General features: G+C 50.3%; 3 protein-coding genes, 4 long non-coding RNA genes and 1 other non-coding gene across 41 annotated transcripts in view; 5 read left to right on the forward strand and 3 right to left on the reverse strand.

The window, feature by feature from the left end:
- Nucleotides 1-6,149: 6,149 nt before the first annotated feature.
- Nucleotides 6,150-12,086, reverse strand: GAL (galanin and GMAP prepropeptide). Its single transcript, XM_081531717.1, has 6 exons — nt 11,904-12,086; nt 11,570-11,650; nt 10,633-10,687; nt 7,765-7,851; nt 7,401-7,478; nt 6,150-6,392 (listed from the first exon to the last, which is right to left on the reverse strand). Exons 2-6 carry the CDS (start codon nt 11,648-11,650, stop codon nt 6,322-6,324), a joined length of 372 nt encoding a protein of 123 aa, XP_081387843.1. The 5' UTR covers nt 11,904-12,086; the 3' UTR covers nt 6,150-6,321.
- A 35,251-nt stretch (nt 12,087-47,337) lies between these two features.
- PPP6R3 (protein phosphatase 6 regulatory subunit 3) lies at nt 47,338-166,589 on the reverse strand. Of its 30 annotated transcripts, none has more exons than XM_081531814.1 (26): nt 166,514-166,589; nt 146,586-146,667; nt 143,700-143,796; nt 128,903-129,056; nt 114,325-114,557; nt 109,980-110,166; nt 106,651-106,788; nt 104,141-104,206; nt 102,042-102,154; nt 99,579-99,692; nt 91,617-91,746; nt 89,156-89,308; nt 87,237-87,386; nt 86,177-86,241; nt 83,683-83,798; nt 81,939-82,024; nt 76,099-76,185; nt 71,695-71,741; nt 70,074-70,128; nt 69,096-69,226; nt 65,429-65,550; nt 60,958-61,111; nt 59,510-59,616; nt 58,038-58,188; nt 52,608-52,727; nt 47,338-49,536 (listed from the first exon to the last, which is right to left on the reverse strand). In XM_081531814.1, exons 5-26 carry the CDS (start codon nt 114,549-114,551, stop codon nt 49,485-49,487), a joined length of 2,571 nt encoding a protein of 856 aa, XP_081387940.1. In that variant the 5' UTR covers nt 114,552-114,557; nt 128,903-129,056; nt 143,700-143,796; nt 146,586-146,667; nt 166,514-166,589; the 3' UTR covers nt 47,338-49,484. The 30 variants fall into 30 exon arrangements, with proteins under 30 accessions (XP_081387940.1, XP_081387938.1, XP_081387934.1 ...); XM_081531812.1 differs by having other exon boundaries at nt 71,695-71,774; XM_081531808.1 differs by having other exon boundaries at nt 71,695-71,792.
- Nucleotides 74,126-77,264, forward strand: LOC145522814 (uncharacterized). The gene is made up of 3 exons (XR_014066178.1): nt 74,126-74,214; nt 75,620-75,730; nt 77,049-77,264. It is a non-coding gene; the product is annotated as an uncharacterized LOC145522814 (long non-coding RNA).
- On the forward strand, nt 83,702-86,960 carry LOC145522815 (uncharacterized). Its single transcript, XR_014066179.1, has 2 exons — nt 83,702-83,924; nt 86,591-86,960. It is a non-coding gene; the product is annotated as an uncharacterized LOC145522815 (long non-coding RNA).
- LOC145522816 (uncharacterized) lies at nt 111,172-132,195 on the forward strand. Its single transcript, XR_014066180.1, has 3 exons — nt 111,172-111,656; nt 130,628-131,576; nt 132,038-132,195. It is a non-coding gene; the product is annotated as an uncharacterized LOC145522816 (long non-coding RNA).
- On the forward strand, nt 143,643-152,950 carry LOC145522817 (uncharacterized). The gene is made up of 2 exons (XR_014066181.1): nt 143,643-147,859; nt 150,881-152,950. It is a non-coding gene; the product is annotated as an uncharacterized LOC145522817 (long non-coding RNA).
- Nucleotides 166,590-167,133: 544 nt separating the features above from the next.
- On the forward strand, nt 167,134-167,206 carry TRNAA-AGC (transfer RNA alanine (anticodon AGC)). The gene has a single exon. It is a non-coding gene; the product is annotated as a tRNA-Ala (tRNA).
- An 8,213-nt stretch (nt 167,207-175,419) lies between these two features.
- LRP5 (LDL receptor related protein 5) overlaps nt 175,420-288,358 on the reverse strand; it is a 119,893-nt gene continuing 6,954 nt past the window's right edge. The window contains exons 2-23 of one of the 5 annotated variants that reach the window (XM_081531828.1): nt 258,982-259,378; nt 250,294-250,491; nt 245,130-245,326; nt 243,873-244,004; nt 224,989-225,385; nt 223,064-223,235; nt 214,943-215,159; nt 212,871-213,160; nt 210,377-210,603; nt 208,981-209,165; nt 204,487-204,810; nt 202,162-202,361; nt 197,652-197,860; nt 195,967-196,157; nt 195,155-195,364; nt 192,060-192,185; nt 188,375-188,611; nt 186,010-186,120; nt 184,356-184,592; nt 183,967-184,106; nt 177,446-177,543; nt 175,420-175,884 (exon numbers count right to left, since the gene is read on the reverse strand). In XM_081531828.1, the coding sequence (XP_081387954.1) occupies nt 175,623-175,884; nt 177,446-177,543; nt 183,967-184,106; nt 184,356-184,592; nt 186,010-186,120; nt 188,375-188,611; nt 192,060-192,185; nt 195,155-195,364; nt 195,967-196,157; nt 197,652-197,860; nt 202,162-202,361; nt 204,487-204,810; nt 208,981-209,165; nt 210,377-210,603; nt 212,871-213,160; nt 214,943-215,159; nt 223,064-223,235; nt 224,989-225,385; nt 243,873-244,004; nt 245,130-245,326; nt 250,294-250,491; nt 258,982-259,378 (4,757 nt within the window). In that variant the 3' untranslated portion in view covers nt 175,420-175,622. Of the gene's footprint in view, nt 175,885-177,445; nt 177,544-183,966; nt 184,107-184,355; nt 184,593-186,009; nt 186,151-188,374; nt 188,612-192,059; nt 192,186-195,154; nt 195,365-195,966; nt 196,158-197,651; nt 197,861-202,155; nt 202,362-204,486; nt 204,811-208,980; nt 209,166-210,376; nt 210,604-212,870; nt 213,161-214,942; nt 215,160-223,063; nt 223,236-224,988; nt 225,386-243,872; nt 244,005-245,129; nt 245,327-250,293; nt 250,492-258,981; nt 259,379-288,358 lie in introns of all 5 variants that reach the window. The other 4 variants (XM_081531826.1, XM_081531827.1, XM_081531825.1 and 1 more) reach the window with 4 other exon arrangements.

Raw genomic sequence — 288,358 nt, forward strand, 5'->3', positions numbered from 1 at the left:
TATTGGATTTTGTCACATGCCTTTTCTGCATCTACTGATAAGATCCTGAGGTTTTTCTTCTTTAGCCTATTTATGAGATGGATTGCATTAGGATTTTTCTGTTTTTCGGCCGTGCTGGTCGTTCATTGCTATTCTCGGGCTTTCTCTAGTCGAGCCAAGCGGGAGCTACTCTTCCTTGTGGTGCTCAGGCTTCTCACTGCAGTAGCTACTCTTGTTGCAGAGCGTGGGTTCTAGGGCGCTCTGGCTTCAGTAGTTACGGCTCTCGGGCGCTAGAGTGCAGTCCCAGTAGTCGTGACGCCTGGGCTCAGTCGCTCCTCAGCATGCAGGATCATCCTGGAACAGGGATTGAACCTGTGTCCCCTGCACTGGCAAGTGGATTCCTATCCACTGTACCACCAGGAAAATCTTACATTAATTGACTTTTGATTGTTGAACCAGACTTACATACGTAGGTTAAATTCCACTTAGTTGTGGAGTATAATTTTTTTATACTCAGTTGGATTTGACTTGCAATGTTTTGTTGAGGATTTTGGCATTTATGTTCATCAGAGATATTGGTCTGTAGGTTTCATGTAGTGTTTTTTGTGTGTGTGTGTCTTTTTTAGGGTAATATTGCACTCATAGAATGAGTTAGAATGAGTTAGGAAGTATTCCCTCAGCTTCTGTGTCCCAGAAGGGATAGTAAAGAATTGGAATAATTTTTTCCTTAAATATTTAGTAGAATTCACCAGTGAACACACAAAGGCCCCAAAATACATTTTAGTAGCTTCTTAAAAATTTAAACATTTCATTTTAAGATAATTGTGATTTATATACAATTGTAAGAAATAATACAGAGAGATATGTACCCTTTGTCTAGTTTTCCCTAGCGGTAACATCTTGCAAACCTTTCGCACAGTATCACAGCCAGGATGGCGACACTGACACAGGCAAGATGCAGAATTCTGTCACCTCAAGGCTCTCCTTTGTATTCACACCCACGTCCCTCCTTTTCCCATCCCCTCCCAAACCCTTGGCAACCACTAGTCTGTTCTCCATTTCTGTACTTTAGTCACTTCAAGAATGTTATATAAATGGAGTCATGCAATATGTAACCCAGAAGAATTCTCTGGAGATTCACCAGGTTGTTGTGAGTCTTAATAATCTGTTCCTTTTCATTGCTCACTAGTAGGTATGGGCGACCGGAGTATAACCCATTGAAGGATAGCTGAGCTGTTTCCGATTTTTGGCTGTTATGAATAAACTACTATGAATATTTGTGTGTGGGTTCTTGTGTAAAGGTAAGTCTGGGGTAAATGCTTAGGAGTGCAATGGTTGGGTTGGATGGTTGTGGCATGTTTGATTTTTAAAGACGTGACCAGCTCTCTTCCAGAGCAGCTGAATCATTTTACATTTCAGCCGCAGTGTATGAGTCATCCACTCTCTGCATCCTTCCCAGCAGCTGGCGCTGTCACGGTTTCTTCAACCGTTCTAATGGGTGTTTAGTGATACTTGGTTATGGTTTTAATGTGCAGCCCCCTAAACATTAATTACGCTGCGCTTCTCTTCTGGTGCCTTTTCCGTCTCTGTAAGCTGTTCACTGAAGCGTCTGTTCATGTATTGTGCTCATTTTAACTGGATTTTTTGTTGACCTTTGAGAGTCCTTTATATGTTTTAGAAAACAGTTCTTGGTGGGATATGTGGTTTGCAAGTATCTTCCCCCAGTGCTTAGCTTGTTTTTTCATGCTCTTTCTTGATGGGCATCGTGTTGTCTGTGTATCCATTCAGAGACAATAGACCTCTTCCCTCTGCTGAGGAGGCAAGAAGGTGCCCAGGTCTCTGCACAGTGTCATCCCTGGGCCCTGATTTCCCTGGCTGCCCTGCCTTCCTCCTGACTTTCAGTTTCCTGGGGTTTGTTTTATGTATAATGTCCAGGACTTTTCACTGTCCTGACAGGCGAATGAGAGAAAATACACCTACTTTCAAAAGCGCAGGTCAGCAAACATCACATTTTAAGCTGAGATCAGAGGTGACCAAGCTTTCTGCTTTCTAGAGCCTTCTTTGTTGTTACTGCAGATAAAATAGGGTAAAATCCAGACTTTAAAATGGACCACTAGTATCTCTCTTTTCAGTTCAGTTCAGTCTCTCAGTTGTGTCCAAATCTTTGTGACCCCATGAATCGCAGCACTCCAGGACTCCCTGTCCATCACCAACTCCCGGAGTCTACCCAAACCCATGTCCATCAAGTTGGTGATGCCATCCAGCCATCTCATCCTCTGTCGTCCCCTTCTCCTCCTGCCCCCCAATCCTTCCCAGCATTAGGGTCTTTTCCAATGAGTCAGCTCTTCACATCAGGTGGCCAAAGTATTGGAGTTTCAGCTTCAGCATCAGTCCTTCCAATGAACACCCAGGACTGATCTCCTTTAGGATGGACTGGTTGGATCTTCTTGCAGTCCAAGGGACTCTCAAGAGTCTTCTCCAACACCACAGTTCAAAAGCATCAATTCTTCAGCGTTCAGCTTTCTTTATAGTCCAACTCTCACATCTATACATGACTACTGGAAAAACCATAGCCTTGACTAGACGGACCTTTATTGGCAGAGTAATGTCTCTGCTTTTCAATATGCTATCTAGGTTGGTCATAACCTTCCTTCCAAGGAGTAAGCATCTTTTAATTTCTTGGCTGCAATCACCATCAGCAGTGATTTTGGAGCCCCAAAGAATAAAGTCTGACACTGTTTGCACTGTTTCCCCATCTATTTCCCATGAGGTGATGGGACCAGATGCCATGATCTTAGTTTTCTGAATGTTGAGCTTTAAGCCAACTTTTTCACCCTCCTCTTTCACTTTCATCAAGAGGCTCTTTAGTTCCTCTTCGCTTTCTGCCATAAGGGTGGTGTCATCTGCATATCTGAGGTTATTGATATTTCTCCCAACAATCTTGATTCCAGCTTGTGTTTCTTCCAGCCCAGCGTTTCTCATGATGTACTCTGCATATAAGTTAAATAAGCAGGGTGACAATATACAGCCTTGACATACTCCTTTTCCTATTTGGAACCAGTCTGTTGTTCCACGTCCAGTTCTAACTGTTGCTTCCTGAACTGCATACAGGTTTCTCAAGAGACACGTCAGATGGTCTGGTATTCCCATCTCTTTCAGAATTTTCCACAGTTTATTGTGATCCACACAGTCAAAGGCTTTGGCATAGTCAATAAAGCAGAAATAGATGTTCTTCTGGAACTCTCTTGCTTTTTCGATGATCCATCGGATGTTGGCAATTTTATCTCTGGTTCCTCTGCCTTTTCTAAAACCAGCTTGAACATCTGGAAGTTCACGGTTCACATATTGCTGAAGCCTGGCTTGGAGAATTTTGAGCATTACTTTACTAGTATGTGAGATGAGTGCAATTGTGTGATAGTTCAAGCATTCTTTGGCATTGCCTTTCTTTGGGATTGGAATGAAAACTGACCTTTTCCAGTCCTGTGGCCACTGCTGAGTTTTCCAGATTTGCTGGCATATTGAGTGCAGCACTTTCACAGCATCATCTTTCAGAATTTGAAATAGCTCAACTGGAATTCCATCACCTCCACTAGCTTTGTTCGTAGTGATGCTTTCGAAGGCCCACTTGACTTCACATTCCAGGATGTCTGGCTCTAGGTGAGTGATCACACCATCATGATTATCTGGGTCGTGAAGATCTTTTTTGTACAGGTCTTCTGTGTATTCTCTCTCTTTGGCAATGTATTAAAAACAAAAGTTGAGTTGTATGTTAGAACGCCATGAGCTGTGATTCTGTCAACTTTCTGAGACTTCACCACCCTACCCCGAGGCCTTCCTTAGCCTCCCAGTCCCTCTCTCCCCTCCTCTTGGGCATCACCTTCTCCTCCACTTTCTCCTCCCTCCTGGGGAGCTCCCCAGGGAGGCAGACTCTCCCTTCCTCAGCCTAGTCTCCCTCTCGGCCACCTCACCCCACCCCGAGTGTGCCCGAGCAGCGTGGCTCTGCGCAGATGGCGGGGGAGGCCCCCTGTCCTTGGCCTTAGATCACAGCCCTCAGCTTTCATGACTGCTCCTTCGTGGGATAGACAGCCTCGAGGAAAATTTCCCAGCACTCTCCTCTTCCACCTCTCAGCTAGTCCCCTGGGTGGTTCTCAGGTCTGTCTGTAAATTCTCCACTTCCTCTGGTGTCTGGTGAACTCTTCTCCTTGGAAATATGGCCATGATTGGCAACTGACTTACCTGGTATGGCCATGGCCAGCTCCGGCACGTTCTCTCCGGGAAATAAAGCATCTCCTCCACAGCCTTCCTCTGAGAAGGGCCATCACTTGGGACCAGCAAGTGGCACCACAGCCGCACTCCCCCCTCACCTCTCACTGCCACCATCTCTCCCACTCCATTTACACCTAAACGGAGGAAGAGGCTTGGAGCAGGTGGGGCTGAGGGGGTGAGAGCTCAGAGCTCGTTCTGGGGCCCCTGAGATGCTCTCCTGCCCGCCAGCTGTGATGCTGGAAGCCAGAGCGCGGCCCTGACTCACTTCTGTTCCTCCAGCAAGGGTGGTTTCTTGAGGGAGTTCCAGCATAGTGAGGAGAGACAGCCGCAGACAGAGCTCCGACCGGGGCGGCGCCACACTCGCTGGGCCCGCACACAGCCCTGCTCGGGGAGAAGGAACAGGAAGGTGTCCTGGAGAAGGCCACCAAGAGCGGGGCCATGTGGGACGTGTAGGAGTTCACCAGGCACTGACAGGGAGGCGTGAGGGGTTCCAGGTGAGAGAGACTGGGCCAGGGGCTTCAGTTGGCAGGATCTGGGCCTCAGGGCACAAGGAGGCTAGGGGACGACCGGTGTGGACGGAAGGGGGCAAGGCCAGAGGAAGGGCAGGACAGACTGCAGGCGGGTGCGGGGGCGAGCATGAATGGGGTATGTGTGGCCCCCACCAGCAGCTGATGCCGGGCGCTTGTGAGGAGTTCAGGCTCTGCGCACCTGGTCCTCCTGAGTCAGCACTCTGGGCAGGGGCCTGGTCCCCCAAGTTCTGACAGGGCTTCTGGGGATGCTGGAGCCCCCACGAGTCCGGGGGAGTTAAAGCAACACAAAAGAGGAAAGCCGAGGACAGAGAGGGCAGGAGGTGAAGGACGGCCTGGCCTGTGGGCCTGCGCGCGGTGCTCCTGCACCCTGAGCTGGGATCAGCCCACCCGGAGGTGCATGCCCTGTGCCAGGAGGAAGAGTGGCTGGTGGCAGGAGGGAAAGTTTCTGTGAGTCATGAGGGAGCTAGTGGAGAGAGGAGGCCGGGCCGGGCTCCCAGCAGCAGGCCTCGTAGAGCTAACCACAGAGCCCACTTCTTCCTGGAAGCGGGCGGTTAGCGCCACACTCGGCCACGCGTTGCAGTCACCTGGGGAGCCTGGGAACACGGCGGGCACCCAGACTGACTACAGGGGTCTGCGGGCCTCCCGGGCCCCCAGGGTGAGAGGTGCTGCTGGGGCGGAGCTCACGGGAGGACTGCCCCCTTCCTCCTCAGATCTGCTCGGGCTCCTGAGAAAGAGCTTATGAGCCGTCACGGAACGGCCGTCTGGCTCCTCGTCGTCACCTGTTTGCTTTCTGGCCCTTCGGTAGGAAGACCAAGATTTCTACCCTTAGTCCCCACGTGCTGTCTTTAGCTCAGCATTAACCTAGCTCATCTCCTGATCCGAAGAAAAGTTAGAGTTTTTATGATAGTTACCTCCCAACCCAGCCACATGAATTTTAATGCTGCGTGTTAATCCCCACCTCACGTGGCCCCTGCTGCTGCTCCTCGCCCCTCTTCACCTTCACGAGCCCCTCACATCCACCTTCACTTCACTCCTCATCCCTCAAGTTCAGGGTTGCTTTAGGCCGTTTTCCCCCATCTCCCCATATCAGCTCCATGAGGTCAGGGTTCTGTCGGTCTGTGGTTTTGTCTGTCTCAGGAACAAACTTACCTTCATAATTATCTTTGATTCAGCTTCATATTAAGATAACTTTGTTCCCTAAACATGAGTGACAAGAGAAGGTGTCTCAGAGATCCTCTAGATGGTGGAATTTGAGGGTACAGGTTTTATCTAATACACGTGATTATAAACAAGCATCATCCTTTAAAAACACATTGGTGGCAGTGGTGACAAGACAGACACCTGGAAGAAAATGATAATCACAAGCCATTGCTGTTTTTTTTTTTTTTTAATTTTGCCACTCAAAATCATGACCAAAGGGGAAAAGTCTGAAATAATAAGGACACAGCATCAGGGCAGCGGGGACAGGGGTGGTTGCCATACGATGATCACCCTCTTCGAGCGTGACTTCGAATGACAGTGAGGCCAGCATGCCCCGGGAGCCTGCTCAGGACTGCTCGGCGTCTTCTGCGGACCCTGCGGTGGGGAGACCAGGCAGGCGCTCCAGGGCCCCGGCGTCTGCAGGGGGAAGGGCCACACTTACAGATTCCCGCGGCAGCAACCCCAGAATCAGGCACGCGTCACATTTAACCCCACACGCGGTATACATTTAGGATATAAAAATCAACGTCCCCTAAGGAAAGAAGTTCCATGTTACAACATTCAAAACAGAACAAATAAACCCTTAGGAGTCAGTCTGCCCTTGCTGGAAAAGTCAGCCGTTTTCTCCACAGACATCTCCCCAGAGGCTCACCGGGCTCTTGGTTCTGGGGTTTCTAACCCTCCTCCCACAGCCCGCCTGCCCATGAATGATTCTCAGGAAAAGCCGCAAGCTTAAATCTCCCCCCAACTCCTCCCCCGCTAAGCCCACCTCAAGTCCCCCCACTAAAGGCAGTGCAGCCTGAGAGCAAGTGGATCAAGACAGACCCCAGAAATCGTCTTCACTCTTCCAACTAGACAACAAAACTGTGACAACCCTGGTGTCCCCCTTGGAGCCTCGGAGTGGCCCGCGTTCTGCTGTGTCCCCAGGCCACCTCCCGGCGGTGACCTCTCAGAGCCCCTTCCACAGGGCGGTTTGGATTAAGGCCAGACTCTCACTGGGGCATGAGTGGCAGTCACGACCACGGAAGTGCTAAGGGAGGCCCTCTCGTCTGCAGTGTCCATGGAAGAGCCTAGATCCCAGGCCGCAGAGCTGTGGGGGTCAAACGCAGCCTGCCCCCCAGGAGACTGCGCGCGGGGAAAGTGCAGCCAGGACCGTGGGCTCCAGGTGGTCTGCGGAGAGCCTGGCTGTGTGTAGTAACTGCGGCCGCAAAGGTAGAGCCGCCGCTGCCACGTCCAGGAGTCTGGGTCCGCAGAGTGAATGAACCGGCCCCCCTGCGGCTGGTCCCAGCCCCCGGCCTTGTAACCCCACCCGCCAGTGTGAGGAGGTGTGAGGTGGATCCGGCCTCTCCCCAGGAGCAGTCTATGGAATCCTTTCTCCACAGGCTTCCAAGAGGTGGGGCTTCACCTTGGTGCTGTTTCACGTACCTTTGAGATTCAAGAAAGTCAGAAACTCGATTATCGTGCGCACGACGTTGTTCTCCGACAGCGGTCTGTCAAAGCTTCCTAGAAAGCAGAGGGGGCAGTGTTGATGACCGTGGTGCCCGTCCTAGACCTGGGCACCTGGGGGCATCACTGGGAAGCCCCTCCCTTCCTCCCAGGGCCCGGTTCAGTGCAGGGGATGCCCTGAGACCCTGTGGCTGCCCCCGGATCTTACTCTCAGGTTTGGGGCTCCTCATTCTGGCGGCTGACAGATTTTGCCGGGCCCAGCTCAGGCTCGGTTGTGGATCGGGGGTGGCAGGAGACCAATACCCCCAGTGCCCTGCATGCCCTGGGATTAAAGTCCTCTCACCTGGTCGGGCTTCCTCTTCAGGCTCGAGTTCCCGCTTGCCGGCGAGGCCATGCTTGTCATGAAATGACCTGTGGTTGTCGATGGCATCTGTCAGCGAATCAGAGAGGAAAGGACCTGAGTGTTGTCACCATGACAGGACACGGCTGCTTACCGCCAACACGCAACTAACCAGACTACAGCCCAAGCAAGGCAGGGACACCACAGAAGATGGAGGGCCGTTCTCCGTGGAACCAGAGGAAAGAACTCCCAGCGCCAGGGCACCGCTCCCATCCGGGGGCTGGGGCCCCACAGAGCCGGGGGGAGCCGCCGGTCCAGGCGGGGCCAGCATGCGGCTAGTGAAGGGCACTGGCTCCAGGCCTGGTCAGCGGGGGTGTGCCAGCGGCGCCCCAGGGGGGCTGGCGTTTGAACTGGGTGCCTCCCAGGCAGAGGCACAGGAAACAGGGTCAGGGCGAGCCACAGGATTTGCCCTTCTGATGAAAGCAGACTTTATCTCTCTAAGACCACTGGCTGCTGTGAGGGAGACGGACTGGAGACAGGGACAGAGAGACAGAGTCAGAGAGGAGGGGGAGGAGGAGGGAGAGGGCGAGAAGAAGGGAGGGAGGGGGAGTGTGTGCATACATGTCTGTGTATGTGTGTGCGTACATGTATGTGTACATGTGTGTATGTATGCGTGTGTGTGTACGTGTGTGCGTGCACGTACGTGTGTGCACACTTGTGCTCATATGTGCGTACATGAGTGTGTGTGTATGAGTGTGTTTGTGCGTGCATGTGTGCTGGCTGCACTGAAAAGGGGGAATGGAGATTGCAAGCAGAGAGATCCCCTAAGAAAGTATTGGACGGAGTTCCCTGGTAGGCCAGCGGTTAGGACTTTGGCAGTTTCACTGCTGAAAGCCTGGGTTCAGTTCCTGGTCGGGGAACTCAGATCTCATAAACTGCAGAGCGTGGCCAAAAAGATAAAGTAAAATAAAAAGAACTGGAAAGAAAGAATGAGGACAGGGAAAGAAAGAGGGAAGGGCCTGACCTGGGGGCTCTTCGGGGTAAAGGAGAAGACCTAGACCATGGTTTCTGGCTGCCGGGCCTGATGCACCAGATTGCCTCCAAGCTTGGACAAGAGCGAACTAATTCACCTTCCCACAGACAGAGTCCTTGGCCTTCCGTGTGGAGGAATGATGGGTACCGGGCGCTTCGGAAGGCCGCTGGGTGCCTCCAGGCTCAGACCGACCTCAGCAGCAAACACATTCTCGTGTTGCCATTTTCTACGCTGACGACAGAAGCCGGGAGCACAGTGTGAAGTCGTAAGGGGTTCTGACAAAGAGCCAGTCTAGATGGACAGCTTCTGCTGATCCGACTTGCTGGTGAAAAACAGCTTCTTTTCTGACTCAGGATTTTTTGGCTTGTGGGATGTTAGCTCCTCAGCCAGGGATCAAACCCGGGGAACCAGCAGTGAAGGCGTGGAGTCCTAACCACCGGACAACCAGGGGAGACCCCAGATGCCCTGATAAATATGTTTTCAACATGGGCTCCTCCTTTCTTTGGGGCCAGAAGCACCAGAGATGAGGTGCTTTCTTGGGAGGAAGGGACTCCGGGCTGCAAGAGGGCTCAGGAAAACTCGTGAGTCGGTGTCCCGCGGGCAGGGCCACTCCACCCACAGTGACCAGACCCCGTAGGGACTGGCCGCTGCTTTTGTTCCGAGACCAGAGATGCCCAGGGGACCCTGCCTGTGGCCCCGTCTTGTTTGTATTTCTGTTCCTGCGGTTCTCAAAGCCCGGCTCTCAGGGACTCAGCAGATGATCAGATAAACAACCACGAGCAGTGGAAGAAGAGTCTGTACTTAAACTCAGGGGTTAAGAACTAAAAGCACCTTCCCAGGGTTGCTTAAATGGGGACGGCTCTTCCCAATGACTCTGGAAGGACTGGGACATGAGCTATCTGCTGTTTGCCTCCTTTCCTGTGGGAAAATAGGAACTAAACAGAGGAGGATTTTCTTCAAGGCTGGTGGCTGTCCTCAACGAAACCATGCCTGCAAATCTGAAAGCAGGGGCGGGGTGGGATGGGAAGTGAAAGGTCTCCCCTCGCCCCTCCTTGAGGACAAAACCTGGAGGGGTCACTGCGGACAGAGGTCCGGCAGGAAGCGGAGTGGGAGCGCACCGGCCCGCAGCCAGGGGTCCAGAGTGTCCCTGTTAGTGCCTGGAGGCAAGCCACTTCCCACCTCTGCCGCTTCCTGTGCCTATTGAGGACTTCCACGCAGCGAGCCGGTCACCGAGCCCCGGGGTCCGTGTGCTTGCCTGTAAATGCAGCAGTCGAACTGGGGGTCTCTGAAGGCCCCCACTAGTCTATACTCACTGGAGTCTCTGCATCCTAAACGGAGTCAAATTAGTCACAGCAAGTGAAAGACAAGACCCCGAGGGTCAGTCACCCTGCGGGACGGCTCCCGGAACAGGTTGGGAGCAGAAACAGAACCATCAACATTCAGTCTTGGCATGAGCATGTTTTGGCCTCGTCAGGTCAAGGAATGGACGGGAGCATTTAGGGAGAGACAGAGGGACACAAGAGAGGGCCCAGAACAGAGCCCCAAGGAGCGTCTGCCTTCCGAGACGCTCACCCGGGGAAGGCTGAACAAGGTCTGAGGCTGAAGGGCCTGGGTCAGTCCCTTCAGGGGATCAGTTAAACCTACAGAGAAACCCACTCAGCCTCAAAGTCTCAGGGAAAACTCCCGTGTCCCTCTTTATCTGACGCGCAGTGGAATTTCAAGGGCTCGGAGCAATGACCAGCTACCCCCACATTTCAGGAAGAGCAGGGTCAGCAGCAGGGCCTCAGCCAGCTCAACCAGAGCGGGTTCACGGGAGATGCCAGCCTGGCCGCACTCACGTGGTCCGAGAAGGTAGCCGGCGCTGTTCAGGGTCCAGCCTCTCTTCTCCTTCACCTTAAACGGGAGGGCAGGGGTCAGAGGGCAGTCATCCTGCCTGGTACAGGCCGCCATGGCTCAAAGAAGCCCCCAGCAGCAGCTTCTGCTTGTATAACCCACCATGGCAGCCTGTGAGGTTAGCATCTACTTCAAATAGCCATCCGGCTTCAATGACAGACACTCGACTCTTTCACAGAACAAGCTAAGAGATGCAAACTGTTAAAGCAAGAGCTTTAAATGAAATTAGAAAGACATTAAGTGAAATTCACACAGACTTTCCAGGCAGGATACAGGAATTAGAATAATGTGTGTACTTTGGGAAACTGCAAGACATTCCAGACTTGCACCCCAGTAAGCGATACTCAACAAGAAAATAGCACTACCTTCCTTATCAAAGAATCCTTTCGAGTTACAGACCACAGGCTCAAAGTGCACCCACTGGCTTTTAAATGATGCTGAAGACACATGTTGATAAAACCAGCTGGCAAACGGGGTAACTGACGCTCTACTGAACTTAACCAAATGGGGTTCACTCCTCACTAGTCTGAGGCACTAACCTCCAGTTCGCAGGGTCCACATTTAGTGACCCATAGCCAGGGGCTCTTTGTACTGGGAGAGGCGGCTGCCTGGAGGATCCGAGCGAGCATCTCCGCGGAAACCCCCGCCGCCGATCTGCTCTGAGGACCCGGGCCCCTCCCCGCGCCGCCCCACCTCCCCGACTCCCCAGTCTTCCAACGCCCCCCCCCCCACACACCAGGAGGCAGAATCGATGGCTCTCTCTGTTCCTGGCACAAGGCACTCACCCCACCCCCGACCCCCAGTCTGGTTCTGACGCGGTCGCCCCCCTTTGCCGAGAAGGAGACTCGGCCTGGGGGGCGTTTGCCTCCGCCCTGCGCTTACCGGTGACCCGAGGCCCAGGGTGGCTGAAAGGGCCGCGGTGAGGAGCAGGGAGGCGAGCAGGAGCACGAAGCCTCTGGGCATCTGCAAGGGAAGGGGCGGTGGGCGGCGGCGCGGGGACACCTGCCTCCCTCCCCAGGGCGCACGTCGGGCGGGGACTCGGGACCCCCCACCCACCCCTGCGGGTGCGGGAGGGGCAGCCAGGAGCCAGGGTGCCCAGGAGAGAGCCCGGCCAGGGGCGGAGGCACCGCAACTGCCCCGGGGAAGGTCCTCCGGCAGGTGGGCGTTCTGGAGAGGGGAACGCGGAGAAAGTGGGGTGAGCTCGGGGGCGCGGTACCTTGAGCGGGGCCCGAAGGGTCGAGGGATGTCTGCGGGTCCTGGGGTGTCTGCAGGTCCTAGGGTGTCGGCGGGGCCGCGCGTCCGTCGAGTCGGGTGGGGCAGAGCCGGGGACGCTCACCGCATGGCGCGGCCTCGGGGACGCGGAGGCGAGAAGTGTAGGGCGGCTGGGCTCCCTCGACGTGTCCGCGCCGGGAGCCGCTGCCGCCGCTATTTATGCGGCGCATCCCGGAGCCGCTCCGCCGCGTCACAGGCTCCGCTCCCGCCTCCCGCGCCCCCGCCGGCCCGAGTGGGCGGGAGTGACCGGAACTCAGTCCCCGGGAGCCCTCGGAGCGCCCGCGGGGCGGGGGGGCGCGCGGTGGTCCTGCCTTGCGGCTGGGGCTGGCGGGGACTGCGAGAAGCCCCCGCACCCAGCGGAAGAGCCCCCATCGCCGCGAATGGAAAACCCCCAGCCCGCGGCGGAGACCCTACGCCTGTTAGTGCGACCCCCGATAGGAGTGAGGGCCCGGGCCAGCCACAGCGCCCCCTGCGCTGGGAACTCCGCAGCCAGATACCTTCTCAGAGCTGGGCGCGGTCGCGGGGTCCTGGGCACCGCCGACCCCGCACACTGTGCCCCCGCACACTGTTGCAGCGGCTGGATTACGGGTTCAGCCTCGGGAACCATCCGTGGGGGGAGAACAGCAGCCCCAAACCCGCCCAGCTTCCTCCTCCCGTGCCCAGTGCCCCTCCCTACCCGGGCCCGGTCCCCTCTTTCTGGGCTGGACTAAGTCGCTCAGTCGTGCCTGACTCTTTGCGACGCCATGGACTGTAGCCCACCAGGCTCCTCTGTCCGTGGGATTTCCCAGGCAAGAAGACTGGAGTGGATGGCCATTCTCTTCTCCAGGGGATCTTCCCAGCCCAGGGATCGAACCCGCCGCTGGCCTTGGCAAGTGGGTTCTTCACCACTAGCTCCACCTGGAAGCCCCTCCTCTTTTTCTAAAAGGGGGCGGATCAGCAAGCGCACTTAAGCTGAGGGTCTGAGGGGCTTGTTGGCTCTCCGGCCTCAAAGCTGTGGGCGCCCCCTCCATCCCACTGCGCTGCTGGGTGGGAAGGGGTCCCGCAGCCCTTCAGGACAACGCCGAGCTCTTGGGAGCAGGGTCAGGCAGTGGCTGAGCCTTTGAGGTCCTGGGTGGGGTGGGAATCTGGAACCAGACCCGCCAAGGTGCCCAGAGGTGGCTGAGGGCTGGGTGGGCAGGTGGCCGACAGCAGGGTGAGGCTGCCCTGGACAGCTGGCCAAAGAGTCACCTGGGAACAAGGCCCTCCGTGGCTCACTGCAGGATGCGCCTTAGCTTGGGCCAGGCCTTGCTTGCAAAGACAGCTGGGGACACACAAGCAGGGCGCCTCCGGGCTTCTGAGGAGGAACGAAGCCATCAGGAGAAAATTTGCCCGGGCCCTTCTCCCACCTGGCTGGACACTACTGGCCTTTGAAGTCCTCAGTGGCGGCAGGCAGAGGCAGACAGAGGGGCCCCTGCCGGAAGGTGCCAGCCAGTGGCCGAGCTGGTTGCCGTTAGGGTGCAGCCGTGTCCCCACCTGCCCAGCTGAATGTTCTGTTGATTGACTTAATTGAGGACTCTGGAGTGAACAGGATCTAGGAGAGAAAATCATAATGATGATCCCCTGTGTGTCACCGACATTTAGTCCCATGAACCTTAGTACTGAAAGCTCGGACCATCTCCAGGGGAGCCATTTGCGTCTGCAGGGATGGCAAAGGACGCAGGGCACCTGAGGACGCCGGTCCAGGTCAGCTAGCTAGTTAGGAAGGAGCAAAGCCCTAACCTGGGGTGCTGAGTGCCCACCCTGGCTTACTGGAGGGTGGGGGTTGATGTGGGGGGCACCTGGCTTGGTAAGTGGTCTCGGGGACACTCCTGGCTGAGATGAGGGTGATAGGAAAGATGGGGTGTGTTCTCCAGGGCATAGCTGACTTCCAGTCGCTCCTATTTTGGCAGTCTGGGGTGGGAGGGGAGTAAGGGGCAGGGGGGCCTAAGTAGGGATCACAGACTGATTTTGGAAGCACCTGGTCAACCCAGTGTCCCTTTGAGGGAAGGAAGGGGGATAGGGGGACAGCCACTCTGGCGGGCTGTCAGCAGCAGGCAGACGGATGGCTGAGATTCAGGAGAGCCGAGGGCAGCTTTCTGTGACTCACCGGAGAAGAATGGGGATGCCCTCTCATCAGACAGGTTGGGGAGTAGGCAGGGGCCAGGTCAGGGGTGCCCCTGGCTGCCTGAGAAATGCCACCACCTCTCGAAAATGGCTGGTTTAGCAGGAGAGCCGTGTGTCACTTGTAACACTGGCTTTTCTTTCAAGAACAAATGCATCCTGGCACACCAGACAAGTGGTTAATGTCAGCCTTCTCCTGTCTTCCACGTTCAGCGAATCTTACCATCGACAGGAGCTTGAGGACCCTTCTGCTCTCAATTTGCTTTGTCAAGGAACCTCTTCGTCTGTCTGAAGAAGCAGAAGCTCTAAACAGAAGTCCTGGGGCCCAGAATGCTCTGGCCGCAGAGCCAGCATTCAGGTCCCTAAGTGCGAGAAGGTGGCCCTGCAGACAAGTGAGACACAAGTGAGCCCCTGTTGGTGATGCACTTCAGAGGGGCTGTCAGATTTTTTTACCCTGGCAGCAGCCCCCAGATCCTTCTGGAAGCCAAACCCTGATGCGTGCTTGGGCCCTGGCCCTGGAGGAGGGCATGGCAACCCACTCCAATATTCTCGCCTAGAGAATCTCACGGACAGAGGAGCCTTGTGGGCTACAAGTCTATAGGGTTGCAAAGAATCAGACACGACTGAAGCACTTAGTATGCACACGGCCGGGGCAAACAGCAGGGCACTGGTAGATAGAGCGAGAGCATTTCAAAAACCAAAAACCTGCCCTCTCGTCACTTTTTCCCACGTGCCTCAGGGAATATCATAAGCAGTCTTTACATGTGTTATGAATCCACTTAGCAAGGCTGCGTCTGTGCTCAGCCACTGCAGTTGTATCCAACTCTGCGACCCTATGGACTGTAGCCTGCCAGGCTCTTCTGTCCTTGAGATCGTCCAGGCAAGAATACTGGTGTGGGTTGTCATGCCCTCCTCCAGGGGATCTTCCCGACCCAGAATCAAACCCACAACTCTTGCGTCTCTTGCATTGCAGGCGGATTCTTTACCCACTGAGCCACCTGGGAAACTCGTAGCAAGTCTACATTAAATAATTAGACACGTGCTCTTTACAAACATGGGTCCTCAAGTTGACATGGTCTGTCACCATGATGCCAGCCAGGGGGACACCCACCGTCACTGCTTCTCCCTGTCTGGTGAGGGGACTGTACAAATCCTGGGTGTCCCTGGTGACCCCGGCCAGGAAGAGTTGGGTGGGCACCAGAAGCAGGGGACCAGCAGATTCGTTCAGGCAAAGGAAGACTGAATCTCCAGATGGCAGGCGCTGGCTTCCTGCACAGGCTGTGCCGGGACCCACGGCCAGCTTTGTAATGGGCTCGATGTACTCAGCACTGACCCAGTGGGACACTGTCAACTTGTCTTCTTGAAGACAGCCCGGTGTGAGGCAGACAAAATGGGTCACCATTAGAGTAATGGAAATCAATCAGAAAGCATCATTTTACCCCTGCATTGTGAGCTGGCCCATCTTCCCTTAGAAGCCCTTTACACCACCAAAAACCAGCCTGGGTCTGATGAGCAAGAAGAGGAAGAAGAGTCCAGAGAAACCCCAGGCTGAGGTCCAGCACTGGGTCTCATCTCTCCCTCCCCCAGCCCCACACTGGGACTGCAGTAGGAGATGTCCCGGCCCTCGTGGAGATTACAATCTAGTGGGGACCTGAATGCACAGAAACAGTTGTACAAAAACTGCTTCATTATCATGAGAAGGATATTTGGAGGGCCTCACCTGACAGGTGAGCAGGATTGGCCAGGTGGGACCCAGCACATTCCAGGTGAAAGGAACCCCATGGGTAGCCCTTTTTTGGTCCTTTTCCTTTCCTCCTTCCTGCTGCCTGGAATGTGAATGTGAGGGTTGGAACTGAGCAGCCCTTTTGGACTAGAAGGTAATGACTTTGGATAACACCAAGAAGCAGCCTGGGGTGCTGACCTCCAGGCTTGTTTTACTACAGAGAGAAACAAACTTCTTTTACTTAAGTTAAATGTTGTTTGGAGGATTTCTATTAATATTATATGTAGTTGGAATGACTTTACTAATATGGTGTTTCACACAAAATAGTCAGCAAATGTTTAATGAATGAATTAATGAATACAAATGAATGAGGGGATACACAACTTCAGTGTTGGTGAGGAGCTAATATTGGCAAGATGGGCACACAAACAGAGGAGGCTTACAAGAGAAGATACTTTAGCCAGCTGATGTGAAGAGCCAACTCATTGGGAAAGACCCTGATGCTGGGAAAGATTGAAGGCAGGAGGAGAAGGGGACAACAGAGGATGAGATGGTTGGATGGCATCACTGACTCAATGGACATGAGTTTGAGCAAACTCTGGGAGATGGTGAAGGACAGGGAAACCTGGCGTGCTGCAGTCCATGGGGTCGCAAAGAGTCGGACACGACCGAGCAACTGAACAACAACAGGAGAAGACGACAAAGGAGCACCGCCTACTGATCCTATAATGGTCTCATTGCATGCATGTGTGTGTGTGTGTGTGTGTTTGTGTGTGTGTGTGTGTGTGTGTGTGTGTGTGTGTGTGTGTGTGTGTGTGTGTGATGCCTGGCTCCTTGCAACCCCATGGACTGTAGCTCACCAGGCTCTTCTGTCCAAGGAATTCTCCAGGCAAAAATAGTGGAGTGGGTATTCATTCCCTTCTCAAGGGGACCTTCCCGACCCAGGGATTGAACCCGGGTCTCTTGCATTGTAGGCAGATTCTTTATCATCTGAGCCACCAGGGAAGCCCTCGATGGTCTCATTACTATTAAAGAAATGAGGAAATGGCTTGACCATCTAACCTTGGCTTTCATTTGACCCTGCACGTGTTGTGCGTTTGAGCCTGCCCTTCTGTGTAGGGTCCCCACTTCTTGAGTAGGGTCCCAGTCCTACTCTACCTCCCATAGTGGCACAGTTGTCATAAAAAAAACAAAAGTCCCAGTTGCTCCCTAAAGATAATAGCTTGCTAAGGATCTGGCTGAATTGAAGGTTATTAGAACTCTTCGAATGGACTTTTGAGTGTATGTATTCAGCCCATCAATCTGTCTCCATTAAAGGACTCATGATATGGGTGACGATTTGTTTACTTTGTCCACAGGAACTGCTGGTGGATTTAGTAGGATGTTGTCTGAGAAGAAGGGACAGACAATGGAGAAGAGGGATGAGAGGTCTGGGAGCTTTGGGTGAAAGGCTCCCCTCCTCCCTTTACCAATCCTTGGAGCTCCTTTCCTCCCAGAGTCATGTCAGCCGCAGTGGAGGCTGTGGAATGGGGTCTGTAATTATATGCGGTGCTGGTGGCCCACTGAAATCAGGGTTCTGAGCCAGAGGAGGGAAGACTGGACACTGGTCCTAGTGATCAGCAGGTTCAGCCTCAGGCAGGGCCCCAAAACAACTGTTCTCAAGGCTGCACGTTTTTGTAAGATTGAAATAAGCTATATGCACAGCTTCCCTGGTGGCTCAGATGGTAAAGAACCTGCCTGCAATGCAGGAGACCTGGGTTCAATCACTGGGTCAGGAAGATCCCCTGGAGGAGGGAATGGCTACCCACTCCAGTCTTCTTGCCTGGAGAATCCCATGCTCAGAGGAGCCTGGCGGGCTACAGTCCATGGGCCGCAAAGAATGGGACACGACTGAGCAACTAACATGCACATAAGCATGGTCAGCCCAGACCTGCGCCTTCCACATCTCTCCTTGCACTGTGATTGCCCTGTGGAAAGTGGTGCCAGGGAGGCCGAGGGCATTTCTGGGCTCTCAGGGGAGGCTGGACTGGGGGTTGCATTTAGTTGGGGTTTGGGTGAAAGATTTTTCTGGCTCATGGTGGGTGTACGTACAGTGGGGTGGATCTATCTCACATACATTTACGACTGAGTATGGCCGACCCTCCCAGTGTGGAATGGCTTCCAGGAATACCCGTGCCCACCGTGTCCACGCCCAGGTCTCAGATCAGCCCTACAGAGTTGCTGGTACATCTCTGAAAGCTGGGAGCTGGGGGTGGGACAAGCCTGGGTCACCAGGGGAAGAGACGGCGGCGTTTCAAGGCGCCATTAGCTCTTGATCAGCCGCCACCCTCGGCCAGAGTCTCCGGGGGGCACCAGGACCTCTCATTAGGCTCACAACCCCACCAGCAGCACCCCGACTCCATAACCCCCAGGACTCAACGCTCCTGTGCAGGCTCAGCTCTGGTGAGTGGAGCGGGGGCTTGATGTTTACAGGGTGGTCCAGCTTGGGTCATCGGACAAGCCCTGGACTCTGCGGTCTGAGCCATCCTTGCCTGCCACCTGCCCTTCCTGCCGCTGTGCAGCCTTCCTCTTCCCCAAGCCTGCCCTCAGCGTCTTCTCTCCCACAGCAACGCCCCACCCGCGGCCCGCTCCCCATTGCCCTGGTCTCTGTGCCGGGAAGTCTCCTCTGCCCGTTCCAGCCTCGCCCCCTGCCCCTCCCCCTCCCCTCCCCTCCCCTCCCCCTCCCCTCCCCTCCCCTCCCCTCCCCTCCCCTCCCACTCGCGCCCCTCCCACCTCCCCCGCCTTCTCCCACCCAGGTCCGCCCACCCCAGCCCTGGCCCCTCCCACTCCTTTCTGTTCCCTCCCCCTTCCTGCCCCCCACCTCCTCCCCTCCCCCCCGCCTTGGCCCCTCCCCCACCCCTCCCCTTCCCCTCCGCCCTGGCCCCTCCCCCACCTTGGCCCCTCCCCCCACCGCCTCCCCTCGCCCCCCACCCCAAGGAGCTTCCCCAGTGAGAGGTACTGCCAGTCAGAGGGCCAGCTCCCCTGCGTGTCGGGCATCCTCTTGTGCCCGGTCTGGGGTGACTCACCCGGTTGGTGTTTTCCGGGTGGCTCAGCCTGGAGGTGGGCTGGTGACTCAGCCGCAGGCCTGGGCAGCAGCACCTCTTTCCTGGCCAGGTCAGACCCACCGGCAGCACCCCCAGGGCCATGTGGGAGCCCGCCTGGCTAACGGGGTGGGGGGACCCAAAGGGAGGGGCGTTTCCATTGGGGGGGGTGCCGAACTGTGGGGGCTGGGGAAGCAGCCACCCTCTGCCCCGCCCCCTTCTCAGGGACCCAGAACACTTCAGGGGAATTCAGAATTTAATTTAAAACTATTAGTTGTTAAAAAAAAAAAATGGAAAAACCAAAACCTTTAATTGAAGAACAAACCATAGACAAAAAGGTGCTCGGGTGCTGAGCTGGCTGAATGTGCTCACAGATGCAGCGTCCCGGCCTGGGCCCAGGCCCCCCACTGCCGCCCCCCAGGGTGGCTGCTGCAGGCTTCCAGCATCAGTGACTTCACCTGTTTTAAACTTTGTGGAAATGGAGCCACACAGCAGGGTCCCGCTCCCATTCTACCTGAGGGCCCTCAGAGTTGCTTTGTGATGTATAAACACAAGGCTGCCAGAGGCTGCCAGTGTCCGGCCCACGGCAGGTTCATGGGTGGACGGGAGCAGGGTCAGTCACTCAGGGATACTGGCCACAGTGACCAGCTTCACCAGGACGCCCAGTCCTCCTCAGCTTCATCCTCTTATCGGTATTGATGGGCAGTCCCTGCAGAAGGACCCCTGGCCCTGGTGGTCTGGGGCGAGTGCTGGAGACACGGCCCCCCCACCCCCAGCATCCCTGAGCCCAGCTGGGTCAGGGCTGGACCGTGGCCCCGCCTTTGCCCCAGGTTCAGAGCCAACTGAGGAAACACACAGAGGCCAAACCCCACCTCAGCGTTCACAAGCTGTACATCCTTGACTAAGTCACCAACCCTCCCTGCAATTGCCCCATTTCACAGGGTCGCTGAGTGAGGCGGGAGGGGACGCTGGCCAGCCAGCTGAGAACACTGAAGGGTGCTGGCCAGTTACCTAGAACGGTCTGGAGTCAAGGCCAGGCCGGCCTTAGCTCCCTGGGGGGCACACAAGCAAAAATCACCCACAATCGTATCACTTTTTAAAGTTTTAAAAATAAGAAACACGAGTTCTGCCACCCCCGCCTGTAGAAGAAACCTCTGCAGACAGGCATGTGTGTTTTTCCAGGCGCTTCTGTGTTTTCACTGCAGCGAAACACGTGCAATTTAAAAAGGAAAGGAAAAGATGGACCTAGAGATTGTCCTACTGAGGGCAGTGGGTCTGACAGAGAAAGAGAAATACTGTATGATGTCACTTACGCGCAGAATCTAAAAAGAAATGCTACAGATGATATTATTTCCAAACCAGAAACAGATTCACAGACTTAGAGAATGAATTTATGGTTACCAGAGCAGGGAAGGACGGGCGAAAGGAGAGCTAGGCACCTTGGGATCGACGTGTACACACCGCTCTGTTTAAAATAGATAACCAAAAAATTAAAAAATGAAATGGCTTACCAACAAGGACATATTGTATAGCACAAGAAACTGCTCAAAATTATGTTGGTGTTGTTTTTGCTCAATATTATGTAGCTCCCTAAATAGGGAAAGAATTTAGAAAAGAATAGATGCATGTACGGAGAAGGCAATGGCACCCCACTCCAGTACTCTTGCCTGGAGAATCCCATGGACGGAGGAGCCTGGCGGGTCACAGTCTGTGGGGTCGCAAGAGTCGGATATGACTAAGCAACTAAGCGCAGGGGTCAGAGCAAGGTGGGGGCTCGGGGACCCCGTCCTCCGGAACCTCACGTCTTGGTCATGGAGACAAGCTGAGCAGGGATGACGCTTTCCTCATTTCCACAGATAAGTATTTGGGGTCAAGCTCTCTCGGAGGAAAAACGAAGAGACCTGTGCGGGCTCCGTGTTTTGTTAAAAGAAGACATGGATCTGGTAGGGAAGTGGATGTGAACGCCAATTAGGAGGAAATCAGGTTGACAGATCCTCTGTGGTAAGAGCTTTCTTCCCCCTGTAATGCCTTGACAGCAGAACAAATCACGACCCTGGGAGAAAAAATTAAATTCTCAAACTCTGTTTATTATATTTGAAGAGTCAGGCTGACTTCCCAAAGGAAGGACGTTGCCAATTACCATCGCCAGGGCCCTCGTTTTCCGGGGAGCACAGCTGTCCTGCAAGCTGTCCAGGCAGCAGCCCCTGGCCGGACAGCTGGGCCCCCAGCCTGGCCACATCCTCGGGGAGCCTGCAGACTGCTTGCCGAGGGGGTGAGGCTGGGGATGGGGCTGCTGTGATTTCAGCAGGAAGCAACGCTTGGGAACAGCAGTCAGACCTGTCTGGGCTTCTCGGGGTGGTCACCATGCTGGCCCCAGCTCCACCCATCAGGTATTTATCCACAGAGTCCAGCCAAGTCCTCCTTCCCAATGTCTCCGTGTCCCAGGTTGCAGGGCCATGTAACAAATTACCCGGGGCTTCCCTAGTGGCTCAGTGGTAAAGAACTTGCCTGCCAAGGCAGGACACATAGGTTCGATCCCTGGGTCGAGAAGATCCCCGGAGAAGGAAATGGCGACCCACTCCAGTATTCTTGCCTGGAAAATGCCATGGACAGAGGAGCCTGTCCATGAGCTTCAGGACACGTAGCTGTCCATGTAGCTACAGGTGAGCTACAATCCACGGGGTTGCAAAGAGTCGGACATGACGGAGAGACTGAGCATGCGTGCACGCAACCAACTGCCCCCAAACGGAGATGTTCAAAAGAACAGTATTTCCTGCAGTTTTGCAAGACAGGCAGCACAGGGGGTGCTGGCAGGTCACTGTGGCCTGGAGCTCAGCTGGAGGGTGTGGCTGCTTGTATAGAGTATAGAGGCTGAGTTCCCAGAGGGAGCAGAGGCCTGAACCCGGCACAGTGGCCCTTCTGCCATGTTCTACTGTTGGTCACAGAGTCACAGGTTCGGCCCAGACTCGAGGAGGTGGGGAAACAGCCCCCACATCTCCATGGGCAAAGTGGGGGGAATCTGCGGCTGTTTCTAACGGCCCACACCCAGTTTCTCCTGCTCCTCCTAGTCCATGGTAGCCACGGGGAACTCTCCCAAACACAGATCTGACTGTAACTCTGCTGCCAGGAAAACTCAGCAGCTTCTTTATCATCCAGGGAATCAAGTTTAAACGTCTTATGTGGTGTTGGCTTCCCTGGTGGCTCAGATGAGAAAGAATCCACCTGCAATGCAGGAGACCCACGTTTGATCCCTGAGTCAGGAAGATCCCCTGGAGGAGGGCATGGCAACCCACTCCAGTATTCTTGCCTGGAGAATCCCATGGACAGAGGAGCCTGGCGGTTTACAGTCCGTGGGGTCACACAGAGTCGGACACGACTGAGTGACTTTCACTGCACTTGAGGCTCTCCAGTGTCCGACACTCACACGTCTGTTCATCCCTCCAGCTGCCCCAGCTCATTTATTCTCCAAACATCTGGTCCACACAGGGAGAAAATCCTTTCCAGGGGTACATTTTTTCTTATTCTGAAAAAATATTATCTCTCACACACAGTATATTTTCTTGCTGGACTCGGGTCATAAGAAGTGAAAATTTTTAAAATATTTTTATTTATCTGGCCGTGCCAGGTCTTAGTTGCAGCACTCGGGATCCTCTGTTGCAGCATCTGGGACGTAGTTCCCCAACCAGGGACCAAACCCAGGCCCCTGACACCGGGAGCTCAGAGCCTCAGCCCCTGGACCACCAGGGAAGTTCCCTGACAATCTGTTTTCAGGTTGACTAAAGGCATCTTCTCGTCCTTCCCCTCCAGCCACTTATTATTCTGTGTGCATTTAGAAAATAAAATTCTTTTTTGGCATTTGGTGTTTTTTCCTCCCTCTGGTTTTATTTTAATTGTCTGTAATGAAAACAGAAACAGAATAGGAAATTTTGATGGCCAATAGGCCTAGGAAAAGATGCTCAGCATCACTAGTTATTAGAGAAATGCAAATCAAAACAACAACTAGGTACTGCCTCACGCCGGTCACAATGGTCATCATCAAAAAATAACAAATGGTGGAAAAGATGTGGAGAAAAGGGAACCCTCCTACACTGTTGATGGGAACATAAATTGGTACAGCCACTACAGAGAACAGTATATAGATTCCTTAAAAAACTAAAACTAGAGTTACCATATGACCCTGCAGTCCCACCCCTGGGTATATATCTGGAGAAAACCGTAAGTCAAAAAGTTACACGCACCCCAACGTTTGTACCAGTATCATTCGCAATCCCCAAGACATGGAAGCAACCTGAATGTTCTTTGATGGGTGAATGGACAGAGAGGATGTGGTACAGATATACAGCCATAAAAAAATACAATAAAATAATGCCACTTGCAGCAACCTAGACGGGTCTGCAGAATGTCACACTGAGCGAAGACAGTCAGACAGAGAAAGACAAATATCATATAATGTCGCTTGTATGTGGAATCTAAAAAAAAATACGGTACAAATGAACTTATTTACAAAACAGACATAGACTCACAGAAGTAAAAAAAAAAAACCTAAGGTTACCAAAAGGGAAAGGTAGGGGAGGAATATATTAGGAGTTTGTGATTAACATACACACACTACTATATATAAGACAGATAGCCAACTAACCTATGTATAGCACGAGGAACTATACCCAATATCATGTAACAACCTAAAATAGAAAAGAAATCTAAAAATGAATCTATATGTATATATATTAATATATGTATAACTGAATCACGTTACTATACACCTGAAACTAACACAACATTGTAAATAAACTACATTTCAATTAAAATTTTTAAGTTAAAAAAAGGATAGGAAATGTTCAGGTACTAATGGGCCAAATCTTTCTCTTTTTTATTTAAAAAAACCACAACCATTTGGGTGGATGTGTGTACTAGCTGCTCAGTCATGTCCGACTTTTTGCAACTCCGTGGACTATAGCCCACCAGGCTCCTCTGTCCATGGGATTCTCCAGGCAAGACTACTAGAGTGGGTTGCCATTTCATCCTCCAGGGGATCTCCCCAATCTAGGGATCAACCCGGGTCTCCTGCACTGCGTGAAAAATTAAAATGACTTGGACAGACACCCACGAGACGTCACTCTTCCATCCTCACCCATCAACGCTGCCTCTGCCCAGATGCCATGGGTACAGCTTACGAGGAACAGGGGTGGGGTGGTCTTCAACACACCTGCAAGGAGAGAAGAGCGCGTTCCCAGGAGCAAAACGGAAAAGAAAGCCAGTGGGCACCACCCTGGGGAGGCCCTGGAGTATGTGCGGGAAGAGCCGCCTGACCCTCCGTCTGTCCTCTGGGCCGCAGTGGATGCTGTCCGTCCGCAGCGGGGACCCACGGAGCATGACGCTGCACACTCCCGGGCCGGTGTTTGGGTCCGGATCCTGAGTGCAGGCGGGCAGGTAGGAGGTGCCGGCTCTGGCCTTTGGATAGATTTTGCCAAACCGCCCTCCCAGGGTTGTACAGTTTCGACTGCTTTTGTCAACAAAATTCCAATAAAAACTCCAAAAAAACTCCAACAAAACTCTATCAAGGTAAGAAATACAAAAGGGAATTTTACTTGAGCCAAACTGAGGATTACAACCTGGGAAGCAGATTCTCAGAAAGAAGTCAAAGGCCCAGTGATACACCTTTTCCAGACCAAAGATCATACATCGAAATGACACTTTGATCCTGTACGTGAAGTTCACCAGGGACTCACGTCCACATACACAGTGAGCAGCGACAAGTCACCCCGACCCCCCAGCTCGTAGCTGGAAGGGAACACAGTGCCTTTAAGAAGTCACACTGCCAGCTTCAGAAGAAAGGGAAAAAAAAGATCTTTATGGGGGGTGCAGGACCACCATCTTTTAGGAGCTCTGGTTAATGTGCAACACGGATGCACACGGCATTGAGGGAGGGAGTGGAGGCCCACACACACACACACACACACACACACAGAATTTTGTGTTCAAATGTTTTCTTGTCCTGCCTTACAATATAAATTCTATTTCGTCACTCTCCTGTCCTGCACAACAGTGTGGGCCAGCTGGTAGGTTCTGGCCAATCTGACAGCTGAGAAATGCCCACTCAGGGTGGCTTTGACAGGTGTTTCTTTAGCAGGAGTGTGGAGGGGTGATTTTTTCTACGCTGACGGCATTTCCTCCCCTGTGCTCTGCCCTTTGCTTGCACCTCTCCACCATCGTCACGCTAGTATTTCTTCCTCGAAGGATTCTCTGTGTGTTGGGAAGATAAGCCTCTGGTCTGTATTATGACAGGTGGGTACTTTCACGTTTAACTGACAGAGTTTGCTTGCTTGTTTGTTTTGCTTTGCTTTTCTCCAACGTGGTAGAATTGATCAGTCTTTAATTTTATGGCTTTTGAATCCATCAGGAAAACCTTTCCTCCTCCAAGGTTGTAAAGGAATCCACCCGTGTTTTCTTCTGAAAACTTTTTTGTGATTTCGCTTTTTTTGCCATTTACCCTGTTGTAAGGGTCACCTTGCCAGTTCTTAGAAAGTCAGGTTACTCCCGAAACAGAGGGAGAAATCCACACGTCAATCTATTTAAATAACTGTGGCTGGAGTCGGTCTTTGTAAAGATGACGTGTCCTCAGTGAGGATGCTTGGAGGAGGAGGACAGGGAGGACTCATCCCTTAGTGCGTCACCCAGCAGCCTGATTCATTGTTGTTCGGTCACTGTGTCCGACTCTGAATCACGCCCTTGTGTTCCCCCTCCTCCACGACAGAACCGAGTCGGAACCTCCGACCACGCAGGGACCAGGGCGGGTGGAGCAGCGCTTCTCAGGGACCCTGGGGACCTAGGAAGAGTTCCCTCACATGGCCAGGAAGAGGCTGTCTTTACGTTCATTATTGTCCAAACATGATGAGGTTAACATTGTCATTCAGTTGCTAGGTCGTGTCCGACTCCTTGGGACCCCATAGACTGCAGCACACCAGGCTTCCCTGTCCTTCACCGTCTCCCAGAGTTTGCTCAGACTCATGTCCATTGAGTCCGTGATGCCATCCAACCATCTGGTCCTCTGTTGCTCCCTTCTCCTCCTGCCCTCAATCTTTCCCAATGAGTCGGCTTTTCGAATCAGGTGGCCAAAGTATTGGAGCTTCAGCATCAGTCCTTCCGAACGAATATTCAGAGTTGACTTCTTTTAGGATTGACTGATTTGATGTAATTGGGGATATTTGTGCCTACGTTGCTGTTCCACTTTGATCAACGATAGGACACCGCGTAAGAACGGTGGTTAGCTTTCGTAATTAAGATGGTCCCGAAGAACCTCCAGATCGTTGTCTTACTTGAAGTCTCCTGAGACAAAGAAGGAAAGAAAAGCGCATTTAGTTTCTTTTTTTTTGAAATAGTTTAGCTGTGAAAATGACTGTTTTCATTATCACCTCTTAGCCAAGAAGATGTTTTGAAATTATCTTAAAATGTTCCCTCTCCTAAGAAACAGTATATAGTAATAAAGGTATATTTTCACCAAGAATAAAATGTCCAGAAAGCAAAGTTCTTAAAAGCAGACTGAACGACAGCCAGCACACAGAGAGACTTGTCACCTCCAAGGAGGCCGGGGGGCGGGAATTGGCGTGGGGAGACTAGTGGGGTGCAGACTGAGATGGGGGGCTGGGGTGGTGGGGACGGAGGTGGGGGGACTGAGGTGGGGGGATTGGGGTGAGGGGCTGTGGGGAGACCTGGGGGGCATGGGGCAAGGAAACAGAAGTGGGGCGTAGACAGGGGGCCCCATTAGAGACGACCTCCTTTGCGGTGTGTCTGAAATGCGATCATTTGGCTCTTCCGGCCACTTTTTGGTTTGATTTCCCTTCTCCCAACCTCCCATGGGACACACGAGGGGCAACATCAGAGGGACTTTCAGCTGACATTTCCTTTCGGAATCCAAGCCCTCGCCGGCCCTGTGGAGTCCCTGAGTCCAGGCCGATGGGAGTGGGGTGCGAACCGTGCCCTGGGAGGGACTCAGGCGAGCTGCTGGTGGTGGGCGGGGAGCGGTCAGGGGCAAGGGGCTGCTTCCCTAGCCCCAGAGGACACGTGGGAAACAGCTCCTCCAACTGCAAAAACGTGCTGCCAGTTTGTAGCTTTTTGGAGAAACTTCTCAGTTGACACTGCACCCAGGCTGGGGGCGGGGGCAGGCCTCTCGGCTAGCCTGGTCCTGGATGCCCTTCCTGGAGGGGCCGCTCCTGGCCTGGGGCTCCGGGTGCACTGAGGGGTGCTGAAGCCCCGCCTCTGGGAGGTCATCCTGACTTACCTGCAGGGCCTGGTGAGCCAGGGGCAGGCCCAGGACGGAGAGGAGGGACGCAGGTGAGCCTCACCCCACCCCTATCCCCCCCCACCTCACCCCGTGCAGACGATCCTACGTAGCCAAGTGAGTTAGGCTCTCATTCTTAGCTCATGCCTTTCATAGACGGTTTTTGTTGTTGTTCAGTCACTAAGTCGTGTCTGACTCCTTGGGACCCCAGGGACTGCAGCAAGCCAGGCTTTCCTGTTCTCCACTATCTCCCAGAGTTTGTTCAACTCATGTCCATTGAGTCAGTGATGCCATCCAGTCATCTGGTCCTCCACCATCCCCTTCTCTTCCTGCCCTCAATCTTTCCCGGCATCAGGGTCTTTTCCAACGAATCAGCTCTTCAAATCAGGTGGCCAAAGTATTGGAATGTCAGCTTCAGCCTCAGTCCTTCCAGTGAATATTCAGGGTTGATTTCCTCTAGGATGGACCGGTTTGATCTCCTTGCAGTCCAAGGGACTCTCAAGAGTCTTCTCCAGACCACAGTTCGAAAGCTTCAATTCTTCAGCATTCAGTCTTCTTTATGGTCCATAATGGTTTACACAGGTGAATTATGAAAAGGCTATATATGATCAAAATCATACACATATGTATGATCACAGATGCCACCAGGAGCAAATTTAACTCACATCCCAACTCGGTTGTACAGATAAAAAATTTTTTTAAAATTTTGTCTATTAACTAATGTCCCTAGTACTCTCACTTGAGATAAAACCATCAGCCACCTCTCTGGGTGTGTCCTGACTCTGCAAGAATTCTTACCCAGGAAATAATTGATCCAAGAGTATGGACGATTTTATATTCTTGAAATCTCCAGCCAAATCCCTAAATTCATGTGGTTTTTCACCTCAGCCCTGCGGAGCTGAGCCCTTGCAGGGGCGGGACCTCTGCCCTCAGCCCAGCACTTTGTTGTCAGGTTGACTGGATGTGCCCACCTGGGTCCTCGTTCACAGCGGCCCAGAGGTCCACAGGTGGATGATGTATGAAGAGGCTGCAGTCTCCATACAATGGAGCTTTCAAAAGGAAGGAAATTCTGACACAAGCTACAACATGGATGAACGTTGAGGACGGTATGCTCAATGAAATAAGCCAGATGCGAAAGGACGAAGCCTCTATGACCCCACTTGGAGAAGGTCCCTAGACTAGGCAAATTCATAGACACAGGACATCATATAGAGGTTCCCAGGGCTCCGTGGTGGGGTGGAGGGGGGAAATAGGGAGTTTGATGGAGACAGAGCTTCTGTTTGGGAGGATGAAATGTTTTTGGAAATGGATAGTGGTGATGGTTGCAGGACATGGTGAATATGTATAGGTTTATACAGGGGCTTCCTTGGTGGCTCAGTCAGCAAAGAATCCACCTGCAATGCAGGAGACATGGGTTCAGTCCCTGGGTTGGGAAGATCCCCTGGAGAAGGAAATGGCAATCCACTCTAGCGTTCTTGCCTGGAAATTTCCATGGACAGAGGAGCCTGGTGGGCTACAGTCCACGGGGTTGCAAAGAGTCGGACACGACTGAGCCCTAAATCACCACCACCAGCATAGGTATATATATCTTTTATTTATTAATTCATTGCACTGAAGTCTATTGTTTTCATTGAAGTATAACTGATTTACAATACCGTATTAGTTTCACATGTACAACAGAGTAATTCAGTTATACATCTTTATATACATATCTATTCCTTTTCAGAGTCTCTCCCCTTATGGTTAATACAAAGTGTTAAGTATAGTTCCCTATACAGTAGATCGTGTCAACACTGGGAATATATTTAATGCCAATGATTTTCAGGCTTAAAATGTATAAAATGGTAAATTTTTATTTATGTTTTATCACAATTTTAAAAAGTGAAAAAATGACCAGAGGGAAGACAGCTGACCCTTGAACACAGATTTGACCTGTGGGTCCACATATAGGCAGCTTTCTTTTTCAATAAATACATATACGAACCATAAACGTATTTTTATTTTCCTTATGATTTTAATAGCAATTATTCTCTAGCTTACTTACTTGTAAGTATACAGTATATAATACAAATGACAAACATGTAACATGCAAAGCATGTGTCCATCGCCCGAGCTGTTCATGGGTCAGCTGTAATTATCCTCCAAGTCATGTGATTCATTTACAAAGTCCCTCCCAACAGTAACCTGGAAAAACGTTCTTACAAGTTTCACACCCTAGCTCCTAAAGTCTGCTGTGTTCGCGGTAAAGTTGGAAACGTCGGTGCAAAGTGACAGGCGACGGAGCGGCGACACGACGTGAATCAGGGTCTTGTCGTCCTTGGCAGGCCTGCCGGGCCCCTTAATGTTGAAAATGCTTTCTGATTATTATATAAATTCATGCCTGTCAAGAGACTCATGAGGGCGGCGTGACCCTTCTGATGGCATTATTTCAACTTCTTTAAGTCTCATTTCTAGGTCATTATGATGGAAAGATTCTTAAATGAATATTGCAGCTTAGAGTTGAAAAGCTTGCTATGCTTCCCATCAGCAACCGATGCCAATGTGGGCTTGTCCACCTTCTGCAGTTCCACCGTGTGGGGCCGGAGGGGGGACACTCTTTGTTTTCTGGGGGTGGTCGGGTGCCATTTCCCCAGGGTAGGCATCTTCTTAAGGACTTGGGGACCTCGTCGAGTTGGGGGCAGGTGGGTATCAGCATGGGAGGGGGCCCAGGCCAAGTTCCCTGGTCTTCACTTCTGCTCTCTGGCCGCGCCCTGACCACCAAGCTCCTGGCACAGTGGCCCCCAGACCCCGCCACCCCTGTGCACCCACCCCCGCCGTGCGGGTGCCCACGGCCTGCTACTGCGTTCCCCCTGCGGTGCTGCCCTCGGCCGCCCCGTCTAGGTTCCCAGCCCAGAGGGGCCCCTGATGAATGGCTGAAAAGTTCCACTTCCCTCCCCAGGACGATATAACCCTGGGGGGCCTCGAGCACCCCAGAGTTCCCGTGGGCCCAGGCTGAGGCACTGCCTGTCCTACTTCCCTCCCTGCCCTTCACCCGAGGTCACACCCTCAACAACCCACTCGCACAAGATTCCCCGTCTCAGGCTGTGTGGGAGGGAACCCGCCCCAGGGCTGGGGTAAAAGTCATCTTGCATCTTAGCAGCTGTAAGAGCCCTGCACCAGCTCGTCCAGAGCCTCCCCTTCTCATCTGCTTGGGCCGGCGCCTGGCAGTCTTTTTGTGCTGTGAGGCCCCCCTCCACCAGCCGGGAGAGGTGGAACCGCTGAGCTCCTGGGGCATGTGACCAGGTAAGTTAGTCAGACCTCCTCCTGCAGAACTTGGGGTTGGGACTAAGAGATAAGCCCTTCACCCCCTGGAATGTGTGTGTGGTCAAGTGTGCCCATGCATGTCTGGGGCTGTGTCCCTGGGTGTGACCCGGACCCCTAGGTCATGGCCACCTGACTACCTGGGATCCCCTCTGCTCCTTCTGCGTGGGACAGATCTTCCCTGTCCTCCAGCCCCGCGGGCCTCATGTTGGGAATGTGGGGTCTCCTGGCCTGGGGTCTCTGCCCCCTGAACTCAGGGCTCCTGGAGCAGGGACCTGCTGAAGGAGGGGCTGGGCTAGGGGTCTGCTGAGCTGGTCTGAGCAGGCACTGGGGCTTTTCTCCTTTTCCCAGTGGGGGTTGGGGTGGCCTCACCGCACCCCTCTGCCCCTGCCCACCTCCCCAGTCACTCCCCCGCCTTCGACTCCTCTCTCCTCATCTGGGCCACATGGGCCTTTCAGCTCCTCTGGAAAGTGTACAGATGCTAGTTTGCCAAATCAAATTTGACTTATTAAGTTATTTTTGCCCTTTTTAAGAAAAACATCACCATGCCTGGCAAATTTCCTAATTGAATAATATATAGCAAATGAACTTTTTTTTTTTTAAATGAAAACCAAAACTCCTAAAAACGTTATGAAGTGGGGAGCTATTTCGGTCTGCCTTCTGTTCCCACTGGTCAAGCCCCTTCCTTCCAGGAGAAAATTGCCTCCCACACATCAAAGCCCGCAGGCTGCCAGGGGACTTAGAGCAAGAAGGAAACCAGTTAAACACACCATGCGCTTGGAAGGGCTGGGTTTCCAGCAGGAGCAGGCCCCCACTTGCCCCCCAACTCAAGGTCGGCCTCCTGTGTCGACCCTCCGCCCTGCGGGCCCGTCTTGGCTGCTGGTTGGTGAGGCTCACCCCAGCTGGCGAGGGGAGAGGCTTGCTGAAACTCTCATCACCAGCCCGATCCCAGCTTCCTCCACCTCTGACCTTCCAAGCTGGACCACTTGGGCGGGGAGAACCGGGGCTGTGATTCCTGACTCCTTTGATTGGGAATCAGGGGGCAGCCTCACGCCCTGCCGTCCCTCCCACAGGCTGGACTGTTGCAGAAACAGTAGTCCCTGAGCTGGTCTGGTCTTGGGAGAGGGGAGAGGGAGGGGAGAGTCACCGGGATCTCAGGCCGTCGGGTCCTCTGGGCTCTGCCTCTGCCCTGGGACGGACCCCCGGTCCAGGTGTGGCTCACACCTGCCCTCACACCATCCACTCCACGTACCCAGAGCACCTCCCGGGGGTTTCCACACCCAGACGAGCTCCTTTATGTCAGACTCTGCATCAAGCAGAACCCAAGGGGGCCCCGGGGATGCCGGCCAGAGCCCCAGAGTATCCATTCCACGGCATGAGCCTCCTCTCTTGCGGGACAGCCCAGCAGAGTGACACAGTCACGGCTATGAGGGCTGAGCTCCTGGCCACCCAGACGATGCTGAGCCCCAGGCCAGTACTGGGCTGGGAAGCAGGTTAGCCCGCCCCGCTCCAAACGGGGCCGAGTGGTTTCACCCTGAGGCCTCGGCCCCAGGCCTGCGGGCGGTCACCCCGTCCTGACCACCTCCTGAAGGCCCTTCCCACCTCCCCAAATACCATCACGCTGGTGGGGGAGCTCCTGCTCTTTCGGACGCCTGACCTGCGTGTGGGTCACCCTCACCCCAGGGAGCCCTGAAGGGCAGTCCCCCCCCCGACCCATGGGCTCAGTCAGTATGTCAGAGTGGACTGGGAGTCTCTCTCCAGGTGGGCTCGGTCCCTCCTGGAGCCGCATGCGGGGCCTGCCGGGTGGAGGCAGGGCAGTGCGTGTCCAGCAGAGCCCGCACCCCGGGGCCACGGCCGGCAGAGCAGCGGCCCCTCCCCTCCAAAGACAGGAGCGAGGCCCCATCCCCCGCCCTCACCCCTGACGCAGAGGACAATGCAGCTCAGCGCTCACTTTCATCAGCAGGCAGAGAGCCCTGGTGGCAGCACATAATGGCCTAATTTACGCTGAAATTATCGATAATTTGGGCCATTGAAGCTCATGGGCTGATGACTGATTTTCCTGAACACAGGATAAAGATGAACTCTTTATAGAGTAGCTGTTTCTGGGGTTACATTTTGGTGTTTTGCTTTCTTTTTAATGTGTCCACAGCTGAGCCATAAGCCCTAGAAACAGGGCTGGCGAACAGGCTGCCCGGTGGCCCGCGGCCCAGCTCCTGGCCAGACGGTGAGTGTCGCTGTCCACGACCTGCCGCCCCGCCGCCTGCGGGCCAGTCTCTCCATCTCGTTTGCATTTTTATTCCTTTACTTGCCTTCCCCTTCATAACTTTCATATCTGAAAGCGTTAAAGGCAGATGGAGATGTATATTTGAATTGACTTGGGCATCACCTAACGAGATTTGAGTTTCATTTGAAGCTATTAAAAACACATTTCAAGGATATTGGCCAGAATTAAGAAGTTGAGCTGAGAACATTCCGGAGAATTTACCCTTTTGAGTGAAGGCCAGCTCACGGAAGTCGTCAGCAGGAGACAAGCTCATCGCTGGACTCCTGACATGGTTTAGACGCAGGAGGGGTTCAGGGCACTGAGGGGTCGCAGGCCTCTGAGGGCCAGCTCAGCGTGGACGGGGCGGCAGTCCCCGATCAGGCCTCGCATGGATCTGGTCCAGGACAGTGTCCTCCCTGCAAGGGCTAAAGGGAGAGCAACCCTCGGAGCTGCGACTGTACCTCCATCGAGGGCTGGCAGGTGTGTCCGTAAAGGGCTGGACAGTGACTGAGGCTTTGCAGGCCACACAGTGTCACACGGCTCAGCCTGGAGCTGCAACGTGACAGCCACTGAAGCCGAGTGTGGGCAAGCCAGCTTGGCCTCATTTCAATAAAATGTCACAAAATCAGGCAGAGGTCCGGGTCTGGCCCTCAGGCCATAGTTTGCTGACCTGATCGGAATCCCCCCTCAGCCAAAAGGCTGAGTTCACCAAGTTCACACAGCTCGTTGCAGAATTCAGTTCCATGGTGCCATATGTGACATGAGCCTGTCTTTGTGGGGAACGGGATTCAACCCCCCACATGGGGACAGGTCCCTGTGGCTTGCGGGCCCGTCTGGGCGGTTAGCGTACTGACTGTACTGGGGACACAGCTGTTGCCCTGGCCTGTCACGGAGGCAGGGTCAAGGCACAGCCGAGGGGCGATGGTGTCCCCTAGCCCAGCCCTGGGGGTACGTGGGGAGTGCAGGGGAGCAGGGCGTGGGGCTTGAGGCCAGAAGCCAGTTTGCAGGGCGCTGAGCCCCAGGGAGGCAGGCCAGTTGGTGCCCATGCCCAGTGAGACCCAGTTCCCTCCAGTCCGGCTGCGCTAAGCACGCAGGTACAGACCCACCGCCAGGCTCTGCTCTTCCGATGGGAATTGGGTTCATCAAGCCGCCTACGGCTCCCAAGGCCAATCTGAGTCGCAGCCGTGAAATCCCCTCGGGTGACAACAAGCTCGATGGATCCCGAAAGTTCTTGGTTTCCCCGAGATGAGCTCTGAGGCTTCCGAATGTCCTTCTCCACCGTCAACGAGGAGAAACGAATCCACATCAGCCACCGGAAGGAAAGCTGTGCCCTCGGCCTCTTCTCTCCATAGAGAACAATCACACGGTCCTGACACGGAGAGGAGAGGGGTGAGCACTTTCCAGAACCAGGGCAACAAGTCCCAGGCTGAGCCAGCCTCACTGAACATCCTGACTGTCCTGTCCTCGGCGAGGACGGCGGCATCGAGCAACTTCTGCAACTTTGTGATGTGCTGTGGTTTCCTTTCTCATGAAATGGAATTGACCGTACCCCCGCTCTTCCCGCAGCTCTGTTACCTTCTCACTTTTAGAGGTCCCTGCAGACCCCACCGCACCCCAGCCGCTCTGCCAGAAGGACGAGGGGCTCTGACCTGAGGGGTGTCAGCAAGTGGGCAGGGCCGTGGGAGCTGGACGGGGCGGGCGGAGGCTGCCGGGAGGACAGGCCGAGTGCTCCTTCTGGTGGGCAGACTAGAACAGGTCCAGGACTGGTGAGTCCCCACAGCAGACTCCTGGGGTCCTGATGACCCCGAGGGGCAGGACCCATCCTCCTGACACTTGCTCTGCCTGCAGTTGCTGCATGCTCCCTGTGGGGTCTGGGAGGCCGAGTAGCAGCGATGTGCCCGTGGTGGCCTGAGCAGAGACTGGCAGACCAACCGCGTGAGAACATTCACAGCCTCTCAATGCTCTGGCTATTGCTATTCTTCCTCTTTCCCTTGTTGCACAATTTCTCCTGGGAGCCACTCAGTGTCGTGCCCTGAGCAAGGGTGATGGATTCCCCAGGGCACCCTTGTGACTCAACAAGCTGTGTGAAACGTTCTTCCCTGTTTGGGATCCTGATGTGATGGCTAGAGCTGTGCAGCTGTCTTAAGACCATGAGGTCACAGGAACAAGGATGGAAAGCCAACGTTCTGAGGGTGAAAGAGAGAAAGAGCCTGGGTGGTTGAGGTGCCACAAGCCAGCCCTGAGATGATCTCCCTCCTCAGGAAGAGGAGTAATTCATGTCTTTGCTTTTAGTCACTGCCAATCCAACATTCTATTACTTGTAGCCAGAGCTGTCAGGACTGATTCACAGGCAAAGCTTTTGAGCCAATAGGATGACTGTGTTAGAATGAGTTTACATGCCGATGGGAAAGATTAATGATTGGGAGAAGGAGGTGGGAGACCAGGGGAGGCATCCTTTGGTGGGGATGGTTGTTGTTCAGTTGCTAAGTCTTGTCTGACTCTTTGCCATCCCACGAACTGCAGCATGCCAGGGTTCCCTGTCCTCCACTATCTCCCAGAGTTTGCTCAAGTTCATGTCCGTTGAGTTGGTGATGCTAACCATTTTCTTTTTTTTCTTCTACCAGCCATCCTAGTAGATGTGAAACAGTCTCTCCTTTTCCGTTTGCATTTCCCTAACGCAGTGATTGGGGCTTCCCAAGTGGCTCAATGGTAAAAGAATTCACCTGCCAACGCAGGAGGTGTAAGGGTTCGATCTCTGGGTCAGGAAGATTCCCTGGAGGAGGAAATGGCAACCCACTGCAATATTCTTGCCTGAAGAAGAATCCCATGGACAGAGGAGCCTGACGGGCTACATGAGGTCACAAAGAGTTGGACATGACTGAGCACGCACACTCTCTCTTCTAAAAGCTTCCAGAGAGAGACATCAGCAGCTAGAAAACAAGACTCAGACTGACATGAGTTTCCAGTCAGGGACACGAGACCAAAGGAGGTAACAGCAGCATCTTCAGGCCCTGGAGGGAGGATGAACCTGGGTGCGGAGGCCGGGGCCTCAGACTGACGCGGTGTGAGCCTCGCCCTTAACCAGATGCGAGCACACCCTGCTGCACACACATCGATGAAGGTGTTCCCGTCCCAGTGAAAGGCGTCTTGATGAAAGTGAAAAGACGAACTAGTTGTTGCAGGATGTTTGTGAAACACGGAACTGTTGAAGAATCAGCACCGAGAATAACTATGTGGAGGCTTCTACAGATTCATGAGAAAAAAGGCAACTCAACAGAGTGGACGGAAGACACAGCAGGCTTCTCACAGAGCAGGAAGTGTGGCTGGTGATTCACCGTGGAGAGATGCTCCATGGCAGCTGATGGAACGAGATCAAGACCCCACTGCACGTCCTTCCATCCGAAAAAGACACACAAACGTTGCAGGGAAAAGGAAGGAGGAGGAATGAGTTTTATCTCTTTCCCTTTCCTGAGAACAGAGAAGATAAAGAGAACAGTGAGCAGGCCTGAACACGCCTCAATTTTTACTTTTTGTGCTGTGCTGTGCTCAGTCACTCAGTTGCGTCTGACTCTTTGAGACCCCATGGACTGTGGCCCACCAGGCTCCTCTGTCCATGGGCTCTCCAGGCAAAAATACTGCAGTGGGTTGCCATGCCCTCCTCCAGGGGATCTTCTCAACCCAGGGATTGAATCCAGGTCTCTTGCATTGCACGTGGATTCTTTACTGAGCCACCAGGGAAACCCAAGAAAACAAGTGGGTAGCCTATCCCTTCTCCAGGGGACCTTCCCAATCCAGGGTCTTCTGCATCGCAGGCAGATTCTTTACCAGCTGAGCTATCTGGGAAGCCCAAATTTTTTACTTTAACTGCTCCTAACTCTGTATGCCTGTAAGTTTGCTTTCCTGTCCCCTAACTCTACAGGAGCTACACTTCATCCTCATTTTCCTTTGACTTTGTGCTAAATACATCCTGTACGCGGTGTTTACCCTCACAACACCCTTCCCCTTGTAGTTATCAGAAAGGAGGCTGCAGAGCCACCGAAATGCCAGTCAGTTACTGGGTTACCGATGCCAGCCTGTCTTTGAAACAATGCAAGAGGAAGAAATCAAGATCCTATCACCTTTATTCCTCATCTTATATGAGCCCCTAGACTCCTCATGGGGGCGGGTGCACAGTTCTTGAGGGGTGAGCCTACTGTCTGCCGGCTGAGAATTAAAGCCACCTTCCTATTCCTCCAAACTGTCTCCACATTTTTTATTCAGCTTCAGTGGGCAGAGAAAGTCAGGATTTTGGCCTGCAACACAAATGCGACCGCTGCTCGTGTGGGACAGGAGGCAGGTCGGTGCAGCTCCGTGCCTTGTTGGGTAGAACGTAAAAGGTTCTGCTCCCTTGGGACGGAATCCTCTGGTCAACCTGGACGTCCACTGAGGCCACACCTCACAGCTCCGCTGCAGGGTCACCCAAGCAGGACTGCGGCCCTGTCTTCCCTGGGGATGCACACTAGAATGTCCTCAGAGGCACCATGTGTAGCAGCCAAACCAGAAAACAGCCCGAATGCGACAAGCAGCTGGCCGGCAGCCAAGCAGCTGGCCGGCAGCCCGCCCCCTGCTTCCTGCAGGACGGGGGTGGGGCTTGGGGAGCCCTCGGACCCTGCACAGAAGCCTCCTGGTGGGGGCCCCGCCAGGGCACCTGGGAAGGGGCTCTGTAGGATGCTGCCCTCGGAGGGCCTGTGGTCAGGGCCGTGTTCTGCAGCCCCTCTGACCTCACCCCTGTGAGCCGTCACCCAGGACCGGGCAGCTGTCCCCAGATGTGGCAGCTGCAGGTCCCACCCAGAGGCCCCACGAGACCAGGCCTCACACTCCTACCAGGACCAGGACTGGGAGGACTCACCTCCCTCAGCCTGTTGAGGAGCTGCAGTCTTGCTCCCCGCCAGCCCGGTGTTGCCCCCATCGCAGCTCTGGGGACCATCACACACCTGGGCCTCGGCCTCCCCAGAGTCACTCCCCAGTCCCAGGTGCCCCTGACGCCCACCTGAGCCCCCAGCCTGGGCCTTCCCGCCGGGCGGGCTCCTCTGGCCCAGTGAGGGGGTCCAGCCCAGGAGGACGTCACTCCTCCCATCGCCAGGCCCACCAGGCTCTCTGGGGTCTCCCGTCTCCTTCTGCGTGCCCCGCTCTGTCTTCAGGCTCAGAAATGTCAGGCCCAGGTTCCCAGCTCAGCACCACTGACCCAGAGCGGCAACACTACCTGCCAGGGGCCAGCGGCAGCCTCCCCGCAAACCCCCCCAGTGTCTGCACAGGAGAAGAGCTGCCCCGGGGCCTGTGATCTACGAGCACATCCTCCCGGCCCGTGCCCCCCACACCCACAGCACAGGACAGGACGGCCCGGGTGAGAGTGAGGACCAGGCCTGAGGCCCCCTCCTCCCTCCCGGGCTGGGGACACGGGCTGGAGGGCTGCACTGTGTCTCCCTCCTCAACAGGGACAGCAGGGTGGGGGCCTGTCCCACCACCTCCCCAGGACGAAGACCTTGCGCCCTCAGGCCCAGGCCTGGAGACCTTCCCAGGGAGGGTCGTCCACCCTGGGGAGACACACCCCAGGCAAGGTCAGGGGGCACAGGAGGTCACAGAGGCCTCTCCACGGCCAGGGAAGCCTGTCTGGCAGAGCACCAGCTGAGTCCAGTCTGGAGTGAGCAACCCCCAGGGTGCGGAGCCCTTGCCTGAGGCTCATCGGCCGCCAGAGATCTGTGTGTGTAGCCACGGCGATGCTTTGTTTTCAGAGTGAAGTCCCCAGAATGTGTTCCAGGATGGGGATTAGAGCCAGCCGTGATGGGACCCGGGGTCCCCAGCAGGGACAGCAGCCGTTTGTTTTCAGAGTAAAGTCCCCCAGAACGTGTTCCAGGACTGTGATCAGAGCCAGCCATGCTGGGCCGCAGGGACAGCAGCAGGAGGCCACACAAGTCCTCATGCCACATCGACACTTTCTGGGCCTTCCAATGTCACCTTGCGGCCTAGATGCAGGCAAGGACAGAGCTGGCCTGCACCCCACAGCCCCTAGGGTCAGCCCTTCTGGGGAGGCCAGAGGGAGACCGGGTGAGGGGGGACCCTTACCCACAGCAGCCAGGGCACCCAGGGCCAGCTGAGTGCAGTGCCTGGAATGAAGTATGCAGCCTTGTGTTGCTGCAAAAACAAACTGGTCGTTGGTTCAAGAGAACCTGCGGAGCAACAACTGCCCGTGAGTGACCCTAAGCCACACACAACCACACTCAGAACTGGACCCGACAGAGCCGGGGGTGTGGGCACCACATCCCCAAGGCTCCAGGATGTGGTGGGGGCTTCGGGGAGCCAGCCTTGTGCCAAGTGGGTCTCTCGGAAATCCCACCTCATCGTATCTAAGTCGTGTGGCAAGTCTTCCGTGAGTCTCTGGTTTGGGGCTGGATGACCAAGTGCCCTGTGTTCTCATTTTGACCTTCCTGTGCTCCAGGACCATCCCTGCTGCAAAGTATCAGCTCCAAAATGTGGGGCCACAGGGTCCCCAGGGCCCAGCATGTAGCAAGAGCTAAACTGAACCAAGACTGGACAGGAGGTTAAAGGTGGGCCTGGTGACCCCCATCCCTGTGTACGGCAGAGCCCACTCCCAGGAGGTGAAGTGCCTGCAGAAAATTCGGGATTTGATGGCGTGGACCCTGCCTCTGAGGGTGAAGGAGCAGAGCTCAGGATCTGGGGCCCTGGGGGGACATGGGGGATGGGCCACCCAGCTGAGATGGGAGGGTGAAGGGAGGGGGAGGAGGGTGATCTTCCCCCTCCCCACCCCCCACTGCCCAGCAAGGTGCCCTGGGCTCGGGTGCTGTCTTGGGAGACACGCCGGCTGGCCCGGGTCAGGGGCGTGGGCTCCCCAGGCTGGAGCTGGGCTGTGCTGGGAGGGACCTGGCCCTCTTCTGTGCCCAGAGTCCCCTGCCGTGAGCCCTCCGCCCTCCTGTGGGGATCCAGCAGCAGCAGGGTGGGAGGGCCACAGGGCCCTCCGGGTCCAGGCAGGGAGCAGCACTCGGGGCAGAGCTGGGAGCCCATGGAAGGGCAGGGGCTTATGCAGAGCTGGCTGGGGGCCGTGTAGAGGAGCATTGCCAGGCCCGCACCAGTCCCTCTCCCAAGCTCAGCTTGGGGAGCTCTCTTGCATGGCCTCCCTAATGGCCTTAATGTCTCGGGTGAACACTAATGCAAGTCATTTTGCCTCCCACTCACAGATTAAAAAAAAAAAGCATACAATGGCCCCTAGTCCACTTTAGCAGAGAAAATAAAATAGTAGAAAAATAGTAGCAAAAATTACTGTGTAACTTTCATCACTTTTTAAAAATTCACTCGCTTACCTTTTTCCCCCTTGTTTTCCTGAATTTCCAACAAAGCGGAGGTTATGATTAATTTCCGGACAGGGTAATCTTTTTGTCAATGCACCGTCCCCACAAATGAACTACTGCTTGTGGTAATTAATGTCATCTTGGGCCCAACGGCGTGTGCTAATAAGGATAATTGACAGCAGCGAGCATTAGCCGCGATTAGTCATATGCATCTATGGAGCCTGTAATTTTCTACATGGAGCGGGTTTACTTGTTTTCGGCCTCTGTCTGCTTTCAGGCATTGGACTCTGGGCTGAACATTTCTCTGAAAAGGATCCCCTTTCTGCCTGGCGCTCAAAAGCTGGGTTCTCTTTTCAAAGGTGGAAAAAGCACCAAGTAGAACATTTTGTGTTGGCTAGTTTTTAGAAGAAAAACATCGGCTCCAGTGAAGCCAGCACCTCCTGGGATTTGGTGTTTATTAACATGGACACGCTCTTTCTATCATGATGAGACAGATGCTCAGAACTCAGAGGCAGGATTCACCCAAGAAATATCATGATAGAAAAAGAAAGGCCCTTTTTAAAACAGAGTTTTTCAGTTCACTTGAATGGCCTTGATAAATTGTTACTGACATGCGAAGAAGAACAGATGATAGACAAGGCGGAGAAACAAATGAGCGTGACAGAGACTTTAAAATGTAAGGGTGGGCTAAGGCCGGGTGACGAGGCTGCAGGTGGTCTTCTTTTCTTTGTGCTTCTCTTTATGTTTTGGAATTTCTATAATGAACTTGCATTGCTGCTGTAATCAGAGGGAAAAGATTTTATTAGTTATTTCACAGTGGCTTTCGCCTTTCAGTCCAGTCTACACAAACTGTTATTTTCTCTGCAAAATCATGTCACTCCCTGTTAGATGAACGTGTTAGTCGTTCAGTCGCGTCCAACTCTTTGCGACCCCATGGATTGGGGCCCACCAGGCTCCTCTGTCCATGGAATTTTCCAGGCAAGAATACTGGAGTGGGTTACCATTCCCTTCTCCAGGGGATCTTCCCAACCCAGGGATCGAACCCAGGACTCCCACATTATGGGCAGACTCTTTACCATCTGCGCCACTACTGATGCTATAATCAGAGGGAAAAAAGATTTCACCTTTCAGTCCAGCCTACACAAACTGTTATTTTCTCTGCAAAATCATGTTACTCCCTGTTAGATAAATAATAAAAGAAGAAAAAAAAATCCAATAGGCTTTTTAAAAAAATTATGCATTTACTTCTTTGCCTGTGCCAGGTCTTAGTTTTGGCACTCGAGATCTTTGGTCTTTGTTGCAACATGTAAACTCTTAGTTGTGGCACGTGGGATCTAGCTCCCTGATGAGGGACTGAACCTGGGCCCCCTGGATTGGGAGGGTGGAGTGGTTAGGATGCCACGCTTCCACTGCAGAGGGCACGGATTTGATCTCAGGTCAAGGAACTAAGATCCTTTGTGATGGGCAGCATGGCCCAAAAAGAAAATAGAATTTCCCTCAAGGAAACCTCTCACTGAGTGTTTGCTCTGTGGGCATCATCTCTCCATCCACCCTGGCGTGGAGGGAGCTCCGAGGGGCAGGGCGGTGTCTGAGTGGATCATACGAAACAGAAGCCAGCATGTAATTTCATCCCTGAGGCAGGATACTGGGGACAGTTCCTGGGACAGGCGTCTGACCAGGAAGATAGCTCCCTGAGCAAGCCTTCCATGGTGGTCTCTTAGGGGCCTGGAATCATGGTGGGGGTGGTGTTTCAGAGAGAAATCTGAGGCTTCCCCTGAGTTTAGGAAGAGTATGTCAGGATTTGAGCAGAAAGGAGGGCGATGGGGTACCCTGGGGTGACTTGCTGTTGGTGACCCTCAGATCCACTTTACCAGGCCGGGGACGGTTGCTACTCTGGATGTTGGTGGTGAACCTCTCAGGACGGCCCCTTCTCTGGAGACGTGCCCTCAGCTGATGGAAATCACGTTTCCGCGTCCTGCCCAGGGGTGGCCACAGTCAGCGACTGACAGATCTGGGCATAAAAGGCCAGTCCCTCAATGCGGTATGCTCCACAGTCACAGCAGTGGAAAGCCACAATCTTCCAGCTCAGGGTGACAGAGAAGCTGGAAATAGAGGGGAGAAATCCTGGAAGCAGAAGGGAATGAGACCCAGAATCTGAGTATAAACTCTGCCCAGGGGAATTCCCTGGTGGCCTAGTGGTTAGTTACGACTTGGCTTTTTCACTTCTATGGTCTGGGGTCAATTCCTGGTGGGGAACTGACACCCCACATGCCGCATGGTGAGCCCCACCCACAAAACAACACTCTGCCCAGATCCCTAGATAACCACCAAACTAGACACGCATGGCAGAGCTCTAAGGGAGCTCAGTAAACAAGCAGACAGATATGAGAGAGGCATCCACCCTTAAAAGACATAACCACTCTGGGTGATATTCATGAGTCTTCTCTTTTGACTGGATACATTCCCCAATCTATACACACAGAGCTCAGCAGCAGAAAGCTGAAGCCTTACTGGCTTGAAGTGTCACAGGATAAAGTGTGGACTGGCAGAGCTGCCGGAAAATTGGGTGTCAAGTTCCCAGACAAGGGAGCTACAGAAGGGCTGAGCCTCCAAATCTGAGTACAAATTCTGTTAAGTATGCAGACGCAGAGGGCAAGCCACAAAGGCTACAGCTGGAAGCTACAAAGCTGAGCAGAAATGCCAGCTGCTACACACCATGGAGGAGAGAGACTACAGTTTCAATTTGTCAAGTTAACTCCCAACAATCTTGAGAAGAACACAACAGAATCCCAAGTGGCTATAAAATACTACCTATGCTATCCAGTTATCAACACAAAATAACTAGACATATGAAGCAACAAGAACTTGTGATTCATATTCAGGAAGAAGGCAGTCAACAGAAACTGACCTCAAATGGACCCAGAGATTAGATTTAGCAGATAGGCTTTGAAACAGCTATTATAAATATGTTCAAGGAATTAAACTTTAAAATGATCAAATAGCTGAAGGAAAACATAGTCTTAATGAGGAAACAGATGGGGATCTCAACAGAGAAAAGAGAACCTCAAAAAAGAATCAAATGAAAATTCTAGAGTTCAAAAGTAAAACAACATAAATGAAAAGTTCACTAAATAGGCTCAAAAGCCCTCCCTTCTCCTCCTGCCCTCAGTCTTTCCCAGCATCAGGATCTTTTCCAATGAGTTGGCTTTTCACATAGGTGGCTGAAGTATTGGAGCTTCAGCATCAGTCCTTCCAATGAATATTCAGGATTGATTTTGGTTTGATCTCTTTGCAGTCCAAGAACTCTCAGAGTCTTCTCCAGCACCACAGTTCAAAAACATCAATTCTTTGAAGCTCAGCCTTCTTTACGGTCCGACTCTCACACCTGTATGTGACCACTGGAAAAACCAAAGTTTTGACTATACAGACCCTTGTCGGCAAAGTGATGTCTCTGCTTTTTAATATGTTGTCTAGGTTTGGTTTGTCATAGCTTTTCTTCCAAGGAGCGTCTTTTAGTTTCATGGCTGCAGTCACCATCCACAGCAGTTCTGGAGCCCAAGAAAATAAAGTCTGTCAGTTTCCATCATTTCCCCATCTATTTGCCATGAAGTGATAGGACTGGATGCCATGGTCTTTGTTTTTTGAATGTTGAGTTTTAAGCCAGCTTTTTTACTCTCCTCTTTCACCTTCATCAAGAGGCTCTTTAGTTCCTCTTTGCTTTTTGCCATTAAGGGAGTATCCTCTGCATATCTGAGGTGGTTGATATTTCTCCCAGCAATCTTGATTCCAGCTTGTGATTCACTTAGCCTGGCATTTTGCATAATGTACTCTGCATAGAAGTTAAATAAACAGGGTGACAATATAGTCTTTACGAGACTGTTCTATAAAATCAGTTTCACCTGAAGTGGATAGTAGTTACGGAGTTGGATGATTTCTTGTTAACATTAGAATTTTGTATGTCAATCTTGGAATTTCAGCTTGTAAGCTCTTTGGAGGTGGCATGATTTTTTCTTTCTCCGAGTTCACTGTTTTTGCCTAATGGCTTTATGACAGTCTGTCCAGCCTCAAACCATCTCAATAGTGCCGAGTGCCTGCTCTGTGTAGGGGACCCTAGAATATTCTGGATGGAGTCACCCACTGTGGGGCAGGCTGATCCAGGCTGAGGTCCCAGCTGCTCCACGGAAGCTGCGGCACCAGACAGAGGTTGGCTCCCTTCTCCCACTTGTTTTACGAGTGAGTCCACCCAGCTGCTGTCCAGGAAGATCCCCTGGAGAGGGACACAGCAACCCACTCCAGTATTCTTGCATGGAGAATCCCACGGACAGAGGAGCCTGGGGGGCCACAGTCCATAAGGCGCACAGAGTTGGACACGACTCAAACAACTTAGCAGGAGCCCACCCAGCTGCTGTCCTCAGCCTCCCACCTGCACGGACTTCCAAGAACAGCTGTTACCTCGCATACTATAATCTGCTTCCCGATTCACCAGCTGTTGGACATGGTTTTGATCTTGTTATTATGAACGAAGTGACAATAAGCATCTTTGTATGTCTTTCGTGGACATATATTCTACTGGCTTCACATTTTCATCAGTATTTGGTAATGTTGGTCTTAATTTTAGCCATTCTACCAGGTGGGAAAGGGTAACTACTTGTGATTTTAATTTGCATTCCCTAGTGACTGGTGACTCGACACAACTGCTCATGTTCTTATTGGTCGCTTGTGTAACTCCTTGGTGATGATGTGCTCATCTCTTTCCCATTGGTTCCACTTCACCTCACCGTTGCAGTTGCATTTTTCTATTTTCTGGACGGGAGTCCTCTGTCAGACTCACAGAGGTTACTCTTGTCCTGGCTGTCCATGGTCTAACCTGTTCATTTTGAAGAGCAGAAAATTTTTCATTTTGATGGCAGCCTCATTTCTTTTCCCTTGTGGTTTGTGTCCTAAGAATTCTTTGCCCATTGCAAAGCTAATTAGGTATTACTGTTTTCTTCTAGAAGCTTATGTAAATGCTCATGTTTTTAGACCCATTATCTTTTTTTTTTTTTAAGAGGGGGAGGGGAAGCTGTGACATGTGGCTTGGGGAATCGTAGTTCCCTGACCAGGGATTGAACCCGGGCCCTCAGCAGTGAAAGCTCTAACTACTGGATCACCAGGGAGTCCCCCATCAGTTATTTTGTATTCATTTTTGTGTATGGTGTTTGCCAGGATCCAAGGTTAATTTCTTTCCATACAGATAGCCAGCTGCTGGCTGAAAAGACTTTCCTTTCCCTGTGTAACTGCCTTGGCAATGTCGTTGAAAATTAACTCACCATGTACGTGTGGGTCTACTCCTGGATTCTATTCCATTTCACTGATCTATTTCAGGGGCCGGCAAGCTTTCTCTATAAGGGCCAGAGAAGAAACATTTTGGGGTCTGCAGGCTGTATGGCCTCTGTTGCAACTACACAACTCTGCCAATGATCACAAGAGCAGCCAGCTGGGGTTGGGTCCAGGAGCAAGTATGAGCCCTTCAAAAGCCACTGCTCTTGTAATCCCATCAAGTGTGATTCTCATACACACACTGGCCTGTGTTTAAACTGTTTTGTTCACTATCTGGCTTTGCCTACTGCAATGCCTGTAACATTTCTACTGTTCTACTGACCACTAAACACTCAATGTTTGACAGTCTCCACTCACTGCTCTACTCTGACACCAAACTGACAAATTCTAAGAAAAAATAAACACCATAAGGATTTGCTTGGGAGTGTACTATAGTAACAACGGCTGGTATTAACTGAGTATTGACACACTGGGCATTGTTCTTTAAATACTGAAAAGTTAACCTTCACAATTCTCGTCACTTGCTAGCTGGACACCCTTTGTCAAAACTAACTTCTGTGACCCTCTCATCCATGTGTGAAATGAGGACAGCCGTCCATCTCATAGAACTGCTGTGAAGAAAAGTTAAAGCACATAAAGCTTTTAGAACAGTGCTTTAAGATCTGAGTTTCGGTTAACAAGCAGAGAACTGTATAGGAGAATGAAAACAGAACCACCCAACATCTTATGTCAGGTGGTATGAAACACCATCAGCTGGGTGGTCCTTGTCTTTAAGCACATATAACCCATCTCAGGTAATAAATTCAAAGGCAGCACTTTGTTCTGTTCACTAGATAAGCGATGAAAGACTGGTACAGATGGTAAGGGCAAAGCCCAGACGCTGACCACTGCAGTGAATGGCAGAGCAGGAAAGGCATCAGTAAGGACAGGAACAGGACGCAGACGAAGGAACGGAATCAAAGGAAAGGATGAACACTGGCTGTGGAGTGAGGCAGGCAACTCGATTCCTGGCCAGTCACCGGGGTGCAAGAGCGGCAGACAGTGGACAAACCAAGGGGCGTGGCTCTATCCTGATAAAACCGAGCACAGGTATTGGGCCAGAGCTGGTACATGACAGGTAGCTGACCCTGAAGCAGAAAAATTACTAAATCCATCTGACTAGAGTGAAGGCACCCGAGTTGTCCGGAGGTGCAGGCTGTGAACAGCTCAAATCCAGGCTCAAAGCCAAGATTTACAAAGGGCAGCAGGTGATGTTAGCAGGTGGAGAAGTGAGTAGGGAGTTCATACTAACATTTATGAAGTGTTCACAGTAAGGCAACAACTATCTGTTTTACATCCATGAACTCGTTGCTGTGGTTTTCCCATGTGACAGAAAAAGCAGCTGAGACAGAAAAGTCCTCCATCCTGTGTGGGTGGAGTGGTCTGTGAGTGAGTCAGTGACAGCCCGGCCCTGAGGGCCAGGCAGGGCCCGCGGTGTCCAGGGATGCAGAGGCGTGTGTCCAGACTAACACGGGGCCTGGTGACCAGCTGGCTCTGGGGGATGGCTAAGAACCAGGGAGACGCTTTCTTATGCAAACAGGTGGGGGAAAAGGGAAAGCAAGCAGCTGTGACGTGGCGGTGGTGTTGTGGAACAACTGAGAAATTTCACCTCCAAGTTACTGGTAGGTCTAGATGCCCAAGCCCCAGGCCGGGGAGGTGCTAACACGGAGGACACATACACAGCAGGGAAGACCCGGGCTCGCGCGGTGCCCCTGCCATCGGCACTGACTGCTCTCACCGTGGGGGCAGGACGCGTGTCACTCGTCACCCAGCGTGGCTCCTTCTCGCCAGCCCAGGATCTCAAGCCTGACCCATCAGAACCCAGTGGTGGTCCTCTCACAGCCCCAAACCCTGTCTGGTTACTAGAGCCCAAGCAAGGTACAGAGAAGACTTCTAGAAACAAAGAACCAGGCTTTATTTTGTTGTCGTTTTTTTTAAATACAGGTCTGGTATTATAGACATCTGCAGTCTTGCATTCAGTAGGGCCAACCCACAAAAATTAAAGTAGAAACTCAATGAGCGTGTACTCGCTCCAATCCCCGGGGCTGGCAGAATCCCACCCCCGACAGACTCTGCACTGCCCACCCACATGCCCTCCCTGCCAGGCGAGACGAGCAGGACACAACCCACCCCAAGGGCCCTTCCATCAGCAGCGGGTGGGATGAACGAGATGCCGTGTTTACCTTGGGAGGGTCCAGAGGCCAAGGAGATCCAGAGGGTGCGGGACTGTGCGTGCAGCCCTGGAGCCAAGCAGTGCTTGCAGAGCTCTCCACCAGGCCAGACCAGGGCACGCCATCCGCCGGCAGTCCCCGAGGTCCAGCCGCGTCGGTCAGCACCCTTGAGACCAGCGAGAGGAGGCCTGTCCTCTGGCAGCGTTGAGGGTCCAGGGGAGCGTGCTCGAGGACAGTGTCTTCTGAGAGGAGCTCCCGACAGAAAGGGTCCCTGAGTTGGTGCAGAGGCCAGCGCGGCAGCCCCACCGACTGTCCCAGGGCACGCGGCTGGCCCTACTGTCCTTGGGGGCTAGTCTGCCTCCGGAAACCTCACCAAGGGCCTCCACACCATTTACAGTGGAAAAGTAAACCAGAAATAAGGCATTAGACATTTCATTTTTTTTATTTCCATATGCAATGTAATGTTTAGGCACGCTGCTTGGGATGCTATTTCTAAAAAAATCGTTGGCCATTTTTCAGAATATCCTTTTGGTTTTAAATACTGGTCAGGAAAAACAAATGATGTAAAAATACGTGAATAATTTTCTATTACAGAAATGAAAAACTGATTTGCATCTAAAAGTGCAAGAGGTGAAGTAATTTAACCCTTTCACCAGACGATATGGCAATATACAATATATTGCTTCAGCTGTTTGAGAAGGCTGTGATGTATTTTTATATTGACATAGAAAATTATAAATTACATTGAATTAGTATCCATAATCACTATATATGTACACAAACCAGTTCTAAAAAAAAATACACTGGTTTAGAATTTACGAGTGAAAACCTCACAAGGTACAGTAAAACAATGAACATGCTGAGGTGCTGGACTCTGATTTCTAGTTTAAAAAGACTAGCCTGTAAAATGAACGCACTCTAATTCCATTAGCAGCACGAGCATTTTCCCACTGACTCGCCTAATGATTCAGGTATGTTAAATATGCAGATTGCTCTGAAATGGTCACTGGTGATGCTTGTTTTAACAAGGTAAATTTTGGTGAATGGGTTAAAAGGCAGATGAACAACCAAAACAAAACATAAAACAAAAAAAAACCCAAACCACAAGCCATGTACACTCCAAATATTCTAGTGTTTCACCTGTAGGGATAAACAGTTCAAGCAAACAAGACTTTAACAGAACATATGGCTTTACAATAACACAATTTATCAACTAAGTTGTAGCAATAAATACTTAATCTCTACCAATAGACTTACATTTTTTGATCCGTTTTTAAACAATACAGAAAACAGTTACCAATTAAAAACTGGTTATAAAAAGAACACCAAATATTTCTTATTCAAAACCACTTTTGTAAGTTAGAACAACCAAAATAACACTTGGAGGGCATTTCAATCCTACAATTCCTCGTCAACCTGGAAGAAAAATGAATTCAGAATTTTGTACAAGGTGAAAAATGTATGAAAACTGCCTAATACTTTGGTCACACTAATAATTGTCAAATAGTTATGTTTCAAATACAATAGATCTGTGTATTCACTTTTATAAAACTATTCTTACAGCCATTTTAACTATAGTATTACTACTATTATTACATGGGTGGCAAGATCTTATTTCACAGGCTACCCATTATTTAGAACAATACAATATAAACATACGCAAAAATTCTTGGTATTTGTCAATGTGCAACATTTGTACACTTCTGGGTTTCTCTGTACAGCGTCTTAGACTAGAATAGAAAGCTTGCTGGTCCTGATCCCTTGCAGAGTGAGTGCAGCGGCGGTGGCTCGGCGGGCTCCCCACGCAGCCCGGAGCCCCGCACGCGCGCGGCGCCCGCAGCCCTCGGTCAGCAGCACAGGGGGCTCCTCATCATACGGGGCCATTGACCGCCGCGTCGCCTGGCACGCTCGGCTGCTCGGTCCTGCAGAGGGGCGAGAGACAGCCTCAGGACTCCCAGAGAGATCAACGCCGTGCTGCCCCCCGGGAGCGGGTGGACGACGGTCATCAGAATACTGCTCACGCGTGCCTAGCACAAAGTCTGCACTCAGGAATCACCCCATGAAATGCTTCTTAAGTGAATGTTCCTAAAGCTCCAGAAACTCGAACTGCACAGCTCTAAGCTTCGGCTGGGGTTGACAAGGGAGGGCTACAGAGCAGCAGGTGCTGTGAGACCCTCCCCACCTCGCCGCCGGAAGCACGGGGACAGAAGGGCCAGCGGTCTGCGGCCACTGCTCCCTGAGCCTTCAGTAGCTATCTGCTCACCGTTCCTTCAGCACAGCTTTTCATGCGCCATACACTGCCATCCACATGAAATTTCACTTGGAAAAGCAGGATTCTGCTACTCAGAGAAGAGGTATGGCGGGGGAGGAAAGAAAAGACAAGTCTGTAAAAGGACCAACTGTGAGAACAAAGGTGTGACATGTGCTCCCATGGAGCAGAGGTCAGGGCAACGCTGGCGTGTGTGTGTAATGACAGGGTACCCAGGACCTTCCTGCCAAAACCACTGGGGCATGTAGGATATTCTTCACGGCGCTCCCCAAACCTTACCGAGTAGGACCCCGGAAAGGAGACAGCGGGCAGTACAAGAGACTCCTGAGCCAGCATCTGGTGCTTCAGCCCCTGCCAATCCCAACCGAGACCCATGAGGTCAGCTCCACACACACGGCAGGCTCGACCCACACGTGACAGTGTCTCATTACGCCACAGAGACACAGGCCCTGCCTTCACCACCTGTGAGCTGTGTGATCTTCAGAAAATGTCTCAACCTCTCTCAGCTTATTTTCTCCCCCTGAAAAAGGGGGACAGTAAGCCCCCATAGAGATTACCTTTGCTGTTACCCTGACCTCTGCTCCATGGGAGCATGTGCCACAGGGCACACCTTTGTTCTCACAGTTGGTCCTTTTACAGACTTGTCTTTTCTTTCCTCCCCCGCCACACCTCTTCTCTGAGTAGCAGAATTCTACTTTTCCAAGTGAAATTTCATGTGGATGGCAGCGTATGCAGCATGAAAACGTATGCGAATGCCTATCTCCACACTAACAGCGCAACACCGCACACACTCAATCAACACTGAGAGAGAGCACTTTGCGGCAGCAGACAGCTTTAAGGCAACAGTGCACCTACAGCCTCGCACCTGGTGGATGGACCCCAAGGTAAGACTGCACCCCGAAGTCCCAAACGGCTGTCTCCATCTTCAACACCACTTTACATACGCTGCTCTCGGAACGCGGCAGGCCGCATCAGCAAGCCTGCCTCTGTCCCTGTGGTGAGGCGTCCAGCTCCTCAGAGGCCTTCCGCACTGCCTCCCAGGGCACCCCTCCCAGTCCTTCACCCGGTGCACGCAGTCTTCACGCCCCCGTGTTATCTGTGGGTCTATCACCAGGACCAAGCCGCACTCCAATATGTGCCCCCCTCCCTCTCCTCCTGCGGGCTCTCCTCACCTGCTCCTCCACCACCTGAGGCCTGCAGGTTGGGAGATGTTTCCAGGCTCGGAGAAGAACATGCGGGTTTCCCCTGGGGCAGACACCCCTGCACTGCAGAGAGCCCAGTAACTGCTCCCACAGGCCTGCATCACTCACATCAGAGAAGACAGACCCAGGAGCCACGACTCCAGAGTAGGCAGGTTAGCTAGCTTATAGGCAGCGCACAACATAAAGGAAATTTACGGGCAGACACTACAGAGATGACAAGAACTGATTAGAAGTCAGATCTACGGAGGGCCTCTGGAAAAAACAAAGGAAAAAACCCCAGGCAAAAAAACGACTTACCTAGACCCTGAGAAGCACAGCTTGGGCTGGCCCCTCAAAGCTAGAGGGTCCCTCGACAAATCCTCCACTCGAGCCAACGGGCACGAGTAGTTCTTATAACTGATTCAGTTTATACAAAGTAACTAACGACAAAAGCAAAGCCTTCATTCTAGCCCTAATTTCCACAAGAGAAAGAAAAGCTGGGTTTGCTACACAAGGAACACGCAGTTTTCTGACTTGTGACCTGAGAGTGCCCCCTGTTGGTGACCACTCGTTATACTACCCCTAAAATGCCTGGATTTGGGGGGGTCAGGTGAGCAGAAAGCACCTCCCTGAAAAGGCTTCCTAAGGCTACTCTATTCCTTATGGAAGGAATATACAATCAAAAAAGGATATACTTTTGATTATATATATATATATATATATATATAGGATATACTCAATATATATTGGATATATTCAATCAAAAGAGCTCCCTCTGGGCAGGCCTGAGCAGAGGTCTGTGTGGTCCAAGGCAAGCTCTGCAGCCACAGGAGGCTGTCCTGGCTTGTGGGGCCTCTGGGGGCCCTTGGGGCTGGGCGAGGGCTGGGGCTTGGCCTGTCCCTCCAGACCACCGGCTCAGGCTAAGCACAAGGCGACTTGAGAGGGAACGTCATACTGCAAATCCCTTGACTCTGCAGGTAGGAGTTTCACACTTCATCTGGACAAGATATGTATTTTGCAAAAATAAAACCAAAGAGGGACTCACATAAGAGTTGAGAACACAGCTTACACATAGGGAGCTGCACTCTGGGAAGCCGCCTGAGTGTCACGTGGACACGTCTGCACAAGTGGGCATAGGAGCCGCTTGTCTTTGTAGCTGGGTGACTGCAGGACAGAGGGAACCCAATCCTGGAGGGGCTCAGTATCAGCCCCAACTTGGTGCCTCTTCAAGAAAAACAGGAGGGGGTATGCCAGCACAAGAGACCCTTCCATCCCCAACAACTTCTCAGAGAACCAGTGACACCATCTCCAAGAAGCAGACAGTTTTCAGCTTCTGGGCTAGGAGGTGAACTGCGACATGTAAGTTCTTAGCTCAGTCACCAGGTTGCCATACAGAACTGAGGAACACAATCGTACTAAGCAATCACTGATCACCTGAGGACAACTGTGATGACCCCTCACCCCCAGGCCCACACCCCTCCTGGCTCCCAGGAGACAGAGCGGGAGCAGGGCTGAGGCCGGCCGGCAGGAAGCAGGCACTCACCTCTGCTCTGGGCTGCTGCCGGGGGGCCGGGGGGCCACAGACTTGCCCTCCGCCGTCTCAGGGCTCTCCTCCACGTCTTTACAAGCAGCATCTTGAGAGGTAGACAGTTTTCCTTCCTCGCTGCATAAAGAGGACGACAGGCAGCGTGAGAGGCCAAGGCAGCACCAGCGGGAGGAGGGTGAGGACGCATGCGATGGCTCTGAAGTCATGGTGGCCATGGAGCCGAGCCCCGGGGCTGAGCATGCTCGGGGAGGGGTCGCAAGGGCCACAGACACGCCGGGGAGACCACGGAAGGGGAGGACCACACACGTGGGAGCCGAGAGAGGGACGATGTGATGCAGTTGGTGTCTGGTAAAGAATGGCCCCGCGGCACTGTACATACCGGTAGGATCTCAACACTCTGAGGCCAAGTGTGCAAAACAGAAAAAGAAACGGACAAGACTTTCAGAACACTCCTAAAATGAGGTATTTGGGGGAATACTATGTCCACGACTGCACATAAGCAAAACTGCAGGCTCGGAGAAGGTGTCAAATGAACCTGTTTGAAGGAATGAGTCTTCAGTTAAAGGGTTTGTGCCCAGGGCCAAGCCCCCCATCGGCTTGCTGGCTGATGTCCCGGAAGCAGGAGGCCATGCAACTGAGCCAGGACCAGCTTCTCGAGCTGTTCTCGGACAAGGCCTGAGAAGGACGAGCCATGGCAGAGGGAGCCGGGAACAGGGGCCAGGGCCAGGGCAAACGGAGCCTGAAGGGGTCAGGGGGCTCGGGGAAGTGAGACACGAGAGGATGGCTCCCCTCAGATGCCCCTGGCATCTCCGCTGTCTGTGGGCTGCAAACTTAAGACTTCTGCCTATTCTGTGTGGAATTCCCATTTTGGGGGGACACAATTCAAGACAGCACTAAATGGAGCTTGAGCGCAGCTACAGGTCCCACTCTCCTTAGCGCTGGGTCCTATCTTCAATCTGCCTGTGAGAACCCTCATTTTAGAATGACTTCTGAGTGGCTTTCAGATGGCTCGGGGCGATACATTTATGGGAAGGGACCCGAAGTCTAGTCCTTGCCTCCTCCTAATTCATCCCCACTCTCCACTCCCTGCCCAACACAGCTATGCTGATGTGTTCCATGCCTGTTACCTTCATTGTTGTGAAACGTACAGTCATTTTACCCATGTGGATTCTGAGACCCATGACTGGCCGTGCCTCACACCCTCCCTGCACTCATGACTGTCCAGCAGAGCTGGGAGCTCCGTCCGCCCCTGCTGACCATAGCACAGCACGCCGAGGGGCCCACCTCCTGTTCCTCAGCGCAGCTCGTCAAGACCAGAGCCTGTACCCACAAAGGTGCAACGGCTGCCACTGCCTGCCTCCGCCCCAGGGGACCCGCTCGGGCACCTCTCAGGGCTTCACACCCAGGACTGGAAAATACTGGTCATCTTTCCAACTACAAGGAAGCCCCCACTGCCCCCAAGAATGACTGCCACGGTTAGCATCCACCACGAGCAGGGCCTCGGGGCTCCTGCAGCCCCACACCCACCAACACTCACATTCCCCATCGTTCCCGCTCCTGCTGGTCTAATAAGATGTGTCTGAGTTCTCAGAATCTCTTCTGAGTTTTTCTTCTTTTTGCCCATTCAGGTTTCCTTGTCTATAAACTGCCTGTTGCTATTTTTTGCCCATCTTCCTATCTGGGTTTTCATTCTTTTCCTTACTGGTTTGAATATTAAATGCTAATTTCTGACTGATTTAGAACTGTAAGCTTTTCCTCCTTAATTTGCCATCTGCCTCTTAATTTTGTCTACAGTAATTTATCAACCAGAAATTCTTCACTTAGATGTAACCCAATCCTATTCTTTGCGTGAGGTTTATGCTTTTAAAGGCAGTTTGTTTTGTTTCAAAAAAAGAAGCCCCTTTCCGCCCTCAGGTCAGAACACTGCGTTGTCTTCGAACCACCATGAGACTGTGGCCACACCACTTAATTCCAGTACCACATTTTCCCATCTGTAAAGTGGGATGAAAACCATAGTGCTTTCAGTTTTATTTTTTTTCCAAATGCTTCATCAAAAATGTCAAATGACTTCATCATTCTATTAATATGCACTGAATTACACAGACAGATTTTCTGATATTGAGCCATCTTTACAGTTCAGGGATAAACTGATCATTATGAATATTTTTAGTATACTGTTAGGTTGAGTTAGCAAATATTTTACACAGGGTTTTTGCATTTAGTTTGCCTATAAGTGACATAAGCTGATCATTTTCTGTAATTATCTTCATTTGGTTCTGGAATTAGGCTTTCACTGCTTCATAAAAAGATCCAGGCAGTTTTGGCACTTTTTCTATTTTCTGTTACAACTTAGGAATTAATAGATTAAGATGTAACATCCATGAAACAGCACTGAATCGTCACCGTCACTGACATAAGCCTGACCCATTAGTCAGTCTGCTACTTTTTCCCTCTGGAAATAATGCCTTGTGTGTATCCTCTGTCAAATTTAAAAAGTTATTTATTGTCTCTTCCTTTGATATTAGGTTATTCCTATATTGTGTGTTTCTTTGCTAGTTATGACTTGTCTTTTCATTTTACTGTGTCTTTTAGACTAGAAATATTGTCTTCCATACCTATATTAAGAACAAAGGTTTAACTTGTTCTCTAACATGGATATTTACAATTTATTAGTCCCTTCTCTCTTCACTAACTTATGTCACCTGACCACGTCAGTGGACGGGTCTGCTCATACAGCTCTGCACCACGGTCACGGCATCGCCTTAGTTAGGAACAGTGAGCCCTGACAGCTACCACGGTGAGGCCCCTCACTCTCCTCTTTACAGTGATCCTGCTCTTCATAGCTCTCCTCAGACTTCTCTGTGAAAATTACAATCAATCCGTTTCTCCCTTTCATAAAAAAGTCCATTGGGATTTTGAGGAGAAATCCATTGAGAAGCAATGCCAAAGTCAGCAAACGTGCTGTGTGAAGTCACTTCAGTCATGTCTGACTCTTTGCGACCCTACGGACTGTGGCCCACTAGGCTCCTCTGTCCATGAGATTCTCTAGGCAAGAACTGGAGTGGGTTGCCATGCCCTCCTCCAGGGGGCCTTCTTGACACAGGGATCGAACCCACACCTCTTATGTCTCCTGCATTGACAGGCAGGTTCTTTACCACTAGTGCCACCTGGGAAGCCCTTTTGGCAAAATTAGCAAACTATAAAAGGTCTTAATAACCCAGATAACTACGATGGTGTGGTCACTCACCTCAAGCCAGACATCCTGGAGTATGAAGTCAACTAGGCCTTAGGAAGCATTTCTATGAACAAAGCTGCTGGAGGTGGTGGAATTCCAACTAAGCCGTACCAAGTTCTAAAAGATGATGCTGTGAAAGTGTTGCACTCAATACGCCAGCAAATTTGGAAAACTCAGCAGTGGCCATAGGACTGGAAAAGGTCAGTTTTCATTTTCAATCCAATCCCAAAGAAGGGCAATGCCAAAGAATGTTCAAACTATGGTACAATTGCACCCATTTCACATGCTAGCAAGGTAATCAGTACATGAACCAAGAACTTCCAGATGTACAAGATGGACTTAGAAAAGGCAGAGGAACCAGAGATCAAATTGTCAACATTCACTGGATCACAGAGAAAGCAAGGGAATTCCAGAAAAACACTTACTTCTGCTTCACTGACTATGCTAAAGCCTTTGACTGTATGGATCACAACAAACTGTGGAAAATTCTTAAAGACATGGGAATACCAGACCACCTTACCTGTCTCCTGAGAAACCTGTATGTGGGTCAAGAAGCAACAGTTAGAACTGGACATGGAACACAGACTGGTTCCAAATTGGGAAAGAAGTATGTCAAATCTATACACTGTTACCCTGTTTATTTAACTTCTACTCAGCATACATCAAGCAAAATGCCAGGCTGGATGAATCACAAGCTGGAAGCAAGACTGCCGGGAAAAATATAAACAACCTCAGATATGCAGATGATACCACTTTAATGGCAGAAAGCGAAGAGGAACTAAAGAGCCTCTTGACGAAAGTGAAAGAGGAGAGTGAAAAAACTGGCTTAAAACTCAACATTAAAAAACTAAGATCATGGTATCCAGACCCATCACTTCATGGTAAACAGATGGGGAAAGAGTGGAAACAGTGACAGATTTTATTTTCCTGGGCTCCAAAATCACTGCAGATGGTGACTGTAGCCATGAAATTAAAAGATGCTTGCTCCTTGGAAGGAAAGCTATGACAAACCTAGACAGCGTATTAAAAAGCAGAGACATCCCTTTATCGGCAATGGTCCATATAGTCAAAGCGATGGTTTTTCCAGTAGTCATGTACAGATAAGAGAGTTGGACCATAATGAAGGCTGAGCACCAAAGAATTGATGCTTTTGAATTGTAGTGCTGGAGAAGACTCTTGAGAGGCCCTTAAACTGCAGGGAGATCAAACCAGTCAATCCTAAAGGAAACCAACCCTGAATATTCATTGGAAGGACTGATGCTGAAGCTCTAATACTTTGGCCAGGAAAAGCCACTGATGCTGGGAAAGACTGAGGGCAGGAAGAGAAAGGGGCAACAGAGGACGAGATGGTTGGATAGCATCACCAACTTAATAGACAGGAGTTTGAGCAAACTCTGGGAAATAGTGAAGAACAGAGAAGCTTGGTACACTGCAGTCCCTGGGGTCGCAAAGAGTCTGACATGATTTAGTGACTAAACAACAAGGAAACATGGTATTGATATCTCTCCCTATGTATTTAGGTCTTTCAGTCTCAGTTACAGACAAGGTTTAACTTTTCATTTAAAGAGGAAAGGGCACATCTAAGACATCTTGTGCTGGCTTCTAAGATGCCATCAACTTGTGGGTGTATTCAGTAAACTTGCTAAACTTTACTAGCAATTCTAACGTTTACCTACAGATTCCATTGAAATTTTTTATATAGAAAGTCATAACCTACAAATAACCTGCAGTCCATGGGGTCGCAAAGAGTCGGACACGACTGAGCGACTGAACTGAACTGAACTGAAGCTATCATTCTGTTACTGAATTCTGCTGGTTGAATTGTGTCTGGAGGAAGTGATCTGTATAAGACCAAACTTATGGTTTAGACGGTTCCAGCTTTGTGGCCTGCATCCAATGCAATTTCTGTTTCTAGAGGTATGTCAGTTTTTTAAACTCATGTATTTTGAATCCATTAGTCTTCTCAACCTTTCGTCTTCAAAATACTATGCAAAGGGCAAGGGCAGAGACACCGAGAGACCCAAACTCCATCTCTTTGTTAAGATTTAATAAATTTAATGGAAATATTAGAACGATGTCAGGCTAATGTCTGAACCCACACTGGAACCAAATTAAGGATGTTAGTATTTGTGGCTGCTCCTCCACCACCCTCCCGACAGCGTGAAGCTGCCCGCGTGGCCAAGCCTGGTTACCTTTTGAAGACCGCGGTTTCTGTCTTGGCGTCTACAGTGAGGCTGAGCGTTTCCTTCATGCCGCCGTTCATCACTGTCTCGGTTACCTTGTCTGCACTGTCCGCATCCTCCTCTCCGTCGGAGCTGGCTTCCATGGCCACACTGCCCGGCGCTGGAAACAGCACACAGCTGACGGTCAGCTGCACCAACGCCGACCAGGACCTGCCGCCGTCTGTGCAGACTCACCCACCCAGCGCCACCTCAGCTGCTCCAGGACAGAGACAGGAGATGGTCTGCCCGCTGTGGCCTCTTAAGGATGCCCACGAGAGAGAAGCTGCATGGGGTCCCTGCAGCTCAGGACCAGCCAGACCCCCCATCCCCCCCGCTACCTGCACACCCAACTGTCCCTCAGACGACTGCCCTGCCCCTCATTTCTCCAGCTCCCAGCACAGGGCAGAGTAGGTGGCCGTATATTCTGCAGCCACAACCCGCCACTTAGCCGGCACGGTTCTCATTTACCCTGCTCCTCTTGCTTGTCCATACTCGGGTCCTATTTTTTCCTGTTTGTTAAATTACCTTTTTGTAGTTCTCCATGGATCATTTTTTGTCCTATGAGAGGGAGTCATGTGGTAAACTAGTGATAAGCATCTGAATTCATATCTGGCCTCAGAGCCCAGGTCAAAGCACCCAACCTGGGCCTGAGTTTTCTTATGAACAAAACTGGAGGCGTTTGAACCCCGTTATAGAAGTGCTCGGGGACAAATTAAGTCATCTATACAGAAAGTTTTAGAAGAGTGACAAAGCACTAATTTCTGGATGTGTTCACTTCCCGTGCCCCTTGGTTCTTGCGCCCTACACATGGACCCTCATTTTCTGAGAACTAACTTTTTGTCTCCTCCGTGAACCACCAATCCCTCCTTCTCGTCCCTTCACCAACCTCCCATAGCCCTTATCATCAGGTTGGAAACAGGTCAGGGCCCATGCAAGCTACACCTGCCTATTCTGAGTAAGACAGCCACTGGACAGCCTCAATCATTTCACCTGTTTGTAAAGATGCAAAGAAATAAACAACTGCACAGCCTGAAATGCGCCCAGACAGCACATTCCAAGGAATACGAGCGCTGGGTGCAGCCAGGCCTGGAGCGCCCATGACAAGTGCGGCTCTCATCCCCCTGGGTGCTGCAGGCTAAGACATGTCTTCTCTGGGCCTGTTTCCCTTCCTGTCTTGAGGGGACTGAATGACTGGCAACTTAGATACCTTACTCTTTCCAGGATCAGCATGCTGTGGCTCTGGAATAAACATACAATTGCTTTTCACCCAAAGCCCTGAGGATATCAGACCCACATCTCATTTTCCTGGGTCCTTTGAGCCCCTGGACTTTTTTAAAAACCTGCTTTGCGGACAAAGACAACTTTTCAGATCTAGAGAACTCAGCATAAAGTTCAAGTGTGAACACCCACCAGGAGAGCAGTGTGCAGGCCCCTGCACCCACCTTCTGGCTGCACAGCCAGCGCAGCCACACTGGGAGTCAGAGGGTCCATCGGCTCAGTGCTGGTCTCCATTTCCACCGGGGAATTACTCCTTAAAGAATCTTTCGTACTTTTAGAAAAGAGAAAATTCAGAGGTGAGCAGTGGGAGACAGCCCTCAGGATCATCATTCACAGAAAACCTTTGAACACTAGTTTCAAATCCACTGTGGAGATAGAGCTGGTTACAGACTCCAAGAAACACAAACGTGAATGTGGACGGCAGAGTGGAGTGGCAGATGAGCCAGGGTGGGGAGATGTTACACTGAGTTAGCAGGGCAGCGACAGGGGGACTTCTTGGAGGTTTCTAAAGAGTTTCAAGATGCCCCCAGCCCCTCATGCTCACACAACCACCAGGCTCTCGAGGTTGGGACATTAGTGCATACACTGTACACTATCAACTGTATCTACAGTTCCATTTTTACAAAAATCCTTATCACCTCTAGGCAACCTGCCCAGAGGGCCTAGCCCTGTTGATGATGTTTAATGAGACAACATGGCCCGTGCACCAGGGCTTGTAATGGGAAGCAGTTGCTTCAGCAGCATCCTCAAGCAACCAGAAGAGCAAGAGGTGGAAACCTGGCTGCCCTGCACTAGAGGAGAACCAGCATCTCATTGTATTTTGGAGACATTTTCCATAAATCTCACTTCATCTCTGAATAATGGCTCACTGCTATTATCAGAGTTGCTATAAAGCAACGTGGGTTTTAGCCTCCTCTCTGATTTGTCTACAACGGTAACTGCTAGCTCACATCAGGCTGTCTTCTAATCTTTGCCATTACAGTGACTATTTAAAAACATGTCTTGTTAGAACAGGGAAAGAAAAGTTTTTCAAGTCGGGGGGTGGAAATCTCCACCCCATTGTTTTAGGAGACAAAATGAAACAATAGTAAGCAAATCAAAATAAGTGTAAGGAGACATGAAATCCATGGTTAATACTCAAATGCTGACAACATTATTCAGGAAAACTACAAAATGATCAGTTGCTGTTGCTGAGAATAATGCAATTAACAAGACTGACAGTCACACCTGACATACCCCTAAATTTACAGCACTAGAATAGCTCCAAGCGGAATATACATTCCATATTATCTATTAAATGCAAGGTACACGCTGCATCCCTGGGGAACTCCCTGGCTCCACCCCGTCTGAAGGCTGTCCTGGCTCCACCATCAGCCCTCTGCTCCCTGATTCCCTGGGCCATCTTCTCAGCCCACTTATCATCCACTCCTCCTCCCAGTTCACCCTGGAGGAGGAGGGAGGAAGGCGGTGGTTTTTCCTTGTAACTCAGAGCTGTGTCTACATCTCCCCTGGTTGATTTTTCAATCTTGTTTAGGGCACCGTATTCAACTGGGAACATGCTTCATGCCCGGTTCTCATGAGGGAAGGCTTGGAGCGCCGCGCATGCTCTCACCTCAGGGAAGACGTGAACTCTGAGAAAGAAGCCCAGCCTGTCTCCTTCGTCGGCACAGGCTCCTCCGCGCTCCAGACGTCAGACCCCACGGAGTCTAAGGGAGCGCCGTGCGTTGTCTCCATGGGGACATCAAAGTTGGCTGACCAGTTGGGTGCTAAAAAGAGGGGAGGAATTCCACTTTGAGAATGCTTCTGTAATTTAATGTAACATAAGTATTTCTCAAAAACAGATGTGCAGTAGTAAGTAAAGAAAAAAGACTGCAGGTGTGGGGCAAAGGGTATTCTAACACTGCTGGTGGAAGCGGACAAGGCACAAACAGGTGTAGGGCACTCGATAACGTCTGTCTGTTGTGAAACTGTGTGTTTCCTTTGATCCCTTAGCAATTCCCCTTTCTGTGATTTTTCTTCCAACAGCGATTATCACACAAGAATACAAAGTCACACATAAAACAATATACTGATGTTAATTTCTTGATTTTGACAAATGTACCAAGGTGACATGAATACTAGGAGGAAGATGGGTGAAGGGTATACAGCCACTTCCTGACAATCTCTGCACCTTTTCTGTAAATCCAAAATTAGTATAAAACAAATAGTTTTTAAAAAGCATGTTAGTACTCAGTCACAGTAAACTGGGAACAACCTAAAGGCTTCCCACCCCACCCCACCTCCACACTTCTCAGTGCCGCCCTGCAGTCCACACCTGGGCGCACACAGCAGCGGGCTTCCTGTGACACAGTGAGGAATACAGACCTCGTCTCTGCCCACCGCACCCCCATCTCTGAAGTGACAAAGGTTTTCTGTGTCTAATGAGATGAGACTGGGAGCTCCTGGAGAGCCTCGGGACGGGGACTAGGGAGTAGGGCAACCAAGTGTTTAGAGGGTTGGAAATTTTGGCCCTTCCCTACCACCCCTCCCCCAATCTTCTAGAAGGGTAAGGGGCTAGAGGTCAAGTCAATCACTAATGACCAAAGATTTCACCAATCATGCCCACTTAGCAAGGTCCCCATGAACACCCAAGCTGCAGGGCTTCAGGGCTGGTGACAGAGGTGGCAGATAAGCCTTCACTGGGGACCCAAGCTCCTGCCCGTGGGACCCTCTGTTCATTTGCAGCCTTTAATATAGCTTTTGTAATCAACTGGTAATGGTAGGTAAAGGGTTTTTCTGAATTCTGTGGGCGGTTCTAACAAATAATCAAACCCAAAGAGGTCACAGGAACTCCCCATTTATAGCCAGTTGGTCACAAGTACCGGCTGGGGGTGGGGGCGGGTGGCCGTCTCACGGGCTGAGTGAGCCCCTAACCTGCGGGGCTGACTCAGACGGCCAGTGCCTCGGCTGAGCTGTGTCGGAGACTCACACATTTGGTGTCAGGAGTGAAGTTCTGAGAGCAGAGAGGAGCTCTGTTCCTGTTGACTTTCTAGGTCCTGCAGGCACGGGAGAGTGCTCAGAGGTGGGGGTGGCGGGACCGCGGGGGCGCTGCGCCCCGTCTGTGCTGCTCCTCCCATGCTGCGGTTTGGGTCCAGCCTGCCGGTCTCTGCCTCTGTTTAAATGCCGCCACCCGAGGTGAGTCCCTTCAGACGAGATCAGGTCTGCTTGCTCTCATCACACACTGTGCTGTTCCTTCACGGTACCCAATGCTGAATGCCCAAATCCTTGCTGCAGACGAGCTGGCAGTGGGCACCACCGCTCTTTATCAGGGATGCTTTCTATCACAATTTGGAGGCTCCAGGCTGTAAGGAAGGAATGCTAGGCTACGGGATCTGCGAGCTATTTGGGGGTGCTCCTCAAGACAAAGCACCAAGAAGGACCTGCGTATAACACAAGCACTCCAGTTTACAGACAGACCTTCCCGGGACTCCGGGCAACTTACTCAGCAACCCCTGGGCCAGGTTTCCTCATTTGCTCACTTCAGATAAAACCATCTACTTAGTCCTGCGGGTTAAATGAGGGCCTCATCTAGCAGGTAAGGAGGGAGGGGTGTTTCTGAGCTTCCTGCCCTCCGATCGGTGTATCCATGCGGCAGGGCTCCACGGGCTCTGAGAAGGAATAGGACCTTAATGTCTGAAAACCTCACCTGCAACCTCAGAAAGTCAAGAAAGTGAAACTGTTAGTCACTCAGTTGTGTCTGACTCTCTGCGACCCCAAAGACTGTACCCCAAGCTCCTCTGGCCATGGGATTCTCCAGGCAAGAATACTGGAGCTTGTTGCCATTTCCTTCTCCAGGGGATCTTCCCGACCCAGGACTCAAACTCAGGTGTCCTGAATTACAGGTAGATTCTTTACCATCTGAGCCTCCAGGGAAGGTGACAGGTATTTCTGCCTGCCTACCATACGCAAAGTTCTGGACTCACTCCATCCAAATAAAGTAGGCTACCCAGAAATGACTGTTGTTAGTCATTTCCTATTATCATTCCAGGATAGTCTTTCCCAGACTAGCTCCCTAGAATTACTCTAACATTAGAAACTCTCCTCAACAGTCAAGAAAACCTCTGGAAGAAGCCACAGAGATTGGGTGGACGAATTGAAACTCTCAAGTCAGAGGCTGAAGCAGCTCAGAGTCCTGGAGGGGAGCACTCCCCATCCCAGGTCCCACCTCAACCCCAGCTGACCTGCCAGTGCAAAGAAAACTTTCCCCAGAAGCAAGGTCAGAAGGGCTGAGACCTGTGAAGCCATGCCCTGTGGGTGAATATCACACTCCCCACCTCGTCTCTCCCTGTCCCCATACCCAGCTCCAGAGACACCACGACAGTGGGAGTGAGTCACACCAAGTGTATGGTCTCTCTCCAAGTCACCTGTCACCCACTCAACGACCTCACAGATCCATAGACTCCAAAATATTATTCCGCCTTAAGAAAGAGTAATAAAAAAATCCTGCTACACACTTGAACATGGATGAACCTGGAGGCCACCATGCTAAGGGAAGTAAACCAGTCACAAAAAACCAAGATACTCCATGATTCCACTTAGGATGAGGTCCCTAGAGGAGTCAAATTCAGAGACAGAAGGTAGAACGGTGGTCGCCAGGGGCTGGGGAAAGGGGAATGGAGAGTGCTGTTTCATGGGTACAGCTTCAGCTTTGCAAGGTGAGAAAGTTCTAGAGGCTCCACTGCCACAACGGTGTGAATATACAACACTACTGCACCACACACACACACACACACACTAGCCCCAAGCTCAGGGCTTGCGGCCTCTCTTTGCCCCCCTGCCGCCTGCGCCCGCCATTTCTCACATCACAGTGAGCCTCACTGCTGGTCTTCCTGTCCCCGAGCACACTTTCTAATCCAGCTTTCACACTGCTACCAAGAGTAACCACGTCGAAACAGATCAAATAATGGGATTCTTAGTAAAACCCTCAGGAGGAGGATTACAACCTCCAAGTAAAATTCTTCTGGTCTCTGGCCCCCATCCCACCCTTTTCCTGAGCTACTTTCACCAGCGGCGGGTCTCTGCGCCTTCCTAGGAGCTGTTTTCCTACAAGCAGACTCATCCCTACTTGTCCTCACAACACATCCCATCCTCTGGGAGGGCTCTGCAGAGGCGTGGGGGAGCGGGGCCCCCATTCTCCCCAGACTGGACTGCATGTCTCTCCATCTCCTCAGAGACTCCGAGGCCTTGGAGGCTGTTCCTGTGGCCCAGCTCCTGGCACACAGCAGGAACCTGACGCGGGCCAGCTGGTGGGAACGGAATCACGTCCTCCAGAAGAAAGGGAGCGGGGAAGGAGGGTGAGGGCAGAGGACTGGACCCCGGGGAAGGAGGGTGAGGGCAGAGGACTGGACCCCGCGGGGTCTGCCGGATGACTGCCGAGCTCCCAGGTCACGACGAGGCTGAACCTGACCCCCAGAGTGGGGTTGCAGCCTCTAGAACCAAGGCATAAAACCACCCCCGGGCAACAGGAAGCACTGTTGGCCTGGAGGAAAGCTCCGGTATCAACCTACACGGCCACTTCATGTGAAAATTTGTCTGAACTTTCAGCAGTTAACAGTATTTTTAAAATGCCAGTCAACTTAAGTCTTCTTAGCAAGTGGTAAAACATAAATAAGCATTTAGCTGGGCAAGTTTTAGGATTACAGGATTCATAAACTGTGAAGACCCTGTTTAAAACTGCTTCAACTATAAGGTATTTCCTGTGGTTTAGGAGCACACCTGATTCTACAGTCTTTCCTCATCCTTCCAGAAGCTACAGTCTCTCCCCTTCTGCTACAGTACCCAGTCTCTGCAGCTGGAGGATGGACCTACGGATGTGTTGCTGTCCTCTAACCAGATGCACACAGAGGGTTTCCAAACCATGAAGAGACACCCTCTCATCAAAGGTGTGACTGGTTCCTTTCCTCAGGCCCAGTCCCTGAGATGTAAACCTTCAAGGGAACTCAAGTGACAGCGTGTGCTTCCACTTAACTCTCCTTCAGAGGTCATCCCAGGTTCTGCAGGCTACCTCCACACCCAGCGCTGACAGAGAGAAGGCGGCGACTTACGTTCGTTCAGGTCTACCTCCATTTTGTCCTCCGTGTTGGCACTACTGGACTCAAACAAGTCTTGTTTTGCTCCATCTTCTTCCTCAGAGTCTGTACTTTCCTCACTGTCTGTACTCCCCGAGCTAAGGGAAAAAGTCCAAAATATTACTGCTGTGTATTGGCCACCAGCTAAATCCAGAGAGTTCAAAAGACATCCCATACCAAAAACTCGTACTGCGCTTCACCTGGGTCTCACGCGCCTGTCACTGTCAGGACTCACCCCACTCCGGGTCACCCGCTGCTACCACTGGGGCTGTGCTTGCCGACTATTCGGAAACCTTGCAGCTGCCTGGTGTGGAGGTGCCCCCTGGTGGTGAGAGTCCGCACTTCCCTCACGACCAAGGATGCTGAGCTGCTTCCCACGTGCTCACCTCCTTTTCTTACATCTTAGCCTATGTTAAAAACTGGATTGTCTTTTCTCACTACTATAGAGTTTTGAGAGTTCTTCATATGCTCTACATGTAAGTCCTTTATGAGATATATGATTCTCAAATTTTGTCTCTTCGTGTATATGCCTTGTCCTTGCGTTAACATTGTCTTTTGAAGAATATTAGCGTTCAATTTTGATAAAGTTTAACTTACCAAAAATTTTTTCATGTATAGTGCTTCTGGTGTTGTATTTCAGAGATCTTTGCCTCACCCAAGGTCACAAAGATTTTCCAGTATTAAAGTTTTCTAATTTTGTGTTTGATTCATTTTTTGTTACTATGTATACATAGTAAGGGTACAGACCAAGGTCATTTTCCCACATATAATGTCCAACTATTCCAGCTCTATTTCTTCAGATGACTACCCTCTCTCCACTGATCTGCCTCTGCACCTCCACCATCAATCAGACGTCCATGTATGTGTGTAGGCCTATTTATGGGCTCTCTATTCTGTCCCCTGATCTACCCATCTTAATTACTGTACCTAGAAGTCAGGCAGTGTTAATACTGTTCTTTATGAAAGCTGTTTTGGCTATTCTAGGTCCTTCGCATCTTCATATAAATTTAAAAATCAACTTATCAACAGCTACCAAAAAACCTGCTATGATTTTGTTAGGAACAGCAATGATTCCAGATCAATCCAGATCTGAGGAGAATTGGCATCTTAACAATACTGTCTTCCAAATCATAAACATTTTTCAAGCCTTGATTTCTCTCAGCTGTTCTTAGTGTATGAGCCTTGCACATCTTTTGTCAGATTTATCTGTACATATCTAATATTTTGATGCTACTTTGAATGGTACTATTTAGTAATTTTAATTCCAATTGTTGGCTGCAGTATGTAGAAAAACAGTTACATTGATCCAAGATTTAGCAATCTTGCTAAACCCACTGAACTGTTCTAGTAGTCTTTTTGTAGATCCCAACAAACTTTCTACACAGATAGTCACGTTGTCTATGAATAATGGTAATTTTTACCTTTCCTTTCCAATCAGATGCCATTTCTTTCCTTTTCTTGACTCACTGCATTGGCTAGCATCTCCAGCTCAATACTAAAACGCAGGGGTTAAGAACAGGTATCCTCATACTGTTCCTGACCTTGGGAGGAAATCAGTTAGTCTTTCACCATTAACTGTGATGTCAACTGTTTACTGAACAAGCTTTAAACAAATTGAAGACATTCCCTTGTCTCCAGTTTGCTGAGCAGCCCTACCAGGAGTAGATGCTGAATTCAGCCACATGCCTACTGACTTTCAAATGTTAAACCAAGTCTGCACTGCTGGAATAAATCTTGCATGGTCATGATGCACCAATGCTGCCGCTATTTGCTAAGATTTTTAAAGGTGCTTCTGTATCTGTGTTCTTTTCATACCATGTAATGAAAATGCAATGCTAGCTTCTGGTATCAAGTTACAAGAAGGCGGCTTCAGACAACGAGACGGATACTATCCCTCTCCTTTACAATTTTCTGAAAACTTCTGTACAAACTGCTGTGATTTGTTTCTGAAACATTTGGTAGAATTCACAAAGAGAAGTCCTCTGGACCTTGAGTCTTTGTGAGTGTATGTGAGAAGTTTTATACTAAAAATTCAACTTTGTCAGCAGACACAGGACTATCTGGGTTATCTTCTTCTCTTTTTGCTTGAGGTTTGTTAGTTTGTGTCTTTCAAAGACCATCTAAGCTGTCAGATTCATTGGCAGAGTTGCTCCTAGTATTCCTTATTATCCTTTTAATATCTATAGAATCTACAGTGATGTCACCTGTCCTGTTCCTGATATTAATAATTTGTATCTTTTTCCCCTGATTCTTCTGTCTAGGGGAATATCAATTTTATTAATCTTCTCAAAGAACAATGTTTAACTATGACTCATCGATTACAATGATTTTTTCCACTGTTTTTCTGTTTCATATTTCTGCCCACTTCTTATGGTGGAAATTGAGATCACTGATTTGTTTCTTTTTTAATGTAAGCAGGTAGTGCTAAAAGTGATCCTTTAAGTACGTTTCAGTTGCAACCCCCATTTCCTGATAAAATACTGAGTTTCCATTTTCTTTCAATTCAAAAGACTCTGTAAATTTCCCCTTTTTTAACTCATGTGTTATTTAGTTTCCACATATTTAGAGATTTTCTAGAGATCTGTCATTGATTTCTAATTTAATTCCATTGGGTCAGAGAGCATATTTTATATCACTTGAAATCTTTTTTTTTTTTTACTGACTCTTGCTTTGTGGCCCAAAGATGGTCTCTCTTACTAAGTAGTTCATGTACACTTGAAAAGAATGTATACTCTTGTGTGGAGTGCTTTAAAAATCCCCAGAAGGTTAAGCTGGTTGATAGAATTATATAAGGGTTCTATACTTTTATGGCCTATTATTTTTATCAATTACTAGGGGAAGAGTGTTGAAACATCTAATTGTAACTGTGGAATCTGTCTACTTCTCTTTGTACTTCTATAAGTTTTTGCTCTGTGTATTCTGAAGCCCTGTTATTAGGTATGTAGATATTGACAGAACTGGCATTATGCTCTCCTAATAACCACTTTATGATCTTTTAATCTTTTCCTTTGAAATCTACTTTAATATTAACAAAGATTCCTCTACCTTTTAACCTGTTTAAATCTTTTTATTTTAAAATTTAAGTTCTTAAATAATTTAAATCATTTCCCATAGGCAGCATTAAGTCAGGCCTTTTTTTTTTTTCATCTAGTCTGACAAGCTCTGCATTTTATTTGGGGTTTTTGGATAGAATTTTGAAAACTGATCTCAATGGGTATCATATGACATGACTCTGTCTCCTCAAGTAAAACTAATTTTTAGAAACAACTTTCCTCTCCCCAGGGAAACTTTCAGATTTTTGTAAGAAACAACACATAACTCAGCTGCTGCTCTTATTACTAGTCAGGGAACACTTCTCAAGGCACCATATGACGGCATTCCTCAGCATCACTTCCCTATCACAAGAGGCTGTGTCACAATAGTTCGTGAACTATGGCAGAACACTTGGAGCACTTTCAAACAGGTCACCCTGATTTGTTCACACTGCAGACAAGTGAGGTGGTACCAACTCATACCAGTTAACAAGGGCCTATCTGATCATGACAAAAGCACTGATCTCTGGGTCAAATGTGTATGTTTGGAGAGGCAAATAATACTTGTTTTATGCACTGGACACTTCCTACTGTAACAAACTATCACTCACCTTGATCGTCTTTGGGATTCTGGTGTAAATGCAATATGCTTTTCCTCCCAGATATCTTCCTCATCAGAGCCACCATCATCAAATTGTTGTATTCTTTCCTTACAACATGCTTCAAACAAGGCAATATTTCCCTAAATGAGAGAGAGAAAAAAATTTTAAATCAAGTTATTTTCCGTGAAAGTTACCAATGCAAATCATATTCTTCCATGTCCTTTGGGAAAAAAAAAAATGCCTATTACCTATACCAAAATAAAATGTAAGCATGTAATTCAGCTTCTATGTAAGTAACAACAAAAAGGTCCCCCCAAAGACTGTCTTCAAAACTAGTATACAGGAAACTGAGACTGTCTGCAGATCGGCTCACTTCATCCAGTGAGAGCAGCGTTTTAGTTCAAGAGCCTCCCTGGGCCACCCACCTAGCACGCAGCCCCAGACCTACCCTAACAGCAACAGCAACCTACACTTCCTCTGCTTTTACAAGGCCAGCTAAGCAGCAATGAGTGTCAACGTCCAATCAGTTAGTCTCCGTCTTATCACAACAGCGAATAAACCAGCGGTCTCTCATGCTAAGTGACATAAAATCAACACTGTGCCCATTCAAATGACACTAACCCCATGTCCATCTATAGATGTGGCTGACTTGGCATTTCAGAACTGCCTGGTGATGAGGGGCTGGCCCTCATCTGGCCCAAGTTTCTCTCCTGGTGACATTCAGCAGAATGCAAAAGGAAGCAGGTTGGAGTCTAACTGCTGTCTTTGAAGCCAAATGTCTACGCTGGCTTCATTAGCCCTGTCACATCTTAAACGAGGGCAGCAAACTGACACGCCTACGGGGCCAAGCAGGCCACGAGCGTGGCTAAAGTCACCGCCATCTAAGACCAAGGCTCCTAGAGCTCGGGAGCCCCAGTGCACACAGCACCCATTCCCACTGATCTACCTCTCATATTCCTCACTAGTCACGATAGGATGAATACTTACACTTTCATTTGTATTGAGAGTAAAGTTGATGTCTGACACCCGATCAAAAGAAACACTGAAAACAAAAGATAAACAAAAGATAAGTTAATTATCTATAGACTCAGAAACAGTATTCATGAAATTATCCCAATTTACAGTATGATAAAAATCTCCATTAGTAAAACCAAATTATTTACATTAAGTGATCCCTCCTCCCTTGGTGTAAGGAATTTACATAGGACGGGAGGCCTCGAAGCCTTCCTATAAACAATGTTTAACAGCCATGGTAGAAACCATGGTTCTATGGGCCATGCCTACATAACCCCAAAAAGGTTATTTGCAGATAAGTAACAGGTTGAAATATGAAAAAAGGATCACAGACACAGTCAGACCCTGAGCTTTCTCCACATACAGACAAATGCATACATAAAGTACAGACACCCTTTAAGTCTTACACTATAATATGGCATAGATGGGACAAAAATAGCGATTAAAAGAACTCCTAGCTTATTAAATGTGTAATTTTTGAGTAGGTAGGGCTATCTTAGAATCCTTCAAGGATCTGTTTGAATCAAACATCATTCCAAGTATCCCATACAAATTCTAGAGACTGGATTCCAGACCAGCAACTCTTAACAAATGGGCCCAGATAGGCAGGTGCTGAGACACCACCTGTTGGGAGGTGGGGGGTGGGGGTTGCAGGTTCTGCTGTAAGTGCTCCCGGGGTGCAGACAAACCCCATGTGTAGAATCCTTGCTCTTCTGGGGTTGAAATGAGCTGATTCTCAGGGCAGCTGACAGCCTCTACCACTGCCCTACTTACTTACAGTGGGGCCTCCAGGACCTCCCTGGTGGCTCAGATGGTCAAGCATCTGCCTACAATGTGGGAGACTCGGGTTTGATCCCTGGGTCGGGAAGATCCTCTGGAGAAGGAAATGGCAAGCAAGCCACTCCAGTACTCTTGCCTGGAAAATCCCATGGACGGAGGACCCTGGTAGGCTACAGTCCATGGGGTTGCAAAGAGTCGGACATGACTGAGCAACTAAACTTATTTCCCAAGGTCAGGGGCTAGACCACTTGTTTTCCTTTCTATGGACGGCTCACACAGCGTCTGTTCGTGGATTCTGCACATCTCTGGGCTCCTCTTTCCCTGACTGCGGGATGAGTGAACCGACTGGCCCGCGGGGGCAGGAAACCCAACCCCAACTCCACCTCCAGTTAGTCACTCAGAGAAGAGAATGCGGGCAGGGTGGAGCCTGCTTAGCCACAGCATGGCTCTGTCCACTGTGCTGCGAAAGGACCAGACCTGCTCAGGCCACTGAACTGACAGAGGGATTAACCACTGCAGATGCTGCGACCCAGCACCAAACCCTAAAAGGGAGGACAACGACTCGAGGGCCCGAGTCTAATAAAAATAGAGCTTCTTGGAAGACGTCAAGCCCAAGGGCAGGCTCTCATTAAGGCAGTTGCATTCTATTCCTTCAGTTGTCTGGGTGACTCAGGCTGGACCTGAAGGAACACCTGGAGGGCAGGTTCCTCCCAACTCACAAACACAAGGATTCCAAGAACTCAGAAGAATCACAACCTCTTACAGAGGGCAGGAGTGTAGGACACAGGTTGTGCAAACAGAAAGGTATACTCACTTGCCAATGTCATCTTGATCTGCAAACTTCTCATCGTTGAAGCCAAACTGGTCAATAAAATTGGACGTCATTTGTTGCATCTGATAATCAGAAAAGGCCTGGCAACCCCAGGACCAGTGACAGTGATACAATGATTCTAATGACATTCTACATACTATATGCCCATTTATTTTCCAGAAACCATCTTATTTATACCTAGCCATAGGGTTTAAAAAGTTGGTGTGTTCTTCTTAAAAAAAAGAAAAAAAAAAAAAAATCAAATAATTTCAGACACAATTTACCCCAAAAAGGAAATGTGTGGAATTTTGTCCACAAATTATTCTAATGCACATGCCATGTGAGAAGTGTTAAATGACCACTGTCCTCTATTCTGAAATGTCTTGAGAGATAGGTTTGGGTCTGGTTCAAAAAAGTGATCAAGTGACATGTCTGAAATTATAAGGTGTATCAGCCACCTCTGAACACAACCAACCTTAAAACCCAACAAGCGGTAACCACCCACCCTCCCTTTCTGCATCTCCCCACCCCCGGCCACTACAGCAACATGGCAACAGAGGAAAAATAACTAGTGATCACAATTCCAATTCTACAACACCATCTCCAGGGATACTTCATTTTCTTAAAAAAAAAAAGATTTAAGTCTCAGAGACTAAGAAGAGTACAAAGTAACTACTAACCTATCTACCTCAGAGAGAGGACAGAAAGTTTTAACACTGATCGGAAATCACTCCGAAAAACCTACAACACTGAGAGATCCAGGGAGGAGTCAGTTCTGTTTGCTACACCGTTTCTAAACAGCACCACGTTCTCAGGTGGAGAAGGGGGAAAGCTACCACAGACTCCACAGAAATGCTGCTGTTCTAACTGTGAACAGCAGCAGGCCAGGGGGACGGTGAAGTCAGCAAATGTGCTCCAGGCTCGATCAGTCAGGGTTACAGAGATGACAAGCAAGGGCCCTCGTCACCCTGCCGCAAGCAATCCTTATGGAGATGGACCGCGTGCGTGTGCGCGCTGCCCGTGGACAGAGCTGCCCGTGGGCTGTGCAGGGGTTCAAGCAACAGCTGTGGCTGGACTAAAGGCATTGGCCCTGAGGCCCCTGCCAGGCAGGCCACCAAGCTCTCCTGCCTCTGAGCAGGGCCCACGGACTCCACCCTGCAGAAAAGCCTCTGCCATTAATTTCTGATGATTCATTATGGTGGCAGGGAATTATGGCATGGATAATCCAAATTGTGGATAATTAAAAAATAAACCTTATATTTGGCTTTGGAAGGCATCTTTTCCTTACATCTAAAAAAGTGCTGCATCTATAGTTTACTGAGAACCTAAAACCTCACGTTTCTCTAACTCGATACCCACCACTCCCTGCTCACTATCGCACCTTCAAGCTGCCCCTTTTCTTGCTCACAGAGACGACAGTAGCTGAGCACCTGAGGGCTGGGGGCTGGCCCCCAGCTGTGCACACGGTAAGGCACACCAAGGCTCTGGGAGTCTGGGTGAGAGCAGAGGGCAAGGACAAGCCCAGGAGGCTGGGTGAGCTCTGGATGTGTGAATATAAAACATTATGAGTCGAAAGAGACCAATTCGTCTGAATTGTTTCCTCTTATAAGGTAGGACACATGGTTGGTAACGGCAAAGGTGCAATAAACAATCACAAAGTCATTCTTCTGAGCAAGTGGTATAAATCAGGCTCTGAGTTCACTGATAGGAATGTGGTCACACAAGGGTAAACGGTCCTTTCCAACTGTTTTGGTTCCTTTTTTTTTCTTTAAAAGTTTTGTACTTCTACAGATAATACTGTAAATCTTTTGGGTATAAAAAAGAAGAAACCGTCCCAAAAGTGCGCCTTTAAATGCTTCACAACAGCATGTAAATAACTACGTGTATTATAAAAACGTGTGAATGCATACATGTATGAACATATAGCTGTACACACAGATACACAAAAATATGCACACACATATATTTGCACTGTCTGTCTATCTATCCACCTAAGGAGGAAGACAGACACAGCTTCCACAGAGTAACGCAGAGGACACAGGAAACCAGCAAGCCGCAGTCCTCAATAGTTCTGGGTCCACTGTTGCTTCTAGGAAGACACTACCAGCAAAGAACCTAGGTTTCAAATCTGATTTTTACTAATAAAGCTGTCAAGGCTTACTAAACCCACAGACGTGAAGACTGTTATTGTATTCTCCCTAAAGCTTTATGAAAGTACTTTGGACTCAGAAATTCAAGTCTGGAAAGTGCCATATGGTTGTGCAATTATTAAAAACTTTTAATTGCATTTAAAAAGGGGGGAAAAAGCCCCCCACGTCTCAAAACTGTCACCCTGGTCAAAGCCAGGGGCTGTTCTGGTCCTTTATTAAGTCATTCTCTTGGGGGGGGGGGGCCCCACCCGGGCAGCGGGAGTGGTGCCCACCTGCGGCAGCTGGCCCCAATCCTCCAGACACCGCACGAGGAAGACCTCCTCCCCTTCCCCCAGAGAGGCAGCTGCAGAAGGAGGGAGAGCAGGCACCAGAGGTGAGGAAACCAGGAGGGGCACCAAGGCTGGGAGCACCCCTGGTCAGGTGTGGCCCCGCAGGCTTGTTCAGTGACCCACCCTGAGCTCTAGTGCGCGAGCTTCACCAGACCTGGCTGCAAATGTGAATGAGAGCGCCAGAGTGATACACAGATATTATTTGTTTATAATGGAGACCAGCATGAATATCTTAGATTAACCTAGACGTGAATTTCTGAATTCAGAAAAAAACGCTTTAGAGTATGTCTCCTGTTTTCAAAATGATTCAAGACTGGTCTATAGTTTCAACATGCAAAAAAAGTTTACTAGAAGCCTGTCAATCAAAAAAGAATAATTATTCTCCCTACTTTTGAGGGTCACATAAAGTGGATAAAATCCACAGGAACAGGAGCCTGGTGTCACTGAGGCATTTTGGTGACTGAGATCGGTTCATATACACATCATCAGTCAGAGAATTCTCATCAAAAAACCTATGACCCTGGAACCAGATCTCGAGAGAGAGGTAGGGAGTTCACCTTCCAGACACCAGAACGTCATCAGGTTGATTAAACCAGCTGCCACAAACTCCGGGTTCATCAGCTTATTTGCAAATCTTTGCAAAAACAGGGCGTTCTCTCTCTTAAAGCCATTCACCAGAATCAGAATCACCTTGAAAATGCACACTGCACACCATTCAGCTTCTCTGTAGAGAAGCGACAATGTGTCTTTGGGGTTCATAGCAGGTTGAGGGGACCAATTTGATACTGTTCAGGTGCTCCAGGGTTGGGGAAGGATGGCTTGAACGCACAAGGGCTCACAGGGAGCCAGCCGGGCCTCTGGGGTGGCCAGTGCTGCCAGACAGCAGACCACCGTGAGAGCGGACCAGGGGGCCCAGCTGCTGGACAGCTCCCCTGCGGGCTGGCTGCACCCTGCCCCTCGCCCTGGGAAGCTAGTCTCCAGGGGCAGTGCCAAGAATCAAGAGAAGCCAAAATGCTACCTCAGGCCCCTCCTGAAAACGTACACATTAAGTTGCCTTAGTCCTGAAATCAGACGACTGCTTAGTTCAGCCTATACCGGGGTGTGTCAGTCCACTTGGACACCAAAAGGCAGGGCCTGCAGAGTCATCAGGAACTTCATCCTGGCCCCGGAAAAAGGGGCTTCCGGACTGGGAAAAACAGTCAGCGCCAGGGAAGATAACCATATTAATTCCACTGCCACACCAAATCACCCGACAGGCAAGACTTGGCCCTGACCAAGGGCAGCTTCTCCATATAAGGAGCTAGTAAATTTCCAAAAGAGCTTCCAGGTTGAGCTCCCAAACCTGATACCCAGAAGGGACAGCGAATTCACTCCTCACCTCCGCAGGAACTACCAAGGGAGGATATATCAGTACGTCCGTTTTTATATCCTGTTTTTGCCCCCACAAAGATTACCAGCACCTGATAAATGAAGAGGAATTTGGGGACAGGATGAATCTGGGGACGCTACAGAATCTGAAGATATCAGAAACATATAAGCCATTTGGTTTAGGGACACCGGGTAAGTTACTTTCACTGACATTAAACAAATCTTCTTAGTCTTCTCCACAAATCCCTACTGCAGGACTCTCTGCATAATGGGCACGTCCTAGACACTTAGTGAACTATCCAAGGTCATTCAAATCTTCTGAAAAGTTACCCGACTCATCATCATCATCAGATCTAAAGAAACATGCCCTGGAAATATAATCAACATACACCTTTCTCTCACATACCCAACACTTCCTCTTTTAAACACTTTGACCTAACTAGTAAGTAGCCCCAAATCATACCCTAATGCATGTTTGACTCCAAAGCTGATTCATAAATGACAACTAAACTAAGCATTTAAAATAAAAACAAAAAACAAAACTTTTAGGCATGACTCACTTGCTGCAAAGAAGAATCCTGTGAGAAACCCGTTTCTTTAAAGTCAATTTCATCATCACTGGATGAATGAATATGGCAGGTTGTAACCTATATGCATAAAAATGTAAAAAACTATTTAAGAGAGAAAAATTTTGGACATTTGTATCAGCATTTTTACGGAAAAAAATCACATTTAGTTTTTCTCTCAAATGTGTAACAATAGCATGAACAAAAACAAGTAAGAGCTAAGCTGTAAAATCCACCCAATAATTCCAGGAGCACTTCACTCCGTCAGGCGGTTCGGCCGCCTAGCCTTCTGCTGCCCACTTGCAGCTACCTTGCCCGTATTAACCGCACCACAAAGCACGCGAGAGATGAGTTACTCCACATAGGCGACTTTGATAATTATCTCCAATTAGATGTTTACAGAGGGAAGGAAGAAGCAATGGCTCAGATAAAATATAAAATAATTAACTATTCCAAGCCTGAAGGGTAGAACTGCAATCCCAGGCATCACTAAGGAGCCACTAACAAGCTCAGGTTTGAATACAACCATTTCATTTTGAATTCTTGCACTTCTCGACCATTCTAAGAAAAGCACTGCTCATAAGTGCTAAATATGACTTGAGTCAATAGTCCCCAGCTCATTACAAGACCCCAGACCTTCTGCCCCTTAACACGTAATCCCTGCCCTCACAACTTAAAACCAATTCACATTAATTATATAAGCAAAAGCATAAACAGGAACTGCTCACCAGTTAATCAGTTCCTGATTAATGAAAACCACAGTAAGTGATTTTCATTAATTAATTCATAAATGTATTAACAAATAGAAATGACTAAGTACCACACTAATAATGGTAATTGCAATAGAACAAGTAATAAACGTGAACAGTCTGCAAAATTCTAAGAACAAGCACTGTACTTCTTAGGTAACTTACACTGTATTTTCTGAGTTACTTGTCCTGTAGCAGTGTTCTAGGCAGAGAGGTCTGTCCTCAGGGGACAAACAGCGGCCAGTAACTGCCAGCCCTTGCAGCTGTGCCCAGAAGCCTAGAGCCACAGACACTGGCCTGGTTTGCTCTGTGATGTTCCAACACTGATTCAAGAAGCCCAAAGTGGAATCCACAGGGGTCTGCATGTGATGTGGCTTATGAAATTCTGAGTAAATCACTGTCTGAATAAAACTAATCTCATCTCTCTTTATCTTGACATCTCTGAGGAAGATACTAAGTCCAAGTGAATAACCCAGAGTTTCCAACTAATTCCCTCTCCATGCTCCCCGAAGTGCAGACAAAACATTCACACGAATTTTGCACTTGACCTGATGAAATCAAAGCAGAATTTGTGATCTGCCTGCTTGAATCAACCGCTGCTTTAGCAAGTAGATGGGAAATATGGGGGGGGGCCCCCCACGGCGGGGGCGGTTTGTCCATGAGAGCCCAGCCAGAGTGCAGACGGGAGGGGTGGAATACTGCTTGGTCACGGCAGCTGGCACCTTACAGGGTAACTGCAACTGAGAGCAGGTCAAGTGGCTCCACAGCAGTGGATTTAGGAGCTTCAGGCCACGTGGCTGGCAAGTCAGTACAAGCATCACACTAAGCCCATGGCGGGGGTGGGGAACAAAAACAGAAGACAATTCAAAGAGAGAGCTGGGGGAACTGGACGGAGCCAGAAAGGAGTCCGCCACTCCCGGTCTGTCTTGCTGTTTCAAGTTCAATAAGAATACAATGGACCCTTATTCATACTTTTTGCTACAAAATAAGGATTTATCAGCTCATTAATGAAAACAAGAAACTATAGAGCCTTGTTTTCAAACTTGAGCAACTACTGTGTGCCAGACACTGTGACCCCTTCCATCTTCTTCTTAACTAGTATCCTCAAAGCAATTCAAGTAACCGTTTCCTCCAGAAAAAAACTACTGTTTTAGAAAGTTACTATTAATAACAACACAAAACATGTGCACATTCTCAACTATTCTGTTGAGGGATGTGGTGATTCTGATTCTACCTACAGGGTAACGCGGTCTGAAATCATTATTAATAAAATGAGCTAAACGATGCAGTTTAACTTGTTAATCTTAGTCCCTGATCTAAACTTTCAGAACACACCCCTCTGAAGCACCTTCAGCTCAATAAATGCCTCCCTCACTCTCCTTCTTCCAGCTCAAGTCCTGTCACCTTGTCTCTCCTGTCCCACCCGCACCTGTTCACCCTTACTGTCCAAGCAGAACCTGAGACCCGGTAACTTCTCTTCAAGTCTACCGTCACCTCCCTAGGGAGGGCTTCTCTCCCATCTGGATGAACACGGCACCCAGCAGTCTCTCCGCTCCACCTCTAGTCCCACGAGAGTCTGTCCTCAAGCCAGCAGCCATGATGATCCTTTTAATGACAGATTTAAAACCACTGACATTAAACCATGGCACTTTTCATTCAGTTCCAAACCCAATGGCTTTTCATCTCACTAAGATCACAACCCTGGAAGTGTGCCATGAAGCTGCAAGAGATCTTCCGTTTCGTTCTCTGCCACGCTCGTTCTGACATAGATATGCGGGCGCCGTACTGGCCTCTGCACCCACTCTTCCACCCCAACTCGCCTCAGCCTCTACACCAATATTCTCAAGGACGTTTCCCAGACCACTTAATTTTAAACACACATCTGCCCACAACACTCCAACTCCCTTCCCCTCGTTTACTCTCCCCCTTTGGTTATCCACCTCCACTGAGGCAGGGATTTTTGCCAATCTTGTCTAGTGCAACACTCACAGTGTCCAGCACACAGTAGTCACTCAACGAGTTAATGAATTAAGGAATACCAACAGATCACTAAATGAGAATACAGAATCATAACTTTTAAGAAAGTAACAAGGAGATAACACTCTTGCCAAGCAAGACATATTCTAAGCAAACTAGACTTTTTTTTAATAAGCAAAAATGCTTTTGTTTTGTGCAAATAGAGTTAACTATACTCTTGATACTGTAGTGAAAGGGGAAAAAAAAAGCCTTTGAGATGTTACCTTCTTTCATGATAAAATTTCAGATTTATTAACTGTTGTGAAAAGAAAAGGCAAGTAAGAGTTTTCTTCATCTTGGCTGATTAGGTTGCTATGCAATTATAAGTATGACCTGACTGGTAATATCTGAGTGAAAAGTAGAAGCCATAGACTCTTCTTGCTCCACGCGGTCCCACTGTGGACCCCCAGGACCTACATGACCCCGGGCTGGTTTAAAACGCAAACCCTCAGAGGTTCCGCCTCGACCCACTGGGCCTGCAAACAATTCGTATGTGTACTCTCTATTACTCTATACAACCTCTATAAACTATCTCATGAACTACCTCAACATTTTAAAAACACACCCTTGCCCCTGGAGAGGAAGGCAGAGAATGAAACAAACTCAGTTCTCCAAAGTCAGCACAAAAACATTTCCTACGTTTTCTAAATTTATCTAAATCCCTACCAATTTTTACAGTTTGGGGGCTTAGTCAAAACAGTGTGGTCTCTGGATGTAATTAAAACATCAAGTTTTATTGATAATAAGCTCCCAACACAAAAACATAACGAGTGTAGGAATCTCTTGTGCATTTACTTTGGCAATACATGGTCACAAGGTTGAAGTACTTCAAAGAGCTCAGCAAGAAGGCAATTCTATATCCCTACTGGGACACAGCCTGAAACGTTCTGGGCAGAAAATAAAGAGTTTGGAAGCTATAGTTCAAGTCTCCTTGGTGGCCTGGGATTAATGTAAAAGGATCCTTAAAAACCTGGAACCCCCATATCCCTAAAAATACAGGGTTGGCCATAACACTTATGAACAAACTCTTTGGTCAACCCAATGCTACAAAGCAGAATTCCCCACTGAAGGGCTTCAGACTAACTGGCAGTGGTCTTTTAGTGTTGAGTGTTTGAAACTGAAGAAGTGAGAGGTCCTGAGAGAGCAACACCGAGTCTCAAGAAACAAGACCACAGAGCGGGGCCGAGTCGGCACGGGGTACAAGCAATGTTACCAGGGCTCTGTTACTGACCACCTCTGCTACATACACCAACTTCTCCTTCTTTTGTTTTACTGTGGCTTATTTGCATAGTCCAAGTGTTATGGCAGAAAGTGCAACAGGCAAATGAGAACCAGGCTTCAGTCAGCATGACGGGTAAAGCCCAGGATAACTCTTCCTGCCATACAGGTGTGAATGTCTGTCTAGATGGAAACGTCTGTCTAAATGTACCTTTGGGTCACCAAAGGAGCTGTGCAACATTACACACAGTCACACACTAGATGACCGACAGCACAGTGCAAAGTAGCTGAGTGTCACCTGAACTGCAATGTAGTTCTTCTTTACATACTGACAAGAGAAATGTACTTGAATTACCAAAGTTTTTTAAAAATCCTGATAACAAGTTTAACTGACATTTTTTACTTCTACCTTTGAAGTCAATCAAAGGGCACGTTTTAACAAATTTTCCCAAACAACATCAGAATTAATACTCCTATTTCTCTATAAATAAGAAACAAGTCGAAACTCCCTTTCAAGGAGATCACATTGCCTGCATTCTTAACAAGGACTCAACATGGGGACCTCTGAATTAACAGGTTCAGTTTAACAGTATGAGAACAACTTTACTCTGCAATAACACCCTGATCATCCAGAATTTTAACCAATTTAACCGGGGGAAAAAACCAATCTACAGTGGGTAATACATTCATTAGAACTTACTTAACCCTTCCTTGATAGCACAGGGCTGTCAAAGTGAATGTCACTTCCTCTGCTGGGCTGTAACACCCTGAGACACAGGGGCCACTAAACCTGTTTTAATTAAATGGCCCCATACAGCTCCCTTTCTACACTTGCCTCTTCATAATTCTTTCAGCTTCTACTACCTAATAATTCTCTCACTATATCCACCTTAACAAGCCACCAATCTGTCAAGAGTCTGTTAAAAGACAACCAAAGCTGTGAGATGACCTACAGAGTGGGAGGCGCCAGGTCCTTCGGGGCCTGTGACACAGGATGACCCGGGACTGCTCTGTAGCACCCCCTACCCCCACCCCCGTTTCTAAATTCTGTTCTGAGCAGAAAAGGCTGCCAGGTACTTGACTGCCTAACAATCCAGGGAGTTACTGTGTATTAGAAATTCAAGACTGCAGCTACTGAATTTCAAAAACAGAATGAAATGTCTGACACATCTACTTCCATGTACAATCAAGGCTACGACCTCAGTTATCAGGTGGCATGTACCCTGCAAAAGGAAACGCTTTTCCTCATCTTCAAAACCAAATCAATACTTACCTTAAAACTTAACGTCTTAAAGAAAACAAAGACTACATTCCAAAGTCCAATATAATTTTTAAAAATATTATCAATGCCATTGTTCCCTGGCTCAAAGTACCAATCTGTTAAAGCTGGGGTTCCAAAGTCATCTGCAGAACTTCCCCCAACTGGGAATGACTTTAATGAGGGTAAACTCAACTAAGTGAGAGTAGAAACCAGTCACAGGAATATTTCGGTTCTGTAACTACCCGGGGTTATTCAGGCATAAGGCAACAGACCCAAACCTGACAGGACAGCCGCGGGCTGTGCTGAGGAGCCGGGGAGCAGGCGCTGAGGGAGGTGGAAGCAGTATGGCAGGAAGCGGGGCCGAGGGGCTGCGTGTCCCCTACGTCGTCCCAGGCTGGAACTGGGAGCTGACTGGACAAATGAGCCAGAGCACTGCAGACGTAACCTCTTTTACTGGTAAGAAACACGAACGTACCCCTTGGTCTACCATCACCAGGACAAGCGGAAGAAAGGTGCCTCACATCTTTCTGAATAAAAGGGCAAAGCCCCAGAGCACCGAAATCACAGAAATGTAATCTTGTAGAACCTACTAGATCTACCGTGTTCCTCTTGTTAGTTTCTCCTAAGGAGCTCGTGCAGAACGTCTCCCATCGCTCCCTGACTTCGTCTGGAAGATCTTCAGAGGGGAGAAAAGGAAAAAAGCATGATCACTACAGGGACCGACACGCAGGCAAAGGTGGCGCACGAGAGGGCACCGCCATGTGGTTCATCAGAGGCGAGCAAGCCCTGCAGGCTGAGCGCCGGGCTCCAGGGGGCTCAGGGTTACAGAGCCCGGCTCAGTCTGAACCCTGAGAACTTTCAGGAGCCCCCATACCCCACCCCCATGGCCTATGCTTGATGCCAAGAGAGCTCTAACCAGTTATCTGAATTTAACAATTTTTTTAGGATCTTTTGGTAAAAACTTAACCTGGAAAATATTAATGTAAGTGTTTGCACTTAACTCCTTATAAAGGTGTGGCTAACAGTGGTCCTGCTCCATGGTCATGCGAGTTCAGGAAATCTTGCACACACTGACTCCTGCACACTTTCTTCAGAAATTCTGAGGGCGCATTTAGCCCATGACTGCCCCATGGAACCCAGTGTGGGTTCTTAAGTTCCTCAAAGATAATGTTTTCTAAATACTTGTATCATAGGACAACAAACGGATACATGTGCAATAGTGAAATCTAACCTCTACCGAAAATTTAAAGAAAAGGAGACTCAAAAAGTTTTATGAGAAAATGAAACTACAGCTGCAATCTCAAAGCCCTCACTAGACTAAAGTTGTCATCTGACAATTCTGGTTTAAACACATGTGCATACACCCACACACACACATCTGGGAAGCAACTACCATAAAACTAAGGCTGCTCTAAAAGAACACACACACACGACATGACCAATTCACGTGTACGGCTAAGGACATACCGTGTGATGATATGGCTAATCTCTCTCTCAAGAAGCCAAACTACAGGTGGGCAAGCCCCGGTTTCTCCATCACTGGGCCACAATCATGCTTTAGCGCACAGTCAATAGGTAACAGCCTCTTGAACACACACATTCTTGAGAGAAGTAGGGTAGATTGGGAGCTGATTTTCAGCAAGCTAACAACTGAACAAAGGCTGCACCCCAGAGGCTAAGACATTCTGCTTTGGAGTGAGTCACAGGACTGGTAACCCCCGGGAGCACACAGGGCTCTTAATACCCTCGTCCAGGAGGAGGTGGACTCAAGGCCTGGGAGCCAGTGTGACGGGCATCCGCACAGCTTGTTCAAGTAACCTCGGGCTGATTACACTCAGATGCTAGTACAGAAAGAGTCTTTTAGGATATTGGCTAACAGCCCTCATTTTAGTAATAGAGAGATAGAAAAAAATGCTGATAAGTATCTTAATATGCTAGTGAAATGAACTCAAACCCACAGGCCATGTGGGGGCCTTCAGGAAAAGAGGAAAAGCAAGAGTAACTAACTGTAGCTCACGAGGCTCCACTGTCAGCCTATCAGTACTTTAAGCTCAAAGGGACAACTCGTGAGCCATGCTCTTAGAGAATGAAAGTGGGTGACTCCAGTCACCGGGCAAGCATGCCTATATTCAGTAAAAGGGCTGCAGAACTAAGAACAGAGATACAGCAAAGAGTTACATTGTTCAAACACATTCTCAAGAGTCTCATTCAAGTCTTCAGATAATGTGGAAACAGAAACTCCTTTAATTTAAAAAGCTATGAATCCTTCCACTCTGCCCTTAAATTCTTTCTCCAGTCCAACAGAAACGACGCTGCACCCCCGGAGCCCGTTACCTTTGATGAGCTGTTGCACGAAGGCGCCGTTGGGGCCCTTCTCTGCGCTATGCACGACGCAGTTGGCGATCCTCGTCAGGTGGCCCATATAGCCGTGCCGTCGACCTCCCTCGGCCCTGCCAGGGGGCAAAGGACAAATGTTCAGACTCCTGAGAGCATGGGGTGAAGAAGCAGCTGGGTAACCACTGTGGAGTTAAGCAATCATTCTAAAATCCGAGCCCCCAAGAACAGACAGGAGGAGGGTAAGGAATCTTATCAGACTCACGGGGGGCTGTGAAATGTGTGGGTCTCAAAAAATTACACTGCAGCCTCACTAGACAGGACAAATTTTGTTCAAGTATTCAAACCAAACACCTTCAGTCACATATTACCTTTAAAAACAAAAACCGAAACATTCACTGGCGCCTGATGATTCCGTGACTGTGACTTTACTTTCTTTCTGTAAAACTATTTTTCAGACTAAACAGACTGTAGAGAACTGAGGTGAGAATTCTACTGGTTCATTTAGCTAAGACGTTAAATTTCAATCATATTAATCAATTACCAGACAAAGATATCCACTAATGGCATTTCTTGAGTTAAAATGTTAACTGACTCAAGGACTTGGACAAGAGGAGAGGTAGTCAACTTGCGTGTGCCCCATACACTGCTAGGAACGCAGACATGCACGTTACTTCTCACCCCTTCCCTCACCAGAGTCTAACCTTTACAACTGACCCATCTTTACACTTAAGACTTCTCACATCACTGTGACCTCTCTACCTGACTATTTAAAAAGTGTCAATATTTTAAACTCTATGAAACAGAAGACTTTTGACTGCAGACAGGAGGGAACAAACTGAAGAGATCTTTACTTAAAAGGAGATTCTTTCAGGAGCCGCTTAAAAAAACAAAACAAAACACCACATTATGCTTACAGGCCTGCCTCAAAAATAAAAGTATCTGCTACTAAGCTTAGAGGTTCCAGGGATACCTACAGGTCAGAAGGCACAGGGTGGACTTCAGCTGAGCTGCTAAAAGAGCCTCTTCTGTTGTTGTTCAGTTGCTCAGTCATGTCCAACTCTTTGCGACCTCTTTCAGTTTCACCATAAGAACCTGAATGTTCCTTCAGGGCAAATTCTTACAAACTCCGCTGTATTCCCTCAAACCTCCACAAGTGAAAACAAACACCCATCTCCAAGTTTTTTGGCCCAAGGCTCCAGGTGTTCTTTACGCTTCCTACGGAAACCTTAGAAAGCTCTGTCAGGACCCTCAAGAAAGAAGAAATAAACTTAGCCAGGACTTCAGAGGCTGGCACTCACGGGGAGCAGAGCACTGGTGAGACGAGGAGGCAGAGAGAGGAAGGGAGTCAAAGAAGGCGAAGACGGACCAGAGATGTCAGTCTGGCCACAGAAGGGCTCTACTTGGAGGAGAGGATCTGAGCCCCAGCGACGCTCAACTACAAGCCATCTTTCTCCACACAGAATCAAAGCAAAGCCCTATCGGTTTTTAGTAAGTGATTTTTAAAAGAAATGTATACCCCAAAATGTATGCTTCCATAAATCTGACTTAAAAGCACACACAAGAATGCCTCGAGAGTGTTTCCCAAACACACCCCACTGCTGCAGAATCTGTGGGAAGGCATAAGAGCCCCCTGGGCGTTAGAGAAGAATGCTCATCTCAGACAACACTGCTGGGGAAACTCTGTGTAACAAAGCCACTCACAGGCAGCAACAAATACCTCAGCTAATCGCGCCAGTCAGCTAACAGAGATTTTCTTAAAAAGGAAATACTAGGCCATTTTACCCTCCTCTAGCTCCAGGCACAAAGTGACTTTAGGAGCTAATTATCATCAAGGAGGACTTGCCTTTGTCATTCTCTTCCTTCCCCTTCCCATCACTCTCAGAAAAACCTCCATTCACAAAGAAACAAGATGTTTCAAAGGCAGCAACAGAGGAGGGGCGTACTCCCAACCCCTGGTTTCCCTCAAGACAGGTAGAAAGACAGGGAGATCTAAAAGTAAATTATTAGAAAAATACCTGTTAACAATTAAATGCTCTGGAAGTCCCAAGAGAGCCATTTCTAACTAACTGTAAAGTGGCCTATACCATGTAACTATATTCACTGTTCCCTGTCTAGAGCAAGGGTGCACATTTTCTTCAAATTAAAAATCAGGGCTTCTCTGGAGGCTGAGTGGTGAGGACTCCATCTGCCAACACAGGAGACACAGGTTCGGTCCCTGGTCCAGGAAGACCCCACATGTCTCAGAGTGGCAACTGCTAAGCCTGTGCTCTAGAGTCCAGGAGCCACAACTCCTGAAACCTGAGCGCCTAGATCTGTGCTCTGGAATAAGAGCAGCCACGGCAATAAGAAGCCCACATGCTGGAGCTGGAGGGTGGGCCCGACATGCCACAACTAGTGCAAAAAAGCCTGAGCAGCAGCAAAGACCCAGCACAGCCAAATACAAATAAATAAATGATCAAGCTGAACTCCTGTCAGAAAACAATATACTTACTGTTTCTTCTCATTCATTTCCCAGGCATCAAGTATTCGTTCTATTAACTGACATTTCTGAAAGAGCTGAATAAAAAGGAATGTTTCAGGTTAACACTGACATAAATGTCAAAGTGTCAAAATTTTAAAGTGAAACAGAACTCTAGTTAAACAGAAAAGTGATACATACCACTTTATACATACAACCCAGCAAGCTAAATACAGCTGTGAATCATTGGCTAAATCAGACGCAATGTGATAAAGTAACTGCTGCCAGTGAGCAGCTGGCCTAAAGCGAAGCTGGGTTTTATTCTGAAATGGAATCTTGCCCCAGCAAAAATTTAGCTCACAGCCCACAGCAATACTTGTACTTTTCAAATGTGAGCAACACTTACTTCTACATGAACTAACATTATTGCATTCTTATTAAAAACAGGTGTGGCTGGCCAAATCCTGCAGGCCAATGACCAGAGCTGCGGGTTGCATTATCAGAATGTGCAAAGCCAGTCTCATTCAAATGTCATCATCTGTCTTCCCCATCTACTTGGTCACTCAGGCTAGCCTTGCCCATCTTCAAGGTTTGGGGTAACACGGTGTGAGCGAGAGAATGTCCACAGTCACAGAACCGCAGAGCAAGAAGACACCTGAAGACTGACTCAGTAAAACCATCACCTCACATTTAACAAAGACAACAGGTCCCCGGAAGGGGGGTGCTGACACTGAGAGAACTCACCTCTCCCCACTTTCCGTCACGGATTCAGCACCAGAAATGAAAACTCAGGCAAGCCAAATAACTGTTCAAATGTTATTTAAATCTGTGTTGTTTTTTAATTTCCAAAAGGTTTCTAAATCTTCAAATCTATTGAGTTTACAGAAACTTTTTAAAAAAGTTCATCTAATAGTGAACTGCCTAGGATATGATTTATACAATCACTGGTTAAAAGTACAATCAAAATAAAACAGTTAAATCCTCAGATTCTGAAATCTCACCTCCTACCCTTAAACTTCAATTCACTTCACAACTTAAGTAGAAAACTACTATAACCAGGAGTGGCAGAAAAAAAGACACCAAGTAAGCTTACATGTTTCAATAACAAGTTGTCACCAGTGGAGTCTTGATCAGTAATTGTGCTATTTTCTGTGTTTTCAAAAGGACTCGCAAGAATCAGTGCAATGCAAATTTCCACTTGTGTATGTAAAAAGTTATTCCATGTGTATTTGAAGAACATGTCCTACAAAAAAAAAGAAAAGTAATGCTTTCTTTTACTGTCACCTCAATCTTTCAGTCACTACTTCAATACCTTCACCAAATAATCAATCAACAAATGATGTGCTCCTGGTACAATAAAACAAATTAAAAGGAACACATTATTTTTAAAGGCAGTTTAAAACGCCTTCATAGACTAAATAACATTATATTTGCTCATTCAACATGTCAGAATTTGCAAGGAATCTAATAGAGACCAACAATAAATGCATAAAGACAATAATAAATTTCTCAGAGAAAATCTTTTTGTTTTCACAGTGACTAATACAGATATTAAGTTTAGTAAATTTCCAATGATTTTCAAAGAAATTTATGAGAATTTCATTTTGATTCAACAAAATGTTCACTGATGGAGGTCATGTGTGGAACTCCTGGAGATGCAAGGGTTTTCCAGATCACCTGGAAAAGGTAAAGGTAGCAGAAAAGACAGCTCCTAAAAGCACAAAATGCACAACTGCAGTATGTTCTCAGGATATCTCTGAGTCTGGTTACCCAATCTCAAAATGAAAAAGTAATGATTAATGATCCATTTAGAAGTTTTATTGAATTTAGCACTCAAAAGTAGCTCTAATATTAACAACAGAATGAATTAACAACAGCTGTACACTTATTAGTATTCAGATTAAAGACTAGTAATCGACGACCTCAAGGAGACTCCCAGAGACAGGGTGGGAAGTTACCTTCCTGTCAGTGGGTGGGGCAGGAACTCTGTCCCCAGGGGGCAAGGGTCATGCTACCAAAGGAAGTGTGATCCTGTGACGCCTCCTCTTCCTCCAAAACGGCCCTGCTCTCTGTGCCCTCTACTGATGTGTCACTTAACACATCGGGTCGAAATACAACTAAACTATCTCAGCGATGCTACAAAGCACAACGGTATGGTTGATAGAGCATGCGTGGGTTTGAACGTGGACGTGAATTTAAATCTTGGCTCCACCACTTACTAGCCATGGAACGTACCCCTCTCTGGGCATGATCTGAAAAAAACAGTTTTATATACATGATCACAGGAGAAATGTCTATGAAGTGCCCACTCGATGCCTCTCATGTGAAGAGCAAACACCAGGCCCTCCTCTGAAACACACGCCAAATCCCCCCAGGGCATAGTGTGACCACCCCATGCTGCAGGAGACAGGACAGAGGCGGCAGGAGCCTGCCCCTGACAAGCCCGTGGATCCTGAGCACAGGCCTCAGAGTTGGACCTCAGGAGTGCGGGAAGCCCAGATAATGCCTGGGCGCTTCCTTTTCCCTTCCATTCCCTTCTGCTTCCACCGAAGCAGACTAAATCAAAAAAGAGACTCAAAGACAGTCTTAATACCCTCTGCAGATCTCTCTCAGTGGAAAAAAGACAAAAGCCTGTGCCCTGAAGAGAAGCATTGTGAAGGGAAAACAGTGCTGCAGGGAGCAGCCATCTATGGCTCACACAACCCCCAAAGAAAGTGACTACATTCACTCTATCCTCCTTGGGAGACTGAGCTTCTGGAGGGAAATGTCTGCGTCTTAACTGTCCTGGAAAGTCTCTATAACACTGACACAGATCTTTACACACAGCAACATAAATCACTACTGAAAAATTATTAAAAGCATTCAAAATTGATGATAACCTCAAGGGGAAGACTGTTTGCACTCAGACCAAAAAAAGTCATTGACACGTACTGTGAGTTTGAGGTTCTACAATCAGTGATCTTATTTATAAAAGCTCAGGCAAGTGAAGACGTCTTTTCGGGGACATCTTACCAGTATGACCCCAATGCTATTCAGCTCCATGAGGTCCCCGTTGATGCTGCTGGTATTCGTCTGGAGGAGGCTGGATACCAACCTAACCACACTCAGCCGGGTGTTCCCCACGGGGGGGTCGAGCACGCCCCACGTAGTCTTCATCACACTTTTCTGAGAAAGAAAAAGCTTTCTGATTAGATTCAGTTCAGGACTTCCCTAGTGGTCCAGTGCTGAAGAATCCGCCTGCCAACGCAGGGGACACAGGTTTGATCCCTGGTCCAAGAAGATCACATATGCCATGGGGCAACTAAGCCCACGCGCCCTGGAGTCCATGCTCCGCAACAAGCAGAGCCGTCTCAGGGAGAAGCCCTCACACTGCAACCAGAGGACAGCCCCTACTTGCCGCAACTAGAGAAATGCTTGCATGCAGCAACGAAGACCCAGCACAACCAAAAATAAATAAATAAACAAAAAATTTTAAAAACCAGTTCAATAAACAAACGGTGTAGGAGTATGTACTAAGATACAACACTAGTTAAACTAAGCCGCGGACAACACCTGCAGGAAAATCCGAAACTCCTACTGGTATCTTTAAGATATGATGAAATAAATATAAGAGGAAAAAATTGGTAATTTGCCTAGACTACCTATTTGGTAAGAAATCAAGTATCCCCCTGCCTTCAATATTCTAAACAAGCAGAAAGCTCGTCAAATCCATGAAGTAAAAGTGCAATACTCCAAACCTGACCAGAAACCTGAGAAACTAAGAAAAGTGACAAGTGGTTTGGGAACACAGCCCTCAATCTTTGCCAAATCTGTGATAAAAATGCAAACTCAGTAGCTGCGTCTGGGTCACAACCTAGAAAGAGGCTCAACCTCAAACCTGCTTTCATTCATAAAAGGGAGTTTCTATTCTTTGAAATCACAGAAGATAGATCCAGAACATTTCAGAACTTTAGAAGTTTGGCAGGACACCCACGACAAAGTGAAAAGGGTATCCTTCTCCACGTCCCCGTCCAACAGGGCTTCCCAGCCCCCCCCCCCCCACTGCCTGCTCTCCTCCAGGCTCAGGCGAAAGAGGAGCGCCCCCTTCACTCCCTGCAGCACAGTGCTAATGAACATGGATCTACTCACACACTGCACCGTGCAGGAAAGCCAGTCATAGGCTGAACTCACTGCCCCCACAGGGAAAGAGAAGTCCACACAAAACACTGTCTTACTCTGGAATCAGGCCCAGGAAGAGCACCAAAGTGAGAATCCACGAGATGCTTTTCTGTCCACCGAGAAAGGAGACGGTGACACCTGAGACACGGTCAGGGGCACCTGGCCACACCCCCTTCTCTCAGGTCCTCCTCCTCCGACTTTCACTGCTTTTCTCCTCAGCAAATCCTGCTTCTTCCCTGACTCTCCTGCCCTTCTCTCCGGGCGTGGCATGAAGGACACCACCGGCCACCATCAGTAGGCAAACTTTCCACAGCAGGCCCTGAGCACTCTGGCCTGTGCCCCAGACCACTGCCTGCTCGCTGGTCATATGAGGAGACAATCTAGAAGCTGAACCAGACTCCAAACACAATGGACATAAATTATTCTCTGCCCCCTCCACAAACTGGTTAAATAAACAGGAAACACCTAAAGCAGAAAGGAGACACTAGTACCCTCTATCTCCAGGAACTCACTCAGCAGAGGCCACAGAGATGCACCGTGTATAGCCTGGGACGCCGGATGCAATGATGCACACAGAAAGAAAAACCAAAGTGTAAGAACTGCTGCGGGCGGCGGAACTCTCAAGAACTGTCTTCCACCCGAGAGACACCACAAGGAAGAGCCTCGTCCCCTAACCTCAGTCTGCAGCAATCCAAGGGGTAGCCATCACGAAGGACACCGCTATGGACCATGGACACCCTGCTTTTTTGTAGGTCTTCACTGTCTGCGTTTTCAGTGGCTGCCTGAGTAAACAGTCATTTCTGGATTAGCACACGGATGCCCCTGACAGAAAAACTAACACTCCAAGTCACAATCAACCCAGCACTTCTTAAATGAGAATCTGTCCATCAGGCAGTTACACTGCTCCAACTCTGAGTAAGACAAACTCAACTTCCAAGATTAGTTTCTTGAAGATTAACGTGTACCTCAAAGATGTGAAAATAACATGTTATGAGAAGAAAACTATTTTACTTGCATGTAAATGCAAAGAATTTATAGAGAAAAAAAAACAACAAAAAGCTGCATTTTCTAAGCAGGTGAGTATCTTACTTAATTTACTTAATTCTATTCCATTCATCAATTTAGACACTATATACAGATAAAAGCCAATTTAAAAACTAGTTCAAAAGCAATGAAAACAATAGCACTTTAAACATACTTTGCACATGGGGGGATGGGTCACAGCCAGTTCTTGAACTCAGAAGGTTCATCTACCTTCTAACAGTTGAAATCAAACTACGGAGCTGTTCAATGATGCTTCAGAGAGCTGCCTTACCTTAGGGGGCTCAAGCAGGAGTTCGTGAAAAGATCCAAGTCTTCCTCGAATGGCTTCTAGAACACTCTTGTTGACCGAACAGGCTGAGTGACTCATGCCTGGGGGGCAGATCTCTATATGGCCTTCAAATCTTGAAACAAAGCAAGTTAATTTTATTTATTATTTCAGAACAAACCATTCAAGGTGCTCTGTAACAGCGTATGGTGGTGGTTGAGTCTCTAGGTCGTGTCTGACTTTTGCGACCTCATGGACTATAGTCCAACAGGCTCCTCCATCCGTGGGATTTTCCAAGCAAGAGTACTGGAGTGGGTTGTCACTTCCTCCTCCAGAGATCTTTCTGACCCAGGGCTCAAATCAGTGTCCCCCACATTAGCAGGCAGGTTCTTTACTGACTGAGCCACCAGGAAAACCCGTATCAGAGTATAAGCATATTCAAAACAGCTATGGAATATATGTAATTGTATCAAAATTTCTGGAAGGATAGAAAGAGGGTGTAATAAAACCTTGATGGGGATCAGCTGACATGACCAGAAATCCAACAACATATGCTGTCAGGGGAGAAATTACATGCCATTTCTTCCCATTTTCTCCTGAACTTTCTAGCTCCTTGCACCTACTGTACTAATACCACTTCTCTAACCAGAAACTGTGGAAAGTAACCAGAGATCCCTGAATTACGGTGCATACCATCCTTGCCTACCACTGGATAACTGTTAATAATAAACAGGCCTGGAATTTCCTTGGTGCTCTAGTGGTTAAGAATCGGCCTGCCAATGCAGGGGACACAGGTTCGATCCCTGGTCCAGGAAGATCCCACCTAATGTGGGGCAACTAAGCTCATGGGCTGCAACTACCAAACCTGGGCACCCTAGCGCCTGTCTTTCACGCCACACACAGCAATGAAGACCCACAGCAGCCAAAATAAATAGGCCTCTATTTGTTCTACAGATACTCTTAACTAATCCATCAACACTGCTTCTTCTTTAAAAGGCTTATATTAATGTTCTGTATAAAGCTCTATCTATAGTCATCGTAAGTGGCTTGGAGCTTCCCTGGTGGCTCAGACAATAAAGCGTCTGCCTACAACGAGGAAGACCAGGGTTCAATCCCTGGGTCAGGAAGATCTCCTGGAGAAGGAAATGGCAACCCATTCCAGTATTCTTGCCTGGAAAATCCCATGGACGCAGGAGCCTGGTAGACAATAGTCCATGGGGTTGCAAAGAGTCGGACACAACTGAGCGACTTCACTTTCTTTCACTTACAGTCATTATAAACCACTTCTCTTAGGAAAACAATTACGAAATTGCTTTCATTAAGTGTTAAGTCAAAATCAGTGTTAGGAAGCACGGGGATTCTCAAAGTTGGGGGACAGGAGGGAGGGGTGTGAAGCTGTGGGTGTGCAGTTCAGACTGAAAGATAAACCGGGGAGTGGTGTGTCAGTGCAAACTCACGCCTAACAACACAGCTGCTGGAGCAGGAAGGCCTGCGCCGAATCCGGGCCCTTTGCTCACCAGCTGTTTGTTCTGATACGCAAAGAACGCCCCTCCCAGGACTGCCGGGGACCACGCCGGCACCAAGGGCCGAGAGCAGAGCCTGGCACAGCTAACACCTAGAGAGGGACCATTACGACAGTTATCTCAAAACATTTCACACGTGCAAGCGATTTCCAAGAGCTACACGTAACAGCAGTCAGAAATGCAATTACAGAAAGGGCGCATGGGCAGGGGAAGGACTTCTGCTTTGATTATAGTGCTTTTTACTGTGTAGGGGTTTTAATAATTTATGTGGCCAAATATAGCATTCTTCAGTACAGTTTCTGTCCAGGAAGCCATACTTTAAAAACTTCTTTACAATGTCATAATCCTATGAGCTTCTGCATACTTTCCCTCTAGTATTTTTCATTTATCTGGAATTTATTTTTATGCAAAACAGGCACAGACACTGGATTTCTTCCCCAAGTGGCGAGTCACTTTCTAAGCCACATTTACGACCTGCTTTTTTCCACTCATGTGAAAATACCATACAAAAACTTAACCTCAAAATCCTTACTCATTCACATAAGTTTCATTTGTTCATCTAATAAATACTTGTGGTGGTTCAGAGGTGAAGTTGTATCTGACTCTTGCAACCCCATGGTCTGTAGCGTGGCAGGCTCCTCTGTCCATGGGATTTTCCAGGCAAGTATACTAGAGTAGGTTGCCATTCCCTTCTCCAGGGGATCTTCCCAACCCAGGGACTGAACCCCAGTCTCCTGCATTGCTGGCAGATTCTTTACCGACTGAGCTGTTGATCTAATAAATACTTAGTGAGCATAAGCTTATCTACCTGCCTTGACTCAGGTACAACAGTCAATATCCACCGTGTTTCTCACCTTTTAGTTCTTCCAAATGTATGTAAAAATCCACCAAATCCAAAACAAAACTCACACTGATATTCCAAGCAGAGGCATGTTAAATGTGGAACTTAGACTTGGAAAGGAACAGGCAGTGGTGGCTGCTGGGGGCATCGGCAGTCGGTGCCCTTTCTCTGCTGAACAGTGACCTAGTGTCCAGACACACCACAGCTTCCTCACCCATTCACCAGTTAAAGACACTTTGCACACAGTTTTGGGTGATTACGAATAAAGCACACAAACATTCACTTGTAAGATTGTGTGATACAATTGCAACTTCTCGTGGGTAAATATCTAAGAGTGCTGGATAACAAAGGTCTGTTATTTAAAAACTGCCAGGTGCTTTTAGAAGGTGGCCATGTGACTTTCCATCCCAGGTGGACCGTGGGAGGCTTCACTGTCACCAGCACTGGCTATTTGTTTATGTTTATTTCGTTTAGCTCCGCTTAGTGGGCCGAATGGTGCCCCTCCCCCCAAAACGCACATGTCCACCTCCTAGTCCCCAACCTGGATGCCCAGGTTTCCATCCTGCCTCACGGCCTACAGCATGAGGCTGAAAAGAACTGGTGAGGGGGATATTCTCGCCATGGCCCCTGATTTTAGGGGCTATGATTTCAGCCTCTACCATTAAGAATGATGGCGCTCAAGGGTTTTCTGTTTCTCAGTTTCCAAGTTTCTTTGTATTTCTTATCTGCAGACGTTTTATCATAAAAGACTTTAATGAAATGGTCGCATGGTTTTACTTCTTTAGTTTGTTGATACGAATTACACTGATTTTTATAAAAGCTATTTTTATACAGTGGTTTTGGGGAAGGTAAAGACTGGCCACATGCCCCCTGCCCTCACAAACGCACAGCCTCCCCCACTACTACACCCTCTGCCAGAGCAGTTATCACAGTCCGTGAACCTGCATTGACGCGTCACCGTCACCCAGGGCCTGGTGCACGCTCTGCGGGTCTGGACGATAGGTACGAGGCACTCAGACATCACTCAGAGGATCTGCACGGCCCTACAGGTCCTGAGCTCCACCTACTCACTTCGCCCCCAGCGCCACCCTCTGGTCATCAGTGATCTTTCTACGGTCTCCACAGTAAAATGAGACATTTTCCAGAAGGTATGTAGCCTTTTCAGATTGACTTCTTTCCCTTCTTTTTTGCTTGCATTCAAGGTTCCTCCATGTCTTTTCATGGCTGGAGGGCACCTTCTTTTTAGGGCCGAATAATATTCCATGGTATGGATAAACTACAGTTTGTTTATCCACTCACTTATTGAAGACATCTTAGCTGCTTCCAAGTTGTGGCAAGAGTGGATAAAGCTGCTAAACAACCACGTATAGGTTTTTGTGTGAACATACGTTTTCTACTCCTTTGGGTAAGTACCAAGGAACAGAACTGCTGGGGCTGTATGGTGAGGGCGTGTTTGGTTTGGTAAGAAAGTGCTGGACTGCCTTTCAAAGTGGCTGCAGCATTCTGAAGGAACGACAGCTCCCACTGTGCTGCGGGCCTGCCAGCACCTGGCGCTGCCAGTCAGGTCCAGTGCTAGCACTGTGCTTCTTACTGATTTCCGTCTAAATGTTATGTCTGTTTCTGAGAATAGTTTAGACTTACAGAAAAGTTGCAAAAGTACTAGAGTCCCCATATGACCTATATTCAATTTCCCCCACCATTATCTTACATTTATCAAAATTAATTCACCAATACTCACACGTAAAACCCATACTTCACTCAGATTTTCGTGTTTTTACCTCAAGTTGTGTCTCTGTCTGGAGTCCACCCAGGACACCTCACTACGTTTACTGCCAAGTGCCCTCTGCCCTTCGCCTCCCCTTGGCTCTGACAGCTACTCGAGCTTCCCTGGCCAGGTGCTCCGCAGAGTGTCCCTCAGCTGGGACCTGGTCTTGTACTTCTCTCACGATTGTGGGTTTTTGAGAGGAAGACCACACAAGTAAAATGCCATTTTCATTACACACCATCAATACAACTTAACACTGGCTGTTGACTTTGAGTGTCTGGCTGAGGAAGTGTTGGTTGTAGCTGTCCTTCCACACTGTACTTTCTAGAAGGAAGTCATGAGGTGCCAGCTACAAGTAAAGAGTGGAGAGTTTTGCTCTTCCTCCTGGAGATGGAATTATGAACTACTTGGAATTCTGCCACATGGGAGAGTTGTCTCTTCTTCCCTGTTAATTTGTTCAATCATTTATTTGTATCAGTATGGATTCATGGTTATTTTACATAGCTACTATATGTTATAATACAATACTGCTTTATTTTACTGTGCAAGTATTGGCAGTTCCAGCTTTGGCCAATGGGAGCTCTTTCAGTTGCCTCCTGTGTCCTGCTCACACACCCTCATTGTGGGGTTTTTTTCCTTTCTCTTTTTGTTGGTCATCCGTCCTACACTGATTCTTTCCTCAACTATGTCGAAGTTCACAAATGAGCCCAAAGATATTTTTCATTTCTAGCATTTCCAGATGATCTTCCATAGCTCTGCTAAAGTTCTCCATCTGTTCACATATTGCTGCTCACTCTTCCCACAAGTCTTTAACATATTAATCGCAGTTTTGTTTTTAAATTCCCTACCAGATAGTTCAACACTTTTGACTCTAGTTCTATTGACTGCTTTTTCTCTTGAGAGCTTGTCAGCTTCTTTTTATCTGGCTTCTTCATCTCGCAATTTTTTGGTTGAAACGTGGACATGCTGTGTAAGACAACAGAAACTGATGTAACTAGTACTTGTCTGCACTGAACACACCTCTTTCCCCCCTAAGTCTTTAGTGTGAAGTTTGGGGATCAATTTACAGTCAGCAGCGGAGCTAGGTTCAGGCTCTGCTGTTGCTGTGACTGTTTTTTCTCAGCGCACCAAGACTTCAAATTTGTCTCAAGTTACCCTGTATTTATAGCTACGGCTGGACTGCCAGGTCTTTGTCAACATCTGCTCTGCCCTCAGCTGAAGTTCTTCCTTCAGCTCACTCCTGTGCTGACGGTCTCCCTGCGCCACGCTGCAGCCTTCCCTCCATCAGCACACGGCTATACCCACTCCACGTGTGGTGGCCTGTGGGGGAGGTGGGGGGTAGGCGTGGGAGGAACTGCTCTGTTGTTCTGGCTCAGCCTCAGGCACCAGAAATGCCCCTGGGCCTCAGGGATGGGGCCATCTCGGTGACCCCACCCTACTTCAGGGACAGGGGCTCTCTAACAGCCTGGGTCCTGAATGTGTCCCTGCTTGTCTTGTGGGATAGAGGTTCCTTCCTGGTCCCTTCCCCCCACTGCCAATGGTCCCCATGCATGCTAAGTTGCTTCAGTCATGTCTGACTCTTTGTGAGCCTACAGACTGTAGCCCGCCAAGCTCCTCTGTCCATGGGGTTCTCCAGGCAAGAATACTGGGGTGGGTGTGCATGCCCTCGTCCAGGGGATCTTCCCCACCCAGGGATCGAATCCTTATGTCTTCTGCAGTGGCAAGCAGGCTCTTTACCACTAGCGCCACCTGCAAGCCCCCGCCTGTGTCTTTAGGGTTACAGGGTTTGCTGCCCTTTCCCCAGTGGCTTAACAGCCAGCGGCCAGCATGTCCTGAGCAGGGCTAACAAGTGAATGCAAAGTCCCGTGTCCACAGTTCTCAGGGCACCCTTGCTTTCCCTGCACCTGGGGCATTTACGGCGTTAACTAACCTACTGTCACTCTGCATTTATTAGAAAACACATGGGAACTGTCACCTTTTAAGCTAAAAAATGGAACTATATGAAAACACCTCAGTTCCTCAGTAGAAGATAAGAATTACACTGTGCACTAACTTACCCCTTCTCTCCATATTTCTTGAGTTTTATTAAAATAATCTGGAATTTATTGTGTTTTTTCAACATTTGACTTATTCAATTCATTCCTAACCTAATAGTCCCATGAATTTTCACATCCCCGTTGCCTTTATCATTACTTTCACCAATATATTTCTTTATCTTAAGTTCTTTATTCCACCTTATTTTTCTGTTTGACTTTGATAAAGTTCATCCTCAAGTAACTGACCCCGAGAACAGATGGAACGCTGAGGTCCCATACGACTGAAAATGCGTCACGCCCGCACACAGCAATCAAAGCGTTTCAGGGTCACAATCCTGCCCTGTCTTTCAGTGTTGATGCAGCTTTACAAATGAGATGTCTGGCAATCTGATCAGCTTTGTAGTTAACCCATTTTTTCTTGTCCAAATAGTTTTAAGATTTACCCTTTATCCTAGGGACTCAGAAATCTCCTAAGGATAAGGCTAAGATATTAGCCATCCACCACCCCTCTGTCCGCCCCTCTTTAAAGTTAATCCTGCTTAGTGTCTGATCAACCTTTGTGGTCCAGGGGTAAATTCCTTCTGATCAGAAATTTCTTCTGTCATGTCTTTTATTGTTGTATCATTTCTGTTCTCAAGCCAAAGTAGTCAACATAAATCTCACAGCACCAGCTCATGTGCTTTTAAAGCATTTTAAGAGATGATTCAACTGCCTTACACCAGGAATAGCAAGATAACATTCCTGTACCACTTGATTAATACCGTAAGTTACTGGTTACATTATTGAAAATAGGATTTAACAGGGAAGGCACAGGATAAGTCAGAACTGCAGACACAATCCCAAAATTACAATACACTTGAAGCACTGCTGCCACACTGACATTCCATGGTCAGTAACCAGAGATGAAAAAGACAAGAATAGAGATGAAGACTTTGGGAAGCAGGGACTGATAAGGCTGTGTTTACTGTTTTGCTAGAAACCAAATGATATCATTAAAAATAAATCCAGAAGTCCTGGATGGCTAAATTCTCTTATGCTGACAGCAGACCTTGCTGCTCCTTCACTTCATGCCTCTGCTTTACCGGATGGATCCAATGGTGAACAGGAAAACACAAATTCTAATCTCTAAACCATGTGCTCCTGGAACATGAATATATGCATACCTCTTCAAATTCTCATTCTCCAGAAAACAATTTGGAAAACTCTGACAATTAATAAGTAAATTAGCTTCAGGTATAAAACTGTAAAGAATATGACAAATATTAAATGACTTGTCCAGAGGCACACAAATAGGAAAAATAGACTATCTTTCTGATTATTTTTTCCTTAAGGCCTCAAGCCACCTGTCAATCCATTTTTAAACAGCCTAATGGACTGCAGTGCCTCATGTGTGAAGCCTCACGTTAGTGCAGAGAGGACAGACTCACAGGACAGAAGAGCCCTGAATCGCCACTTGGAGGAGAACTGCACACCAACCAGGAACAGCTATTTTCAATTTTCATAAACGAGAAACAAGCTTCTCTTGTATGTGAGCCATTCTGCATGGGTTTGGCTTATTATAGGAGCATTTTGGTAATGACTACAGAATCCAAATGTTGCCAATAGTGTTTACTAAAGCATATTTTTCAACCGCATCTATGTATTGCATTCATATAAAACTATTTATACAGCAGAAAAATATTCAACAAATGAAATTCAAGGGCATGATACTGTAGTAATAAACCACTAACTTAATTCTTAGTTTTTAAAAACTCTAAAAGGAAAACCAAATGACTCATTTCGCAAAACTGAAGGAAAACTTACGTTGGTCGCCGTGTCTCAAGTAAAGTCAACAGTATCTGGATTGCACTGACTATGGCCGATTCATTTTTCTCCGTGTGGAAAATATTTGATAGAAGCTGTTCTATAATTTCTTGCCTACGGAAACAAATCAACAGTCAAGTGCTAACCGTAATGTTATTTAACACTAACAACTTCGAAAGAAAAGGTTACAGTAATACAAGTACTATATAAGAATGTATTTAATAAACAAAGATCTAAAACAGGTACAAGAGAGTATCGATTGCTGCATTTTGCCCTAAAATTAAAACTTGGTAAATCAAAATAACGTGGCAGAAGTGAAAGGGATCTGACTGAACTACTGCCCATGAAGTTTTCTCCATAAGCTCTCCCCAGGACACTCTCCTATGCATGTAAACAGGTCACAATTAAGTTAAAATACAAGGGTAACCTGTTAGGTAAATTTATACACATGTTCTCAAGGAAAACCTGTTTCCCAGGCTCTCAGTAATTTTTAGAACCCATGCGGATTAAGAAATGGAATCTCCCTTGCCCTGTGACCAACAGCTGGTTGTTCCTGTCGCTCTCCTGACACACACGTCAGTCTCCCCGCAGTACAGTGGGCTCAACGGATTCTAACACCAGCTCCTCCGCCAGGTCAGGATGGCAAGCAGGGAATGAACTCTTCCTCTTTGGGGGAAGCAAACAAAACTGGCATCTAACCTAACTTCAGAGGATCCCCTAGCAGGAAGCAGTCTTCCAGCACTCCCAGCCAGCACTCAAACTGCTTATAAGACCTCTACCCTAAACAGTACTGTAAAAGTCACTCAACACACAGCAGTCTATAGAATAAATATTAAACTTGGAATTGAGCTCTGAAAACACCCTGCTTTTTTTTTTTTTTTTACAGTAAACACATACAATCTTCAAACAGCCGCCTCACCCCAGAGAGAGAGGTACCAAGCACCACCTGTGGCCACGGAACACTCAGAAGGTAACCAGTCTAAACTGACCTGTCTGAATATAAAGTACACTCTGGATTTACCAAACTTTGTACACAGCAGTGAATGTAGAATATCTCATTGATAATTTTAAATAAACACATGCTGAAATACTTTTGTATCTATAAATAATAATATATACTTATATAAATATCTATTTTGTATAAATTATATATAAGCATTTATTCTAGAATATATAAAAATTAACTTCACCTACTTTTTACTTTAATATGGCTACTAGAAAAATTTTAATTACATGTGACTTTTATTGTATTTTATTAGACAACGCAACCATGCACCATATGAAATTACGGACAGCCACATTTTTTAACCTACTTGAATGGCAATTTCACAGGGTTCAACCTAATACTAGTATAATTACTAGCACTGTATGGAGTACATAAGCCACAATGCCAACGATAACTAAAACGGGGCAGGTAAGATGACATTTTACTCAGAAGCTGACAATCTCTTAAGTTTCGCTACTCGAGAGAACTAGTGAACTCCTTCCTATTCTACAATACACACTGGGAAAATAAAACTTTATTTCTCAGAATACAGTTTAAAACAAGATATTTTGTCTCTAACGTGTTCCTTGCTTGTCTCACACCTGCCAAATAAATAACACACACACGTCTTATTTTAATAAAAGGGCCTTCCCAGCCAAAAGATGCGAATGAGCCTCAATACATAGGAAGACTAAAAAAAGTTCCAACAAAGTCACTAAAAAGAACAACAGCAGCAGTAAACTGAAGCTAAATTGTCATTTGTACATAACAATGCTAACTATTCAGTCTTTCCCAATTATTCATCCAAAGTGGGGAAATGCCTTATTTTTATTAAAATAACTTTTAGTATCATGGATTCAGGTTGAATGTATGCACAATGCTTGATGGTAAATATTCTTCCTGAAAACGTGTGCATCTAAATATACCCGTATGGTAGGCTGGCCACTCACAAACGTCACAGTTGTACACCACCCCTAAGCGGTCTTCCACCTAAACACAAGATGTCTGTTCACTGGGAATTGCCCAGAAACAAGGGCAAAAGCTATACAAAGAAACCAAACACACAGGATGCATAACCCTTCATATCAGGTCTGGTCAGGCGACCCCTCAACAGCTGCCAAGATAGAGTGAACCCTAAGAGCTTCTAATTAAAGATGGATCAAATGTGTTTGCACTTAAGACTCTCTTGCCTCAAAGACCATGGAGGCAGTGACTGTAGTTATGATATCGCTGTCCCACCTCACAACCCTACACAGAAATAGCTCTTATTAATTAACACATTCTTACCCTGTAGGTCTCCAGTGGGCATCATGAGGGGCTGAGATCAGATGAGCAGGTTCTCCTGCCTTCTCGCCCGCCCACAGGTATTTTCCGGGGACCCAACCCCCACATGAGGAACACTTACCAAAGAGTGACAAGGGTAACATATCACAGAGCATCAACAAGAAAAGAGAACAAGAACAGAGATGCAAACATACTTCTCTAGAGTGGCAAGCAGGGGGTCTGGCTCTGCACTGCTCTGGACCTGTAACATCTGGTCTCTGCTCAGGCGGACAATCTCACAAAGTGACTGTGCTGCATTTGAGTGCCGCTAGAGGAAAAGAAGCACAGTGTCAACTACAGGACACACCAGAAGTCAAACTTACAATAAAGAGTTAGTGAAGAAACTGCTTAAGAAGTAAGCAAATTATCACTGGCCATAAGCTACAGTAAATAAGAAATGACGTATGTAAAGTATTGAGTATTTTACCCTCCTGGGCTGATGAGCTTTGTTAACAATACTGCAAACAAAATACAGCTGCTGCGTGTAGAGAAATGTGATTAAAGTTCTGGCAAGGAAAATTTCTACAATTAAACATGAAAAATGTATGCCCTCAATTTATATACATTTAGCAGCAAAGAAAGATGAACCCACTTCCTTGACTTAAAAAAAATAAATAAATGCAGCTTTCTGGAATACACTAGTGAGTAAGAAACACTACACCTTCTTCCCATGCTTAGCGTGCGACCCTACAGGACACTCTGAGATGTTGGCACCAGGCACGTGGCACCGAGCACTGCCTGCCCAGGGAGAGCAAAACAACAGGACTCTAGTGCAGATGACAACACGCGCCAGGATATCAAAACCCACTGTATGGAATCAGGCGTCAAAAACTTCCTTAATAAATATAAACTGGTCAGTATAGTGTAGCATGCAGCTTATCACGTAATACACAACAGGAATATCAACAGGACTGTCCACAAAAACAAAATAAACTTTCTTGCAAGTCAAGTAGAGAAGGTGCTGATGCCTCCAACACTTTGTCCTTTGCAAAAGGACTTGCTCCAGAGTTGGGCCTCTCCTTCGCCAACCCTTCAGACAGTGACTGTGTCCAGTTGAGCAAAAGCCTAGTGAGAAGCAAGCTGCATCCCCACCCCGGGAACAGGCCAGGCCCGCCCCTGCCCTCCCTTACAGCGCATGGGAAATGTGCTCTCAAAACCATCGACCCTCCACCTCCCCTCCCTCAGCCACAGCAGGAGGGCCGAGGCCTCTCCAAAGCTGTGGCACCCGAGACTGGTCCACACGGGAGTGTCCTAAATGTCAGCGGGACAACAAGTGAGCTGTCGGAGGAGAGCTACAGCCCCATTTGTGGCCAGCTCTTCGCTTTTTTTTTTTCTGAAGGGGACAGTGGGATGGAGAGCCTGCTTTTGATGAACTCCAGGTACCAAAAGGTTTTGAATGGACCGGAGTAGAAGGGAAGCCCCCTTCGTAGGGGAGAACACCCTCCAGCCACATGCTTCTTCCCCAGCATTGTTCTTCTACAGTGCACACTCTCCAACTGACCCACAAGCTAGAGCATCGGAGGAGGGCACCGTGTGCATGGCACACCCGGCATGTTCTCTGAACCAGCTCCTTTGCAGATACTACACTGAACCACGTGGAACCATCGCTTCTCTAGGCAGAGATGGCCACATGCTGGCCACTCCACAGTGCTCAGAGCAGCAGTAAGAAGCTGGGTGACTGTCTCCACTACAGAGGCACACCCGCTGGTGACTCCACCCCGCCCCCACCCCCACCCCCAGAACTCCCAGAGCAGCTTCCACACGACCGCCCAGTTCAACCTTCAGCACCCAGGACAAAGGCCAAACCGGTCAGGGCACAAATGCCTGAGTCCCCAAGAGCCCAGCACTCTGGGACCCACTGGGGACCCGGAGCTGCTCTGTGTCTGGAGGCTTTCGCCAGGATGGAACACACAAGCGCAGACAGATGTGGCCACATCCTCTGGGCTAAAGATGGGGATAAAAGACAAAAGTGTGGAGGAGGTTTCTGATGAAGGCGAGCAGATGCAGCCCCCGCTCTAAAGATGCGGGACGAGACCCAGGGCTTACCATTTCACGTTCAGGAAACTGGGTATCAGTGAAACACCGCGTTTTTAAAAGCCTTTGGTGTTTAGAAAACTGTCACCCTGAAGCATGCCAGGTGATTACTAATACCTGTCCTCTACATTCACATCTATAAAATGATGCTCTGTGCCCAAATAAACATGGCTCTTTTTAAAAAAAAAAATCAAGTTTGGAGTCACAAAAGAGAACTTACATCTTCTTCTTGCGATGGATGAACTATTTCCACAAGCCTCTGGATAATTTTCTCCTCATTTAACCACTGTAAAACACATTGTAGAAGGAATATAGCAATGAGTGGCTCCTGTCCAAGCCCCAATGAAGATTAACATACTTGGAAACATCCATCATATTTTAAGTAGAACGTTACAGGTTTTCTCTGAACTTTGAACACTACAGGAAATTAAAAGTCCCCCAAGGAAAATGCCAGTGAATATATTAACAGTAGCTACAGTACCAACTACTCCCCATATCACAAAACCACATCCCCAAATTCTACACATCAGCATAGTGATGTTAGTTCTCTTGACACTGAGTACTAAAAAAGTCTGTACTTTGGTTATGAAGTGGAAGGGGAGATGGAATTTATACATTTTCTATAAGAGTGTTCATTTTAAGGGAGCTTCAGAAAGGCTGAGAAAAACAGTATGTAGTATCAAGCCTCCGGTTTAAAACACACGATGAACTTTTAGATTCTAAAACAAAAACAACCACAGGAAACGTGGGGGCTGCGGGGCGCCACAGAACGTTTATCTGCCTGGTCATATGTTAGCAAGGAGCTGTTATCATGACTAGGACATTCTTCTTCAACTATGTATGAACTACTGCCATGAATGAAAATATGAAAGGAGTAAGAATAAGTGAAAAGGCAGCTAGTGTAATATTAATTCCACAAGGAAGAGAAACACCAAGTAAATAAAGGCAATCCTTGCCTAGAACAGATGGATGGACACACACACAGAGTCCCAAAGGCTTACAGAGACGGGGGGTGGGGGGCGGGAGATCAAACACAATGTGCTAAAGGCTGCAGAGAAATTCTTAGGTTGTCTTCAAGCTCCTCAAGAAGAATATGCCAAAGGAAAATGCAAACAAAAGATCTCAGGAGACCACCAGGAAGGCAGGGGCCCATCTTATTTTAAGATGTTTTAAAACGTGCGCATGAAGCCCCTCCGGGGTCTTGTTCACACACAGATGCCGACCCAGCAGGGCAGGGGTGAGAGCCAGGTGATGTTCGGGACCACACTCTGCGTAGCGACATCCTCAAACAGGACGCAAACACCTCTACAGAGAAGATGGGGCTAAGGGGCCCGACCACCCAGAGAGAAAGTAGGAAACTTTGTGGGCAGTGAACAAATCGATCCCCCCCACCCACCTCCACAGCTACTAACAAGCACCCACGGTCCAAGCCCACAGCTGGCCTCCAGATCAAAGCCAGACATTCAGGAGTTCTAACTACCCTTCCCTCGACCTCAGCCTTTATTAACCACATACCACTACATCCCTTGAGAGGCACACCTACTCCCTTGGAAGCGAGCCCTAAAATTCAACCCAGAAGTGACCAAAGGAACTCTAAGAAACCATAATGAATAACCTACCCCAGTAATAACACAGATATAAAGGCGACCACCCTCTTAGCCATAACTGCCTTCTCTGGAATCCCCAATCTCTACTGAGAAAACACTCGCATCCACAAATACACACCTGAACGTGACCAAAGCCCCAGTTTAGGGCCCTTTCCCGGGATATTCACTAGTTCCTCTCAGCTGACATACTCACGTGACCAGGGCTCTCAGGAAGACTTCTGCCTGGTTCTACAGACCCGGCCCTGACACCATCCCAACACTCCACACCACACCCCCCCACACACCTGTCATGCCTGCCCACCTCAGCAGACTATGCCCCTCTCCCCGGGACACCTCCTGGCAGACCCTACTAACTCTCCTCTGGGCCTTCCCAGGTCTTTAGCATTTTCAATAAAACTCATTTCCAAAGTTTTAGGTTTGAGGTTGAGTATTAAAGACGGAATGGTCTGAGGAATGGTTCTGGAAGAAGGCAGTGAAGGGGACAAAAGAAGAAGAGACAGAAGAGGCAGAGCTGAGAGCCTGCGAGAAACCTCACCTTCAAATCATTCATACCTTCCTCTTCCCACCCAAGACAGCCCTCCAGAGCCATATGGCCTGGAATAACCACCTTCCCCAAATCTGAAATATGTGCCCCTTTGGAGGTAAACTCCATTCTCCTCCTATCCCATGCTCCTAGGCATCCATGAGAAGAAGGTTACTTCCGAAGCCCGATTCCCTGGAAATACCACACCTCTTCCTTTTGACTTTTAGAGACATCCCTGCAGGTAAGACAGAGGAGACTCCTCACAGCCTGCTCAAACAAGACTCAGAGCTCCCAACCTTCTCATTTCTGCTCTTCCCACCAGACCAGCTAAGACAAATCCTCAATCCAGTCTACCTTCCCACTCCGCTGAAGAGCAAGCCAGCAAAGGAAAAGAACAAGAAGACAGCCTGTGTCTCTCGGGACGTGCACATGGGGAACCCGAACCCTGAAAAAAATCTGGATCTCTTCCTGTGGTAGAGCTCTCCTCCTGCCCCCTCACCCCAGCTTCCCAGACCCTTATTACCTGGAATCCCACCCAGACCGCGCAGCCCCGGGGCTGGAGCACCCCACCCCGCCCGCCCACGATGCCTGACTACTCACATTCAGCACCTCCTGCCTGGGCTGCGGGGGCTCGATGCACGTCAGGAGCCTGAGCAGCAAGTCCATGATGGCCGACGTTCCTATGTGCTTTATAATAAGGTCCACAAAGTCACGTTTCTTCTTCAGGAAATCCACAATCTAGAGGAGAACAGCCACAACTGAAAGACACGACCCTGGGGAACTGTCAACTTTAGGACACCTTCAGTCCTGATCCCTCTGGCTGCCCCCTCCAAAGTCCCATCACCACTTTAAGTTAAGTCAAGTCAAAGGCTGAACTAGCTGTAAGATGTCAAACTGGAAAGCCTTCTGATTGTTACAGAACTGAAAAACCTCTTAAAAAAAAAAATCTCCTAAATTACTACTTGTTCCCTGATACAAACACACCATAACAGAATCTTTCATTTCTGCTTATTTTCATTATTAATTTTGAAAGAATGAGGATCAAACATTTAACACTCCATAAAAGGCAAGAGAATATACCACTTAACAGTTTATAGACATAAAGCAAGTCCATTAGGCTTTACACGAAAATGCAGACTAAACATCCAAAGTCCTAACTGTACTCTAGCAAGTAAGAAAAACATTCAAAACACATTTCTGCATCAAAGTGGCTAACTCACATGCTATAGAAAATCACAGCTGCATTTTATTTCTGCCATTCATCTAATCAGATTAACACCAGGAGGGTGTGTGGAAGAGGCTGACCATTAACCCGAGGGGATAAGAAAACATTAATGAAGTCAGGGCTGCCACCTGGGTCTCTCCTGCACAGGAAGAAAGCTGCTCTGCCTTTGACACCCCTGTGTACCTTCTGGCTTTTATCTATGTGCAGGAATCATCTGTTCAAAAGTCCCAGAAGCAGCATAGCCAGAGAGGCAGCTGCCGTGACATATCGCCCTGACGTCTCCAGAAGCCTGTGAGGTGGGGCTGCTCAACTCAAATGTTCTAGGTGAGGAAACTGAGGCTCAGACCAGCCAAGGATTTTGCTAGAAGCTAAAAAGTGGTTGCTCTGAGATTTAAATCCAACAGAGCCACAAGCTCATCACCCCACACGACAGCTAGAAGCCAGGGGTGAACTAAAACTGCTTCACACCATCAGGTGGAAATGCAGAATTAACCATCATACACTGCTTCTCTAAACAGTGAGATTACAGGCTGTAACATAAACCTTCAGTAAGTTATACATGATCAATCTACTCACAGGTGAGTCACATAATAGTTTTTAAAAGCACAGTGGAGGAGAGGGGAAGAAAAGGTCACGTGTGGCCAAAACACAGCATTCAGTGGCTGAAGTGCCGACTCCGGAGCCCGTAGGCAGGGCCGAGGGGGCGCAGCACGGACGGCGAGGTGGGCTGTCTGGGGGACGGCACCGGCGGGGCTCACCCGCCAGCACTCACGGTGCCCTTCACAGAAGGTCCTGCTGCTCTGCGAGGTAATCCTGAGAACTGTCTATACTGGTTAAGTCAGACTGAGTCTGAATTCAGTTGCACATACCCTTACTAACATATCAAGTGATGGGAAACCTTTATTTACACTCATAATTCTCAAAAGGAGAGGAAGGGGCCGGTGTGGGCTTCTCCTGTAGCTGAAAGAGCAAGGACTCTCGGATCCTCTCGTGGCTGAGGGCTGGACTGAGAAGCACAACCAGCAGAGCGGGCCTGCTCTCAGCGTTCTGCACACAGGGAACGCGTCTGGCCTTGAAGACAAAGCAAATACGCAGAAGCCCAGAGGGCTCTAGGTGTGTCCTCACTCTGTACTAAAGATACACAGAACACCAGGCCCCACAAACCTGGGCTCCCGGGCACAGATGGAGGAGAAAGCCATGAGGAGATGTGAGACTAGTCTCGATCGCAACCACAGCCACTCGGAACTGACCAGTACCCAGACTGATGGGGTGACCTGAACTCTCCTGGAACAGTCAACAGTCCTGTCATTTCTCATCAAAAGGCAGCAGGAGGAGGGACGAGCTGTCCTGGAGTGACCGTGATTCGGGGATTACTATCTAAGAAACAAGAACCTCAGTTCCAACACACTGAGAAAGGCAATCCTGCTCAACTAAGAACACGAAAGCACGACCTCGTCTGTCTAAAATAAGACCTGTATGCACTTGGCCTTGGCACAGGGCAGGCATACTGGGCCGAAAATAGTTCCACCCCTCCAGGTCTGCTGATAGCAAGGACGGGTCACGGAGCCTGCCTTCCACCATGAAGGATGCCAGGCCCAACTGCTGTGACCCCTGCACCCCCGTCATCACACCCCCACCGCCTGCACCCTGTAGACTCTTAGTTTGTTCCCGGGCATCTGAGGCTCCTGCTGCTCCCTGGGGCCTGTTTCCGTAAGTGAATCCTAATCTCCTCGTAAGCAGATCCTTTTCCACACCAGTACCCACCAGAGCTGTGATTCTCAAATTTTAGCATGCATCCCAGTCATCTGGGAGGCTTCTTACACCCCAGACTGCAGGCCCCACTCCAGGACGTCTGACTCAGCAGGTCTGGAATGGAGCTCGAGAACCTGTGTTTCCGACAAATTCTCGGGTGGTTATTCATGCTGCTGAACCAGAGACCACACTTTCAAGAACAACCACACACAGCAGATACCTGGAAAATACAAGTTTCCAGGTACAGGTGAACTGAGACCAAAGCACAGGAGACGGGAGGTGGGGACGTGGAGGGACACCGAGAACAAGGAGGAGGAGGGAGAGGAGGACAGTGGGAGGAGGTTCCTGCCGAATTCCTGTCAAGCTCTACCGGGCAGGAGGAGCAAAGCTCCCTGTGTGTGTCCACAGCAGTCACTACCCAGAGGTCTCAAGTTTTTGGGTGGAAGCACAATAGAAGAAAAAAAAAAAAAAAATCACCGTTTGTATAAACTAATCATCAATCACGTTTATGGGAAAGCTTTCTGACTTAAGCTTCACTTGTGATCTTCATCAGGGAAAAGAATAAATAAACGAACTATTCCTTTATCACAGAGTCACCAGGACACCACCCACACACCCTGCCACTGTGTGTGCACCCTCCTCACGCGACCTCACAAACCGACCCCAACATGCTCTTGCTTCCAACCACCGGTCAGAAAAGGAAGCCAAAGGACACTGAAACACGGAGATACGAGGCGCTTGGGAAAGAAGAGGTCAAATTAGAATGTATTCGTTAAGGAGTTAAGTCAGTGGTAAGTCAGCAAGCATTTAGGATATTTAAGGTGTAAAATCTATGCTTTTACAGAACGTGGGACATAAGGCACACTCAGAACACTGAAGCGACAAAATCACCGAGTATCACCTCAGGGGATGCTCAGCCCTAATACTTACCTTTTTGGAAAACAGTATTTACCTGTTCTGGTTTTCTGCTGATAAGAATACTTAGCACCTTGCTGAAGAAACTGGCAAGTAGTGGGTTCAAGGGGGAATCGTTTAGGAGGAAGCTATACAATTTCATTAGCAAGGATTCATCTTCTCCCAGTCTATCGTTCATTTGGGAGACATCAGAAGTGAGCAACTCACAAGATATATTTGGATACCTAGAAGAACAGGATACTCACGTCATCATCTGTATGAACAGTTTACTTACATAAATCAGAACACAGATCAGAAAGACTTCCTAAAACTGTGAAAATTTTTTAAAAAAATCTTCTGGGAATGAGAAAATAATTTCAATCCATTCTGCCAATTTAAACTAGAGTGAATCTTCTTCTGTGTCTAAAAACCAATACATTTTCCCCAACAAAACCAGAGCACAGCTGGGACTCAGGAGGCAAGGGCAGAGGTCCCTTCAGAGGGGCCGAGGCGAAGCCGTGGGCTGCAGCCCTCAGCGGCCCGCTCTGGTGCGGAAAGCAGCGCAGCTCGTAGGACCACAGCAGGAGACGCCGGCTTCCAGGAAACTACACTGCACACAGCAGCTTGTGACTACTCGAGACACATTTAGGTTCCTGGACAGGCTGCCTGTATTCTCAGAAGGGTTGTCTATGGTATTAGAAAGCTCGGAGTGTCAAGTGTTCGGTCCACATTACGTGTTAAGAGAAGAAACATTTTAATATACTCTAGCAGAGACAGGACACAGCCTGAATTCCCGGGTGGGAAAACAAACTGTATATAGAAACTGAGCTCTCCACAGCAGCCTTCCAGTCTCCTGGGACCAGCCCACCTCGGATCTCACAGCCCTCCTCCACAGGCCCCCAGCCTGACAACACCTGCACCCCTGTGGCAGGTCTGCCCTGAGCGCCAGGGCACTCTCTCTCTCTGAATAGGCGGCAGCAGATTCCTTTTCTCCACTTGCTTCTTTAACCACAAATGACTTCTCATCTGTTCTCAGAGCGATCACGGAGACGCCCAGGCCCGCCCAGACTGCACTCTCACGCACCCACCGTTCACTTCTCTGCTCTTTACTCCTCCCCCTGGCGAGCAGGAGCAGCAGGGAGTGGCGAGCTCTGATGTTGACCAGGACAAGGAGGTGACAAACAGCCTGAAATGGCTCTGTGACTAAAGAGAGGGGTAGAGGCTGCGGCCGAAACCCAGGCAGCATCCCTGAGACAAGCTGGCAGCTGCCTGTTGACCAGTGACTTGAGAAGCAACTGGCACCAGACCAGAAGCTGCAGCACCTAGCGGGTGGAACACTGAACAGTTTAAGAACGTCCCCAAATGAGCTTTTCAGGGAGAAAAACATGGAACAGACACACAACAGAACTGGCAGGCGTGTGGGCACAAAGATCACATCACCAAGTCGCTGTCTTTGAGGCCATGGCTCAATCAAATCCAAGACTCCCCTCACTTCAGTCTACAGCACACATCAGCTCAGAGACACCACAACACAAAGTCACCAGTAGGCCGGAGGAGGAAGCAGTGGTGACCCATGTGGCCTCTGGAGTCAAACCCCCAGGCTTAGAACCTGTCGCCACCACTTACAAGCTGTATGACCTGACCTCACTGGACCTCAGTTTCCAAGGCTGCAATATGAAGACAACAATCCTTATCTCATAGAAGAGGACAATACAAAATGCTGAGAAGGTCTCGAGTAAGTAAATACCAGTTGTTTTAATTTCTCTTTATTTTCTACTTCATAAAACTTCTGAAATGAAGTTTTATTGGGATGTGGAGTTGTCTCAACTGCACCAGTTTGAAAGCTGCCGGCAGACAAAGGGTCAGTAAAAGGTAGGAGACCTCAACTCCACTGCAACCCAACATTTAAGGAGTATTCTCAAAATTCTAACACAAAAAATCCAGAGGAGGGCATGGGCATCTCGTAAAGTTCTCCACCTGCTTCTTCACAGCTGATCTGGAGGTCTGATCACGTTGTAGAAGCACGCACATGGGGTCCAGGCACGGACACAAAGGCTCAACGCTCTGGTGTGGAAAAGGGTGGGGCTACTCTCGCTCTCCTATCTCCCTCCCTTTAAACAAGCCTCTCAAACACCCCAAGACTCCGCCACCCACCCCGCGGCAAGGCCCCTCCAGCCCGGCTCCCCCGGCCTCAGCTGCTCTGCCCTGAGAACACAGTAGCAATGGGAAGAGAGCCCAGCCCCTCCTGGACCCCCCGCTGTCCTCCTGACCCCTGAGGCCATCCCAGCACATCACCCGACCCCCGCTCCCTCTACACCAGCCCGTCTCCCCAGTGCCGCATCACCCACCAACATGTAAACACGTCATTCTTCCTTTTATCTAGGAAAACACACACACCACACCTCTCCGGGCCCCACACCTGCCTGTAGCTCCCACTTGCTCTCTCTGCTCCCTTTCCAGGGAACTACCTGAAAGAACTCTCTGCTCGGTCTCCAGTTCTTGCTCAGAAGCACTGCTTCCATGTCCACTGCTCTGAGGAACGGGCACTGAAGGGACCTTCACATGGCAAATGCCAACGGCTGCCTGGCCTGTCAGCACAGCCCCCGAGCCTCCTGTCCCATCTCCCCTTCCTGAAGCCTGGCCTCCCTTGACATTGAGGGCAGCAGCCCTGCCTGGTTCTGTTCTTGCTTCTCAAGTCCCTCTGTGGGAACCTTGATCAGACCAACAACATCTCAGCTTTGGGATTCATACTACTACTTAACCCCCTACTTTTAAAGTTCTGTTAGTTCACATTTCTGCCACAGGAAACACTCCAACATTCATAAACTAGTCTGAATACATACAACACTAGCCTTCATTTCCTTAGATGACTACAGTCCACCTTAACTCAAAAGGTGGGTCCCATCTGAGAAACTGCTCTGTGCTAGTCCAGCTCTCTGAGTCAGCCAGCTCCGTGCAGCTACCATAGCTGGTGGCTCTGTCCAGGCCAGAGGCTCAGTAGAGAGCTGCTCCACTCAGCTCAAGCCACGCTCTCTCAAAATGGTGCCAACCAAAAGGCTGCATGTCCAGGGAAACACACCTGCTCTTGCAACCTCCAAGGAAGCACAAAACACTGGCATGACAATACAACAGATGCCATGACTACTTTTTGGTAAAATAAGCAATTTCCACAAGGCACGCCTACTGTTCTCCAGTTAGAGAAGTATTCAGCCTCATGCGGCAGGTGAGTTAACAGACCCAAGAAGGGTGGCCTCTTGTTCAAGTTCTTAGAGCTCTAGGAGGAGAGGGCTACACTCCTCTCAGGGGGGCCTCCTGCCAGGATGAGCCCCCTGACAAGCAGCACACATGCAGGTTCACTGTGAAGAGAATTTCAAAGCATGAAGCATCTGTTTTTGGGGAAAGGAGTACACAGTATTTCTGCCACCAAATTTCTTTCCTCTTCTAAAGTACTGATCTCCAAGTGGACACGCAACTGAATGCCAGCTGACAATCTTAATGGCTGGCAGAGAACATGAATCCCCTGAAGATCCAAGCCATGAACAATCTGAAAGCATCACTAAGTACTATTCCTCTGACAACAAAATTCTCCCCATGAAGAAATGAAAGATAACTGAAAAGAGGGACAGACTGAGGGAGAAACGAGAATTTACTATAGGCAATAATTCTTCCCATGCCATCAAACTTATTAATGCATAATCAATGACTTTTGTTTTGTTCTTGAATTAGTTCTATTTTCAGGTGGAGAGCGACGCCACATATTTCAAAAGAGCTGGAGATGGAAAAACCACCAACTGAAACCCCAATGCTTTAAATACATAGGGAGTATTTACAATGAGTTTCCAGGGGTCTAAACCCTGGAAAGTGTTATGAGTTGACAAAACTAGTGCTGAAGAAGACAAATCCACTGTATTTATCCAAGGTGTCAGCTGCTTAAACTTAGCTACACTAATGTTCACCAAGATCCACACCCTTATTTTCAGTTAACAAAAGGTCAGAATTTATAATCAGCAACACTGTTCATAAAACAAGCTCTGGCTCGGCTGTGCTGTGTGATCTTGATAGTCACATAATCTCTGTTTTCCTATTTGCAAAAAAGAGAGAAAATATTTACTTGGATCATCTCACTATTTTGAGGAACTTTAGCACTGTTTATAATGCACTTTGCCCTTAGACAAAACCTTCTGGTGGAAATTTAGAACGTTCATTTTAAAAATTCTGTGATTTCACTGGACTTGGTTCTAGAACGGGCTGTTTGCTCCACTGAACCTGTCCCTCTTGACGTGTTAACATTCTGTACCTGGTCCACGGCAGCCCTGACAAGTTGCTGGACAACAAAAATGATAATATATCTTGCCACTGCTTCACTTCAGCCCCACCCTAAAGAGAAGACTGAATTTTCTTACTTGTATCTGATCTTTTCATCCATGTCTTGAGGTGGTTCTTCAATAATGAAAGAGACTAAATCTTCGAGACATTCTGCTTTTAAGAGAAACTCTATAAGTTTGCGGTTCTGTGCTTTACACTCCTGTAAAACATCTTCCTCATCCATTAACTCCTTCAGCGTTACATCTTCTCTTTCTAGAAGTGTGTCTATGTGGGATGATGAGTGAAGATCAAATTTCCAAAACATGCTGGTCTAAACAAAATGCAGAGATATTTAAAATAAAACTTCAACTTCACATATTAATTTTTCAAATTTCCACTTACTTTTACAGTCTAAAATGCCAACTTGGGTCACACAAGAAAAACAAATTTCATTTTGAATCTATAAAGTACCTTCTAAGTAAGTAAAATTGGTAAGACATTTTCCTTCTCAGAAAATATTTTTATAGGTAACAAAAAATTCTGACTTGAAAATGCTGAAAGAATGATAAAACTTGGTATTTTAACCTGCAAAATTAACCCACCCATACTTAAAGAATTTAGTGCTGGGAAAGGAAGAAAATAAATCTTTTCTTCAGGGTGAGAAATACATTCTTACACAGAACTAGCATCCTCAACAACCAATGACAAGTATTGAGACGTAGGTATGCGGTGCTCTCCAGAATATTACAGCAGTAAATAACCACCACAAACCTGAACTTTTAGCCCCAATACCACTTTCACAGCTGAAAATCGCAAAGTCATAAAATAGTAAAACCTATGCCATTCTTAAAGAAACAAAAAATAGTAAAATCACCTTAAAAAGAAGTGTTCACCTCGTCTTCAAAGTTTATCATGGAAAATTAAACCTTAGGATGTCTACAGATTGACAAAATAGTTCATCATGCTTATTTTAAATACTTCAGCAAAGTCACTGACTAAAAAGCTACTAGTGATCCTCAAATACCTTCCCACATCCCATCCCACTGTCACCGGGTCCAAAAGTAAAAGCAAAGTGAAGTTGCTCAGTCATGTCTGACTCTTTGCAACCCCATGGACTGTAGCCTATCAGGCTCCTCCATCCATGGGACTTTCCAGGCAAGAATACTAGAGTGGGTTGCCACTTCCTGTATATGCTTCTTTTGATCTATAAGCCAAATTTCTGATAATCTAATAGTCTCTCCACTTGAAGTCAGAAAGCTGGATATAGTTAATAATTTAGTCTTAAGTCTTAAAAAAAATTAGGTCTCATTTAAAGTAGCATGTCTTTTCATTTTTTGGAATCCCACAGATGAAGGCAAAATATAAAGAAATGTATTAATAAGTGAATCACAAAAGCAAATCTGATAGAGCCCTTACTATTGGCTAATTATAAACAAGATACACACTCATGATCATCAACTGAAAACTGTAAATGTCCACCAACTACTAAAACATGGATCAAGATCTAGTCACGTATCTATGTCGATTAAAAAAATAACTTCCAAAATTTTAACCTTATAAAGGTAACTCATCATATACTGGTTTATAGAAAAAACTGACCATCAGTGGTGCTGAAATAACAACTGTTGGCAAACTTTGGCTCACAGACCAAATCCAGCCCACAGGCTGCAAGCTAAGAAGGACTGATACTTTTAAAGGGTTGTTAAAGCTAAGACTATGTGACAGTGACCATGGGGGGCCTGCATATTCACTATCTGGTAGTTCACAGTCAAGTTAAGTGTCCGTCTCACATTCCTTTCTGCCATCTCTGCAACTGCCTGGAGGGGCGGAGCCACGTGGTGCCAGGCAGGACTATGTACCAGATTCACTCCCTCCCTTCCAGGGGCACTTGCCTAGACCACGTCCCCAGCTTCTTGGGCAGGTAGGTATGGCCACAGGACAAAGTTTTCTCCAGTGTGCTGGGAGCCATCATAACCTCCAGGTGGCCTTCTTTTCATCTGGCTGGATGTTGACAAAAAAGACCCTGAGACAGACAGTAAGGCCCAAAGATGGAAGGCACCTCCATCCCCAAGCCAACTTGTGGAAGAACGCTGCCCGCCCACCTGAGAGCCAGCCCCAGGCTGTGGTATGAGGAGCCACCACACACCTGGTCTGGGATCCAGCAGGACAGCCTATGTATCTAGCCATCTACCTAGCCATCTCCTCCAATCTCCTGAGCCTACAACGTTATGTTCCTTTATACTTATTTTACTATACATATGAAAAGAATTCTTGGGCAATTTTATGTTTTAAAATGCCTAACTCCTTTCGCTCTCCACTATCCTAAATTAGAACAGCATTTTTCAAATCAGGACACCTTAAAATACACATTTCCACAGTGCACTTTCTTTAAATTGAGTAGGGATACTACAGGATTAAAAATAAAATAAAACCGCAGTAGACTCCTAAACAAACATTATTTTATCTTCCAGCCAAACAGCAAACTGGACTGGAAGCAAACAGCACTGGTCAATCAGTTACCTGCCCCTAACTTCTACTAACTTGACCTTTGAAGTGGAATCAAGCTAGGCATGAACTAACAGGTACAAAGGTCAACTGCCAGCGGCCCTGAGGTAAACGGAGCCCTTTGAAAAATGTCTAAGATACTCAGAAAAAAACTGAAAGGAGTCAGAACTCCAGCAGCTCATTCTCAGTAAATATAAGCACTCTTTAAAATGTTTACCCTAGCTAGACCTCAACAGGATTGAGAGATAAGAGGGAACACAATTTCTTACAGTAAACCAAATTACAGACTTTAAAATCAATACTGACAAAGAGAGAAATGGTAAAATCAAACTACTCTTCATCTTTCTGAAAAATCCTAGAGTTGTTTTTGCCCTTCATGGATCACAGCCTTGTTATGGCGAAGGGGCTCGTATAAGTCAATGAAGCTAACAGCTGTGCAGGGCCACCTAACATGGATGGGTCATAGTGGAGAGTTCTAACGAAATGTGGTCCACTGGAGAACAGAATAGCAAATCACACCAGTATTCTTGCTGGGAGAACCCCATCAACAGTATGAAAAGGCAGAAAGATATGATACCAGAAGATGAGGCCCTCAGGTCAGAAGGTATTCAGTACGCTACTGGAGAAGAGCAGAGGGCAATTACTATTAGCTCTAGTAAGAATGAAGAGGCTGGGCCAAAGCAGAAACGACGCTCAGTTGCGGATGTGTTTGGTGATGAAAGTAAAGTTGGATGCCGTAAAGAACAGCATTGCATAGGAACATGGAATGTTAGGTCCATGAATCAAGGTAAATTGGACGTGGTCAAGCAGGAGATGGCAAGAGTGAACATCAGCATCTTAGGAACCAGTGAACTAAAATGGACAGGAATGGGTGAATTTAATTCAGTTGACCATTATGTCTACTACTGTGGGCAAGAAGAAATGGAACAGCCCTCAGAATCAACAAAAGAGTCTGAAATGCAGTATCTGGGTGCAATCTCAAAATGACAATGATCTCAAGTGTCAAGGCAAACCATTCAAAATCACAGTAATCCAAGTCTATGCTCCAACCACTACTCTAATGGTAGAAAAGACAAGAGGAATTAAAGAACCACTTGATGAGGGTAAAAGAGGAGAGTGAAAAAGCTGGCTTAAAATTCAACGTTCAAAAAAACTAAGACCATGGGATCCATGGTGCATAGAAGGAGAAGAGCTGGCACTAACAGAAACATCCCTCAAGCTGCACTATGAGTCACATGCAAGTTTAAATTTTCTACTAGCCACATTTGTTCCTTTTTACATTTAAAGTCGCTCAGTCGTGTCCGACTCTGAGACCCCATGGACTATACAGTCTATGGAATTCTCCAGGCCAGAATACTGGAGTGGGTAGCCTTTCCTTTCTCCAGGGGATCTTCCCAACCCAGGTCTCCCGCATTGCAGGTGGATTCTTTATCAGCTGAGCCATAAGGGAAGCCCAAGAATACTGCAGTAGGTAGCCTAGCCCTCTTCCAGCACATCTTCCCGAACCAGGAATCGAACCAGGGTCTCCTGCATTGCAGGGGAATTCTTTACCAACTGAGCTATCAGGTAAGCCAAAAATCTGACACTTCGAGTTTGTTTCCTCCTGCTGCTTAACAGAGAGAGAAAAGATGTCTGACATTTGCAGCCTGTTTCCTCCATTTGGAGACTCCTAGCCTTCCTACCGGAGAAGGCAATGGCACCCCACTCCAGTACTCTTGCCTGGAAAATCCCATGGATGGAGGAGCCTGGTAGGCTACCGTCCATGGGGTCGCTAAGAGTCGGACACGACTGAGCGACTTCACTTTCATTTTTCCCTTTCATGCACTGGAGAAGGAAATGGCAACCCACTCCAGTATTCTTGCCTGGAGAATCCCAGGGATGGCGGAGCCTGGTAGGCTGCCGTCTATGGGGTCGCACAGAGTCGGACACGACTGAAGCGACTTAGCAGCAGCAGCAGCCTTCCTACCTGTTACCCTCTCCTTCCCCGCTTCTCTCTTTTGGGAGAATTATGTTGCCTAGGGAAAGAGGCTAAAAAGTAAAAAAGAAACTGGTAAAATTAATGTTAAATGTATATACTGAACCTCATATACCTAAACATTACTATTTCAACATGTGATTCTTTTGGTACTAAGTCTTCAAATTCTGCGTGTTCTGACAACACTTCATTGCATTTTACAATGTGGAGCAGCCACATTTCAGATGCTCGAGAGTCACACGTGGCCATAAGGGACAAGACAGCTACACTCGTGTGACTGCTACAACTGGGAGTCAAAGTTTCTCTCCTGGTACTAAAATAGCCCTCCCCATCTCCTTCCACTGCCAAAGTCAATAGTTAACCACTTTTTCCACACAAGGGCCAATGTGGGGTGGGCGAGGAGAGGTTATGGGCCATGGTTTTCCTTTCTTTTAAAACATACCTGAGAAATCATGTTTACTCTACGTGTGTGTGTATACATAAATATATATATATATAAAGCAACTTAGACATTCTTAACTCAAAAAAACAAGTCACAGGAAAATTAGACCTTTTTTTTAACCTCTGATATCTAGGGATACTCGTAGGGATAAAAGGTAAAACGTTAAATTCTTCACTATGAGATAAAGGAGGATGCTAGCTGGAATCAGGAAGGCTACAAGTGGCTCACTTCTGGTAAAGATACACCTGGCCAAACTTTAAAACAGGTGCACGTCTCTGGGAATTTATTTATTTTCTAAGTTAATTCAAAAATACCAAGGAAAAAAATGCCTTGATCCCTCAAACATATTGGGAAACGATGTTTGATTAATTTTAAAAATAAATAAATAAAACTGGATTCCCCACTTGTCCTAGCGAAAACTGAGTCTTCACTGCCTCCATTTAGATTCAAAACAACTTGCTTATTATCCCATGAGGGGCAGACACATCTACCCCAAAGCCCTGGCCGAGCTGACCGGCAGCCTGGGAACAAGATGGAGTGAACAAGCCGAGCTACCCCAAAGCTGCCCTTACTGGCTCACCTACTGCTGCCCCCGTCCAGACACCTGGGGTCTCGGGGCCCCGGGCTCGGATTCAGGTGTGCAGGGAACTGAGCTGGGCAGCATCTGACAAGACCCAAATGGGGGAGGCTGGATTCAAGGAGGCTGGGTGACTGCTCACGCTGTCCCCTGAGGAAGGCACACCACTAGGAAAGGACAGAGAGGAAAGTACCTATGAACAGGAGGATGCAGTCACTCTGAAAGGAGTAAGTCACTGACAGACCGGCCCCAACAGCAATGCTGAAGGCACACGCTGTAATTTCCATGTGAAGAGGAAGCAACAGGCAACAGAGGAGTGACAGCGGCCTCTCTTTAAGGGGAAGCGCTAAGGAAAGACACCACGATGGGCTGGGACGTCTACCCAGTAGCTGCTTCTCCATTCTCAGCAAAGGTGTGCAACTCACACAACCGTCTCCTCATCCACACCCGGAGGCTGGACTAATCAAATTAAGAATCAAAGTGCCCGCTGTGAACACGATTTCCTCAGAGGAAAGGACAATACAAACTCAGGTCCAGCTTCGTTATCTTTGCTCCAAAACTGCTTCTTCCGAAGAACACATCAAAAGAAATCAAGTTTCTACCATCCAGATGTTCCAGACTCTCTTCCCAGTTTTCATCTGTGACTTCTTCAGGTTGTGAGAATAGTAAAGGAGAAGAATCCATTTAATGCGCACTAGGTTAGTCAGCCAGGACCTTTACAGCGCTGCTCTGCACCGTACGGAGGACCGCAGGAGCGTAAGGTAAACGCTACCCACCTTCTACAAGAGCACAACACAACCGAGAACAGAGACAATACAGGAAATGAGTGGCACAAACCCTAAGCTTGTTCTGCAGAAAGGGAGCTCCAGGGAGACGAGCCTGGCCAGAAAAGACTTCATGAAAATGAGACCTAAGCTGGGCTCAAAACACAGGTAGGACTCAGTAGGTGATCCCGCAAGCTCGGAGGACAGACCCGTAACTTGAAGGAACTCACAGCAGAGAGAAGGTCCCGGTGACGTGGAGTAAGAGCCTTTACAGAGGGCGCTGGGGCAGGTGAGGCAACCAGTTCTCCAAGAGCCATGCGGGAACACACGGCAGAGGGGGGCGGGCTTGCTGTGCAGTGCGGAGGGAGCCAGTCTGTTCTACCCGAGACAATGTACATTAAGATAGCTCTGTTTGCACGCAAGAATACTGGAGTGGGTTGCCTTCTCCAGGGGATCTTCCTGACCCAAGGATCGAACTCCCGTCTCCCGTGTTTCCAGCATTGGCAGGCGGATCCTTTACCACTGAGCCACCTGGGAAATCCATTAAGATAGTGAGAGCAAAGATTAAACACAGTATACAGAAAAAGATGACTCTGAACAGAAGTAGAGGAAACCACCAGAGGAGATGAAGGGGAGGCTGCGGCACACAGACGCCTCCCCCACAAAGGCCGAGAAGGGGCTGGAACGGGGGCTAGGGCAGGGCGTGCTGACGACAGCACCACTGAGGTGGGACACCGTAGGAACTGTTCACCACTCGAAGACAGAAAGAGAAGTCAAGTAAAGCAAGGCAACAGGATCAGCTCTAGAGTTTACACACTGTGAACAAGAAAAATGCGTGGGAGAGGGTGAGCCTAGGCAAAGAGCAGGTAACCCAGAGACGGTTTTAAGAACTCACAGAGGATGGTGAGGCCCTGCAAAAGCCTCCTTGAAAAGCAAGTTATTCCCTTCCTGAAATCCTAAAGATTTCAAATTAAATAACTATCCCCCCACTCTCCAATTTCAATTATAACTCCCCCAAGGCCTAATTTTCATGATTTAAATTCCTAGCTGTATACTTATGTATCAGATTCATGGCTTGCCCCTGGAATTCTGAGCCACCTGGGAAATACACAAAGCAAATAGCTAGCCACACACGGGAGCTAACTCCAAATACACCTCTGAGGTGCTGTGGACAGGCAAGGGTGCGACCTTAAGCGCCCACTTCACATTTATATTTAAATGGCCAACTGCCAATCAAAAACACGCAGTGTCACCCCTGTCACAGGGTCCACTGAAGTCTCCCCTATGGACTCTCATGATGAAAACTCAAGTGAACAGGATTTCTGTGCACAATTTCCCCAGCTTCAAAAACTTCAACACAAGCAGATGCAAAGCATGACTTACACATACTTATACATACAAGAACAAGCTGTGTGTGTTGGGGGGGGGCCACGGGGGAGGGGGGCGTGTGGGTGTTTTTAAAGCAAAACTAAGGGATTAGAAAAGAAACAAGCAATGAGGATGACAACAGTAATCAGGTTTGTGCCAGGAGCCTCGTCAGACATCAGAGCAATAAAGGCAAGGAAAACCCAGCTAGACAGAGGTGTCTATTGGGGGGAGGGGGGTGTGTGTGCGTGCGTGCATGTACACGCACAAACGGAAAGGGAGGACGCAGTGTAGATAAGAGAGTATGACAAAAGTCAAATCCAAAAGTTCTAAGTAGAGGGCTTTCCATCTTAAGTGTCCAGCATTCTCTGAGTCTCTGACACCGAGTGAGTTGTCAATAAATGTGACTCAAACATCAGAAAGCAGTGACATGTCACTGCAGAGCAGGAGGAAACCCAATGCAACCAGAACACCTGTCATCTGAAATGATCAGGAAATAGTTCCTAATCTAAAACTGTAAGGACGCGAATTCCCCGGCAGTCCAGGGATTAGCACTCGAAGCTTTTGCTGCTGGGGCCAGGGTTCAATCCCTGGTGGGAGAACTAATAAGATCCCACAGGCCACACCACGTGGCCAAACAGCAAATGAAATAAAACTGTAAGGAGGAAAATTAGTCCTAAGCAAGTCAGGAATGGTATGAAAATGGCACAGACAGAAAAAGAGAATTCTGTACTAACACAGGGTGGGGGAAAGCCTCAGAAAATCCAACTCACCCATGTTTTTTTATTAAGTGAAAGCAAAGCAGTTCTATGCAGTTTCTGAGTCACCCGACTTGAAGCAAGTAGCTCCTTTTTCATTCATAATCCACTACGGACAAGGTGCCCAAAGTGAATAGCCTTTTCAAATCAGATACAAATCCTAGGGGAAACTGAGATGCCACTGAAGGAAGACCCAAAAGAGACAAGTCTCAGATTAAGAATGAGCTAACTGTCTTGGTTAACTTGGAGCTGGTTATAATTCTGTAACAAAAGACAGAAATGGCAAATTGGTCACAAATTTTAAAGCCCTCCCGCCGCTCATTTTTTTTAACCTACCATCTTCCTTGCCCAGCAAACTTTCATCAGAATGGGTATAATCATAAGGCATATATATGAGGCTGTCTCAACACTCCCTGGGAATGTTTCACCAACATGCAGCTGAGCATGCAGGAAGAGGCAGTCCCAGCCTGGACTGCTGTGACCATATAGGTGTCCAAGCTCCTTGCCGAGTATGAGACACGGGCAGGGAGAACAGCCGTCACAGCCCCTCACAAAAAACAGTCTCCTCCAGCTATTCCACAGTAACAGTAAAAGGCCTAATATGGCAACTTTCCATTAAAGGTGGACTCCCAGGTCTGCGCTCTTCCCAGCATAGCACATGGCCACAAGACTGGTGGAGAAAGCTGGTTGAGTGGCCGGTCCCAGCAGCAGTCATCAAGAACGCAAGCCAGCCCAGGGCCAGCCTGGAGCAGGCTGACCTGTCACCTCACGGCTCTCAGGACACACTCATCAACAGGACCCGTTTGTGTTCACAGGCAGGAAAAGATTCACTTGGCACACAGCGCTCAGCTCCAAGAGTGTGGGTGGTAACAATGGAGGCGCTCGGCTCTGTGGCCAGTGGCTCTATCAGAGTCGATTGACCAGGATGCCAAGTTTGACAAATATGCACAGAAAACACAAGTGAGTCAATATTTTAAAATTCTGACATGATGAAACCAAGAGAAATGTACCAAACAGGGATAAATGTAAAGTCCTTTTAAAATAAAACCTGAAAAATATGACACCATGGGGTGGGAGGATTGCCAGACATAAGAAAACTGTTAAACAAGTTCGAAGATTTTAGTTAATTATAAGCTCAACATCAAGTTTTATTATGCTGTGAGTAATAAGCAAGTAATCTCAAAATGTGTCATAGATCATCGTGTCTAGGACTCGGGAGCTACCAACTCCACTGCAGCCTTCCCTGGGCGGATCAGCCCACATCGAGCAGTATGGTGTCCTGCTCTGGGGCAGAGGAAGAGACTGCCAACACATGGCACCCAAAAAGGACCAGGGTGACAGAAGGACTTGCCCCATGGAGGAAAAAATAACTAGCTTTGAATATCTCTGAGCTCTTTTAACTATCGCAGAAAGCGCCCAAAGGAAAAATGAGCCAGTAAGTGAAAAGGACAGACAGTCTGTGAGCAGGAGGTGCAGGAATGTGCTAAAGGTGAGGAACATGAACAAGACCTCAAGGCTGGAGGTGCCCTGGGAGCCTGGATTCTCTAAAAGGGCAGCTTCCCCTTCTGGAGAGGAAGGCTGTACGAAGTGATCGCCACACGGCCTCATGAATTTCTTTTCAAAGTCTATTTGATATAAAAGGCACAGCTACATTTGGGCTGACATGGGAGTCTCAACAAGAAAATAGAAAGGATTATGCAACTTTCCAGATGCTTAGTGGGTTGAAACCCACACAATTCTCCACTCCTCTGGAAGCTCTAGTAAAACAACAATAACAGACAAAGGAAAGGAAACAACAGCCAAGAAGAAGGCCGACAAATTTATGAAAAGATGGAAAATGGAGGAACAGTTCAGGAAGTCCATTGTCCAAGTAACAGAAGTTTTAGAAGAACACATTTTAATTCACCACCAACCTCCCTTGTCCAAAAAAATTTTTTCTCAGTGCATAAAAATGTGACTCTTCCCTTAGGACCTACACATGGCATCACACTGAATGCGAAAAGATCCTTTAACACACAGTGTAAAAGTCAACAGTACCAGAGATTTTAAAAAAAGGAGAATATTTAAACTTTTCTAGTGAGAAAAAACTTAAAAAAAGAACTGGAAGTCAAAACGACATCAGTTTTCTCAACAGTAATTCTAGAAAAGAACATTTTCAGACCTGGAAGGTCGTAAAGATTTGTTCACAATTTCTTCAGGAAGCTACTGGAGAAAAAGCTGGGCAGTAAGCCACAAGCAGAAGACACAGAATCCATGAAGCCAGGGCTCCAACACACCAAGCAGCAAAGACAACCCGCAGAAGGGGTACACCTGCCGCTACAGGTAACATCAAGAGGAGCCAGTGTGAAGCAGACCATGAGGTAGGGGCTCTGGAAAGGAGATGTCCAAGGAAATGTATCGCCAGATGTATGTTACCGTGTTGAGAGGAATTCTGCAAATTAAGGCAGAGATTTAGGAATCAAACAACATATACCATACTTCTACTATTGATCTTAACCAAAGTTGTGGTTTAACTATGATGGGAGATTGAGAGGGAAACAGCTGTGCAAAGAAGAACTAAACCTTCACCTTCATAATTTGGAAGGTAAGACAGATTAGAAACTGCTACCTACGGTTATATGACATAGAAATGCAGAAGGAAGCAGAGATGAGGAGTCAGCTAAGAGATGGAGGGAGCAGTCCCTGGTGAGTAATCCAAGGATGCAGACAGTATAGGATGGCAAAGATGAAAGAGAGGACTGCTATTTTTTGTTATAAATCTTGTGATACCATTTGATTTTTCAACTATGTATCTATGTAAGCTACATACCTATGTATGACAAAATAAAAGGTTATGCTGCTGCTGCTAAGTCGCTTCAGTCGTGTCCGACTCTGTGGGACCCCACAGACGGCAGCCCACCAGGCTCCCCCGTCCCTGGGATTCTCCAGGCAAGAACACTGGAGTGGGTTGCCATTTCCTTCTCCAATGCATGAAAGTAAAAAGTGAAAGTGAAGTCACTCAGTCGTGTCTGACTCTTCGCGACCCCCTGGACTGCAGCCCACCAGGCCCCTCCGTCCATGGGATTTTCCAGGCAAGAGTACTGGAGTGGGGTGCCACTGCCTTCTCCAAAAGGTTAAGAGAAGAAAATAAAAAGCACTCAGCACAGTCCCTGGCACTCAGGAAGGGCTCTACAAATGTAGGTACATACTAGAATCAGGGTTTCATAAAAGACTGTCTAGCAGAAAGACCCAGAGAAAGCAACGGCACCCCACTCCAGTATTCTTGCCTGGAAAATCCCATGGACGGAGGAGCCTGGTAGGCTACAGTCCATGGGGTCGCTAAGAGTCAGACACGACTGAGCGACTTCACTTTCACTTTTCCCTTTCATGCACTGGAGAAGGAAATGGCAACCCACGCCAGTCTTCTTGCCTGGAGAATCCCAGGGACGGGGGAGCCTGGTGGGCTGCCGTCTATGGGGTCGCACAGAGTCGGACACGACTGAGCGACTTAGCAGCAGCATACAAAAAACAAAGAAATAGAAAAATCCAACCAACAGCAAAAACTAACATGGTACCTTTTCAGTTTACATCATTTCCCACTCCATTTTTTTTCTGCCATGAGTGTGTGAAACGACTCCAGAGACCTGGGACACCTGGGGGTACAATACTGAGATTGCCAAATCTGATGTGCCACCATTTTTATACCGTGCCCGAGCAAAGAATGGTTTTTACCTTTTCACTGTTTGGAATTGGGGGGGGGGGGTGTATATAAAAAAACTGCTATTCCATGACTTGTACCAATCCTATGAAATTCACATTTCAGTGTCAATACAGTTTGAAGGGAACACAGCCATGCCCTCCTCTACAGTCTGCCTCTGGCTGCTCTCACACCAGAAGGGCACACACGCAGGCCTCGAGTCACCTGGCACAGCAGCTGGGCGCTACGAACCGCAGACACGGGTGTAATGCAACAGTGCTCCAGGTGCCATATGCTGTACTGCAGCGTTGTATTATTTTGAGTGCACACCCAACATGTCAAAACAAGAAAAGAATATCTGGACTTCAGATGTTGTGTTTTTAAGGTACAATGGGATGTGGACTATTTTGTTATGAAATCAGATGGCAAAGCACTGTTTGTTATGCAATCATACCATCCCTGAGCTAAAAGCACACACTACATGCTAGCATTACCAGACCAAGCAGTCACTGCGGTATCCCCAACTCACAAGAAAGCGACAGTCAGGAAAGTCAGAGAATATTAAATGGGTATCTTATAACAGGAAAATTTCTTCGTAAAAAATGAAAATAAAACTTCAATCAAAGTTGGTTTGTTAACAAGTTAAAGAACCCAATGATGACTTTCCTTGATTCTTGATGAATTTAAGATCTTGGAGTTGTCATTTATTTGAGGAGTCTGAAGCGATGAAGAATTCGGTTCTAAAACAGTCCACATGAAACAAGTACAGGCAGAATACTGTCAGGGAAGCTGAGCGAAGACTACAACCTGCAGGGGGATCTGCCAGGTGCGCCCAGCCGCTCAGTCGGGTCTGACTTGCTTGCTGCCATGATGTGCTACATTGATGGTGGTAAAATTTTGCATATGGGGGAAAAAAGGGCTTAATCAGACAGATTTAGTTTTTGAGATCCAGTATCACAATAGAAAAAAAGGATAAATGTTATCAATAATTTATACTGCCCAATAAACATAAAAACATGGTGAACCTGTAAAACAACCAGCTGAATTCAAGTTAGAGGTCTCTGTGGGGTTCTGAAATTAGTACCCCTGTTCCCACTGCCCCCAGCTCTGAACCAGTGGATAAAGACAAAATAACATGATCATGTGCATTACAAATATCCTCTTTATTATGAATGAGTAAGACAGTCAGATCAGTTTATTACTGCATGCTCCCGGACTTATTAATAAAGCTGAACCCTCGACTGAGTTCTCCACTCAGGCAGGCAGGCAGGCAACTGTAGAGTCCAAATCTACAGAGTGAGAACCCACCCCAGGGCAGAGGAAAAAGGGGTGGGGCCCCCAAACAGAAACAACCAACCAAAAAAAACCGTATGAGACAAGGTGCCAAGAGCGCATGGGAGTTCTTCCCCCCGGGATGCATAAAGAATAATATGAAGATAAAAGCTGGACAAAACAGGGGCTTCCCTGGTGGCTCAGTGGTAAAGAATCTGCCTGCCAATGCAGGAGACATGGATTTGATCCCTGATCCAGGAAGATCCCACACGCTGCAGAGCAACTGAGCAACTACTGAGACTGAGCCCGTGCTCCAGAGCCCAGGATCTGCAACAAGACAGGCCACCACAATGAGAAGCCTGCATACCACAACAGGGCAGACCCTGCTCTCTGCAACTAGAGAAAAGCCTGCATAGCAACAAAGATCCAGCACAGCCAGGAAGAAAGAAAAGAAACTTGGACAAAACAGGAGATGTAAAGAGAACCTCTCTCTAAGAAAGAGCTGTTGCTTCACTGTGTGAGCAGAAAGGGGTGCCAAGGAAGAGTCCTTCACTGGGGGCGGGGCGCGGGGGGGCGGGCTGGAGCCTCGAGGGCGAGGGCACAGGCAAAGGAACTCACTGTCTAGGAATTCAAGACACTCGCTGGGGTTTAGAGGCAGAGACCTGTCACAACAGAACCACTGTAGTATCTCCTGAGACACTGAAGCCTGAAATGCAGATGATTAAACGGTTCATGCCCACCTGCTCCTCCAGATACTACAGAGCAATGAAACTGGATTAAGGATGTGTGCACATCCCCCAAAAGGTCCTACCAGGCTACTTTCTATTAAGTGCCAACTGACCCAAAAGTCAAGTATGAAAAGTAAACTTCTGGTCTTTAACAAGAAACTTCAGGAAAGACTTGCAAGGTGATAATAATTAAGACCTAAAAGAGTCAGGTGGCTGGCTAGAAGCCAGATGTCCCCTAGCTGGTATGAGACAAAAACAAGCCCCCCAACCCCCAACACACACACAGGGCCAGGTGACCAAGGGGTGGCAGGTGGGCCTCTACTAGCAGTCTTGCTCTGGCATGCTGCCTTACCTGGTCCTTAGGGCCCAGCTCGATCCCACCCCAACCCCATCCTCTAGAAACTGGGAACCCATGGGTGCTGCAGATTCCAAGACATATCAAACTACAGAGGCTGCTATTGAATTTCCTAAAAATACCATAGTGTCACAGAACCAGGTCATCTCAGAGAGATGACCCAGATGGGTCCACCTAGACTCCAGGGTTTCACAACAGAAAACTGCTTTCCTTGATGTAACTCATGGAAAGAAACTCCTCATAATCATTGTGACCTTACCTTTCAAACCAAGTTTAAAAATTAAAAGAAATGTTTTCTTCTCTGTGGCTCCTTGCCCATTACAGGTTCTCCTGGAAATGGTTTTCTTCCAATTTACTGCATTGGCAGATCAGCAGGAATAAAGCAGGATGGTGGGCATTGAACAGAAGCTCGCCTATAAAGAAAAAGAGAGCCAGAATCACAGTGCGTTCTTTTTCCGTCTAATGAGAGCTGCCACTAAAGATAATGGCACAAGGTCTTCACACACAGCTAAACCTCAGAGGACTGACAGGTTCTGGCTAACTGAAATGCTTTCTATGTAACAAGAGGGAAAAGGCATGGCCATCCTTCTACCTAAGCTCTTACTCTACACTAAACAATAACCCAGAGAGAGAGACATAAGAATGAACAAATAAAATACACATGCTTATCTTTACCTTATGAAAACATCAATGACATTCTCACTCAACACAGGATTAGTTAACAGCAAAGGCATCATGTTTTAAAACACTAAAACAAATTTTTAAAGTACTCTCTTGTAACCCCATGTAATACCTTTAAACAACTATAACTTACCAGAAATTGTGAGCTAAACATTAAGTTCACTTAAGCACTAGCTGCAGCCAAATCCTGTCTCTAATATGAATTAACCAGATGCTACACATGAAGGACTTTAAACTGTCTTTCAAGGCACTTCGTTTAAACCTAAACACTGCAGGAAAACACACAAACTATGGACAATATACTAATTAGAAGTCTTATAAGGATGCAGTCTACAAGGCATCTCAAAATAAATGCTGTTCATTTCATGCCTTTGTTCCACAAAACTCACACTACAGGGTGATCAACTAAACATATTCCCTCAAACAAGATAATAAATAGAAACAATGCTAACCACTTGCTAAAAGAAAATGAATCAACAAAAGCCTAGTTTATTATGAAGAAAATATTTGATTCTGAAAACAAAACATTTCACCAGTGGAATGTTTTCTAAACAAAACCTTGAAAAAGTTAACTAATCACCTAAATTTTTGCTTTACATCATAAGAACAGATCACCTCCACAGTCCTCAGACGTGACTAACTCAGCGTGCTGGTGCAATGAGTGGGTTTGTAAACGTTGCAAGTAATTCTAGTCCCATCATAACCACTCTCTGTGGAAGGGGTTCCAGAGCCCTTTAAAAATCCAATGAAGTTACGTACTCCACAAAATGCATACATGCCCCACACGTTTGGCATTTAACTTTGAGTAGCTGTAGGGCCCTCAAGTGATCTACAATCTTTTCTCCCACCAGTCAAGACCACCCACTTCACCCACTTCCAGGCTGGTCAATCACAGGCTCCCAGCAGAGCTGTATCGATCTGCCAACCCCAACATACTGCATACTCCTGCCCAGGGAAGCCAAATGATAAAATAGCCATCAAACACGCTCATAGCATCACAAATCCAGGTGCTTATGAAGCTGTAACAAGACTTTTCCGGAAAAAGGTCTGTGTTTAATTATTCAGTCTTTTCCCTTAGACTAATTACGGCAAAGAGTGGGTCTATACTATTGATAGTAAGAAATCTGGTTATTCCGAAGTGTGAGAATGTAAGAAACAAGATCAAAAGATAGAAAACAGAATGAAATGGTATGTAAGTGCATTCTTTTACTCCTGGGTAAAGAATGTATACTGAACATACACTGAAATGCCTCTATAACTACAGTAAAAGAACTGTTTTGGTGTTTTGTCTTGCTTTTTAAAGGCACAATCCCAAGAACCAACAAAATTAGAGGAGTGCTGGAAGGAAGCAAAAGGAACACTGGCTGAAAAAGGTTATTCAATGAACACTTAAGATTCCCAAATCCCCTTGGCCTTCTTCCATCCCTCCCAGCCCCAGATGACAAGAGGACGCCAGAAAGGATGGTGACCCCCGCAGAGCTGAGGATGGGTTTGCCACTGAAAACAGAGGGACCCTGTGAACTGCAGAAAGAACGCAGAGTGAGGCCCACTCATCTCCCCACCCCACCCCCTCCAGATTCTCCTACTGGGCTCTGCCGTTTCCAGCTAAGAGGAAGACTGCTAACAACTTCTAATCACTGACCTCAAGAAACAAAGGCCTGAAAATCCTGACACTGGGGACTTCCCAACCAAAGGATCTCAACCCGTCACTCTGATGAACAGTTCCCAGCCAATGAGCCCCTACCCACGAATGGAGTCTCCAATCAGCCACTCTTACTTTCATCTTTTCTTTAAAAGTTTTCATCGTAAACCTCCAGAACAGTTGCAAGAGCAGAACAAGAAACTCCCACAGAGCCTTCACCTAGATTCACAACTAATCACTGTATCACTTTTGCTTTCTCCCATCCCAAACATTTGAGTTTCTACAGCCACCATGTCCTTTACTTTTAAATAGTTCACTAGGTACTTCCTAAGATCAAGGATATTCTCTTACACAGCCACAGTACTTAATGTCAAAATCAGGAATTTAACACAGTAACAGTCCCATATAGACTATATAGTTCACATTCCAATTCTGCCAACTGGTCTATGATGTCCCTGATGGCAAGCGCCCTTCACCTCAATTCAGGCTCACGAATCACAACACCTGACATTGTGTCTCCATCTAAAATAGTTCTTCAGCAACTCTTCGTCTTTCATGGCATCTCTAAGAACCCAGGGTATGAATTTCTGGCAGTAACACTACACAAGTGGTAAGTGAGGTTTGTTTTTCCTAGAGTATCACAAAAGTAGGAAGATGGTATCAATGTGTCCCATTATTGGAATTTTGATCACTTACTGAAAATGATATTTGTCTTCTTTCTTCACTGTAAAATAACCATTTTCCCCTCAGTAACTAGAAAATAATCTGTATGGAGATATAAATTTTGATATTACATTCTTAAAACATTCACCCAATAGTTTTAGTAACCTCCGGCAATTCTTGTCTGAACCAACTGCTATTGACAGTTATAAAATTATGTTTATTTTGTAAATCTACTGTTCCTTCTACACTTATCAGCTGACATTATAACTAAAGTATATTTCCTTCTCCCTGTTCATTCTTTAATTCAATTCAAGCAGAGGAGTGTGTACTTTTATGTTTTTTGAGTACTTCCTTATTTCCTTGCATAATAAGATGTTCCAGATTGAACTTTTACATTTCCTGCCCCAGCTCTGAAATCACCCATTTCTCCAAAGACTCCTCGTTCCTTATAGTGGAAGATGTGATTTAGAAATGAAGATGTAAGAACTATGTCCACAGACAGTGAACAAAGCTGAGAAAGAATGGAACTATTGTATGAATTAAACTCTATGTGTTGTGTGTATGTATACATTAACTTTTAAATATGAATGAAAACCACAGGTTCCAGTAACATCTCAGGAAAACCTATATCATGAAACAGAGAGAACAAAACAAACAGAAAAATACAGGATGGAGGAAAGACTACACAAGGAAAAAACTACCTTAAAAAATTATTTGACATTCTCAGGGAGATAAACCTGTGTGTGTGTGTGTGTGTGTGTGCGTGTGTGTGTTCAGTTAGTATACCCATCAAATAAAAATAGGACACTATTCAAAAGGGCACCGAGGGAGATAAACCTGTGTGTGTGTGTGTGTGTGTGTGTGTGTGTGTGTGTGTGTTCAGTTAGTATACCCATCAAATAAAAATAGGACACTATTCAAAAGGGCACCGAGGGAGATAAACCTGTGTGTGTGTGTGTGTGTGTGTGTGTGTGTTCAGTTAGTATACCCATCAAATAAAAATAGGACACTATTCAAAAGGGCACCGAGGGAGATAAACCTCTGTGTGTGTGTGTGTGTGTGTGTGTGTGTGTGTGTGTTCAGTTAGTATACCCATCAAATAAAAATAGGACACTATTCAAAAGGGCACCGAGTGTGTGTGTGTGTGTGTGTGTGTGCAGTTAGTATACCCATCAAATAAAAATAGAACACTATTCAAAAGGGCACCGAGTGTGTGTGTGTGTGTGTGTGTGTGTGTGTGCAGTTAGTATACCCATCAAATAAAAATAGGACACTATTCAAAAGGGCACCGAGTGTGTGTGTGTGTGTGTGTGTGTGTGTGTGTGTGTGCAGTTAGTACACCCATCAAATAAAAATAGGACACTATTCAAAAGGGCACCGAGGGAGGTAAACCTGTGTGTGTGTGTGTGTGCAGTTAGTACACCCATCAAATAAAAATAGGACACTATTCAAAAGGGCACCGAGGATAATCACAGACTAATACATAAAGAAAGTGATTTCCAACCGAGGAGTCTATAACCAGCCAAACTATCAATAAAGAATACACAGAAAGTCTCGGAAGATTTACCTCCCAGAGTCCATTCTCACAGGAGACTGCTCACGACTGTGCTCCACTGAAACAGAAGGGAGGACAGCAGGAAGGACAGCGACGGAGAAACGAGAAACCACAAAGAGAGGCGAGAGCTCCCAGGGCCCCAGCAGGGAGAGCAAGCAGCCCAGGCTGGAGCAGGTGACATCTCTTCAACAGATTAAGCTGATGGAATACCTGAATATGTTAACTGGTTGAAAGTTTGAGGCTGAACTAGTGACTGATACATTAAAGGGGAAAAAAAAAGGCAACATTTCCTAGGAAAACCAGAAGCTGTTTACAAAAACTATTTGTAATTTACCACTTGACACTATAAACAGCATCCCAAGTAATAATGGATAAATACTGATTTCACCAAAATCGCAACAGAACTATACTGGAGAGACAGGGAAGAAGGTGCAGTGTGGGAGGTGGGGGGCAGCTAATCCTTACCTGCCCTATCTTTTCACAGTAGGAAATCAATAGACATGCTTAAAACTAAAAAAAAAAAAATCAGCACGCATGCATACAAGTATGAACTCTTCCAAAATGCTCTCCTGACATATGGAGGTAAATATGTATTTTTTAAAATGGGCTAAAAGAGTTCTAAGTAATATAGTTACCTTCAGGGAAGAGGGAAAAAAGGGAGTGGTGGCTAAGAAATGCTGTCATCTATCCAACCTCCTAAAACTGGTTCACCCTTAACTGGAGGCATGCAAAATTGATCCCACAAGAATTTTTTTTCAAATACATTTTAAGAAGAATATTAGACTCGGAGAGAGCATTAAATGTTGAGACCAGAGAAGTGTCACATCAGCTCCTCTCTTCTTGTGTGACCTAAGACAAGTCACTTGACCTGAGGACCCATTTCTTCATTTACAAAATAAAGCAGCTTGGCTAAATTAACTCTAAACTTCCTTCCTGTTTCAGTAAATTTATAAATCTAATATAAAAATAATCAAAATTTTAAATATGGTACCAGCAGCCTTGGACAGCAGCAAATTAAATTACAGAAAGAATGAAGCAAGACTTGGTGAAATAATATATGGAGAGAGAAGTAAAATGGGGGAAAAAAATTCTGCTTTAATAAGCCTGTGGGTACCAAGATGATGCCGATGGTGAAGGTGAAATGAGAACAGCATTGTTTGATTAACGAAGACAAAAGAGTTCCCACTCCTGGCAAGGACAGAAATGAGAAAAGGACATGGCTACAGAACAGTGGGACCAACTGCACAATGTCACAGAAGCTAAAGGAGGGAAAATGCAGATTTGCTACTAAAGAATCATTTGATGTCTTAATCCTCCTGAGTTATAACAGAATACCATACATTCATAACTTACAAACAACAGAGATCGACTTCTCACACTTCTTGAGACTGGGAAATTCATTGTCTGGTGAGGACCCCCTTTCCTGGTTCACAGACAGTGGCCTTTGCTGGGTCCTCACCCAGCAGGAACGGGTGAGTGAACCCTCTGGGATTACCAAGCCCACTCATTAAGGCTCCACTCTCATGACCTCATCACCCCTCAAAGGTCTCGCTCCCCCAAACCATCACACTGAGGATCAGGTTTCAACATATGAATCTTGGAGTGGGGACACAAACATTCAAACTATAACAATTGATAGCGTTAGATTATTTTCTCAGAGGAAACGGATCCAGAGGTGCCCCCTCAAAAAAGAGAAAACAAGATTTTTTAAAAAAATATACTTTTACTTTCATATTTACTCTTGCCAATCATTCATTAAAGGAGACACATTTTCCTCAACAGCCATACAACACAACCCTATCAAAAAGGGTCTCCTCTTTCCAATACTAATCAGTCTGATCAAGGCTAATGAAGAGAATGTAAGAACATAATTATAAGAATATCAGTCAAGAATGAGGGCTGGGTTTAGCCTAAAACAGCAAAGGAACAGATTCTCAACTCAAGAGTAACTAAATATGTACTTGCTTAGTCACAGAACTCAAGAATAGCAAGAGTGAACGTCTACCCTTACAAATCCTTTGTGCCAGCATTATACACGTGCTTCTCAATCCTCTTAGGAATTATTCCTATTTTGTAGTTGAGAATAATAAGAAAGGACTTACTCCAAAAGAACACTGAAATTTTTTTTTATCACTTTGGGGAAAAAAGGAATAATAACCTCTCTCTATGCTCTTATATGAATTTTTAATATAAAATTCCCTGATATTCTTCACAGATGCAAATTCACAAGAGGAAACTACAGCTATTACATAACAGGCAAGAAAAGATTTTCTCCTTGTATCACATATACACAACTAAAAACAACCTCTCAGTTACAAACAGGTCCAACAGCCTACAGCCTGGACACAGAGATGCAAGTAGCTACTGTTACTACCGAGTCCTGAGATAGGCCAACTCAATTGTTTCCACGTGGATTTTAATGATCCTTTTCCTGCAAGCGTGCTCACAAAGACCCAAGTCTAAAAAGATGCAACATAGTGAGATGGGAAGACAATCCATCTCTATAAAGTTTTGTTCAACATTTTATCCTCAATGCCTAGCACACAGAAAATAAATTAAACTCCCCCCTCATATTCTGACCACAAAAATGATCAAAAATGAGCACACAAACATTCGTAATTGAGAGAAACAACCTAAATAAGTAACATCATTTGATAACTTCAGAGGCATCTTTATATATATACAATAATTGTGTATATGTATTATACATATATGTACACACACATATGTAACTATCAGCTAATTTCAGAAATACCAATTTAATACAAGCTGTGGCAAAAATACAGGCTTTGAAAGCAGTAATCAAAAATATCTGTACCAAGACTACAAAAAGACTACTTTTTAAAGTATAAAACACCCAAGGTAAATCCATACTACCACCTTTCAAAAGCAAAATCATGTGCGTAAAGTACTTTAAGTAAAAACTTTGGCCCCTAATCGGATTACATCATCGTCTGGCTATGCACCCTACTGGACACTCAAATCACTGCCATCGTGCATAAAGCCAATCCAACCCAGTTCAGTTCAGTCGCTCAGTCGTGTCTGTCTCTCTGCGACCCCATGAATCGCGGCACGCCAGGCCTCCCTGTCCATCACCAACTCCCGGAGTCTACCCAAACCCATGTCCATTGAGTCGGTGATGCCATCCAACCATCTCATCCTCTGTCGTCCCCTTCTCCTCCTGCCCTCAATCTTTCCCAGCATCAAGGTCTTTTCAAATGAGTCAGCTCTTTGCATCAGGTGGCCAAAGTATTGGAGTTTCAGCCCAAGTTGCTGTTAAAATGGAGCCAAATCATAAATTAGTAAATTAGCATCCAAAGTAAACCCAGAAAACCAACTCCGCCTGTTACAATGTCAGTGTGCAGAGAGGTAGAGCAATGGTACAAAAGACTACAGGGTTCCAACTGCCAAAGCTATACTTAGCTGGCTCACCCACAGTTACACATCAAGCTTAATTTGATGTAAAAGCTGAAACTCCCATAATCCACAGTACAAGAACAAGAAAGATATCAACCTGTTGTAGGGACATCTTGGTAACCAAGTGATTAATATGTGAAACCAAAGTACTGAGACTAGAAAACATGCTAAGCAACATGACGGTGAATGAATGTATTCACTGAAAACTCAACCCAGGAATGGGATTTTCAACCAGCAAACCAAGATGTCTAAGAGATGAAAAAGGAAAAGCCCTTCAAGTAGGCTTCTTGGTTCCTGTCCTGAAGAGTAGATGAAACAGGAATGGAGAAAAGGCCCAAGTCACGACCACAAGCACCGCCACAAGCTCCTCCTACTTTTAAACACAGATCTGATTCCTAACTGGCAATTCTAATCATACTCATAACTCTTGGCGTCCATCACCAACATTTCTGAAGTTGTAAAAAAATAATAATAATAATTTTTTTAAGGTAAATACTCTGTACCTACACTGTCCAATACAGTAAGCCACTTGCCACACACAGTCATGAGTACCAGCAATACAGCTAGTTAAGACTAAGGAAATGAACTCTCAATTTTAATTTAAATAGCCTCACCAAGCATAGATAAAAGAATACTATTTTACTGGACAACACTGTTCCAACTCACCTTAAATATAAAGCACAGAATAAAACATTTATAGTCTACAATCTTGGGTTAAGCTCACATCTATAGGCTTCAATTTTCTCAACCAAAATATGTAAACAGGGTTCCCATTGTCTCTGTGACTAAAAATAAATTAGGGCAGCAGGTAAACGAGTTCTAATGCCTTCGTTAGAACTGTTGCGAAGTAATTAAAGCCATACTTCCCCCTCAAACTTCTGGCAGGTTACCTCACTCTGATCATGCAAGGGTATCATACTACCCCTCACTTCCCCAAACTTAATGGGGAAGACCATGAGAACACTGATTCAGTTCAGTCTACCTTTGGACAAGTAACCTTACCTTTTCAAGCTTGTTTTTGTAACTGCAAGATGAGAGGATTAGACTAAACGATCGTTTAAGATGCTTCAAATCCTAAACTACTACTTTTCTGTGACTCTACGAAGAAACATAAGTGAAACCAGGATACTCCCAAGAAATGAATAAAAAGGAATCAATGAATAACCACAGTCTCACACTCAAAAGAAATTAAATTTAAACAACATCTTAAAGTACAGAGTCCCAATGACAGAGAATTTAAAGCTATACGGTGTCAGTGTCCTCTGCTGGGAGACCAGCTTCGTCTATTGAGGGGTGCCCAGTTTTTCATTTTTGCTTCAAGTCCATATGGGACGTGCTGCTTTCTCCAAAGCAGGGAGACCAGTAAAACCAGCTTAATGCGGGGGGTGCGAGAACACACAGCACCGAGAGGCTGCACTGTTGCTCTCCTCACACAAAGGGCACCCAGGCAGCTTCCTCCTCCATCAGGCAGGCTGCACGCAGGCTTCTCAGACAGCATCAGACGTCTGCTTCCTCTGTCAATGAGCCAAACCAAGTAAAACGATCCTCTCATCAAAGGAGTTGTGGCTATTTTTATATGAAATAAGGAAAACGGGAGTGAATTCACCCATGAACCTTTAAGACACGTTATATCCATCTTTCCTGTGGTCTATAACTCAGAACATATAAAAACCAGGACAAAAAATTCTAACAGGAAACTGGAGAAGGGAACAGTGACTAATAATTTATGTGAAGTGTGTTAAAATGCAGATCAAGAGAGAACGACAGGCTTAACACTGCTCTCCAAAGGTGTCTTTTCAAATATCTTCTGTGCCTAGAACAGACCCACTGGTATTTTTCTCAATCTTATAAAATGGTGTGAGGGACGGGCTCACTCTCAAAGTACCTCATTTACAGCATGGTAGAAAAAACCAAAACCAAATGTTTTATCTGATACTGACTTTCCTTTACATTACAGGTGATTTAACCAGGGCACCACTGATGACCATTTAGTTTTCAATTTTTACTATTATCAAAAACTGCAAGAACTTCCAAGAATGGAGCTGCTGGATTAAACAAGGCCCATTTCCGATTAGGCACACAAAGCCGAAGGGCTCTCCCCGGAGGTCAGGGCTACTCCCAACAGCCCCGCCGGGTCGTGGGCCTGGGTCCTCCCACCCGCGCCCAGCAACATCGTCTTCTCTTGGGAGCACTGTTTCTGTCTAAGAGCCATTTATACTTCACTTTTCTCCAACTGTCTGTTTATATCCTTTGTTTGTTTTTCTACTAGGCTTGTCTTCTCAATGATTTGTAGTGGTTCTTTAAAAGTAAAAGAAAAGGAGCCCTTTGTCACAGAGCATTCCCTCTTCAACTCAGTCCAATCTGGTGTCTATCTGTACCACTCAACTAACACTGCCTCTTGGAGTCACCAGTGACCTCCAGATGGGCTAACTCTAAGTGAAACCCTTCTGTCCTCGTCTCAACTTCGCTCTCAAAGCAGTCAGGGCACTTCACTGCTAGACCCTCCTTACTGACACAGTCTCCTTCCTCGGCTTCTTCGAGGTCACATCCTCCTTGCTTTCTCACTGACCACCTCTCAGTCTCCTCTAAGGCAGAGGTGCCCACCGGGCTCAGACTGGACGCTACCTCGGTACACTCTCCCGGGCTGACAACAGTCGTGAGGGTGTCAGTTTCCACTTGTTCTAGCCACACTATCGCTGCAGCAACTCAAACAAGACTTGGGGAGAATCTTTTTTAAAGAGTTTGCCTGGGGAGGGAGAGGAGGTGGGAGATGGCCGAGCTGCAGGGTCGTCCGCATCTGGAGATGGAGGATAAGCTGTAGGGTCACTCCTGCCTGACGCAGATGGTATTTGACGGCACAGGTTCTGGTCCCTTACTGAATGCAGTTCTATCTACCCTCCTGAAATAACTACTCAGTGACGTCTGGGTAGCAGTCCCTTTTCTCGTCACAGGTGACACGGTAGCACTGGACTGCATTCTGATCGGCTGCTGCAACTTTGGGGCACCATTCTATGTTCAGGGCCTATGACTCAAAAGCTCACAGCACCTCCTCAAACAAAGAAAATCTCCTTGCCATTTCCTGTGTCATAAATCTCTTCTTCGCAGTACCAGCTACATCATTGCTGCTTTTACGCCTGCTTCCGGATATCCTGGGCTTGAAATGCTGTACTGCCATACTCTACACGGTACTGTAAAGCACACAGAAGCACCGCCACGTGTAGAGGATACACACACAGGACCAGGCACACCAGACACGTGACTGGACATGCAAACAAACATTCAAATCTTTGAAAGTTCCCAGTACGAAGGTTTGTATGTAGGGGACTTACTGTATTTAAATGTCCAATCACTATGTTGTACACCTGAAATTGACACAGTACTGTATGCCAATAACAAGTGAAAAAAACAAAGAAAACAAAACCCCTGGGGATGAGGATTTGGACCCTCACCCCACCCCCGCCAAAGATGTGTCAGACCACCTTATGTTATGTCCCGTGACATCTGAACTACCAGAGAGGGTGGTACCCTCAGAGGGTAAGGCTTCCTCCAGTCAGCATGAGGTCTCCTACAGAGAAGATGCACTCTTGACGGCCTCACACACACACAGAGCACATTTCAAGACATGGTATAGGACTATAATCTGAATGAATTTCTATGTGATTCAGGTTGGAAGCCCTTCAAAAATTTCAATTTGGAAAAAAAAAAAAATTTCAATTTGGGTCCACACTAAACCTCCAGAGATCAATCACAACCAAAAGAAGAAATGCCAATGAAACTGCAGTCCAGTTTACCACCCAAACACAGAAACTCACAACTACCTGCTTACAAGACAGAGAACTCTGCAGGGACACCACAAGACAAAAAATCCAGGTCTTCCACAAACAAGTGGCAAGAGGTACAGGGGGAATTGTTTTAATTGCTAGACTTTATTTGGATCTCAATTTGAAAATATTAGAAAACTATACATATAAAAATTACCGTATTTGAGACAGGTGAAAATTTCAACTCTGACTAGGCATTGAATAGTATCAAACAACTACTTTGTGGGAGTTTTAGGCTAACCATAAAGGGAAAATTAACTAACTGAATTACATCAATATTAACTCCTCTGCCTCAAAAGACACAATGACAACCCAGAGAGTCGGCAGAGATATTCACCATATTTATATCCCCTGAAAGATTCATATCCAGAATAAAGGAAATCCTACCAAGTGTTGTGTGTGAAAATTTGTCCACAAACTCTTTGACACTTTTCAGAAAACGGAACTTCACTGTCCAAGGTGGGACAAGTGACTCTCTTCTAACAAACAGAATATGGCAAAATTAAATGCCACAAGACTTCTAAGGTCGTGTCATAAAAATCATAGCTTCCACTTGGTGCTATTTCTCTCAGATCTCTCTCTTTCAGGAGGAAGTCAGTCACCATGTCCTGAGGACAGGCCACGGAGGCATCAGGACAAAGGCCTGCATGAAAAAGAACTGTGGCCTCCCCACCACAGCCAGGACTAACTTGCTGGGCATGAAAATGAGCCACCTTGGGAAGGATCCTCCAACTCTGGTCAAGACTTGGAAGGCTGATGACATCCAAGCCAAACAGCTCAGCCAAGCCACTTCCAAGTTCCTAAATCACAAAAACTATGAGATAATAAATGTTTACTGTTGTCAAAAGCCACTAGGTTTAGGGGTAACTGTTATGAATCAACAGAGAGCTAACAAGATAAAACAGATAATGCAACAGAAAAAGGAGAGGAGACGTAAACATCACTCTTCATTGAAAGAAAAAAAAAAAGGGCTTCTCAGGTAGCTCAGCTGGTAAAGAATCTGCCTGCAATGCAGGAGACCCCAGTTCAATTTCTGGGTGGGGAAGTTCCCCTGGAAAAGGGATAGGCTACCCACTCCAGTATTCTTGGGCTTAGCTGATGGCTCAAACAGTAAAGAATCCACCTGCAATGCGAGAGACCTGGGTTCGATCCCTGGGTTGGGAAAATCCCCTGGAGGAGGGCATGGCAACCCATGCCAGTATTCTTGCCTACAGAATCCCCATGGACAGAGGAGCCTGGCATGCTACAGTCCATGGGGTGGCAAAGAGTCAGACACGACTGAGCAACTAAGCACAGCACATTCATTAAAAAAGGATAACTATGGAGGGGAGGGGAAGGACTGAGTTTGGGATCAGCCAATACAAACTATTATACGTAAGACAGATAAACAACAAAGTCCTACTGTAGAGCACAGGGAAACATATTCAATATTCTGTGATAAACCATGGTGGAAAAGAATGAATATATTTTGATTTCCCTGGCAGTTCAGTGGTTAAGACTCCACACTTCCACTGCAGAGTGCAGGGGTTCAATTCTTGTTTGTGGAGCTATGATCCCACATGCTTCATGGTGCAGTCAAAAATAAGTAAATAAATGAAATTAAAAAGGATGTGTGTGTATGTGTATAAAAGAATCACTTTGCAGTATAGCAGAAATTAACACATAAATCAACTATACTTGAATAAAATTTTAAAAAATAAAGTAACTGACCAAAAAAAAGCATGAAAACGTACTCAACTTCACTAGCCCAAGTTACAGCTATTATAAGGCATCACCACACAGCTAGGAGTGTAGGTGAAATGAAAAGGATGAAAGACAGGAGCCATTCAAGAGGGGATGGAGTAAGTGGACCCTCGCACACCTCCGGGGGAAGTGTAACCTGGTACTGCCGCTTTAAGCAGATGTAGCCACAGCTTCCAAAGTGGAACATATGCACAGCTCTACGACCGAGCGATTCCACCTCCAGGTATATCCCCAACAACCCCACACACAATGTCAAGAGAAAAGCTCAGACACATGTGAACATATCATAGATTTACAGAAGGAGCAAGACTGGGCAGAACTAATTAACGCAGCTAAGCACCAGGATCCTGGCTGTCCTCAGCAGACGGTATGACTGAAAGTGGACAAAGAAGATGCCTGGGACCCAGTTACCCAGGTGGGTTTCAGGGTGTGAAAATCCATTTGTGATGTACACTCTTCTGTATTTCTACTACACTTCAATAGAGATTTAAACCAGTAAGAGTTCAGGAGAGATGTGGGGACCGAAGGAGTAAGCAGGGCACCACTGACCTTGGGTTTATGGGGCTGGAACTAATTACCTGAGGGTTCATTACACTATTCTATGTTTGTGGATGTTAAAATTTTCCCAATAAAAAAGACTTTAAACATACATTAATATAAAATTGGATGGAACTGCTGGTAAAAATATAAACTAGGGTAACTTTTCTGGCCATAGATATCAAAGGGTTTTAAAATCTACACATTCCTTGACCCAATTATTCTGCTTTAATGAGTTCACCCTAAGGTGTTCATCCTGAGTTACAAGTCTTATATATAACAATGTCCAAAGAGTTAATAACGGGGGGAAAAAAGAGAGAAACGTCCAAATACAGAGGTCACAGGACACTGTGGGGACCACCACAGGACAGTCTAGGTCATCAACAATACACGGAACCCGAGTAACGAAGATTTTATCTACCCAAGATTCTTTTATCTATCCAATGAAATACAGTCATTAAAAATCATGTGATCCACATCATTATGTCACCAAAAACATGCAAATTATGAAAACAATGTGATACCAGTACACACCTATTAGGATGGCCCAAGTCCACAAGGCTGACCCCCTCAAATGCTGGGGAGGGTGTGGAGCCACCGAAACTCTCAGTCATTGCTGACGTAAGTGCAAAATGGTGCAGGCGCTGGGAAGGCAGTTTAGCAGTTTCACACAAAACTGAACACATTCTTACCATATAATCCAGCAATCATGCTCCTTGGCATTTATACAGAGGAGCTGAAAGCATGAACAACAAAAACCTGCACACAGATGTTTACAGCAGCTTCTTCCATACTTGGAAGCAACCAAAATGTCCTTCAGTGGGTGTGTGGGCAGGCTTTTTCCCTCCCCTCCTGTTTCTGGGAGGGGGAAAGGAACTTTTTTTTTTTTTTAAACATCGGACACTCTATCCGTAACAAAGCTCACCTTCAAAAAAAAGACAAAACAACTATTTTACCAGAGCCTAACCCGCTGGGGTTTTACCGGAACCTAACCTACCTGGAGGAAGGGAAATATCCAACTCCAGCCCCTCTAACCTTCCGCATGAGGAAAGAGAAGTACACAACTCCAGACCACTCTAGCCATCCTGTACCACCTGAGAAAAGGAAAAAAGCAGAGAAGCACCGGTGAAGTTCACAGCTCACCAACAGACTGAGGCCGCACAGGACTACAGAACATTTCCCCTCCCCAAGACAATTACACTACATTTCCAAAGGTCTGTTCTTCACATTCCCTTTTACCAGTGTATCATGTCTGCCTTTCAGAAAGACTGCAAAGCATACTAAGGCAAAAAGTAGCTCAAAAAGACTGAACAAGCATCAGAACCAGTCACTTATAGGGACGCTTTCCTGGGGGTCCACTAGTTAGGACTCCACGGCTCCACTGCAAGGGTGCAGGTCCGATCCCTGGTCAGGGAACTAGAATCCCACATGCCATGTGCTGTGCCCCCGAACCAAAAAACAAAAGCAAAAAAAAAAAAAGTCATGTATGCCAGACATGCTGGGAATTATCAGAACAGAAAAGCTAAGAACTTTAATAGAAAAGGTAGACAACATGCAGTAACAGAAAAAATAATCAAAACAAAAATTCGAAGAAAGGATCAAAAAGAAACGCTTCAGACCAAACATTAACAGAAATGGACAATGTCTTTGATAGACTCGTTAGCAGACTGGACATAGTTGAGGAAAGAAACTCTGAGCTTGAAGATGTGACACCAGAAATTTCCAAAATGGAAAAGCAAAGAGAAAAGACAAAAACAAAAATGGGGATGGGGGATGCAGAACATCCAAGAATCGTGGGAAAGTATAAAAGGTGTAACACACATGTAATGGGATACTGGAAGGAGAAGGGAAAAGGAATAGAAACAATATTTGAAGCAATAACGACCAAGAATCTCCCCAAATTAGTATCAGACACCAAACCACAGATCAGGAATCTCAGGGAACACTAGCAAGATAAATACAGAAAAATAAAAACCTACCCCCAGGTATACCATATATTGTCTACAAGAAATCCACTTTAATACAGAAACCCAACACTCTAACAGTAAAGGAATGGAGCTGTATCATACTAACACTAATTAAACAAAGTGGGAGTAGCTATAGTAATTTCAGACAGAGAAGACTTCAGGGCAAAAAAGTCATTACCAAAATGAAAAGGGGGCCAATACTCTAAGAAGACATAACAATTCTTAATGTTATGCACCTAACAACACCTAACAATCAAAATACAAGTTAAAAACAGATAAAACTGCAAGGAGAAATAGATGAATTCACTTTTACAGTTAGCGACTTTACTACTCCTCTATCAGAAATGGGTATATTCATCAGATAGAAAAATCAGTAAAGACATAAGAGAACTCAACAGCACCATCAATCAAAATCAACTGTATATAGTTGACATGTACGGACTACTGCATCCAACGACAGTAAATCATACCTTCTTAAATACACATGGAATATGCACCAGGACAGACCGTCTTCTATGAAACATACATTAACAAATGAAGAACAAAAATCATACCACGTCTGCCTTTAGACCACAATGCAATCAAACCAAGTCAGTCACAGAAATACAGCTGGCAAAAACCAAAGTACTTGAAGATTACAAATCACACTTCTAAAAAACGCATGGATTAAAGAAAACATTCTCAAGAGAAACTTTAAAAATATCTGAACAAAATGAAAATATAACTTATTAAAATTATGGGGATGCAGAAAAACATTGCTTAGATTATAATTTATAGAACTGAACGCACATACCAAAAAAGAAAGCTCTAAAATCAATAATCTAAGCTTTCACCTTAGAAGAGCAAATTAGTTCCAAACTAAGCAGAAACTGAAATAATAAAAATGAGAGCAGAAAAGAATTTTAAAACAAGAAATCAGTAGAGGAAATCAACAAACCCCGAAGCTGAGTGTCCCCACCCCCCACAAAAAATCAATAAAATCAGTAAGACTTTTGCCAGACTAAGGAAAAAAGACCTGAGTTACTAACATTAGAAATGAAAGAAGGGAATCACTACAGATCTCTTATGCAACAGAAGGATAATAAAAGAGTATTATGAACAACTTTATAGCCATGGATTTGATAACCTGGATGAAATGGACCAACTCCTTGACAGATACAATCTGTCACAACTCACATAAGAATAGACAATTCGAATAGGCTATATCTATTAAAGAAATCGAATCACTTATGCATAACCTTCTAAAGCAGAAAGCATCATGTCCAAACGGGTTTACTGGTGATTTCTACCAGTTAAAGAAAAACAATAGTACCAATTCTCTCCAGTCTCTTTCATAAGATAGAAACAGAAGAAATACTTCTTAATTCATTCTATGAGACCAATCATGCTCAATGCTATTTACTCAATTGAACTGAAAACTTATGTTTACACAAAACCCTGCATACGGCTGTTTGCATCAGCTTTTTCTTAACTGCCCAAACCTGAAGGCAACCAAGATGTCCTGCAGGTAGAATGGATAGACTGTGGTACAACCAGTGGATATTGTTCAGCACTAAAAAGAAATGAGCTAAGGAGTGAAAAGACATGGAGGAACCTTAAAATGTGTATCACTAAGTGAAAGAAGCCAGTCTAAAAAGGCTACAATACTGTATGATCTCCACTATATTTCGTTCTAGAAAAGGCAAAACTAGAGACACATTAAAAAGATTAGTGGTTGTCAAGGGTTAAGTCTAAGGCAGGGAAGAACAGGCAAAGCACAGAGGATTTTTAGGGCAGTAAAAGTGTTCTGCAGACTACTACGATGGTGGATATACGTCATCACACGTATGTCTAAACTCAAAGCATGTAAAACGCTGAGGCTGAATCTAAGGTAGCCGTGGACTCCGAGTGGCAGTGATGTGTCAGTGCACGCTCACCAGGCTGGAGGGCGCGGGGAGACGAGGAGCACAGGGGCTTCTGGCTCTGCACTGCTGGCTCAATTCTGCTGCAGACCTAAAACTGCTCCATGGAATAAAGTTTATTAATTTTTAAACATGGTTAAAATGTAAATTTGTTACATATTTTTATAGCAAAAAAGATCTGCTAAATAATTTTTCATTTACAGTAGAGCTTAAAAACGTCATATATGTCACACATCATTTGAAAAGGAAAGAAAAAAGCATTCTAAAACAAGGTTTCCATCCACTGTTTAACAGCTGTACTTTATATATAAAGATAAAAAGCAAAGAATCCAGCTTATAATTCAGTATTTTACTTATTTCTGTACCAAATAGTAAACTTCGAAAAACTTCTAAGTTCGAAGTGCTTTACTGTAAGAAACTAAAAGCAAGTCAAATTGTTTGTGATAGAAAAAAAATCTAAAGCCCCCTGATCTGGGAAATGGCTATAAAAAACACCTTCATATAAGTAATTAAAAAGAAGGCAGATCTCTGTGTACTGCATGGGAGTCAACGAAAAGAGATGAATGATAAAAAAAAAAGTGTGTATGCCTAACACTGGGCTTCCCATTCTATAAACACATAAATAAATACACAAACAGAAGAAAATCAAGAAAACAGACAAAAAAACGATTAACAGCAGAAGACAGAAGAGAATTGAGGGAAGGTGAGCAGAAGAGATTTTAGTCTTACCTCTTTTTATTTTTTTTCAAAGCAAATATAATCACACATTAACCAATATTTTTAAACTAAGACCTCTAAACAGAAAAATGGCAAAAGAGTAAAAAAGAAAATTTCACAACATCCTACCAATCAAGATTTCAAAACCAAAGCCAGTAAAAGATTTCATAAAATAAAGTATTAATCATTAACAAAGTCAGCTTCTCCATATCACTTGTTCTATGAAAGTTTATAATTTCTACATTAATAAACTCACAAGGAAAAAAAAAAAATCCCTACAAATTCAAATGACCCAAAGTTAACCTTCAATGGGGAAAAGAGAACTTTAATATTATTTCCATTTTACATAGAAGAAGCTGGAGCTTGGAAAGCGAAATAATTTGCCCAAAATCAAACAGCTAGTTCAGGGGTCAAACCAAGATTCCAATTCAGTTCTCATCAATTTAATGACTCTGGAAATCACTCTGGCTCACCGCCCTCCCACCCTCCCAGGGGCTCCTTCCTCATACAAAAGACAACAGCCTACACTCATCTTGAGGTGCTGCTGCTGCTGCTGCTAAGTCGCTTCAGTCGTGTCCAACTCTGTGCGACCCCATAGATGGCAGCCCACCAGGCTCCGCCGTCCCCGGGATTCTCCAGGCAAGAACACTGGAGTGGGTTGCCATTTCCTTCTCCAATACATGAAAGTGAAAAGTGAAAGTGAAGTCGCTCAGTCGTGTCCGACTCTTCGCGACCCCATGGACTGCAGCCCACCAGGCCCCTCCGTCCATGGGATTTTCCAGGCAAGAGTACTGGAGTGGGGTGCCACTGCCTTCTCCATCTTGAGGTGAGAAGTGTTAAAATATGAAAGCAGTGAGTTGAGCAGAAGTGTTAACTATAATAACAGGCACTGAGCAAACAAAATAGGAAGAGACACAATTACATCTACCCAGAGTAAAGATGATGCTGTTCAAGTGCTGACTCAATATTGTCAGCAAATTTGGAATACTCAGCAGTGGCCAAAGGACTGGAAGAGGTCAGTTTTCATTCCAATCCCAAAGAAGGGCAATGCCAAAGAATGTTCAAACTACCATATAATTGTGCTCATTTCACATGCTAGCAAAGTAATGCCCCAAATCCTTCAAGCTAGGCTTCAACAGTACATGAACCAAGAACTTCCAGATGTTCAAGCTGGGTTTAGAAAAGGCAGAGATCTAACTGCCAACAGCCACTGGATCACAAAAAAAGCAAGAGAATTCCAGAAAATCACCTACATCGGCTTCACTGACTACACTAAAGCCTTTGACTGTGTGGATCACAACAAACTGTGTCACAACAAACCGTGGAAAATTCTTAAAGAGAGAGGAATACCACACCACCTCACCTGTATTCTGAGAAACGTGTATGCAGGTCAAGAAACAACAGTTAGAATCGGACATGGAACAATGCACTGGTTTGAAATTGGGAAAGGAGTATATTGTCTGTATATTGTCACCCTGCTTATTTAACTCATATGCAGAGTACATCATGCGAAATGCCAGGCTGGATGAAGCACCACCCCTATGGCAGAAAGTGAAGAGGAACTAAAAAGCCTCCTGATGAAGGTGAAAAAGCAGAGTGGAAAAACCAGCCTAAAACTCAACATTCAGAAAAACTAAGATCATGGCATCTGGCCCCATCATTTCACAGCAAACAGATGGGGCAAAAGTGGAAACCGTGACAGACTTTATTTTCTTGGCTCCAGAATCACTGCGGATGGTGACTACGGCCACGAAATTAAAAGACACCTGCTCCTCAGAAGGAAAGCTCTGACAAACCCAGACAGTGTATTTAAAAAGCAGAGACATTACTTCGCCGACAAAGGTCCATCTAGTCAAAGCTATGGTTTTTCCAACAGTCATGTACGGATGTGAGAGTTGGACCATAAAGAAGGTTGAGTGCTTAAGAATTGATGCTTTTGAATTGTGGCACAGAAGACTCTTGAGAGTCCTTTGGACGGCAGGGATACTAAACCAGTCAATCCTAAAGGAAATCAACACTGACTATTCACTGAAGGACTGATGCTGAAGCTCCAATACTTTGGCCACCTGATGCAAAAGAACCGACTCATTGAAAAAGACCCTGATGCTGAGAAAGACTGAGGCCGGGAGGAGAAGGGGTGACAGGACAAGATGGTTGGGTGGCATCACCAACTCAACGGACACGAGTGTGACCAAACTCTGGGAAATAACGAAGGACAGGGAAGCCAGGCGGGCTGCAGCCTACGGGGTTGCAAATAGTTGGACACGGTTTAGTGACTGAACAACAATGAACAAGGGTAAGGTGGGTACATGAGCAAAGGCAGGCTGCTGAAGGTTTACACTAATCAAGAGGCAATTCAACAGTAACTGACACCAAAAGCGGAAAAACTTTTAGGCCTGGCAATATGGTAAATGGCAGGAATGGACTCTTCTTTTTTCAGGGAATAAACACAAAAATGCCTGGTAATGTTTATCCTTAATTCTCACAATTGTGCTAAACCAGCGCGCTCTCTCTACCCTGTGCCCCTACAAATCCCTTCTCATTCTTTCCTCATTGCCCTAGAAGATTATCAAACTTTATTTTTTGAAAGTTGATGAAAACAATAGTTATAATGCCTATGCATTTCAAACTCCTTGACATCATTGAAAATTACTAAGATAGGACTAAAAGTAGCAATTAACTCTTCACTCCTGTGATCAGCAGCGCTGCCACCAAACCCCCTAATCCTTCCTCAGTTTACAAGGTTGGCTAACCAGTGTCACAAAGTAAGTTCCACTCTCGCACAGCCTACACTAGTACGTCCTTCCATTTCTCTTTTCATTTATTAGATGGAGTAAGAAGAGACTTTGTATAAAGAAATACCAACAAGCATGAAACCATCCCTCCTCTCCCCCAGGAAAGGCCAAGCTCTCTAAATGCTGAACTCCAACCCTTTTCATTTCCTGAAGACAGATCCGGCCCGTCATCTATTTTGGTCCACATCCCTTTTCCAGATTGTTTTTGGTGTTCTATACTTGGCTAGAGTCGCATTTAAGGTTCACATAAATGTTTTCTAGCAATCAAAACGATCTTGTTTCAAAAAGGTAACTTATTCTGGAAATCTTTTCCATTTCTGGATATAAAAATGAACTGCTTCAGTCGTGCCTGACTCTTTGCGACCCCACAGGCTGTAGCCCGCCAGACTCCTCTGTCTGTGGAATTCTCCAGGCAAGAATACTAGAGTGGGTTGCCCTTTCCTCCTCTAGGGGATCTTCCCTACCCAGGGATCGAACCTTTGTCTAATACATCTACCTGCACTGGCAGGCGGATTCTTTACCGCTATCGCCATCTAGGAAACCCAAAAATGAGCCAACTAACATGAAAGAGCAGAAAATCCTTACAAAATTCTTTACTGACGTTCCATTTAAAGGATGGAGAAAAAAATCACATCTGCCATCTCTTAATAAAATGAATATCCTCTTTTACTTGTAATTTTTAAAGTTTTTTTGAATACTGATTGAGACATATCTAAAACAGTGTCTGGTACTTGATTATTCAAAAGCAGCAAGACACCAAAACAGCAAACCAACACTCAGTTCAGTTCAGTCGCTCAGTCGTGTCCGACTCTCTGCAACCCCATGAATTGCAGCATGCCAGGCCTCTCTGTCCATCACCAACTCCCGGACTCTATCCAAACCCATGTTCATCGAGTCGGTGATGCCATCCAGCCATCTCATCCTCTGTCGTCCCCTTCTCCTCCTGCCTTCTGTCTTTCCCAGCATCAGGATCTTTTCAGATGAGTCAGCTCTTCACATCAGGTGGCCAAAAGTATTGGAGTTTCAGCTTCAACATCAGACCTTCCAATGAACACCCAGGATTGATCTCTTTTAGGATGGATTGATTGGATCTCCTTGCAGTCCAAGAAACTCTCAAGAGTCTTCTCCAACACCACAGTTCAAAAGCATCAATTCTGCGGCGCTCAGCTTTCTTCACCGTCCAACTCTCACATCCATACATGACCACTGGAAAAAACCAACACTAGCAACCTAAAAAAAGACTAAAGGTACATGCTGGACTGGTCAACGTGAAGAGCACTTTAGGTACAGAATACCTCAGACTCCTGGATAAGGAACAACTGACAAGTCATTTCTAATTAAGCTCAATAGCAAGTGGAAAAAGATTGGAAATACTTTCTAAGTGCTCAGGGAAAACAACGAAAATAATCATCAACCTAGAACTAGATATTAGGCAAAATCCCTTTCAAGAATGACAGTATTTTTTTGTAATGCCCAATTTGTAGGATTTTAAGAGCAGCAAAATGAAAATTAGGCAGTAGATGCACATAATTTGGGAAGGACACTGAGACTAAAAGCATTAGAAGTTTCTTATAAGGATCAAGATATCAATTAACTTTAGGCCTTAGGTTAAATATGAAATGTCTAAGATCACCAGAAGTATCTAATCTCTGACTGAGTACAGGCAAAAAGAGTAGACAGGAATTAAGGGAAAAAAATCCCACAATACACAGGCAAGAAAAGAAAAAAAAAGGAAAAAAGCCCAATTAGAAACAAAAATACGATAGTAGAAATAAACCAAATATTTCAATCACAATTAATGTCAATTAGTTGAAATACGAAAAGTCAAATAATGAAAATGCAATCCAGCTATTTGCTGCTTCCAAAAGGCACACCAAAGATGACACTTAAGAAGCAAAAAAATACTTATCAAGCAAACATTAATTAAGTCACTTGGTACAGCTATGCCAATATTCGACAAAATGTATCTTAGTGGAAAAAATATTCCTAGAAACAAAAATTTACTACAGAATGACAAACTGCAAGTCACTGGAAACAATTCTAAACTTATAAAGATAAAGCAAAAATTGAGAACTACAAGAATTCAGCAAATCTTCCATCATAATGAAATTTTACCAATACCCCTCTCTGTAACTGAGGGAACAAGCAGACAATATTAGTTAAGGACATTAGTTTAAATGTGACTTCAATTAATGTGCTTCATCTAACAGACATGGGAAAACCTGACCTTAAAATTAGAAAAGCATTCTTTTTAAACACACATAGAATAAAAATTTGCCACTAACTAGACGCCGTTAAAACAGTCTCAACAAATTTCAAAGAATAAGAATCACACTGGACCACATCTTATGAGCACAATGTATGCTAGCAATCAGTAACAAAAATTAAAAGATATATATATACATACATCAAGATTTTTCAATATACTTTCTAAACTTCTAAGTCAGAGAGAAGTCAAAATGAAAGTGTGAATATATTCAGAACTGAAAGATAATTCTACACCGCAAAAGTGTTATTTAAAGGGTAATTACTACTCTATTTACATATATAAGTATGTATTATGCATGCTAAAAATTAATGACCTAAGAATCCTATTTAAGAAATTAAATATTAACAATTAACTACAAGTCAGGCAGATTCAAAAGAAGTTATAATTTTCTTCCAATGTAACTGAAAATTCAGACAAAATAAGTTTTAGAAAAACATAAATTACCAAATGTGACTAAAGAAAAAGAAAAGACTCTAATAATCCTATAAATATTAAAGTAATCAAATCAATAGTTTTAAAATCTCAGACAGAAACACCCTTATGGCTTTACAGGCAAGTTTTATCAGACACTGAGGGAACAAATAATCCTAATTTTACCTATGAACCCTCTAAGAAAATAAAAAGGAGGAAACACCACAGCTTATTTTATGAGACTAGAATACTCTTGATGACAAAACTCATAAGGCTGATATAACAAAAAAGGAAAACTAAGAAATCATTCTTACCAATAAACAGATACATAAATACTGAGATATTAGCAAATTTTAAAAACAGGGAGGGGGGTGGTGGAATTCCCTGGCAGTCCAGTGGTTAGGACTCTTCACTGCTGGGGCCCAGGTTCAATCCCCGGTTGAGGAACTAAGATTCCACAAGTGTGGAAAGGCCAGAAAAAAAACCCAAAACAAATAGAAAAACAACAACAAAAACCTGAAACAGACAAAAACATATATAACAAAAACAAAGCAAAAAACATTTTTTTAAAAGAATACATCATGATCAAGCTTGGAGAAACTGTTGTATCGTCATCTCGATAGATGTAGAAAATACGTTCCACCAGGACCTCCCTGGCGGTCCAGCGGTTAAGAATCCGCCCACCAATGCAGGGGACAGGAGTTTGGTCCCTGGTCAGGGAACTAAGGCCCCGCATGCCCTAGAGCCCGCGGCTCTGCAACAAGAGACGCGCGTGCACCTCAACCAGGGCGCAGCCCCACTCGCCACAGCTAGAAAAGCAAGACCCACTACAGCCAAAAGTAAGTACGTGAAACTTTTTAAAATGTATTCAATTAAATTCAGTGCCCACTTGTGAGTTGTTTTTAAATTCTCCATAAACTAAGGTTGAAGAAATCTTCCTCAACCTGTTAAAAGAAAAAAAAAAAACGTATCCACACACGTAATAATAAAAGATAAAAGCATTTCCCTTAAAACTGGGACTGTGATAAGGATGCCCACCACTACCATTTATATTCTCTATTGGTGATGGTTGCCATGCAGCAACGCAGTAAGATTAGAGTAAAATATATTAAACAATAAAAAGACTGGGAAGAAATGAACTGTCATTATTCACAGATCAGATGATCATCTACATAAAAACCCCAAGAGTCCACAAGCAAATTATTATTAAGCTACAGAAGCTACTAGATATAACAGCCACATACAAAGTCATCAGCATTTTCATTTGCCAATAGAAATTTTTAACTTAAAAAAATAATTTACAACAGCAACAAAAATATAAAGTAACCAAAGAATAAATCTAACAAAAAGTATGCAAAATTTGTAGAAAGAAAAGAATATAAAACTTTTCAAAAGACAACTACCTATAAACAAAAAATCTATTTCCTCTTCTACCTGGGTAGTATGAAAGACAGAAGAAAAGATCAGAAGATGGTAAAATCCATTTTTGTCCTTTTATTACATGCTTTCAATAAACACTTTTTTAAAAATCCCATAAACACAGTAAAACGGTCACAAATTGGGAAAAGATATTTGTCACAAAGATAATAAGAATCAGAATATATAAGAATTCCTACAAATAAGAAAAATCAAACTCAAGAGGAAAAAATAAGACATAAACAGGAAAAAAAAGAGAGAGAGAGACATCAACAGGTATTTCACAAAAGTAGAAATCTAAATAGCCAAAAAAAGATGCTCAACTTCATTAGTAATTTGAAAAAAGAACATTAAAACCATGCAGTGATAAATGAATAAAAGTGAGCAAAGAACTACTTGAATAGATTTTCCTCTAAAGAAGATACACAAACAACCAATACATACATGACAAGATGCTCAACAATATTATTCAGGAAAAGGAAAACCACAATGATACACCACACTTCACACCCACTAACATGGCTGTAATTTTTTTTTTTAATGGAAAACAATATATATTAGTGAGGACATGGAGATATTAGAACCCTGGTATGGTGTTGGTGAGATGTAATATGGTACAGTCACTTTGGAAAACAGTTTGGTAGTTCTTAAAAATGTGAAAGACAGGAACATTACCCAACAATTCCACTCCTAAGTACACACCAAGAGAAATAAATACCTACGTCCTCCAAAGACTTATAGGCAAACACTCACAGAGGTATGGTTGGTAACAGTCAAAAAGTGGAAACAACCCAAACATCCACCAACTTATGAATGGATAGATAACAGGTGGTACGTCCATGCGATCAAACGCAACAAAGCACTAACACTGAAATACGCTACAAGGGTCAGCCTTGAAAACATGCTGGGCAAAAGAGGCAAGTCACCAAAGACCACATACTGTATGCTTCCATTTACATGAAATGTCCAGAGTCGGCAAATCCATAAGAAAGTCTGTTAGTGGCTGCCCAGAGGTTAGGTGGAAATAGTCACTGCTAACAAGTACAAGGGTTCTTTTTAGGATGATGCAATGTTCTAAACATTAGATTGTGGTGATCATTACACAATTCTCTGAATATACTAAAACCTATTAGAGTGTACCCTTTAAATGGGTAAACTGTAACATGTAATTACATCTCAATAAAACTAGTAATTGATGAGATGTAAGGTCATAACCACCAATTTGACAAATACAAAAAAAGTCTGACAATACCAAGAGCTGGCAAAGATGTAGAACAACAGTGCTGGCAGGAGGGTACTTCTAACTAAAGTTCAATTACTTTTAACTGAAGTTAAAACTTGTACAGGTCCCACTAACCTGCAATTCTAATTCTCTCCAGGCTTTATACCTTGCAGAAATGTTTTTTTGCACTTGTCCAAAGCCTCATTGTTCTTTACTGGAAACAATCCTATCCCATAAGGATAGGACAAAGAATAAAATGAAATATATTCAGTCTGAAAAAGAACACAGAAGTGAAAAGGAATAAACTACAATTACACACATCAATGTGGGTTTCCCAGGTGGCTCAGTGGTCAAGAATCTGCCTGCCAATGCAGGAGACATAGGTTTGATCCCTGGGTCGGAAAGATCCCCTGGAGAAGGAAATGGCAACCTACTCCAATATTCTTGCCTGGGCAATCCCATGGACAGAGGAGCCTGGAAGTCTACAGTCCCCCATAGGGTCGCAAAAGAGTCTGATACAACATAGCAACTAAATACATCAATGTAGCCAAAACTCATTATCTGCAGGGCCTCACTTCCCAGCTTCAAGTCCAGGCCTCACCATTATAAACACCCCCTCTATCTTCTTTTTTAAACTGGAGCATAGATGCTTTACAACGCTGTGTTAACTTCTGCTTGTTGTACTACAAGGTGATTCCTCTTGGACCTCCCTCCCACCCACCCACCCCGGATCCCACTTGTCTAGATCATCACAGAGCACCGAGCTGAGCCCCCCGCACCATGCAGCAGGCTCCCACTAGCTATCTACTTTACACATGGTAGCGACCTTCTCTTGCTTTGTCACTCTTGCGTGCAGAAACCACAACTGCAACACTGCCTACTCTACTCCCAGGAAAAAGAACACAACTGCTTTTTTCCACTTTAAACTAGGATGGCTCCCCTGAGGAGCCCATTCCACGCTGCAGATCCACTCACGTTCTTTCTTTCCATAGAATACTCCGCACCTTCTCTCTCCTCACAGACCACCCACCCCTATACTCGCCCTCATTTTCACTCCTTCCGTCCTGGGCTTTCCTGGTGGCTCATTAGTAAAGGGTCTATCTGCCGCCACAGGTTCGCTCCCTGGTCCAGGAAGATCAACTCAGCCTGTGCGCCACAACTACTCAGCCTGGGCTCTAGAGCCTGGGAACCCCGACTTCTAAGCCCACAAATCCGAGAGCCTGGGCTCTGCAACGAGAAGCCTGTGTACTACAAAGAGTAGACCCCCCTCGCCCCAACTAGAGAAAAGTCTGAGCAGCAACAAAGACCCAGAACTGCCAAAACAAATAAAATTAATTAAAAAAAAAAAAAAAAGAAAACAGTCCTGCTCCCACCATGCTAGCTCCCCAAGTCTGCTCCCCGTCCTCTCACCAAGCGAGAGCCGGTGGACGCTCCCCGTGGGTCCATTCCGTCTCCTTCCCAGCAAATGCACGTCAGTGGGGTGTGCGTGCTGTACAGACATCATTTCCCATTAACAGTACAAAAACACTGTAACTTCGCCATCTCAACAAAGCCTTCTCAGGGTCCCAACTTTCCCTTTAGCACTGTGGCAAGTGCCCACAAAAGGGCTTTCCTCTGCCCCCTCTGCTCTCAAGCCCTCGGGAAGCCTCCCTTCCAGGCTCTCCTCACACCACCGTGCAAGCACTGCTCCTGTCAGGACCATCGATGACTCATGTGCCACCGAAGCTGCAGGACAAGTCCAGGCCCTCATGTCACCGGAGGGCACTGCGCAGGGGTTCTCACCCCCTCCCCCTTGAAGACACCTCCCATGACTTCGAAGATTCAAGGCCCCCCTGCTTCTCCTCCACCTGGGAAACTGAACGGCCCCATTTTCCTTGCTGCCTCGGCCCTCACCCCGCACTCACTCAACATCAAGAACTTCTAAGTGTCAGAGAACAGGTCCCACTGAACGCGCTCACGTTTGTCTGCAGCCAGACCTCTCCCCTCCACTCCAAACACCTTCATCCCACGTGGCTCCAGTCAGCTCTCTGGAGTTTCACAAGAGCAGCTGGTCTGGACCCCAACTCTTGACCTTACTTCAACAACCTGCATCACCCACAATCTCAACCACAAGCAAAAACCTCTGGTCGGTAGGCAGCACCTTCACCCTGCTCTCTCAGCCACATTCCATATGTCGGCGAATCCTGTCAGCTCTACCGTCCACATGCATCCGGCATCCATCCACCTCTCACTGCCACCCCTGCGCCCCTTCAGTCCAAGCTGCCATTATTGTTCTAGGGGGGTCCTCGGCACCAGAGGGACAGCTATTCTTAACGCAGTTTCAGGGGACCTTTTAAAAACATATCAGATCTCATGCCACACCACTACTCAAAACACTTCCATAACTTCCCATCTCATTCACAGAAAAAAGCAAAATCCTAACCGTGGCCTGCATGAATGGCTCCCACCCCTCCCCCGCTGACCTCCTCCCCTGCCATCCTCCACCCTGCCAGGCTGGCCTGTCTCCCTAACACACCAGGTACAACCCTTTGTAGCACCTCACGTGCACTGGACTCTGCCTATAAGACTCCCCCTACCTCACCCCCACCTGTAGCCACGTGGCTCCCTCCCTCACCTGCTGATGTTCAGAGGTCTCAGGATGGCCCATCCTGACCACCTTATTCAATCTGCAAACAGCCCCCACCCAGCCACTCCAGGCTGACTTTGCTCCCATCACTCATGACTGCTGCATCTCTGACTCACCTGTTAACTATCTTTCTCCACTAAAATGTAACTTCCAGAGGACAGGGACAATGTCTTTTTGGCTCACTACTAATATAGTCTAGCATCACAACGTATGTCTTAGTGCCTAAGACATAAGTACTCAAACATACAAACGAATCTCAAAAAACAGTGAGAGAAGGTGAATTATACAACAAAATGACTCAATTTATACAAAGACATGCAAAAACTAAATTACATCATGTAAGGATAAAAGGATACATTCACAGGTGCTAACACCATAAAGTAAATCAACACAATGACGCATGCAGGGCAGCCCTGCTGAAGGGAGGTGAGAAGACGGAGGAATGGGGGGGTCACACAGGAAGCCAAAGGTAATGGCAACACTCTGTCACTTAAACTGGTGGTCTTAACATTTAATATCTGTACACATGCCGACACAGACTCTTGGAATATATGATCCCATTAAAAATTAAAATAAAAAAATAGGCTAGAACAAGAAAAGTCAAATCCAGCCCACCACCTCTTTCTATGACTAAAATTCCATCAGAAGCGTCATTTGTTTCCGTGTTGACTATGGCTGCTCTCACGCCACAGCAGCAGAGTTGAGTGGTTACAGAGACCACGGAGCCCATAGAGCGTAACGTATTCATTAACTGGCCCTTTACAGAGCACAGCTGTCTGGTCATCATGTGAAATGTGTAAACAAATTAAGAGCAACATTTAAAAGCCAATCATCAACCCTTCAAGGACATCTCTGGCAGTCCAGTGGTTAAGACTCCATAGTTCCACTGCAGGAGGCTCGGGTTTGATCCCTGGCCATGAAACTAGGATCCCACATGCCACACAGCTGAGTACATAAACAAATAAAAGTTCAAAAAAAAGGAAAAAAAAACTGATCCTTCAAGACATGTGTGATTATCTCACAGCACAGAACACTGAAAAAATACGCTTCTACATAACATGAGGGACTCCAAAGTCTTCAAGCATCAGAAGAGAGATTTTTAAAGATGAATATTTCAGAACGTGCCTGCGTGCTCAGTTGTGTCCCACTCAGCAAAACCGCAAATTTATGATCTCTACTCTCACCACAGTAAAAAAAAAAACAGTCACATTTTAGTAAGTAAAATCTATGTAAAATAACCCAAATCTGGGCAGTGGGGGACCACCACCACCACCTAACTCTATAACCTGCCCGGACTCACTTCACCATCTCCTTCCCCAGAGCAGCTAGTTAGGTCTCCAAGGCCTTCTATCATAATACTCCACTCCATTTCTTCCGGACGTTTCACTGCAACTTCTATTAGTCATTTCTGACCTTATTTCTACTGTTACTAGGAAGAAGACTGATAACAGTAATAATACCCAAACAAATATTACTGTGTGCTAGGCACTGTACTAATTAGTTTATATTTACTATTCATTTCATAGATAAGGAAACTAAGGAACAGAGATGTCATCTAATATTATGATTACACAGCTGGAAGACTGGGAGCCAGAACTCAAAGTCAGCTATTTGAGATCCTTTGCACTCTTGCCCTCCACAAGATACTCTGACCTGAGAACAGAGAACAGGTATTAATCTGTGAAAACTCTCAGTTTAATATACTATGCCTAAATGCACAGCGGCTGTATCATCTACGAGTATAATAATAAATCGAAGACACAAGGTCCACGGGGGGGAGTGGGGGGGAGTGATTCAAAGAGTGTTGCTTTCTCAGAAGGGACTGGGTCTCGCTGGAAGGCAGCTGAGGCAGATGTGAACCGCCCACTGCCCAGAGGCAACAGAAACCCTGTGTATCTCTGACAAAAATAAACCAGGAGGCACTACCCCCTCATCTACGACAATGACAAAAACAGACAAAACACCAACTCAGAAGTTAAACATTTATTCTTCATTTTTTAATTTTTATTGGAGTATAGCTGATTGACTACAATGTTGTATTTATTCTTAACTCTCAGTGAGTTCCAGCCATGTTACTGTTGAAACAAATGACACTTAAAATTATGGTCTAGTGGGGCCTCCAAAACCCTAAGGCCTCACCCAGGAACTGAGATTTCTCTGCTGCCTACAGGCCCTTTCTCCAGCATGACCTAAATTTTTCTTTAATATCAATGACCTCCAAAACCATGATTCTCATGAAAGGAAGCCCCAAACAGTCAGTGGAGTCAATACTTGTCAATGCTCCTCCCACCACTGCCTCGTCTGGAGAATGAAAGCCCAGGCTTCACCAAGATCCAGCCAGTGTCTCCTGACCAAGCCTCACTGGATGGTGCAAGCCACCCCGGAATGTGCCTTAGTGGCCAGTACAACTCTTGCCTCACTTGCCCCGATTAGGGCCTCAGGGGGCCATGCATTCTCAGGCAAGCTCCCCTTCTCATCAGTGTCTCTGACACACTGCATTATTGTTCACACCAGCATTATTGTTTAGATTTACATACAAGTACAGGGAACTTTAGGCTCTCACTAGCAATCCACATAGCTTTCTCCAAGTCGGACTCAACATTCAGTCATACTTTTATTTCTGCAGTCTTTTTACTTTTCTGCAAACTTTATAGTGCTGCTTCCTACGGTTTCAAAAAAAAAACCATCTCATTCATCTTTCCTTTGGGCCCCCAGATATCATGGCGGTCACCCTCTGGGGCACACAAACCATTCCAAATCAATACACACCCCCTCTGTAAGGAATTTTGGAACTAATAATACCCTAGCTTTCTCCAGAGTTGCTGAGAAGTACAAAATCAGAGTCTCTTTGTATCAGGAAAGATGTTCATAATCTATTCAAATGTACTTATATAAAATCAGTCAACTGTGGAGTCTTCACTGACACTTAATACTAAAACAGGTCAGCACTGGCCAGCAGAAGTGAGAAGCAGTGAAGCATCTCTACTCAGACCTTCGTGAGTCTAAGGCGGGAAGCCTTTCCAGTGCCGCCAAGGTTCCCTTTCACTTCTTCTTTACCATCTAGCCAATCTACCTGATACCCAGATGTCAGTTCATAAACATCCAAAACGTGAAACAAACTGGGCCTTGATCCACCTAGTAACTCTCTCTCCTCTCAGTAAAGAAAAATAAAGGGGGAGGGAGAAAGAAAGGGGGTTTCCGTGGCAACTAAGTCTAAGCCAAAGTCAAAAGGCCACAAAAACAAATCTCCAGTCACCTCAATCCAGACTGCAGCAGGAAAAAAAAACCCACTCCCACTGGCAGCACCGTGGATTTCAAGGACACTCAAGACATTTCGCATGAATCTACACCAAGCCTCTGATCAGTAGGGAAAGTGAGCTTTTCAAGTTTGAGCAAGTGTCAGCCCACATCTATGGAGCAAAAGACAACACAGGTCAATCCTATCTGTCATTACAAAACAGTTTCACCAGCACAGGAAGAATAAGAGCATTGCTTTTTAAGACAAACCAAACCAAGGAGGGAAGTGGAAGTTACCTATTTAATTACCTATGAGAAACAAAGGTGTAACTACTTCATTCTTTGGCAACAGACTTCTGGCAATCTCAAACCACCCAACCAACAATCACAAGCTCTTTCCTCTGAAGCCTCTATGGCCTCTCACTGAAAGTCTGCTTACTTACACCACATTACACAGTTCACAGGCTGAGTTATCTGACCTCAGCGCAAAGGACGTCTCGTCAGTGCTGCCTACCCCCAAAGACTGAAAGTCGTTAAGTGTTCATGAGGGAATCCCTAATACTGTTCCTGACAGAGTAAGGATTCAATATATTTGCTGATCAAATAAATGAAGACTAGATAGCAACATTCATGGCTTTCCTATGAATGATCCCATTATCTACCTGGTAATGCTCTGTTCCCACCACCTCCATGCCACAGCACTGCGCCGGGTTTAGGGCAGCCAAGAGTGGAGGAGACTTGTATGATACTGTATGATATCTCTTATGTGCAATTTAAAAACAACTCAAATGAATATATATGCAAAACAGAAACAAACTCAGGTTTAGGGGCTTCACTGGTGGCTCACTGATAAAGAACCTGCCTGCCAATGCAGGAGATGTGGGTTCAATCCTGGGTCAGGACGATCCCCTGGAGAAGGAAATGGCAACCCACTCCAGTCTTCTTGCCTGGAGAATCCTATGGACAGGGAAGCCTGGCAGGCTCAGTCCACGGGGTCTCAGAGTCAGACATGACTTGGCAACTCCTCACACAGAAGAAACAGACGCTGGAGTGGTCACCTGTCATTCTCAGCATCTCAGTGAAAGTCGCTCAGTCGTGTCCACTCTCTGCGAACCCATGGACACATGGCCATAAGCCAAATTTCAGGACCAAGGATTAGATCTCCTGGATCGCCCTTTTATACGTCCAGACTTTAACATTCAGTTGGCAAAAACCTGTAGCTTTAGAGTAACATTCTTCCCACTCAATACCCTAGCCTCGACCCGCAGTCTGAGGGTGTGAGAGGAGAGGGTCTCTCTTTCACTGCGCTCCATCTCCCCGGGGGAACACTTGCCCGCTCGGGTCAGAGTCCAGGGCTCAGGCAAGCCCCCTGCGGTAGCAGCCAAGGGTCACCGTGTTATAAGCATACAATCTGCCTCTCTCTCGTCTTGCCCAGGGCAGATTTGGCAAACCAATCCAGGGCTAACTCTCTGAAAACAGGCCTTCATTAAAATAATAATAATGAAGCTGCATCTAAAGACAGAATTGACAGCTGACTGACAGGATGAGGGCAAAAAAGACAAAAGTCAAAAGTCGCAGCAGGATAAGGTTATTTAGCATAGCCATTAACACCTGAGAGTGGTAAGTTTCAGCACAATATGCTGATGGATTCTTATGAAGCAACAGAAAAAAAAGTTTCTCAATTACTTTATAAAATAGATTCACTTAAAAAAAATTTTTTTACAGTTCAGTCTTCAGGCACCTGAAAATAATGTATGTATACCATTTTTCCCCGTTACTAAGTCATGTCCAAGTAGGATCGAGGTATAGACGGAACTCACAGGTAACAGAATTCCTTGACCCACACGTAGTTCCTAAAATCTGTGGTCTAGTGGTTCCAAAACCTAGTTACACATCAGTATTACTTGGGAGCTTTAAAACATTCTCACTCTCACCACACATTTACAAAAGTGGAGTCCATCACCCACAGTCTTGAAAAGTATTCCAAATGATCCCAAAGCAGGTCAGATCAGCATCTGTCTAGAGCAGAGTTTTTCGACCTCAGCACTACTGACATCTGGGGCTGGCTAGCGTTCTGTTGAGGGGAGAGGATGCCATCTTGTGCATCATAGGGTGTTCACCTGCATCCCTGCTCTCTACCCTCTAGAAGCCAGTGCCCAACCCCACAGATGTGACAAGCAAAATTTATTTCTCCAGATGTCACCAGATGATTCTTGGGGGCAAAATCTGCCCCCCTCAAGTTGAGAACTACTGCTCTAGAGTAAATAAAAAACCAGTCATCTGAGGCTCCCTTAAGAAAGGAAAAAAATAAGAAAACTTCCTAAAGCCAAGAGATCGGGTCTATTTTTCCGTCCAGCTCACCTAAGAAAAAATAGTCAACTCCACTCGGCCACACCAGGGCTCGGACGTTGACTTATGAGAACCAACCACAGCCTCCTGTGCTTTGTACGTAAATAAACTCGGTGCTGAGTTTTATGGAGAAGGCAATGGCACCCTACTCCAGTACTCTTGCCTGGAAAATCCCATGGATGGAGGAGCCTGGTAGGCCACAGTCCATGGGGTCGCTAAGAGTCCGACACGACTGAGCGACTTCACTTTCACTTTTCCCTTTCATGCACTGGAGAAGGAAATGGCAACCCACTTCAGTATTCTTGCCTGGAGAATCCCAGGGATGGCGGAGCCCGGTGGGCTGCCATCTATGGGGTCGCAGAGAGTCGGACACGACTGAAGTGACTTAGCAGCAGCAGCAGCAGCTGAGTTTTAATTGAGCAGATGGTTACAAGAACTTCACCGTCACTACCATCCTTAACCATTCTATATCAGTAAAAAAGCATTGTAAAATTTTAGATGAATATATACTCAGGCTGCCTCTCAAATATCCAAAATATAAAACCACAAGATACAAGTATATCAAAGAAGCAAACTAAATACCAATCCTGACAAATACTGTTTTAAGGAAGATGTCTTATCTGTAATAAGCACATTATCTCTGTACCACACCAGTGCCAAAGTTTATTTCAAAGAGACTAAGCAAACCTCACCCTGTCAGGCCTTAATTTCATCACTATTCATTTTCTGTCCAGTTATGGTTTGATTCTCAAATTGCCAGGCAGTTAATTGAAACCAGCAAGTTTTGTTCAGCTATACTTTACACAAAAGCTAGTTTTCTAATCTAGAACAATCTTCTTCCTGTTCTTCAGTAAGTTACACCAGCAAGATGTTCATCTCTACTTAAGAGGGAGTCTATCAAAATAACATTTCCCGGGGCGACAAAGCAAGCCAGGTAACAAGCAGGTAATTTCAGGGGAAGGACAAGCCTGGTTTCAAGCAGCAGGGAGAAGAGCACAGGGCAGGGATCCATAGACTCTGAGTAGATGCACGAGCGGATGGCGTTGTTAGATATTCTAGACTCTCTGATCAAACATAACTGAAATGCAAAGTAACTTCGAAAGCATCCACCCAGGACAACAGTTATTTCCCAAACTAGCTTCACTGAAGAATATCTCAATACACAGTAACCTTTCAAACCTCAGTAAGAACCCAGGAGGACATTAAGAAACTCTGGAGTCACTACTGATTTGGGAGCCAATCACACGCAGTAAGTGGTATTCAAAAGCACAAGAGGAACAGAATCTGACGTGAGCTCCTGGGGGGCTTTTATTTAACCATCTCTTCAACAAGCCAGTCTGAAGCATCACCACTAATGACTCCAGAAAATGTCTGTAACGTAATCAATCCTCAGCCACCCTCTCCTGGGTGGGTCTCAGCCCAAAAGACTCTTAAAAACCCAGAGCTTTCTAAAGACAATCACCAAAAGCCAGGACTTAGACACTCCCGTGACTTCCCAATAGTATCTAAACATTTAAAAATCAAATCCAAATTAATAATAGCCACTAATTACCAAGCGGATTCCTCATGCCAGGCACCGTTTCTAGCTGCTTTACACATATTAACTCATTTCCTCCCGACAGACTTCTGAGGCAGACACTGCTGTTATTCCCATATTACAGAAGAAGCAGAGAGGTTCAGGGACTTATCCAAGGTCACAGTGCCAGAAAGTGGTGAAGCCAAGATCTGGAAACCACGCCGTCTAACTCGACAGCAAAGGAAGCTCCAACACCACCCCTTAAGTGGATTTTCCAGCGGCTGGAAATCTGGAGCCTCTCTCCCACTTGCTGCCTACCTACAACGTGACCTTGAGGACAAAATCGCAGTCAACTCCACATTAACAAAACAGCCACATTCACAAGTGCTGTGACGATAAGAGGAAACAACCCCCAAGCGCCCCTCCCAGAAAAGCAAAACATAAAAGCTCGATCCGACCCACAGAGAAAATGGGTTAAGTACGGAGATTACACGGAGCTCGGAGGGTGAGACGCCAAGACACACAGGTGCATCCAAGGACTCATGCCGTCCACCTCCAACCAAGAGTCCAAGTTGTGGTCAGAGCAAGCCGGACCGCAGGAAACCCCTCCAAGGGAGAGGCGAGAGGGCTTCTTTAAGAGGGAGGTACTTGCGGCCGAGAGAAGGACCACCCCCCGACCCTAGCGCATATTCGCCAGGGAGACTTTCGAGACCAGGTCTGCGCTGGAGTCGCCACCCTGGAGTTAAAAAAAAAAAAAAAATCGCTCGAAAAGAGGTTTCAAACACTCCGAGCCGGGCGCCGGCGTATCCCGCTGACTCTGCGGCGAAGGAGCAGAAACCCACAGAACTTGTTTCCCGCAGAACCGAGTCCAACAATGGCCTCTTAGCGAGTCGCCGGCGAGCCGCCGCCGCCTCAACTTGACACGCTCAGGGGCCCGCGCCCAGAGAACTTGTCCGGGGCCCGCGGGCGGCGGGCGGTGCTCGCTCGGGGCGGGCCGGCCGGCGCGGAGCGGGGCCCGGCCGGGTGAGGGGCGCGCCCGGCCGGCCGGCCGCCCGCCGCGCCAGGCCGCGGACGTCAACCCGGGCGCAAAGTTCGCCGCCCGGCCCGCAGCCCGCCCCGGCGCCCGACTCGGCGGGGGCCCCCGCAGCGGGCGAGCGGGCGGCTGACAGGCGCGGGCGGGGACGGGCCAGGGAGCCCGGGCGCCGCGCCTCCCCGGCGGCCGAGAGGCGAATTCCGGGGGGGAGGGGAGGGGGCCGGGACGCTCCCTCCCCGCGCCGCCGAAGCCGGGCGGAGAGGCCCCGCCGCCGCCGCCCGCGCGCCGCGCCCCAAGCGCACCCCGCGCCGCGGCCCGCTCCGCCGCGCCGCCCCCCCGCCTTCCTCATTACCTGGAGGTGCCCGCGACTCGCCGCTAGTTGCGCTCAGGCGGGAAGCGCGCTCACCGACACCATCAGCGAAGCGCCCAAAATGGCGGACGTATCAAGCAGGCCTTGAGTTCCCCCCGCCCTCCCTCCGAGCGCCTCGCGGCCAATCACGGCCCTGCCCCCGCCCCCGGCTCCGCGCTCATTGGCTTTCCTCTCCCGCCCCCTGCCGCCTATTGGATCACCCTGCGGCCCCCGTTGAGCCCACTCCGATTGGCTCGCGGACGCCGTCCGTCAAGGGTGAGGGGGCGCATTCTTTTCCCATGGACTTGACGGATCCGGAACCTCTAGGACCCCGGAGTCTGGAGCCAACAAATCAGATACGGAGGGAAACCTTGGCTGGGTTCCCCCCCACTACGCCATAGCAACAGCAGGGCCTCCTCTTGACGGACGGCTGGGATCACCAATCGGATGGTCAATGCTTTTTAAAACTAAAGTGAGCCAAACCAATCATGGCAGTAGGTCTGGGGCTGCACAAGAGCCAATAGGGTAGCGCGACCCACGGGCAGGCGGGCCGGAGGGCCTGGAGGAAACCGGTGATGACGTGAGCCACCATGTGTTTCGCTGGCGGAAGTTCCCCGGGAACTGGGGAATTAGCTCAAGTGGTAGAGCGCTCGCTTAGCATGTGAGAGGTAGCGGGATCGATGCCCGCATTCTCCAAGGCTGAATTTTATAAAGTTGGGGAGTTGGTGGTCAGTGTCACTTGTCTCAAAAGTGGAGTTTGTACCAGGAGATGTGAGGACGAGGTGTGCTAGGTACCCCCATCTGTGCACCCGCCCCTGCTAGGGAGGAAAACTGGGTGGATTGCGGCGGGAGGGATGGTCTTCCTTTTGCCTTGCGGAAGAATTTATGCAGAAGCTGCTGCTTCAAATCTAGTGAGCACTCGCTCTGTGCCCCGCCGGCCGGGGTACGCAGGAGCAGAGGGTCCCGGACGTCAGACTGCACCTGAGCAACACAAGTAAAGCGGGTCACAGAGCGGTGGGGATGGTGTTCCTGAGCAGGTGACATTTCCACCCACGGGGCACGGAGGACAGAGCCGCGGGGCTCGGTGCGAGTTGGCAACGAGGGCTCCGGGCAGGGAGACGGTGGCAGCTGTCTCTGGGGGCACTGGCTTGGTCAGGGATGGTCACTCCGGCTCAAGGAGCGGAGGCAGGCTTTTACTGTGGGGCTTTCCCCAGCTACCTCCCAGAGTCCAGGACTGAGCAAAGTGACAGGACTTGGCCACTGGGCTGCCTTGCCAATGATTCCCTCTGCACCCCTTTGCCTCTACCCCAGCTGGCCCTCCACCTCCCTGACTCAGACTCTCTGAGCCCCTCCCCCCACCCCGTGCCAAATGGCAGGGAGAAGAGAGGCCAGCCTGAGTTGGGTCAACCCTAGTAGGCTACAATCCGTAGGGTCGCAAGGAGTCAGACACTACCTAAGCGACTTAACACACACGCATAGTGCCTGGGGAGCTGGGTCTCTGGTGCAGACATGCCCATCACCCAGCTCACCCCTTCGGCAAACCTGCAGCTGGAAGCCGACTCAGACTGCTGGTGAATCATCATCCCCATTTTACCCGTTAATTAACTGAGGCCGAGAAGGAATTTACACACTCATATTGGCTGAGCGACCTTGGCTGGGTAATCTAACCCCTCTAAGTCTCCAGGAAAAGACTGATGCTGAAGCTGAAGCTCCAATAGTTTGGCCACCTGATGCGAAGAGCCGACTCATTGGAGAAGACCCTGATGCTGGGAAAGAATGAAGGCAGGAGGAGAAGGGGACGACAGAGGACGAGATGGTTGGACAGCATCACTGACTCAATGGATATGAGTTTGAGTAAGCTCCAGGAGATGGTGAAGGACAAGGAAGCCTGGCGTGCTGCAGTCCATGGTGTCACAAAGAATCGGACACGACTGAGCAACTGAACAATAGCTAAGTCTCCAGATCTTATCTGTAAAGTACCAGTGAAAATAGATAATCGTGACACCGCCTGTGTCCATGCCTTCAAGGGTATTGGGCGTCTAGAGTGGCAGCAACCATGGATGGATATTCATGCCTGATCCTACTGTTCAGAGAGGCTCGTAGCCTTGCCCAAAGCCCTGCAGCTAGTGAAGAATTCATTTCAAGATTGAAACCAGGGAATTCCCTGGCAGTCCAGTGGTTAGGATTCTGCACTTTTAGTACTGAGGGCACAGGTTCGATCTCTAATCAAGGAACTAAGATCCCACAAAAAAGATTGCAACAAGTTCAGAAGATATGCAGAGGGTTAGGGAGAGGGATCTATATACAGATAACCTGGGCGGGCGAGGGAGAAGCAGGGAACTGCAGAAGCATGTCTGGGGGGAAAGAATGGGAGGAAGGGACTGATGGCAGCTTTGGAGGATAAGCAAAGGAAAAACTTCAGAGCAACAGAGGGCAAATTCAGGGCTGGCCGTGCTTTAGAAAGGATGGTTTGGATTAAGAGCAGCAAGGCTGTGCTCTGTGAGTAGTCCTGGACCAGAGAGGCTTGCCCTGGATCACAGGAGAGGCTGCAGGCAACCCCAGGACAGGAAAAACACTCTCTATACGATGTGATGCTTTCAATAACATTAAGCATAAGATGGGCCGTGTGCTGTTGAGGAGGACTGAAAACACAGCTTTCTGTTTCTAGATCCATTGGAAGCAGAAGCTTCATGAGGTTAGTTTTTCCTTTATTTGCTGCTATACCACAGAGGCTTCCCTGGGGGCTCAGACGGTAAAGGATCTGCCTGCAACATCAGAGATGTGGGCTTGATCCCTGGGTTGAGAAGATCCCCCGGAGAAGGGAATAGCTACCCACTCCAGTTTTCTTGCTGGGAGAATTCCATGGACAGAGGGGCCTGGTGGGCTACAGTCCATGGGGTCGCAAAGAGTCAGACATGGATGAGTGACTAACCCTTTCACTCTCTTTTCACCCCAGTACCTAGTACTTAGCACACAGTGAATTGAATTGAAAGTTGCTCAGTCATGTCTGACTCTTTGCAACCCCATGGACTGCACATGGAATTCTCCAGGCCAGAATACTGGAATGAGTAGCTGTTCCCTTCTCCAGGCGATCTTCCCAACCCAGGGATCAAACCCAGGTTGCCCACATTGCAAGAGGATTCTTTACCAGCTCAGTAGATGCTCAGGAAATACTTGTTAATTTCATTAAAAACTCTTTTTAGAGAGTTCCCTGGTGGTCCAGTGGTTAAGACTCCACCTTTCAATGCGGGGTTAGTGGGTTCAATCCCTGGTCAGAGAACTAAGGTCCTCCTACATGCTGCTCGGGGTGGCCAAAATTTTTAAAAATAAAAAAAAAATAACTTTTTAAAGAATTCCTGACCTTTCTGATTAACCGGATTTTCTGAGAATTGTCCTTGGTGTGACCCTTCTCTGCAGCTGGGACCGCCTCCTTCTTCCAATGTTACCTTCTATCTGGTGAGGAAGTCTTAAGCCTGTTTATCTCCTGCCTTTCCTTTCCAAATAATCCAGCACAAAGCCTTCATCCTATTCAGTCTGGTCTGTTTCTTGCATATGCATGTCCCTATTCCGGTCTTCTGGCACAAGTCAGTGTTGTTTTTGACAGGGGTTGGTGCCTCAGAGGGACACCTCTGAGTGTGTGGGGAGGAGGGGGCAACCAGGGCTGGGACTGCCCTCCTGTGGAGGAGTTGGCCCAGCCAACCACTGATACCTGAATCCTTTTACTCATTCATCATCAAAGGACTTGCTAGTACCTGCTTCAGATTCCTCCATCCCAGACTCAGGTGGATCACAGAGCCATGTGCACTATAATTAAATGAAATAATGCAGTCCCTCACCCAACGTAAGTGGGCACCCAAAGTCTCCATTTATGATGAGCTCCTAGCCTAACTAGAAGGATTGAAGTCAGGGAGAACTTCCTGGAAGAGGAGGCATCTGAGTTCAGCCTATCTCCTGAGGACCATTGGGAGCCATTGACAGGCTTCACGGAGGACAGTGGTTTCAAAGTTCTGCATTGGCCTCACCATCATAAAACTTCTAGATTTCTCAGATCACCACCTTCCTCTTTTTCTCCCTAATCCCTTTGTAATTTGATTTTTCATATTTCAATTTTCAACCCATCTCGACTTTTAAAAAAATTAAATGAAAAATTTCACACATACTCAACAGTAGAGGGAAAAGTATAGTGAACACACATGTGCCCATCACTCAGCTATGACTCCTTAACTTTGGGGAACAGACGCAGAGCTGCCAACTTTTAATTCTATCAAGTAACGATTTTTTAAAATATTATTTACTATTACTGTGATTTTATGAAAGAAAGGACATTTCAGACTTCCCTGATGGCACAGTGCATAGGAATTCACCTGCCAGTACAGGAGACACAGGTTTGATCCCTGGTCCAGGACGATTCCACATGCCACGGAGCAACTGAGCCTAGGCACTGCAAGGACTGAGCCTGTGTACTGCAAGCACCAAAGCCCACTTGCCCTCAGAGCTCTGCCCTCAGTCTCTCACACAGAAACTACAGAGCATGTGCTCGGCAATGAGAAGCCCGTGCACCCCACCTGGAGGGTGGCCTGCACTCACTGCAACTAGAGAAAGCCCGTGTGCAGCAACCAAGACCCAAGGCAACTGAAAAAGGAAGAAAGAAAGGACATTTTAATACACTCAGAAAAGACCAGCTCAGGATAAAGAAAAGGCTTGAAATGGAATGAGCTTGCCTTGAGAACAAAGATCCACATTGTCTTTCCTTCTGTTATGTCACCAGGGCTCAGTCCTGATCCAAGGGGTGGAATGGGGCTGCCCTGGCAGAGGACATGCCCTGGGAGGGCCCAAGCCAGCGCTGGGGGGTTTCTGGGTCATCGGGCTAAAGTACGTTGAGGCTGGAGAAAAGGGGGCAAATAGGGAACTCGAGCAGGATGTGAAGGTGGGCCTACTTTCACATGGAAATTTAACTTGTTTCTTTTCCTTTTCTTCACTGCATTAAGATTCAGTCTGGGTTGGCGGGGTGGGGTCGGGGTTTGAGTATTTCTCTTCCCATCAAAGGACTTGGTAGGAAGGAGAACCACTAGGATTGCTGATAATGAGGGTCACCATTGAACTTGCCGGGAAAGAAAAGAGAAGATGGCATTTGAGTGAACAGGGGAGAGGCCGAGAAGTGGAAATCTGGGAGAGGAGCCAGTATGGGGATTCCTTGATGGGACCCCGGCTGCATTATCGGAGGGTACGGTCCAACAAGGGGGTCCCAGTGCTGGAAGCACCAGAGAAGGAACACTGCAGGGGCCAAGTGGGATCCAGGCCCACTCAACTTAGCAGCCATCCAGGCTTCTCAGGGACAGAACCCCCTCCACTGCCCACATCCTGGTTCCCCAGCGTGTGGCCTGACAGTGGACGTGCCCAAGATCTGGGCACATGGCTTTTGTTCAACTGCCCAGGGCAGCTGTGGACCCAAGGGGGTACTGGACCCCAGGCAGGGAAGAGCTCCCCCACCCCTCCCACACCCGTCCTGGGGTTGGAGGCAGGCTGAGCTGAACAAATGGATCCCCTCTGATGGGGTCGGTGGGGAGGGAGCCCATTACCTGAGGGAGACCCCACAGGGCTCTGTAAGGGAGGACAGAGCCTTGGGAAGTAGTGGGTGACAGTGCAGAGGGAGAGGGTTTAAAGGGAAGGTGGATGCCCTTCTGGCCACACTGACCAGCACCCAGTAGCCAGTTGGTAACATGTCCTGGATAAAGGAAGAGTTCAAGAAATGAATAAAAAAATTCTGTCTTTACTTCTTTTCCCCCAAGCCTTGGTTTCCTCAACAAGAAGTCAGGGATACCATTTACCTCACCGGGCTGTTGTGAAGTTTAAATGAAATAAGCCAGTTAACTTCATCCCCTTGCTGAAGACACAGATTAGATATCACCTCCTCCAGGAAGCCCTCCCTGCCTTCCTGCATATAGGCCCCAGGATATCTCAAAATTATGTTTTCCACAACTTAGGAAGCTGCCTCTGTTACTAATTTTGAGCACCTTTAAGGGAAAGGTCCCATCTGGCTACTGTCTGGATCCTCCAGCGTGGGATTGACGGGCAGAGCTCTGCACACAGTAGCTGCTGACTGAAGGCTGACAGATTTACTTGGCACATGGTGGGAGGCCAGTGGGTTGACCCCACTCCACCAGCTGACCTCACATGGCAGGAACGGGCCCAGCGGCATGTACCCTCAGGCACCCCAGGCCATGCAATGGCTCTATCCGGGGGCCTGCAGGCGAGGGTGGTTCGCCCCTTCTGTAAGTGCACACAGCGCAGCCACTCCCCCCACCCCCCAACCCCGCTGCCAGATCCCTGGCTGCCCGAGGGAGAGGGAGGGCAGGAGAGGGGGGTCTCCACCATGATGCAGCCGCTCCCCCCTCCCCCACTGGCCGCCTGCATTGCCATGCTTGCTAAGTCACTTTAGACATGTCCGACTCTATGTGACCCCATGGACTGTAGCCCGCCAGGCTCCTCCATCCACGGGATTCTCCAGGCAAGAATACTGGAGTGGGTTGCCATGCCCTCCTCCAGGGAATCTTCCCAACCCAGGGGTCAAACACACATCTCTTGTGTCTCCTACATTGGCAGGCGGGTTCTTTACCACTAGCGCCACCTGGGAAGCCCTGCCTGCATGGAGACAGGTGCTTTAATGAGCACCTCGGGGCACGGGGCCGAGTATTAGGAGCCCTGAGCCTCCATGGGCAGGAGATCCCGACTTGGGCCTGGGAGCGGGGTGCACCCTCATCCTGCTGGTCCTTAGTGCTGCGACCCTGAGCAAGTCTGTCACCTCTCCCATTACCAAGGACCTGCCGCCTGCCAGGCCCCGGCTGGGCGAGGCTTATCTCACGGAAGCCTTACTCTAGTCCCAGGGGGCAGGCAACGGCACCCTTCCTTGACAGACGGGGCAGCTGGACGGAGTGGATAAGAGACGAAGCTTTTCTGGCAGAGGCAGATCCGACCCCTGTGGTCTGCAAAGCAGCCTTGGGACTTTCCCGCTGGTCCAGTGGCTAAGACTCCACACTCCCAATAAGGGGAGCCTGGGTTCAATCTCTGATCAGAGAACGATTAAATAGATCCCATGTGCTGCAGCTAAGACCCAGCACAGCAAATAAATGCATGCATGCTAAGTCGCTTCAGTTGAGCCCGACTCTGTGACCCCATGAGCTGTAGCTCCCCAGGCTCCTTTGTCCATGGGATTCTCCAGGCAGGAATACTGGAGCGGGTTGCCATTTCCTGTAAGTAAAAATAAATTTCAAAGGGGCCTTGAGTGTGGACCCCACCCCCAATCAGCACTCAGGACGGGCCGCCCACTCTCACGGTTCGTCTGCACCAACAGCTGGTCACCCCGTCCTCAGCATCTGCTCTCGAGAGGTCCCAGCAGCAGTGGCACCAGCAAGCCCACCTGTGTCTACTGCTGTCAAGGCTGATGAGCCATGACCTCGGGAGACTCCCAGGCAATCAGGGCTCAGGGGAGGCTCCTCAAAAGTCTGTCCCAGGGCTTCCCTGCTGGCTCAGTGGTAAAGAGTCCACCTGCCAATGCTGCAGACATGGGTTCGATCCCTGGTCCGGGAAGATCCCATGTGCTGCGGAGCAACTAAGCCCGTGTGCCACAATTACTGAGCCCATGCTCCACAACAAGAGAAACTACTGCAATGAGGAGCCTGTACATCCCAACTAGAGAGTAGCCCCTGTTCCCTGCAACTAGAAAAAAGCCCTCGCAGCAACAAAGACCCAGCAGAGCCAAAAATTTTTTTGAAATAATAAAAAGATCTGTCCCAAGAAGCCAGGCCTATCCCAGCTCTGACCCCTGGGCCCACAGTTGGAGCCTTCATGGCCACGCCATCCTCACCCCACCAGACTCCCCTCCGTCGGCTCTCACCCCACACTCCAGGCCTTGGGGGTCAGGAGTGCAGTCTTCTTCCAGTCTTTGTGCTTTGATTCTCCAGTGGAGGGTGTACCAGCACTGCCCCGATTCTCCCCTGACCTCCCATCCACCTCCCCAAGGGTCAAGCCCTTCCTGGCTGTTGCATTTTCCTTCCTCCCAACCCTGCAAAGGTGGTTCTTCCTACCTGGCCCCAGAACAGCCTAGTCTGCTCACAACACACCATGACTCTTGCAGCCTGGGGGCCCCCGGGGCAGGGACCAGGCCCACCCATGTCTCCTCCAGTACCACCCGGGTGGGCACAGGGCAGGCCTCAGGTAGTGTGTATGGACCATCTCGGTGAGGACTGGGCTGTCTGTCTGCAGAGATGGGCGTGGAGGGGGCCAGGGAGAGCAGAAGGGCTGGGGTGTCCCTCCCCGACCCAGGGCAAGTGTGGCTTGGCAGCACCACTGGGTCAACACGGATGGCAGGGCCCCCAGCTCTGTTTTTTTTTTTTTGGCCACACCATGCAGCTTGCAGGATCTTAGTTTCCCAGCCAGGGACTGGACTGGGGCCCTTGGCAGTAAAAGCGCAGAGTGCTAAGCACTGGACCGCCGAGTGGGGTGGGTGTGTCTTGATGGGCTGTAGCACCCCTGAGCTGGCACAACACAGGTCAGACAGTAGGAGGGACCAAGCCAAGGAATAGCCCAAAGCCCAGGTATATAACCTGCAGAGCCCAGTGCCAAATGAAAATGCAGGGCCTCAGTCTTCAAAATTATCTAGAATTTCAGGAGGGCAATCGCAGAGCATAACATCAAGTCGTCCATAAGTCAGGCATCCACGAAGCTGACCCACCCGCAAGCCTCTTCCCAGAGGGCTCACCCCTCCCTGGGGGAGCCTGAAGGTGAGATGCCTGCACCCAGGAGCCCAGGAGGATAAGGGCAGGACTCCGACAGCTGTCCAGGGTGGGTCGTTCACTCCTCGGGGACACGCAGCTCCAACACACACATGGCATGAAAGAATGGCAATGATGTTTTAAAAAATTAGGTTTATAAATATTTTCTCCATTGTACAAAGTTTTTCCCTGTCCTGCCCACCCCATCACTGTTCACATTTCTCCTGTTTTTAAAATCCCAACTATATTTATTTTTTTAAATCATAAAATATATTTTTTTCTTTGTTCATATTTAAAACTATGTACAGGGGCGCTGAGAGGCCGGGGTGGCTCGGCCAAGGTCAGGAGGAGTCCGTGCAGGGGGACGGCGGGGGCGGGAAGAGGTGGAAGTAGCTTCTCTCCGTGGCGGGCGACGGCGGGCAGCTGTCCTCCGCCGACAGGTACTGGCTGTGGGGTGTGGGAGGAGGCGGGTAGGGGTCTGAGTCCGAGTTCAAATCCAGGTAGTACTTGCTGGCCTTCCAGCGGCTGGCGCTGTAGTCACTGTCACACACATCCGTGCTGCAGGGCGTGGTCGGGGGCGCCACGCCGCGGATGATGTAGGGCCTGGAGAGGATGCAGGGAAAGGGAGCCTGCATTCAGAGTGGCCCACGTGCACATCCATCCATCCCCAGGCCTCTCTGAGCCTCCACATTGCCACCTCTAAAGTGAGTGCGCCTGCACTTGCCTTGCAGGCTGCCAAGTACCAGCCCTGGCAAGGACTGCAGCCCGGGGCCAAGGTCACCTTTATGGAGAATGAGGTCCCCAGAGCCCCCTTGGGAGTAAACTTACTCAACCTCTCTGAGCTTCCATTCTCCTTGACAAAATGGGAAGGATGAAACAGTGACCATTTCAAAAGCGGCTTGTGAGGATTAAAGTGAGATTCTTCATGGAACGTGCTAGAAACAGTGCCCAACAACAGAAAGTGCTCGACGACTACCACCCCTTTGTATCATTACTGTAAGTAGTGGAGACCAGCGGGCCTGGGAGGGTCCCGTCTTGATCCCGGGGATGTCTCCTGATGACCCCCGTGACCATCGCCCTGTAGCCTGGGCCCAAGATGGGGCTCACAGTGGGCAGGAAGGGAGAGCCGGCTCCAAAGGGCCCGCCGCTGAGGAAGGTGCAGCAGGACACCCCATGTGGGGCCCTGGGAGCAAGCAGGACCCCCAACAGACCGTGCGGAGGGGAAAGGTACTGGAGGCAGGCCCGAAATGAGGACACGGGAGCAAAGCAGACTGGAGGCTGAGGGGGGCTGGCCTGCTGGAGTGGACGTGACAGCTCTGGGGACAGGCTGTGACGCTGAGGCGCTGGGGAGCCACTGCAGGTTCTTGACCAGGGTCGTGACCACCCGATCAAGAGCTGCGCCTCCTGGAATCGGCCGGCTCCCCTTCCAGGCCCGGGAGTCCCCAAAACGGCCACCAGAGGGCAGGCGCCGCCGCTCTCCGAGGGTCCGCGGCTCCAGCACCACGGAGGCGCCTCCCCCAGCCCCCCGCCCAGATCCCGGTTCTCTACGCGGGAGGCAGGGGGCAAGCCTAGCGGGGCCCAGCCTCCACGTGCTCCATCAGGTAGCCCGCCCGGGGCGGGGGTGGGCCCTGTGGGTTGAGACCACAGGGTGGTTGAAGCTCAGCAGGTTCAGCTCGGCCAGCCTGGCTCGGACCCGCCCCTGGACACGGGCCAGCGGAGCCGGACCCAACGTCCCCTGTAGCAGGCCTGCACCGGGAGGAAGGAGGAAGGATCGCCCCGTCGAGGGCCGGCCTCGCCCGCTCTCCCGCGGATGTGGGTTTGCTCCTTCCCGGGGGAGGCATCGCGCGGTGGTGGCCCTGCCGCCGTCCCCGAGCCGGATTCAAGCACCGTCTGAGCGCAAAGCCCTCGGGAACCCGGCCAGCCGCGGTGGGGACCCCCGGTGGCCCTCGGGGACCCGGCCAGCCGCGGTGGGGACCCCCCGGTGGCCCTCGGGGATCCGGTCAGACGTGGTGGGAACCCCCGGTGGCTTTCAAAGACCCCCAGGGCTCCCACCCGCGGGTTCCGGGTGCTTTCTGACCTCAGCGCGCCCCGCGCTGCGCCGACCCCTCCCCGCTGTCTCTCCCGGGAAAGGGGGCCAGGCGCGGGACCGCGGGGGGCTCCGTACCTGTACGGCCTGGCGGCGGCGGGAATGTTGGAAGCGTAGAACACGTCCACGTTGTACAGGGAGGGGTCCGTGGCGGGGGACGGCGGCGGGTTCAAAATCTGAGGGGAGGCCAAGCGAGGTCACACGCGCCGCGGAGCCCGCGGTCCCCGCCACCCCCGCCCGCCTTGCCTCCTCCCGCGACCCCTCCTGGTCTGGGGACGGGAAGCGGCAGCCGTGGCCTGAGGGTGGGCACGCGGAGGGGCAGAGTAGGGTGGCCGCCGGGCCGCCCCGCTGACCAGTGGTGACCCCAGGCCAGCGCGTTCAGGTCCCCGACGGGTCCTGCACCCCGGTCACCAGCGGGGAGGTGTACCCTGCAGGCCTGGGCGTGTCGCTACCTCCCGGAGCGCCTGGGAGGTTCCTCTGGGACTTTTACTTCCCCATCTCCTTATACGTGGTGCAAAAGTCTAATCTCTATAATTCACTCCTTATTCCAAACACTCCCGGGGGAACCCTGAGGATGCAGGGGCGGGGGCTGGAGGGGGGGTTCCACCCACCAGGGAGGGGCTACAGCCTAGCTTTCCGCCTGGCCAGCGTCTCAACAAAACAGGAAAGGGTGCCCCTTTCTCATGGGACTACACTGCCCCCAAACTGTGGTGCTAAAGACACAACTCTTCCCCCCAAGCATGCGCCCTCCAGAGCCAGGCAGCACACGACTGACCCCCACAAGAAGGGCCCAGACACTGGTTAGATCTGCACTTCCCTGCCCTCCTCCACCTCCTGCTAGCTGTCCCTGCAGGGGGCACAGCAGGCAGAGGGCTATCACTGCACGTGTGCCCTGAAGGACAGACTCTCCCTGGGTCTCTGGGGTGGTGGACAGGGCACAGCCTGTCCCGGGGAAGATGTGGATTGAGTCCTTTGTAGCACCTCCCAGCTGCAGCAGGCTCCCTGGTGAGGGACTTCCCCTTCAGAGGCCTCAGTAGCTTCATCTCTAAAATGGGGCTAGGGACTTCCCTGGTTGTCCAGTGGTTAGGACTCTGCGCTTCCAATGTAGGAGGTGTTGGGTTCAATCCCTAATCAGGGAACTAAGATCCCACATGCCTCAGAGCGAGGCCAAGAAAAAAAGAAAAATTTAAAAAAGAAACAAAAAAATTAAGAAGACTTGCTTCCTAAGGCAGTCCTGACACTTGGTGAATAACCTACAGGAAAAGCCCAGGCCCTTCCCCAACCCTTCAGGAACCACATGGACCCCTCTCCTTATTCTGGGGGAAGGGTCCTCTTCAGCCCAAACAGCCAGCCTGGGGATGCTCAGGATTTGACCCCAAAGCTGGGAAGGTACAGCTGGGGGGAAGAGGAGAGCAGAAACCAGGCAGGGAGCACCACCAGCAGAAAGGGCCTGGCCCCCTGCTGCCCCTCACCCCAGGTTGCAGGGAGAGCTTTTTCTGCATCTGCCCTTGAACTTGACAGGACCTGGCTCCTCTTCACTTCCGCCTCCAAGGAGCTCTGGGATCCTGCCCATAACCCCCTCCCTGCAGGCTGTCAGAGCTACCTCCCCCAGGGAGGGAAGGTCAAGGAAGGGTTGTGGGGAAGTCTTCCCAGTAGGCAGATCTCTAGCAAGTTCTATTGGTGCAGCACCTCGGCCACTTCTCTATCTGGTGGCAGCTGGGGGCTCTTCTCCAGTCACTCCCTCCCAGATAATCTGCTTTTCCTGTGTTCTAAAGAGTCCTCTTTACCTCTCACTGGCCAACGCCCTGGAATGCCAATCCCTGCTAATAACGTATTGAACTTTCTCTGTTCAAATCACCATATGGTTTCTGTCTGCTGATTGGACCTCAACTCGTAAAAGCTGCCTGGAAGCCATCAGCGCAGAAAGAGTCAGTACCTCCAGACTCACTCAGACCTTCTAATTACATTCCAAGGGCAAGTTTTAAATACAAACATGAAACCTTGAGAACATTAAGAGAACATAGAAAGAAACTTTTTTATGAGGAGGGAAAGCCTTTCTGGGCATGACCAAAACCCCTCCAAACTTAATTTCATGGTATAAATGGCAAAACACAGCATAAACCAAACCAAAAGACAACAAGCTAGGAAAAATATTTTCAACCCATATCCAGGCTAATTCTTTTAATCTATCTACATCTCTACACAAAGAGCCCAGTCACTCAGTCATGTCTGACTCTTTGCAATCTCAGGGGCTGGAACCCACCAGGCTCCTCCGTCCACTGAATTCTTCCAGACAAGAATACTGGAGCCGCTTGCCATTTCCTGCTCCAGGGGATCTTCCCGACCCAGGGATCGAACCCACATCTCTTGCGTCTCCTGCATTGGCAGTGGAGTTCCTTACCTCTAGTGCCACCTGGGAAACCCAAAGAGCCCTTACAGATGGATTAAAAAAAAAACCAAAAACCAACAACCCAATAGAAAAAGGACATAAATGCACCTTTCTGAGAAAATAAAACTACAAAGGTTATTAACCACACAAAAAGATGTTTGACGTCATTTGTAATAAGAGAAATATAAATTACACTATACCATTTTTACCCTAAATTGGATCTGAGGCGAGTCAGAGGGACAGTCATGCCGGTGGTGCCCTCTGCTGGTGGAAAGAGGGCCTGTCGTCTTTTGAGGACCCCCTTGGCAAGAAAAGTCAAGATGACTTTCAGCCTTAGCTACAGGGCATCTTCCTGGCGTCTCCCCTAAATGAGGAAAATGCAGGAGTTTTGAGCATTGCTGTTGGGGTAACAAGATCCTGGGGTGACTAGACACCCACTAGTGTGGCCCAGCCAGACCCCAACAGAGGGCTCTGTCTAGTCACCAAGAAGGGGGCCTGCTCTGCCCGAGAAGGAAAACAAACTTCAGGGTGCAGCAGAGACCGGGTGGGGAGTGGTCAGCTCGGGCAGAATGGCCCCGGGGAGGGGGGGTAGTTACCACTCAGTCCCTCGGCCTCCTCATTGCGAAATAGGGTGGGGACAGCGCCCCTTTCCGGGGTCGGGGTGATGAGAAGGCATTCCTCAGAAGTGCTGGGTAAAGGCCAGCCCTTCACTGAGCCTCAGAAGCAAAAAGGGAGGCTGAGTCAGTTCTAATGAGGTGGATGAAACTGCAGCCTCTTCTAGAGTGAAGTCAGTCAGAGGGAAAAACACCAATACAGTATATTAATGCATATATATGGAATTTAGAAAGATGGTAACAACAACCCTATATGCGAGACAGCAAACAAGACACAGGTATAAAGAACAGACTTTTGGACTCTGTGGGAGAAGACAAGGGTGGGATGATTTGAGAGAACAGCATTGAAACATGTATATTACCGTATGTGAAATGGATCACCAGTCCAAGTTCGATGCACAAAACAGGGCAAAGTCGGTGCACTGAGACAATCCAGAGGGATGGGATGGGGAGGGAGGTAGGAGGGGGTTTGGGACAGGGGACACATGTATACCTATGGCTGATTCGTGTCAATGTATGGCAAAACCCACCACAATATTGTAAAGTAATTAGCCTCCAATTATAATAGATAAATTCATTAAAAAAAAAAAGTGAGGCTGAGAGAGGAGCTACCATTACCTTCAGATGCTATCATGCGGGTTTTAAAAAGTACATACGAACTACACTGTATGAGATGCTAATGGGGGATACATGTCATTACACATTTGTCCGAACCCACAGAATTCTACCAAGAATCCAAACCACCAAGAGTGAACTCAGATATAAACTGTAGCCTCTGGGTGCAGGTTCATGGACTGTAACCAGTGTTCCACTCTGGTGTGGGAGGTTGATCATGGGGGCGGAGAGGGGATTTGGGAAGTCTCCCTACTTCCCTCCCAATTTTACTGTGGATCTAAAATTGCTCTAAAAATAAAAAGTTGTCTTTGGGACCTCCCTGGTGGTCCAGTGGCAAAGACCCCGCGCTCCCAATGCAGGGGGCCCGGGTTCGATCCCTAATCAGGGAACTAGATACACGTGCTGCAACTAAAGGTTCGCATACTGTGACTAAAGACCCTATGTGTCATAACTAAGACCCAGAGCAGACAAATAAACAAGCAAATAAAAATAGATTTTTAAAAAGCTGTCTTTAAAAAATGCATATGTAAAATTGGTGAACTCTAAATAAAGTCAAAGGGAATTATATCAATGCACTGGTTATGATATTGTATTACTGTTGTAGACTTAATGTCTGGGTCTCCCCCAAATTCATATACTGAAACCTAATCTCCAACACGATGGTTTAAGAGTAGGACCTTCTGGAGGTGCTTAAGTCACAAGGGTAGAGCCCTCAGGGATAGAATAACTGTCCTTAAGAAAGAGACCCTGGGGGCTTCCCTGGTGGCCCAGTAGTTGAGACTCCATGCTTCCACTGCAGGAGGCTGCAGGTTCGATCCCTGGTCAAGGAACTAAGATCCACAAGGCACGGCCAAAAAAATTAAAAAAAAAAGAAGACCTCAGAGAGCTCCTCTGTGCCTTCCACCACATAGGGACAAGACAGTCACTATGAACTAAGAATCGGGCTTTCAACAGTGAGAAACCAGAACCTTGATCTTTAATGTCCCAGCCGCTAGAAGTGTGAGAAATAAATGTGTGTAGTTTAAGCTGCCCAGTCTATGGTATTTTTGTTACAGCATGACGCATGTGCTATGACAACCATAGTTACATAAGATGTTACCAATGGGGCAAACTGGTGAAAGGGAGATGTGACAGCTCTGTATTTTATTTTACAACCACAGATAAACCTACAAGTATCTCCAAAATTAAAGAAAAAAATTACTCTCTTTGCTGGGAAGATAAAGTCTAACCCTCGTCTGCTCGCCTTTGCACAGATTTCCTCTGGGAGGACGCACAATGAACTCCGCACAGGCTGTGCCTTTGGGGAGGGATGAGTTCCTGGTCACGGTAAAGGCTTGGCCTTCTTTTCACTGTGCCCTTTGAATTCTGTACCATGAACGTATATCACTGATTCAAAGCAACATAGTTACTTTTTAAACAGCTGGCTCCACGAGGGGTTTCTTTTGGGGATGATGAAATGTTCTAAATTTAACCATGGTGATGACTGCACAATTCTGTGAATATACTAAAAACCACGGAATTGTACACTTTAAGGGGGTGGATTGTATGGTATGTGAATTATATCTCAATAAAGCCATTGTAAAAAACTGCTGGTGGTCAGTGTCGTCTCTTGTTGCCAAGTACAATCCCCCCAGCTCCCAGCTCCCCCAGAGGCTGCAAGCATCCTGATGTCCATGTCGCGGCGGGGGGGCGGGGGGGGGCAGTGGCCTGTACTGGAGTCAGCTCAGCCTCACACGGGTTCCTGGGGCTTCTAGCTGGCTACATGGAACATCCAAAGGTCAGGTGACGATAACAGCAGGAAGGACGAGAATGGTGGTGGAGGGGGGAGGTTCCTCAGCTCCAGTCTCCTGACTCCTTGCTTCCCCTACCCCTAAACAGCCCTGCCCTGTAGCCTCCAGGAGACTTGGACCGAATCCTGCAGACCTGAGATAATAATCCCCACTGCTGCCTCCTTCCTAGACCCTGCCAGGATAAGGTGCGATAAGGAAGGGCAACACCTTGGATATGGGGGACACTCAGAAGGGCGGGCAGGCCCAGTTGTAGTGGGTGGTGCTCGCTGGGACCCCCCAGAGAAATTTCAAGGGGCCATCTTCACCTCAGAAGAGCATTCCATCACAGGAAGTCAGGTTTTGAAGAATTAAGAAGCACAGAACCAGGTAAAGTCAGAACCTGACACGTACCCCCAGATTCACGTCCATGCATCAAGTTGACCCAGTTATCCTGGGCCATGCTCCTGGCAATGGGGGGCTTTCCCAGCCAGCATGGAGGAGAAGATCCCCCTGGGGATCCTACAGCGGGACCTGGACACCAAGGGCTTCAGAGTGGCACCCTCTACAATCATTTCCTTCCAGGGTGTGGCCTAGGGCCAGCCCACATCCCACTTGGGCTGCCGGAAGCTCCAGGGAGCAAAAGTCAGCACAAAAGTCACTGTGTGAGTGCCTGTCCTTAGAAAACAATCCAGCTACTTTCTGGGAACCAGCAAGGCCTTAGTGGGGAAAATAGGGTGTTTCTGGTGGGGACACTGAAGGGAAGCTCATGTCCATCCAGACAGGCCCTGCTGATGGGGGAGGCCCTCGGAATAAAGACTGTACCCGGACACGAAGATGCCGGATAGCAACCCTGGGAGGTGGGATTATGGGTGTGACTTCCACTTTTTAGACTTCATGTGACTTCCGGATTATCCACAAGGAACACGGAGTGCTCTTTTCTAAACAGGAGACCCAAGGGGTGGGAGGGAGGTCCAAGAAGGAGGGAATATATGTACAAACACAGATGATTCACTTCGTTGTACAACACTGTAAAGCAATTCCACTCCAATAAAAGAAGAGAAGAAAAAAACTACAGGTCAGGACGGGGAGGTGAGGGAATGCATCCACCATCCTGAGTGATAGAACGGCTGGCTAGTAATTCTAGAAATCCTGATGTCATGAGTTGGGGGTGGGGAACCCCGAGCCAGCCAGGCTCCTCCTGCTCCCACTCACCGGCGGGTATAGTGTAGCCTTGGTGCTGGAAGAGCTGCTGGATGAAGCCCCAGTGACGTGGTTCCGGTCGTAGAGGGGCACCCCGGCCCGACCGCCCATCAGGCTCACGGAGCTCATCATGGACTTGCCACATGAAATGCCTGTGGGAGGGGGGCCAAGGCCTGGTCAGGGGCCAGGGCGCCCCACGGACACGGCGCGCTTTCTCCAGCCCCTCTTCCCAGGAGACCCAGGTTCAGGAAAGGAGGCCCCACGTGACGGGTGTCCCCAGTGGGTGACTCAGACGAGCTCAGGTCAAGTCCAAAGAGCATTTCTGACCCCCTCGCCCTGCAGCCCGCCCTGAGCGCCCTCCCCACCTCCTCCAGGGCCCTCGCGGGGCTCAGGCTCCTCACCTGTGAAGGGACCGTGCTGGGAGCCGCCGGGGGCGATGAAGTTGAGGGGCACATGGGGGGTCCCGCTGACGTACTCGTGCGGGAAGGGCCCGTTGGCGCCAGCGTAGCGCTGGCACACCACGCGCTGGCACACGAAGTAGACTCCCCCCATGATGAACAGCGACAGGATGATGCCGATGACCGGCCCGATGGCGCTGCTGTGGGCTGGACCGTCGTCCGAGGGCAGCTTGGTGATTTCTGCCAGAGGCCGGGCAGGGAGAGACGGTGGATGTCAACCCAAACAGAGTGGGTCTCCTGTGGGGGGCAGGCGCTGTGTGCCCTGGAGGGCTCGTACCCGCCCCAGCCCAGCACCCACTGATGCAGCTGCTGGGGGGGCGAGGGCAGCACCCCTGAAGGGCTTGCCCCCTCCAGCCTGCCCACAGCAGCCTCCTGCCCCTCCTCAGCTGCACTGAGCTCTCCCACCGCCCCCAGTCCCTCACCAGTGACTCCTCCAAAGCAGCCTCCTATTCACGCCCCTGACCCGGAGCTTCCCGGTCTGGGCTCTAGACTCAACCTTGTCCAAAGAACACTCACTTCCCCATTAGGTCAGCACAACGGTTCTAGGGACAATCAACTCTGTTCCCTCCAGCTGGCCAAACTCCCCAAAGGAAGGGAGGAAAGTTGCTGGTTCCAGCGAGGAGGCCTGACTATGGATAAAAATCACCCCAACGACTGGGGCCACAGTCACATGGGAGGCTGAAGACAGACACGGTCAGCGTGGACACCTGCCCACCAGAGGAGCAGGGCTCAGACCCCCACTGCTGCCCTCTGACCCCAGACTTCACCCCTGAGGTGGTAGCTGAGGGGCCTGACCTGGGTGGATGGGATGGTACGAAAGTGCTCGGTGAGTCCCCTGGGGGCCCCTCTTTCTCTCCTGTTCATAAGTCATCTCTATCCTGTAGTCAGAGCTCTCAACCCTGGTCCTTCTGCTGTGAATGAAGGGGCCACATCCCCAGATGTATGGACGGGGTCACCCCCACTTCCTGGGAATCCAGTTCCCTTCCTGTCTGAATCCGACAGCCTTTCAAGAGCCACTGCCTCCAGGAAGTCTTCTCTGACTGCCCTTATTTCCCATCCTCTGGCCTCTGTACTCCTGACTGTACAGACCATGTCATTCAAGGGGCATGCAGCACGTGTGTGTACGAATGTGTGCGTGTGTGCATGTGCACGTGTGTTTCTGCGCATGATCACACACGGCTCCTCCTCAGCCAGACAGCAGGCTGCCAGGGAAGGGACCCAGCCCCTATTCCATCAGGTGATCTTGTCTGGCAGACGCTGCTGAGTGAGGTCTCTGGGCAGAAACAATGCTGCCTCTGCCTGCCACTCAGGCCCAGCCCACCACAGTCAGCCCCACCCACCTCTGTCTTCTCCAAAGGGGGTCTGCTTCTGTGCCTCTGTCTCAGTTAAAATGCCCCTTAGCTCTGTCTCTCCCTCCTCACAGCTGCCTCCACCTCCAGGAAGGCCTCCCTGACTCCCCCACCAAGGCCTGATACTCCCAACCTCCCAGCCTCTTTAGTCCTCACCATTTCCTCCCTCTGGACCCCAAGGTCCTGGAACAGAAGCCCAGCACAGGGTGACCCACATCAACCCCGCCCTCTGCAGGAAGCCAGCTCACCGCACATGAGTTCGTCAGAGCCGTCGACGCAGTCCGGAAAGGAATCGCACTGCTGTTTGATGAGGACGCACTGGCCGCTGGCACAGCGGAACTGGTTGGGCAGGCAGACGGCTGCAAGGAGGGGTCTTGCGTTCAGAGAGGCTGGAGGGCATGATGCAGCCAGGAGCACTAAGCAGATGACCACCAAGAGGTGCACCCAGCCCCGCAACCCCAGACCCAGCAGCAGAGGCCTGGGATCCAAATGCAGAGCAGACAAAGGGACCCCTTCGAGGACCAGGTCAGGGCATGGTCCCGGCCAAACCAGTCTTCACCCTCCGCTCGATAACCCCCTTTTCAAGGCCTGTGAAATACTGGGGACAGGCTGGCAAGGAAGAGACCTCAGCGCCCCAGGGCGGTAATTATTCACCAGGATCCTACCATGGGTTAGGCTTGCAAAGCACCAGATCTCCCACAGCCCCTGAGCCCAGGCTCTCTCCCAGGTGATGGGGAGGTGAGAGTCAACCAGTGGACGGCCCACAGGAGCCAGGCTCCTAACTAGGCGGGGCAGGGGACAGCTGACGCGCCCGCAGAGCTCTGGGGGTCAGGAAGCGGGGGCAGAGCTCAACCGGAAAGGCAGAGGCCGGCCACGCAAGCAACTGGCTTTCGGGGGAAGAGGAAGAGAAAGGCCGGCTACGGCAGCTGCCGCTGCTTCCCTGCTGACCTGGAAAGGGCCCCGGCCCCACGAGGAAGGGAGCTGCCTGGGGGCTCGCTGGTCACCTGCCCCCAGTACTTCCTGTCTACGCTCCCCACCTGCCCTGGCCCAGGCACCCCACGCTCGAAACTGGAGATGAGGAACCCTGTCTGTGCAACGAGTGGGCAGATCTCCTGGTCACCGAGCAGGAGAGGAAGCTTCTGAAACGGAGGGTGGAACCCAGAGCCTGCACCAGGGCCTGCTGTTCTCCCAGGGCTTCCTTTCACCAGGAGAAACTCTCACAATGGGAGGAGGCGGGGAATAGTTCCTAATCAGGGTTCCTGCTACCAGCCGAGATCTTGGCCACCAGACCAAGCTGAGGCCAACAGTGTAAGGCAGGGCTCAGAAAACTCTTCTGTAAAGAGACAGATAGGTCTCTACAGTAACTACTCAACTCTGCTGTTTCCAGGCAAGACAATATGTAAATGAACGAGCCTAACTGTGTCCCAGTAAAACTTATGTGGCTATGTTGGTAAAGAATACCAACTTTCAAAAAAAAAAAAAAGAATACCAACTTATCCTGGTGGCTTAGATGGGAAAGAATCTGCCTGCAACGCAGGAGACATAAGAGACAGGAGTTCGATCCCGGGGTCGGGAAGATCCCCTGGAGAAGGGCATGGCAACCCACTCCAGTATTCTTGCCTGGACAATCCCATGGATGGAGGAGCCTGGTGGGCTACAGTTAATGGGGTCCCAAAGAGTCGAACATGACTGAGGTGACTTAGCATGCACCCGAACCTTAATTTACCGAAATAGGTGGTGGCCTGGTTTAACCCTTCGGCCACAGTGTGCTAATCCCTGGCCTAGTCTCCATCAAGTCCTCAAAGGGTCTGTGAGCTGGAAAGACTTTACGACTAGCTTTATACAAACATTTGGGGGAATGACCCCCAGGACTTCATCTTCCATAGAATGGCTGCTTATCATGAGTGGATGGGGAACAGATAAAATCTGAGTTATCCAAGTACAGGACCCAGTGGCTATGGGGGTAGCAGCTAGAAAGACCTATTAACAGCTATCTCAGTAGCAGTCAACACGGGGCCATGGTGCTGACAATATGTGGCAGGAACCAACCGAGAAGGTCATTTATAAAAGAAAAAACTCAGAGGGAGCACAGACATTTGTCTCACTGTCACGGTCTAAAGGAAAATCCTGCTGGTCAGAGTGGACCCAGGCTGATCAGATAAATCTTTCTGTAACTCCTGGTTCAGTGGGATGCTAGAAATCACCCAGAAGTAAGCATTATCCCACAGACTCGTTGGTGGAGGACAGCATTGCCTTTGGGTATGGGGACTAACCAGGGTGTAAACCATGGCAAGCCAGCTGACTAATGCATTTGTCTTGGATTTCTGTAAAATTCTTGACTGAATGAGAGAAGGCAAGATAGATTCTCATAGACCACCTTCATGCCAAACTGGTAGGGCAGATGGCAGGAGCCTTCAGGGGGCCTAAAGCTAACATTTTTCCTTCCCAAGCTGAGGAGTCTTGGCAAAGGTTCTACCGTGACCCTACTCATGTGCCGCCTGATAAAGCCCAAACTCCAGGAGGGCAAGGGAGTGCCCTAGGGGATGGGCGGGGCCATGCAGACGGCGGAGCCTTGCTGGGGGGCGGGGCCGGGAGGCGGGGGCGGGGCCTCACCGTCGCAGTCCGCCTCATCCGAGCGGTCCTGGCAGTCGGCCTCGCCATCACAGCGGAGCCGCAGGTCCACGCACTGGCCCCGCGCACAGGGGAACTGCGCGGCCGAGCACACTGGGCAGCCCTCCTCGTCGCTCTGGTCGTCACACTCGGGGAAGCCGTCACAGCGCCAGGCCCCGGGGATGCAGTCGATCTCCCCAGTAGCGCAAGCGAACTGGTCGGGGGAGCAGGTGGGAGGCTCTGCGGAGCAGAGAAAGACCATCATAGGCGTCGGCTTTTGGGCAAAAGCCAGGCGAAGCACACCCGGCTTTCAAAGCGGGGAATACGCTCAGTTCATACATGCTGTATCCACCTCGTCTCCACTGCCCTGCGTCCTGTCTTCCCACCTCCAGCCCCAAGTAGGCCATGAAGCTGTCGACCCAAAGCATAGGGTGTGTGTGCAGGGCCTGGTTACACCGGAGTGTCCACTGCACCCCCACTGGAAGTAGAAGGGTCAGAAAGCCAGTGGTCACCACCCACACCTATTACACATTTGGGGCAATGGGGCCAGAACACTGTGAGTGCCCAGAGAGCCCACAGGCATGGTGGTGGGGGCTGGTGGAGGACCCAGGCCAAGTGTGGACAGTAGTACTCAGGGAGGGGCATTGTCCTGAAGGCCTGGACACAGACGGTCATGATGAAGGCCAGGGCGCCAGCAGTGACACTCAGGAGGAGCCCCTTGGCCCCTGGGCTGCCCCCCTTCTTCGGGGTCGTGTCATCATCTCTCCCATGTCTGCTGGAAAATCACAGAAAACTGGAGGCCCGGAAATCAGCCTAAACTCCATTTCAAGTTTAAGAACAGTCATCAATATCCATAAAACCTGATTAAGGAAAAAGATATTGGGAGTTCCCTGGTCATCCAGCAGTTAGGACTTGGACCCTTTCACTGCTGTAGCCAAGGTTCAATTCCTGGGGGGGAACTAAGATGCATAAGCCACAGAGCATGGCCAAAAAAAAAAAAAAAATTTAAAGGACATCAATTTCACAAAAGTATTGATTTCATGATGTACTAACCCTTTCAACATTTGGAACCCAAGTGCCTCCCCCATAACTGCGGGGTCCACACTGGACTAATGAGGATGAGAGATGGGGGAACAGATGTGAGCAAAAATGAACACAATCCCGCTGTTCCCACTGCGTTTGGCCACAGAGGACACACCGGGGACAAAGGAGCCAAAGACGGATGTGTGCACAGTGAGCTGCCAAGGAACACAGGGGCGCTGGCCACAGAAAGCTGTGTATGGACAGTGGCCCATGCCCCACTCCTGAACTCCACCAAAGGCCCTGTGCCTTTGACTGTTGTTTCCACTGCCTGCCCACCCCCACAGCCCAGCCAGAAGGAAGAGGGTCCATGTGAGTCAGGCTCTGATTTCCCGAAGGGGCCCTAGTCCTGGCAGATGTCCCTGGAGAGCCAGGACGTGACAGGGTGTGTGTGTGTGTGTGTGTGTGTGTGTGTCTGTGTGTGTGTCTGTGTGTGTGTGTGTGTGCGTGCACGCGCGTGCACGGACGTGGGGTTGAACCCAGGGTGTGTGTGTGTGTGTGTGTGTGTGTGTGCGCGCGCGTGCACGGACGTGGGGTTGAACCCAGGCTTCTCTCAGCAGCTGGGCAACCTGAGGAAGCTTCAACCTCCCAGGGCCTCCGTTTCCTTGTCCCTAAAACAGAAGCAGCCCGCCTGGATCACCGGATCCTCCCAGAAGTAACAGAGCGGGGCAAGCATGTGCGCGTGCACGTGCGAGAGTGAGAATGTGCGCATGCGCGGCGCCTGGCTGAGCTGGGCTCACACGGCAGTGCCGCTGCGGAGCACACCCTGGCATCGTGGACCGCGCCCTGCCCGTCTCGGTCACTGCATGAGGCACGAGGCTCCATGGCACCTCCTGGGGACCTCCGTGAGCCCCTGACCTTCTGAGAGCCCCCAGAGAAGAGGCCAGGGAAGAATGGAGATGGTGACACAGTGAACACAAGCCTCTTAGGCCCTGAGGAAGGGTGACAGAGGGGTGCGTCCTCCCGTGGGGAACCCCAGGGCTGGGGTCCGGGGGAGAGCTGAGCGCTTGGTGCAGCTCTCTCCCCAGGCCCGGTCTCCTCCAGGGCAGTCTGGATGTCTGTTCGAGCTGCAAAGCCACTCTCAGGCCACAAAGCCATGTGGGCCCTGGGGCCGGAAGTCAGAGAAAGGCCCCTGGGAAGCTCAGGAGAGTTGAGGTGTCCCCGCCGGCAGACAGTCATCAAACGCCCCCCCCCCCTTCTTGGCCACGGTCTCCGGGGTTTACAGTGACGAGGTGGGGCAGGAGAAAGCTCCAGAAAGACAGGCCCGTGGTCCTGCTCCCTGAAATGTGCCATGTGTGGGACAAGGCGTGGGGATGATGGGGGTGAGGGTGAAAAGTGAAGGGGCAGGGAGGGCAAAGACCGGCCCCCTGGAGCTCAGAGGAGGACAGGAGAGGAAAGGAGCACAGGAACCACACACCCAAGGTCACTTGGAGGACCTGGAGGAAGGGGAGAGGAAGCCCGGGGGACTGAGTTTCATCACGGTGACAATGACAGTTGAGCCTTTCTATTACTACCGCCGTCCTCACGACTAGTAGCAGCTGGCATTCCTGGGTGCCATGTGTCAGGGACCATGCAAAGCACTCGGTTACTAATAACAACCCATCAGATACATGCTCTCAGTTTTTCTATTTCACAGAAAAGGAAGTGGAGGATAAGAGGTAAGTGAGCAGCCCAGGGTCACTCAGCTGGGAAGTGGCAAAGCTGGTATTTGAACCCAGGTCTGGCTGACCCTAAAGCTTACATTCTCAACCACTCCCTGTGCAGTCTTTGGAAAGAACAGAGTCAAGGGAAGAAGGAGGGGAAAAGACAGAACTACTGAAAAAATTAGACAAATCCATTATTGGGGATTTCAATGCCTCCATCAGTAACTGACAGCACAAGCAGTCAGGAAGGATACAGACAATCTAAACAACACTGTCCCTCAACTGGATCTAACCGACATTTATAGAAACACTCCACCCAACAATAGTAGATGACATAGCTTCTCAAGCTCATAGGAGTATTCACCAAGGATAGGTCACATGCTGGGGAAGAAAACATATCTGAACAAAGTTAAAAGGATAGAAATCATATGTGTATGCTTAGACCACAATGGCATTAAACTAGAAATCAATAACAGAAAAATAGCTAGAAAATTTCCAACTATTTGGAAATTACACAACACACTTCTAAATAACACAAGGGCCAAAGAATTATTGAGAACAATAAAAAAAATATTTGAACTAACTGAAAATGAAAATACAGTTTATCAAAATTTGTTCAGTTCAGTTGCTCAGTCATGTTCCACTCTTTGTGACCCCATGGACTGCAGCAAGCCAGGCTTCCCTGTCCATCACCAATTCCTGGAGCTTGCTCAAACCCATGTCCATCGAGTTGGTGATGCCATCCAACATCAAAATTTGTGGGATGCAGCTAAAGCAGTGCTTAGAGGGAAATTCAAAGCCTTGAAATGCATGTTAGAAAAGAGGACAAATAACAAGACAGTCTGCTTTGAACACTGGATGCAATAGGGACCATGGATTTTAAAAAATGCCAGGCAACAACCTGGCAGGCAGAGAACAAGGCCCCTGTTCAGTGTCCCAACAGAAAGTACCAAGGTCACACCTACCACCACAAGTCAGCAGGTTCTGCAGGAGCACGAGGTGGACTGGGCATGAGCATCGTGGCGTCCCATCACCCTTGGCGATGCAGATGTGAGAACAGCCTCCATTGTCGCGGGCACAAGGGTGGGCTGCTGTGGAGAGAAAAGAAGGAGGCGGTTGGACTCTGCCTCCAATCTCAGGACATCAGCCTAGAGGAGGGAAGGTGTGAGGGCCAGGCAAGACCTCACAATAACTGGCACTCCTACAGGAGCGCAGCCAACCCTCTCACTTCATTCCTACGGCAGCCAGGCGAGTCTGTTTCCATGGATGCTGCATTTTGCCAATGAGGAAGTGGAGGCCAAAAGCATTTGTAGAACTTTCCCAACATCACACCCCAGCCTTCTGCACCAGCTCCCACCGTGCCCATCATGCTACACTGCCCGCCTATGTGTCTGTCTCTCATGGTGTAGTGGGCTAGTGGTGGGCCCCCCAAAAAATATGTCCACATCCTAATGCCTGGAATCTGAGAATGTGACCTTACTGGGGAAAAGGGTCTCTGCAAATGATGTGATCACCTTAAAGATCTTGAGACGGGGTCTGATTCTGAATTATCTGGGTGGGCATTAAATCTACTAAAAAACGTCCTTATAAGAGACCACAAAAGAGGTAAGGGCTTCCCAGGTGGTGCTAGCGGCAAAAACCTGCCTGCCAATGCAGGAGACATAAGAGATGCAGGTTCAATCCCTGGGTCGGGAAGATCCCCTGGAGAAAGGCATGGCAACTACTCCAGTATTCTTGCCTGGAGAGTCCCATGGACAGAGGAGCCTGGCGGGCTACAGTCTATGGGGTCACAAAGAGTCAGACACAACTGAACTGACTTAGCATACAAGCACACAAGAGGTGAAGACGGGAGAAAACCATGTGATGGCAGAGGCAGAGGCTGCAATTATGCAGCCACAAGAACACCCGTAGCCATGAACCGTCTTCATCATCCCCCTGGTCCCCATCCCCTCAGCCCCCTCATTCCCAGCCTCCAGAGAGAGCACAGCCTTGCAGGCACCTTGATGTTGAACTCCTGGCCTCCAGAACTGTGAGAGAATACATTTCTGTTGCTCTAAGTCACCCAGTTTGTGGTCACTTGTCACAGCAGCTGCAGTAAACTAACACACGTGGAAATTAACGTAGTAAAGGTGGTGAACCCCGGGAACCTTGAATATTTCAATTCCATTAACCTCCTGTGCCCAGTCTCTGGAAGGGTGGCTGACCTCCCCCAGGTGAGAGGAAATGGCAAAGAGCACTCTGCTCCTCACCCCTGCCCCCGAAGACAGATCATGGTTTTTTCCTCCTCAATCTCAAGGATTAGGTGTTTTTAAAATGGTCTCTCCGTCATGGTTGAGAGCAGGGTCAGCCAATTTTTTCCATAAAAAATGAGAAAGTAAATAATTTTGGCTTCACAGGCCAGGCCACTGGTCATGACTCCCAGTCAGCCAGATGCAGGGCAAAGGCAGCCAGGACGACATGGACCCATAGGCTGCAGAGTGCCACCCCTGGTTTAGAGGTTAGCTGTGGGATTGTGTGTGGAAGCAAGATGGGTGGCCCATGTCCCAGATCAACACGGCAGAGCCCTCCGAAGGACTTCCCGCGCTCAACCAAAACGAGGAGCCTCTCCATGTCACCCCAGACCCTGCACATTGGTGCTCACAGACACGCCCTCAGTTTCCAACCTCAAACCTGTTCACTGAATATTTCCTGGCCCTCCCGGCCCCAGTTGCAAGGAGCTGCCGGTCAGTGCACCTGGCTTTCCGCCAACACCATCAGGCAGTGGGTCTTGACCTTTGTGGGCTTGGCATTCGCCGTTCTGACCATTTGCCAGTGACACCCAGGAATCCATGACTTGGCTGAGCATGGTCTAAGGGGCCAGATGAACACAGCATGCTAACCCACAGGTATGGGGTGCCTTGGTTATCTAGAAGCGAGGTTCCTGGTGACTTTACTTATCTGGGACCCAGCTGATTAGCACAGAAACTACCACATAGCAGTCAACAAAGAAGTGACCGATTTGGAGGTCATGTCCCTGATTCTGAGCAGCAAATGCAACAGAAAAAATCCCAGTGGCTGAAGTGTGGGCTCTGGTTGCAAACTCAAGCCCCCGTGTGTTTATTGGCTGGGTGACAGGGGAAGTAATACCCTTACTGAGTTCTTCTTTTTTCAGCTGTAAAATATAATTTCATTTGAAATTATAAATTATTGTGAAGTAACATATACTGTAATAATATACTGAAAACAGGGCTGGGGTGCAAAACAGTCAAAATGCAGTGTGGCCAAGGCAAGAGGCTGACAGGGATGGGCTGGGGTGAGGTTGGGCAGCCCCAGGGCCTTGAAGGCAGCCAGACAGTGGGCATCACAGGACAAGGACAGTGCTCACTCACAACGGCCCTGCTCACTCAGCTGGCAGCCCAGGTGTACTCACTGAATAAAGAGAGAAAAGCAAGAAGACAGAGACAGGTAGACACTTAGACACACACACACACACACCCCTCCATATCCACATATAGCCAAGGACCGGGTGGAGGAACCAGAGGTCCTGATTACAGACATCCCTCTCTCAGGCCCCTGGACACAGCCAGGCTGTGGTAGGCAGAATCCTAAAGTGACCCCCAAATTCCCCACCATACTGCCCAGCTGGGGAGGACGTGATGAGCTATCATGCCCATGGTTTTATCACCTTTCTTGGCAGCGGGACGTACAGGTAAAATTAAGGTTACTAATCAGTTGATTTGGAGTCAATCTAAAGGGTGATTCATCTAAAGCTGGGCCAAACAAATCTCATCGCAGGCACCTGGAAAGCAGAGTGGGTTCAAGAGCTAGAAATGGAGGTCAGAGTGGTCCGATCTGTTGCTAATGGAGAAGGGGACAGGGTGAGGCCCTGAGGGTGGCCTCTGGACACCGAGACTGGACCCAGCCAACAGCCAGAAAGAAAGCGGCCTCAGCCCTACTCTCGCGTTGGTCCACCCTCCTCCCTTTCTCCAAGGGGGCCAGTCCAGGGGTTGCTTGCTCTGTGCAGAGGCACTCCCTCCCCTCGGTGGCCCCCGCACACCCCCACTGCCCGCCTCCCACGTACAGAACTCCTCCAGGCTGATGTCCTCCACAGCATGAATGCCGGTCAGGTGTGCGACACGGCCCTGGACTCGTGTCCGTGCGTCTCCTGTGGTCTTGTCCACACGCTCGATCATCTGCTGCTGGCGGTCAATCCAGTAGAGGTGCTTGCCCAGCACGGTCAGGCCCACGGGCTGCACGATATTGGCATCCTCCAGGGTCAGGCGGTTGGCCCCTGCGAGAGGGATAAGCGCCCCCTGAGTGGCGGCTGACCCCGAGAGCTCAGCCTGGGGGACACTGGGCTCAGACTGGACACGCTCTCTGGAAGGAGGCAGATCTGAGACCTCCTCTCAGACAGCCCTGCTTCCCCCTGGGCTGGCCCTGTGACCACAGCCATGGACCCAAGTTGCTGATCCCCTGAAAGCATGGTGCCTCCCCCCTTCCCCCAGCCCACCCCAACTTCTGGCAGAAAAGCCCTTCCCAGCTCTCATTCTTGCTCCTCTCCAGCCCAGGAGCCTCCAGACTAAGGCAGCCATGGCCAAGCAGCTCTAAGTGCGGGCGCTGGAGGCAAAGGGCACAGGATTCCTGCTTCACCCCACGCTGGGGGCCCCGGGCAGCTGGCTCACCCTCTCTGAGCCTCACTGGACTCTACCAGTCAGGAACCATTCGGGTCCCACATCCTGGAATGCGGCTGGGAGACTCTATGTGCCTCTTCACAGCAGGCCCCCCAACAGACTGTGGCGTATGACCGATGACCAGGAAGGCAGGTGTCCCCGGAGGGTCAGACAGGGTGGCTGCCGAGGGACCAATCCCCAGGGGAGGCCCTAGGGCGCGTACCTGACAGGTCACAGCTCTCGATGCGCTTCAGGTCCGCGTCCACCCAGAAGAGCTTGCCCAGCGTGTTGTCCACCACGAGGGCCACGGGGCGGATGAGACCTGTGGTGAAGAGGACCTCGCGCTCCGTGCCATCCAGGGCTGCGCGCTCAATCTTGGCGGCGCGGTCCTGCATGTTGGTGAAGTACAGGTACCTGCAGAGGGCGGCAGTGAGGACCTGCTGTGTCCTGCCCCGTCCTCGGCAAAGCCCAGGAGAGACCGGCCCCGACCCTGCGACATCCAGCAGGTGAGCCGTCACATGACCCCAGCCTCGAGGGGGTGGCCCCCTCGAGGAGCCGAAAGGTCACACCCTGGAGGGGCTGGAGAATGTCTCCTAAGACCTCATGGCTACCTGAAACCTCGTAATGTGACCTCACTGGGAAACAAGGTGTTGGCAGATGTAATTAAGGATCAAGATGAGGCCACCCTTGGGACTTCCCTGGCGGTCCCAGTTGGTTAAGGCTCCGAGCTTCCACTGCAAGGAGGGCACAGGTTCAATCCCTGGTCAGGGAACTAAGATCCCACATGCTGTGCAAGGGCCCTCAACCAGTGAGAGTGGCCTTAAGAGAGAGAGAAGAGGCCACAGGACACAGAGAGAAGTCCACGTGATGATGGGGGCAGAGCAGAGGGACGTGGTCGCAAGCCTAGGAGCACCCAGGGCCCCTGAAGCTGAGAGGCCGGAAGTAGCCTCCCCTACAGACTCTGGTGGGAGCACGGCCTCCCTGCCCTTGACTCTGGCCCCTGGAACCGCAGGAGAACAGGCCTCCGTGTTTGAAGCCCCCAGTTTGTGGTCACTTGTGGTGGCCCCTCCACTGGTTCCTGAAGAACCACCAGCAATAACTGAGCCCCCGAGTGCTGCACAGCTGGTACTCCCCACTCTCTTCACCAGGAAACTGAGTCCCTGGGAGGTCACATCACACAGGCAGTAAGTGATGGCATCGGGATTTGAACTTGGGTCTGCATGACAGCCTCTGGGTAGGAGCTCCAGCACAGAGTGCCTGGACAGGTCTGATGCTGGCTCTGGATGGCCAGCCCTGCAGGTATCTGGGGTGACCACCATGCTTCTGCCTCCCACCTCCAAACATTCCTAACCTCAAGTCATGGGGCTTTGGGCGCCCCCTGCCCTGGTCCCTTCCTCCGGGACCCTCCACATCTGTCCGCATGTCTCAGTCTACCAGAGAACCTGAGGGCTGACAGTGCGAGTGTCAGGGAGCTTCATGGAAGGAAGAAGCTCCAGGTCAGGTAGTGACCTCCCCGTGGTGGGACCTATGCAAGTGAGTAACTTGCCACTACCTGGGATGCTATGGATAGGATGGCTGTACAGGGTTCAAATTTGATGGGATGGTCCGACAGCTACGAACTAGAGCTCACATCCTGCCTGTGTCTCTCAGCAAAGCCCCCACCCCTGCACAAGCTTTCAATCTAGGCCGCCCCTGGGTGTCTCCGCCCTCTCCCCACGACTGGGAATGAGCTGGTGTTTCCTCGCCCCACCGACCCCTGGCTGTGGTGGCAGGGACCCTGGGGAGCTCCTGATGGATGGGCATGTTGGGGGTAGAAAATCCCTCCCGGCCCGAGAGGCCAGCATTCACGGGATGGGCGCCCGGCGCACCCCAGCAGGTACAGCACCCCACCCCGCGGCGCCCCCGCACCCGCGCTCGGCGTTGACGACGATGGCCCTTGGCTTGTCGCGGTCCCCCCGCAGCACCACGCCCATGGCGTCCCCGTTGAGCCGGTGGACGTTGATGGTGTTGGTGGCCTCGCACGTCCAGAACAGCGTCCGGCTGTAGACGTCGATGCTGAGGTCGTGCGGCTGCCTGTCTGGGTTCTGGCTTTGGCCCGGAGAGGTCAGAACGAAGGGCTGTAAGATGGTAAAGAAACGAGCATCCGCTGGAGACGCAGCGAGGAGAGCAGAGGCCTCTGTCCCGGTCCACAGCGAGCGTCAAAATCTCAACCCCGTTCAGAACCTTTCCTTTCCAACCAGCTCTTGCCCACACGTCCACCTGAGAGTGAAGGGGTTCCCCCAACAGCCTCCGGGGGAGTTCTCGCCATGAGCTCTGGGCCAGGCCCGGCCTCTGGTGATGGCATGGGACCCAGATTGTAGCCAGCCCACCCTGGCTGGCCAGCCCGGGCCTGCTCGCAGAGAGGGGGACCGCCAGGCGGCCAAGTGGTCAGCCAGGATTGCAGGCCCGTGGTTCAAGGCATCTCCTCCTTTCTTATTTCTGTAGACCCAGGCTTTTGGATTAATACTCTCAAGTCTTACTGTCTTTTAAAGTACTCGGGGATTGATGCTGAGGCTGAAGCTCTAATACTCTGGCTGCCTGATGTGAAGAGTTGACTCACTGGAAAAGACCCTGATGCTGGGAAAGATCGAAGGCAAAAGAAAGGGGTGGCAGAGGATGAGATGGTTGGATGGCATCACCAACTCAATGGACATGAGTTTGAGCAAGCTCCGGGAGATAGTGATGGACAGAGGAGCCTGGCGTGCTGCAGTCCATGGGATTGCAAAGAGTCGGACACAACTGAGCAACTGAACAACAACAAAAATTTAGGGTGCCGGGACAATAGGTGTCCAGCTTGGAGGTCCACCTCTCAGTCTCTTCCCTGAGGGACAGAGGCTGGGAGGGTTCAAGGGCAGGTGAGGGGACAGGGCCGCCCCTCAGTATCCTGGGGGCCCAGGGGCAGTGCGGGCCCCTCTCGGAGGCTGTTATCCCTCTGGGTCTCCACCCCAAGCTTCTCCCGGGAGCTCTGCCTGACTTTGTGCCATCCGCTGCATCTCAGGGATGAGCCTGGCTCTCAGAGTCACCGACAGAGAATCCCTTCATGGGGGGACCTCACTTCATGAACTGATGCCGGAGGAAGAGTACCCCTCATCTCTCTCCCAGGTCAGAGCCTGACTCCCTGGTGGATCTGGTCCCCCTGGGTGCTCCAGTGACTTGACCTGGTGCAAAGGGGCTTCCCAAGCTCCTGGGCTGCTGCCACCAACAATCTGGATGAAAAGCCCCTTCTCCTGAGAAGGGCATCACCTTCTAATGATGCTCTGACCACAGCTCATCGCAGACCCTGCTTATCTGCCTCTTTTCAGGAGTTAATAAAACCACAAGTCACCTCGGGGGGGAAGAGGCGGCTTGCAGGCAAAAGAAAGCCTCCTTTCCCAGGCCCAGCCTCTAGGACCCAGCTGGAGAGGAAGCCCCCACCGTCCCATCCCCCACACCCAGCAGCCTCTGGTCCAGCCCTGCTGGGCAGCTAGAAGTGTGCCACTCGCATCTCTGCAGGTAACAACATCCACATCCTGGGAGCTGTGGGCCCTAGGAGGCAAGCGTCAACTCCAACCAGCACCTTCCTTTCTCAGGAGCCACGGAGCTCTCTGGCCAAAGACCACAGACTGGTGCAGCCGACAGCCTGGGAGTAAAGCAAAGTTCACGCCAGCCCTGGCCAGACTCAGGCTCCCCGTGGAGGGTGGGTATGTGGGAGCTGGGCACACACTGATCGGAACAACCAGTGGAGAAAAGTGCATGGTGTAATGACACAGTGCCCACATCCCTCCCCAGGCAGACAGGAACAAGATCAACCTTACACGGCTGGCCAGTTTCATAAAGTCCGAACGCCAGTTTTAACATGAGGAACAGCACAATGCCAGCGCAAAACGTCTTAACAGAAGCCAACTCAATGTTGCCATCCACAGCCCGCCCCCTCACAGTACACAGTGGTCCTTAACCAAGTGGCCCAAAAGCAGATGCAACTGGATCCGTCCACTGGTGGGTGGACAGATAAGCAAAGTGTGTTCTGTACACACAGTGGGATGGTATTCAGTCTTAAAGAGGAAGAAAATTCTGATAACTGCCATGATGAACCTCGAGGTCACTGCACTCAGTGAAATCAGCCAGTCACAAAAGGACAGATGTCGCGTGGTTCTACCTATACTCAGGACTCAGATTCACAGAGACAGAAAACAGGATGGTGGGTGCCAGGGACTGGGAGAGGAGAAGGGGGTGGAGAGTTAGTGTTTAATGGGGACAGGCTGTCATCAGAGACAGACAGTGGTGATGGCTGTTCAACAGTATGAATGTACTTAATGCCACAGAGCTGTACACTTAAAAATGGCTAAAATGGTACACTTTATGTAATGTATGTTTATCACAATGAAAGAATAAAATATTAAATAGAAAAACAATAGATGAGTAAATACTAATGAGCTTCCATGGCACTTGTGGTAAAAGAATCCGCCTGTCACTGCAGGAGACGCAAGAGACGCAGGTTCGATCCTTGGGGTCAGGAAGATCCCTTGGAGAAGGGAATGGCCACCCACTCCAGTATCCTTGCTTAGAGGATTCAATGGACACAGGAGCCTGGTGGGCTACAGTCCACGGGGCCGCAAAGAGTCAGACACAACTGAGCGTGCGACTAATAATGAAGAACACCATCCTTGGGGTGGAGGTGGTGCTCCAGATAATCAAAGCCACAGGAAAACGGAGTTCAGTAGGGAGAGAGATGAATGTTAGCTAGATTAAGTGCTCTCAAAAGGGCCTTATTCTTCAAAGTCCTGCCCCCTTTTGCAGACACCATAAAAGAATGCAAAAGAAAGCCTCTCCCTGTGGGACTTGAAGGCAATTTGCACCCAGCAACTTTCTCAGCAGGGAAGCCACAGTCCATCAATTAACACTTCACGTTCTCCAAAGGACTCAAAGTCACTGTCATCTGAGCCCAGAGAGAGATGAAAGAAATCCATTCCCACCATCTTCCCCAGGCTGTGCTCCCATCTGGGCACAGCTGGAGCTTCTACCATCCACCAAGGACACACACGTCAAACAACAGTTAACTTGACATTGTTACCGGATGAAGTATTTCGTGATGCCCAGCTGTACAGGCAGCACTGGTACCCAGTTGGGGGCAGGGAACAGAAACACTTAACGTTACAGACAGGAAGATCTTCTGAAAATCCCTCCTGACACAAAACAGCCTTGCTGTCAGGACAGTGCCAAGACTCCCCCTCGATGACATAAGCTATTACAGTGAGTACTTGATCGAGAAAGAGACGGTTGGGTTCTGTAGCTCTTGCGAAAGGAGCTTTTTACACTGGCATGACCAGGCAGGAGTGTCCTACTGGGATTCTGGCCACAGTTCCCTGTCACACGGCTGGATACGCCGGATGATCCCGGAGGCCGCAGCGACAACATCCTTCCTGGCCTGGGTCACAAACACCTAACACAGAACAGCAGTCAGTTCTGCTCGACTCAGGTTTGGAAAACGTGCATCTGCTCCCATGCTGTGATGTATCAGGGACAACTTCAGCAGAGTGTGGCTTTCGAGTTCACACAACTCCATCCAGGAGAAACACTAGCAAGTGCAGAGCACACAGCGGGCACTGCGCTAAGCAGGGGTGCGTGAACACACGCCTCCAGCGCCCCTCAGGCCTCAGGCACTGGCAGCCACACCATCCATGCTGGGGTTTCAATGTTACGTCCCATCTCAGGCAACCCTCCTTCCACAGCTCCACCAAAAACCCACAAGCCGCAACCCTCCGACTCCTGTGTTCTCAGCCAACTTCGGGTCTCTGAAAGGTCAAGGGCTATATCTGCTGTAGCATTTTGTACCCAACCATTTAAGGTGCAGGGCGGGGCCCCTGCATCGCCAGATTCCTCTCTTTTGCTTAGTTTGTCACTGATGGAGTTTTGAGAGCTGCATTCCTAGTCCCCCGCCCACCCCCACCGCCATGAGCCCTGGGGTCTGTTCTGCACCATTTTGCACAGTGCGGTGATTTTCAGAAACACACATACTGCATCATAGCAGAACTGACTGTATACAACTCCTCTGAAATAAAAAATAAATCTAGAATAACCAACTGTCCTTGTACAAAACCACTGTGGAAAGGGAAAAAAAAAAATCCCACGGGGTTTGACATCCACCACCACTCTGTAAACAATTGCAAAATCCAGTTTCTACATAGAGTCATCATCTCAGGGTTTTGCACAGCTCAGCCTGACACCCCACAAGGACATAACTGGGGTCCAGATCATCACCTACCACCCACCGTGCTCCCCTGGCACCCCCTCTGCTAAGAAAAGGGGGCGGCGGTGGCCTGGAAGCCGCCAGGGCCAGCTCCTTGTGGAAGCCCCCCGCCGCCCCTCCATGCTCCAGCGCGCTCCCAACAGGCACACTTGCCTGGGTCCCGTCGTCCTTGGCGCGTTTGATGTTTTGGCGCCCGTCCACCCAGTAGATGAACTTGTCCAGCGGGTCGTAGTCGATGGCCTTGACGTTGCGCAGGCCGTGCAGTGGCAGGATGAGGTCTGGGCTGTGCTGGTCGTCAGGAATCATCCGGCTGATGGCACACTTCTGGCTGAACAGCAGGAAGGTGGTGGGTGCTGGAGGGGGGCAGACAGAGGAGGAGCCACCGGTCAGTGTCAGAGCCAAAGAGGGAGGGGGCGGGGGGGATGGCATCGCATCGTATGGTCAAAAGTAGGTCCATGTGTGTACCTACGAGACGTACATGGAAAACAGCTGGGAAGACACAGTCGCTTCTTGGGGGTGGGGGGGACTATGAGGAATTTGACTCTCTGTGTTACACGTGTCTCTGTCGTTTCAGTATTTTATTATAAGTGCATGTGTTATCTTAAAACTAGATATCCATTTCTTTTTGAGAAACATTTATTTGGCTGTGCTGGGTTTTAGTTGAAATCATTTCTTTTTGAAAAGCATTTATTTGGCTGCTCTTGATCTTAGTTGCAGCACACAGGACCTTCGTTGAGGCACGCGGGACCTTAAGTTGCAGCATGCACACTCTTGGTTGACGCCTGTGGGACTAGCGCCCTGACCAAGGGTCAAACCCAGGCCCCAAGCATCAGGAAAGCAAAGTCTTAGCCACTGGACCACCAGGGAAGCCCCTCATTAAAAAAAAAACAAAAAAAAACCCACACCTTTTTTTTGATGTGGACCATTTTAAAAGTCTTTATTAAATTTGTTACAATACTGCTTCTGTTTTACGTTTGGTTTTCTTGGCCAAGAGACAAGTGGGATCCTATCTCCCCAACCAACTCACACCCCCTGCACTGGAAGGCAAAGTCTTAGCCACTGGACCGCCCGGGAAGGCCCCCATTTCTTTTTAGATTATCAAGACTTAAGTTGGAAGGAGGGAAAGGCAGTGAACCTCAGACCCTGGCCGACAAGCATGTTAGATGCTCTGGTGACTGTGGGATTCTCCAGGGGTTTCTATGAGCTCCAGGGAATGGCTGAAAACCGTGTGAACAGTGAGACCAGGAGAGGGCACTCCTCAGGGCTGCCAGGACCCAGAATGTGCAGAGGCCACTGTCAGAGCTACGGCTGTGCCAGGTGAATCCAATCATGGCCTGGGTCCACAGCCGTGGGAGCCGGCACCCAGGTCACATCCCCTCTGGGTGTGGATGACCCGCACCTCCACTTGACTCTTCGAGGTTATGCCCCGCCCCCTGGAAACTGGACAACAGGACCAAAGGGAGCCCAGGAGCGGCCCCAGGCCCGTCACATCCCAGCCGAGGCCTGCCACCAAGCCCCTCCGCCCTTCGAGGCTGTGGGTTCCTCATCCACACCATTGGACCGTGGACGCCCAGCCCTCCCAATGCCCAGGGCCGCGAGAGGCTCACACAAGGCCCCGGGTGACAAAGAGCTTTGTAAACTGTCTACAGCTGCTTAGAGGCTGAGTTCTAACCAGCACTCTGTTGATGTCACAGGAGAAAAGCCTGCCAACAGGACATGTCTGTTCTCCCCGCGGGCCGTGGGGAAGTCATGCTCCAGTTCTCTGAACTTTGCTTTTCTGAGTACCGAAATGAAAGCAAAAAGGCTGGCCTCATTTAGAGGGTCAGTGTGAGGATCACACAAGTGGACATGAGGCTGACAGTAAGGGGTCGGGGCAGGGGCTCTGGAGCCAGCCTGCCTGGATTCAGACCTGGTTCCAAGTCTCACTGCTGTGTGGCCTTGGGTGGGTAGCTACGTGTCTCTGTGCTCAGGGTCCTTGTCTGTGAAATGGGGACAGTGATGTTGCCTATCCCATAGACTGGAGGATTGCTGCTGCTGCTGCTAAGTCACTTCAGTAATGTCCGACTCTGTGCGACTCCATGGACAGAAGCACACCAGGCTCCTCTGTCCATAGGATTCTCTAGGCAAGAATACTGGAGTGGGTTGCCATTTCCTTCTCCAAGACTGGAAGATTAAGTGCTGTAAAAAGCATTTGGAACAGTGCCCAAATCTATAAGTGACAGAGACTATTTTTCACAGCCAAAGAGCCTCCCATGGGATGTGTCAGGTGAGGGCTTGGCCCATCTGATCATGTCTTGATGAAGGAACGGGTCTTCTACCCAGCCCGAGCTTCCAGGTAACATTATGCAATATGTGCAGTGCACAACCTGCCCAACTGCCCATGTGCACCCCAGAAAAGACACTTCTTTCTGTCTTATCTGTCAGAGGCAGGCTGATCTCATGTGGGAATGAGGGGCAGGGGGAGAGCGAGGCACTTACGGCTGCAGTTGCGGCTGCTGGGGTCCAGGGTATAATGCGAGGCACAGCTGCAGCGGTGGCCGCTGGGGACGGCGAGGCACAGCTGGCCACACTGCCCGTTGTTGTGCATGCAGTCGTTGAGGCCGTCCTGGCGGGAGGAGTGGAACACCAGGATGTCCATCACAAAGTCCAGGTGGCCCTGGATGAGGGTGCGGTTCCGGCCGCTGGTCTTGTCAGCCCGCTCAATGCTGTGCAGGTTCCAGTCTGTCCAGTAGATGTAATCGCTGTACTGGGTCAGACCGAAGGGGTGTGGGAGGTCATCCGCAATCACGACCCGCTCCTGACCTGCGCGGAGAGACAGGGGCAGGGCGTCAGCCAGGGCACTGCACACTCGTGAACCCACAGCCTGGCCACCTACGTCGGGCTCGTCAAGTGTGCGAGCACTTTGGGAAACCGGCAGGGCCCGCTGAGCCTGGATGTTCACCTACCCTGAGGACAGGCAACTCCCCTCCCGCAGCACAAGAGACATGCACGGAGCGCTCCCCCAAACGACACAGATGAGACTGTGCACAGCAGTAACTGTGGGTAACAGCCACGGCAGGAAACAACCCAAACGTCCGTCAACAGTAGGATGGGTTTAAAAAAAATAGTACCATCTTCATGCCGTGGAAATGACGCAGCAGCAAAACAGAATAACAACGTGGGTGAATCTGTCATTAGACTGAAAGGAGCCAGATGCTGAAGAGCACATGCCGTACGGTCGGTGATAGAAAGTTCTAGAATGGCACAACTAGAGCATGTAGACAGACGTCAGTGCAGCAGTGAGCCCTGAGGAGGCGGGTGAGATTGACTAAGAGCCTTTCGGGGGCTGGAAACCTCCTTGCTTTGATCTGCGTGGAAGCTGCACAGGCTATGATGATGCTTCTATGGATGTACAAGTATCGGTATGTAAAAATTCTCCGACCTGACCACTTTTTTGTACTTTACTGTATTTGTATGTCAGAAAATATTTCATTTTATTTTGGCCACATCATGAGGCTTGCAGAACCTCAGTTCCCTGCATGTCAATACAAATTTTTAAATTAAACCTTCTGCCTAGCAGTCTACCACAGGGATGGGAACCAGGCTCTGCAGTCAGCCTGGGTCCTCTTGCTCCTCCACTGATCATGTGACCTCGGGCAATCTGTGTAAGCTCCTTGGCCCTCAGTCTCCCCATCTGCAAAGTGAGAATTCTTCAGAGTGCCCTCAGGACTTCCCTGGCGGTCCAGTGGTTAAGACTCTGCACTCCCAATGCAGGGGGCCTGGGTTCAATCCCTGGTCAGAGAACTAGATGTCACAAAGTGAAAGTGAAAGTCACTCAGTCGTGTCTGATTCTTTGTGACCCCATGGACTGTACCGTCCATGGAATTCTCCAGGCCAGAATACTGGAGTGAGTAGCCTTTCCCTTCTCCAGGGGACCTTCCCGACCCAGAAATCGAACCAGGGTCTCCCGCATTGCACATAACCTTTACCAAACACTTATTCTGTACTGGCATGTTGACCATTCTACACGATCTCACTAAATGTTTATCACAATAATAATCACAGACCTCACTGATTTTTTATCATAATTTATTACATTTAAGTATCACGGGGTACCCATGAGGACACTCTTCGTTTTTCAGTTTATTAGACTGCACTGGGTCTTTGTTGGCAGCTTAGTTGGTAAAGAATCTGCCTGCAATGTGGGGGACCTAGGTTCGATCCCTGGCTTGGGAAGATCCCCTGGAGAAGGGAAAGGCTACCCACTCTGGCCTGGAGAATTCCATGGACTGTATAGTCCATGGAGTCGCAAAGAGTCGGACACGACTGAGCGACTTTCACTCACTCACTCCCTCTTCTCCAAAGAGGTCAACATTCTGATCTCCAGGATTTCTGAACATCATACCTTACAGGGCCGGGGGCTTTGCAGGTGTGACTAAACTAAAGATTCTGAACTGCAGAGATGATCCTGGATTATCCCAGGACACCCGGTGTAAACACAAGGGTAGAGAGAACAGGACAGTGAGAGGGGCTGGTCACTACTACATGGCTGGCTTTGAAGCTGGAGGAAGGGGCCACGAGGCAAGGAGGCAGGCAGAAAAGGCACTGGGCCCAGACAGCAGCCTCCGGAAGGGCGGGGGCCAGGCCCACACCTTGCTGGTAGCCCAGTGACCCCATGTGGGGATACGAGTGCTCAGGCTAATACCAGCAGCAGAGGACATGTCAGATGAACCAGGGTCTGATCACCGAGCAGCCACGTGCGGAACACACACACCTCTGGGCACCTGCTGGGCTACAGCGGCAACCGGCAGGCTCAGGGCTGAGAGGGACGGCGCACGGTGGGAAGGGCGCAGAGGGGGCTGAGCCCCGCAGGAGGGAGAGAGCACATGCAGGGCCCAGGGACACTTGACCTCGGTGGGTTCCCGAGCCTGCCCTTGTCAAAGTGTGTGCTGTGCGAACGCCTCACGTGTGGTCTGTGCGCATGCTGAGTCAGTTGTGTCCGACTCTTTGTGACCCCATGGACTGTAGCCCGCCAGGCTTCTCTGTCCGTGGGATTTTTTTCCAGGCAAGAATACTGGAGTGGGTTGCCATCTCCTCCTCCAGGGGATCTACCCGACCCAGGGATCGAGCCTGCATCTCCTGCCTTGCAGGCAGATTCTTTACCACTGAGTCATTGCGGAGGCCCATATACACATGTGCTCTATTTCATGGTAAAAATGATGCCAATGATGGGAATCTTCCTGGTGGTCCAGGGGCTAAGACTCCGCGTTCCTAGTGCAGGGGACCCGGGTTCGATCCCTGATCAGGGAACTAGATCCCACATGCTGCAACTAAGAGTTTGCATGCTGCAACTAAAGATCAAAGGAAGATCCTTCGTGCCATAAGACCCTGCACAGCCAAATAAATATTTTTTTAAAAATGAAGCCCGTGAAAACAAATAGTGATGTGCAGACATGCTCCTCCTATGTGTGAGTAGGAGGAAGCAGAATGGAAATCATCTGTGGCACGATTTAAAACAATGTTTTGAAAATGATTTTTAAAAAGGAAAAAAGTGAAAAAAAAAAAACCCAGGCTCACAATCCACGCTCAGCTCTTACACACAGGCACTCTTCCCACGGGGGCCTCCCCTGTCGTTAACCAAGTGCTCTGAACACGTCTGTGCCGTTCAATGGGAAACCTGCCACAGCAGAGAACAGCCTGGCCGGATGCACCCGACTGCCCTCGACCTGCAGGCTTGGGCGGGTTTCCAGGGCTTTCACTGGTTTTCCTCTGAGTGTGTCATCACTCTGGGGTAATCAGGGAGCCTAATTGTTTCGGGCAACCACAGCTGTGCTGCAACAAGTTTCCCACCTGCCACCAGCCTCTTATAACTCCCTGCAGGGCTGGCGTGGTGGCCTCAAAGACGCAGTCAAGCCTTGCTCCGGGCCCCACGAACCAGGACAGTCAGTGTGCAGGGCAGGTGCAGCCCATTGTGAGCAGAAACCAGAACACAGAGCTTCTGGCCCTGGCTCTGTTCACACAGTACCTGGGACAAGCGGTTTGGCCCACCAAAGCCTCAGTCTTCTCATCTGTAAAGTGGGCACAACTGTGCTTACCACAGGTGGTGGCAGCAGCGATAAGGAAGGAAGCCAAGTTCTCTCAATTGCACAGGGTAGCTCCACCACCTGGTACCACCCAAGAGAGCCACCCCCCGCCACCACCACCAAGAAGTCCAGTCATGTATTCTAGGTTCAAATTCAGCCCTCACTGCTGGGTGATATGGAATGAGGGTTTTGGGGTTTTTTATAATTATTATTTATTTATGTGTTTTCAGCTGCGCTGGGTCTTTGTTGCTGCCTGTGGGCATTCTCTAGCTGCCATGTGCGGGGAGCACTCCCTTCCCTTGTTGGGAGCACAGGCTCTAGGGCGTGGGCTTCAGGAGTTGTGGTGCAGGGGCTTAGTCGCCCAGGGGCTTAGATGCCCCCCGGCATGTGGAATCTTCCCAGACCAGGGATTGAACCTGTGTCCCTGCATTGGCAGGTGGAATCCTAACCACGGGACCACCAGCGAAGTCCTCAATTTTGTTTTTAATCTAATCCCAGGGTGCTGAGTGGCCCCAGAACGATACCTGGTACCCAGGAGGAATTCAGGGTCAGATGGAGATGCAGCATGTGGCCCCGGGGGCTGAGTGGCACTCGGTGACCTTGCACAGGTCCCGTGACCTCCCTGGGCCTCAGTTTCCCCATCACCAAAAACCTATGCCATGTGGTGTCAGGTCAGATTAGAATCCTGGCCTGAGGTTGGCCCGGACCCAGCTGTCAGCACCACTGGCACGTCTACACAACAGCACCAGGGGCAGAAAGGGACACCTCGCCCTCAGGAGAGAGCAAGGCTGGGTCAGCACTCGGGGCCTGTCCACACCTCGCAGGCCCGAGGGCACAGTGCCTTGAGGGCTGAGGGCGGCTGACACCCCACAAGGGGTGCCCCCTCCCGGCAGGACCCACCGGCTCTCACCCAGCATGTTGGATGACTCGATCATGTTGGTGTCCAGGTCCGTCCAGTAGAGACGCTGGTCAGCATAGTCGATGGTGAGGTCGTTGGCCCGGCCCACCTTGTCCACTAGCGTCATGCAGTTGGTCCCGTCCATGAAGGCCCGCACGATCCTGGGCTTGCCGCCCCACTCGGTCCAGTAGATGTAGCTGGAAGACACGGGAGCAGGGCGGGTCGGGTCAGCATGTCCACCCTTGAGTCAGGGCAGGGAGCCTGCCTGCCGCCATCTCCTGGGCCGTGCTGAAGGCATCTTGCAAGAAGCAGGGACGGGGGAGACCTGGGAGCCCCCCCCACCCCGCTGTCCCTCCAGGAGCCACCACGGAGCTACATCCTGGCTCCTGGGGTCGCACAGCAGCCCCCTGCAAGCTAAGCCCTGATATTCTTGTTCAGGTGCACAAACGTGGTGATCATGTGACAGGACATCCAGGCTGGGACACCATGTCAGGGACAAACGCTAAGTAGGCTGGACAGGAGAATGTGGGCCAATCAGGGTGAACAGTCCCTTTCCTCAAAGAAGGAAGATAAAAGACCCCGAGACAAACAGGCATTGCAGGGTCGGGATTCAAACTCGGCTTCACCGCCTCCACTGCCTCCACCAAAGGTCCTCCTTCCTGTCTCTTCAGCAGCAGCTCTGGGGAAGAAATCTCCATCCCAGGCTTGTGTTTCCTGGTTCTTTCACTAAAATCTGGACCTCTCCCTTTGTTCTCAGAAATCTTCCTTCCCTAACAACATGCGGCAGGCGGGGTTTGGGGTGCTCCCTGCATATCACTGATGCTTTATGGGGTGAGCACTGCAGGCAGAGGAAGACTCTGCCCGGCCCTCTGGCCCGAGGACAGGGCCCCCAGGCTGCCTGACAGATCAAAGCATGTGCCTTGCAAGGCAGGTTTTAATCTGAAGCCAAGCAGCTGCAACAGGCCAGGAGGAGAAGCTCCAGACAGGGGTCTGGATAGGACTTCTTGGCCCACTGACATGACCTTCAGTGACCTTCAGTCACTGAGCTTCTCTGAGCCTCAGTTTCTGCATCCGTGAAATGAGGTACAAAGACACCCACCCTGGCAGGGCCCCTGGGTGCTTCGACGGGAGGCTCCCTTGGGAGGGCCCAGGCGGTGCCTGATACGGGGGCTTCCCTTCCTTCCTGCTTCTGCTCTGGGCCTAGTGTCCTGACCGTGAAATGAACTAGATGACCCCCCCAAGAGTCCTGCTGGTCCTGGCCACCTCCAAGCTAGTGGCGGTCATTACTACTCTCAACTGCAGTGTAGACAGGCAGCGGGCAGCTGTCTGCCTCGGGGCATCACCACACTGGCTGGTGTGGAGAGGTGGTGCGGACACGGGCGCACAGGCTGGCCAAAACGGCCCTTACCCTTTGGTGGGGTCCAGGGCCAGCGACCGCGGGTTGTCCAGATCCCTCCACACAAGGACCTGCCGGAACTGCCCGTCCAGCCGGGCCACTTCGATCCTGTTGGTCCCGGTGTCTGCCCAGTAGAGGTTCTTGCCCATCCAGTCGACGGCCATGCCTTCTGGGTAGTCAAGGCCAAACTCGATCACGTGCTCCACGGAGCTCCCGTTCATGAAGGCCCGGCTGATGGTCTGGGAGCCGGGGAGGAGGAGAGGACCACCCGTTAGGAACCAGAGTTTCAGCAGACGGCTCATCAGGTGATGCTGGAGTGACTACTGACCAACGTGACCACTGTCAGCAACTGCTGACCAGCTACTGCTGAGGGGCCAGATCGCCAACACTGGGTTTCTATTCTTTTTATTTCTTTTATTTATTCTCCCTCAACATTGGAGTTTTTAAAGGAATGTTTGAAACACAACCTTTTTAGAAGAAACAATTTGGCAATATATATATATATATGATACATATTTAACTATGTAAACATATTACATAATAGTACGTAATTATAAAATAATACAGAATTCTATGTAGCATATGACTGATTATGAGAAACACTAACATAGGGAAAAAAATCCAAGGAAATACACTAAAATGACATCAGTGGCTGACTCGGGATGATGGAGATATGGGTGTTTTATTTTCTTCTTTATACTTTTTCTCTATTTTTTCTCTCTTTCTACAGTGAACCCTACGACTTTTAAAATCAGAAAAAAATCTTACGAACCATGCGATACCAATGGTAGAATAAAAGATAGACGATTAAAGCGTTTCAGTTGTCCAGGAGTTAGAGGATTTTTTTGGTAAATATTTCAGGCCTCACACAGTACATGGATTTGCCACTACCTAGAGGCTTCCCAGGTGGCGCTAGTGGTAAAGAACCCCCCTGCCAATGCAGGCGACACAAGAGATGCAGGTTCCAGCCTTCGGTCGGGAAGATCCCCAGGAGGAGGGCATGGCAACCCCCTCCAATATTCTTGCCTGGAGAATCCCATGGACAGAGGAGGCTGGTGGGCCACAGTCCATAGCATCGCAAAGAATCAAAACAACTGAAGTGAATTAGCATGCAAGCCCACTGGCACAAAAGCAGGTGTGGACGATCCGTAGGCAAATGGGCACCACTGTTCCAATAAAACTTCACTGACAAAATGAGGAGGCTGGCCCAAGGACCAGTTTGCCAAACTCTACTTGAGAAGATAAAGAAGGTCTCCTGCATTTATCCGGGATACTTACATCAGCACCCACAACAAAGAAAGTTTGTTAAGTAAGTGGGCACTTGTGAGAGTGAGTGGGGAGACTCAAAAGACACACGGATACATAATCACTCTAGAAACGGCCACCTGTGTGTCCACTGAATCTGCTCACTGTAATCATTTATGCTTAGGTATTAACAGGGGTTCACTAGTGTTCTATTGGTTTGAATCAAGCCATAGTAAATATTTTTTTTAATTTTCGCTTTAATTTTTAAAAATTTATTCATTTTTAGCTGCACCCTGCAGCTGGTGGGAGCTTAGTTCCCCGACCCAGGGATGGAACCTGTGCCCTCTGCAGTGGAGGCACAGAGTCCTAACCACTGGGCCACCAAGGAAGTCCCTATAGTATTTTTCTTTTAATTTTTTATACTCAGTCATAAAAAAGAGTGAAATTTTGCCATCTGGAACAACATGCACAGACTTGGAGGGTATTATGCTTTGTCATAAGTCAGACAGAGAAAAACAAATACTGTAGCATATCACTTATATGGGAATCTAAAAAGTGTAACAAACTAGTGAATATAACAAAACAGAAGCAGACTCACAGATACAGTGGTTACCAGTGGGGAGAGGGAAGGTAGGGGCAACATCAGGGTAGGAGAGTAACAGGTACAAACTATTAGGTACAAAATAAGCTGCAAGGATACACTGGACCACACGGGGCATAGAGCCCATACTTGTAATAGCTATAAATGGAGGATAACCTTTCAAAACGGTCAATCACTATACTGTGCACTTGCTACTGACATTGTACAGCAACTAAACTTCAATGAAAAAAACAAAACAAAACTATTGGGCCTTTCCTGTTGGTCTAGAGGCTAAGACTCCACACTCCCAGTGCGGGGGGCCTGGATTCAATCTCCGGTCAGGGAGCTAGATCCCACGTGCTGAGACCAAAAACCCCGCCTGCCACAACGAAGACTGAAAATCCCAAGTGCCACAACGAGACCTGGCCCAGCAAATAAACAAATCATTAAAAATATATATTAAGGGGCTTCCCAGTGGCCCAGTGGTTAATGCTCCGCTCCCCACGCAGGGGGAGCACGCATTGTGCTCTCTCATGATCGGACAGCTAAGATCACACACGGTGCGGCCCCAAAAAAGAAAACCTATTAAAAAAAGAAAGCCTTTTTTAAGCCTCTGAGGCGACACCATCGCTGGCAGGTATTCAGAGGAGAGGTGACCAGCAGGACACCCCGCCGCCGTACCTTCAGGCTGACGTCGGTCCAGTAGATGTGACTGTTGGACACGTCGAAGTCCAGGGCGGACGCCTCCTTGACGCCGGTGAGCGGGATGGCCACGTCGTTGTTGTTGGTGTCCAGGGAGATCCGGTGGATGGCGGCCCGGCTGGTGAACACCAGGAAGGCCTCGGGCACGATGCAGGTCTTCATGTCGCTCAGCAGCTCCAGGCCGATGGGGCAGCCGCACTTGGTGGCGCGGGGTGTGAAGAAGCACAGGTGGCTGCACCCCCCATTCCCGTCTGCACACGGGTTGGTTCCTGGACGGAAAGACACAGACTCTAGACCCCAGCGGCCCAGCAGTGGGGGGACGGTGGCTCCCCGGCTGTACGTGGCTTCGTTTCCTCCAGACGCCTCTAGGGGACAGCAGGTAGGGTTGGTGGAAACCCGGGTCCCCCCGGCTCAGGGACAGGATGGAGCAAGGCGCTGGGCCCGGGGCCTCCCTGCACACTTGAACGCCTCCACCCTCAAGGCGACCTGGGGACACCTCGCCCTCTGCTCCCCCTACCCCGCTGGGCCTGGCCTCCCCGCCTGCTGACCAGACTGCAGCCCAAGTACCACCCGGACGGTTCCTCCTCCGAGTCCCCGACATTCTCAGCGCCCTCGGAATCTCAGATTCACCCAGAATGGCCCAAGGCGCCTGTTTCTTATTACAGCAGACGGTAGTCAGCATACACTTTATTTTTGGCCAGCCTGTTAGACTCACTTTGCCACAGAGCTGTTAAAATTGGCTTTAATTTCGTGTTAAATATTTCAGCTAAAAAAAGAAATCCTCTCTGCTCTCTTTCTCAGTAAATCCCGACAAGAGAGAGAGAGAAGGTGGGAAGGGACCCAATTTCTCAACTTTAAATCACACCCCATGGAGGCATCATTTTTCTTATCTCTGTGGTTTTATTCTTTGCTTTTCAAACACACGTTCGCTGGTGGGCCTCGCGCTCTGCCGTAGATAATGAACGTGTTTTCCAAGGTGGCTGGTAAACCAAGTGTGTTGATTCCATCATCTGGTCTCAGGAGGGCAGGCTGAGACCAAAGGCCTCTCCTGGAGGCAGGGGAGCACCGCCCCCGCCCCATCCCCCAGGTGCCCCTCCCGGCCGCACCTCCAGGCCCGTGCTCAGCTGTCCCTTCTGCCGGGCAGACCCTGCCCCCCACTGCTCCCCAAATTCCACGCTCAAATGCCCTCCCTTGCATTTTAAAGCCAGGCATCCCTTTCACGTCTCAGCTCTAGTCACCAGCCTGGCAGCAGAGCTGGCAAAGCGGTGTCTCAGCCACCGGACTAGAAGCAACTTGAGGGCAAGCCCTGGGGTCTCTCTGGTCAGCCCACTCCACTCCCTCCAGCAAAGGTTAACTGAGTGTCTCCGATGAGAAGGTGTAGGACTAGGCACTGGGGCCCCAGGAGGGGACAAAGTCCATGTCCCCACAGAGCCCACTGTCCCATCCCCGCTTTTGTCCCCCCGGCACAGCTGGACACTACTGTCCCCAGCGTAGCTTGTGGACTTGCACTGGGAATCCTAGTCATAAAGACACAAATCATTGTTTTAAGGGAACTTTCTACAGATCCCGGCTTTTAGGTAAAAGGTGTGCATTTTAGGGTCCAGCCTGTCACACTGGACAACGATCTCAGCCCAGCCCAGCCCAGCAATGAGGTCGGGGCAGCCACAGGCGTGAGTCGTGAGCTTGACCACCCGTTTGTATGCGGTTTGCCTCCCTCTCCCCAACACTAATGGGGCTGCCTTGTCATTAGCATAGAGGGCTGCTCCGGGCACAAAGGCACTTACCCAGAGCCTGGCACACAGTAGGCGAGTGTTAGCCACCGTGAGAGCAATTACTGCCAGCCGCACCCACTCACTGTGCCCGGTCCATACCCCACCCCATCACATGTCCTGGTATCTCACCATCTCCTGCCCCGTCCAACCCCAGAGCAGGTGCCCCAGCCTGGCACGTACACCCCCAGCTTCAGCCTCCAGCTGGGCTGCCTGTAGACCAAAGGGCAACCACCAACCTGTGGCAGGACTGACCCCTGGCTGGAGGCTGACCGGACTCACCGACAACCTTGGCCACGTTCACGGCCTTGAGCCCCATCAGGTCGGGCAGCTGGTCGATGATGACGTCCCTGCTGGCCTTGACCTTGTGCACACGCTCAATGCTACGCCGCTGCCAGTCAGTCCAGTAGATGAAGTCCCCCAGCAGCGTGAACCCGAAAATGTGCGGGAGTTTGTCCTCCAGGAGCGTCTGCCGCTTCGTCCCGTCGACATTGATCACCTGCAGGATGGCAGACATGGGGCTGAGTCACCCTTGGGCCTGAGCGGCCTGGAACAGGACAGGCCCCAGCTGTGCCCGCCCCTGGCCAGACCAGGCACCCTGGCCCACTGGGGCAGCTGGATGAATGACATCTTCGGCGATGGTGCCATTCAAGGGCTCTTCCCTACTGCCTCCCTGATCTGGGTGTGCATGCTGTGCTGAGAGGGGCAGGCAAGGCAAACAGGTATCCTCTGCCTCGCCATCGCTGATCAACTGGAGTACCAGGGTGTGGGTCTCAGACCGGGGATAGGCCCATTGATTAGCAATGTCTGCCCAGACGCAACACAAGGAGGCAGTGATCACCACCCCCGACACAGAGCCCAGTTTCAAAAGGCTGGACCATGAACACACTGCAGGCCCCAGACAAGGCCTCCCACTTGCCTGTGGACTAATTGCTTGATCTCTGAACTCTGAGGATACTTTTGGTTCTAAGTCTGAAGCCAAGAGCTCTAAGACAATATCCAACCCCAGACATACTTGTTGTTGAGTTGCTAAGTCCTACCTAACTCTTTTGTGACCTCATGGACTATAGCCACCAGGGTCCTCTGTCCATGGGACTTCTCAGGCACAACACTGGAGAGGGTTGCCATTTCCTACTCCACGGGATCTTCCCAACCCAGGGATCAAACCTGCATCTCCTGCGTTGGCAGGTGGCCTCTTTACCGCTGAGCCACCAGGGAAGCCCTCCCAGATACACACTGGTGGCCGTTGACTCTGAGATGTAAAAGCTAAATCTTCTCGAAGAGTCAGTGCTGATTAAAAGCATCAACCACAAAAGCCACAGATGAAAAAAGTACTGTCACACATAAGAACGCCTTAACTAACCGAAACACACAAACAGGATAAGACGTGTTTGTGATGACAGACGATCCAGTAGAAGCTGATGTGCAAAGGAAGACGATAAAAACGCAACATCCGAACTCTTGGGCTCTCAGGCCAGGATCAAAGAGACACAACGAATTAAAGGCAAGTCTCAACAGGCCTCCTGCAGCCAGATTATATTTCTAGCTCATCAGAGAGGATCCAAGCCTTCTGTTGTGTAGATGGCACACACATAAGACAGATCAGGTGTGTGTTGAGCAGAAAAGACTTTGGTCCTCTGTTGTTGGACCGCACAGGACAAAACTCAAAACTGCTGGGTCAAACAGCGGGGGTCGGAACAGACAGCTCTGGACCCTGCAGCCGGGGACCCCACCCCTGCTCTGCCCACGGCTGAGTCCCTGCACCCCATGGACCTCAGTCTCTCCACCTGTAATTAAAGGGAGCAGCTCAGTCATTCTGGAAACTTAACCAAACAACTGTGGCTGGGCCCCCACCGGGGGCAATTACATCAGAACTGGAAGGCCAGGTACGGGTCCCCACGGGGGCTCCAATGAGCAGCCCAGGTGAGGGACCATCTCCTGTGTCACAAGCTGGCTTGCAGACCTTGGGCAGCAGGATTTCTGTGCAGAACTCTGGGCTCCACTCCTGGCCCGCGGGTTAGCTCCAGGGATCAGGTGATGGAAGCAGGAATACTCACTCCAAGCTAGTCCAGGGTGCTGGTTCCAGTTTTGGCCCCACAACACGAAAGCACATAAAGATGGCAACCACATGCTTCACACAGAACTTGGACCTGGGGAAGGGGTCTCACCTGAGGAAGTGCACAGCAAGAGAAAGAGCGTCTCCAAGAACACACGGCCCGTCTCACACTCACACACACTCTCACACACACACAGGCAACACGCCCGCTCCTTCGCTGACACTGAATACCCAGGGTTAGGCAGGGGCCGTGGATACAGATCAGTACAACAAAAACAATCCACGTCTGGAAAATAAAGACTCCACCTGCTATACACCAAAGAACGGTCAGCAGTATCTCTTTAGGGACTTTTCCTGTCTTTCTCTAGGTCCATATTTTCTTCATTTCCTTTAATAACTCCATTCCAGACATAAGTAAGCACACGTTCTATTGACTGAGGTGAGGAAGTACATTTTCCCAGCTTAGGAATGATGAACGTGAGCCCACGGAAGACCCAGGATCAATGAGGGGGCGGACGCTGCCCAGAAGCACCTCCCCGTTTCTGTCGGTCCCCCCACCTCGTCTCGGTTGTCCCTAACAAAGTGGGGGAGGCCGTGAGCCGCTTCCTCGGACCAGGCTGGTGCTCCCACCACAAGCACAGACCCGCGGCTCTAGGCTGGCAGGGCCTCCCTCTGCCTCGGAAGCCCTCCCCGCTTCCTCTTGGCACAATTACAGACCCCATGAAACACCCAGCAAGCCCTCCAACTTGGAAGAACATCAGGACTCTAACACTCAAGAAAATAAATGATCTCACGGCAGCTTTTTTCACAGCAGCTTTCAGCCCACCTTGAGCAAACCCAACACATCTGTCAAAGTAACCCTGCTGGCCCAGGCCTTTCCCAAATCCTGGAGCAGACGAGGGCGGCCTGTCTACAGGGAGACACATGTCAGCCCTCCAGGCTCCCTCTGGGCCCAACTTGGGGACCCACCCTTCCCTGGGCCCTCTGACAGAGGGCGAGGAGACAGACACGGAAACCCATCCATCAGCCTCCAGGGTGGGCGACGCATCACAGCAGAATCCAGAAAGAACAGATCCGAACCTGGGATATAGACAACATGGGGGTCAGGAGAGAGCACGGGAGGCGGACTGTCCAGGACAGGGGCTGGCAAGCAGTTTCTGAAAAGGAGCGTAAATATTTTCGGCTTTGAGGCCATAAGGTTCTTGTCACAGGAAAACAGCCATGGAGGGAGCCTAAAATAAGTGTGAGTGTGTCCCAGTCTCTCAGATATGCAGATGACACCACCTTTATGGCAGAAAGAGAACGAAAGAGCCTCTTGTTGAAAGTGAAAGAGGAGAGTAAAAAAGTTGGCTTAAAACTCAACATTCAGAAAACTAAGATCATGGCATCTGGTCCCATCACTTCATGGCAAACAGATCAGGAGACAATGGAAACAGTGACAGACTTTATTTTTGGGGGTTCCAAAATCACTGCAGATGGTGACTGCAGCCATGAAATTAACAGACGCTTGCTCCTTGGAAGAAAAGTTATGACCAACCTAGACAGCATATTAAAAAGCAGAGACATTACTTTGCCAACAAAAGTCCATCTGGTCGAAGCTATGGTTTTTCCAGTAGTCGTGTACAGATGTGAGAGTTGGACGAAAGGTGAGCGCCGAAGAATTGATGCTTTTGAACTGTGGTGTTGGAGAAGACTCTTGAGAGTCCCTTGGACTGCAAGGAGATCCAACCAGTCCAACCTAAAGGAGATCAGTCCTGAATATTCATTGCAAAGACTGATGCTAAAGCTGAAACTTCAATACTTTGGCCATCTGATGCGACGAACCAACTCATCTGAAAAGACCCTGATGCTGGGAAAGATTGAAGGCAGGAGGAGACAGGGATGACAGAGGATGAGATGGTTGGATGGCATCACCGGCTCGATGGACACGAGTTTGAGTAAGCTCCAGGAATTGGTGATGGACAGGGAAGCCTGGCGTGCTGCAGTCCATGGGGTCACAAAGAGTCGGATACGACTGAGCGACTGAATGGAATGGAATGTGTACCAATAACATTTCTTTTTTCCAAAAAAACAAAATAAAAACAAAAAAATTGGAATTTCATATAAATTTCACATGCCACGAGATACTACTCCTTTGATTGTTTTCATTTAAAAATGTAAGAAATTCCTTGACAGTCCAGTGGTTAGGACTCGGAACTTTCATTGCTGGGGCCCAGGTTCAATCCCTGGTCGGTGAACTAAGATCCCACAAGCCACGCAGGTCAGCAAAAAGATAAGTGTAGAAACCACCAAGCATTTGATAGTGGCACAAATTAGGCAGTCTGGCCTTCAGTCCACAGTTTTCAACCTCTGCTCGAGAAGTTCCCCTGCCCTTGATTTTCAGGAAAGGAAACTAGATGCCTCCGGGAAGTTATGTCTAAATGGCCAAGCCAGATGCGGAAGGGGCCCGAGTGCAGAGCGCTCTCTCTGACCCCTAGGCCTCCGGCCTCCTGTGCTCAGCTGACCTCACACACCAGACCCAGGTCTGGGGTAGGGAAGTGGGGGTGGCAGGAAGAACACACCCATCCCCCGACCAGCTCGTTGCACGACCTGCAGAACGACAGCTGTGCGATGGGAGGAAGGGTGGGCAGACCCCAGAGAAGCCCACCCTCAGCCGTGTCCAAGGGGCAGGACCCACTGCTGCGGGGTCTGCATGGCCACCCACAAACCAGAGGAACCCAGAAAGTCACCTGACGTGCACTTTCCTTACACTGAATCCTGTTTGCAGCACTTAGCCATGCAAAGAGGTGTGATCTCGGGGCCAATACTTTGAAAGCACAACTTTTAAAGGGAAAAGAGGGACTTCCCTGGAAGTCCAGTGGGTGGGACTTCGCCTTCCAATGCAGGGGCTGTGAATTCGATTTCTGGTCAGGGAGCTGGGACCCCGCATGCTTCGAGGCCAAAAAATGCCAAAACATTAAAAAAAAAAGGAAGCAGTGTTGCAACAAATTTGATAAAGACTTTAGAAACAGCCCACATTAAAAAAAAAAAAACCTGAAAAAAACGAAGAGGAGTTCTGCTCTCTGATGGAATCACTACACTCACATAAAACCCCAAATTAAAACTGCTGTGGTTATTTTGATTCACGTAATTCAAAAGATCTTACATACCCACGCACGCCTGCAGAGCCTGTGGCCCCGCTGCTCAGGGGTCCTGCACCCTTCTTCCCCAGGGTTCGTAGACCTGGACACACAGCCCATCCGTCACTCCTCCAATGAGGGTTTTTATTCCATGTGTGCTGGAAGTCGCCTCCACAGACTCAGGAAATGTCAGGAGCAGGGGGACGGATGTATTTTCATCTTAGTCTATGATTCATCCTTGACCCGCCTGACCCCCTGGGTGTGTCGATCCCTGCCGGGTACTTCCCACGAGCACCCACCCTGACAGCAGACAACCACCAGCAGATGTCGGCTACAAGGGACACCAGCTCCCCAGGGTCCTGGCTGGGTAAGACATCGGGGTTGGGGGTGGGTGCTGCAGGGAGCCCAGGTGACCCCTATTGCCTCCAGCAAGTACCAGGTAACCCACACACAGGTGACACTTCCTGCCTCAAAGATGGGCCAAACAGGTCTATGGGGTCGGCCCAGGAGACGTCTGCTTCTTGCACCCGGGTGTCAGAGCAACCCTGGGGAGAAGTGAAATTGAAAGGGTTATTCACTCAGTCGTGTCCAACTCTTTGTGACTCCATGGACTGTAGCCCGACAGGCTCCTCTGTCCATGGAATTCTCCAGGCACTGGAGCGGGTAGCCATTCCCTTCTCCAGCGGATCTTCCCGACTCAGGGATCAAATCCCAGTCTCCAGCATTGCAGCCAGATTCTTTACCGTCTTAGCCACCAGGGAAGCCCCTAGGGAGGAAGCTTTAGAAGTTACCGCAAGGCCACAGAGGGCAAGACTCGACCTTGCTGTTATTCAGGAATGGCTCAAACTGCCATCCAGGGACCTTGCCTGATCATGGTGTGCGCACCGGGCTGTGTAAACGCTTTGCCTATTTCAGGATTAATAAAGGGCGGGACTCCTCCCTCTACTTCAATGGTCCCCAGCCTCTTTGGCACCAGAGACGGGTTTCGTGGAAGACAGTCCTTTCACAGACCGGGGTCAGGGGATGGCTCCAGCACACTACATTCATTGAGCACTTTATTTCTATTCTTACTACACTTGTGATATATATAATGAAATCTGCAAGTCCCTTTGCCACAACAAGGCTGTGATCCATGAAGGGGTATGTATTTCATTATACAGTCAAAAGCTCTGGCTGTTTCACATCACGTACGGATGTGAGAGTTGGACCATAAAGAAGGCTGAGTGCTGAAGAATCAATGCTTCCAGGGGAGAAAGCCGGGGTAGCTGGGCATGTGGGCTCGAGAACAAGCTCTGGATGGATGGATCCGCCTGGGGGAACTAGGCTGCCATGGGCTTGGCATCTACCAAGAAGCAGGTCAGAGAGAAAGGAGGGAGAGGCTGGGCCAAAGGGGCCGTCAATCTGACCCTAAATAGGGAGTCAGTGAGTCCCAGATACTTTTACCAATAAAGCTGAATCTCGTGGCGCAAGAGAGCAGGGGCAGGATGGAGGGGTAGGGGCTGGGAGTCCGGCTGGGAGCAGGAGAGGAAAAGGTACAGGAAGAGGGTGAGGGGCTGGTCCCGGGGTGGGGCCGGAGTCACAGGAAGGGCTGAGCACTGGTGGCAGGAACTTCCAACCCCAAGGGCTCCAGATTCAGGACAAGGGTTAAGGAGGTGCTGAGGGGAACTCCTGACCCAAGACAGTGGGGCAGGCAGCACAGGCAGCTCTGGGGCTGCAGGGAGGCGGGGCCGCACCCACACGCACCCTAGACGGCTCCAGTCTTGACTGACCAGTCCACCTCTGGTCCCTGAGGCTGGGGAGAGCGCTTCAGGGCTGACTCCCCAAGCGAGCCGGCCCCGAGCCCATCCCCACCCCCACCCCACGCTGGGAGCCACCCCGCGCTAAGCCCCCTGAGGGGCTGCTGACCTGGGCTGGCCTGACCCTGCCGTCCAGGACGCTGTCACAGACGAGGCGGCAGGAGGCCCATCTGCAAGGTTTCGCAGCCCCCTCCCCTGCCGCCCTCCCTTCCCACCACGGTCTGGACCCTGTTCCACAAATCCATCCATGTGCCGCCACCGCTGGCCAGCGGAGGCCAGAGGAATCTCCTCCTCGTAGGCTCCAGAGCTTGGTTGTCCTCCCTTCTCACCCTGGGGGACCCGCCGCAGCTGCCCCGTGAAGCATGAGCCGGACCGCTGCCCGCTTCAAAGGGAAGCCGGCTGACTCCAAGCAGGGCTCTTTTCTGCGGTGCCCAGGCACAAAGCTCGGAGCCAGGCCATGGGCGTGACCATGCTGAAGGGAACCCCCTCTGCCCTCCAAGGCAACCTGGCCAGACAGGCTGGAGAAGAGGCTTGGCGTCTTAGCCTCTGGCGGGGGCATAACCTCTTGGAGACGGAACCACTGCCGGAAGCCGCCCTGTCGCCGGGCTGACCCGGAGGGGCCTCCCGACCGTCCCAACCGCCTGGAATCTGACGACTTAGTCAGGAAAGGAGACGCGGCCCCTCACCCGAGGCTGTTCTCCCGAACCCCTGACTCCACAGGACCCCAGGAGGGGCGTCCACACCTGGGCTGACGCCCTGACCCCCAAGGTTTGCGAAATTTGTCATCTGAGGGGCGCACCGGAGAAGCCAGTGGCTCAAGGGTAAAGAATCCACCTGCAATGCAGGAGATGATGCAAGAGATGCAGGTTCGATCCCTGGGTTGGGAAGATCCCCTGGAGGAGGGTATGGCAACCTGCTCAAGGGTAAAGAATCCACCTGCAATGCAGGAGACGATGCAAGAGATGCAGGTTCGATCCCTGGGTTGGGAAGATCCCCTGGAGGAGGGTATGGCAACCCGCTCCAGTATTCTTGCCTGGAGAATCCCATGGACAGAGGAGCCTGGCGAGCAACAGTCCACGGGGCTGCAAAGAGTCGGACACGACTGAAGCGACTTGGCATGAAAGATGGAGAAGCATCTGCTGGGCACATTTACCCACACCTGCAGCAGAGCTGGCGCTCACTGGGTGCTCAGAGGCAAACCCTGAGACCCAAGGTGGGGCAGCCCATGGCAGGATGAGCCAGTCTCCAGGAACGCTCAGGCCACCTCCAGAAAGCTCACCCAGCAACACTTCACCACTGAAAATCACGCCAGAAGGGTCTGTCCTGTGCTCCAGGCAGGACCCAAGAAGGTGGAAACCCCCAGGGCCAGGGGCTGATGGGCCGTGCCTCCGCCTCCACGGAACAGCTGGGGATCCCCAGTGGGGATGCTCACCTCGATTTTGTCCGTCTTGGCGTCTCCCCAGTAGAGCTTGCCCTCCTGCAGGTCGAGCGCCAGGCCGTTGGGCCAGCCCAAGGAGGTATTGACCAGAACGTGCCGCTCCTGCCCATCCAGGTTGGCGCACTCAATTTTGGGGTTTTCCCCCCAGTCTGTCCAGTACATGAGGCTGGAGAAGAAGAACACGTCCGTGAGGCTGCCCATCCATCACGTCCCGGGTCCACCCCTGGGACTGAGAACGGCGCCCACCCTCATCACGCCCGAGCCCGTGGGCAGCACCAGGGGCTCCGCGGGGAACAGCAGGGGATTAACCAGGCAGGGGTCTGGGACTGCAGCCAGCAGACACCCCGCCGAGTGTCCCGGGGCTGCAGGGAACGAGCGCCCAGAGGGAGAGAGGCCGAGTGGAACCTCCTTCAAGTAGCTCAAGGGCCGCACGTGCCAAGCACAGCAGGCAACAGGCTGTCTGTTGCCCCGAGAAACAAAGCGAGATGCGTGGGGTGGGTGGGCTTTCTGGTGGTGGGGGCGGTGTGTGTGCTTCAGCCCAGGGAAGCATCTAGAACTGTGCCCTGAACACATCCGGCGCTGGGAGGGACCCGACCCCATCGCACAGGGGAGGACGAGGCCCCCGAGCGAGGCCAGGAGAGGCGCTGACCTGACAGCCCCCGGGGGGGACCAGGTCCCCGTCTCCCCGGCCCAGAGCCCGGGTCCCATCACTGGTGACGACCTCCTGCTTCTTTGGCCCGCAGACCCAGGGGACTCGCCTCTCATGCCCACCTGCCCTCCCCGAGGGACGGTCCTGCTCCCCGGCAGATGATATGGAGCCACGTCTGTCTGCTGGTCCGCTCCACCCCAGGCTCCGCGGCGCTGCTCGAGCCCCAGGCCTGTCCAGCCACAGCCCTGTGACCCACCCCGAGGACCGCGCCGCTGGGCTTCTAGAGACAGAGGCAGCTCCACGTGGAGCAGGGCTGAGAGCGCAGGCTCCCCGGGCAGGTGGGCTGCAAGCCTGCTGGCCACCAGGCCCCTTGTGGGGTCAGGTCACTTTGAGCCTCAGCCCCAGGGGAAAAAGGAAGAGCACCTGCCGACCCCTGGGTGCCCCAGTTACCATAGTTACGGCCAGCGCAGCTCAGTTACCACCCCCACCAGCGATCGCCCCTGGGGCTGCCTCCCAGGGCTGGCCCCCTAGCTCCTCCAGGCCGTCCCTGGGACTCGGGCCCACTGAGGGGGGCCCATCCCACACCAAGGGCAGGGGGCTTCCCTGCAGACCCAACCCCAGCCCTCAGGAGCTCTCAGGGCTTCCCCCCGCCCCACTTAGGGTCTGCCAGTTTCATGTTCTTGGCCATGAAGCTGCAGGAAGGTGCTCAGCTGTTACCCTCTGAGCCGCTGGGGGTGTCTCAGAAAGGCTCCTACCCTGATGGACAAGATTCACAAAATCTTCCATGGGAAAGCTGGAACCAGACTGCCAGGTCCAAGTCCCACCTCCCAGCTGTGTGACCTTGGGCAAGTCACTTAACCTCTCTGGGCTTCAGCGTCCTCCAATGGATCTACCCCAGCAGGTGAGGGCAGCATGGAAACATGCCTGCAGCATGGAACGTGCCCAGAAGAGAGCTGGCGGCACGTGTGCAGCAAGGGCTGCAGTGGCCGTCACTCTTGTCACCACTGCTGGCCCAGAAATTTCATGGTGGACAGCTCTGTTTCACAGGTGAGGAGACTGAAGCCCGGAAAGGTCTCTAGGGTTTTCTATAAACATAACCAAGCTCTGTGTCGGAGCTTCTCAGTCTGGTTCCCAGATCAGCCCATCACCTGGGAGCTCGTTAGAAGGGTAAGCCCTCCTAAGCCAGACATCTGCTTCTCCCCGAAGAGGAGAAAGCCCCGGGACCCCCGGCCCCCTCGGCCTGGCTCCCAGCACCCCCTCCCAGCCTTACCCCATCACGGGGTGCAGCGCGATGGCGCGGGGCTCGTCCAGGTCCTCAGACACCAGGATCTTGCGGGAGGTGCCGTTGAGGCGCGTCACCTCGATGCGGTCGGTGCCGGTGTCGGTCCAATAGAGGTTTCGGGCCACCCAGTCGACCGCGATGCCGTCAGGGTCGTTGATCTCGGTGTTGACCAGCGTCTGCGCCCCCGACCCGTCCAGATACGCCCTGCGGATGGCCCGCACCTCGTCGTCCGTCCAGTAGACGTAGCCCTCCAGCGGGTCGTAGTCGATGGCGATGGCGTGCCGGATGTCGTCCACCTGCAGCACGATGTCCGTGAAGTCCGGCGTGTCCAGCGAGATCCTCCGCAGGTCCGTCCGCCGGGCCAGCAGCAGCACCTCCTCCGCCCCTGTGACCGACACACCCGAGCAGCAGGGTCAGAGGCGGGCGGCACGGCAGGCCTGCGGGGTGGGGGTGGGGGGTGCGGCAGGGGAGGGACTCGGCCAGGTCCCCGGGGCTTCGTTCCCCGGGCAGGTAGGGTTAGGAATATTCACGAGATCTTCCTACACGATCCCTAGTTCATCTGGCACCATTTCTATCACCGTCTTACAGATGAGCCAACAGAGGCACAGAGAGGTTAAGTAGCCAGTCGAAAGCCACACAGCCATCTGACTTCAACCACTGTGCTTCATACTCAGTCCCCCTTCTCCCCTGCAAGCCCCTCTCCTGGCCACAAACAGCCCCAGTTACCAGTCCTGCCCGGGTTCTGGGCTCCAGGCCCTGCTTGTCCACCATACTCCTCAAAGCTCCCACTGGACTCAAATGCCACCTCTTCCCTGAAGCCCACCCTACCTCCCTATACCCACCCAGCAAGGCAGCTTCAAGTCCCGTGACCACACACATCATCACGAGTCCATCCTTCCCAGGTGGCCACCTCCCCAACACGGTGAGCGCCTGGGAGGCAGGCGCCCCTCCTTCCCCTTTTGTTACCCCGGCAGTATTGTGCTTTGTCGCATTATTGATTTGCTGTGATTTCCAATCGGCTTGTTTACGACTTAAGTGAAGCTGCTTTGATCTAAAGGTGAATCTGTTTACACGGAGGAAGCCAAGCCAGGGTGACATCATCAATAGCTTTCATGGCTGATAAGTTCAGCTGGTGACGGACTCCAGCTTCTGCTGGGGGGCTTCTCGATAGGGACAATGACTCAAAGGACATTTGGACTCTAAATACTGAGAGTCTGTGAGTACTGGGTAAGGCGACTCTTGGCTGACCTACACTGCTCTCCAAAGATCTTGAGAGCTCCAGCCGTGGCCAGGCCACTCCGGGTCGGCAGTGCTGGGAAAGCGTGCGGCCATCTCAGGAAGGGAGGGGACAGCTGTTCCTGCCCTGAAGAGGCTCCTCCACACAGACAGTGGGAGAGCCGCGTAAGGGCCCTTGGAGTGATGACCTTGACAGCAGCCCACCTTGCCCACCCAACAGGCGCTGTCACCCGCTAGCAAGGGACCTGAGCCAGCAGCCAATATGCAGCTTTTAACTGGATGGACTGACTCTACAGAGAACCAACTCATAGGAAGCCACATCTTAACTACACTTGCCTCCCCTTTGCCTAGAACAATAATGCAACTGGTTTTGAGTACATGGATGTGAGAGTTGGACCATAAAGAAGGCTGAGCACCAAAGAATTGATGCTTTCAAACTGTGGTGCTGGAGAAGATTCTTGAGCGTCCCTTGGACTGCCAGGACATCAAACCAGTCAATTGTAAAGGAAATCAACCCTGAATATTCACTGCAAGGACTGATGCTAAAGCTGAAGCTCCAATACTTTGGTCACCTGATGGGAAGAGCCAACTCATTGGAAAAGACCCCGATGCTGGGAAAGATTGAAGGCAAAAGAGATGGGGCAGCAGAAGATGAGATGGTTGGATGGCATCACTGACTCAGTGTACATGAGTTTGAGCAAACTCCAGGAGACAGTGAAGGACAGGGGAGCCTGGCATGCTGCAGTCCATAGGGTGGCAAAGAGTTAGACACGACTTAGCGACAAACCAAAACGATGTTATTTCTTTATTGACTTATTAAGAGACAGTATTCCTTACGGTATTGGCTTGTGAACTATTAATAGTATAAATCATAGTTCCCCACAGCGAACCCTGTGCTAGATAAATCATTGGCAAAGACAGTCTCGGTCTCTGAGCAGAATCTGCCCTGAACAAAACACGTCCTGGATCCTCCCAGGGAGTCATCAGAACTTCCGGCAGAGGTAGCCTCGCGTGCTACTACACAGAGCCTCCCGCGTAGGGCCCCGGAGGTGCTGGCCAGCCCTGACCCGGACACCCCCCGAGGCTGCTGAGGCCAGGATGCGGCCCTCCCCGCCCCGACCCGTTCACTCACTCTGGCCCTCTCTGGTGTCAAGGATCCACAGAAGCAAAAAGATTATGCTCAGAGGCCGCCTCTGGCACTCGGGGGGCCCCTTGCCCGGTCTGATGAAAGGCCCAGAATGGGCACGGACCCGCCTGAAGTCACATAGCAGGGAGGGATGCGGACAGGGTGGGGACCAACCCAGCACCCCTCATGTCAAGCCCCCCCAGGACCGGGCTCTGCACTCGACTGCCCGGTCTCCTCATGCCTGGTCCAGCCACAGTCCTCAAACAACCGATCAGCTTCTTGCCTCAAGAGTGGAGCCCTCGGAACCCGGTGTTTTGCAGAGTGATTTTGGGGTCCCCCCTGCCCCCTTGGGTTTTCAGTGAGGGCAGGAACTTCATCCTGACTCCACGGCTCCAAGGCCCCGAGTTTGTAATCCGATTCCCCCAGTAGAGGGTGCTCAAAGACAGCAATGGCTTCACGAATCGAGGGCTGGGGAAACTGAGGCAGGTGGTGGGGAACGGGAGGTGCAGGGAGTGCTGGAGAAGGTGCCCAGGCACCCGGCTTCGTTGGAAAGCTCCCCAAACTCAGATTTAGCTAGTGGTGCTGATGCAAGTTCTGGCTTGGGGTATGGCAGACGGAGAGGAGGGGAGTTCTGGGCTCCATTCCCAAAACGTTCTAGTGACATCGGGCCTGCTTTTCAAGGGCCAGGTCACAGGCTGCCTCCTCCTCCAGGAAGCCATACCTGCCTCCCCTCCAAGTGGTCAGAGGGACCACATACAGGCACTGCACCTACTGCCTCACAGGGATGCTGGCCCAGGGCCCCCTCTGGCTCTCTGTAGTCCCCCAGCACAAGGCCCTGCCCAGAGCAGGTGCCAATATCCTAGGACAAGCAGGGAGAATTCAGGACAGAAACTTCCTGGACCCACTCCTGCTGTGTGATGTGGGGCAGATCCCTAACCCTCTCTGGGCCTTGGTTTCCTCATTTAGACTGAAGAATCAGCCTGACCTGATGGGAGTCCCCATTTAGCCCCGACATCAAGGAGAACCATAAACCAAACTCTATGGCGGGTTCTGCCTTAATCTGCCCCCATGGGAGCTGGAGAGAGTGCCCAGAAAAAGGTGGCTCCTTAGGGAACCAGACACTAGGTTCCCAAACATATTTTGAGCCTGTTTCACCCATCCCTCTTCCCATGATCCTCCAGACAGTTATCCGAGCTAGCACCATCCTCACACCAACCTCTGAGATGGGTTCACGCTCCATTTTACTGAAGAGGAACCCCAATGCACAGAGAGGTTAAGCTCCTCACCCAAGGACACACAGCAGCAAGTGGGACAATAAGGTACCACGAACACTTCAATCCCCGGAGCTGGCACAGGCAGGAAACCCAAGGTCAGTGCACTGGCCCAGCAGGCCTGGTCGCCCCCCCAGTGGCTTTGTGGGCAGCAGCTTCAGGCCAGGCCCCGACCCAGATGCCGGGGTTGGGAGTAGACGGAAGAGATGCAGGAATTGCCCGCATGGTGCTCCTGCAGTTGCAGGACACAGACCTTCAGTGAGCAAGACTGTTAATGAACTAGTGCTGGGAGGAAAGCGGGGGGCATGGGCAGCTGAGAAGGGGGCAGGCTGAGACTGGGGTCTGGCGTCCAGCAGGAGCCTCTGGGATCCATGGGGCTGTGACCACGGATGCCACAGATTCCAGCAGCCTGTCCCCGAAGGGCACGGAGCCACCAGGGGTGAAGTGCGCCCAGACCCAGCCCTCAGGTAACCAGTCAGTATGAAACCTCGAGCACAACCCACCATCAGGGAGCCCCATCATCAGTGTTTCTTAGAATCAAGTCTCTGCGGCCGAGCCAGTAATTAAACACTGGGAAAAATCTGTAGGTGTTGATTGACTCCAAACCGGGGTTGGGGGGGGGAACCTCTGACACCCCTTGGGCCACACAGCCTTTAAGGTTTTTAGTTGAGCTTTGCAAAAAAAAAAACCGCAAAGACCAGGACCCCCAGGAGAGAGCCAAGGTCCAGCCACGGTCAGCCTGACGGTCTGAGCAGGCAAAACCCAACACGGAGATGTGGGGCGTGCCATCCCGGGCCAGGTCGGTGGGGGCAGCTGCAGAGAGAAGACCACAAAGGGGGCCTGGACCCCTTGGTCGGCAGACGCTCACCAGGGCGACCTCCAGGGTTGTTTGCAGGGAGGTGCAAGCAGCAGCTGGCCTTGGGGTGAGCGCAGGGCGCTGGGCCGGCCCAGCAGGAAGAGAGGCCAACCCCCTCCCTGGGACCAGACACAGAGCCTGGGGAGGACTTTGTTTAAACACCAGGGAAGTAAACTGTTTAGAAACTTAACAGTTTAGCCAAATGGTTTTCTTTGGGGTTGTTTAAACAAATAGCCTGTCCCACAGCACTGCCGAAGAAAGAGAAACCCTCCCTTGCTGGCTGGGCAGCGGTCCCTGGAGCCTCCTCGGGGCTGGCTTCTGACCCCTCCCCTCCCATGCAGGAAAGAGGGGCGCATCCCTGCCTTGGGGTCAAGCGTCGGGCTCGGGACACAGCCCTCCCCGGCAGAGTGTTCGCCTCAAAATGGAGAAGCAGACTGGAGGGAGAGCCCGATGCCACGGACATGTCCAGCTCAAGCCCTCCCTCCCAGACAACATAGCATCCAGACCGAGCCACCGTCCCCACAAACGAGGGCTGCAGTCACATCCCCCGCAAACTGGGCAGCTGTTATCGGCAGAGACTGCTTCTCTGACAGTCCTGGAGGCCAGAAGTCAAAAGTCAAGGTGCTGAGGGCTTCCCTCGTGGTCCAGCGGCTAACAACACTCTGCACTCCCAATGCAGGGGGCCCGGGTCCGACCCCTGGTAGGGGAGCTAGATCCCACATGTTGCAACTAAGACACGGCACAGCCAAATCAGTAAAATAAATATCAATCCATCAATAAAATAAACATTAATACATAAATAAATTAAATATTAAAAATCAAGGTGCTGGCAGGGCCAAGCTCCCACAGAAGGCTCTGGGAAGAACCGTTCTCAGCCTCTTCCAGCTTCTGGTCATTGCCAGCAATCCCAGACACATCCCCTGGTCTGTGGCTGCTTGTCTCCGTCTTAACACGCCCTCCTCCCCTGGGGTCTGTGTCTAAGCCTCCCTCTGAGAAGAAAGTCCCTGGGTGTTGGGCCCATCCGAATACAGCACGACCATGTCTTGGTTCCCGCTGCAGAGACTCTATTTCCTAATCAGGTCACACCCACAGGCTCCAGGGCTGGGGCTTCACCGTGTCTTTTAGGGGGATATGATTCTGTTCCCAACAGTTAGGGATCACAGTTGGGGATCACGGGACACTTTCCACGGAAGGACGGGTTCAAGGGCAGGAACTCCAGACAGAGAGGCACCTGGAGGCCACTCTGCAGCCCCGCAGGCAGGAGTGGGGCAACCCTCCACCGCCCCCTTCCCTGGGGTCTGATCTGAGCTCGGAGGCTGGGTACCCGCCGAGGGTGGTCCAGCAGACCACGACTCTTCCCTGAATACCTTCTGCACGCTGAATGCCGGGGCAGCTCTGAGTCCAACCCTGTCTGCAAGGAAGCCTCGTGGAAAGGGCAGGCGGTGGGCGCAGCAGAGCCCGGCCACGAGACACACAGAGCCCCCCGGGACAGAGGCCAGAGGAGGCCCCTGCGTCCAGCGTCATCTCCACACCCTCCGGCCCGCCTTCCAGTCCCCACAGGGCTCTGCGCACCTTCGTCCAGGTGCCAGATGGCAAACGCTCCGGGCTCTGCGGGGCCACGGCCGCCTCTCACAGTCCCTCGGCTCCACCACCGTGTAGAAGCTGCCGCAGATGACGTGTCAGCAAAGGCGTGCAAGCAAAGCGTCCTACGTGGGCGCCAAAACCTGAAGGTCCTACCACTTTCCCAGGTCACAAAACACTCCTCTCGTGACCTTTGTTCAACCGTGTAAAGACTGAACTTAGCCCACAGCTGCCCCTAAACAGGCTGCAAGCCATCTGGCCCACAGGTGGGGGCTGGGGCTTTGCTAGCCCTTGCATGGGGCAGTACGTGTGACTTTTACTGTATCAGAACCATAGTCTGATCACGTGGGAAACCATGTCAGGAGATGCGGGACACAGAGCAACTCCAAGTGCTCTCCACTCCACTTCCCTGTAAACCTAAAACTGCCTGAAAAATAGACTCCGTTAAGTATTTTCAAGAAAGTTAAAAGGCATATACATCAATGAGAAAACTACCCAGACCTCAACAACAAACGGGCAATGACCGTAAACACAAACTAATGGAAGACAAAAAGCACAATCAATAAACACGACAAATGGGTAACTTCTTGGTAACTTTACTGTCTGAGCCACCAGGGACGCCCAAGCATTAGTCGCTTGGTTGTGTCTGACCCTGCGAACTCATGGACTGTAGCCCGCCAGGCTCCTCTGTCCATGGAATTCTCCAGGGGATTTTCCTGACCCAGGGATCGAACCTGGGTCGCCTGCGTTGCAGGCGGATTCTTGCAGGTAGACGTGAGAGGCCTGTTGCTACCAGCTGGGTCAGTATGTCCCCACCTCCCAGGGGACTGTCCCGGGCACGCTTCCTGGATGGCAGTGTGGCTTAGGGACCCTCTGACCAAGCAATTTCTCCTCCAAGAAGCCAGCCCAAAACAGCAGCTAGAAATGCACACGGATTCTCTGTCACAGAGGGTCCCCAAGGCTTCATGAAAACAGCAAAACTCAAACCTGAAAGAAAGAACCTGTAAAGAACCTAGAGATCTCACTAAAGGAAAAAAAGTGAAAGTGAAGTCGCTCAGTCGTGTCCAACTCTTTGCGACCCCATGGACTGTAGCCCACCAGGCTTCTCTGTCCATGGGATTTTCCAGGCAAGAGTACCGGAGTAGGGTGCCTTTTCCTTCTCCAGGGGATCTTCCCAACCCAGGGATCGAACCCAGGTCTCACGCATTGCAGGCAGACGCTTTAGCCTCTGAGCCACCAGGAAAGCATTACATATATGAAGGGGCTGGAGTCCGGGTCAGTCATTACACAGGCCCCAACGGCACCCTCTGGAGACGGCAGGGGCAGGACAGGCTGGGGAGGCGGTAGGTGGGAAAGTCAGCGTGATGCTACTACACATATGAGCCGAACAAATCACGCAAGAAGATGTGAATGCGTGCACAGGAGAAAGGACAGGGTGGTCCCTCTGCCCTGGTGGTCCAGTGGTTAAGACACTTCGCTCCCATTGTAGGCGGCACGGGTTTGATTGCTGGTCAAGAAACTAAGATCCTACATGGGACAGCCAAAAAATAAATAAATAAATAAAAGGACAAGAAACACACTTCAAAATATTAACAGCAGCTATTTCTAGGTGGCAAAATTATGAGAGTTTTTTATTTTCTCCACTTATTTTTTATGTTTTCCTTCCTACAGCGACCACAAATGTTACTTCAAAACAAGAAATACAAAGGCTTTAAAAGACAGTGCACAAGGTCATCCCGAGGGGATCTCACGGACTAGGTGGGGCGACGGTCCTAATTCCGGGGGGCCACCATGGCCTTCTCAAGGGGGACCTGCGAGGGAGGGCCCTAGCTCTCCACTAAATCGCCACCGGGTGGGGGAGTTGTGGAGAGGGGACTATATTTGGCCTCCAGGTTCTGAGCTGTTTGAGCTGGAAGAACAGAAGGGAGGGATGGGGAAGAAGCGTCCACAGCCCTGGCAGACCAGGAGGGCGCTGCTGGTGGCAGTTGCCCAGTGTGGGGGCCACCTGAAAGGGCCTCGTGGTTAACCCCTTCCACACCCCAACTCGGAAAACAGACTTTTCATGATGGGCAAAATGAGAGTGCATCCCAGGGCCTGGGCTGACCACATCAACACACACGGAAGGGGCGGGGCCTGTGAATTCCCCGCCCCCCAACCCAGCAGGCAGGGTGGATAGCACCCTGTCCCCCGCTGAACCACCTGCTGCTCCAAGGTCATGGCCCCCCACTGGAAGGACGAGGCTCAAACCTTGAAGTTCCCCCAAGGCCACACCACCCCCGAAGGCTCCTCCTGCCAGAGATGCCTCTCCACCTGCCTGACGCGTCCTCAGCCCCGGTCCTGGCTCTTGGGTCTCCCACGTCCATCTCCCCTTACTGTCCCCACGGGAGGCAGAGCCAGCCTTGACCATGACCCGGGCCCAGAGCCACACGGGCAGAGTCGGGCCCAGTGTAGGCCGCTGTCCACGCTGCAGCTTCTAAGGCCATAAACAGCTTCACAGCAGGCAGGCAGCCGGCTTGTTTTTGTTTTTTAGCAATCGATTTTCTCCACTGCCCCCCTGGGGTAAGCGGTTGGAGAAACACTGAGACCACAGGCCGGCACCCCAGCCCAGGAAACCGCGCCGAGCGACCACAGGGTCACACGGCACAGAGGAAGTGGCCAGGCCGGACGCTGGCTCCGCTGGAAACCTGAGGCCCAAGCAGCTGTTACCCCGCACGGCCTATCTCGGGCCTGCCGGCCAGGCTGCAGGGAGGCTACAGGGGCCGGGTAGGCGCCCTGGCCTGGGGCTGGGCCTGCGTGCACGGCTCTGGGATGGGTGTCACCCCCGCCCTGAGGCCTGGGGTCACTGGACAGCGGCCAAGTCAGTGCCAGTCCTGTGACCCCCCTGCCTCTGCAGCCAGTCACCTCTGGTCCCATCCTCAGGCCCCTCACGTGGCCCTCCACAGGCAGCGCCGCCCAGGGGTCACACCCGACTTCAGCCCCCAGCCCCATTTCCTTCCTGAGCGACCCTGAGCAGGCAAGCTGGCCCGTTCCTCACGGGTAGGACTCAGGTGTGGATAAGGCCCCCACGCGAGGCTGGGAGGGTCCCGGGACAGAGTCGGTGAGCCTGGAGCTTGAGGCCACAGTCCCAGAGCAGGTGCCCCTCCAGGGCCAGCGAACACGCACCCAGGGACCCATCTCAGGAAGGCGGGCAGGGAACAAGAGAGCCATGTTCCAACAGAGTGTGGTTGGGTGGGCAAATGAGAAGTGGGCAGCCAGGCTCCCTGAAAGGCAGGAATGTGGGGTGGAGGCTGGCAAAGAGCCCGGGACTTGCATGAGGAAGGCTCCGTCCCACCTCTTCAGGCAGATGGCTCCGTTCTTTAGAAAGCCCACACGGGGGTCGCTCTGAGCCCAGGCAGACTAGAAGTGACCCCTAGACGACTCTGGTGCACTGCAGGCAGATGTCCCCGGGGTCCGGGCGGGGCAGGGGAGGCTTGGGACAGACCCTGGGCCAGGCTGCCCAGGCTCAGGTCTCATCTCTGCCCCTCCTTCTGGGGCTCTGACTGTGCATGTGGACAATGCAGGCCGGCCAGAGACCCTCCTTCACACAGCGTCACCCCTAGCCCCCAGGAGGTGCTGAGGGCTGGGGTGTCCGTCCACCCCAGGGCCCGGACCTTGAGAGCACAGAACTTGTCCCTGAGGGGAGCCGTCTCAGCCCCGGGGACCGTCCAGGGCCAGGCTGGAGCTGGGCTCGACTGCAGAAGCAAGGGGCACGTCAGACAGGCTGGGAGGGAGGGGGCTACGTGCGGAGTGACCGCAGTCTCACTGAGGCCGGTGGACATAGGCATCCATGCGCCTGACCGCGCCCAGGAGGCCTGCCTGTCCAAGGCCCCAGACCCATGACGACACTTTTTTCTTTCGAAGAATATGGCAGGCTCCCCTCTCCTCTTTTATTAGTTTTAAAAGTTAGTGTTCAGACTCAGACACAAAAGAACACATGCTGTGTGGTTCCATTTCTATGACGTTCCGCAACAGGCAAAACTAATCCATGGCGATGGAAGTCAGGACAGCGGCCGCCTCGGTGTGGGGGATGGGGGCTCGGGGGGGGTTGGTTTATGGCGGGAGGCTGCCAAGGGCACTGGGGAACTTTCCGGGTGGTGGAAGTCTTCTGTATCTGGTGTGGGGTGGTGGTTATGTAGATGTATACAACTGTCAGAGCTAATCAAAATCTACACTTAGAACCTGTGCGTTTTATTGTCTGCAAGTTATATTAAATACCTCAATTTCTTAAAAAAAAAAAAAAGTCAGCACTTGGGCCTGTTGACACCATTTCCTGGGACAGTGCAATCTGATTTTCTTGCTATTAAAAATTCACGGTCCATGGCTGAGAACAGCAGCTGCCTTCTGTTTGCAGAGTCGACGCCAATCACTGCCCGGGCGGCGGCAGCCTGGGCCACAAGGGCCTCCTTTCTTTTCCCTTCGACCTACTTCCCTGATAAGTGACAAGACAGCCAGACTGAGAACAAACGCACCCCTTATCCCTCGGGCCTGAGCCTCGGCTAATCCTCCCGGACAGACGGACGGACGCGAGGGGCCCAGTTGTCAGCCCGCCCTTCAGACCCGACACTGGGCGCCTCTGTCCCTCCTGCCGCCCCCGCCCGGCCACATCCCCGCCGCCCTTTTGTCTCCTGTCCCCACGAACATCTGTTAAAACTCCTTCCTGGCGAGGTGCGGCAGGCGGGCCGTCAATCAGCGAGCCCTCGCCTCATCTGGAAAGGCCTGGGCTGGGGGTACAGAGAATGACGCCCCAACACTGCCTGGCCACCCCCAGGTAGCGGAGCCACATGCCACAGACACAGGCCCGCAGGTCACCTGCCCAGGTCACTCAGGACCCGAGAGGGGTGCCCCACAGGCGTGAGGGAGGCCCAGGGACAGAAGTCAGAAGAACAGGGCAGGTCCCCCGAGGGGCCGGCACCCGAGCGGCTGGGAGCAGCGGCAAGAGCGGGTGCCCTGGATCCGTGGTGGTAACTCCCAAATAAGGCCCCGCTACTGCTGTTTTTAGCCCATCCCACATAATTGGAAAAACATGGGGAAAACCAAAGCCAGCCGGGCACCTCCGTTGGCGTGGCTGCCAGGGAGGGGGCGGGGAGGCTGGTGCTGGAGGGCACACGGGCTCGCGGTCTGGCCCGGGGCGGGCAACTGGCCCGCCCGCCTCGGGGACCAGAGTCGCTCGGTTCCCCCCAGGCCTCACTCAGCCCCCAGCAGGGCCAAGGCAGAGGAGGGCCACTTGCTGGGACACCCACTCCAGTGTCGGAACCCACGGGCGCCTCCCCAGGTCTCCAGAAACACGGGCCCCCGGAGCCAGTGGTTGTCCCATCCCCGCCCAGGGGGCTGTGGGAAACGAGACGCCCCTCGGCCCACAGGCAGGGAGTCCCGGGGCTCCTGTCCTGTCTGCGTGTCCCCGCCCAGCAGGCTCTGCCCCTTCCCTGACACCCACTCCAGCCCCGCTGAGGGGCGTCCTCTCCGATCTCCCCATGTCATCAGTGGACATTCAGCAGCAAGTGAACCAGCCCCCACTCCACCCTCCACCTTCCCCTGCACCCGCCTCAGGATGTCGCAGGCTCCCGTTGGCTGGGGTCCAAGCGACATCCCATCTTAGCTTTGCCCCGGGGGAAGGCGTTGACCCCTGCACACGGCTGACTCTCCCTGGCTCAAAAGCAGGAAAACAACTGGATTCACGGGCGTCACACAAATGTCTTCAAATTCAACTCCATGGGCTTCTCTGATGGCTCAGCTGGTAAAGAATCCACCTGCAATGCAGGAGACCTGGGTTCGATCCCTGGGTCGGAAAGATCCCCTGGAGGAGGAAACGGCAACCCGCTCCAGTATTCATGCCTGGAGAATCCCATGGACAGGAGCCTGGTGGACTACAGTCCATGGGGTCACAAAGAGTCAGACAGGACTGAGTGACTAACACTCACATAAGCATAAAAGGTCAGGCACCTGGGGTGAGAGGGCCAGGAATCCGCAAGTCACTACCGAGACCCTGGCTTTCTATCCTGAGAAGTTTCCGGCTGTGCGGCTGGTTCTCGACCCGCTACCTGGCAGCTGCCTTGGGCACGAATCCAGGGCAGAGGCAGCCCTCCGCCGCCCACACCTAGTCCCTCGTCATGGAGATTTGCTGGGGCCAGGAACCTGGATGTCACGTGGGTGACGGTAATTCCAACACAGCCAGGTCCCTGCCCCGACCCAGAATCCTTCTAGCTCAATGCCGGCCTTCATCCCCAGAAAGGAGAGCCACATGCCTGGCTTCCCCACTGGCCAGGAGAAGAGGTCTCCCCAAACACTGGGCCCCACCTCCAAGCTCCTCTGGGTATCCAGTTGGCATCCACATCTACTCCTGATTCCAAATGTCCAGGGAAGAACTGCTCTCCTGCCATCCTGCCTGCCTGGCTCCAAGTTAAAGTTCAAATTCAAGCACAGCTCATATTTGTTAGGCAGCCAGGCCTTCCTCTCAACAGCCCCATGAATTGGATACTATGTGCTTACTCGCTTAGTCGTGTCCAGCTCTTTGTTATCCCATGGACAACAGCCCGCCAGGCTCCTCTGTCCATGGGGATTCTCCAGGCAAAATACTGGAGTGGGTTGCCATGCCCTCCTCCAGGGGATCTTCCCAACCCAGGGATCAAACCCAGGTCTCCCACATTGTGGGCAGATTCTTTACCATCTGAGCCACCAAGGAAGCTGATCATCCCTTTTTACTGCTGAGGAAATGGAAGCACAGAGAGGCTGAGCCAATTTCCCAAGATCACACAGCCGGGACCTGAGCTAAGGTTTCATAAAAGGAAGACTGGACACAGAAAGCCATTGCGCGGTTGAAACGTGAAAGTGTTAGTCACTGAGTCGTGTCCTACTCTTTGTGATCCCATGGACTATAGCCCACCAGGCTCCTCTGTCCATGGACTTCTCCAGGCAAGAATATTGGAGTACCGGTTGCCTCTTCCTGCTCCAGAGGATCTTCCCAACCCAGGAATCAAACCTGGGTCTCCTGCATTGCAGGCAGATTCTTTACCATCTGAGCCACCAGGAAAATCTCTCTAAATTCTGGGTTTGCCCGAGAGAGCATTTCCTCGCTACCCGAAAAGTCTTCGGCAGGCTCCCAACGAAAGACCAAAGCCGTGTTACATGTCGCGAATGTTGCCTTCGACACACCTTATCCTGGACGGAAGTCGCACAGGCACGGTCTGTGTCCGTTTCCCTTTGTCCCAGAGGCCATCCCTCTAGCCCAGGGCCTCCTCCAGAGCCCTCAACACGTGGCTTTGGCTCTTCACCCCCCGTGGGACACTGGACCTCAGCGATTCCACAGACAAGAGGAGATCCCCGAGTGATCCGAGGACCTCCTTAGCCGGCCCCAGAATTCCATCCTGTCTACCGGACACCCCATGCCTCGGAAGACCCTGGCGGGCCTCCAGGGGCAGCGGTGCCTTCCGGCCGGTGCCATTCAATAGGCTTCAGCGCCTCGTTTTCTTCATGTTACCCTCGCACTGCCAGCCTCTGTCTCCAGGCAGTATTTGCATCTGATACCCCGTACGGCGTCAGCAAAGCCCGCATTCCACACATGATTTACATCCACCGGGACGCGGAAAAACATGCCAAGGGACGCGGCAGCTCGGGACGCTGCTAGAGCAGGGAAGGCAGCCACTGCGCTCAGGTGATGGGGGGGCGTCCTTCTCATCAAACGTTGTCCTTTAACACGACACTCTGTGGCAAAGAAGAGAAACTGGACGCGGGGGGATCCGAGTCCCGAAGCCCCCAGTCTGCCGGGGAGGCGTCCCTTTTTGTGACATCTGAAACCCTCGCTCACAGAACGGGCTCTGACTCACCGTGTCTGTTGCCCAGACAGCCGAGGAGGCCCGCTCAGGGACAGAACCCCTTCTCATTCACGCCCGCACTCCTCTGGGTGAAGGACACGGGGAGATGTTTGAGGACCACCTCGAATGTCCAGAAAGCCACCTTGGGGGCAAACTCTTGAAATGCTCTAAGAAGCTTCTGGGTTGCTTCTCCAATTCAATGAAAACACTTAGGAAACTCTGTTTACCCTTTCCCACCCCGGCTGCCCCCAGATCACTTCAGCTTCTAACAAGCTCCAAGGCGGGTGTTACATAAGCCGCCCTTGACGCCCCAGAACGAACCCGTGTGTCAGTGGGAAGCAACAGGGGTGCAAACCAGCCTTATAAAAACTGGGCCCTGGGCATCCCATTCTCCTGCACACCAAGACTCCAGTCCACGGCTTTTGTCTTCCTGAGCTGTTCCCTCTTCTGACCCAACACCCTGGACCCGGAGGGGGCATACGGAGCAAACGCAGGTAGATGCAGCCTCAGTGTGAAGACAGCCTGTCTGCCTCTGTGTGGACCCCCACCCCATCCCTCGCTCCCACCCAAGCAAGGGCCCCTTGGAATGACAACAAAAACATTTTTCTTCCACGAGCTTGGCATTCTCCAGCTGAGTCATTTGAAAAAGTGTCCTTCACAGCTGGGGAGGGGGCAGTTCTGACAAGACCAGGGAAGGTGGCCCAGTGGCTGACTCCCAGGGGCTCTGCGGGAACTGGATCAGCCCCAGCCCCAGCCCCAGCCCACCCTACACCCCGCACACCCCGCCCCCAAGGGCTTGCTTCTGACAGGAAAGACAGGCTTTGCTGCTAATCCCCAGTTCTCCTCCTGGGTATCAGTGTCAGCTCCCCAGCCCCAGGTACTGCCTCCTCCAGGAAGACCTCCCACCCCTCTCCCGCGGTTGATGCCTGCAGTGGGTACACAATCCTCTCAAAGGACTCGACCCCAGGCAGTGGCCCCCAGAGCTCAGAGGCCCATTACTGGGATGGTGGAAATCTGAAAGAAGCCTACAGTCCCCACTGGTTCTGGTTGGAAAGGAATCTGGGCCTCCCCCAGGGGGTGGCAGGAACCTTGGACAATGGAGGCAGACAGAGCCCCATGGGCCTGACGCGATGCCAACGCTGTGAATGGTGGGCATGGCTACTGTGTATGTACACCCACTAGGTGCAAGGGGGTCCCATACAGCATTTGCAACTCCTGTTGATGCCCTGGGTTCTCCACAGCTTCCCTGGCAGCGGGTGGTTTCAACCCGCACCCCCCACATCTCACAGATAAGGAAGGGAGGCACAGAGTGGCAGGGCCCCAGGGCTATACCCCAGGACAGCCTGGTCAAGTCTTCTGGAACTCCAGGCTTCTCTGGCTGTGCCACTTCACCAGGCCGTGACTCTGGGCTTCGATGAGGGTTCACAGCCCATTTCTGCCCACACCCCACTCCGGGAACTCTGATGCAGGAAGGAGCTGCACAGGCCCCTTAACAAAAGCAGCTGCACAAGGCCCCCACTCGGGAAGGCACTACTGCATGATCTACCTTCTTGGGGTTGTGTCTGTCGACTACAAATTGGCATGTGGCATAGGCACTTGCCACCCACCTCTACCAAGATTAAATCGTGTGCTGCTGCAGCTGCTGACTTTCAACACATCCTGAAAGGAGCTCAGGGTGGAAAGTAGAAACAGAGGCATCTGTGCTCCAGGAAAAACTGGCAGGATGAGTCTTCAGATGGTTAGATATTTTCAGACGCCAATTTTATGAGCCCAATTCTTGTATCTCCTCATATCTAGAAAAGGGCTACAACCCTTCAAGTGACATGACGTCTGTTCCTTGTGACTAGCAGAAACCTTCTGCAAAAATATGCACTTGATTGCATGTACTTCTCCGTCATCAAGATCATATATATACTGACCTTTTCCCCTACCTCTTTGGAGCACTTTCTCAGCTATCTGAGATGCTATCTCCAGGCTATAGTCCTCATTTTGCCCCAAATAAAACATAACTCACAATTCTCATTTTTTGTATTTTTTAAAGTTGACATATCCATTGCTGGTCCTTCCCCAAATGTCCACATGCAGCCTGGTTCTAGATACTTGGAATGGGCGGAGATGGCAACCATACCTGTATCCCCCTCCCTCTCCCAGAGCAGACATCACCAACCGATCCAACACAGGGCTCAGGCAGATAGCACCCATCGATGGCAGATAACAGACAGCAGATCCAGATCCTCCTACCTCCAGGGCCAGGCCCCAAGCCAGCCCTCTTACAGCAGCAAGACTCGGAAATTGCAAAAACACAAATAGAAATGCCCAAGAGGAGGAAGATGATTTGAAGGTCTACACACTTGATAAAACATCCTTCAGGCAGTAAAACACATGCTCTTGAAGCACTGTGCGCGCGTGCTTAGTTATGTCCGACTCTTTGTGACCGCATGCACTGTACCCTACCAGGCTCCTCTGTCCATGGGATTTTCCCAGCAATAATACTGGAGTGGGTTGCCATTTCCTCCTCCAGGGGATCGTCCCAACCCAAGGATCAAACTCACATCTCCTGCGCCTCCTGCACTGGCAGGTGGATTCTCTACCATTGAACCACCTGGGCCATAGCTCATGTAATTGCAAATACTCCTGCAATACTGTCAACTGAAATGTAGAAACACATATGGACAAAAGAGCAGAGAAAGATACACCAAACTACCTCCACTATTTCCAGATTTCCCTTTAGTTTCTGCAATAGACAAAGCAGAAACGGCTCCGTAATTTGCAGGGACCACTGCAGAGTGAAAATGCAGGGTCCTTTCAAGTCGACAACAGAGCACAAAACGGGGCTCTTCTGAACGTGGGGCTCCATGTGCCTGCACAGATCAGACACCTGTGAGGTCGGTCCTGACGCCAACTGGCTCCTGCCACAGGGCAGCTACATGGGCTGCTCCTTCTCTCTGTTCCATCTCCCTGCGCCCTGCTCATCCCTAAGTCTCAGCTGAAACGGTGCCTCCTGGGGTGGACCTTCCCTGGCTGCCCACCTCAGGCAGTCAGTCCCCCCTACCCATCCCCCTGTGCATTACAGTAAGCCCCCTACATACAAGCCGTCAAGGTGCAAACTTTAAAGATGCGAACGTGCATCTGATTCCGGTGGGGGATCAGAACCTGTGCCACCCACGCCAGCTGTGACTGACACTGCAGCTCGCCCTCCGTCTCCTCTCGCTGACCATCCTTCAGCTCTACCATCTCCCACCTCCTCTCCCTCCCCCAGTCAGTAACTCTTCTTGCCTGTTCACTCGATGCCAGCCCCTTTCTGCCCTTTTTGCTGTTGTACTGTACTACTGTACTTTTCAGGTACTATACTGTAAGATAAGAAATGTTTTAATTTTCGTGTTTGTTTGCTTTTTATGTATTATTTGCATGCTCTTCAAGCATGCAAGCCTATTACACTACAGTACTATATACCTGATTGTGTTAGTTGAGTTACCTTAGCTAACTTTGTTAGACTTACCAACAAATTGGACTTACCAACGCACTCCCAGAAGGGAACTCATTCAGATGTAGGGGACTTACTATATTCTCTGTCTCAGCCCCTTTCATGTGCCGTGCATTACTCTGATCCAAATCTGTTAACAACTTTTATTTACGTGTGTGCCCCGTCAACCGGACCCAGTTAGCACCTGTGCTCCATGAGCAGAGGGCAAACAGGCCTGCCCGGCTTGCTACCTGCTTTAGCCCCAGCACACAGCAGACGCATGGCAACGACCTGGGGGGTATGTGGAACCTAGCGGATGCCATATTTTTCAGATTTGCCATCACGAACGTTTGTTTTAAATCTAGGACCAAGTTCTACTACTGCTCCTCCCTTCTGCCCCCAGCCCACCAGGGCCGCCCTCGCCTTCCCTTTCTTTCCCCCAAGTAGGGCTGGCCCAGGGGTGGCTGCTTCCGGTCACCCCTCACTACCCCCACCGCTGGTCTGGCCTGAGTTCACCCTGGTGCTGCCTGGCTGTGCTGGGCCCTGGATGTCCCCAGGGACAAGCTGTTTCCTGGACACACATCATTTCCAGAAGAACAAACTCTGAACCCCATACCTGGCAGTAAAGGCCCCCAGGCAGCACCCCAAGATGGGTGACACTTCATTACAAATAATCACAACATGAGTGCTTAAAGCAGCAAGCGTGCGAAAAGGGGGAGAATAAAGAGGCGGAAAAATATCAAAAGCAAAGAATAGCACTTGTGCGGGGGGGTGGGGGCGGGAAATCAGGTAAACTTCACGCATCCGGAAGATAACTCCCGTTAAGGATGTGTTCACGACCTACGTTTCCAGCGGGTTCGGGAAAGAGGGGAGTGATTACGGCACGAAGATCCCACGGGAATGGGATGCAAGGGTCAAAATGAATTATAGGATTTCCCTGGTGGTCCAGGGGTTCAGACTCTGCTTCCACAGCAGGGGGCGCGGGTTCCACCCTTGGTCAGGGAACCAAGATCCCACACTGCTACACAGTGTAGCCAAAAAAAAGCAGTGATAAAAAATAAAATGTTTTTTAAATGAATTATAAGTTCCACAGCAACGCTTACGAAAAAAGTAGAAAAGCAAAGCCAGGAGCTTTCGGGAGGGCCGGGGGTGCCGCAGAGTCGGGAGCCCTTGGAAGAGGCGGGAGGAGAGGACGACATGTCTGCCGCTGCCTCCTGCCTCCCAGTTCCTAGCACACCACCAGCCTTACCCTAACAGTTAACAACAGCAGGCTTTTAGGGTGCGATCACACAGCAGGCAGGGTGCTCGGCACTCGGGGTCTCAGCCATCCGGCACGACCTCCTCTTACAGACGGGAACCCCAGCGTGCCCGTCGGGCAGAAGAGCCCCGATCTGACCCAATCCTGGCGGCTCGGAGCCCAGACCGTGCGAGCCCCTTCCCGAGGGAAGCGGACGGTGGGCACCCAGGCCGGCGGCCGCCCTCCCCGGCTCACCTGCCTTGCACGTCTGCCCGTTGTCCTGAAGCTGCACTCCCGTGGGGCAGGCGCAGGCGTAGAACGGCTCCCTCGGGGACAGCAGGCACAGGTGGGAGCAGCCGCCGTTGTCCTCCTCACACCGCGTGTGGTCTGAGGGAAACGGGGCGGGGGGACACGGTTCCGGGACTGACCATCGACCCCCACTCCCGCCTCGCCCGACGTGGGCATCCTCCCCGCCCCTCCTCCTCCTCCTCTCAATTTCCTACAACGAGAAACCCCATCTACATCAGGGCCCCTCCAAGGACACCTGCCCCGCGGAGGCCACCCCCAGCCATCCCTGGCAGGATCCCAGGACCTGCCCGCCTGGCAGTGGTGAGGCCCTGGGTCGGGGGCTCCTGGAGCGGAGGCCTGTCTTATCTCTGTCACGTGCTTAGACCTCATGGGCTTTGCGCAGGTGCTCAGTGGCCACATGGGACCCAGCCTCTTGATGCTGATGATGAGGCTTTTCGGTCTCCCTGGCACAACCATCATGCAACCGAAGTGACGAACACTCCCAGGATCTCACTCTGCCCAGGACAGGATAGGGCGGTACCCATGAAACGCGAAGTGCTGAAGTGTTAGTCGCTCAGTCGTGTCCAACTCTTTGCAACTCCATGGACTGTAGCCCGCCAGGCTCCTCTGTCCATGGGATTCTCCAGGCAAGAATAGTGGAGTAGATTGCCATTTCCTTCTCCAGGGGAATCTTCCCAACCCAAGGACTGAACCCAGCTTGCATTTAAGGACCACGGAGCTCTCCCCAGAAAACAGCTCCAGAGAGCCCCACCTTGGGACCCCACTCTCAAATTCAAAGTCAGGACCTTCAACAGCATCAAGGCCAGAATCCACCCCCCACCCTCTGTGGTCCCCATGGGAACTGGTGGAGGTCCCCATAAGAGCAGGTGGTGGTCCTTGAGGGAGTGGGTGGACCCTAGGCCCTGGCCCTGCTGGCTACCTGTCACAGGGGCTTTTCACCATCAGAGACCCCTCCACAAAACCATGAGGGGCCCAGGCTGAGAACTCAGACCTGGAAAGATCTTCCATGAGTAAGTATGTAACCTCCACTGGGTCTTGAAAACAGGGCAACCTTCCTTGGAAATCCTTTTGCCACCCCTGAGGACAGCCCTGCCCAAAGCAGCCCCCGCGCCAGCTCTGCAGAGGGACCTCTCCCAGCCTGCCCCCTCCCCAGGCAAAGACACCAGCCTCCCGCGCTCAGCCCCGGCCCGGCCCCTGACTTACAATAAGGCTGCCGCTCCGGGCTGAGAACTTGAATATCCATGGGCGAGTAGAGAGCGCTAAGGATCTCCTTCCTCTTGTCTCCAGTCCTCTTGTTACAGGCGTGGATGGAGCGGGTCTGCCAGTCCGTCCAGTACAGAGTGTCTCCGGAGAGCGTCAGGGCAAAGGGGTGCGTCAGACTGCCTTCCACGACCTTCTGCCTGCAGGGGGATGGACGGTTAACTGTTCTTGCTGTGATCATTTCATAACTGAATCACTATGTTTTACACGTGAAATGAATACAGTAATATTGTATGCTAATTATAACTCAATAAAAAATATTAAAAGCCCAAACGCATAGATACAGAGAATAGACTAGCGCCAGGGGTGGGGCGGTGGGTGAAACAGGAGGAAGAGATCAAAACATACCAATTTCCAGATTTAAGGTAACTAAATCCTGGGGCTGTAATGTACAGCATGGTGACTACAGTTAACAATACTGTAAATTTAAAAGCTGCCAAGAGAGCAGATCTTGTAAGTTCTCATCACAAGGGAAAAAATTTTAACTATGTATAGGGATAGAACTGGACATGGAACGACAGACTGGTTACAAATAGGAAAAGGAGTACGTCAAGGCTGTATGTTGTCACCCTGCTTATTTAACTCACATGCAGAGTACATCACGAGAAACACTGGGCTGGATGAAGCACAAGCTGGAATCAAGATCGCTGGGAGAAATATCAATAACCTCAGATATGCAGATGACACCACCCTTATGGCAGAAAGTGAAGAACTAAAGAGCCTCTTGATGAAAGTGAAAGAGGAGAGTGAAAAAGTTGGCTTGAAGCTCAACATTCAGAAAACTAAGATCATGGCACGCAGTCCCATCACTTCATGGCAAATAGATAGGGAAACAGTGGAAACAGTGGCTGACTTTATTTTGGGGGGCTCCAAAATCACTGCAGATGGTGACTGCAGCCATGAAATTAAAAGACGCTTACTCCTTGGAAGAAAAGTTATGACCAACCTAGACAGCATATTAAAAAGCAGAGACATTACTTTGCCAACAAAGGTCTGTCTAGTCAAAGCTATGGTTTTTCCAGTGGTCATGTATGGATGTGAGAGTTAGACTGTAAAGAAAGCTGAGCGCCGAAGAACTGATGCTTCTGAACTGTGGTGTTGGAGAAGACTCTTGAGTGTCCCTTGGACTGCAAGGAGATCCACCCAGTCCATCCTAAAGGAGATCAGTTCTGGGTGTTCACTGGAAGGACTGATGTTGAAGCTGAAACTCCAATACTTTTGGCCACCTGTTGTGAAGAGCTGACTCATCTGAAAAGATCCTGATGCTGGGAAAGATAGAAGGCAGGAGGAAAAGGGGACGACAGAGGATGAGATGGCTGGATGGCATCACCAAATCAACGGACACGAGTTTGGGTAAACTCTGGGAGTTGGTGATGGACAGGGAGGCCTGGCGTGCTGCAGTCCATGAGGTCACAAAGAGTCAGACATGACTGAGTGACGGAGCTGAACTGACTGATAGGGACAGACGTTACTAAACTTATTACTGTCATCATTTTGCAATATATATGTACAAGGGGGGGAAATGTAACTACGTGATAAGAATAGATGTTAACTAAACAACCAAACTTGACTGTGGTCATCATTTTGCAACATACACGTGTAACAAATCACAATGTCATACACCCAAAATGAACATAATTGCATATGCCAATTATATCTCAATAAAAACCAAAACCCAGCAAACAAAAAAATGTCTTGAGGTGAAATTCACATAACACAAACTAACCATTTCAAAGTGAATAATTCAGGGCCACGTATCACATTCACAGTGTTGGGCAACCACCACCTCCAGCTACTTCCCAAACATTCCCATCCCCATAGGAAAACCCCGAACACACCAGGCAATTAATCCTCATCTCCCCTGCCCCCACAGCGCCTGCTGACATCAGTCTGCCTTCTGTCCCTAAGGACTGGCCTGCTCTGGACTTTCCGAATAAACGGAGTCACACAATATGTGGCCTTTGGTGTCCAGTTTCTTTCAGGCAGCAGCATGTTTTCAAGGCCATCCGTGGCCTGTCGTCTCTCCGTGCTTCATTCCTATGTTATGGGTGAGCAATACTCCGTTGCACAGACGTGCCACACCTTGTATATCCGTCTAGCGTTCATCTGTTGGTGGGCATCTGAGTTGTCTCCACCTTTCGGCTATTGTGGATGGTCCTGCTATGGATATTCATGGAGACGCATTTATTTTAAATACCAATTTTCAATTATTTGCAGGTATAAACCTAGAAGGGCTTCCCACGTGGCTCAGTGGTACAGAATGCGCCTGCCAATGCAGGAGACACAAGAGATGCGGGTCCGATCCCGGGTGGGGAAGATCCCCTGGAGCAGGAAATGGCAACTCGCTCCAGTATTCTTGCCTGGGACATCCCATGGACAGAGGAGCCTGGCGGGCTACGGTCCCTGGGGTCTCAAAGAGCCGGATACGACTGAGCACACAGGCACAACTCAGCAGCAGCATAAGCCTAGGAGCGGAACTGGGGATCCCACGCTAATGCAGCGCTCACACCCGGGGAACCATGAAACTGCTTTCCATGATGTCACTGAGAAGCCAGAGGGCCGTCACTTCTCAGGGCTGTTTCTCCTCCCTGAGCCCTGCCTCAGAGAGGCCCCCCACGAAGCCAGTGCCAGACTCAGCTCACTTTACCCACCCTCACTGCTCCTTTCAGGATGCCCCGGGCCCCTGGGTGCAACTCCACCCACGCCCCCTCTGCCTCCCGGGAACATGCCGAGCACACCCGCCTTCACTGAGGGCTGACTGTGTCCAGACACCGAGCACAATAAAATCAGGCCCTGTGAATACCCCCGGGAAGCACCGTTACAATCCCCAACGCCCATCCCCGGCCCCAAGGCTCAGAGCAGTGAAGCAACCCAGCCACGGTCATGACCAAGAGAGAGGCCTGGCAGGTCCGTCTGCTCCAGGGCTCACCCTCTTTACCAGGAGGTCCAGTGCCATCTGGACACAGTAAAGATGTGGGCACATCCATAAAGAGCACTGACCATCTGCAGAGCCAGAAATATCAGGTAGGTAGAAGAGGGGCTGAAAGCAGGCTCCAGAGTCACAGTGCCTCACTTCCAGTCTTGGCTCTGACTAGCTGTGCAGCCTTGGGGGAGTTCACGTACCTCTCTGTGCACCGTCATAAAAGGGGATCATAACAGCAGACACAGGGCTTCCCAGGTAGTGCCAGTGGTAAAAAAAAAAAAAAAAATACCCTCCTGCCAGTGCAGGAGATGCAAGAGATATGAGTTCAAACCTTAGGTTGGGAAGATCCCCTGGAGGAGGAAATGGCAACCCACTCCAGTGCTCTTGCCTGAAGAATTGCATGGACAGAGGAGGCTGGCGGGCTATGGTTCATGGGATCGCAGAGTCAGACATGACTGAGCACAGGCATACTAGATAGCAAACACTTCACAGGGTTGGTATGAGGGTGAAATGAACCGACATGTCCAGGAAAACACCAGTGTTATACAAGGGTCAGCCACCGTCACATCATCACGTTGCCACCATGTCCTCACTACCATCACATCATCACCACCACCATCATCACCACCACCATCACCTTCACTACCATCACATCACCCTGTTGCCACCTCCATGAACATCACCATCAATACCATTATCACTATCACCACCACCACCACCATCACCACCACCATCACCCATGAATATCACTACCACCACCACTACAATGTTTTAAATGCCACCATCATCCTCACTGCCCCTCATCACTGCCCCTTGAGCAGGGCACTCCCACCTGCAGCCTCTGTAGACTCGAATGCTCACCCTTCACAACTGCCCAGATCACTCAGCTCTCCAAGGACCCTGGTTCCCCAGGCCACCAAATCTCAAAGCAGGCCCCAGGCCAGGCTGTGATCCAAGGACAATGGGATGGAACGTTTCAGATCAGCTGGGGCACACAGCTCAGCTCTAAGATGCCCAAGAGGCACTGGGGCTTCCTGCCGACTGCCAGGAGAGTGACCTTAGAAGTGGGTCTTCCAGCCACAGTCCAGCCTTCAGTGACCGAAGCTCCAGCCAGGAGCTTGGCTATAACCTCGGCATATACTCAGAGCCAGAACCCCCCAGCAAAACCCCTCCTAAATTCAGATGCCCCCAGAAGTCTGTTTTCTGTTTCAGGCCACCAGCGTCTGGGGTACTTTGTTACACAGTGGCAGATGACCACAGCGCACGGTCTGGGTAAAATGTGGCAAGGCTACCACCTCTTTACGTCCGCTCCAGCTAGTGTCTGCCTGTCTGCAGAGGTCCAGCCGCTGCATTCTCCCCATGCAGTGACCACAACCCTGAGCACCCACACACTGCCCTCCTGGCCCAGGAGCCCCGCCAGTGTAGGTTCAGGGTCTGTTCAAGCGGGAGGAGCCCCAAGACCTGGCTCAGAGCCAGCAGGCAGGAAGTCAATGAATAAACCACCCTTGACCTGTAAGGGCGGGCAGGCGGGTGGGGTGGGGGTGGGGGGTTTTCCTATATGTAAAATGTCATGAAGCAGGGGGGCTGTTAAGCTAACCAGCTGACCAGCAAGCCCTAATGGCAATTACCAATAAAGACAACACCCTTTTCATTCATTCAGCCTATTTTATTGAGCACCTACTATGCATAAGGCCCTTTAGCCAGACAGGAATGCAGTGAACACAATTCTGGCCACGCTTCTGCCTCCAGAAGCTCAGTGCTCGGGGGAGGAAGGTGTGCAGAGAAGTCTTCACAACCCCATCAACTCCTGGGCCTGAGTCCACAACTGCTTATCTGCAATACTGAAAATCAAACAACTCTGAAATCTGAAAGCATTTTGGTGCTTTGGTGGGAAAACCTGGATGTGGACGAGGGGCTCTTTACAGCCTTTTCCATCCCGCCTAGAATGAACCGTCTACATTTTGCCATAAAATAGATGCAGGTGCCTCCCCAGACCCCGCTTGGGTGGGATGTCAGATATGGTGTGAGCACCATTACTGATCTCTGTTCTGAGGAGGCCTGCGTGCCTGAGGCCCCCAGGGTTTCAGGTGCGAGACCACTGGCCTGAGTTGAGAAGGATCAGCCAATGCCCAGCTGGGCCTGGCGGGCCGAAGAGTAAGGGGAGGGCCCACAGCCGGGACTTACCGGAAGGAGCCGTCCAGGTTGGCGCGGTGGATGAAGCTGAGCTTGGCGTCGGCCCAGTACAGCTTCTGCTCCTCCAGGTCGATGGTCAGCCCGTTGGGCCAGTAAATGTCCGAGTCCACGATGATCTTGCGGGTGCTGCCATCCATCCCTGCCCGCTCGATCCGAGGTGTCTCTCCCCAGTCTGTCCAGTACATGTACCTAATGAGGATAGAAAATCTTGCTTTTCATTTCCTGTCTACATGAATGCAAGCATATGAAACAGAGATGATGAATATGCCTGGAAATCTCATCCAGTGTTTAGGCTGTGGGGTGTTATTACTTCCGATTTGCTTTCTAAGCAGTTAGTGATATGCATAATTTTTTTGTCCAGGAAGCTTGTGGGTTCTTAGTTCCCCAACCAGGGGATGAATCCACACCTTTGGCAATAAAAGTGTGGGATCCCCACTAATATATTATTTATTAATCAAAGTTGGATAATGAAATATCCTTGTTTCCACTTGTTATCAGTATCTTCTGAGTACTCTCTTCTTACTAATAGGAATCTTTCTTGTTCTTGCAATTTTGTTGTTGTTTGGTCACTAAGTCACATCTGACTCTTTTGCAACCCTGTGGACTATAATCAAGATTGCTGGGAGAAATATCAATAACCTAAGACGACACCACACTTGTAGCAGCAAGCGAAGAAGAACTAAAGAGCCTCTTGATAAAAGTGAAAGAGGAGAGTGAAAAAGTTGGCTTAAAACTCAACATTCAGAAAACTAAGATCATGGCACCTGGTCCCACCACTTCATAGGAAATAGATGGGGAAACAATGGAAACAGTGACAGACTTTATTTTTTTGGGCTCCAAAATCACTGCAGATGGTGACTGCAGTGATGAAATTAAAAGGCGCTTGCTCCTTGGAAGAAAAGTTATGACCAACCTACACAGCATATTAAAAAGCAGAGACATTAGTTTGCCAACAAAGGTCCGTCTAGTCAAGGCTATGGTTTTTCCAGTAGTCATGTATGGATGTGAGAGTTGGACTATAAAGAAAGCTAAGCGCCGAAGAATTGATGCTTTTGAACTGTGATGTTGAAGACTCTTGAGAGTCCTTTGGACTGCAAGGAGATCCAACCAATCCATCCTAAAGGAAATCAATTCTGAATTCTCATTGGGAGGACTGATGCTGAAGCTGAAACTCCAGTACTCTGGCCACCTGATGTGAAAAACTGACTCATTTGAAAAGACCCTGATGCTGGGAAAGACTGAGGGCAGAAGGAGAAGGGGACGACAGATGATGAGATGGTTGGATGGCATCGCCGACTCAATGGACCTGAGTTTGTGTAAGCTTCAGGAGTTGGTGATGGACAGGGAAGCCTGGTGTGCTGCAGTCCACGGAGCCACAAAGAGTCGGACACGACTGAGCAACTTAACTGACTGACTGGACTATAACCCGCCAGACTCCATAAATTATTTAAGTGATTCCACAACGTTTGCAGTTGCTTCTGCCTTTTTGCTCCTACGAGAATGCCGTAAATGAACTTCTAAAAGGCAGCTAAAACATGTATAATGGGATGTTACTGTGTGCTGAGAAGAAATGAGCTATTAAGCTGTGAAAAGACACAGAGCAACATGAAATGCGTATTAGTAAGTGAAAGAGGCCAGCGTGGAATGGCTGCACACTCTGGTTCCCGCATAGGACACTCTGTTGAAGACAAAACTATGGAGACGGTAAAAGGATCAGGGGCTGCTGGGGGCTTGGGAGGGACGAATGAGTGGAACGCAGTGGATCTTCAGGGCAGTAAAATGATTCTACAGGATAATACAGGACTTCCTCTGGTAGCTCAGTTGATCTAGAATCTACCTGCAGTGCAGGAGACCCGAGTTTGATCCCTGGGTTGGAAAGATCCCTTGGAGAACCCACTCCGGTCTTCTTGCCTGGAGAATCCTATGGACAGAGGGGCCTGGCGAGCTACAGTCCATGGGGTCGCAAGAGTCCGACAGGAAATTAGCGCAGGATTAAACCACCCACCACCATAGGATAATACAATGGTGGATATGTGACATTAAATCTCTGTCAAAAGCCATTAAATGTTCATAGATATGTGGGAACTCTCTGCATATCCCCCCATTTTTTCTGTGAACCTAAAACTGCTTTAAAATAAAAATGTTTGTTGGGACTGCCCAGGTGGTCCAGTGGTTAAGACTCTGCACTTCCATTGCAGGGGGCTAAGATCTGACATGCCGTATTTATTTTGGTGTGGCCAAAATAAATTATAAACATCTCAGTTAATCCTAGGTGGGCTATGGGTGATTCTGTTCTGCTTAACCATGATCTCAGGGTCTCCAGCCAGAACCCACCACCTTTGTGGAGGCTTCCTTATTTGATGTCCCACCATGAGAGCAGAGATAATATGCATGCATCTTGGGTGATGAGTTCAAACCCCACCCAGGCCCAGCTGCCCTAGCGGGGCGCCCGCTCCATGCAGCCCTTCAGTGGAGAGCAGAGGGGACCCACACCAGCCAGGAGGGCACGCATCTCCTGGGTTCCCGGCCCCTTCGGCTGTGGATGAGTCACAGAACACAAAGGGGCAGACCTATTCTTCTCTGTCCATCAGCGTCTCTCCACAGAGGAGGGGGACAGGGCCTGGATTCCCCTCGAAGAGCCCCCTCCCACTGAGGTCCCTGAGACTCTCCAGCTGGTGTGGTTGCCCCCACATCCCCTTTGGGGGCGGCACAGAAGAGTCTTAAGCAATCAGCAAACCCCACTACCCTGGGCCTTAGCGGCTGCTTTAGAGACAAATGATTGGTTTACACTGGGCAAACGGGCATCAGCCTGGAAGGGGTGGCTCCTAGGAGCCACCTGTCCTGTTGTGAGGGGCCAGCCAGGGAGGGAGTGCAAGCCCAGACGGGGACCGGAGGGGCTGTGGGACACCGGGAGTGACAACAGGTGACTTCACGGGCATCCTAGTTCCCTGGACCATGGGCTTCCCTTTCAGCTGCTTCTATTACCAATCAAGCTCCTCCCCGGCCCCCCGGCTCTCACCTCCACATCTTCAGAGGTAAAACCTCACCACCTTCAGCAAACCCTGCACTGCCGTCCACCAGGGACCAGCCAAGCCAGATGGGGCTTTGGGGAGAACAGGCCCAGCCTTGCCCTTTGGGGGTCTCTGTCCAGTGGAAGAGAGAAAACGACATGCACACGGCTGCCATTCCCCTCGAGACGGAGCCCCGAGGACCACCCCCATCCGTGGGGTCAAGCGACCTTGGCTGGGGGTTCATGTCGGAGCTGGTGCTGTTGTGACAGATGATGAGAACAAGCTTGCGGGGGTCATGTGAAGCGAGGGGGCCAGCCGTACCCCACTGTTGTCACAAGCTCCCCTGCTCTCCAGCCCCGTGGGGATGAGAACTCAGAGCTACTCTCCAAAAAGCCTCTTATGCATGCTCCTTTGTATCTAGAGAGAAGCGATGCGTTGTTCAGTCCCTAAGTCGTGTCCGACTCTTTGCGACCCCATGGACTGCAGCACGCCGGGCTTCCCGGTCCTTCACCATCTCCCTGAGTTTGTCAAACTCCTGTCCACTGAGTCGGTGATGCCATCCAACCATCTCATCCTCTGTCGCCCCTTCGCCTCCTGCCCTCAGTCTTTCCCAGCATCAGGGCAGGGTCGTTTCCAAAAGAGTCACCTCTTCCCATCAGGTGGTCAAAGTATCGGAGTTTCAGCTTCAGCATCAGTCCTTCCAATGAATATTCAGGGTTGATTTCCTTTAGGACTGACTGGTTTGATCTCCTTGTAGTCCAAAGGGACTCTAAAGAGTCTTCTCCAGCACCACAATTCAAAATGCAGGGAGAGCGGGAATTACTATTCCAGCGGGGCAAGGGAGAAAACCGAGGCTCTGAAAGGGTGCGCTGTGCCGGTCACAGGCTCCAGGAGCACAGCGTGGTTTTCTCGTTGGGGCCAAGGCCTGTCCACCTTGGGACACATGCCCCTCTCCCAGCCTGGGGCGGTGGTGAACCTCTCCCGGCCTCTGAGGCTCACAGATGCCCTCGGCCAGCTGCAAAGGCTCCCACGGGCCTGGCGCGGGCGACTTTCCCTCCCTGCGTGTTTCCCACCCCCAGCAGCCTGGAACGAGCCCAGCCTCCGGCCCCCCAGCTGCCCAGAAGGTATCAGGAGAATAAATCTCGGAGCCCTCCACTCGAGCCCTCCCCAGAGGCTCCTCGGAGGCCAGCGGGAAAGGCCGGAAAAAGTGCAGGCTCAGGACCTCCACGAGGAGCATAATTCAAATTCCTTCCCCCGGCTTTCATAACAGAGGCTGGCTGGTTTCCTTAAATGGGGAACTCGCGGGCCACCCCGCTCCCAGAGCCCGGCCGGTGCGGATGCGCTGGTGCAGGGCCTGGACGCTGCCAGAGGCCCCGCCAAGTTCCGCCGAGGAGCAGAAACTTCCGAGGCAGAGCACTGCAGCCTGGGCTCGGCGCAGAGGGCAGAGGCTGGTGCGGTTGTGGTTGGGTCTTATTTTAGGGAAGGGCCCTTTTGCATTTTAAAGAGGGGGTTGGGTTTCAGCCTGGCTTCAGCTGGAGACCCAGGAGCCACCACAGCCCCTCGTGGGCTGGTACAGGCATGCGCCCCACCGCCCACCCCCATGCAGGGCTGATGTCTCCCAGCCCCAGGGCCTCAGGGCCAGAGGGGCCCGCTCTGCCCCCCACGTGGGCACCTGATGCTGGCAGCGGAGGTGCCTGGCCTGGGCAGTGCATTGTGCCACCGCTGAAATGGCCCAAGTCCAGTCCCCGGGGTCTTCAGGCCCTTCTGCCTGTGGGGCTCTCAGTCACGTGCACCCTGGGGTGGACATTAGGACTGAGGACCCTCCTAATGACATCTGGGGCAGTATCCCTTCATCAGAGGAGGGACCCCAGTTGTGAGGCAGAAAGAGGACCAGAGGACACAGGGAGACGGCGAGGCTCCCACGGGGCTGGGGGGAGGTGGTAATGCCCCCTGCACCCTCACGTCTGTGTCCAGGGCGGAGAACGAAACCCACTGTCCCAGGACTCAGCTCAAGCCCACACCAAGGGCCACCACCAGGCCAGTGTTTAGCGAGGTTGGGGTGCTGCCCATGGTCCCTCCACACCAGCCTAGAGTCCTCCTCTGCTGGGCAGCTGCGCTTAAGACAAAGCACGCACTGCTGACCTTGACCATACCCCAGCCAGCCTAGGACCACAGGGTGGTGTTCTCACCCTCATTCCAGCTGGTGAGGGTGACACTTGGCAGCATCGTTTTCACTCCATCACATCAGACACATTACTGGGAAAGGAGGAGCTTAGGGGGAGAGGCGGGGGCCTCAGAAATCCTGCCCAAGGTTCAACACCAAAGTCAACTCTGCCCCCAGGGGCAGGGGTGTGATCCCAGCAGGGTCTTAGGAGAGAATTCAAAGGCAAGATCAGAAAAGATTTCAAATAAGACAAGCCAGAGCCAGAGATGGACCAACTCCTGTGGATGCTACAGGCAATGCCAGCATGGGTGTGAGCATAAAGACTGTTCCCAACTGAGACCAAGCAACTCTCAAACAAGTACCAAGCACCTCCTAACCAAGCACAAGTACCTCTCAACTGAGCACCAAGCACTTCTCGACTGAGCACCAAGCATCTCCAAAACAAGCACCCAGCACCTACCAACTAAGCACCAAGCATCGCTCAATCAAGCACCAAGTACCTCCTGAGTACTTCTCAACCAAGCACCAGCACCTCCCAATTGAAGACCTTCCAACCACACCAGACACCTCCTAACTGAGCAACAAACACTTCTCAACCAAGCACCAAGTACCGCCCAACTGAGCACTGAGCATTTCCCAAATAAGCACCAGCACCTCCCAACTAAGCACTAAGCACCTCCCAATTGAGCACATTCCAACCACACCAAACACCTCCCAACTGAGCAGCTTTCAAACAAGCAACAAACACCTCCCAGCCAAGCACCAGCACCTCCCAACTAAGCACCAAGCACCTGCCAACTAAGCACCAAGCACCTCCCAACTGAGTACCTTCCAACCACACCAGATACCTCTCAACTGAGCATCTTCCAAACAAGCACCAAACACCTCCCAACCAAACACCAGCACCTCCCAACCAAGATGGCAAAAGGCTGCAAGGAAGAGAAAAAAGTCTGTGCACAGATGTGAAGACAACATTTTAGGCAGGTGGGAAGGGCATTTTAAAAATAACAACAGTGACCATTTATTGACGTTACAACCATTCTTGGTGTCCCTGACATGGGGCGGGGTCACAACCTTGGACAGACGGGGATGCCAAGGCACAGGGCAGCCCTGCACCATCCTTGCTTCTTGTCTAAATCCAGATGGTTCCAGCTTCAAAACAGACCCCCCAGCCCACTACTCAAGCCCACTACCTCTAATCCATTAACCTCCCATCCACCAGCCCAGCCCTGTCCACCTTCTCTTGCCAGGAGCACAGTAATAGCTGCTAATGGAGTTCCCAGCTCCCAGCCTAAAGTTTCCCCTCGCTCCAAGAGCCAGAGAGAGCCCCTTAAGCATGAGTCAGACCAGTGACCCCTCCCCTCAAAGCCTGTCCTGCCTCCCCCCCGCCGCCAACACCCACCCTTGCAACAGGCCCAGGGCCCTCCTACTAGCTGTGCCCTCTGCCCAGAAACCCTTCCCCCAGATGTCTCCTGCCCTCATCTCTTCATGTCTCTGTTCAAATGCTACCAAGAGACACCCCGGGCTCCTGACCAACAGCGGGAAGCTCCTGCCACCCCTCCCCTGTGGCACAGCCCCCCTCGGCCATAGTAACTGCTCATGGTCCCCCAGCGCACTGTGAGGGCCTCAGGGCTGCTCCCCTCAGCCTGCCCCGCTGCTGACAGGTGCCCCCTCTTAGCCAGCAGGACTCAGCCACCCCAGCCACCACGATCCAGAAGACAGTCAGTGACCCTCTGTGACCTCTGCGGCCACACTGCGGGATGGGAGAGGCCTGAGGCAGGGACCGTTTCCCAGGCAACGCAGAGACCCTCCTGGAAGATCAGCCTGGCCCCCCGGCGGCTGGAGTGGCTCAGTCCTCCTCCGGGGGTGAGGGGGCCTAAAGACAAGTCACCGCCTGGCATGCCCCCCACCCGGGATGCTGGGGGTGCCCTCGGGAGCAAGGGCACCGGGCTTGTCTGGCCTGACCTCGGCGAGTCAGCTATCAGGGCAATAAATCTCACGCACCCTCCCCCAGTGTGTGTACACACTCACACAGACACACATGTGCTCACAGATGCAGTCAGAGGTACACTCAAATAGGTACAAACACACACGCTCACACCCTCCAGTCCCACACTCAGTGGCTCAGATACACTTTCCGACAATGCATGCGCGCACACACACACACAACACTCAGCTTTTACACAATCCAGCAGCTCCAGAGGCACCCCTCTTCCCTGCTATCAAGAGGCAGTCGAGTGCACTTTCTCAGTCAACACGCCAAGAAGCCCACGGGAGGAACTTTACTCGGCCACTCAAGTGCCCCCCCTCACCCAGCGTGCTCCCCGAGCTACCCAGGCACCTGCCCTGGCAGGACAGGCCTCCACCCTCATTCCACCCGCCCCAGGTGGGCTGAGAGGTCCCTCCAACCCAGGCTGCAGGCAGGGCAGCCAGCATCACCCCCAGGGCAGCAGAGGGCATCAGGACCAGAAACCAGGGTCCTACTGCGTTTCCGTTCAAAAGATGCCTGACAGCCGTTTCTGATGAGTGGACAGCAGAGGAGCGGGCGGACCCAGCCGTGGGCTGGGCGTGGCCAGCGGGCAGGCACCAGGCTTGATGCAGCCCAGCTAAGGGTGTGTCCTTCCCGGGCGGTGGGAGGAGGGGACAGAGGGCCAAGGGTGACTGAGCCAAGAGCTCCCGCTCAGGAAAGCCTGCCACGAGCATGGCCTGGAGGGCAGCTTGCCATCTCCCCTTGATCTCTCCAGCCCGGCCTTCATACAGTCTTAGCTTTCTGCATACGCACGCCTTCTGCATACATTCTTAGCTTTCCCACCACTCACAACACCCCACCTAGAACTGGGGCTGGGCCCTGAACCTCCAGGGGTCATGTGAGCTCAGCCAGGCTACGAAGCAGGGAGGAGCAGAGGGCTTCCAGAAGACACCAGAGCAACAATTTCGCAAGTTCCACATCCGGACGGGGAGTTTCACTTTTTCCACCATGTTCAGCTGATGCAGTCATAAAGAAGGTGAAAGGTGTGGGTTCTACCTGGCAGAGTGCCCGAACCCTCCTCAGACACTCACACACACACCGACATGTTTAACAATTCAGATCCACGGCCAAGCACATCAGTTGCAGCAAGTTTAGAAAAGAAACACATTCCAGGGTGTTTCAACAAATTCTGCAGGGTGGGCTCATTTTAAGACTGCAGGTTTCCTCTGAAAAAGGCACTTGGTCTCAAGTAAATTCAGGAGGAAAATCACGACCCCACCCACCCCACCATCAGGAAAAGAAACTGATGCTGGGAAAGACCGAGGGCAGGAGAAGAAGGGGACAGCAGAGGATGAGATGGTTGGATGGCATCACCGACCCAATGGACATGAGTTTGAGCAAGCTCCAGGAGGTGGTGATGGACAGGGAAGCCTGGCGTGCTGCAGTCCATGGGGTTGCAAAGAGCCAGACGTGACCGAGTGACTGAACAACCACCGCCACCGGCGCCCCCCAGGGAGGTGAGGTGCTGGATTTACCCGTGCGCAGGGTCCAAGGCGATGGCCCGCGGCTGGTCAAGGTCCTGCCAGAAGAGGACCTTCCGGGACGTCCCATTGAGGTTGGCCACCTCGATGCGGTTGGTCTCCGAGTCCGTCCAGTACAGCTTCTTGCCGACCCAGTCACAGGCCAGGCCGTCGGGCGACACCAGGCCAGAGATGACCACGTTCTGCACAGCGGCGCCCGTCTGGTTCAGGTAGGTCTGCTTGATGGCCTCCTCGCTCACGTCGGTCCAGTACACGGCTCCCTTGGAGAACTGGAAATCCACGGCGGCCGCGTCCTCCAGGCCGCTGACCACGATGGTGGACTCCACCTTGACTCCGCCAGCGTCCACCAGCCGCACATCCCGGCGGTTGGCGAACAGGAGGAGCGGCGAGGCTGTGGGACAGAAGCACACCATGAGGACCCTGGCTGAGCCGCAGGCTGCACAGCCCGGGAAGGGGGGCTCTGTGCCCGGACCACCCCCGGACCCCCACCCGGCCTGTGCCCGAGGCTCCTGGCTCCTGCCTTCCATCCCCGGCCACTGCCAGGAAGCCGCCTGGGTGAGCCCAGCACTTGTTCAGAGGCTCTTTCAAGGCAGCTGTAGTTACTGAAATCACCGAGGGCTGCCGTGTGTCCCCCCTACCCCCACCAGGCCCCAGTAGCCCTTCCTGCCACACCTATCACCTTGCCCACAGAGGCCACTACAAGGCCACACTGCCAGGGTGCACACCCGGCTCACATCCCGGCTCCCTCCCCTGCAGGACAGAGGCCACGTGGAGGGCTCCAGGTCAGGACCACCCACGGGGCTCCACCACTCCCAGCATCACCATCGCCACGTTACGTCACACGGCAACAATCAAACAATAGGATGTGACCACTGCATCCAAGCTGGGCATCCTGACATCCTGCAAGGAGGAGATGGTCCACGGAGAACATCCGTCCCGAATCTCATCCCTCCCTACCCCGAGCAGGTCCGAACAGATAATAAAGAGCGCGGGTCGTCACGGGCCGACAGCTCTCTGCCGGCCACGCACAGCACGCAGGGCTGGGCTGGCTCCTCTCTGAGTGCCTTGGGCCCTTGGTACAGAGGCCTGGGTTGTGAGTGACAGCTGGCCCATTTTACAGAAGGGGAAGTTAAGGCTTCGAGAGGAACGAAGTTCAACAGCACACCAGAGGTGCCACACTCTGGAACACTCATCGCATGCTGCTTGCATGCGTATATTTAGTTTACAAAAATGCATTCTTTTTCTGTGTATAGGTACCTCAATAAAAAGGTCTTTTTAATTAAAAATGGAAATTACCATTTTCCCAACTGCTATAGCATGCCGAGGGTCCCAGTGGACCCTGCACTCCAGGAGGGCTCACCTGCCCGTCTGAAGAACGCCCCTGCCCTCCCTGCCCAGGGCCAGCACAGGCAGCTGCTCTATAAATGCATTTCACCCTCCCTCCCCCTACCCCCTAGCATCCCAGCTTCAAGACGGTGAGTCACTTCTGTGCTCTGAGAGGGAAGAAGGAAAAGAATGGGCGGCCCAGAAGGGTCCGGAACCCCACCATTAGCCAGAGTCTCAGGGAGCAGAGGCAGTGACACCCACCACCGGAGGCCCGGCCAGCAGTCAGGTGCCCTCCAAGGGTCAGACACCGGCCAGTTGGAGGACAGTGGGCGAGGGGATGACACCCTGGATCGGGAAGGGTCCAGACCTCCAGAGGAGGAAGAATCGTGAAGACCAGAGGCGGAAGGGGGCCTTCGAGGTTACATCTGGAGGCGTGTGGGGGGAGGCAGCAGAGCCAATGCCGACCAACCCCCCCCCGCCCAGCATACTCAGGGCAACAGGACCCCCAGGGCACCTTCCCACTCATCATCACCAGGGTCGTCCCGGCCACCGGAGCACAGATGACCGGTAATCCCACCCTGCCGGCATTGTTCTTGTGCCCAGGCTCCCAAGATTCCTCGCAGAAAGGTGTCCCGGCTCATCCCCTCTCGTCTGGCCAAGGTAGGACCTGCCGGGTGGTTCCTAACCTCCTGGGGGTCACAAAGCTCCCGGATAAGCTGATCCTCTCCCCAGGGACAGATACACACACAGGTACGCACACCATGGCCTCCTGGCTTCCCCACCAACAGGGTGTACCCAGCCCCGGCCTGAGGATGCAGACTCCACTTTCTTCTCTAAATTAGCATCTATGAGGACTTCCCTGGTGGCCCAGTGGCTAAGACTCCACACTCCCAATGTAGAGGGCCAGGGTTCGATCCCTGCTCAGGGAACTAGATCCTACACGCCACAACTAAAGATTTTTCATGCCACAACTAAAGATTTTGCATGCCACAACTAAGACACAGCACAGCCAAACAAATAAACACTAAAAATGCATGCATGCATGCATGCGTGCATGCTAAGTCACTTCAGTCATGTCTGACTCTTTGTGACCCCATGGACTGTAGCCCTCCAGGCTCCTCTGTCCATGGGATTCTCTAGGCAAGATTACTGGAGTGGGTTGTCATACCCTCCTCCAGGGGATCTTCCCAAAGCAGGAATCAAACCCGCGTCTCCAACCCGCGTCTCCTGTCTCCTGCATTGGCAGGTGGGTTCTTTACCACTAGAGCCACCTGAGAAGCCCTAAATACTAAAAATAAATAGACAAATTAGCATCTCCGGGCAACAATGCGAGGGACTATCTCGGGAGAAGGTAAGCTCCCCAATGCCACAGGTATTCAAGTGGACATTGGGGACTGCAGGTGAGGGACGAAACTCACCAGACATCCGCATCAAGAGGTGGACGGCCCACACACAGGGAGTCTCAGACAGGAGATTTTCCAGCCCCAAGGGGAAGCTCTTTGGAGGGAAATACCCAGGAGGCGAGTCACCAGCCCCAGCTGTCAGCCAGAAGCCCAGTAAGTAAAGACTTCCCCGAGGCAAAAGTCCCAGAGGGGGACAGGGAGCCCAGGCTGGGGAGAGATGGGGAGGAAGCCGCCCAGGGCACAAAGAATCCTAGCTCTGCTCTGTTCTTTCTCCCCAAACTGGAACGACCACATTTTCACCACAGTTTACACGCTGAGCTGTTCAGGTGCACCCTTCAAAGGCTCCAGATGATGGTGGGGGGCGAGGGGGCGGGAGTTCAATTTTCTGTCCTTTTCCCAAATGGAGACTGGGGCCGAGAGCCACCTTGGAGGGTCAGGGGCTGGCAGGCTCTTTCCAGGAGGGCCGGCTCCTGCTTCAAAGATGGTTGGAGACCACCACACACTCAATTCCTAAGTCTGCTTCCCTTATGGTTCAGCTGGTAAAGAATCCACCTGCAGTGCGGGAGACCTAGGTTCGATCCCTGGGTTGGGAAGATCCCCTGGAGAAGGGAAAGGCTACCCACTCTACTATTCTGGCCTGGAGAATTCCATGGACTCTATAGTAGATGGGGTCGCAAAGAGTCGGACATGACTGAGCGACTTTCACTCACTCACTCCCTCACTCCCTCTCCGAGTCACCTGGGGAACTCTGCAAGGGGGCTGCCCGCCTGCCCGCCAGCAGCACCTACCTGCCCAGGGCCCCTCTTAGGGCCTGGGATGCCCCGTCTGATGCGGCCCCAAGCCTAGCAGGGGCTCCGGCTCATCACGGAGTTGTGGCTCTAGGGTGGGGGCTCTCCTGCCCCACAGGAGAGAAAGGCTGAGGACTGGGCGGGATCGGAGCAGCCAGCGAGGGGCTGGGGCCCGGACAGGCAGTCCTGGGAAGGGATGCGCTGGGCTGAGACCAGAACTGAGCCGGCCAGCGAGCAGGCGGCAGAGTGTCATAAAGCCCATGCCAGCCTGTCTGGGACACACAACCGAACCAAGAACCCACCCTCATGCCTTGTCTTACGTGGGGGGAAAAGACAACCGGCATGGTGGGTGAGGTGATGCCAGCTGCGGTTTGGAGAAACAGGGCCGAGTGAAGGGTTCGGGGTGGGGACTGCCGGTTCACATAAGATGGTCAGGGTGGCCTCACTGAGAAAGTGACCCCTGGACAAAGACTTGAAGGGGGAGAGAGAAGGGCAGAGGGAAGGCATCCCGGCAGAGGGAATGGCTGGTGCAAAGGCCCTGGGGTGAGGCCTGGGGGAGGCGGCACATCACTACGTGCTCCTGCCCAGGTGATGTGCCCACGGGCCCAGGACCCGGTAGGTCCGAGTCCCAGGGGCACACGCCCCAGGAGAGGACCGTGGCTCTTAGAAGGGTGCTCTGGCCTGCCCCAGGCCACTCCAGGATGCTCTCTTAGCACGCGGCCCAAGCTTCTGGAGCAGTGAGAGGAAACGGAGTGTGAGGAGGGAGAGGAAGGGAGGGCAGCCAGGCTGAGAGCCGAGCCTCCGGCCCAGCCATCCTTGGGCCACCGGGACCCCCTCGGGGTCAGTGGAAACACACACACACACACACACACACACACACACACACACACACACACACGGCCTCCTGGCGGCCACAGAGGCAGGAACGGCCCTTTCAGGAAATGCCTCGTCTGCTGGCGTTTAGGACCACAACCGTTTCAACGCTCTCCCCAGGGATCAGCCTCGCAGGACCTTATCCCAGGGAACACCTGAAGGAAGGAAAACGTCCTAGACACAATATTTGCTACAGTCTTCCTCATGAGAAGAAAAATAAACAAATACAAAATCTCCAACGTCGGGTACCTAGACTGTTCTCTCAGTAGAAAGTTGTGTCTGTTAAAGCAAAAAGACAATGCCTGCAGTGACACGAGAAAACGTGTAAGAAATGTCAAGTAACACACACGCAACTATAAACCCTGGTTTGTACTTGAACTGCAGGTATGAGAAGGTGCTAGGTGGGAACCAAGACTGAACTAGAGACTGGATAATGGACACGACTCAGCGACTGAGCACAGTGAAAGACGACTGTTGAGTCACTGGATAAACGTCTTTAAACGGCCGGGTTTTCTTTTTTTAATGTATCCATTTATTTGGCTGCACTGGGTCTTGGTTGCAGCATGTGAGATCAACTTCCCTGACCAGGGATGGAACCTGGGCCCCCTGCCTTGGGAGCGCAGAGTCTTAGCCACTGGGCCACCAGGGAAGTCCTTATGTCTTTAAATATTTTAACCCCAGGTTCCATGCATGTTGCTATGGCATTCTCTGGGCACGTATATATATTTTTTAGGACCACGTATCACAAGGACACATAGCCCAGGGCAGCTCCCAGAGTGAGAGACCTGGAGCCAGCTCAGGGGAACGGCTAAGATCTGGGCCTCTCTGAGCTCAATGTTCTGTGAAATGTGGGTCATCACTGTACCCCCACGTCAGAGACTGTGAGGCTTCAACAGAATCATTCATACAAAGCCTCAGCCCGGCAACAGCACATTTTAGGCACTCAATAAATACCGTCCTGGGACTTCCCTGGTGGTCCACTGGTGAAGACTGTACTTTCAGTGCAAAGGACGCAGGTTCAATCCCTGGTCAGGGAACTAAAAGTCCACCTGGCAACGTGGCGTAGTAGCCAAGGACATTTTTTTAAAATACATATATACAGATACCAGCCAGGGCAGTGCTAGTAGTCGTAGTTAAGTGTTTCATTCATCCAGTCCTGCTACAAAGGAAAGTACTTTCACTCAGACTCAGGGAGCCTGGTTCAAACCTCAGCCTGACCTCCAGCTGGGAGACTTGGGGCCAAGATGTCTTATCTCCGCTCTGGGCCTGTTTCCTCATCCATCCAGCAGGAAATGGTAACCATTTAAAAAAGGCCCCGCTGGCCCCTGTGGCTGTGGTGCAGAGCCTCCCGGCTGGTCCTCAAAGGTTACCACTGAGCTACCACGTGACCGAGCAATTCCACTCCTAGGTGTACACCCAGAAGACCGAAGTTAGAGGATGATGACAAACATTTGTACAATCAGGCTTTGTTGATGGGTTAGTGGTAAAGAACCCAGCTACCCATTCAGGAGACATGGAGTCAGTCCCTGGTCCAGGAAGATCCCACATGCCACAGAGGGACTAAGCCCGTGTATTACAGCTTTCGAGCCTGCTTTCTAGAGCCTGGGCCCGCAACGCTGTGCGCCCTAGAGCCCATCCTTTGCAACAGGAGAGGCCACCACAATGAGAAGCCCGCGCACCACAACTGGAGAGTAATCCCCACTCCATGTAACTAGAGAAAAGCCTGTGCTGCAACAAAGCCAAGAGTAAATGAATAAATAAAATTATTTAAAAAGATACTTGTACATGCATGTTCATAGAAGCATGACTCATAATTGCCCAAATGTCCATCCATAGATAAATGGATAAACAAAGTGTGCTCTGTCCACACAATGGAATATTATTTGGCCATAAAAAGGCATGGAGGACTGACACAGGGCACAGCATGGAGGATCCTTGAAAACATGGTGCTCCAAGGAGCAGACAGACACGAAAGGCCACATAGCATAAGGTTCTGGTCACATGAAAGGTCCCAAGTAGGCAAATCCATAAAGACCGACAAGACAGTAGATTAGTGGTGGCCAGGGGCTGGGGGGTGGGGGGCAATGAGGCGAAATCACTTAATGGCTCCAAGGTTTCCTATGAGAGTGATGGAATGTTCTAGAACTAGACGGTGGCAGCTGCAACATTGCAAATGCACTGTGTGGATGCTTAGTCGCTCAGTCGTGTCTGACTCTTTGCAACCCCATGGACTGTAGCCCTCCAGGCTCCTCTGTCCATGGAACTCTCCAGGTAAGAATACTGGAGTGGGTTACCTTGCCAACCTCCAGGGGATCTTCCTGACCCAGGGATCAAACCTGCATCTCCTGCACTGCAGGCAGATTCTTTACTGCTGAGCCGCCAGGGAAACTGGTGAATGTACTAAATGCTGCTGAATTATTCACTTTAAAATGGTTAATTTTAGGGACTTCCCTGTTGGTCCAGTGGTTAAGAATCTACCTTCCAATTCAGAGGACGTGGGTTTGATCCCTGGTTGGAGAAGATCCCACATGTCGCAGGGAAACTAAGGCCCCCCACACCACAAAGAAGACTCTATGAAGCCTAAAATAATAATGGAATAATTAATATGTTTTTTAATAATAATAAAAACGCTTTTTTAAAAGTGGTTAATTTTACGTTGCATGAATTTCACCTCAATAGATTTTTTATTTTTATTTTTTTGCCACACCATGCAGCATGTGGGATCTCAGTTCTCAGACCAGGGATCAAACCCGTGCCTCTGCAAGGAAGCACAGAGTCTTAACCACTGGACCACCAGGGTAGTCCTTTTTTTTAATAAATAATTTTTAGAGGCACTGCTGCACGCCAAGTCCACTGAATTCCCCCAGTGACAGCCGTCTTTGCGCCTGGCTTCCCAATCAGCTTTCTCAGACAAGGACAAGCCCCTCTGTGACCCTGAATTCACATAGCCCCTTCTCAGAACGGCCCTCGGGACACCCACAAAGTCCTAGGGGTTCTCCCCAGCTCCCTGACTAGGGACGGAGAGCAGACCACTCCCACATATTTCTAGGGTGGGTCTCGGGCCATTCCCAGCACCCTCGGCCCATCAGTGTCAGAAAAAGGCCCCTCTCACCCCTCCCGGCCCGGGTACCAGGACCCATGGCTAACGTGCAGTCCCCACCACAGAGGAATTGGGAGTCTGAGAAGCCAGTGCCAACAATCCCATTTTAACCCACGTAAAGTAAGCAGAGCCAGTATTTATATATAGAATTCATAGCAGATGTCTGGGCTTCCATTCCGATAGCCTCTGTTTTACACTGTTCACATGGTTACACTAAACACAGCCCGACTCACGGTAACCGAATCCTCCGCTACGACACCAAAATAAGCAACGTCTTAGTACATGCCTTATTGATATTCACCAAGCATTACATTGCTCGCTGGAGCAGCCTGGAACCTGGACGCAACCTACGGACTTCTCGGTCAGGAACGGTCCCTCGTCCCATGCCAGCCCCATGAAGAAGGCCAAGAAATGGAAGACAACGTGGGGCCGCATTCAGGGCACTCACAGAGCAGTGGGGCAGGACACACATTTTTACACACACACACACACGCACACGCACAGAGGTACACACACGCACACGTGTGGATAAACAGCCACCAAGCAGGAAGAAAAGGCAGATGAGTGACATAGACAGGCGGTGCCTGGAGCCTGGAGGAGAATGAGCTGCCACGTGAACCTGGCAGGCTTCCTGGAGGAGAGAAGAGCTGGCTGTGGGGGCCCCGGTGGGCTTCCTGGAGAAGGGAGACTGGGACCCTAGCCAGCATGCCGACACCCAACCCTAAGATGCAGCTAAGGCGCTCAAGGGAATGAATTCTACCCACAACAGCTTTCCTGACACCTCATGGCTCAGGATGCCTTCCAGCTTGGGCTTCTCAGACTGGGTACTGGTCCCTCTTCCTTCAAAGGCCTCCTCCAGCCACGCCTGCGTCAGCCCCCACGTGCCCGCGGCTCTCCACCCGCCCGGCCCTGCTCCACACCACATGCTGACCAGGAGGCTCCCCAGCCGGCCCGATTGCCACGGGGACAGTCCCTCCCAATGCACGTCCCTCGGGATGTCCCGGCTGCCCCAGGCCCACGACCTCCCCTCACACCCAGCTCCCCAAGTCTCATAAAATCCCTCCGGGGTTCCTCATGGCATCGTTTTAAAAAAGTTTTTACACTGTGAAAACCTAGTTACACTCGTTTATTGAATCACGGTGGGGGATAGACAGAGGTGACAGCTGGACAACAACGTGAATGGACTTCACGCTACCGAACCAGACACATCAAAATGGTCCAGATGGTAAATTTTAAGTTATATGTATTTTAACACAATTCAAAATAATAACATAAATAAAAACTGGTGGTCTAGTGATACTGTCAAGTATTATAAGCTACAAAAAAAGAATGACTCGGGCTTCTCTGGTGGTTCAGTGGTCAAGAATCAGCTGCCCATACAGCAGACACGCGTGCGATCCCTGATCTGGGAAGATCCCACATCCCACAGAGCGACTAAGCCCGTGTATCACAACTCCTGAGCTTGAGCTCTGAAGCCTGGGAGAGGCTTCAGATCTTGAAGCCTGGGAACCGGTTCAGAACTACTCAGAAATAGTTTGAGTTCTTGAGCTGCAACTACTGGAGCTGGCGTGTCCTAGAGCCTGTGCTCCACACGAGAGAAGCCCCAGCAACGAGAAGTCTGCACACCACAGCCAGAGAAAAGCCCACATAGCAACATAGACCCAGCATAGCAAAAACTAAATAAATAAATAAAATTATTATTATGTTTTAAATGATTCAGAACTACAGCTACAGACTTCATCCAGGCTTTCTTATTTTAAATGCTGGCTGGTCATTAAAGCATGTCCACTACATACAAGATTGGGTTGGCCAAAAAGTTAGTTCAGGTTCCCATACTGCCTTTGTCTTTGGCCAACCCAATATTTACTAATTCATTGAAGCCAGGGTAGACTCATCTATTCCTATTTCATCAAATGGGTTAAGATGCAATATCCCCACTCAATTTGACGTTCAAGTGTTTCCCAGGTTTGGACAGTGAGAGTCCCTTCACATCCTCCCGTGCGTCTCCTTGGAATGTCCCCACACCACCCCTTGAGGGCTTCTTTACTTTCCTTCTAGAACAATAATATGCTCCAGGCTCAAGTGAATTTCTCCCTGCCCTAGCCTGAGAATCAGCTCTTTCTCAATAAGCTCTAGTGCCTCTGAGTGGAAAGGGATCCCTAGGAGCCAAGAGCTGGGCGCTGGGGGTGCTCACTGCTCCTGGGTCTTCTCATCAGGCAGTGCTGGGAAACATTCCCACAGCCCAACCATCCTCCTTGTTCACAGATGCCGCCTGGAGAGTCACCTGCTGGACCAGATTTACATATAATCCCATTGATGCTTGGGAGCTTTGCGGTCATTCCTGGACATGCACAGAACGGTAAAAAAAACCGAGTCACCCGACACACAGGCCCCCAGACGAGGTGGCACAGGCTAGCTCCAGGTTCCTGCCTCAACTCACACTGTAAATGAGCATCCTTTCCACTCGATGCCACGCTGTTTGCATTTCTGTGCTTTTTGTGGGTGATTTCACTGTTGAATTTCACTGTTGGGCTCCCCTAGTGGTTGAGACAGTAAAGAATCTGCCTGCAATGCAGGAGACCCAGGTCCGATTCCTGGGTCAGAAGATTCCCCTGGAGAAGACAGTGGCAACCCATTCCAGTGTTCTTGCCTGGATAATCCCATGGACAGAGGGGCCTAGTGGGCTACAGTCCATGGGGTCAAAAAGAGTTGGACACGACTGAGTGACTAACAGTGTTGACACTGGTCCCAGGCACAGGGCTGTAGGGCTGTCAGAATACAGGGTGGCTGGCGGTGTGGTGTCGGTACAGAGAAAACGGGGTGGTTAGGTAAGCTTACAGCGCTACTGGTCATGGTCAGTGTGAATGAAACAACACGCATGCATGCTAAGTCACTTCAGTCGTGTCCGACTCTTTGTGATCCTATGGACTGTAGCCTGACAGGTTCCTCTGTCCTTGGGATTTTCCAGGCAAGAATATTGGAGTGGGTTACCATGCCCTTCTCCAGGGGATCTTCCCAACCCAGGGATTAAACCTGCATCTGTTTTGTTTCCTGCGTTGGCAGGTGGGTTCTTAACCACTAGCGCCACCTGGGCATGAAACAATAATTCACATTAAATCAGGTGTTTAATGGCCCACAAGGTTGTGTACCGATCAGCAGAGGAAAATGAGACCCGAGGCTCTGGGAAACCCAAGCCTGTATCTCCTCCAGGACCAGCAGTTCAGAATCTGCATCCTTCGGTGTGTGCAGCGGCTTCATAAAACAGAACGACCGTGAATGATGAAAACCTGTGCGTATATGTGTCGTTGTTGTTTAGTCACTCAGTCACGTCTCTTTGCAACACCGTGAACTATATAGCCCACCAGGCTCCTCTGTCCATGGGATTCTCCAGGCAAGAATACAGTGTGGGTTGCCATGCTCTCCTCCAGGGGAGCTTCCCCTGTATATACACACGTACACTTGCACACACACATCATAGTCTCCATTTCTCTGTGTGTGTGTTTACGTGGTAAAAATCCACGAGTTCACAGCTCTTCTTGCAATGTTATTAAACATTTCCTCAGGGTACTTTTTTTTTTCATTTTTATTGTTTTTTTTTAAAGAAGGTACGACCATTCATTGTTTTTTGTTTTTTTCTTTTTCTAAATTTATCTTTGGCCGTGCCACACAGCACGCAGGATCATAGTTCCCTGACCAGGGATCGAACCCTGCCCCCTGCAGTGGAAGCGCTGAGTCTTAACCACTGGACCGCCAGGGAGGTCCCTCCTCGAGATACTTTCTAACCTTCCCTCTTTCTACGACGTTTGTTAGTACCCTCTCCAGAGTGGAAACATGGCTTTTGTGATTGTCAACATATACACTTATTGGCTCAGTATCACCCACCTCCAACCACTCCATAGCCCCTGCTGGCCTTCCCCTTCCACTCCTCTGCCCCCAGGTCATGTCACCACTGGCCCTCGACTTGGCACCCCACCCCCACCACCTGTCCTCACATGTCAGGCACCAACATTTCTGCTCGGGGAAGGGAAAGGCAGGGAATCCTGCTGAGTCTATAGCTCACTGTGAGGGGAAATAGCATTTCTATGATATTGTCTTCCTAGCCATAAACATTTATTTAGGTCTTCCTTTGGTGTCTCCGTAAAATTTTATTTCTTGTGCATACAATTTTGCACATTATTTCTTAGACACAGTTCCAGGTGCTTCAAATAAAATTCAAAGCATTTAAAAAAAAATGAAACTAGCATGACTGTAACGGAGAGAGATTGCCAAATTCCCATGAATCTTACGATAAAACATGAAACTTCAAAGACGCTTGGGTTGGGGTGTGGACAAAGCCTCCCCCAGCCCCCAGACAGAAAAGTTCTGTTTACCCCTATAAGAGGAACTGGGTGAAAAGTGCTGATCCAGCTACAATGATGGGACCAAGGAGAAACCTGAGGGGTCCCCCAAACTGCCAGTGAAAGAGCCTCCCTGGCTCTGAGCACAGAAAAACTCTGTCCCCCGTCTCCAAGTGTGATATAAGAACCACAGAATGAGGCTCAGAGACCTTAAAACGGGCTGGAAACAGTCATTGCTGAACCATTAGCAGCATCTCCACAAAATCACAAACACCTCGGCTTCTCCTGGAACTTTCCTAATTAAGGGAGAAGAAATACCATTCATAAAAATCCAAGCTCACTTTTCTGCAGGCAGTCCCTCAAAGCCCAGAGCCCCCCGCCATAGGTTTCTGACCCAACCCTCAGCTCCCAGGGGGCCCTGACCACCTGTGCCGCTCTCGCAGGGGGCCACAGAAGCCATGGGGACCCTCGTGGAGCCACAGGGACCACAATCCCAGCCACAGATTCCTACGTTTTATCCCGGTCTTCGACCCAACTGAGATAGGCTCTACTCGGGGACACTATCTTGCAGTTGTCTAAATATTCCAAAGGAGAGACCTGACATTTACGACAATAATAAAATCTTAGGTTTCCTTTAACTGAACAGATGTTCCCTGCCTTTTATGGAAAGCTCGGCAAACTGAAACTTGAAGGCCTGAAAGTGGAATCTTTGATAACATCTCCGAATGCTGGGGAATGAGTCTCCCCCCGCCTGCCTCCCACCTCAGCTAAATTATCACAGACCCTCCCTCCATAAGAAAAGTCCACCCCCCACCATCCACCCACCTCTGGACCCACTGAGCCAGGGAACATCCCCGAATTTCTCTCTTCATTCTTCACCCCGGCCTCAGGCCCCCAGGCTCCCTTGCACAGACTCCACCTCTACCCTCTCCACCCCCAAGCCTTTCGCGGTTCCCACCCCCATCAAACTCTCCCTGGTTGCCACACCTGGCCCAGGTGAAAGCTTGTGTCCTCCCTGAGCCCGCCCAGTTGGCCCTGCTCCCCTGAGCGTGTTGTCTACCTCATCAGGCAGGGCCCACACCCCACTCCCCGGGGCAGGGATGGGGTACCACCCACAGGGCCCCATGCAGAGCAAGGCCAACTGCCAATGGGGCTGCTGTCCACCCTTCCCATTCCAGGCGCTGTCAGGATAACGATCAATTGCCCAAGCGTGTGAGTTGCTGACATTTGCGTACAAATAATGAAGAAATGCATGCGGGCGTGCATGCTCAGTCGTGACTCTTTGAGACCCGGAGTTTGCTTCAAATCCGCACAGATGAAGACACCAAGGCAGGCAGAAGACTGGAAGCCATTCTGAAGGACAGCCTGCCTCTTTGCAAGTCCAGGCTGCTTGGGCGATCAAGGGTGTTCAGAGCAGAGCATACTAGAATTTGGCTCCTAGCATCCGGTGCTTGGGTGAAGGCTGGGAGGCAGTTCAAGGAAACTTCTGGAACACTGGAAGTTCTACGCCCAATCCGGGCAAACGGGTGAGCTGTGGACATTCACTCATCAAGCTGCGTTCCCGAGTCTCTGCATATCTCCGAGGGCAGGACCAAGGCCACCCCTTTCTGACCTCTTTCCTGTCCTTGCCCTGGCACGTGGTCATACCCTGCTCCCCACAATCACTCCCACCTTCACCCCCACTGCCCGGTTCCCGGTGCCTCCCTGCCCCCCCCCCCACCATGTGCTCCCCACCCAGACCCACAGCCAGGCCCGGGCTCTCAACACACCCTCTCCCCTCCAGCTCAGTCACCCCCATTTCTGCTGTTCCCCAGCCCCCATCCGTCTAATCTCCCCACACACACTGGGCCCTGTGGGAAGGTGGTAATTAACCCTGGGCCCCCGCAAGCTTCCCGAGCAGGGACCACATTTCAAAGGTCAGGGCAGCAGGCGAACAGGAAACGGTCAGGGGCAGGTTTGGGGGGTGGAGCAGGAAAGAAGAAATCAGTTGCACAAGATAAAAAGAAAATGAGGTGGTTGGTGTCGGACACCTCGGAGGACAAACAAACTAAGGATGCGGGCTCCCAGTCGCCAAGAAGGGGAGACGCGCTGGGGCAGGGGGCATCCCTGCTGTCCCCACATGGGGGGCCATCGCCCTGACACGGGGCCTCTACAGCCCTGGGACAGTGGGAGGGCATGCTGGCCGGGCCAAGGACAGGACTGAACCTCCGTTTCGGAATGAGTCTGGGCTCGGAAGGTTCTGGAAGGCCCGGGGGATAAACAAAGGGCCAGGGCCTGACCCAGGCCCGCTGCCTGCAGAGGGACCCCTGGATGTCAGTCAGGGCAGCCCATCACCCCCAAGGGCCCCTTTGAGGGTCCGGATCCTGAGCCAGGTGACTTGGGACCCTTCCAGGAATGATCGTGTGGCCCCAATTCCCACCCAGCAGAAGGGTCACCCCCAGCCCAGGATCACTCCCAGGGATGACATCAGCTTGTCAAGTCCCGCACCTCACAAGTGATGACCACCAGTGCCCAGCCCCCAGCCCAACACCCCCAGGGGCGGGGGGCAGGGGGGTGCCACAGACCCCAGCGGGCCGGGCAGAGCAAGCGCCTGCTGCTCCCCACCCCTACCTTTGCCCTACTTACCCTCAGGGCCCCCTGCTGAGACAGGAGCCATCTCATCTACTGTTTTAAAAAATAGATTTCTTTTTTATTTGATTATTTACTTGGCTGCGCCAGGTCTTGGCTGCCACACGCAGGGTCTTTGATCTTCGCTGCTGCCCGTGAACTCTTAGTTGCAGCCCATGGGTTCTAGTTCCCTGACCAGGGATCGAACCTGCGCCCCTGCGCTGGGAGCGCAGAGCCTTAGTCACTGGACCACCAGGGAAGTCCCCCCATAATTACATTTTAATTGGGCAAATATATTCCACTGCAGAGGCTGGGCAGGTGCTGACAGGCCGGCGGGGGTGGGGGGGGACAGGGGCTGGAAGCAGAGCCAAGGGAAGGGAACACGTAGAAGGGGCTCACCAGGGGCACCTCTGTCCCTCCCTCCCCCTGCACCCACCCACCCACGCACACACCCCACATACACACACACACCACACCCACACACACACACCACACACACACAGCACACACACCACCCACACACACACAGCACACATACACCCACACACATACACACCACACACAAACACACCCACACATACACACACACACATACACACACCACACACACACCACACACACACACAGCACACACACCACCCACACACACACACAAACACACACACACCACACACACACCAGCCACACACACACCCACACACACACAGCACACACACCACCCACACACACACAAACACACAAACACACACACCACCCCCACACACACCACCCACACACACATCACACACCCACACACCACACACACACCCACACACCCCACATACACCCACACCACACACACACAGCATACACACACCACACACACACAAACACCACACACACACGACACACACACACCCCCCACATATACACACACCACACCCACACCCAAACACACACCCACACACCCCACATACACACACACCACACACACACACACCACACACACACCCAAACATACCCCCCTACACTCACCCCCCTACACCCACACCCCACATACACACACACCACCCACACACACATCACACACAAACACACACACACCACACACACACCATACACACACATAAACACACACACAACCCCAAACATACCCCCCTACACTCACCCCCCCACACCCACACCCCACATACACACACACACAAACATACCCACACCACACACACACAAACACACCCCACATACACACACCCCCCACACACACACCCCACACACACACAAACACACACACACACCCCACATACACACACACCACACACACACCCACACACCCAAACACACACACACACACCCAAACATACCCCCTACACTCACCCCCCCACCCCACATACACACACACCACCCATACCCAAACACACCCCCCAACACCCACACACACCCCCACCCCCCCACACAAACACCCCCCCACACCCCACACACCCCAAACATACCCCCCTACATTCACCCCCCCACACCCCACATACACACACACCACACCACACACACCCAAACACACACACACACCACACACACCCAAACACACACCCCCACACCACACCCACGCCCACACACACACCCACACACCACACCCACACCCAAACACACCACACCCACACACACCCAAACACCCCTCCACACCCACACAACCCCACCCCCCCACACACACACACCCACACAACACCCACACACCCACAAACACACCCACAAACACACCCCCACCCCCCACACAAACACATCCACACATCCAGACACACCCACACACCACACACACACACACCCCACACACACACCACACACACACACACCCCACACACACCCTCACACCCACACCCACACACCACACACACACCCAAACACAGCCCCCACACCCCCACACACCCCCACCCACACACAAACACACCCCACACACACCCCCACACCATACACCCAAACACACACCCCACACCCACATACCCACCCACACACCCCCACACCCACACCCCCACCCCCACACCCCCCCACACCCCCACCCCCCCACACACATCCACACCCAAACACATCCCCCTACACGCACCCCCCCCACACGTACACCCCACATACACATACACCCCACACACACACCCCCCACACACACATACCCACACACCCAAACACACCCCCACATACACACACACTACACACACACCCTACCCACCACCCCACACGCACACACATCCCCACACCCCACACACACATACCCACACACCCAAACACATCCCCACATACACACACACTACACACACACCCTACCCACACCCCCCACACCCACATACACCTACACCCCACATACACACACCCCACACCCACACCCGAACACATCCCCCCACACCCTCAACACCCACACCCCACATACACACACCCCACACACCCACACCCCAACACACACACAAACCCGCACACTCACCCACACATGCACTCCCCTCTGGAAGCCCTAATTTAGCAGCTGTAGAAGGTTACCCACTCAGTGATACCAAGGACAAGTTTTTAGGGGATATGACATTTGATTTATGTCTGCCAATGTGCGTTTTCACTAATTAGAAGGTTTAGGGCAGAACAGGAAAAATATGTATTGCAGAGTCCCAGTTTGACTTGCCAGAAACCAGCCCATTACTAACATTCTTATTTTCGACAAAATATAGCATTCTGATTACATACCATTTCGGTTCCTCGGCTCCGGGCCTGCCAGGCTCCCGGAAGTGGCCCAAGGTCACGGCAAAGATGGGAGACACAGGTCCTTGGATGGGGACAGACTCTGTCCATTCCAGAGGAAGGCAAGCCCGTGGCTTTTGCCCAAAGTCCCAAGGCCCCAACATGAACAGGCATCAGGAGGCCCCCTGGTTTGTACAGAAAGTGGGGCTCCCCCCAGAGAGGGACCCCCAGGGCAGTGCCCCCTGCCCGCCTCAGTTTCCTCGCCTGGTAAATTAGGACAGGGGGGTCTGGGCGGGGGACTCAACACCACACTTACTTAAATGCACTGGGGGCTCTTCAGCCAATTCCTTTTAGATGGAAAGAAAATACTTTTGTAGTTCAAATAGCAATTAAGAGGCAGGCACTGGGGCACCATCGGTCAGCCAGGTGTAATGCCTGCCTGACCCTGAGAGCTCCTCAGCTCTCCCGGCTTCAGTTGCCTCACCTGTAGGATGGGGGCCGGATGGTACCCAGCCACCTCAGAGGCCGGAAGGATTCAATGAGTCAATCAGTAAACATCTCTTAGAACCTGCCTGGTACACTGTAAGTATGCATAAATGTGAGCTATTTTTATCTATTAAGTCTAGAGATCTGTATCTTCGGTGTTTTAAGGCAGGATGCAGTGGTTAAAAAAATAAAGATTTTCATTAAATGCATACTCCAAATAAAGTGATCCCATCGAGATCATTCTTAATGGAGACCGGTATCTGAACAGCCCTAACCGCAAGTTACCAGGCTCTCTTAGCTGTCCTTGGAAATCAATCAAGGAAGCACTCTAAGGGTACTGTGTGTGTGTGTGTGCGCGTCACAGCTTCCGTAAGGAGCACATACACCCCGTGTGTCAAGTAACGAAGTGACTGGGATCTGGTGATGCCCACCGGGTTCCAGCAAACTCTGCAGCTGCACTGTGTCCCGGAGATCTGCCCTTGGCGTGGGGCCGGTATTTGATGCAATAAAGACAAAAAATAAGAGGAAAGGGGCCAGATCAACTCCTGGTAACAGAGACAGTACCCAGTCCCAGGTCCACAAACACCGTGCAGACCCAAGAAATTAGCACAAGGCCACACGGCAAACTCAAGGACTGGGGACAAAGGTGCAGCCTGCAGTGCCTCTAAGTCACCACCCTCAGGTCACCCCCACGGGCAAGCAGACCGCCAGGCCCTCGACAGGCAGGCAGGGCCTCTCACCAGGTTGGCACAGACTGGTCGTTTCCACCGAGGTGGGGGAAGGTGGGACGGTCCCACCTCCCCCCAATGCCCACTGGCAAGGAAGGCGGCGTGTTCCCCGTGTGGTTACAGAGACCTCATTGTTCTGCCCCGCAGAGAGGAAACCAGAGAGCTGAGCTCAGAATGCATTTTGGAATTGGCAGAGAAGAACATCTGGGAAAGGAGACTCACTTCAGAAACAAACATACCTTTGTACCAGCTTTTCTTCTCTTTAAGTGTTGCAGAAAAAAATAATAATAATAAAGATGCGCCAAATTGACCATCACTCTACAAAATCTCCTTTTTATGGGGCAAAATTGGGAGGTTCTGTTTTCCAATGCTCCCGGGAAAAAAATAGCCACCTGGGTGCCAAGGCCCAGAGGCTGCCCCAAGAGCCAAAACAAAGACCTCGGGTTCAGGACACCTCTGTCCCACGGACAGAAGGGGACAGACGAAAACCATCAGATAAAAGAAAACTCGAATAAAAGAAAACTCTTGCCCCCTGCTCCCTGCTGAAGTCTTTCAGGACACTGACGTTCTTTGAGGAGCTGGCAGCTCTCAATTCCAAATATTTATGTTAGTTTGGTGTTCAGTGCTGAGGATCAGCAACGATTCTCTCAGGGACTAAACTGAGCGCTGGGGCTGCAGGTTCATATACATGTGGAGACGCCCACAGTTAGGGCTTCGCAGGGCCCCCGCATGCTGGGGGACCCTGCAGACAGGTTCAGGGAAGTGGAGCAGGTTTCGCCAGAGAGAAAACCTGGAGGAAACCCCTACTCCTTCCCTCCCCAGCCCCCTCCCTCAGTCACTGTGCCTGGATGCCTCCCGCTTCCCCACGTCTGACCACCCTTTCCGAGTTGCAGCACATGTGAGTACCGGGTGCTCCAAGTACCTGATGTCACTTGGTCCTCATAGGAAGTGGAGCTGCTGAAAACCCATTTTATGGTCAAGGAGACTGAGGCACAAGGGGACCAAAGTCCCACTTGGCCAGTGATGAGAGATCAAAGAGCTGAGTTTCTTGCCACACCTGAAATCCATTCATTTTACGTAACGGGGCAATCAAATGACCCGGGATCTCTCTGCAAAAGGGCTGGACACCGAGGCAGCCGCCACCCCCAAGGCACTGCTATGACCCGGGGCCTCTGACCGGGTCCCCTCGAGCATTTCAGGACAACCCCTCTGTCCCCGGGCAGCAGAGACGCACACTACAGCCTGATGCTCCCTGCTATTCCTTCTCAGGCAGAAAGAGCAGGGCCCAGGAAGCAGGACACTGCTCTGGGGTCGAGGGGTGGGGGTCGCTGGCCAGACTGCTGGGTCAATGGCCCCTCCTGCTCATCTCTGGGGCTCGCACCCCAGACCCCCACTTGCCAGCGTGGACAGGGAAGGTAAGTGTCCCTGTGTACCCATCTGTAGGACTGGACAAACCACAAGCTTCAGCCACACAACCACCTAAGGGTCCAAGTCCATGTCCCCCCCAGGGGCTCTCCTCACAAGGACCGTGTGGGCTCTACTGGGGGCTGGGGCGGGGCAGGGCTCAGGTGTCCTAAGCGTGGAGTTACATGTCTTCTGCATGATGGAGCCTTGAGTCTGGGGGCGGAGGGAGGGGGCGCATCCCCTCACTGGGTCACCCCATAAACTCATGTTCCCACTCTGAGCCTCGCCAGTGACCGTGGCGATGAGGCTGACCTCCCTGCGTTCTGAGCCGGTTGAAGGAGTGGAAGAATAGTCCTCCAGGGGGAGACGCTGCTGAGCTTTCTCAAGAGGGAAGCCGATCCAGAGGAAGACGGGGTGCAGGTGGCACCCCGCGGGCAGCAGGCACGGGAGGGAAGGCCCTTTACAGCCCTCAGCTCAGATACAAGCACGGCAGGCCTGGGCCGGCCACGAGGACGGAGCCCCTGTCTGCCGGTGCTCATGCGGCTCCTGGGGGCCTGGTTCTGGGCACTCCCTGCCAGAGGCTAAAACTACTCTCAGGCTAGAGGAGGCGACAGCAGCAGGGTCAGGAGGGCCCCAGAGCCTCCAGCCTGGGGCGGAGGCCCGTCCCACCTGAGCAGATATGGAGCGGGGGCCAGGAGCTCAGGGCTGCAGAGAAGGGGTGGGGGGCTCCGCCCTCCAGGCGCTGAGCAGGAAGCCACGTGGAGCAGGGACTGCGGTCGGAGGGCGAAGAGCGGGCACCTGGGCTCCCTCGTCGGCCTTCAGCGCGGGGTAGGAAGCGGGGGCAGGCAGGGCAGCGATGATGGGGCTGGAGGGACTGGGGGTGTGGAGGTGACTGGCGCGGGGCCTAGTCAGCCAACCAGAGAGGCGGCCCTGGGAGTCGGCAGCCGGCAGGACAACGGCCTCTGAGGAGGGAGGGACAGGGGTTGAGCAAATAAGACAGGCAGAGCACCCCCTGGCCACGCCCTGACCACGCCTTCCTGGCCACGCCTCTCACAGAGGCCCCCAGAAGGGCCCCAAGCCTCAGACACCCGCACCTTTGCCCCCAGCCCCAGGGTTCCCGCAGCCCACCGCAGCGGGCTTCCAGCTACAGTATAAACGCCGTCTTGACCTCGACCAGGAAGAAAGTCCAGGACTACAGCAATCAGGCCGCTCGGGGCAATTTAACGCAAATCGACACTCGCCTTCTCATCAGAGATGGACCGAGGTGGCCTCGCCACCTTTTCAGCTGGAGTTGAACCTGATCCCAGAAGCCCCTGAGGGCCCTCTCCCTGGAGAACCACAATTATGACCGCCATAATAACCCTAATAGCTAATAATTACGGAGGGCTCACAGGAGCTGGCCCGCGCTAAGCGCTTTACAGCCTCACCTCTGTGCATCCTCGGGCGTGTCTATGTGGGCGCCCTACAATCATACACACACACACACACCCCAGACAGTGGGGAAACTGAGGCCAGAGGAGTTAGCTCGCTTTTCCGAGGCTGCAGAGCCGGGAGTGGAGCCAGAAATGTGAGCCGGAACAGGTGGGCGGGGCCCGATGTGCCCTGGGATTCCAGGCCGGGGAGGCTGGGTAGGCAGCCTCCAGACCAGGGCCCCCAGGATCACAGCTGGGATTCCGCCAGCCGCCCCCTCAGCTGTTCCCAGCAAACCAAGGCGGGTGGTGACAGGGAAGGAGGCCGGGCACTCAGGGTGCCCGAGACAGCAGGTCTGCTCGGAGGCCAGCACTGGACACGGCTGGGGACCACACACCACGCCAGGCTGACCACCCAGAGTGTCCACTGGGGACCAAGCTGGCCTTAGGTCCTGAGGGCAGGCAAGAGGAAAGCCAGGTCCACCTGTCCTCTTTACACCTACAAAGGGGAGGCAGGGGACACTCGGACCGAATGTGTCCCTTGAAGCCACAGGACCTCACACGTCACAGATGAGAACGCACTCCTAACTAGGCACCTCCACCTGTGTCACCGCCCTGCGCTGCTGACACCAGCTAGGGAAGCCCGGAAAAACCCTAAACCTCACCAGCTCCCCACTGAAAACACAACATCCCTTGAGATCCCAGCCATCCAGAGACCTTAACCCTTACGATGGAAGATCAGACTGGGGACTAAATGCCCAGAGAGTCTGAAAAACTGCCCCCTCACAGGTCCCAAGTCCCTAACACAATCCTTTAGGCATCCAAGGCTGGAGGGCAGAGTGTGGGGTGGGGTCCCCCTTCAGCCATCTTCCACCCTGGCAGGGCAGGGCACTGGGTACCTAGACAAATGTGATGGTTAAGACCCGGGTCCTGCAGGGAGGGTCACTGGAGCCCAGCAGGAGAAAGTCACCTGGTGGGTGCTCTGAACGGGTCTTCTGGAACCTCACGGACAGAGCAGTGCAAGGGGGCTGCCTGAAGCCCAGCGCCTACCTTGAGGCCAGATCTGCCTGGATCCTGGAGCTGACCCCACGTCCTCCTCCAAATCAGTTAATTCCCAGCCTGGCTCCACAGCCCAAGGGGCCACATGGTATGCTGGCCCCAAGAGGCACTTTCATGGCTGAGAAGCCAAATGGAAACTCCCTGGTGAGGGGTTGATGGAAAGCCCGGCTTGGCGATTGTGCACGTCTGGGATCAATAAGCAGAAAAGGTTACTACTTAACAAATGGACTTGCCCTGGAAGGATAAAGTCTTTCAAAAGAGGGAAAAATTTTTTTAAAAACTAGACCTAGTAGCCAAAAGGATGGAAATGCTCTTTGGAGCTGTGTTCTCCGTACATCGTGAACCACTCTCTGCTTGAAGGAGGTGGGGGTGGGCCGCCCTGAGGGCAGACCACTGTCTGCACCAAGGTGATCAGGACTGTGCTCTCCCGGCAGGGGTGCATGCCCAGGTCCCCTGCACTGGGCTCCCCCTGGCAGAGAGCCAGCACCTCAGCCCTGTGAGCCGACACTCCAGCTGAAGAAAACTCTGTCAACACAGGCAACATGGTAAAAGCCAGCACAGACCACTCCTCCTCTGGGGCACCCTGAGCAGGCAGTCAGCAGCTCGTGGGTTCTGGGCAGCCTAAGAGCCTCAGTGGGGAGCCAGGCAAGGACCCAGGGTGCCGTGGCCACGCGCAGAGTAGTGAGTCTCTTAAAGGAGAAGGCAGAAGTGGCAAGCCCACCGCGGCCAGGCTCAGGAGCCAGGCACTGCCCGCTTGCCCACGACACCGCACAAGCCCCGGAATCAAACGGTGCCGAGTAAACTCACGCCGATGCCGGGCAGTGCCAATGCGACCAGAACAAGCTTCAGACATCCAAGGGGGAAACTTTTTATTAAAAATTCATTTAACTTATTCCAGTGCTTTGAATGGACACTAAATAAAACGATATAGAGATAAATATACCTAATCAGAAAGTCTCCAACACCACAAACCTGCTTAAATATAGAAAAGACAAACAGTCTTATTCTTTTTATTTTTTGGATGTTGACCATTTTTAAAGTCCTTATTGAATTTGTTATAGTATCGCTTCTGTTCTATGTTTTGCGTTTTGGCCGTCCGGCATATGAGATCGTGGCTCCCCGACCAGGGATCAAACCCACACCCCCGGTATCGAAAGGTGAAGTTTTAACCACTGGACCACCGGGGATGTCCCTAAAAGTCTTATTTTTAGTTAAGAAATTTTTCTAGATTCAATTTTAACAAGCGATACAAAAGAACTAAGATATCTCTCAAGGGGGCAACCTTAAAGGGGCAGTGCTCTCTTAATGCTTAAACTCCTGAAAACTCATTAGCAGCATCTGTCACTCAGCTTCCTATTCTGCAGTTGTCATTCAAAAGCACACAAGCTTTCTTTTTTAGCATAAAAATCCTTCTCCCACCACTCCCACTATTTCTGCATGATTGAAAATGCTCTACACTATTTTGAAAGATGATACAAACTACAAATGAAGAATGCAGGTGTCAGGCCCCCCTGTGACGTCGCAGTCTGGGCTGTGGAAGTTGTTATTTGGTCGCTCAGTCGTGTCTGCCTCTTTGCGATCGCATGGACTACAGCGCTCTAGGCCTCCCTGTCCATCATCACCTCCCAGAGTTTGCTCAAACGCCTGTCCATTGAGTTGGTGTTGCCATCCAACCATCTCATCCTCTGTCATGCCCTTCTCCTCCCACCTTCAATCTTTCCCAGCATCAGGGTCTCTTTCAATGAGTCGGCTCTTCATATCAGGTGGCCAAAGTATTGGAGCTTCAGTTTCAGCATCAGTCCTTCCAATGAATATTCAAGGTTGATTTCCAAGAGGTGGGGAGGTGTTATTTGGGCCCAAGACGTCACAGTCAAGTGCATCTGAGATTGGCTGGGTTTCTTGAAGTAAAACAAAGGCCAGCTTTATTTATAGCAGGCCATCTTAGCATCCTAGGCGGCTCAAACGGTAAAGAATCTGCCTGCAATGCAGGAGACCTGAGTTCGATCCATAGGTTGGGAAGATTCCCTGGAGAAGGAATGACTACCCACTCCAGTGTTCTTGCCTGGAGGAGCATGGCAGGCTACAGTCCATGGGGTTACCGAGTTGGACATGACTGAGCAACTAACACTTTCACTTTTCATCTTACAATACAGACCTCAGAAATATGGGTTCTAGGACTTCTCTAGCAGTCCAGTGGTTAAGACTTCACCTTCCACCCAAGGGGGTATGGGTTCAATCCCTGGTCAGGGTTAGGGTCCCACAGACCTCATGGCCAAAAAAACAAAACATAAAACAGAAGCAACATTGTAGCAAATTCAAAAGACTTTAAAAATGGTCAAGAAAATCTTTAAAAAAGAAATACGGGTTCTAAGTTGGGGAGGCGGAGGGTCCCACACTTGGCCCCAGAAGCCTTCTGTCATGTCTCAGGACAGGCGTTCTACAACCCAGAAAACACAGCCAGGGTGGAGTCTGGGATGCGGGCAGGAGTTCAGGACACAGCAGATTTAAGGGCCAGAGGGAGTAAGGATGGGTAAGATCCACTCCCCAGGCAGGCGAGGCCTCGGGCATCCTCAGGGCCTCTGCACACCAGACACGAGGCCAGAGGCAGAAGGAGGGCATGAAGACATCTGTCCCCCAGGCCCTCAGACTGGGTGGCCCATGGGAGGTCTCAGAGGAGACCGTGGACTCGGAGGAGACGGATCTGCCTGGAGAAGCGCTCACCTTGGACAGCAGAGGAGAAGGCTAATGTCAGCTCAGCGGCAGCATGGGACGCCAGGCCAAAACTTTTCAACTCTAGACACCGAGAAACCAGTGCACATTTTCTTAAAAAGGGGAGGACGTAATGAAACTAGCTTCAGAAAAATTAATCTGGCCAGAATGAAAGATAAATGGGCAAGGGGAAGGTTCTGGAAAGCTGAGACCAACTAGAAGCAAGGCTTCCCAAGTGACACGAGAGTCCGCCTGCCAAGCCAAGGGATGCAGCTCTGATCTCTGGGTCAGGAAGATCCCCTGGAGGAGGAAATGGCAACCCACTGCAGTATTCTTGCCTGGACAATCCCATGGACAGAGGAGCCTGGCGGGCTCCAGTCCAAGGAGTCACAAAGAGTCAGATACCACTTAGGGACTGAAGAACAACTTGGAGCTGATGTAATCCTCTACCCGGAATCTCGTCTTCCATGGGGCCCTGTGAGGGCCCGGGGGGAGGCCTCAGAGCCGGGAGTCTGGGTACGGGAAGGAATGGAGACAGACCACATCCAGAGAGGAGAGGAAGAATGGGCACCAAAGTGCCCCCCACTTCCCGTCTGAGTAGAGAGGAGTCAGGGCAGGCGGCTGAGATTGGTGCCACCACACCCCAATCCCTCAGCCAGTCTTCTTTGGGGAACCAAGCTCACTCTGGGGAAAATTCAGAGCAATGGCCTTCCCCAATGAATGCCAGCTCAAGAACACGCCTTGCTGGGAACCAGCTTGTGGGGAAGGCATCCCCTCGCTCCCATGGAGGACGATGCCTGCTCATTTCAGGGCGGAGTCCAGGGTGGCGGCTGCCCACAGAAGCAGGTCTGGAAGGCCCCCAGGCCCCTGCACTCACGTGTCTGGGCCAGGGCCACACACTCAGGCGGCCTTTAATGCCCATTGAGCAATTTCCTGAGAGTTTTGTTAGGCGGGTACCGCCTCCCCATCTAGGTTAATAGAGGGGTACAGCCCAGGGAAGAAATTAAAGTTGCTCACATTTTGTTCTGGAATGAACGAGGGCAGGAGAGCAATCATTTAAGAGGTAATTATATTTGCCTCCGGGCTGGCGCTGGAATTAGTTGCACTAGAGCTTGTTTCCCCAGCGGACGCAGGCGGGAGGCAGGCAGCAGGAGTGGCCCAGGCCATCCGGCAGACACACGGCCTCTGAAGCGCTCCGCGTGCTAACGGGAACCAAAAATGTGAAGACCAGCTTCATCGTGGCCGCACACGAATCTCTGCCACAGCTGGAGACCAGACTGCTTGTCGGAGCCACGTCTAAAGCCCAGCCCTCTGACACCCATCGAATGTCACCAGTTACTGTCCCCAGATCAAGAGAGCAAACGATAGAATCTCATAGATGACTGTGAAGTTCATTCCCAAAGAATAAACGCACAAGAAGAGTCAACACAATTTCTCAAAAAGAACAATGGAAGGGTAATTTCACAATCGACCTCAAAATATACAATGATGCTGCAGAGATTAAAAACAGCAGCAGGCTGGTACAGAAAGACACCGGTGGGTCAAGAGAGGAGGGAAGGTTCCAGAACAAGGAGGCAAGCACCTGAGAACACTGTAGGTGAAAAAGTGGCATTTTACATGAATGAGGGTTAAAGTTAGATAAGCCACACCATTCACTCCCTGTTCCCTTACTGGGGGGCAGGGGTGGACAATTCGGATCCCTACCTCATACCATATATCCCCAAAACCATAACCACACACACACAAAAAAACAAGAATAATGTCTGCATATAAAACAACAAAATAATAACAGTCCTGGAAGAAACTAAAGGAAGATGCATTTATCACCTAGGGGTAGAGAAACAAGGCATGGGACCCAGAATCCATAAGAGAATAGATTGAGTTTTATTACATGGAACTTTCTGATGTTTCTGGAATAATAAACCACTAAAAGCAAAGGTGAAGGACTAACTACAGACCAGAAGAAAAATCTGGAGTAAATATATTAAAGAATTCATGTCCGTACCAAATAAAGAGTTCCTACAAATCAGTAGTGAAAGTGAAAGTAGCTCAGTCATGTCCAACTCTCTGTGACCCCATGGACTATACCGTCCATGGAATTCTCCAGGCCAGAACATTGGAGTAGGTAGCCTTTCCCTTCTCCAGGGGATCTTCCCAACCCAGGGATCGAACCCAGGTCTCCCACATTACAGGCAGATTCTTTACTAGCTGAGCCACAAGGGAAGCCCACAAATCAGTAGAGTTCCTACAAATCAAGAGGAACTAAAGAGCCTCTTGATGAGGGTGAAAGAGAAGAGTGAGAAAGCTGGCTTAAAATCCAACACTCAAAAAATTAAGATCATGGCATCACTTCATGGCAAAGAGATGGGGAAACAAGTGGAAGCAGTGACAGATTTTCTTTCCTTTGGCTCCAAAATCACTGCGGATGGTGACTGCAGCCATGACATTAAAAGACGCCTGCTCCTTTGAAGGAAAGCTATGACAAACCTGGACAGTGTATTAAAAAGCAGAGACATCACTTTGCTGACAAAGGTCCCTATAGTCAAAGCTATGGTTTTTCCAGTAGTCATGTACAGATGTGAGAGTTGGACCATAAAGAAGGCTGAGTGCCGAAAAATGGATGCTTTCAAATTCTGGTGCTGGAGAAGACTCTTGAGAGTCCCTTGGACTGCAAGGAGATCAAACCAGTCAATTCTAAAGGAAATCAGTCCTGAACGTTCATTGGAAGGACTGATGCTAAAGCTGCAGTTCCAATACTTTGGCCACCTGATGTGAAGAGCCGACTCATTGGAAAAGACTCTGATGCTGTGAAAGATTGAGGGCAGGAGAAGTGGGTAACAGAGAATGAGACTGTTGGTTGGCATCACCAACTCAATGGACATGACTTTGACCAAACTCCAGGAGAAATAACAAATCAAAGGGTGTTATAATTTTTAACCAAATTGATTTTAAAAAAATAGAATCTGGTAATTTCTAGCAACAGAGGGGAGAGGGGGAAGTGTGTACCCTCAGAGATGCCTGACACTGTAGAAACTGGTGCAGCCTTTTTGGAGAAATTTGTCAGTATCTTTAAAATTGTATAAATGGATCTACTCTTTGATGAGGAAGGTATCATACAAAAGAGCTTATACACAGGTGCACAGGTACATATGCAGTGTTATTTGCTGTGTCATGACCTGTAATAGTAATGAAACCTGGAAAAACATAAATGTTCCTCAACTGGGTAAAAGCCATGAAATATGGTGTCCACATACTAGGAAATGGGCTTCCCTGGTGGCTCAGATGGAAAAGAATTATCTTGCAACGCAGGAGACCTGGGTTCGATCCCTGGGTTGGGAAGATCCCCTGAGGAAAGCATGGCAAACCACTCCAGTATTCTTGCCTGGAGAATCCCTATGGACAGAGGAGCCTGGTGGGCTACAGTCCATGGGGTCTAAAAGAGTCGGACATGACTGAGCAACTAAGTACTACACTACATACTAGGAAATACTACTTAGCTTTTAAAAAAGACTGAAAATCTAAAAGTAAAGATACAGAAAACGTTAGTGATACAAGAGCAAATGAAAACAAGAAGATTATAAGGTGACAGGATTTATGTAAAAAATGAGTACATGTTCGAAACCAAACACCACGTTAAACTAGGTGTCGGAGGTATGGTCACCGCTGAGGGGAGAAACAGGCCCTCAAGGACACTGGTTTTCACAGAAAGAGGAACCATGTAGTTAAGTGTTTAAGCTGTTTATATGTATTCATGTATGTCCTGCATTTTAATATATACATATTTGTAACAGAAAGTGGCCAACAAGCATGTATGAAGATGTTCAACATCATTAGCCACCAGGAAAATGTAAGTCAAAACCGCAGTGGGGTACCACTTCACACCTGCCGGGCTGGTGGGGCCCGAACAGAGGGTCAGCCCTCACCAGTGCCAGCCAGGATGGGGAGAGACTGGGACCCGTGTACGTTGCTGGCAGGGGGGACGTAAAACGGTACAGCTGCTATGGAAGATGGCGTCACAGCTCCTCAAAAATTAAATACAGAATGGCCGTAAGATCCAGCAGTTTCACTTTTCTGGGTAAATCCCCCCAAAGTGAAAGCAGGGCCTCATACAGATCCTTGCACACCCATGTTCACAGCAGCATTCTGCACAACAGCCGAAGGTGGAAACAACCCCAAGTGTCCGTCAACAGGTGAGCGGATAAATGAAGCATTAAAATAAGCCAGACATAAAAGGACAAATATCATATGATTCCACAAAAGAGAGATACCAGAAAGGCAAAGTCACAGACAGAGCAGAGCAGAAGACAGGTTCAGTTCACTTCAGTCACTCAGTCGTGTCCGACTCTTTGTGACCCCATGGACTGCAGCGCACCAGGCTTCCTGGAGCTTGCTCAAACTCATGTCCATCGAGTCAGTGATGCCATCCAACCATCTCGCCCTCTGTCGCCCCCTTCTCC

Source organism: Giraffa tippelskirchi, chromosome 10 (genome assembly GCF_054371585.1).
Source record: "Giraffa tippelskirchi isolate mGirTip1 chromosome 10, T2T-mGirTip1v1.2.pri, whole genome shotgun sequence".
NCBI lineage: Eukaryota > Metazoa > Chordata > Mammalia > Artiodactyla > Giraffidae > Giraffa > Giraffa tippelskirchi.

Coding starts and splice junctions, on each gene's coding strand:
- PPP6R3 (XM_081531793.1), bottom strand. CDS start 114,551: ATGTTTTGGAAATTTGATCTTCACTCATCATCCCACATAGACACACTT. Junction 106,789..109,979: donor TCAGCAGAAAACCAGAACAG/GTAAATACTGTT, acceptor GTTCTCCTCTAG/ATTGTGGATTTCCTGAAGAA. Junction 104,207..106,650: donor CCAGGCAGGAGGTGCTGAAT/GTGAGTAGTCAG, acceptor TGTGTTTTACAG/TGGTTAAATGAGGAGAAAAT.
- GAL (XM_081531717.1), bottom strand. CDS start 11,650: ATGCCCAGAGGCTTCGTGCTCCTGCTCGCCTCCCTGCTCCTCACCGCG. Junction 10,688..11,569: donor CCCTGGGCCTCGGGTCACCG/GTAAGCGCAGGG, acceptor CTCCCGTTTAAG/GTGAAGGAGAAGAGAGGCTG. Junction 7,852..10,632: donor CGGCTACCTTCTCGGACCAC/GTGAGTGCGGCC, acceptor ATTCGCTGACAG/ATGCCATCGACAACCACAGG.